Source organism: Sorex fumeus, unplaced genomic scaffold (assembly GCF_029834395.1).
Source record: "Sorex fumeus unplaced genomic scaffold, SorFum_2.1 ptg000026l, whole genome shotgun sequence".
In the NCBI taxonomy this organism is placed as follows: domain Eukaryota; kingdom Metazoa; phylum Chordata; class Mammalia; order Eulipotyphla; family Soricidae; genus Sorex; species Sorex fumeus.
The window spans coordinates 2,106,924-2,357,399 of NW_026606083.1; the positions used below are offsets into that span (position 1 = coordinate 2,106,924).

The 250,476-nt window shown below is 39.4% G+C and overlaps 1 protein-coding gene and 2 pseudogenes across 1 annotated transcript; 2 read left to right on the forward strand and 1 right to left on the reverse strand.

The window, feature by feature from the left end:
* The first annotated feature begins 97,812 nt into the window (after positions 1-97,812).
* TYR (tyrosinase) lies at positions 97,813-242,778 on the forward strand. Its single transcript, XM_056114686.1, has 5 exons — positions 97,813-98,631; positions 117,216-117,432; positions 145,568-145,715; positions 229,171-229,352; positions 242,552-242,778. Exons 1-5 carry the CDS (start codon positions 97,813-97,815, stop codon positions 242,776-242,778), a joined length of 1,593 nt encoding a protein of 530 aa, XP_055970661.1.
* LOC130024093 (cytosolic iron-sulfur assembly component 2A-like) lies at positions 161,244-161,743 on the reverse strand (annotated as a pseudogene).
* Positions 188,753-188,831, forward strand: LOC130024100 (uncharacterized; annotated as a pseudogene).
* Positions 242,779-250,476: the final 7,698 nt, after the last annotated feature.

Consider the following 250,476-nt stretch of genomic DNA (forward strand, 5'->3'; position numbering starts at 1 on the left):
TGATGGTATCCTTATCATCGCTGTACCCATGACCCTGGTCCAAACGAGGCACAAGATCAGACCAATCCTCCTTGCTATCAACGGCCGGGACACAGCCTCTGGCCAGCTGCAGAAGAGTTTTTCATCATCTTTCAGAGCAGGAACTATCAAAATTCTAGAGTAAGAAACTACAAAATGTGTATTGCTCCAGAAACAAGTATCTGAGGAAGAATGGAAACACAACAGGGACTTGCTGAGCTTTTGTTAATTTTCAACAATGTTTTAAAAATAAATTCAAAGGCATTAGTTTTACTCTCATAAAAGAACTGCAGAAATTTATATAGGCATGATTTTTAATTTTTTTATTTTATAAGGTAGTTCACCGTATTTGATTACATTCAATATACAAACGCCAATCCCACCACCATTACACCTTCCCAGCACCAAATTTGGAATGTTTCCATCCCAAGCCCCAATTTCTCTCCCAAAACACAACTGAAATAATGTATTTCATACTGTCTGTTGTGAAGAATATGAAGAACTGCTGAACATGCTTACAAAAAAGTGTTCATATCGGAAACAGTGTGAAGGTTGTTCTATTTTGGCAGGAACCATTAAGACATTCTATAGGATATCACTAACATGTTGTTAAAGTTTGGGCGATATGAGCTTTGGTATATGTACATACGCATATATATATAATAGAATATAATATAAATATAAATATATATTTACCTCTATGATCTGTTGCCTACTGTCTGAACCCCATCAAATATGGTGTAGTAATTATGGAAAATGGGTAGGGAATGTCTTATGGTGTGTCGCGTGGCCATGAAAGCAGCAGAGCAGTCCAGGAATACTTTCACTCATACGTGAGGCTCGACCCGAGAATGTGGGGAGCAGCCTGGGGTGTGGCAGGGATTGAGTACTGGAGGTTGCTGCCGAGGCTGGGTCCCTTGTGGCGGGGAGGGCTCTCACCCTCCCCTCTCTGGGGTACCCCAAGTGAAAACAGCCTGGTGCGGAGTCCGGTGGCATGGCTATAGGTGGCTCATTATTTTTCTTTTTAATTTTATTGAATCACCGTGAATTAGTTACAAGCTTTCGTGTTTGGGTTGAAATCACACAATGATCAAACACCCATCCCTCCACCAGTGCACATTCCTCATCACCAGTTTCCCCCGGTATAACCCCCCTCTCCCACCCTCCTCCTGCCTCCATGGCAGACAATATTCCCCATACTCTCTCTCTACTTTGGGGCATTATGGTTTACAGTACAGACACTGAGAGGTCCTTTATCTACTCATGTTTGGTCCTTTGTCTACTTTCAGCACACATCTCCCATGCCGACCAGTTCCTCAAGGGAGCTCATTTTAAGGGAGAAGCAGCTGTGTGATCTGGAGGGTGGTCGATGATGAGATTATTTCGTATAGGCATGATTTTAACTTTTATAAGTCCTTATAGGTATTTTAATCAGCCTTTTTGCTACATTTGAGGACAGAAAAAGGGAAAATTAAGTAAAAGAGACTTGCTCTACATGGTGCTTGGCATTCAAGTCCACGATGTTTCCATTGTGACTGACTTCTTTTTTTTTTAATTTATTTTTTATTAGTGAAACATCATGAGGTACAGTTGTATATTTACAAATTTTTGTGCTTGGATTTCGGTCATACCATGATCAAATACCCATCCCTCCACCAGTGCCCATTTTCCACCACCATGGATAATATCCCTCCCCCCAATTCCCCCCATCCCTCCCTGCCACTGTGGCAGGGCATTCCCTTTTGTTTTCTCTCTCCTTTTGGGTGTTGTGATCAGCAAAAGAGGCATTGAGTGGCAAACATGTTCAGTCCAGTCTACTTTCAACCTGCATCTCCCCTCCTGGGAGGATCCTCCAAACACCCTCCATTTGGTGCTCCCTTCTGTATCTGAACTGTCCTTTCCCCTAGAGTACCCGGCTGGCCCCTAAGCTATGGAGTAATCCTCCTGGTGTTGATCTCAGCTATTCTTGGGTATTAATCTCATATTTTGTTATTTTATATGCCCCAGATGAATGCAATTTTTCTATGTCTATCCCTCTCTTTCTGACTCATTTCGCTTAGCATGATACTTTCCATATTGTACCACTTGTATGTAAATTTCATGACTTCATCTTTTCTAAGAGCTACATAGTACTCCATGGTGTAGATGTACCAAAGTTTCTTTAACCAGTCATCTGTTCTTGGGCACTCAGGTTTCTTCCAGTTTCTGGCTACTGTAAAGAGTGCTGCAATGAACAAACAAGTACAGATGTCACTTCGACTACACATTTTTGCCTCTCTGGGATATATTCCCAGGAGTGGTATCACTGGGTCAAATGGGAGCTCAATTTCTAATTTTTTGAGGAACGTCCATACTGTTTTCCAATAGTGCTGAAACAGTCGGCATTCCCACCAATAGTGAAGGAGTGTCCCTTTCTCGCCACATCCGCGCCAGCAACGGTTGCTTTTGTTCTTTTGAATGTGGGCCAGTCTCTGAGGTGTGAGATGGTATCTCATTGTGGTTCTGATCTGCATCTCCCTGATGATTAATGATGTAGAGCATTTTCTCATGTGCTTTTTTGCCATTCGGATTTATTCTTTGAGAAAGTCTCTGTTCATTTCCTTGCCTCATTTTTGGATGGGGTTGGATGTTTTCTTCTTGTGGAGTTCAACCAGTATTTTGTATATCCTTGATATGAACCCCTTGTCAGATGTGTATTCGGCGAATATCCTTTCCCATTCTGTAGACTGTCTTTGTATTTTGGTCACTGTTTCTTTGGAGGTGCAGAAGCTTCTTAGTTTAAGATAGTCCCATTTATCTATCTCTGTTTTCACTTGCTCGGCCAGTGGCATGGCATCTTTGAAAATACCATTAGCCTCAATGTCATGGAGGATTTTGCCAACTTTTTCTTCAATGTACCTTATGGTTTCTGGTCTGATGTTGAGGTCTTTAATCCATTTTGATCTTACCTTTGTACATGGTGTTAGGCAGAGTTCTGAGCCCATTTTTTTGCATGTAGCCATACAGTGATGCCAACACAATTTGTTAAAGAGGCTTTCCTTACTCCACTTCACATTTCTTGCACCTTTGTCAAAGATTAGATGATCATATGATTGAGGTGAGATGTCAGTGTATTCAACTCGGTTCCATTGGTCTGCAGTTCTGCCTTTGTTCTAGTACCATGCTGTTTTGATTATTACCGCTTTATAGTAAAGTTTGAAGTTAGGGAGGTTAATTCCTCCCATTTTCTTTTTCCCAAGAATTGCTTTAGCTATTCGTGGGGGCTTATTGTTCCATATAAATTTCAGGAGTGTTTGCTCCATTTCTTTGAAGAATGTCATGGGTATCCTTATAGGGTTTGCATTGAATTTATACAATGCTTTCTGTAGTATTGCCATTTTGAACAATGTTAAGTCTCCCGACCCATGAGCAGGGGATATCTTTCCATTTCCTCATGTCCTCTTTTATTTCCTGAAGTAGCGTTTCGTAGTTTTCTTTGTACAGGTCCTTTACTTCCTTAGTTAAGCTGATTCCTAGGTACTTGATTTTCTGGGGCACAATTGTGAACAGGATTGATTTTTTCATGTAGCTTTCCTCTCTCTCACTGTTTGCGTATAGGAAAGCCATGGACTTTTGGGTATTGATTTTATAGCCTGCAACTTTACTATACAAGTCTGTTGTTTCTAGGAGTTTTTTGGTGGAGGCTATTGGGTTCTCTAAGTATAGTATCATATCATCTGCGAATAGTGAGAGCTTGATTTCTTCCTTTCCTACCTGAATGCCCTTAATATCTTTTTCTTGCCTAATTGCTATTGCAAGTACTTCCAGTACTATATTGAACAGCAGTGGAGAGAGTGGGCATCCTTGTCTTGTCCCTGATCTTAGAGGGAAGGCTCTCAGTTTTTCCCCATTGAGGATGATGCTTGCTGTAGGCTTGTGGTAGATGGCTTAACTATGTTGAGGAAAGTCCCCTCTATCCCCATTTTGGCTAGGGTTTTCATCATAAAGGGGTGCTGGATCTTGTCAAATGCTTTCTCTGCATCTATTGATATTATCATATGCTTTTTATCTTTTCTTTTGTTGATATGATGGATTATGTTGATTGATGAGCCGGGGGAGTGGGGGGGCGACTAAAACCTCATGGGAAGGGGGCGTTTCGGTCCGCCCTTCACGCCCTACGGAGGCCACCAGTTGCCCCCCACTAGCGGCTCTCCAGCACGGCCACGACTCCAGAGCACAGAAACCAATTTCTTAACTATCTGACTTTCAGTATAAATACTTCCAGGGTCAATAAGTAAAATAGCAGAAATCCAAAACCAACATTTAATTCTTGAACCCAGCTGTAGAAAGCAAATCACGTCACAATGCTTTTTCAGCATGTCTGATTTGGGGGGGGGGGGTAAACTCTAAATTATAGTGGTGAATCTTTTATTGAAACAATGAATCTAATCAAAGCAGATAGAGTGTTAACTAGAATTCATCTGCCCCACAGGGACTGGGAGGGGTGGGGGGTGGGGTTTTATTGGGGTTCTTCATGGTAAAAAAAAAAGTATTGGTAAAGGGAAATGTGTTTGATATTTGCATGACTGAGACCTAAACCTGAAAGCTTTGTAACCTTTCCCAAGGTGATTCAATAAATAAAAAAAATTAAAAAAAAAAAGATTTCTGAATGTTAAACCATCCTTGCATCCCTGGGATGAATCCTACTTGGTCATGGTGTATGATCTTTTTGATGAGTAGTTGGATTCTATTTGCTAGTAGTTTGTTGAGGATCTTTGCATCTGTGTTCATCAGGGATATCGGCCTGTAATTCTCTTTCTTTGTGGTATCTCTGTCTGCTTTTGGTATCAGTGTGATATTTGCTTCGTAGAAACTGTTCGGAAGTGTTTTTGATATTTCAATTTCGTGGAAAAGCTTAAAGAGCATCGGGAGTAAGTCCTCTTTAAAGATTTGGAAGAATTCACTAGTGAATCCATCCGGGCCAGGACTTTTGTGCTTGGGGAGACTTTTTATTACCATTTCAATTTCCTTGATGGTGATAGGTCTGTTCAGGTATTCCAGGTCTTCTTGGTTCAGCCTTGGGAGTCTGTAGGAGTCTAGGAATTTAACCATTTCCTCGAGATTTTGATGTTCCGTGGCGTGGCTGACTTCTTAATAAAATTAAATGGAATTTAATTTCCCAATTCACAAACTAGACCAATGTTCATTGTAAAATTTATTCACAAGTACCCTCTTTGATATTTGGCTGGATCAATAGTGCAGCGGGTAGGGCATTTGCCTTGCATGTGGTCGACCCGGGTTCGATTCCTCCGTCCGTCTCGGAGAACCCGGTAAGCAACAGAGTATCTGGCCCGCCCAGCAAAATCTGGCAAGCTATCTATTACGTATTTATATGCTAAAAACAGTAACAAGTATCACAATGGAGACGTTACTGGTGCCTGCTCAAGCAAATAGATGAACAATGGGAGTATAGTGGTACAGTGCTACCCTCTTTGGTAGATAAAAATACCTAGCTCTGTCTTTGGTACTAAGTCTGAAATGGGTACTAAGTCTGAAATCACATTTTTTACAATAAAATTTTAAAATATTTATAATTAAAGAACTGTGATTTACAAATTTATTTAAAGTTAAGCTTTGAGCATATAATATTTCAACATCTATACCACCACCAGTGTCAACTTCCCACCACCAGATTCCCCACATTCCCTCCCCATCCTAATATGACTTTTTAGTTTAAACTCTGTCTAGCTTAAAAAATTTTTTGGTCTTAAAAATGGTATAATATTTTCTCAAAGACCAGCTTTTGGTTTCATTGACCTTTTGGATTGTTCTTTGGGTTTCCATATTGTTAATTTCTGCTCTAAGTTTTACTATTTCTTTTCTTTGGGTGCGTTTGGGTTCCTTTTCTTGGTCTTATTTAAGAAGTAAGATAAAGCCCCAGTTTTGCAACTGTTACATTCAACTAGCCAAACCGATAAGTTGTCTATGTAGGCCTTTTCTTTCTTCTTGAGGAATGCTTGTAAAGCTATAAATTTTCATCTTAACATGGGTTTAGCTGTTTCCCATAGGTGCTAGTAGCTCATGTCTTCATTCTCATTTGTTTCCATGTATCTTTTGATTTCTTCCTTGACTTCCTTCCTGACCCACTCATTGTTCAACATTGACTTGTTTAATTTCCAGGAGTTTGATTTGGTTCTCTGCGTCTGTTCATGATTCATTTCTATCTTCAGCACATCGTGGTCGATCTCAAAAGAGAGTTGATACAATTTCTATCTTCCTGATTCTATTGAGGTATGTTTTGTGACCCAGCACATAGTCTATTTTAGAAAAAGTTCTGTGTGCACTAGAAAAGAATGTGTATTCTGTCTTTTGGGGGGTGGAAAGCCCTGTATAGGTCTGTATTCCCTCTCTCTTCTATTTCTTCCTTTAAAGCCAGTTTTTCCTTGCAGAGTTTTGTTCATTTTAATCCATCAAGAAGTGATAAGGCGACTTTGAAGTCTCCAACTACTACTATATTGCTCGCAATGTCCTCCTTCAAATCTGTTAGCAGTTGTTTTAAGTATTTAGTTGGTCCCTCATTAGGTGCATGTACATTTAAGAGTGTGATTTCTTCCTGTTGTACATATCCCTTGAGAAATAGAAAATGGCCTTAGCTGTTCCTTCTAATCTTTTTTGACCTGAAATCTATGTTGTTTGGATACTAGTATGAGAGGGGCAGAGGCTAGTTGGGCTGGCTCTGGCAGTGGAAGTGAAGAGAGGTAACCTCAGGCCAGCGTCCCGAGGCTGGTGTTGAGGGGCGTGGGTCTGGGTGGGGAAGGGGGCGCGCAGAAGCAGGCACAGACTTGTTGAGAGGGGCAGCGGCTAGTAAGTAGGGCTGGTGCTCACAGCGGAACATTTCCCTATTCATTATTTTCGGTCTAACAGGCAGCAGTTTCATGGAATGTTCATATAAATTTTGGTAGAAGGCAAGTATTTAGTTATAAATAATTTAGAAGTAAATTGGTAATCTATTTGGTACTTGCCATATATTTTAGGTATGCTGGGATCTGGCATTGATTTTGGATGGATTAAGTTGTACAGTTTCTCACATTCCATTTCTGGACAAATCAGTTCTGTAACAATCAATGATCTCTGGAAATATGAGTAAAATAAAGCCCCAGTTTTGCAACTGTTACATTCAACTAGCCAAACCGATAATATCTATAGTAGAAAACATAACATCTTCCACCACGGGAATATAATTTGAGTACCAATAGCAAATCAAGAACCCTGCCTGTTTTGTGATACATTAAGCATATGTGTTTTTAAAGTGCAGATGCATTTAGAAACAGTCAGTACCAAGTTGCATACAACATCTCTATATTCTAAACCTTCAAATTATTAAGTTTCTATTTTATAATCCATATTCTCTGGGCATCTTTAGAGATGGTCATTTTTTCCCTAACAAAAATAAAGTATTTAATAATAACATATTCTGTACATAGAATATTGGCATTGGTATAGTATGACAGATGATAACATTAGATTCATGATTAATGAGCAAAAGCAAAAAATCTATGGCTTTCCCTTCTGTTTTTCTTTTTAGGGATGGGTGACTGACTAAGGGATTAGTGAGATCCAAGGCCACTACTGAAGATTCCTGTCTAAGCAGCTGGGTGAGTCCATGCTGGAGTCTGGTGGGAGACGCGGTGCTCAGAAATTGGCACCAGAGGTCACTCTGAGTCCTCACACGTACAAGACGTGATCTCCTGACTCCTAAGCTAGCTCCTCAGTGCCGGAATTAATTTCTCTTGTAAAGTTTGTAAAAGGCATTAGGAGAGTGAGAATATTTTAATACACTGATTATGCTGAGTCAGAAGGAGAGGAACATAGAATGACTGCACTCATTTGTGGAATATAAAAAAAAGAAACATTGTATGAGACTAATACCCATGGTCAGGAGCAACATGGCCAGGAGGACTGGTCAAAGATTGGAAGCCAGCCTCCAGTTCTGGGAGAGAAGTCAGTTGGTATAGAGAAAGGACCACTGTGACAATGATGGTTGGTAATGATCATTTCAGAATAAGAACTGTGTGCTGAAAGAAGGTAAAGGTCAAACATGGTAACCTCTGAATACCTGTATTGCAACCATAATGTCCAAGAGTGAGAGAGAGAGAAGGCAAAAGAAAAAGGGAAGGAGAAAGAAAAAGAGAAGAAGGAGTAGAAAAGTGCCTGCCATAGAGGCAGGCTGAAGGAGGGTGGGAGTGGGCGGGATACTGGGGACTATGGTGGAAGGTAGAAAATGTACACTGGTGGAAGAATGGCTGATGGAATATTGTATGACTAAAACATGGTCATGAACAGCTTTGTAACTGTGTATTTCATGGTGGTTAAAAATAAATAAATAAAAATAAAATGATTTGGGGGGCTATATTAACTTGACAAAAAGATAATAATATAAATAAAATAAGAACCAATATTATAAAATCCTGCCGCCAGGTCTCATCAATACACTGGCTTAACTCTTCACACACTACCTGTCTGAACGCAAGGTTCTGTCCCAGTGGAATACCAGCAGGACTGTACTACTGTACAAGAAGGGAAACATCCACGACATTGGCAACTATCGCCCAATCTTCCTGTTGTCTGTCATCTGCAAGCTGTTTACTCGAATCATCCTGAATAGGATTGGCAGGACACTAGATGAAGGACAACCATGCAAGCAAGCCAGGTTCTGCAAAGGATTCAGCAGGATTGACCATATCCACATAATAACCAAGCATATTGAGGTCTCTTTGGAGTTCAAGATGCTACTCTGTCTAAAATTCATTGATTTAAAGAAGGCCTTTGATTCTGTTGAGACTGAAGTGGTCATTGAAGCCTTAGTCAAACAGGACATTCAAACTCAATACATCAGGATACTCCATGAGCTGTATTACAGATTCACTACAAGGATCTCACTATTCTACAAAGAAGTGATCATCCATGTCAAGAGAGGGGTTTGGCAGGGTGAAACCAGTTTACCGAAACTCTTCAGTGCCACCCTTGAGAACATCATGCAACGACTGAAATGGGAAGGAATGGGAGTGAAGATAGATGGTCAGTAAGTATACCACCTCCACTTTGCTCATGATATCATTCTAATAACACTCCTAACATTAGCCAAGTGGCACAAATGCTGGCTGACTTCGACTGTGAGTGTGGAAAGGTTGGACTACAGCTGAATCTCGTGAAGATAATGTTCATTAGAAACAATCTCGTTCCTGACATTCCATTTGCTCTCAATGGAACGAACATCTCTGAATACAACAGTTATGCGTACCTAGGTCAAGAAGTCAACATGACTATTGACCTGGCACCTGAAATGTGCAGGAGGAAGAAAGCAGATTGGAATGCCTTCAAGAGCATCAAAAAAATAGCTAAGACGAGAAAGAACCTCCGTTTCTGGGCACATCTCTTCAATTCCACCTTTCTTCCTGCATTAACATACACCTCAGAGACCTGGGCCCTATGAAAAAATGAATGAGAATGTTATTCGGGTCTCCCAAAGAGGAATAAAAAGAGCTATGCTTGGAGTATCACGCTTCACTCAAGTGAGAGAAAGAATCTAGAGTTCTGACCTCCGTCAATGTTCAAGAATCAGGGACACTCTTGTTTGCCAAGGCGTCGAAAATCAGGTCTGGATACATAATGAGATTTGGAGATGACTGCTGGACCTGATCCGTTATTGACTGGATTCCATGGGACACCAAAAGATTTCATGGCTGCTCACCTACAAGATGGTCAGACTTCTCCGTCAAGACCCTGAAATATTGGTTTGAGGCTCTTCATGTTCCTAGAATGAACAGACGCCATTGGGCTACACTAGCAAGCAACAAGGACGAATGGAGACGTTACTGGCACCCGCTCGAGCAAATCGATGAGTAACAGGATGTCAAGTGATCAAGTGATTATAAAAACGTGTACATTAGGGAACTATAAGAAATTCTATGTAAATGAAGAATGAATTAAAACATGATATTTATGAAAGAAAAGATGTCATGTTAGGTGAGTAATAAAGTTCTAATAAATCTTGCTAAGTGATTGTACTTACAGTGCTCTGCAGGAAACAGCACTGGCAAATCATGCTACATCAGGGCCACTGTGATTCAGAAACTGTCAGCAGTTCCACAGTCTCCTAGTTTATATTTTACTGAGAAGTATGGCTCAGCCTGTTGCAGCAACCACCATTATTTGTGCTATAGTATCTTACTTATTTGGGGATTCAAAAGTTATCAACTTAAATCAACATATTTTCCATATAGCTTCTGAGGATCAGAAACTATGGAAACATATTAGGTTGATGATTTGTTTTGTGTTTTTTAATTATTGATAAAGATTTTACAAGAAAGTAGATGTTTATAATAAGGGAAGTCAGTTACGAGAATAAGAACACAAGGAGATGAGATTAAGATAGAACACATGAAAAGACACTTATCGTTATCTATTTTCTAGATCTAGGTGAGTAATATTCCATGAGACATCAAAAGATTGCATGGCCGCCCACCTACGAGATGGTCAGACTTCTTCGTCAAGACCCTGAATGATCGGTTTGAGGCTCTTCATGTTCCTATAACGAATATGTCAAACATACTATATGGACGTAAGATCCCCAAAGGCTCATTTCATTACAGCATCTGACTTGAGAATCATTTTTTATATAAAAAAAGTTCAGACAATGATAAAGATCCTTGGGAAATGTTTTATATCTTAAAATTCTTAAAATTCTAAAAGTATAGGTCCCTTTAATTTGTGGTCTTACAAACTAGTGAAATTTATTTTCTGTCTCTAACATACCCAAAATGAAAGGAAAACAACTTCTACATGCATTTTCATTCCTTTCCTAAAAGTATATAAATTAATATCATATAAGAGTTATGGATCCTAGAAATTCTGATATATACGATTTTTATTCAAAATTCTGATGCTTAAGAATTTAGAGTTGATTGAATGGTTTAAGTATGTTGGCCCCCTGTTTAGGCCTGTCTTCTTAGCATCTCTTTTCCTCATCTCTGTTATACTGCTTCTCCTGTCCCTTGATGGCTGGTCCTGATCCTGATGCTCTGGTGTGTCGCCTTGCCATACTCCTGCTTCCAGTGTCCAGTGGGTTGGTCTTGTCCCTATGCCTGCATCGTTTCCCATGTTTACTTTCCTGGCTTGAAATCTGCAGCTGAAATCCTCTCCCCTTCCTATGACCTGCCACACAGTTACCAGTTGCTGGACCTTTCTAGGGCTACTTTTCCTTGTAATATGGGCTTACCCTTCTCTGGGTGGTGTCACCATTTCTGTATCTGAAAGGAGCTAATTCTTAGTTTCTTATAGGGATGTGGCTTCCATCCCCTTGTGCTGCTCCAGAATTAGTCAATTTCTATAGTCTCAGTGTAGCACTGTAGCACTGTCCTCCCATTTTTCATTAATTTGCTTGAGCGTGCACCAGTAATGTCTCCATTATGAGACTTGTTACTGTTTTGGGCATATCGAATACACCTCGGGTAGCTTGCAAGGCTCTGCCGTGTGAGTGGGATACTCTCAATAGCTTACTGGCCTCTCTGAGAGGGGCAGAGGAATCGAACCCGGTTTGGTCCCATGCAAGACAAATGCTCTACACGCTGTGCTATGGCTCCAGCTTCCTAAAAAACATTACCAGTCCCCCTACTCATTGCCATCTATGCATCTCAGCAGCACCCCCTAGAGATTTCACCCTCGTATCTTTAAGGGGCTAAAGGATAAAAGTCTACATTCTGTATCTGTGTCCTGCTGGAAAAGAGTATGTATCTGCATATGTAAAAGAGAGAAATCTCAGTATACTCAGTACTTATGGGACCCAAGCAATGTTTTACTGGGTTTTGGAGAGCATTTGTCTTCTGGTCTTGTGCTTTTGTTGAATCTTTTCCTTGACCCTGAAAGGTAGTGTGTGCTATAGATGAGTGGTCTTGTCAATATACTTTTTACTGAAAGAAGTGTGTGTGTGGGGGGGGGGGGCAAAGACAGAGCTTATACTTAAGGTATTCTCATTTTTTTGCCTAAAGGCAGTTCGTGGAGAACATAATTAGCATTTTAATTCTTTAATGCAAGACGATATACCAAATATGAATCAAGTTTAATCTTGAACTAGTAGTGTAGTGTAATTCACTACAGCCAAGTATTTTACACTTGATAGTATCATTGTGAGAACATTTATCAAGGTAGAGACAGTGTCACTGAGTAAACTATAGTGAGAGCTGAAAAAATTTATGCAGAGAGTTTCCTCTGAAACATCAGTTGAGTATAAATACCTGTATATGTGTGAGAAACCTCCTCGGGGTGGGAGAGGGCTGCTATCCAGAGGAGGAAGAACCTGAGAGTTCCTCCAGGCCAGGAGACACCACCTTTCCACTTGACAGATGGAAATAAAATTCATGAGACTTGGGAGAGCACTCAAGAGAATATTGTCTGAGTACAACAGAAAACTTGGCCTTGCTTAAGACCAATTAAATAAAATTTTAAAGCAAGCATCAAGGGATAAAACTAATTATAGGAAAATAACTATTATAGAATCATGTCAGAAATATGTAAAAAAATCAATATCAAGCACATATCAAGATATAATATACCTTATATGATACTTAATAAAAATAAGATGGAGTATTAAAGTATTGCATGTTTATGAATGAAATAAAACATTCAATGTTTCTGCACTGAATAATAGATCTTCAAAATGCATGAGAAAGAAACATACACAAGAAAAGGAGCAACTGGTTCATGAATATTTGTGGACATATTTTAGTATGTTGTAGTGTAAATAAATAAAAAGTAAGTAAAGATATAGAAGATTTTCACTTCATTATAAACTATAAAATGTATATGTCATTCACAAGTATTTTTTCAAAAAACATTAGCACAGATTCTTTTAGGATTCATGGGGTGTTTATTTTATGGCATCTTCTCTAACAAAGTTCTCTATTTTATTTCATATTTTTGAAACAAAAATATTTTATTTTTTATAAATATTTTTTTGGGAACATACCCGGCTGTACCCAATCTTACTCCTGGCCCTGACTTCAGGGATCACTGCTGATGGGCTTGGGGAACCATATGGAATGCCAGAGATCAGCCTGAGGCTGAATGCATGCAAGGCAAGCACCTTACTGACTGCTCTATCTTGCTGGTCCTTGGAATTCTTTATATTACCCCCATTTTCATTAATCTATTGAGATTTAGAATACTGTCAGAGATAGTTTTCTGCATTTATCATTCCCAAAGCACACTCAAAGCGGAGTGCCAGCTTCCCTCCCAGTGGTCCATGACTCACCTGCACTCCCCAGAAGGTCATCTGACCTGGAGGTTCGTACACTCTCCAGTATTGTAATCTTTGCCTCTTGCTGTTCCCTCACTATGTTTCATCCAAGACATATTTTCTGTCCCTCCCTTTCTGAGTTACTTCACTTCACGTTGGACCCTCTTGTCCTATCCATAAGGCTGAAAATTTTATGCCTCCATGTTTTCTTCCACATGGCAGAGTCTGGCAAGCTCCCGTGGCGTATTCAATATGCCAAAACCCAGTAACAATGATGGGTTTCATTCCCCTGACCCTGAAAGAGCCTCCAATGTGGCACTTGCTAAAATCTCAGGGCTAGGACGAATGGAGATGTTACTGGTGCCTGCTCAAGGAAATCGATGAACAATGGGATGACAGTGATACAGTGATACATGTTTTCATATGACTTAGCAATACTTCTGTAGTGTATGTATTCCATAATTGATGAATTTTTGTTTGTTTTCTTTCCCTTGAGTGTTATATTCAGCATTGTTCACGGCTTGCCTGACTCTGCACTCAGGGATCACTCGAAAGGTTGCAGAACGGCAGGTGGTGCTGGGAAAGAACGGACTCAGGGTGTTCAGGGCAAGTGGCTCACGCGCACTGGCATGTCCCTCCATGGCTCCACAATGTCATTGTCCACTCATTTACTGCTGAGCACTTGTACTATTTCCAGATTTTAGCATTTGACCTAGTGTTGTAATGTTCATAGACACAATTTTTTAATTTTATTTTTTAATGAGTCACTGTGAGGTAAAGTTACAGATTTGCAAACTTTGGTACTTACATTTCAGTCATACAATGTTCAAGTTCCCATCTTTCAACCAGTGCCCTTTCACCACCAATGATCCCAGTATCCCTCCCACCACCCCCATCCCATCCCTCCACTCCAACCTGCCTTTGTGGCAGGGGATTTCCTTTTGCTCTCTCTTCTTTTGGGAGTTGTGGTTTGCAATATAGGTATTGAGAGGCCATCATTCGAGCTATTGTCTACTCTCAGCATGCATCTTCCATCTGGAGTGGGCCCTCCAAGCACCCTTTACTTGATGGTCCCTTCTTTATCTGAGTTGCCTTTTCCCCAAGCATGTGAGATGTGAGGCCTGCTTCCAAGCCGTGTAGTAATCCTCCTGGTACACATCTCTACTATTCTTGGGTGTAAGTCTCACTTTTCTGTTACTTTATATTCCAAAAGTGAGTGCAATCTTTCTAAGTCTGTCCCTCTCTTTCTGACTCATTTCACTTAACATGATACTTTCCATGTTGATCCACTTATATGCAAATTTCAAGGCTCATCCTTTCTAACAGCTGCATAGGACTCCATTGTGCAGATATACCAAAGTGTCTTTAACCAGTCATCTGTTTTCGGAAAAGCAGTTTTTTCCCAGATTCTGGCTATTGTAAACAGTACTGCAATGAACATACAAGTGCAGAGGTCATTTCTACTATACTTTTTTACATCTCCTAGATATATTCCCAGAAGTAGTATTGCTGGGTAAAATGGGAGCTCAATTTCTAATGAGATGAAATCTCATTGTTTTGATCTGCATCTCCCTAATGATTAGTAATAAAGAGCATTTTTATGTGTCTTTTGGCTATTCATCTTTCTTCTTTGAGAAAGTTTCCTTTAATTTCATGGCCCTGTTTTCTGATGGCATTGGATGTTTTCTTCTCAAAGAGTTCAACCAGTGCCTTGTATATCCTTGATATTGGCCCCTTATCAAATGGGTATTGGGTGAATATCTTTTAGATTCTGTATATTGTCTTTGCATTCTGGGCATGGTATCTTTTGAGGTGCAGACGCTTCTTAGTATAAGATAGCCTAATTTGTTTATCTCTCTTTCCATTTGCTTGGTCTGTGGCATGTCATCTTTGAAGATCCCTTTTAGTTTCAATGTCATGGAGGGTTTTTCCGACCTTGTCTTCAATGTACCTTATGGATTTTGGTCTGATGTTGAGGTCTTTTATCCATTTTGATCTGACTTTTGTGCATGGTGTTAGGTAGAGGTCTGAGGCCATTTTTTTTTGCATGTAGCTGTTCAGTTTTGCCAGCACCATTTATTAAAGAGGCTTTCCTTTCTCCACTTCACATTTCTTGCCCCCTTATCAAAGATTAGATGGTCATATATTTGAGGGTGTATGTAAGGATACTCCACCCTGTTCCATTGGTTTGCAGCTCTGTCTTTTTCCAGTACCATGCTGTTTTAGTTATTACCACTTTGTAGTAGAGTTTGAGGTTGGAGAAGGTGATGCCACCCATCTTCTTTTTCTCAAAAATTGCTTTAGCTATTCATGGGGGATTGTTGTTACACATGAATTTCAGGAGTGTTTGATCCATTTCTTTGAATAATGTCATGGGTATCCTTATAGAGATCGTATTGAATGTGTATAATGCTTTGTGCATTATACTGCCATTTTGACAATGTTTATTCTCCCAATCCGTGAGTAGGGGATATATTTCCATTTCCTCATGTTCTCTTTTATTTCGTGAAGTAGCATTTTGTAGTTTTCTTTGTAGCAGTCCTTTACCTCCTTAGTTAAGCTGATTCTGAGGTACTTGATTTTCTGAGGCACAATTGTGAACAGGATTGCTTTTTTTTTGCTAGTAATAAGATAATTAAATGTATTTATTTATTTATTGGTAAAACACCAGGAGGTACAGTTATAGACTTACAAATTTTTGTGCTTGGGTTTCAGTTATACAATGATCAAGTACTCATCCCTCCAGCAGTGCCCATCCTCCACCACCACGGGTCCCAGCATCGCTCCCACCCCCCATCCCCCCCGTCCCACTCTGCCTCTGTTGTCAGGGCATTCCCTTTTGTTCTCTCTCTCTCTCCTTTTGGGTCCTGTGGCTTGCTTTCATGTCGCTTTCCTTTCTCATCATTTGCATATAGGAAAGCCATGGACTTTTGAGTATTGACTTTATAACCTGTTACTTTACTATACAAGTCTATAGTTTCTAGGACTTTCTTGGTAAAGGCTTCAGGGTTCTCTAAATATAATATCATATCATCTGTGTATAGTGAGAGCTTGATTTCATCATTTTCTACATGGATTCCCTTAATATCTTTTTCTTGTCTAACCACTATTATAAGTACTTCCAGTACTATACAGAACAGAGGTGGTGAGAGTGGGAATTCTTGTCTAATCCTTGCTCTTAGAGCAAAGGCTCTTAGTTTTCCCCATTGAGAATGACACCTGCCATATGCTTGTGGTAGACGGCTCTGACTATATTGAGGAAAGTTCCTTCAAAACCCATTTTGGTGAGAGTTTTTCTCATAAACAGGTGCTGGATCTTGTCAAATGTTTTCTCTGCATCTATTGATATAATCATATGGTTTTTATCATTTCTTTTCTTAATATGGTGGATTATGTTGATTGATTTTCGAATGTTAAACCATCTTTGCATCCCCTAGATGAATCCAACTTGGTCATGGTGTATGGTCTTTTTGATGTGTTTTTGGATTATATTTGCTAATATTTTGTTAAGGATGTTTGCAACTATGTTCATCAGGGGTATTGACCTGCAGTTTTCTTTGTTAGTGGTGTCTTTATTTGCTTTTGGTATTAAGGAGATACACGCCTCATAGAAACTGTTTGGGAGAGTTTCTGTTTCTCCAATTTCCTGGAAATCTTGAGAAGAACTGGAAATAGGTCCTTTTTAAATGTTTGGAAGAATTTGCTAGTGAATCCATATGGATATGGGTTTTTGTTTCTGAGAAGACTTTTTATTACAGCCTCAATTTCCTTGATAGTGATAGTTCTATTTAAATATTCCAAGTCGTCTTGGTTCAGTCTTGGGAGATTATAGGAGTCCAGGAATTTATCCATTTCTTCTAAGTTCTCTCGTTTTGTGACATACAGACTTTTGAAGTAATTCTAATGATATTTTTAATATCTTTGGTTTCTGGTGTGATGTCCCCCTTTTCATTTCTGATTCGGTTTGTTTTTGCTCTCTCTCTTTCATTGTGAGTCTTCCTAGTGGTTTATCAATCTTGTTTTTCTCAAAGAACCAGATCTTGGTTTAATTGATCTTTTAGATCAATTGATCTTTTGAGTTTCCATGTCATTAATTCCTGCTCTAACTTTGTTATATTTTTCCTTCTGGTTTGGGTTCCTTTTTTTGGTCCTTTTCTAAGATCTTGAGCTGTGAAGTCAAGGCATCTATGTGAGTCCTTTCTTCCTTCCTGAGAAATGCTTGCAGTGCTATACATTTTCCCCTTAATACGGCATTAGCTGTGTCCCATATGTTCTGATAACTTGTGACTTCATTCTCATTTGTTTCCAGGTATCTTTTGATTTCTTCCCTGATTTCCTTCCTGATCAATTCGTTTTTCAACATTGAGTCATTTAGTTTCCAGGTGTTTGATTTGGTTCTCCGCATCTGTGTGTGATTAATTTCTATCTTCAGTGTATCATGGTCTGAAGATGGTTGATACCATTTCTATCTTCCTGATTCTCTTGAGGTATATTTTTGTTGACCAGCACGTGGTCTATTTTGGAAAATATTCCGTGTGCACTGGAAAAAAATGTATATACATTTTTGGGGGGATTAAAGCCCTGTATAGATATGTTACCCTTCTCTCTTCTATTTTTTTCCTTCAGAGCCAGTGTTTTCTTGCTGAGTTTTATTCTTGTTGTTCTATCTAGAGGCGATAAGGCAGTGTTGAACTTTGCAATTACTATTGTGCTGCTAGCAATGTCCTCCTTAAAATCTGTTAGCAGTTGTTTTAAGGGTTTAGCTGGGCCCTCCTTTGGTGCATATATACTTAGGAGTGCGATTTCTTCCTGCTGTATGTATCTCTTGATTAATAAAAAAATGGTCTTCGCTGTCCCTCCTAATCTTTTTCAACCTGAAGTCTATGTTGTTGGATATGAGTATGGCCTCCCCGGCTCTTTTGAGGGAGTTCTTAGCTTGCAGGATTGTTTTCAATCGTTTGACTTTGAGTCTGTGCTTGGTCTGACTGTTCAGATGTGTTTCTTGTAGGCAGCAGAATGTTGGGTTCAGTTTCTGAATCCAATTTGCCACTCTGTGTCTCTTAATTGACAGAAATTATTGTCACAGGATTTTGTTCCATCTTTCTGTAGGGTTTTGTTGCACTTGTAGGGGTTTTTCTTATTTTGCAGTTGCCCCTTTGTCTTTCTTTTAAGTTTGTTTTTGAGTCTATGAAGTTTCTGAACTTTTGTTTATCCATGGAATACTGTATCATTCCTTCAAGTTTGAGTGAGAGTTTAGCTGGATAAAGTATTCATTGAGTTTTTTCACTATATCCCAGCATTGTCTTCAGGCTGGAGGGTTTCCTCTGATAGTCTGCTGTGAATCTAAGAGGTGCTCCTTTGTATGTGATTTCCTTCTTTGACCTTTCTGCTTGCATTATTTTGCAGTACTGTTTCTCTATTTGTGGCATCCATCATTCTGACTATGATGTGTCTTGGTGTCTTTTTGTTAAGGTCTCTTTTAGCTGGCACCCTTCAGACTCCTCATATCTGAATGCCTTTGTTCTCCAAATCTGGGAACTTCTCAGCAATGATGTCTTTAACTGTGGCTTTTTCATTGGGGTTGTTTCCCTGTCCTTTTTGTACTCCAATAATTCTAATGTTGTTCCTCTTGCGATCATCCCCTAGGATTCTGATTTGCCCTAGAGCTATTTTGAGGTCTTTTGCCATTTCCCCCCCCCCCCCCCCCCCCCCCCGTAAGCTTTCTGTAACTCCTCTTCAAGCTCACTGATTCTTTCTTTGGCTGTAGTCATCCTACCGTTGAGGACACCCATTGACTTTTATTTCATCTACCGAAACCTTTATTTGTGACACTTCTGTTTGTAGCTTTCTAATTTCTGCTCTCATTTCTTCCTGTATTTTATTGCTTGTCCGTCCATTGTTTCTTTCATGTCCTCTTTTAGTTTACTGGATGCCTGTTCCATAACAAAGAAACTTGAGTTCATTTAAAATCTTCAACATTTAATGTTTAAATTATTTATCGAAGAGATTTTATTTGTGGGTACCCCCTGTTGGGGTCTCTGGAATCTTTTCTTCATCGTCTTCTCGTGGTGGGGATTTTCGCTGTTTTTTTCATATTTTTGTGGAACTGTGGATTCTGGCTGAGCTCAGTATATGGTAGTCACCTTTTTCCCCTTCTAGAATACCTCCTTCCTTTCAGGTGATCCTCCGTGATTTATGTGAGGCCTCTAATGAAGCTTAGGATGATGTGATCTTTTATATTGGGCTTCTTGTGTTTACTGATAGTTTTAGTGGAATTGGAATAGGCTAGGGGACTATTATCCTGTTGGGGGGCTATTATCCTGTTGTGACTGCGATGGCCAGGATGCTCTCCACAGAATTAGATGATGGAAATTGAGATGTAAATCCAGAGTGTTGGGGTGGGAGAGGTAATATCTGTGGCTGCATTAGTGGTCCTTGGCCCCACAGGAGGCCATGCCCCTGTCATGGAGGCCACGCCCCCTGCGGGTCCTGAGTTGCTCATGGGTTCGTGTGGGGAGGGCAGACTGGGGGCTCACACATCTAGGGAGGAGAGCAGAGGGAGTAGGAGGCCTGGGCATGGGGGTGAGCGGCACTGGAAACCGTCCCTGGAAGTTGGGTCGTGCAGGTCCTGGTGGTGGAGCTGGGTTGCTGGGCAGATTGGGGGCTCACACTGAGGCAAAATGTTTTAAAAGATGTCTTGGAATAGATGTAGTTGCAGAGAAGCCGAATTGCTGGTTTTATAGAAGCTTGATTCTGTGTTTCTGTTTCTGGGATTTTTTGTTTATTTTTTTTGTTTTGCTCTTGGGGAAGTTTTCCAAAAGTTTGACCCAATTAATATTCCCATCAACAGTGGATGAGAATCTCTTTTCCTCCACACACACACCAGCACTGACTATTTTTTGTTCTTTTACGTGTGTGTCAATCTCACTGATGTGAATGATGTGTTCTGGTTGTTTGAATTCGCAGGATGTACACCTTTTAAACAATATATGAAGACTTAATAACATAAAAGGTATTCTGGTTCATAAAACACATATAAGAATATATTTTATGCCTATGATGAATTTTGTTTGCTCTAGCTTTATTGTGATATGATTTGCCTTTGTTATTAAATTTTTAGGGATAAACCATAACGGTTTGATACAATTACATATTATGAAAGGATTACAATAATATAAGCGATTACCTACTTCACACCCTTGATATCTTTTGTGTGTTTTGTGTGTGGGATGAGAAGAAAAAATATATTCTCAGAACACTTCAAGATATATAATATTAAAATTCTGTGTATTTTAGTTTATTTCTTTGTCTAAGAAAATACAATTCTAATTAAGACATGAAGCATTTTCATTCTACAAAAATATTTGGGGCAATTTTACCACATGAGCATACATTAATCTTTTTTTGCTTTTGTTAGTAATTCCAGCTCTAGAACAATATATGACTTAAATTATATAGTTGCAATATTTTGAGTCACTTCCTCAACATAATGCTTTTTTAAAAGTGTGTTAGTTCATCCCATTATATTAAAGTGTGTTAGTTCATCCCATTATATTAACCCAGACATTTATTTACTTGTCTTCTTACTTGTCCAAAAAAAAGTCAGACAGCATTTTCCAAAATAATATCTGTCAAAGTTTCTGGCCATAGACACTTCAGCACATTCATTTGTAGGTATTCACAGAGGGAAGTATTTCCATTCTCATCTACCTACTTTACAGAATAGTCAGATTAATCTTTTCCTTATAGTTATTCTGCTTGGGAGAGATGAAAGACTTTTTAACAAAATTCTTAGAACCACCGTCCCAACCAGGGCTCTGGCAGCCGAAGACCTCCAGAACCAGCCACCACCATGCTGAGACCACTCTCCACATGCATGAAGGCACCGGCAGAGGAACAAAGGCATGCGGGTCCTGGGGCTGAGATCTCCAAGCCTGCTCGGATCGGGGCTGAGCATCCTCTACCCAGATCCTCTGAATTCCAGTAGGCAGGGGTCACACCCACCAACTGGCCCCCTGGCACCGTGTAATCCCATCAATAGCCAAGACTCAGAGACTATAAAACCCAGCTCCTGGAAGCATGCGGCCACATTCACGGCTGCTCGACATCTTATTATCTCAGTTCTACTTTTGACAAACTGGCAGGCTACAAAATGTAACCTGCCCACACAGCAGAGTCTGGCAAACTCCCCGTGGCGTACCCAATATGCCAAATACCAGTAACAATGATGGGTCTCATTCTCCTAACTCTGAAAGAGCCTTGAATATGGCACTTTTAAAAAAAAAATCTCAGGGCTAGGACGAAGGAGACATTACTGGGGCCTGCTTGAGGCAATCGATGAACAACAGGGTGGTCGTGATCGTGATCTAAGAACTACCACAAAATTAGAAAATAAGAAAATACTGACACCTTTTAGATAATTGTAGTCAGACAAATAATGTCCATCATTATACTGTTCTATCAGAAAATATTAGTGTTTAGAAGAAACCATTATGACAATAGTGTTGGAAACAATCACTCTGGACAAAAACTGAAGGAACTAACTGCTGAAAAGAGGTAAAGTGATATTTATGATAACATTTCAGTAATAGCATTGCAACCACAGTGCCTAAAAGGAAAACAGAGAAGAGAGAGAAACAGAGAAAGAGGAAAACTATCTGCCATAGAGGCAGGTTGTGGTGGGTATTGTAACATTGTATGACTGAAACCCAACCATGAACAGCTTTACAACTGTATATATTATAGTGCTACAATTTGAAAAAATGAAACTTTCTTTGTTGATCTGATGGGATTTCTTCCTTATACTATATTTTGGCCTTTGCATTTTCTTTTTAATTAAAGAATGCTGCTTAGTTTGATGTAGTGCCATTTGTTTATGTTTGCCTCCACTTGCATGGTCAGTGCTGTTTCATCCTTAAAGATGCTTTTAGCTTCAATGTCATGGAGAGTTCTGCCTACATTTTCCTCGATGTACCTTATGGATTCATGTCTGATATTGAAGACTTTAATCCACTTTGATCTGACTTTTGTGCCGGCATTAGACAGAGGTCAGAGTTCATTTTTTTGCAGGTAGCTATCTAGTTTTCCCAGCACCACTTGTTGAAGAGGCTTGTCTTGTTCCACTTCACATTTCTTGCTCCTTTGTCAAAAATTAAGTGGTCATATATTTGGGAGTCTTGTGACAGAATATTCAACTCTGTTCCATTGGTCTGCAGGTCTGTTTCTAGCCCAGTACCACGCTGTTTTAATTACTACTGCTTTGTAGTAGAAATTAAAGTTAGGGAGGGTGATGCCATCCATCCTTTTCCCCAAGGATTGCTTTAGCTATTCATGGGGGTTTATTGTTCTATATGAATTTCAGGAGTGCTTTGTCTATTTCTTTGAAAAATATTATGGGTATCCTGATAGGGACCATATTAAATCTGTATAGTGCTTTGGGCAGTCTTGCCATTCTGATAATGCTAATCCTCCCTATACATGAGCAGGAGATGTGTCTCCATTTCCTAGTGTCCTCTTTTATTTCTTGAAGCAGTGTTTTATAATTTTCCTTGTATAGGTCCTTCACCTCTTTGGTTGAGATGGTTCTGCATTTCAAAAAAAAGTGACAAAAATTCAGAAAGAGTCCACAGAATGGGAAAGAATATTTACCCAATACCCATGTGATAAGAGATTAATATCCAGGATATACAAGACACTAATAGAATTGTACAAGCAAAAAACCTCCACCCCATCAAAAATGGGGAGAAGAAGTGAACAGAAGTTTCCTCAGAAAAGAAATACAAGTGGTCTAAAGGCACATGAAAAAACTCTCCACATCACTAGCCATCAGGGAGACGCAAATGAAAACAACAATAGATATCATCTCACACCACAGAGACTGGCACACATTCAAAAGAACAAAAGCAACCAGTGCTGGCGTGAATGTGGGGGAAAAGGGACACTCTTCCATTGTTGGTGGGGATGCCCACTAGTACAGCCTTTCTGGAAAACAATACGAACAGTCCTTCAGAAACTAGAAATTGAGCTTACATATGACCCCACAATACCCCTTCTGGGAATATATCCTGAGGATGCAAAAAGCACAGTAGACACGACATCTGTAACTATATGTTCATTGCAGCACTGTTCACAATAGCCAAAATCTGGAAACAACCCAATTGCTCTAGAACAGATGACTGGTTAAAGAACCTTTGGAACATCTACACAATGGAATACCATACAGCTGTTAGGAGAGATGAAGTCATGAAATTTGCTTATAAATGGATAGACATGGAGAGTATCATGGTAAATGAAATTACTCAGAAAGAGAGGGACAGACATAGAAAGACTGCAACTCATTTGTAGAGTGTAGAATATATATGTATATATATGTATATTTTTATATTCTGCAAGTGATTTGTGGTCATTCCATATCTGTCCTCTCCCTCTGACACATTTCACTCAGCAATGGAGTTTTACAAAGCAATTGAGAGTTTTAGACAGATAATGCTCTAGTACTAATCCCACCACCGTGGCCTCAGCTTTCCACCATTGTTTCCAAGTTCCCTCCTACCCTCCAAATTTGCCAAATTTTCATTTTGTATTGAATCAAATAATTCTTCTCAGTAATATTTTTCACAAAAGTGTACATCTTCTTGGTGGGCCCACTGTTTTTAGCAGACTGGAAAGAAGGACTCAACATTATTTTGAAAGGGAGCCATACTATGCATGACTTGTCTGTTATTAAACCTTTTGTATATAAAACTATAGATTTATATCTGTGAGTCATGTGTTCAGATATACTAAGACATCTGTTTATGGTACATTATCATAACATTTGTTCCTTTCCATTTCTGCAAAATATTCTATTAATGGGAATCATTAAAAATCATACATAGTAAATGTTAGTATCTTGGCAGCAGCCCACATGGACTGTCAAGTCCAGGGACGTGGACAATGGAGTGATCTGTGGTGACCTTTATATTGGGGCATATGGTGAGATGAAATAAATCTACTGGGTGTCATAAGAAGAAGGGGTGCTAGATAGGCACCATTGAAGGATCCTGGAAGTATATTCATAGTTCTCTTATTTTTCCTTCTTCCTCAACTAATTGTATTACTGAACTTCTTGTTACTTTTGCAGAATATGCTTGAATTTTATTTTTATTATGCTTTTCTTTTAAGTTCTTGAAATAAACCTGCAATACTGTGGATATACTGGTTACTGTTGGATGAATTCCTTCTAAAAATTAGGGCTAGGTTATGAATTTTTTTTCTGGAACAAAAATTTCATCTTTGTCAATTGTTTCTCAGTGAATATAATCAATTACCATTGCATATACCTTAGATACCTTTTTAAAAGAAATATTTGTGTCTGTCATCTTATAATCTAGAAGTGTTTCTATGGTCAATTTCAGTGTCAACTTAAAAATATATTTTAGCTGCATTCAAAATAATATTTTATTAGTAGTATTATTTTGGTTTGGGGGTCACAATCAGTTTCTCAGGGTTCTTTATTCAGAAATAAAGAATAAAGTGATAAAGGGATAAAGAAAATTCCTGATGGGCTGTGGGGCCATATGGTGTGCTGGGATTGAGAACAGTTCTGTAGGTTACTTTCTGTATTATCTCTCTTTCTCTAGTAAAGTTGCTTCAGTTGTGTCTGGAATTTTACTCATAGAAAGTTTACCTTTACACTTAAATTAAAGTGGACTTCATTTAAAGAATAAATAAAATTAAATTCAAAAGTGATGTTGAAATGTAATATTAATGTTACTTTTGTAACTTATACATGTCCTACTTTATTTGTGATATTGTATTCATCTGATCTTTATTTTGGTACTAGTAGAATATTCTTTCAATTTATACTAATTATACATTATTTTATGCTTTGTGTATATATACATATGAATAAATTTGCTCTATACTCACTAAAAATGTTTTCAGCGTGTTGTTTATATTTTAATTCTTTGGGCCACACCCAGGTGTGACTTACTCCTCACTCTGTGCAAAGAACTCACTCTTGCTAGTATTGTGTACCAGAGATCAAACTAAGTGAACTATACTGAATGCAAGCAACTTAAGTTTTGTACTCTATCTTTGGCCCTTGAGTTTATTTTTCATCCCAAATTACCGCTATAAACTTATTTCTAATATTTAAAAGTTTTCGAGTCATTTTTCTTCCTTTACCATGTAAGTCCAACAACTACCTTCTTGCGATATTGAAACAGAGCAATACTCTGACTTTATCATTTCATGGAAACAGAAACAATATGAATCTCAGTGTGGTTTTCTTGTTAGTGTTTGAGTGTCTTTATTTGGTATCTTCATATAAATATTAGTAGTCGAGTTTCTGTGTAGCAAGGGTTTTCAAAACACCAAATTCAAGGCTAGCATGCTATGCTCAGATAAAATTTGGAGTGATGAACATGAGTTTTTTCAGGGTGAGAATTATTGATCAAAAGGAATGGAAAATATGGGTACATCAGCTAAAGTGTTTTTTTCTCACTTTTGAATAAATGATTAAATTACTTTGTTTCTTTAGTATGTAGCAAGCAAAATTGGCATGGTCAAGTTGTTAACAGAAAAATACTGACTGTGGTATTTCCTATACAGGTTTGTTTCAGTAGTGTCAGAAAAACATAAAGTCTATTTGCATTAAAACATCAGGGGCTGTAGTAATAGCACAGCGGGTAGGGCGTTTGCCTTGCATGTACTGCAGATTCCCAGCATCCGATATGGTTCCCTGAGCATTGCCAGGGGTAATTCCTGAGTGCAGAACCAGGAGTAATCCCTGTGCATCGCCGGGTGTGACCCAAAAAGCAAAATAATAAATAAATAAAACTTCGAATATTTTCTGTATGTTATTCAGTATCTTAAAAGCATGCACCAAATTATTTTAAAAATTGATTTCAAGAATAAAACTTTTGTTTTTTATTTTTATTTATTTATTTATTTTGCTCGTATGGAATTTTTTTTCGTTTTTTATTAGTGAAACACCATGAGGTACAGTTATAAGCTTACAAATTTTGTGCTTGGGTTTCAGTTATACAATGATCAAGTGCCCATCCCTCCACCAGTGCCCGTCATACATCTCCACGGGTCCCAGCATCCCCCCCACCCCCCATCCCCCCCGTCCCATCCTGCTTCTGTGGCAGGGTATTCCCCCTTGTTCTCTCTCTCTTCTTTTGGGTACTGTGTTTTGCAAGAGAGGCATTGAGTGGCAATCATGTTTGGTCTATAGACTACTTTTAGCATGCTTCTCCCACCCTGGGAGGGTCCTCACAACCCCCTTCATTTGGTGCTCTCTTCTCTATCTGAGCTTCCTTTTCACCTAGAACGTGTGGCTGGCCTTCCATTCATGGAGCAAAATTCCTGATACTAATCTCAGCCATTCCTGGGAGTTAGTCTCCCTTCTTGTTGCTTTATGTTCCCCAGATGAATGCAATCTTTCTGTGTCTATCCTGCTCTTTCTGACTCATTTCGCTTAACATGATACTTTCCATGTAGTACCACTTGTATGTAAATTTCATGACTTCATCTTTTCTAACAGCCACATAGTACTCCATTGTGTAAATGTACCAAAGTTTCTTTAACTAGTCATCTGTTCTTGGGCACTCAGGTTTTTTCCAGATTCTGGCTATTGTAAAGAGTGCTGCAATGAACAAACAATTGCAGATGTCACTTCGACTATACCTTTTTGCCTCTCTGGGATATATTCCCAGGAGTGCTATAGCTGGGTCAAATGGCAGATCAAATACTAATTTTTTGAGAGTCGTCCATACTGTTTTCCAAAAGGGTTGGACCAGCCAGCATTCCCACCAGCAGTGAAGGAGGGTCCCTTTCTCGCCACATCTGCGCCAGCATTGGTTGCTTTTGTTCTTGTGGATGTGGGCCAGTCTCTGTGGTGTGAAATGATATCTCATTGTGGTTTTAATCTGCATCTCTCTGATGATTAGTGATGTAGAGCATTTTCTCATGTGCCTTTTTGCCATTCGAATTTCTTCTTTGCAAAAGTTTCTGTTCATTTCCTCACCCCATTTTTTGATGGGGTTGGGTGATTTCTTCTTGTGGAGTTTAACCAGTACCTTGTATATCCTTGATATCAACCCCTTGTCGGATGTGTACTTGGTGAATATCCTTTCCCATTCTGTAGGCTGTCTTTGTATTTTGGTCACTGTTTCTTTTGAGGTGCAGAAGCTTCTTAGTTTAAGGTAGTCCCATTTGTCTATCTTTGTTTTTACTTGCTCGGCCAGTGGCATGACATCTTTGAAGATACCATTAGCTTCAATATCATGGAGAGTTTTGCCGACTTTGTCTTCAATAAACGTTATGGATTCGGGTCTGATGTGGAGGTCATAAATCCATTCTGATCTTACTTTTGTGCATGGTGTTAGGCAGAGATCTGAGCCCACTTTTTTGCATGTAGCCGTCCAATTTTGCCAGCACAGTTTATTAAAGAGCCTTTCCCTGCTCCATTTCACTTTTCTTGCCCCCTTATTATGATTAGATGATTATATGTTTGGGAGGAAATGTCAGTATATTCAATTCTGTTCCATTGGTCTGCAGCTCTGCTTTTGTTCCAGTACCATGCTGTTTTAATTATTACTGTCTTATAGTAGCGTTTGAAGTTAGGGAGGTTGATTCCTCCCATTTTCTTTTTCCCAAGAATTGCTTTAGCTATTCGTGGGGGCTTATTGTTCCATATAAATTTCAGGAGTGTTTGCTCCATTTCTTTGAAGAATGTCATGGGTATCGTTATAAGGATTGCATTGAATTTGTACAGTGCTTTGGGAAGTATTGCCATTTTGACAATGTTGATTCTCCCCATCCATGAACAGGGGATATTTTTCCATTTCCTCGTGTCCTCTTTTATTTCCTGAAGTAGCGTTTTGTAGTTTTCTTTGTACAGGTCCTTTACTTCCTTAGTTAAGCTGATTCCTAGATACTTGATTTTCTGGGGCACAATTGTGAATGGGATTGTTTTCTTGATGTCACATTCTTCTCTTTCACTATTTGCGTATAGGAATGCCATGGATTTTTGGGTATTGATTTTATAGCCTGCCACTTTACTATACAAGCCTATTGTTTCTAGGAGTTTCTTTGTAGAGGTTTTAGGGTTCTCTAAGTATAGTATCATCTCATCTGTGAATAGTGAGAGCTTAATTTCTTCTTTCCCTATCTGGATGCCCTTAATATCTTTTTCTTGCCTAATCGCTATTGCAAGTACTTCCAGTACTATATTGAACAGTAGTGGAGAGAGTGGGCATCCTTGTCTCGTCCCTGACCTTAGGGGGAAGGCTCTCAGTTTTTCCCCATTGAGGATGATGTTTGCTGTAGGTTTGTGGTAGATGACTTTAACTATATTGAGGAAAGTCCCCTCTATCCCCATTTTGGCAAGGGTTTTCATCATGAATGGGTGCTGGATCTTGTCAAATGCTTTCTCTGCATCTATTGATATGATCATATGATTTTTACCTTTTCTTTTGTTGATATGATGGATTATGTTGATTGATTTCTGAATGTTGAACCATCCTTGCGTCCCTGGGATGAATTCCACTTGGTCATGATGTATGATCTTTTTGATGAGTTGTTGTATTCTATTGGCTAGTATTTTGCTGAGAATCTTCACATCCATGTTCATCAGGGATATTGGCCTGTAGTTTTCTTTTCTTGCGGTGTCTTTGTTTCCTTTTGGTATTAGAGAGATATGGGATTCATAGAAGCTGTTTGGGAGAGTTTCTGTTTTTTTCAATTTCCTGGAAAAGCTTGAGAAGAACTGGCAATAGGTCCTCTTTAAATGTTTGGAAAAATTCGCTAGTAAATCCGCCTGGGCCTGGGCTTTTGTTTTTGGGAAGACTTTTGATTACAGTTTCAATTTCGTTGATGTAAATAGGTCTATCCAGGTACTCTATATCTTGTTGATTCAGCTTTGGGAGATGGTAGGAATCCAGGAATTTATCCATTTCTTCCAGGTTCTCGTGTTTCGTGGCATAGAGACTTTCAAAGTAGTCTCTGATGATCTCTTGAATTTCTTTAGTTTCTGTTGTGATATCCCCATTCTTATTTCTGATTTGATTTATTAGGGTTCTCTCTCTCTGTTTCTTTGTGAGTGTTGCTAGTGGTTTATCTATCTTATTTATTTTCTCGAAGAACCAGCTCTTGGTTTCATTGATCTTTCGGATTGTTTCTTTGTTTTCCATGTCATTGATTTCTGCTCTAAGTTTTATGATCTCTTTCCTTTGATCCTTTTCTAAGGTCTTGAGCTGTGAGGTCAAATTGTTTATGTGCATCGTTTCTATCGACTTAAGATATGCTTGCAGATCTATAAATTTTCCCCTTAATACAGCTTTCACTGCATCCCATAAGTTCTGGTAGTTTGTGTCTTCATTCTCATTTGTTTCCAGGTATCTTTTGATTTCATCCTTGACTTCGTTCCTGACCCACTTGTTGTTCAGCATCGAGTTGTTTAATTTCCAGGTGTTTGATTTCGTTCTCCGTGTCTTTGTGTGATTCACTTCTATCCTCAGTGCATCATGGTCTGAAAGATGGCTGATACTATTTCTATCTTCTTGATTCTGTTGAGGTATGTTTTGTGTCCTAGCACATGGTCTATTTTGGAAAATGTTCCGTGCGTGCTGGAGAATGTGTATTCTTTCTTTTTGGGGTGTAAAGCCCTGTATAAGTCCATAAGCACTTTCTCTTCTATTACTTCTTTCAAAGCCAATAATTCCTTGCTGGGTTTTGATCTTGTTGATCTATCCGGAGGTGATAAGTCGATGTTGAAGTCTCCAAGTACTATTGTGTTGGTAGTGATGTCCTCCTTAAAATCTGTTAGCAGTTGTTTTAAATATTTAGCTGTTCCCTCATTAGGTGCATATACATTTAAGAGTGTGATTTCTTTCTGTTGTACGTATCCCTTGATGAAGTGAAAATAGCCTTCACTGTCCCGTCTCATCTTTTTCAAGGTGAAATTAATGTTGTCGGATACTAGTATGGCCACCCCAGCTTTTTTGAGGGAGTTGTGTGCTTGCAGGATTGTTTTCCATCCTTTGACTTTGAGTCTGTGTTTGCTCTGGCTGTTGAGGTGAGTTTCTTGTAGGCAGCAGAATGTTGGGTTCTGTCTCTGTATCCATTTTGCCACTCTGTCTCTTAACTGGTGAATTTAGACCGTTGACATTGAGAGAGAGAATGGTTATGGGGTTTTGTGTCATCTTTCTGTGCGGGTGTGTTGTGGTTGTAGGGTTTGTCTTGTTTTATAGTAGCCCCTTTAGTCCTTGCTTTAGGTTTGGTTTTGAGTCTATGAAGTTCCTGAGCTGCTGTTTATCTATAAAATAGTGTACTGTTCCTTCGATTTTGAGGGAGAGTTTAGCCGGATAGAGTATTCTTGGTGAAGCATTCATTTCCGTGAGTTTTTTGACTATATCTCGCCACTGCCTTCGTGCTTGTAGGGTTTCCTCTGATAGGTCTGCTGTGAATCTAAGGGGTGCTCCTTTGTATGTGATTTCCTTCTTTGCCCTTGCTGCTTGCAGTATTGTGTCTCTATCGGCAGCATCAATCGTTCTAACTATGATATGCCTTGGAGTGTTTTTGTTGGGGTCTCTTTTAGCTGGCACCCTTCGGGCTTCTTGAACCTGAATGGCTGCATTGTGCAGCTCTGGGAAGTTTTAAGCAATGATTTGTTTGATGGTGTTTTTTTCATTGGGATTGTTTACCTGAGGTTCAGGTAGTCCCATGATTCTAATATTGTTCCTCTTGGAATCATCTGCTAGGACTCTGATTCTCTGTAGAGCCATTTTGAGGTCCCTTGCCACTGTTTGTTGTTGCGTGTTGGCTTGGTGCAGCTGATCTTCCAGCTCACTGATTCTCTCTTCAGCTGTGGTCTTTCTATTTTTAAGAGAAGAATCTGAGTTTCTCATTTCATCTACGGAATCTTTTAATCGTGACATTTCTGCTCTCATTTCTTCTCTTAATTTGTCAATTTTTTCTGTGGTGTTACTAGCTGTCTGTCTGACTGTTTCATTGAGTTGATTGAACATCTTCATGACTTCGTATCTGAATTCTATGTCAGAGAGGTCTCTTAGGTGAGCTGTATTGACGGGCTGTTCTAGATTGTTTTTGTTGTTCTCCTCTTGTGTTGGGGATTTTCTTTGTTTCTTCATATTGCTGAATAGATTGGGGACTAGATTCCTTGGGGACTAGGTTCCTTAGTATAGGAAAACAACCTGCCGGCCGGAAATTAAGCCATGCCCACTTTTGAGGCCACACCCACTTTTGAGGAGGCCACGCCTTTACGGAACCCTGGGTTTGGGATGAGATGGGCGCCGCAGTCAGGAGTAAAGAGGGCAGGGCAGATGCTCAAAACTGCTTCTCTTCAGGCATCTCGGGAGACACCTGGGGTCCTGCAGGGAAAGATGGAGGTCCCAGGGTCGTGAGCCAGCAGCTGGGCTGACCTGGATTTAGGATGAGATGGGCGCCGTGGTCAGGAGTGAAGAGGGCAGGGCAGATGCTCAAAACTGCTTCTCTTCAGGCATCTCCTGCTTCTCTTCAGGCATCTCCTGGAATTTTTTGAAAATTCTGTAGAATTTTTTTTTCAGTAAAAAATAGTCAATGATAAGTAACAAGTATATTAAACATCTGTTCTATGTTTTTCATAATAAAAGGAACAGATTTCAGATTTTTGAGTTGTTTAGTGAGAATACATAATGAGGAATAATTGATTATGAAAACCTGTTAGTTCAGAATTTGACATGTCACTTCATAATTAAAGTGGAGGTTAAGCTTGGATAATTTTTATAGGGCTTGCCCAATGAAATCAGATAAATTGTTGATTTTCCATGAAGATAATGTCATACAATCGCTGTGCATTTACCACATTAAAGGTAAAGGTAAAGGTAAAGGTAAAGGTCCTCCCGTTGATCGTCGATTTGCTCGAGGGGCCCAGTAACGTCTCCATTGGAGACTTTGTTGTTACTGTGTTTGGCATATCGAATACTCTCGGTAGCTTGCCGGGCTCTCCGAGAGGGGCGGAGGAATCGAACTCGGGTTGGCCATGTTGGCCGCTTGTAAGGCGAACGCCCTATCGCTGTGCTATCGCTTTTAATTTAATATTTATACTTGTATTACCAGTGTTCTAAAAACCTTTCAGGATAAAGCTTTTAAAACTAAGAATATTGAAGTTGTTAAGTGACTTTGAGAAAATAAAACAAACTCAAATCTTTTTTATAATTTTAGTATATTTTTATATTTTCTATATTTTTGATAACAAAACTCATTCACTTACCATTATCTTTATTATATCTTAAAATTGATATATTTAGCCTTTTTTCCCTCTTAGTTCACACCAATTATAGTTGTCTTATGGGTATCTGTACTTACAAATAAAACAAAATGGTCAAATTTTACTGAAATGTTTTTTACTTTATGACCTGGCATTTATGAAATTTGGAAATCATCATTAAATCCTAACATGTCAAAACTGAACAAAGTGAAAATCAACAACTGATCTTCTTACCATAAAGTGAAGTCATGTGTGTGGGCTGGAGTGATAGCACAGCGGGTAGGGCGTCCGCCTTACAAGCGGCCAACATGGCCGACCCGAGTTCGATTCCTCCGCCCCTCTCGGAGAGCCTGGCAAGCTACCGAGAGTATTCGATATGCCAGACACAGTAACAACAAAGTCTCCAATGGAGACGTTACTGGGCCTGCTCGAGCAAATCGACGATCAATGGGGGAGGGGGGGGGCTTTATGTGTGTGTGTGGGGGGGGGGGCTGGAAATCAGTGGACTCAAACTGGAGAAATACAGAATCATAACTTACAAGAGCAATAACTATATGAGCAGAAATTGATGATCATGTGATTGCAGAACTTCTATTTTAAGTCTATAGAGAATCTAAAAGGACAACTGTAGCTGCAAGCTACCACGTTTACAGCAAAACCAGAATGCCTCCAAGAGACCCATTGCAGCAGCATGTTTCCCAGGGACCCATATTCCTATGCGACCCCCAAGTGGGCTAGGGCATTAAATCTCCCCAGGGACACAGCCACCGAGTGAAGCAGCAGCATGCTCCAATCTCTTAGGACAATGCCTGGATGCAGACTACAGACCCCGCTTGCAGAAACTCTCCTAGGAGCAGAAGCCTGTCAGACAATAGCTGTTAGTAGGCTGCACGTCACAGCCTCAGCAATACCTGTCTGCACAGTGCATGGTCCTACTCCGCTTGAAAGGACTCCAGGCCTTTGTTGGTTGGCACAATGGCAGTAGGCAAACGCTGTCGGTCCTGTCTTCCCGAGTAGCTCTTCTTACTCCTTCTGTCTCCTAACGCGCTTTAAAAGTAGTATGAGTGAATTCTTTTCCAGGCCTTTTGGGATTTTCACACTGGGAAATTAAAGTTTCACCAATATGCAAAAATCTGTGCTAAATAAAGTAGATAGTGTACAAGAAATAATGAAAGCAAACAGGCATAAATTCAAAGAAAATAAAAAGGAAATACTGATCCAAAAGGTAAGGAATTCATTAAACTGAAGATTAAAAGAAAAATAAGAAATATCTGAAGCAATCATGGCTGAGAAGTTTTTTCTTTTAATATTAACCTTCTGGGAAGGCTCTGTGAACACTCGACAGAATAAGTTCTGAGCAGAAAAATCCTAGTAACGTAGAATTTTTTATCATGCAAAATGATTCTTTCAAAGTTACTGAAGTCCTGAGCATGCCCTTGGTAGGCTGGGTTGTGCAACTGCCCAGAGAGGGCTCGTGCATGCTCAGACCGTCCTGTGGCACCTGGGTACTAATATGGGTCTGTGGGAGAAGCCGGCCCTAAGCTGCCTTGCTCTGCTCACCTGGATTTCAACACACAGCCTGGTATCCTGATGTGAGAAGAGGAAACCGAGAAAGCGACAGGAGTCTGAGGTCATTATTCTTCTGTCTTTACAATATACGCCAAGCTAATCATTTTTAGAAATTAATTGAGGTAGTTACTAATATTTTCAGTATTTTAAATAGTGATTTCCTGTGTAGGTGAGTGAAATCCATGTTTATAAATATCCTGCCTGTCTCCCTCCCCCGAGAACCCCAACCTCCCCCAACCCACTCAGCTCACCAAGCTCCACTTTTCCAAACTCGGTTTTGTGCATCAGTTGCCTAGTTGTGTTGTCTTTGGACCGAAGTTACTGCATCGTGATGGGATCCTTATGTATCTATCCCTTCACGTCTGACTAGCTTTACTCAGCATGAATTCATTTTTTTTCACGTGATGCTGGTTGTCCCAACAAAGTATACTGAAGTTTTTTTCATATTAAACATCTGATTGATCTTTTAAAATAATTTTTTACATAAACTGTAAAAAAGTCACTTTTTACAGTCTTTTTTTTACATTTTTTACAGGAAATTCTTTGAGTCTTATAGTACCTTTTAAAAATAATCATTTTTAAAATCCACAAGCAGGAAGTCATAATGGGTTAAATACATTATTATCAGACATCAATAAATAGTGTACAAGAAATAATGAAAACAATCATTATTTGTTATGACTTATATCAAGAAAAATATAGGAAGAACTCTCCTCAAAATTGAACCTAATGGCATGTTCAATGGCTGTGTCACTGGCAAGCATCCAGAAGCAAAACTAAATGGGACTTCATCAAATTAATAAGTTTCAGCACCTCAGAGGGCAAAGGAATACAGGAAATATAAGAAGCCAAAATAGGTGCTAAGAAATGGTGCTAAAATTGAAATCTAAAATATACAAAGAATTGTGGCTCAGTAATTAGAGGCAACAAATCTGAGGGAGGATTAAATTCCCAGTAACTACTAAATGCATGTTCACAGGTACATGTACATGGCTGTAAATGTGTCTCCTTAATCTCCTACACCCGCACAGTAATGGACAGAGGCAGACTGTCAAGGGCCCAGATGCACTGCCCCTATGAACCACGCTGCCTGCCAGGGAACTGGGCATGCTTGTTCTTTGAGTTCTACTGTGACTCACACATGATTTTCAGGAGGATACTAAAACTCTGTTGTTACTGTGATTGGCATATTGAATACGTCACGGGTAGCTTGAATCACAGTAACAAGTCTCAGGATGGAGACGTCACTGGGCCCGCTCGAGCAAATCGATGAACAACGGGAGGACCGTGACTGTGACCGTGACTAAAACCCTGCAGGTAACTGAGTACCCTTTTTACCATATGGAATTCTTATCCTCAACCTAATTAGATTATTATTTTATTTCAAAATGACATAAGTTCAAGTATCTGTAAAGGTCACTGGAAAAGAAGTAAGAGCAACCTTGAAAAGTTAAAAACAGTAAGAGGAAATCTTTTGATTCTTTTTCCTTTTTTTTAATTCTTTCATGAGTTTGCAACCACTCACAGAAATTATGTGTTTTTCTGATTTAAGAAAAGAACCCAATTCTGGAGAGATTGAGCAACTGGTAAAGCATTTGCCTTATATGTGGCTGCATTCAGTTCAATCCCCAGAACCACAAACGGTCTCCAGGTATCACCAAAGGTGACACCTGAGCACAGAGCCAGGAACAAGCCTGAGCACCACTGGGTGGAGTCCAAATATTGGGGGAAAGAGCAGACTTTGAAATTCAATAGTAGTTTTCTGTCCTCTGATAATTCCCAATATATGTGTGAGAAACATAACATATGGTTAAAAGTCAGGACATGAGGGTTCTACCACTAGGTTGTGAATTTCATACTAAGCAGTACTTTTTCTGTTTAGAATAATCGACTTCCAGTTCAACAGAATCAGCACCTTGGATCTCACAGTCACTATGCAAACACAGATGTATACATACCTAGACACAAAAATAAATAGAATATTGTTTAACAGAAACGTCTCCCAAGATAAATACAGATGGCAAATAATTCTACGACAATATGACTACACATAATAGTATTAAACATGGACATTTAAATAATTTTAAAATACCACTATCTAGCTATTGAAATAGCAAATATGCTGACACCAAATTCTGGTGAGTATATAGAGCATAAAGAAATCAGTCACTGCTGCCGATTTTGTAAATTTACTTTGAGGACAATTTAGTAATTACTTAGACAACTAAATACAGCAGAAATTCACTTCTCTGGAATTTATATGAGAAGAGTTAATGACTTATATATTCAAAACTGTGCAGCATTACAGAAGTTTTATTCATAATTAAGAAGCTTGATTACTACTACCTTCCTAAATAGTGTGATATTATTCAGCACCATAAGAACAAATAAAAGATAAAATCCATATTACTAAGCCAACAAAACAATGTGAGGGCCTTTTCAGGGCCTCAGGTCTGAGAAGACCCTCACTAAGATGGTTCCTAACATAGAGCTGCAAGGGACGGGAAACGGGAACGCAGAGAGCCACAGGAACTGCCCTTTGTCTTCCTCCCATCAAATCCAGGTATTGGCCAGCCCAGGGGCCCTTTCTGGGGTCGCGGCCACTATGCGGCAGTAAGTTATTCTACCCCTCAATACCCCATGAGAACCATAAGTTAGCCTCTTAGGTGAAACCTTCACTAGGGCATCTTAATCAACATAAACACATTAAACCAGTAACTCATTACCCACATCTCAATTAATATTAGAGCAAAAACACAATAATAACAGTGAGCGTGAAGTTCTAAACCACACAGGTCACAATGGTAAAGCAACGCAGAAACCCACCAATTTTCTTAGAGAAGAGACTAGCCCAGATAACTCCAACAGTAATGAAGTGCTAGACAACTTCTCTGACAAGGATTTTAGAAGGGAGGTACTGTGGATGCATAGGGAGTTAAAAGATGCAATGGAATGTACCACCAATAAAATACAAGAGCATTTTAAAGTAGAAATTGGTAAAATGCAAACAAAACTACAAAAGGAAATGACAGATAGAAAAACCTGGTAAGTGAATTGAAACTCTATGGAAGGCCTCAGCAACAGAGTAACAACTGCTGAGGATAGAATCAGTGAGCTTGAATATCAAGTGCAGAGATTCTCCAGAAAAGAGCAGAAAATGGAAAAGAGACTCACAATCAGAGAACATATGTCAAGAGAATATAGGGATGAAGCCAAGAGAATTAACATAAGAATTATCAGAGTTCCAGAAGGACAAGAAGAAAACCCTGATGAAGAAGAAACTGTCAAAGACATCATTGCTACTACATTCTCAGAACTGAAGAAGACATGCAAACATATTCAGGTGGCCTGAAGGTTACCAGTGAGAAGAAATCCAAATAAAAATACTCCAGGACATATCCTGATCAAAACAACAAAAACCTCAGACAGAGACAAAATTCTGAAAGCAGCAAGATCAAAGAAAGAAATTTACTATAAAAGAGCATCCGTAATATTTACAGCCAACTTGTCTGATAAAATCTTCAAGGCTTAAAAACAGTGGTGGGATATAGTGAAAAAACTCAACGAAATAAATGCCTCACCAAAAATACTTTACCCAGTTAGACTCTCATTCATATCAGAAGGAACAACACACAGTTTCACAGACAAACAACAGCTCAGGAACTTCATATTCTCAAAAACATGGTTCCAAGAACAACTAAATGGGCTACTTTAAGATAAGACAAGCCCCTCAAATGTAGCAAACTTTGGCAGAAGGATGGGACAAAACCCCATAACAATAATCTCTCAACATCAGTGGACTAAATGCACCAATTAAAAGACACAGAGTGACAGGATGGATCAGAATGTTAACCCAACATTCTGATGCCTGAAAGAAACACATCTGAACAGTCAGAGCAAACACAGACTCAGTCAAAGGCACAATTCCACAGGCAAACAACTCCCATAAAAAAAGCTGGGGTGGTCATTCTGGTATCAGACCACATTGATTTCAGACTGAAGAAGGTCACAAGAGACAGTGAAGGTCATTTGTTATTGATCAAGGGAACATACAGCAGGAAGAACTGATAGTCCTAAAGGTATATGCACCCATTGAGCGACAAGCAAAGTACTTAAAGTAACTGCTCATAGACTTGAAGGAAGACATTGATAGCAACACAATACTAGTGGGAGATTTCAACACCGCTTTATCACCTCTTGGTAGAGCAACCAGACTCAAGCTTAGTAAGGAGATACTTTATTTGAAGAAGAAATTGAAGAAAGGGGTTAGTAGATATATACAGGACACTCCATCCACAAATAGCTGAATACACATTCTTCTCAAGTGTGCATGGGACATTCTCCAAGATAAACCACATGCTGAGCCACAAAATTCATAAAATTAAGAAGATAGAGATTGTATCAACGATCTTCTCAAACCACAATGCCCTGAAAATAGAAGTAAATCACACATAGGAACAGAAAATCAAATAAAACACCTAGAAATTAAACAGCTCAATATTGAACAACAAGTAGCTTAGAAAGGAAATCAAAGAGGAAATCAAAAGATTCCTGGGAATGAATAAATATGAGAACATGAGTTACTAAAACTTATGGGACACCACAAAAGCTTTGTAAAGAGGAAAATTTATAGCTCTACAAGTATTCCTCAGGAAAGAGGAGAAAGCCAACATACTAACCTAACCACACAGCTCAACACCTTGGAGAAGGACCAACAAAGGAGGCCAACCTGGGCAGGAGGAAAGAAATAATAAAACTCAGAATAGAAATTAATGAGATGATCTCTTTACTTGATCATTTGACGTCCTATTACTCATCTATTTGCTCAAGTGGATGCCAGTAACATCTCCATTTGTCCCTGTAGCATGTTAGTGTAGCCCATGGCATCTGCTCACTCCAGGAAAACGAATAGCTGCAAATGGTTTGTTCAGGGCCTTGACAAAGAAGTCTGACTATCTGGTAGGTGGGTGGCCACACAATCTTTTGACGTCACATGGAATCTAGTTGGTAATGGTTCTAATCCATTACGTGTCCAGTCCATCTGATTTTGACACCTTGGCAAATGAGACAGTATTCCTGATTCTCAGTCATCGACAGAGGTCGGAACTCTGGATTATTTGTCTCACTTGAGTGAAGTGTGATACTTGAAGCATAGCTCTTTTGATTCCTCTTTGGGAGACCCGAATGGTGTTCTCATCCTGTTTTCATAGGTCCCAGGTCTCTGAGGCATATATAATGTAGGAAGGACGGTGGAATCAAAGAAATGTGCCCGGAGCCAGAGTTTCTTCATCCTCTTAGCTATTTCTTTGACACTCTTGAAGGTGTTCCAAGCCACTCTCTCCCTTTTGCACAATTCAGGTGCCAGGTCATTCCTCATGTTGACTTCTCGACCTAGGTACACATAACTGTTGCATTTGGAGACGTTCATTCCACTAAGAGCAAATGAAATGTTCGGAATGAGTCTGTTTCTCATGAACATTGTCTTTGTGAGATTCAGTTGCAGTCCAACATTTCCACACTCACGGTTGAAGTCGGTCAGCATTTGTGCCACTTGGCCAATGTTTGGTGTTATTACAACAATGTCATCAGCGAAACAGAGGTGGTGTAGTTGCAGACCATCTATCTTCACTCCCATACCTTCCCATTAAAATTGTCTCATGACGTGTTTGAGGGTAGCGTAGAAGAGTTTTGGTGAAATGGTATCACCCTGCTGAACCTCTCTCTTGACATCGATCGTTTCCTTGTAGAATGGTAAGATCCTGTTAGTGAATCCATAATACAGCTCGCGAAGGATCCTGATGTACTAGTTTGAATGCCCTATTTGGCTAGGGCTTCAATGACCACTTCAGTCTCAACATAATCAAAGGCCTTCTTTAAGTCAATGAACTTTAGATAGAGGAGCATCTTGAACTTCGCGAAACCTCAATGAGCTTGGTCACCATGTAAATATGGTCAATCATGCTGAATCTTTTTCAGAACCCCGCTTGCTCACATGGCTGTCCTTCATCTAGTGTTCTGCCTACTTTGTTCAGGATGACTCAAGTGAACAACTTGTAAATGATGGACAACAAGCAGATGAAGCAATAGTAACTGATGTCGTGGATGTCTCCCTTCTTATACAACAGAATGGTCCTATTGGTTTTCCATTGGGACGGAACCTTGCATTTAGACAGGTAGTGTATGAAGAGCCAAGATAGTGTAATGATGAGTACTGGTGGCAGATTCTTCAGGTGTTCAGATCTGACCTTGTGTAGACTGGGTGCTGTACGTTTCATTAATTACAAATGGCGTGTTGGATTTCGGAAAGGGAGAATGTTGGGAATAACATATGCATCCTATGAAATTTGGTAAGTGGGCAGGTGGATGTGGCTATCAAAGAGATCCAAGTAGAAATCCTGCATAATCTTCTCCATTGCCCTTCTGGAAGATGTGATAGATCCATCAGATCTTTGGAGGGCAGTCGTCTTGGTCTTATAGTTGCAAAGGACAGGCAGATGTTGCAAATACTTTTCCCAGTTCTTTTTGAGTGTTGAAAATGGCGTGATGTGATTGATTGATTGATGCCTTTTTATCTCAGTCAGACCAATGATGTCATACTTGATCTTTTGCAGTTGCACCATCAGGTCCTCGAAGAATGCTTCCGAATTGTTCCTTGGAACATGCGACAATAGATGGATTGTTGGTGTCAGTGTCCTCGTCAAAACGAACTTGGCCATGAGCATTGATTCATTCAAATGCCTAATAACCGAATCGGACCCTTACACTTGAATAACGGGGCTCATTGCCAGCAGTTTCTATCTTTGTCGTCTACACACCAACATCCAACTACGATGAAGAAGAAATTGAGAAGTTCTACATAGATCTGGAGAAGTTCTATAAAGAAGACTACACCTTCTACAAGATCAGTGTCAGTGATTACCAAGATAGGACCAAGAATATCGCCTGAAGAACTCCACATCGAGACCCATGGCCTAGAATGTCCCAGGGTGAACAGGGTGAGAGATTGTCTGAGTTCATCAGTTCAATCAAGACCATCCATGGTACCTTACAGTTCTAGAAGGCTGAATCTAAACGTTGGACATGGGAGTCTCCCGGTGGACAGCTCCATAATGAAATTGACCACATCATATTCAATCGACAGTTTTTCCTGACCGATGTCACTGTTGTCCCAAAATTCCAAACAGGACCAGACCACCATCTCCTTCATGAGAATTTCTAGGGAGAACGGGTTGCCAAGTTTAAGAAGAGAACTCCCAGAATGACCACCAATGGGAGCTCTTTGGCACTATTGCAGCAATATGGGAAGATTCCTTCATTTACAACATCGATGAGGAATTCAATCAACTGCTTCTTGGCACTAATAGAATGGTATAATCCAAGCTACAATAAAATTATATATAAATAAAATGTTATCTAAATCTATAATAAATAAAAATAATTAAATAAAACAATGTGAATTGGGTATTTATAAAACAATTGCCCTGTAGTCAAATTAAGAATATATCTTCATGTGCAGTAGAACAACACTCACATTGAAGTTTTACAGAGTCCAGAACATTTTAAATGATCCCAAACAAAGTTGGCACTCTGAAATTTGGCCCCCTAGTCTTTCTGTAGATATACCTAGCACTGTGAGAAAAACAATCTATGGCCCCACTCTATTACACTAGATAATTATCACCAATGCTGAATTCAACCAGATTATCTACAAAGGATACAATGTCATATTGGGCAAAATTAATTTATACATCATATTTTTATTTCTATGCTACTGCCAATTTCTTTCATTCATATACGCAATATGTTAGTTATTTATATGTATAAATATTTATTTGTATAGATCCCTATATTAAAAAACGTATTTGTTTTGTACTTATTTTTGAATTTCTCTTTAATGAGGTATCATGGTTTACAAAAGTGTACACCTTTTAGGTGTATCACACTGTACCCATCACCAAAGTGCCACAGCCTTCTTCCCACAGCTCACAGGACCCTCCGCATTTCGTCCACTTCTCATCCTCTCTGACCATTCAGTCTGCAGTCATTGTGTAGGTTTAGTTTACAGTGGACATTGTTGCTTTATTTTGTTTTCTTCTGTAACACGTCTAAGTGATAACATATAGAAATGATAATATTTGTCTTTTCCTTGGCTTATTTCACATAATAAGTTGTAACTTGTGCTATTATTAACATAAAGTGCATAAATCATAAATAATATTTTAGGTTCTTTGTGTAGAATTGCTGGAGCGATAGCACAGCGGTAGGGTGTTTGCCTTACAAGCAGCCAACATGGCCGACCTGAGTTCGATTCCTCTGCCCCTCTCGGAGAGCCCGGCAAGCTACCGAGAGTACTTCACTTGTACGGCAGAGCCTGGCAAGGTACCCATGACGTATTCGATATGCCAAACACAGTAACAACAAGTCTCATGACGGAGACGTTACTGGGCCCGCTTGAGCAAATCGATGAACAACAGGAGGACTGTGACCGTGAAGAATCAGATAATTAAAACTGTTGAATAATATGGTAGATGTATTTTAAATTTTTGAGAAATCTCTGATTCTTTGTATTGCATATCTTTTAAAAAGTTTATTCTTATTAACTCACCATAAGATCAGTTACAAAGCTTTCATGATCAGGTTTCAGTCAGCCAATGTTCCATTCCTCCACCAGTGTACACAACTCCAATATCCCTAATCTCCCTCCTGCCAAGTTCCCAAGACCTGAAAAAAATTAAAAATCCCAAGAAGAGATGTGTAAAGTATAAAATGGTGGTACACATACACAATTTAATGTTATGCAGCTTTAAGAAAGGATCAAATAATGCAACTTGCTGCTACATGGATGAAACCAGATAGTAACATACTGACTGAAGTTAGAAGGAGAGTGTCAAATTCAGAATAATTTTTCACCTGTGGAAAATAAAGAAACATAGTAAGGGAATAAGAAACGGTGATTGGGGGGGTATGGTGCCACCGGCAGGTCAAGTTGTACCGTCAGGCTTTCAGATACCCCCAAATTGCTGCTGTGCCTTTGGCCAGATCCCAAAAACTTGGGGCAAAGTTTACTACGAAAGTAAACGGCCAAAAGTTAGGTATGTGGGAGATACACCCATAAACCACTTCCGGTTCAGCTATATAAGTGGAGGTATGGCCTCTCTGGTTCCTGATCGAACTGCTTAAAAGCCATGATCCCAGAGACTCAGAAACGAATCTCGAAACCCAAAGGCTTTTGGCGGAAATGCATCTGGATTGCATACAAGGTGTCCGCTGCCTCAGAGCTTCTTGGAAAGCCAGATATGAGCCAGTGGTGACAGGGCAACTGCAGTCTCATGGGAAGGGGGGTGGTACCGTCTCATCCTTCATGCCCTACCTAGATCAAGAGTTGCCCCCACAAGCGGCTCTCCAGCACAGCCATGGCTCCAGAGGCAAAAGCACTTAATCCAGAGCCCGGTAGCTTGCGGCAGAAAAGTGAATGGACCATGCGTTAAACTATGGCGCCATGCCTCCCTGGGAGGGAAAGGTTGTTGCTCCCTTCTGCCTTTTTCCCCCTGGGAAGCCGCCGCCTCAGAGCTTATTGGAAAACCAGATATGAGCCAGCGGTGACGGGGCAACTGCAGTCTCATGGGAAGGGGGGTGGTACCGGCTCATCCTTCACGCCCTACCGAGGTCATGAGTTGCCCCCCATGAGAGACTCTCCTCCAGCATGGCCATAACACCAGACACACAGAAAAAAATCTTGTAATTATCTTGCTCTTTCCAGAAATCCAAAATTGAGAGGCCGCTATTGCGGCCCCATGAGATTATATGATTCTCATAACCAGCTATAGAAAACAAAGTATTTCACAATGCCTTTTCAGCAATTCTGATTGTTGGGGCGGGGGGGGGGGGGAATTCTAAACAATAGTGGTGCATCTTTTGTCTAAAAAGTGAATCAATGCAGAGAATAGTTAAGTGGAAATCATCTGCCTCACAGGCATTGGGAGGGGTGGGAGGGGGGTATATTGGGGTTCTTGGTGGTGAAAAATGAGTACTAATGAAGAGAGAGGTGTTTGATCATTGTATGACTGAAACTAAAACCTGAAAGCTTAGTAACCTTTCCCACAGTGATTCAATAAATAAATATAAGAATAAAAAATAATAAATAAAGTTATGAAAAAAAGAAATGGTGTTTGTAACTGTTACCCTGAGTTGCCTACAGCAATGAGTTTGCCAAAGGGCAGCAATTTGGAAGGCAACTTTGAGATATTGGTGGCAGGACAATGACTGCCTAGTAGTATGCATAATGTTGGAAATAATATAAGTCTGAAGTTCTAATTAACAGCATTATAAAACATAGTTACTAAATAAAAATTGAAAAACAGAAACAAAATTTTTGGTCATATTGTGAAGGTTGACTTATAAAAGTTATATTTGTTTAAATATAAAATATTATGTAATGCATTTGATACACTAATTATATAATTATATGATACTTAAGCATAACTGTGCCATGCATATTCATACTTATACATTTCTTTTAGCATTTTAGTTAATGAGTTCATTAAAAGACCAAAACATAGACCAAAAGAGTGCACCAAAAGGGTAGTGCATTACTAAATTGTAAATAGTATCCAATATCCTAATTTTACTCTGTCAGTCTATATTTTATATAATACAAAATAATATCTGTATTTGTTTGATTTTTTTCTAACATCCAAAATACCACTCATCACAGAAATCTGAGATTACTTGAAGGATATAGAAGGGAAAGGAGGGAAAATCAGAGACCATACTGCAATGGCTAATGGCTTACAATTTCACATATTTGGGGTCACGACTTTATACCTGATACGAGTGTATTACTCACCAAAAAAGTTTTAGCTCCATTTACATTATCAAATTGGTCCCTATGTCAATCTATTTCATCTTACCATATCCTTATGCTCTGGAAAGCACCATATTTTTATCAAGGTCTGGTTTGTTGTATTGTTAGCTTTGTCTGTATTCAACCCAAGAATGAAAAGATAGGGTAGTACTCTTTTGCTTTTAGACTTATTTTGTTTAGTACCTGAAGTCCACAAATGCTGTTGTAGGAGGCAATGTTTAATCTTTTTAAACATTAATGGAGTTGTATTCAAGCAAATGTAGAGACTATGAATGTTTACCCAGTTACCCATCATTGGACATTAAGTTGCCTTAATGTTGTGGCTACAAGGGAATAATGCTACTATAAATAAACATGTCCTTTTTCAAGTTAGTGTTTTCATACTCTTTGAGTGATATTGCTGGATCAAATACCATTTCTACTTTTATTTTTTAGGTTTTATCTCATGCCAACTGGATTGCACCTTTGACTTCTGTCCAGTCCAGTGGAGGTCAGTGGCAAAGAATGAGACAAGCAATGACAAGGAGTCAAACCCATAGACTATCCAACCTTTAGGCTGGCCTGGACAACGATCAGAGGTCTCTCAGGCAACTTATGTATTCAAGACAATATTACTCCCCTACCCCCACTGAGACCCGAACAGGTGAGCCATTGTTGACAGAGACATTGAGAAAGTTAATGAACATGTCAAGACACAGTTGGTACATAAAGATTAGAGGCTGTGGTATTTCAGAGTTGATAAGCAGGACTATTATATACTTAAATACACTTAATATACTCAATATCATATACTTAAAGTCTAGAGTATAGTAAGAGTGTCCCGTTTTTGTTGCTGTTGATTGTTGCTCTGGGCTTACTCCTGGCTCTGCACTCAGAATTAGTCCTGAAGGTGCTGTAGGACCATATGGGATGCTTAGGATTGAATTACAGTCCATCCCTGCAAGGCAAGCACCCTACTTGTTGTGCTATTACCCCCACTCCAGTTTCCTATTCGATTTTTGCCCATGATGTCCCCTAGATCTAGGAGATTATAAAAAGTTTTAATCTATGCTTGCTAGAAACAAGTTTGCAGCCTGCATATATTAGTCATCTATTCTATTCTTTTATGCTTTTCTATTCTTTCCTAAGTGCACCTTTGAAACACTTTTATTATGACCTAAACTATTTTACTAAGGGTGCTATCTTACCCTTGGGTTTTTTGTTAGGGGGACAATACCCCCCACACATACAGTTTTCAGTGAATAAACATAACTATTTTTCTTTGAATTTTCTCCAATTCATATCCCAACAAATTTCTCCATGAGCTTGACAATACTTTTCTCCAGTATAACATATATCTAAAGTTATTTGGTTGTTCACGTTGAATTTTATTATTTGTGTTGCCGGTACCAGATAGATGCCTCATAGGCAGACCTCCACTACCTCCAGTACCTTCACTACCCAGCCGCCATCATGCTCCAGGCCACTTTCTGGATGCTCAGGCCGAGACTCAAGCATGAGTGAAGCCCACAGAACCAGGTAACCGGGACTACAGGCTCAATGGGAACCGGAAACAGAGATCCTCTGCCTACTCCCACCAGAGATCACAATCAGAAGCCCCACCCTGCCGGTACCAAATAAATATCTTATCGGTAGACCTCTACTACCTCCACTGCCTCCGCTACCCAGGCACACCATGCTCCAGGCTCCATTCTGAACATATCATAAGACACTTAATACCCATTTTCCAAGATTACCAGACCATATTTGATGGGGTTCAAATATGGTTTGAACCATGGGAACACTTGCAAGGGCAATTAGAGGCCACCCAAAAAGCCTCTATCCCTCTTGGTGAGCCTGGCAAGCTACCAAGAGTATCCCGCCAGCACGGCAGAGCCTGGCAAGCTATCCATGGCATATTTGATATGCCAAAAACAGTAAATACAATGGGTCTCATTCCCCTGACCCTGAAAGAGCCACCAAAACAGCAGCATTAAGAAGGATGAGGAAGGAGAGTCTGATAAAATCTCAGGGCCGAACTATGCTGCAAAAACAAAAAAGGATTAAAATGACTATCTGCATTTTCAATGCACGTACGCTGGCAACGAATGCATCCATAAGGACCTGATGATGCAAGCACGGAAGACCAAGTAAGACATCATTGGTCTGATCAAGATGAGAAGGCATCAACCACATCACGCCATTTTCGATACTGGAGAACTGTTCCTCAGAACCTGCGACAAAAGAGGTGTTGGTGGTGTTGGTGTCCTTATCAACATGAACTTGGCCATGAGCATTGATTCATTTGAATGCCTAAAACCTGAATCGAACAATTACATTTGCATAGATGTATCCCACTGCCGGCAGTTTTTATCTTCATTGTCTATGCACCAACATCCAATTATGATGAAGGAAAATTGAGAAGTTCTACATGGAGATGGATAAGTTCTATAAAGATGACTACACCTTCTCCAAGATCATTGTAAGTGATTTTAATGCCAACATAGGACCAAGAAGATCAGCCGAGGAACTCCACATCAGAACCCATGGCCTAGAATGGAACGAAAGGGTGAGAGACTATCTGAGTTCATCAGGTCAACCAAGACCATCCATGGTAACTCACAGTTCCAGAAGGCTGAATTGGACATGGGAGTCTCCTGGTGGACGGTTCCGCAATGAAATTGACCACATCATATTCAATCAATAGTTTTGCCTGACAGATGTCACTGTTTTCCCAGAATTCCAAACGGGATCGGATCACTGTCTCCTTTGTGCAAAGTTCTACCTCACAGAGTGGGAAGAAAGGGCTGCAAAGATGAAGAAGGGAATTTCCAGAATGGCCACAAACTGGGGGACCTTTAACACTATTGCTGCAACATGGGAAGATGCCATCATTGACAACATTGATGAAAAATACGATTGACTGGTTCAGCACCTCCATGATTGTGCGACGAATGCTGAGAGGGATAGTCACAAAAAGACTCCTGTATCCAAAAACTCTTGAGCTCATTCACCAATGTGGCTGGGCACGAGCCTGAGGAAACCACAAAGGACTGCCCGGGCTCACAAAGCAGTTTAGAGAAGCAATAAAGGAAAACCTTAAAGAGACAAGACCAGCAATGCTGGCCGATGCGGCAGAAGCTGGGAAAAGCATTCGCAATGCCCGCCTGTCCTTCACCAACAATAAGACCAATATGACCGCTCTCTGACATCCTGATGGATAAATCACATCTTCCAGAAGGACAATAGAGAAGATTACCCATGACTACTACTTGGATCTCTTCGATAGCCACTTCCACCTGCCCACATACCAAATTCCACAGGATGGATATGCCGTTCCCAACATTCTCCCTTCCGAAATCCGGCATGCCATTTCATTGGTAAAGAAGCGAACAGCACCTGGCCCAGACAAGGTCAGACCTGAACACCTGAAGAACCTCCCGCAGTACTCATCAATACACTGGTTCAGCCCTTCACACACTACCTGTCTGAATGCAAGTTTCCATCCCAACGGAAAATCATCAGGACTGTTCTAATGTACAAGAAGGGAGACATCTGACGACAACCGCAACTATTGCCTGATCTGCCTGTTGTCTATTGTCTACAAGTTGTTTACTCGAGTCATCCTGAATAGGATTGGCAGAACACTAGATGAAAGACAACCATATGAACAAGTCGGGTTCCCAGAAGGATTCAGCAGGATCAACCATAAATGCACATGGTGACCAAGCTCATTGAGGTTTCTCAGGAGTTCAATATGCTGCTCTGTCCAAAGTTCACTGATTTAAAGAAGGTCTTTGATTCTGTTGAGACTGAAGTGGTCATTGAAGCCCTAGCCAAACAGGGCATTCAAACTCAGTGCATCAGAATCCTTCGCGAGCTGTATTGTGGATTCACTAACAGGATCTTCCCATTCTACAAGGAAGTGATCATTGACATCAAGAGAGGGGTTCGGCAGGGTGATACCATTTCACCAAAACTCTTCTGCGCTACCCTCAAACACGCCATGCAACAATTTTAATGGGAAGGAATGGGAGTGAAGATAGATGATCTGCAACTACACCATCTCTGTTTTGCTGATGAAATCATTGTAATAACACAAAACATTAGCCAAGTGGCACAAATGCTAACCAACTTCGACCGTGAGTGTGGAAATGTTGGACTGCAGCTGAATCTCACAAAGACAATGTTCATGAGAAACAGACTTGTTCCTAACATTCCATTTGCTCTCAATGGAATGAACATCTCTGAATGCAACAGTTATGTGTACCTAGGTCGAGAAGTCAACATGACGGATGACCTGACACTTGAATTGCGCAGGAGGAAGAGAGTGGCTTGGAATGCCTTCAAGAGGATTGAAGAAATAGCTAAGAGGACAAAGAACCTCCAGCTCCAGGCACATTTCTTTAATTCTACCTTTCTTCCTGCATTAACATACACCTCAGAGACCTGGGACCTACAAAAACAGGATGAGAACTAGGAGACAATTCTTACCTTCCAAAGAGGAATTGAAAGAGCTATGCTTGGAGTATCATGCTTCAGTCAAGTGAGAGAAATAATCCAGAGTTCTGACCTCTGTCAATGATTGAGAATCAGGGATGCTGTCTCATTTGCCAAGGCGTCGAACATCAGAGGGCTGGACACGTATTGCGATTTGGAGACGACTGCTGGACTAGAGACATTACCGACTAGGTTCCACAGAAAGTCAATAGATCACATGGTCGCCCACTTAAGAGATCGTCAGACTTCTTCGTCAAGACCCTAAACAATTGGTTTGAGGCTCTTTATGGTCCTGGAGCGAGCAGAAGCCATTGGGCAACACAAGCACACGACAGGGACAAATAGAGATGTTACTGGTGCCTGCTCTAGCAAATTGATGAGTAATGGGATGTCAAGTGATCAATTGATCAAGTATTGACTTAGAAGTAATCTAATAAACAGTTCTCATTTTTGAACTCATATATGAGCGATAGCACAGCGGGTAGGGCGTTCGCCTTACAAGCGGCCAACATGGCCGACCCGAGTTCGATTCCTCCACCCCTCTCGGAGAGCCCGGCAAGCTACCGAGAGTATTCGATATGCCAGACACAGTAACAACCAAGTCTCCAATGGAGACGTTACTGGGCCCGCTCGAGCAAATCGACGATCAACGGGAGGGCCTTTATTTATTCTCCTTATGGTCAAAGTATTTAGTTTATTAGATTGCCTCTCTGAATTTGGAAATAGCTCTTTGTAAGGTTTCTTAATGAATACTTTTTGTTTCTTTCTGGACACCCTTTGGGGTCTCAAGGCTTACTCATAGCTCTTCACTTGGTAATCACTCCACTAGGCTTGGGGAACTATCTAGGGTATCAGGGATCAAATCTGGGTTGGCAAGATGCAAAGTAAATTCTCTACCTGTTGAACTACCTGTTGAACTCAGCGATTTGTGAATCTTGAAGATGACCCTGATGAAATAGCTATATGATAACGTGATCTCAGTTGCCCAAGAGTAAATGACATGAGCATTCAATCTTAGATCCCATTTGTTTGCTCTTGGTACCATTACAACTTATAATTTTTTGATTCCTTCAGTTTAATCAGGATCTTGTGTTTTCTGTTCATCAAAACTCTCTTTAGGCAGCGCTATGGTGTTAGAGACTCAAATCAATATATTTATCAAACAATTGTAATATATTTCCAATCTTTACCTTAGAAAAGCAGACAAAGTAAAAGGGATAGGTTAAAAACAAAAATGTCTTCTCTTGTAATTATGGATTATATAAATACCCAGGGCAAAATAAAAGAGATGAAATTCAGTTGGGTGGTGAGTCAGCAACCTCACTAAATCAAAATTGGCAATGCAAATGATCAGAGAAAAGTCAAAGACAGAAATAAAATTCGTGAAAGGAATTATAATTCCTGAGAAAAGACATCAGGCAAGCAGAGATGGGATAATTTATGTAACTATCGAGGATGAAAGTATTTTACACGTAGATGCAGCCTGACTTCAGATTTGTTATCCAAATTCCAGATACTAGAATTTTAAGCATAAGCTGGCTAAACAGAGGTCAAAGATTGACTTCATCAAGAGGTACACTACTTTTATCGGAAACCTGGGATATAGAGTAGGTATTTTAAACTGTTATTATAATGTTAGCTTGTATTATAACTCACTCAGACTAGACCTTGGATCAAACTGATAGCAAGCAGGAATCTGTAGCACAAGATTTATCCACTTCACCAAGTAAGTGATTATCTGGCAACTTCAAATTGCTGACAACAGGAAGAATTCAAGCACAGCACGATTCTAAGAGGGAATTAGTTTAGTCATGAGCTGAAGGATCTATCATTGTCCAATAATTTAGTTATTGCAGGCAATTAATCCATATTTGAGAAGACAGAGTATGAAGAGCCACTCAGCCTGGGAGCAAGTACATCATGAGACTACATCCATATTACTCAAGCAATGAGTTTTTTGTTTGTCTTTGTTTTGTTGTTACTAATTTTCTTTCTTTGCACAAGCACGTCCAGAAGTGCTCAGGGCTTTACTCCTAGGTCTGCATTCAGAATCACTCCTGACAGCATTCCTGAGGTCTGAAGGATATCAGGAATTGAGTTTGAATTCACTGTATTCAAGGCAAGCCCCCTGCACCTGTACTATCTCTCAGCCTCAATAAGCAAGTTTTAGTGTAGAAAACTAACTTGTAGACACAACAGACTTACTCAATGCCAAAATTTTATCACTCTTGCTACTTATTTTTATTGATACTGAAAAGAATAAAATAAAAAAATGTGGTAGTTAAACTTGTCGTATTCCCTTTATGGCATTTCTACACCTGGGTTAACAAGAGACTACCAGAAAAATAGAGATCTCCTTTGAATTTTCAAGCTTTTTTACTTTATAATAATAAAAAAATGGAATGTCTGTGATTACCAGAATCATTAAGAAGCTGATCACGAGGAAAGACTAGAAACACATAATGACCCTTGCACACATCTTCGCCATCTTGCTGCCTTATTTCTCTTACTGCTCACCCTATATATTTGATAACAATGCATAGTTAGGAGTTATACCCTAGTAGATTTAATTTGTGCAAAAAGTTATATTAATTATATTGTATTTCAAGTTAATTTTATTTTTAATGCTAGAGGTCACAAAAATTGTATTAAAATGCATGTATTTTTAATCACAGACTGCTTGAGATTTAACTTATTTTTCCAACTTAATTGTGTTTGTCAGATAGTACAGGTTGTCTCACCAAAAGATGCAGGGCCTTGAACAAGACTATTCAAGATCATATATTTTTGGTATATTAAAAAACACATGCTTAGAAATATTGATTATATTGTAATAAAAATGTAGTCCAAGAAATTAAAGAACCCACTTTTTGGTGGTCTAAATAGGTTTTTAAAAAACAGTTATAATCTTTTATCTTAATATGCTTAGTCTCAAACTGAAGTCTTATCTTATATATTTCTGGGTTCTCTGGACAACTCTATTTCTTTCAGCATCTGAACACCTCTGTTTCTTACAGCGTTTTAAGAAACTGAGTCCCATTTTCATAAAGAAACTGAAAAGTTGGTAAGACGCAGTAGAATATCATGAAATAAGCTCAACAACCACACAAGCCTTCTATTTTTATAAAATTGCAATAATAAATTCTGTCACTGTCCCCCCGTTGTTCATCGATTTTCTTGAGAGGGCCCAGTAATGACTCCATTGTGAGATGTTGTTGTTAGTGTTTGGCATATCGAATACGTCACAGGTAGCTTGCCAGGCTTGCTGGGCTCTCCGAGAGGGGCGGGCAGAGGAATCGAACTCGGGTCGGCCATGTTGGCTGCTTTCAAGCAAATGCCCTACCCTCTGTGCTATCGTTCCAGCCCTATAATAAATAGAATACTTTTTAATTATGCTATGCTAAATCTGCTCCTGTATCTAAAACAGTTTCCACCCTGTCTAACGTTCATTGATTTAAAGAAGGCATTTGATTCTGTTGAGGCAGATGCAGTCATTGAAGCCCTAGCCAAACAGGGCATTCCAACTCAATACATCAGGATCCCCCGTGAGCTATATTACAGATTCACTACAAGTATCTCATCATTCTACAAAGAAGTGATCATCCATGTCAAGAAAGGGGTTCAGCAGGGTGATACCATTTCACCGAAACTCTTCAGTGCCACCCTCGAGAATGCCATGCGAAGACTGGAATGGGAAGGAATGGGAGTGAAGATAGAAGGTTGGCAACTACACCATCTCCGCTTTGCTGATGACATTGTTCTAATAACACCAAATATTAGCCATGTGGCACAAATGCTGGCCAACTTCAACTGTGAGTGTGGAAATGTTGGACTACAGCTGAATCTCACTAAAACAAAGTTTATGAAAAACAGTCTCGTTCCTGACGTTCCATTTGCTCTCAATGGAACAAACATCTCTGAAAGCAACAGTTATGCGTACCTAGGTCAAAAGTCAACATGAACGGGATTGTTTTCTTCATTTCACTTTCTTCTCTTTCACTATTTGTATATAGGAAAGCCATGAGAATATATCCCAGAGAGGCAAAATAGTATAGTCGAAGTGACATCTGCACTTGTTTGTTCATTGCAGCACTCTTTACAATAGCCAGTATCTGGAAAAAACCTGAGTTCCCGAGAACAGATGACTGGTTAAAGAAACTTTGGTACATTTTACACTATATAGCTGTTAGAAAAGATGAAGTCATAAAATTTACATACAAGTGGTACTACATGGAAAGTATCATGTTAAGCGAAATGACTCAGAAAGAAAGGGATAGACATAGAAAGATTGCATTCATTTGGGGAACATAAAGTACAAAATAGGAGACTAACATGCAAGAATGGCCGAGATTAGTACCAGGAATTTTACTCCATGGCTTGGAGGCCAGCCACACATGCTAGCGGAAAAGGGAGCTCAGATAGAGAAGGGAGCACCAAATAAAGGGTGTTGGGAGGATCCTCCCAGGATGGGAGAAGCATGCTGATAGTAGACTATAGACCAAACATGATTGCCACCCATTGCCTATTTTGCAAACCACAACACCCATTAAGAGAGAGAGAACAAAAAGGAAAACCCTGCCGCAGAGGCAGGGTGGGATGGGGGGGATGGGGGAGATACTGGGATCCATGGTGGTGGGAAATGGGCAATGGTAGAGGGATGGGTATTTGATCATTGTATAATTGAAACCCAAGCACAAAAATTTGTAAGTCTACAACTGTACCTCATGGTGTCTCACTAATAAAAATTTACAAAAAGTCAACATGACCAATAACCTGGCACATGAATTGTGCAGGAGAAAGAGAGCAGCTTGGAATGCCTTCAAGAGTGTCGAAGAAATAGCTAATATGACGAAGAACCTCTGGCTCTGGCCACATCTCCTTGATTCCACTGTTCTTCCTCCATTAACGTACGCCTCAGAGACCTGGGCCCTTGGAAAACAGGATAAGAACACTATTTGGGTCTCCCAAATAAGGAATCAAAAGAGCTATGCTTGGAGTATCACGCTTCACTAAAATGAGAGAAAGAATCCGGAGTTCCGACCTCCATCGACATTCAAGAATCAGGGACGCTGTCTCGTTTGTCAAAGCATAGAAAATCAGATGAGCTAAACACCTAATGAGATTTGGAGACTGCTGCTGGACTAGAGCCGTTACTGACTGGATTCCATGGGACATCAAATGATCGTGTGGCCGTCCACCTATGAGATGGTCAGACTTCTTCGTCAAGACCCTGAACGATCGGTTTGGGGCTCTTCATGTTCCTAGAACGAGCAGACTCCATTGGGATACACTAGCTTGCTACAGGGACAAATGGAGACATTACTGGCGCCTGCTTGAGCAAATCGATGAGTAACGGGATGTCAAGTGATCAAGTGATCAAGTGAACTAAAACAGTCCTGTCCATATTTGGTAACATGAGAATTAGAAAAAAATATGTGAGTAGGATACCAGATACTACTACTACATTTTCCTAGAGACCGGGAAGAGATCACAGCCCATAAGATCGCCTTCCTTTCTATCCACCCACGTTTTAGTGCAGCACTGGGCACAGTCCCTGAACCCTACCAGTAGTGCCAATTTTAGGCTGCTCTCAAACCAAAAACTAAAATTTAAAAAATAACAAAATATGGTCTCTAAACCTAAAAATTTGTGATAGTAATATAGTTAAGTACAAATAAGCCTCAGAGTCTTTTTCATAGTGCATCTGTCTTCTAATATTAATTTTAGAAGCTTATCTTAGCTTTATCAAGAAAGTTTGACTAAATTGACCACTCTTGTGTTAAATGTCCTCCTCTTTATTTACTGGCCAAAATTAAAAATTAAAATACTCTCCATTTACAGTATTACCCCCTCTCAGCATACTTGATTGTGATATTATTGTTGGTTAATAAAGTCACACGGGGTAGTGCGAGTTTTAGTAATTAGGTATCAGAGATGTAATATTTCCTCAAATTTGTATGGCAAGAACTAGTATACAATTATTATAACAACTTTAAATCATATTTTAAGTATCTCTCACAAAATCCCATAATCCTGTTAAGAAAAATATTGTTTCATCAGTAACACTGTAGCACTGTCCTCCTGTTGTTCATCGATTTGCTCCAGAGGGCACCAGTAACATCTCCATTGTGAGACTTTTTGTTACTGTTTTTGGCATATCGAATACCCACAGGGAGCTTGCCAGGCTCTGCTGTGCAGGCAGGATACTCTCAGTAGTTTGCCGGGCTCTCCAAGAGGGACAGAAGAATCAAACTTAGGTCGGTCGGATGCATGCAAGGCAAATGCCCTACCCGCTGTGCTATCACTCCAGCCCTGTTAAATGCAAGACTTGTATGTTTCATCAGTATTTACAAAAATTAACAAACAGAGAAGTGGAAGGTTATTACTTGTTTAATGCCTAACCCTCTTTGAACTCACATGCACTTCATTATGACATCTGCAAAAGTCAGTTTATTGCAATATACAACTCCTTCATCTGACCAAGTTTTACTGAATAGAACATGAAGGATTTAAACCAATGCTAGGGATGCAGTTCATTAGTAATGTTTTTTGCCTCGCATGCATGAGACTCTGGATTAAATAACCATGGAAGGAAGAAAAGGAAGAAAAAGAATGAGTGGAAAGAAGAGGAAGAGGAAGGGGAGGAGGAGGACAAAGTGGAGAAGGAAAATAGGAGGAAGAAAATTATGAGGAAGAAGGGAAAGGAAGAGATGGGAGGGGGAGAAGTAAAAGAAGGGGAGGGAAAAGGAGGAGGGAGATACATGTGGGGAAGAGAGAGAAGGAGCAAGAATTGAAAGTTTGTAAGTACACAATGATGTCTTATAGGGTTTACACAAAAATAATCACCACATTTTTTTCTACCAATGGAAAGAACCATGTTTCTGTCACAAATATGCCATCCCTTCCTTTTGTAAGGGATGATGTTTTTTGTTTTTTTCCTTTGTTAGGTTTTGGTTTTGGGGTCCCTTCTGGCTGTGGCCTGCGCCACTCCTGACTCTGCACTCAGATCACTCATCAAGACTCAGGAGCACAGGTGTGCAGGATCCAGTCCAGGGTGGCCAGTGCAAGGCCAACACCATCCCTGCCTCACCTGCTTTCCCGCCCTGATGCCTTTGAATTGTTTTGAATTTAGTGCTGTGATTAACAAACAGTACTCATTTTTTATTAATTTTTTATTAATTTTTATTAATATTGAATTTTTATTAATTTAACTAATTTTTATTAATATTGAATTTTCAGGCAGAATATTTCACGACAACATCACTCCCCATGAAAGTGTCCTCTACCAAGGCCCTCATTGTAAACTCAGACCCTGAGTTCTGGTGTCATTGGTTATTTGTTGTTACCTTATTGTGTTACTGTGTCCCTGCATAGGAAAGAGATTATTTTTTTTAATAATTTATTTATTTATTGAATCACTGTGGGAAAAGTTACAAAGCTTTGAGGTTTAGGTCTCAGTCATGCAAATATCAAACACATTTCCCTTTACCAATACTTATTTTTCACCACGAAGAACCCCAATAAACCCCCACCCCCACCCCTCCCAATGACTGTGAGGCAGATGAATTCTAGTTAACACTCTATCTACTTTGACTAGATTCATTGTTTCGATAAAAGATGCACCATTATTATTTAGAATTTAACCCACCCCCCCAAATCAGAAAGCATTGTGAAATGATTTGCTTTCTACGGCTGGGTTCAAGAATTAAATGATGTCTGGATTTTGGATTTCTGCTATTTTACTTAATAACCCTGGAAGTATTTCTACTGAGAGTCAAATAATTAAGAGATTGGTTTCTGTGCTCTGGAGTCATGGTCGTGCCGGACAGCCACTCGTGGGGGGCAACTGGTGATCTCGGTAGGGCGTGAAGGATGAGCCCGGAGCACTCCCCCTCCCATGAGGTTTTAGTCGCCCCATCAACACCGGCTCATACCTGGTTCTCCAGAAGACGCCCATGCGGCTGCCATCTTTCTTTCCAGAGGGGAGAAGGCGGAAGGGAGCAACACCCTTTCCCCTCCGGGCAGACATGGTGGCGTGGATTAATGCATAGTCCGTTCACTTTTCTGCTCCAAGCTGCTGGGTTCTGCATTAAGTCCTTGTGCTTCTGGGGTCGTGGCCGTGACAGAGAGCCACTCGTAGGGGGCAACTGGTGGAAAGAGATTATTCTTTGTTTGTCTCCTTCTCAGTGTCTTCATTCAGCCTGATCCTCTCCTGGCCCATCCTTGTAATTACATTTTTTTTTTATCTTTCTTACAGCTCAGTTTTTAAGGGATGGTGGGGGGTTTGCTATTGGCAGTGTGGGTGGTGAGCTTTTTGAATGCTTTATCGATTTAGGTGTTATTCCTTTATCTGGAGTTTTATGTGTGCGTACCTGTTCCTGGTCAGTTGGGTTCTTTAAGAAAATCTTGGCCAAGTTTCTTGGCCGTGAAGAAAATTTACTATATAATTTATTCCCATTTACTTTTTTGCTTGTTTTTATTGCCTTTGCTAGTGGAAGCAGGTAATAGAAGAACCTTTGATATTCAGACCTTGGAGTATTTGACCTATGTTTTCTGTCTTCAATATAATTTATAACTTCTAGCCTAAACTATACGTTCTTTAATTATTTTTTTGTGTTTAGCATGAGATTTAGATTCAGTTTCTTTTACATTATTTTACAGTTTTATCAACACAAATGATTAAAAGGGATTTTTTACTTAATTTTTGCAGTTGTCATAAGTCAACTCTACATTTCACTGGGGATTTATTATTGAGGCCTCAATTCTAGTCCAACAATGTTCCATCTTATCCTAAGTATGGTACCATATATGCTATTTTGATTACTACAACTTTATAGCATGGTTTAAAGTCAAGGAATGTGAAACCTCACATTTTTTTATTCAGAATATTTTTAACAATTCTTGCATTTTGCACTTCTATGTAAATTTCAGTAATGTTTATTTTAATTTCTTGAAGAGTGTCATCACTCTTTTGTTGGTAATTACACTGAATCTGTATAGTAGCATTTTGGGTATATCAGACATTTTGACTATCTTGATTTTTCCAATACATGACTATCCATTTTCCATGTTCTTTCATATTTCTTTCATGGGTTTTCATGGCATATATATTTTACATTTTTTGTTAAATTGATTTCTAAGTATTTGATGCTCAAATTATTTTAGTTTAGTTTAGATTTTTGAGCCACTCCTATTGGTGCTTAGGGTTTACTCCTGCCTCTGTGCTAAGGGATCATTCTTTGAAGGTCCTCAAGGAATTCTTAGGGGCACTGGGGAGAGAATGGAATTCAACCACATACAAGACAAGTGCCTTACCAGCTGAACCATCTCTTCAACCCCATGGGGTACTATTTTATTAAATGGAGCATACATTCTTTTACTCACTCCTCTAGTTTTTGTTTGCATATAAAGGTGTAAAATTTTTTTCTGTGTTAATTTTTGTAGTTTTGTACTTTGCTGTATTTGTTTACTGTTTCTGAAAGATTTTAATGGGGTTTTTGGATACTACATATATCATAAGGTCCTCTGCAAATGATAAAAGTTTGATATATTCTTTTCCAGTGTGGATCACTTTGGCTTATTTTTTCTGTCTAATTTCTATGGTAGGAATTCCAGGTATATTTTAATTCCCTTGATTGAGATTAGTCTTTCAGGATTTCTTCTTCCTCTGAATTCAGTCTTAGAAGTTTGTATTTCTAAAATGGTGTCCATTTTACTAGGTTCTCCAGCTTGGTAACTACAATTGGTTATAATTACCTCTTAAGATCCTTTATACATCTGAGGTATTTGTTTGATTTCTCCGCTTTCAAACTTCATCTAAATTATTTGGGGTTTCTCTTCCTTTTTCCTTGTGAATTTAGCTAATTGTTTCTCAAACGTATTTATTTTTTCAATGAACTATCTCATGGCTTCATACACCCTTTATATTTTTTTTTATTTCTAGGTCATTCATTTTTGCTCTAATTTTTGTTTTCTCTTCTTTTTCTGACTTTTTCTGACACAAAAGGATGTATTACTTTCATGGCATTATGGATACTTATAGTGCACTGTATGGTTTCTGCAACACAGTAACCTAACAGGCTTAGTTAGCAAAGAAGCTTGCCCACTTGACCCAATGAAAATAATGAACTATATAATCTCTCTAACAAGGAATTTAGAATGGAGCTGATAAGGATGCACAAGGAGCTCAAAAAAGCAATGGAATACACCTCCAATACAGGAGGACATGAGAGCAGAACTGAGGAAAATGCAAGCGAAAATACAAGCAGAAATTACAGACCTGAAAAACCTGGTAGGCGAAATGAAAACTCACTGGAAGGCCTCACTAGCGGAGTAACAGCTGCTGAGGACAGGATCAATGAGCTCCAAGAGGAGGTGCAGAGAATCTCCAGACAGCAGCAGAAAATGGAAATAAACCCTCACAATAAACCTGGTTAACCAACCCCCGATTAACACTGACACAGAGATCTAGACAAGGGTCATATAATGCAGTAGGTAAGGCACACAGTCAACTCAGGTTGCATTTGTGGAACCCATAAGTTCCCCTTAAGAGTATTGGGAGTGATCCCCAAGCACAGCCCAGAATAAACCTGGAGAGTCTACAGGGAGTGGTCAAAACCACAACAAAAATAAGAAAAATAAATATTCTCAACAAAATATTAGTGAACTGGATCCAAGCATATAACAAAAGAGTGGTAGAACTCGATCAAATGGGATTCATTCCAAGGATATTAGTTCAATATATGACAATGGGTAAATATAATTCATCATACCCATGAAAGGAAATAGTACTGTCACTGTCCTCCTGTTTTTCATTGATTTGCTAGAGAGGGCCCCGTAACATCTCCATTGTGAGACTTGTTGTTACTGTCTTTGGCATATGGAATACGTCACGGGAAGTTTGCCAGGCTTTGCTGTGCGGGCGAGATACTCTCTGTAGCTTGCTGGCCTCTCCAAGAGGGGTGGAGGAATCGAACTCAGGTCGGCCGCGTGGGCCGTGTGCAAGGCAAACACCCTACCTGCTGTGCTATTGCTCCAGCGCATGAAAGGAAATATAATAACAATATAGCAATAGATTCAGAAAAAGTTTTGGATAAGATTCAGTATCTATTTATGATTAAAACAAGACAACACAAATTAGAAGTACAGACTTTATATCCCAAGATTATTATTACAACAATACCCCACTAGACATCATAATCAATGGTGAAAAACTGAAAGCCTTACCTCTGAGATTGTGCAAAAGGCCAGGTTGTCCAATTTGTCCTCTCCTATTAAATGCACTTTTGGAAGTATTTCCCTAGCATTAGGCAAGTAAAATAAATCAAAGTGGCCCAAAATGGATCAGAAAAGCTTAAAAGTCACTCTGCAGATGACATGATTTTATACATGGAAGAGATTTTTAAAATTCACTAAAAAATACTTTAAGAACAAAACACTAATACAGCAAGATAGCAGATTACAAAATCAATGCATAAAATGTGTTGCATTTATACATGCAAGTGACAAACTAGAATAGAAAGGCATAAAAAGATAACCTCATTTAAAATAGAGTTAAAATGGAACCAGCAAGATAGTACAGCAGGTTGAACATTTGCCTTGTACTCAGATGATCTGTGGTCCTTCCCCAGCAGGCATCCCATATGATTCCCTACGCACCACCAGAAGTAATTCCTGAGTGCAGAGCCAGGAGTAATCCCTGAGCATCTGCCAGGTGTGACCCACAAAGCCACGCACAAAAAAATAGAGTTAAAATATCAAATACCTAGGAATAAATTTAACAAAGAATGTAAAAATATACATTAAAAACAAAAAGTTACTGATGAAAGGAATAGAATAAGGTACAGGAATTAAAATATTATTACATGTTCATGGACTGGAATAATTTTTGTGGAAAAGACAGACTCAAAGCATCATACAGTCTCATTAAAAGTACCATCAAAATTCCAGTATCTTTTGCCCATAACTTAGTACAAGCTCTAGTGATATTTGAATGGAATCATAAACCTTCCCATATAAAATTCCACTTTCTATGGAATCAAAACCAATTCTTAATAAATGAAGGGAAATGCTGGGCTGGAGATATAGTACAGAGGATAGGATGTTTGCCTTGCATGCAGCTAACCTAGAGTTGATCTCAGATGTCTAAATGGCACCTGTAGCCCTGTAAAGATTAGTGATTCCTGAGAGAAGAGCCAGGAGTAAGCTCTGAACACCACTGAAGAAGAGCCCAAACTAAAACAAAACAAAAATATGAAAGATACTGCATTCCCTGATTTTAAATCATACTATAAAGCTATAGTAAGTCAATTGGTGTGGTTCTGAACTAAGACTCTGAGAACACTGGAATAGAATTGAAACCCAGTAATAAATCCTCCAATTTAAGGATAGTTAGACTGGACTGATAGCACCGATAGCACAGTAGTAGCGCATTTGCCTTGCACACAGCCAGCCTGGCCAAGCCAGGTTCGATTCCTCCGTCCCTCTCGGAGAGCCTGGCAAGCTACTGAGAGTATTCAATATGCCAAACACAGTAACAAGAACTCTCACAATGGAGACGTTACTGGGTCCACTCTAGCAAATCTATAACAAAAGAGTTAGCTCACATATTCCACCACAAAGAACTAAAAGTTGTCGTCAAAATTTTTATAGCACATAACATATACTTATTAAATATTTTAAGGGTCAGGAAAAGTTAAATTACATTAAAAGACCAACATCTTTTTTTTCTAAGAGACCAAGAAGCTTCTCAATGATATTTTTTCCTATATTTCAACAAAATCTTTATAAAGTGTTTAACGATTCTATAAAAACAAAAATGTAAGAATAAAACAGATACAATAAAGAAGTGAAGATGCAGCTGGGCTCATGTGAGTAGATTTACTCATTGTCTCCTTTGGCCTGGGACTCAATTTAGTTGTGACTGCAGTCTTTACCATTTCTCCATTGCATCCTATATTCCAGATGTAAGGTTGTCTCATCTTTTAATCAAATCCTGTGAATTTTAATCATTTTAAGAATCTACTTTATAACTTATGTTCTGATTAATCTTACAGGTTGTGAAATTTACTATGTTTGTGATACTGATGCTCTATCTACCGATGCTAATAAAGTGCCTTTAGATTAACTATGTTCAGTCAAATCTAATATTGACTTTTAGTTTAAATTAGCTCATAATTACTAGAGTTAATTCTAGTTGATCATAGTGTGTTGTTTTTATTACTTTCAAAATCTTTTTCTACATTTTTAAACTTTTTGCATTATCTCCATAAGTGGTTGCCTCTGATCTGCACTGTAGTACTGCACTGTCCTCCCATTGTTCGTAAACTTGCTCAAGCAGGCCCAGTAATGTCTCATTATGATACTTATTGTTACTGTGTTTGGCATATCGAATACGGCAAGGGTAGCTTGCCAGGCTACTCTGGATTAACTACATAACGTAAAACCCATGCCCCGCACATTGACCAGAGGGAGCTTCCCTCTGTGAGGGGACATAGGTGCTTCGACTTTGTTTTTAAATAAAGTGAAATAAGCTAATAATTATTTTGTTATAAAGCTATTTAACACGTTTTTATTTGTGAGGTACTAATAGAGGGGACATATGTTCATGAATATTTTGATAAATATTAGTTTAAAATATCTGAAAGTACTGGCTTCTTCACTTCACTTGATCACTTGACATCCTATTACTCATCAATTTGCTCAAGCGGGTGCCAGTAACATCTCCATTCGTCCCTGTCGAGTGCTAATGTAGTCCAATGGCATCTGCTAGTTCCAGAAACACAAAGAGCCTCAAACCGTTATTTCAGGGACTTGATAAAGAAGTTTTACCGTCTCATAGGTGGGCGGCCATGTGATATTTTGACTTCCCGTGGAATCCAGTCAGTAATAGCTCTAGTTCAGCAGTCACCTACAAATCACATTATTTGTCCAGCCCATTTGATTTTCAATGCCTTCGCAAATGAGACAGCATCCCTGATTCTCCATCGTTGACAGAGGACAGAACTCTGGATTCTTTCTCTCAGTTGAGTGAAGCGTGACACTCCAAGCATAGCTCTTTTGATTCCTCTTTTGGAGACCTGAATAGCGTTCTTATCCTGTTTTCACAGGGCCCTGGTCTCTGAGGCATATGTTAGTGCAGGAAGAATGGTGGAGTTGAAAAGAGGTGCCCAGGGGCTGGAGCAATAGCACAGCAGGTAGGGCATTTGCTTTGCATGCAGCCAACCCGTGTTTGATTCCCAGCATTGCATATGGTCCCCTGAGCACCTCCAAGGGTAATTCCTGAGCGCAGAGCAAGGAGGAACCCCTGTGCATTGCCAAGTGTGACCCAAAAAGCAAAAAAAAAAAAGAGGTGCCCAGAGGCAGAGGTTCTTCATCCTCTTAGTTATTTCTTCGACTCTTTTGAAGGTGTTCCATGATGCTCTCTTCCTCCTGTGCAATTCAGGTTCCAGGTCATTCGTCATGTTGAGTTCTTGAAGTAGGTACACAAAATTGTTGCACTGGGAGATGTTCATTCCATTGAGAGTGAACAGAACGTCAGGAATGAGTCCATTTCTCATGAGCATTGTCTTCATGAGATTCGGCTGTAGGCAGACCATTCCACACTCATGGACAAAGTCAACCCGCATTTGTGCCTCTTGGCTAATGTTTGGTGTTATTAGAACGATGTCTTTGAGAAGCTTCTTGATCTCTCAGGAAAAAGAGAGAAAGCCAAAAAAAATGGCGCATCAGATTTTGGAAGGGAGAATGCTGAGAATGACATATACATCCTGCAGAATTTGGTATGTGGGCAAGTGGAAGTGGTTATCAAAGAGATTCGAGTAGAAGTCATGGATAATCTTCTCCATTGCCCTTGTCGAAGATGTGTTAGATCCATCAGGACATCAGAGGGTAGTCATGATAGTCTTGTAGTTGGAAAAGGACAGGCGGGTGTTGTGAATGCTTTTCCCAGCTTCTGCCGCATGGGCCAACACTGCTGCTCTTCTCTCTTTGAGATAGTCGTTTATCGCTTCTCTGCACTACTTTGTGAGCTCAAATGTTCCTTTGTGGTTTCCTGAGGCTTGCGCCTAACCACGTTGGTGAATGAGCTCAAGAATTTTCGAAGACAGACATCTTTTTGTGGCTTTCTCTCTCTCGGCCTTCCTCACACAATCATGGAGGTGCTGAACCAGTTGATCGTATTCTTCGTCAATGTTGTCAATGAAGGCATCTTCTCATGTTGCTGCAATAGTGCCAAAGAGCACCCAGTTGGTGGTCAATATGGGAGTTCTCATCTTAAACTGTTCAGCCCTTTCTCCCTGCTCCGTGAAGTAGAATTTTTCAGGAAGGAGATGGTGGTCTGATCTCGTTTGGAATTCTGGGACAATAGTGACATCTGTCAGGAAAAATGTTAATTGAATATGAGGTGGTCAATTTTGTTGTGGAACTGTCCACTGGGAGACTCCCATCCCATGTCCAATGTTTAGATTCGGACTCCTGTAATTGTGAATTACCATGGATGGTCTTGGTCGACCTGATGAACTCAGTCTCTCATCCTGTTTGTTCCATTCTAAGCCATGAGTCCCAATGTGGAGTTTTTCGGCTGATCTTCTCGGTCCTGTCTTAGCATTAAAATCACCAACAATGATCTTATAGAATGTGTGTTCTTTATAGAACTTCTCCAGCTCCATGTAGAACTTCTCAATTTCTTCTTCATCGTAATTGAATGTTGGTGCACAGACAATGAAGATAGAAACTGTCAGCAGTGAGCCACATCTATTTAAGTGTAATAGTCCAATTTAGGTTTTAGGCATTCGAATGAGTCAATTCTCATGGCCAAGTTTGTGTTGATAAGGACACGAACACCACCATCACCTCTTTTGTTGCATGTTCCCAGAAACAGTTATTCTGCAGTGTCGCAAATGGAATGATGTGATCGATGCCTTCTCATCTCGGCAAGATCAATGATAACATATTTGATCTTCGGCCCTTGCACCATCAGGCCCTCGATGGATTCTTCCAATGCCAGCATATGTGCATTGAAAGTACAGACAGTCATTTTAGTCCTTTTTAATTCTGGCAGCCTAGTTCAGCCCTGAGATTTTATCAGCCTCTCCTTCCTCATCCTTCTTAACACTGCTGTATTGGTGGCTCTTTCAGGGTCAGGGGAATGAGGCCCATTGTATTTACTGTTTCAGCATATCGAATATCCCACAGATAGCTTGCCAGGCTCTGCTATGCGGATGGTATACTCTCAGTGGCTTACCAGGCTCTCCAAGAGTGATAGAGGCTTTTAGGATGGCCTCTAATCACCCTTGCAGGTGTTCCCATGGTTCAAACAATATTTGAACCCCATCAATTATGTTGCACTAATAATAAAAAATGGGTATTAAGTGTCTTATGATATGTTGTGCGGCCGGTTTATGGCTGGGCAAGTAGCTGTGTGGTTCAGAAAGAGGCCTGGTTTCTTCAAGTGCACAAATAATTAATTCTCAATAAAATGACTTCAGTAGCTTAATAATTCATTCACATTCCTCTAAATGTATAAATGCCATAGAATACCTTAGTAAAATTTTATAATTTTTATAAATTTGTATAAACTTATAAATTTTATAAGTTTTATAATCTTGTTTAATGCAACACTCATTTATAGTTATAATTCCTTTCTAATTTACCAGAGGTATTCATGCACTCATTCTTGCAAGAGATTTTCCAGTTCAGTAGTCTGGTAGTTGTGCTAGTCACTGTAACACCATTTCCAGGCTGTACTGTACAGACAGACATCAGGCAGCAAGAAGATGCACTTTTTTCTGTACTGTCAAGTTGTAATGCCAAGTCACATGATTATATGGGCTTCCCATGATGTAGGGACAGATTTCCTCCTCTCTAAAGACTGAATAATAAGGCAGAGTTGTCCTTCCGCCTCATTTTCTGGCCCTCTGCTCTCTATCCTTTGCCCTTTTTCAATAAAGTCTTTTGCTTTCTGAGTACATGACTTGCTTCAGAAAATTCCTCAAGAGTGTTAAAGCCCACCTTTGCAAAAGGAACATTGGGAAAGGTCTTCCTCTAACATCTATTTTTTTTAAAGTCACTATTGCTTGTAGATTATTTTCTGACTTTTAATAGTGAATATTTTAAAAGTTGTGTTGTCTTTGAACAACAAAACGATGCTTAGGACTTTTTGATACTTTCTGAAACTCTGTCTACATTGGTGGCCTCAGATCCTTAGCATTCAAAATAATTATTAAAACCAAAAATATTGCCACTTCTTTTCACATGGGCTGGAATTACAGCAGAGTGGTAAGGCGTTTGCCTTGCACGTGGCCGACCTGGCCTACCAGGGTTCAATTCCTCTGCCCCTCTCAGAGAGCCCAGCTAGCTAGATACCGAGAGTATCTCACGCCACACGGCAAGGCCTGGCAAGCTCCCCGTGATGTATTCAACATGCCAAATACAGTAACAACAAGTCTCATGATGGAGACATAACTGAGCCTGCTAGAGCAAATCAATGAACAATGGGAGGACAGTGCTACAGTGACAGTGCAGTGCTATTTTCACATACTTTATTTTCTCATTCTTAAATACTATTCTTTGCATTGTGTTAAATATTTTTCATTTTCTTATATTTTTCTGCCCTGCACCCCCATTTTTATTTTTCTTCTTCTTTTTTTTTTCCACATATGGTGTCCAGGGCTTACTTCTGGCTCTGTGTACAAAGATTACTCCTAAATGATATTCAGGGGGCCATATACGGTGATGGAAATGTTTTATTTTTTAATTTCATTTAATATTCTAACAATAGTTATTTCAATTTTTTTATCAGGCCTGCAGCTCAACTATACTGCATTTAAACCGTTCCTCAAATTTTTGTTTGAAGGCTATCATTTGTGGTAACTTCCTCTTTTCCTCATTTTATTTATAACATTATTTACATACCAACTGCTTCATGTATATTTGAGCTGCTTCCCTTGGCTGGAGGAAGCAGATGAGATGGACCCTGTTTGCTGTGGTGTCTGTTCTATATATTGACTCATACCGACTTAGGTGGCTGAAGGTCTAGTACCAACACAGGGCAAGAGCCAAGGCAATTGACTCGGCTTTGACCAAGGCTGCTGACTTAGGGATAATTGGTGGAGTTCCATAAATTTGAGCCTCTTAGAGAGGCTTCTAGGAGAGCAGAGTATGCAACCTCTATTCCTTCTTTTAGCTTTGTTAGTTTTTTTCTGGTTTTCAGTTATCTAGCTATTCTAGTCTAATCCTGATCCATAAAAACTACTGACCAAATCTTTCATGAGAATGAAGACTGGAACAGAGTGATCTGGTAGCTTTGGGTCATGGATGAATACATTAAGGATTATTCTCAAAGTATATATGTAACATCAGTAAAGAAAATTGCTTTCCTTAAAAGCTGCATTAAATGTGAGTGTCCTGGAGCAGCTGTCTTTAGCTTGACACTTGTCCTATGCAATGGCCCACCAACTGAAAACTATGACCAAGGGTGTGGTTTAAGCCCTTCCAACTGCTCCATGTATGAGTGGCTGAAGACCTCTCAGACAAACTACTTAAAAAGTAACATCAGGTGAGCGTCGCCTTGGCGGGGGACCCATATGTGACTAGACTAGGTTCACTGTACAGCACCAGATTACTTGCAAAGAGTCTTCGTTCGGAAGAGGCCACACATTTTGCTCCTTGAAATTTCAACAGGTGTCTCAATATCCCCCTCAGACTTGTTTTTCAGTTTCCTTCAGGTGAAAACCTCCTCGAGGGCAAGGAGCTGCAGGGAGTCTTTTTCTGCGTGCAGGTTCCTTGGTGTTTGCTGACTGGCATCTGAAGGTCCGTCTGCACCCCCAGACCTCAGCCATGGAATCCTGTTCCCTATTGTTCCTGCACACTCTGGAGAAAAACCTCATGGCTGTGTCTGTCTCTTTACCTCCAATTATCTCTGTGACGGATAAATTTCTCCTTTAGAGCCAATATCCTCCCTTGGCCACATAGTTTAAAACAGGGAGAAAAATTTGGCCTCTTTACTAGTTTTCATCTTGATGCCCAATTTAGTGTTTTTATTAATTTTATATTTAGTACATTTATAATTCCCACATATTTACACAGTTGAATTTGCCCATCATTCTTTCTATATTTTATGCCCTTTATAATTGATGTTTTGTCCCTTCATTCTTTAATCAAGTGTTGCAAGTGGAGCCAGAGTGAGATTGAGCTGGACAGGCACTTGCCTTACATGTGGCCAACTTGGGTTCAATCCCTGGTCCCATAAACACTGCTAGGAATGATCCTGAGGCAGAGAGCCAAGAATGAGCAGGAATTTCAGCCAGGAGTCACTTATTTTAAATCTTATTTTTAAGATTTTGCTTCGTACAATGATTAATTCTGTATAAAAGACTATTATTGTTCAATTCATAAAATGGTGATATTTGGCAAATATAATAGGGTTAGTATATGTAAAAGTATAATGAATAAGCTATCACAGAAGTCTATGGACAGAAGTCTGGCTAATCTCTCTATAAACTGTTATTGATTGCCTGTATTTTATTTATTTGATACTATAGCTTTTATGTTATAATTTTAATGTAGCACTATTAGCCAGATCTTAAAAGTGTTAAATTGAGGACCACATATGAGAAATGGTCTTAGTAATGAGGTATATTTTGTCTTGGTTTGTCAGTGACCTTTCATTATGTCATTTTCCCTTATTTTCATTTACAATAAACTTACTTTTCTCTATATACTCAAATATCAATATAACATTTCTTATGTATATGTAGCATATATTTTTTGACTCTCATAAATCTACCTATATCAACTTTTGTACTTCTAGAAATCATAGTTTCTCATTACTTCTGACTTATTTGTTTTAACATCAATCACTTAAATTTTATTTTATTTTTTTGATATTAAGAACTCATTTTATACCAATATAAAATATAGAATTGATAAGTTTAAAATTTCAAAGACAATGCTTGGAAAGAAAAGTACATTCTATTGCTTTGACTCGTATGTCAAATCCACATCTGTACAATTCTAGACAATCACTTAAATTTTTAAAAATACTTTGCCATCTTTGTAGTTTGCTATTCTTCTGCTAAAATGACAAAAATGATCGTCTGTACTTTCAATGCATGTACGCTAGCATCAGATGCATCCATCGAGGACCTGATGGTACAAGTGCGAATGATCAAGTACGGCATCATTGGTCTGACCGAGACAAGAAGGCACGAATCTCACCATGCCGTTTTCGACACTGGAGAAGAATTGTTCCACGGAACATGCGATAAAAGAGGTGTCGGAGGCGTCGGTGTCCTTGTGAACACAAAATTGGCCAAAAGCATTGATTCATTCGAATGCCTAACAACCTGAATTGGACGTTTACATTTGAATAGATGTGGATCACTGCCTGCAGTTTCTATCTTCGTTGTCTCCACACCAACATCTCATTATGATGAAAGAGAAATCGAGAAGTTCTACATGGAGCTAGAGAAGTTCTATAAAGAAGACCACACCTTCTACAAGATCATTGTGGGTGATTTTAATGCCAAGATAAGACCGAGAAGATCAGCTGAAGAACTTCACATCGGGACCCATGGCCTAGAATGGAACGAACAGGGTGAGAGACTGTCTGAGTTCATCATGTCGACCAAGACCATTCATGGTAACTCACAGTTCCAGAAGGCAGAATCTAAACGATGGACATGGGGGTCTCCCGGTGGATGATTCCACAACGAAATAGACCACATCATATTCAATCGACGGTTTTGCCTGACCGATGTCGCTGTTGTCCCAAAATTTCGAACGGGATCGGACCACCGTCTCCTTCGTGCAAAATTCTACTTCACAGAGTGGGGAGAAAGGGCTGCAAAGTTCAAAAAGAGAACTCCCAGAATGACCACCAACTGGGAACTCTTTGGTACAATTGCGGCAACATGGGAAGATGCCATTGTTGACAACATTGATGAGGAATACGATTGACTGGTTCAGCACCTCCATGAATGTGCGAGGAATGCCAAGAGAGAGATAGCCACAAAAAGTTGCCTATCTTCGAAAACTCTTGAGCTAATTTGCCAGCGTGGTTTGGCGCATGCCTCAGGCAACCGCAAGCTAACGTCCGAGCTCGCAAAGCAGTGCAGAGATGCGATCAAGGAAGACCTCAAAGAGAGAAGAGCAGAAGTGCTGGTAGATGCGGCAGAAGCCGGGAAAAGTATTCGTTACGCCCGCCTGTCCTTCGCCAACTACAAGACCAAGATGACTGCCCTCCGACGTCCTGATGGATCCATCACATCCTCCAGAACGGCAATGGAGAAGATTATCCATGACTTCTACTCAAATCTCTTCAATAGCCATGTCCACTTGCCGACATACCAAATTCCACAGGATGGATATGTCGTTCCCAACGTTCTCCCTTCCGAAATCCAACACGCCATTTCGTCAGTAAAGAAACAAACAGCACCCGGCCCAGACAAGGTCAGACCTGAACACCTGAAGAACCTGCCGTCAGTACTCATCAATACACTGGCTCGGCTCTTCACTCACTACCTGTCTGAATGCAAGGTTCCATCCCAATGGAAAACCAGCAGGACCGTACTACTGTTCAAGAAGGGAGACATCCATAACATTGGCAACTACCGCCTGCTCTGCCTATTGTCTGTCATCTACAAGTTGTTCACTCGAGTCATCCTAAATAGGATTGGCAGAACACTAGATGAAGGACAACCATGTGAGCAAGCCAGGTTCCGCAAAGGATTCAGCACCATCAACCATATCCACACAATAACCAAACTCATTGAGGTTTCTCGGGAGTTCAAGATGCCTCTCTGTTTAACGTTCATTGATTTAAAGAAGGCCTTTGATTCTGTTGAGACGGAAGCAGTCATTGAAGCCCTAGCCAATCAGGGCATTCAAGCCCAATACATCAGGATCCTCCGTGAGCTGTATTGCAGATTCACAACCAGGATCTCACCATTCTACAAAGAAGTGATCGTTGATGTCAAGAGAGGGGTGCGGCAGGGTGATACCATTTCACCGAAACTCTTCAGTGCCACCCTCGAGAACATCATGCGACGACTGGAATGGGAAGAAATGGGAGTGAAGATAGATGGCCGGCAACTACACCACCTCCGCTTTGCTGATGACGTTGTTTTAATAACACCAAACATCAGCCAAGCGGCACAAATGCTGGCCAACTTTGAACGTGAGTGTGGAAAGGTAGGACTCCAGCTGAATCTTACGAAGACAATGTTTATTAGAAACAGCCTCGTTCCTGATGCCCCATTCACTCTCAACGGAACGACCATCTCCAAATGCAAGAGCTATGTGTACCTAGATCGAGAGGTCAACATGAGAAATGACCTGGCACCCGAGCTGCGCAGGAGGAAGAGAGCAGCTTGGAACACCTTCAAGAACGTCGAAGAAATAGCTAAGAGGACGAAGAACCTCCGGCTCCGGGCACATCTCTTTGATTCCACTGTTCTTCCTGCATTAACATATGCCTCAGAGACCTGGGCCCTACGCAAACAAGATGAGAACGCTATTCAGGTCTCCCAAAGAAGAATAGAAAGAGCTATGCTTGGAATATCACGTTTCACTCAAATGAGAGAAAGAATCCGGAGCTCTGACATCCGTCGACGATCAAGAATCAGGGACGCTGTCTCATTTGCCAAGGTGTCGAAAATCAGATGGGCTGGTCACGTAATGAGATTTAAAGACGACTGCTGGACTAGAGCTGTTACTGACTGGATTCCACGGGATGTCAAAAGACCGCGTGGCCGCCCACCTACCAGATGGTCAGACTTTTTCGTCAAGATCTTGAACGATCGGTTTGAGGCCCTTTATGTTCCTGGAGCGAACAGATGCCATTGGGTACACTAGCACGCGACAGGGACAAATGGACACGTTACTGGCGCCCGCTCGAGCAAATCGAGGACTAGCAGGAAGTTAAGTGATTAAGTGAAGTGATTCTTCTGCTACACATTTCCCCCCTCTGTCTATTATGCTATGTTGCCTCCAAAACTCAATTTAGTCACCATCTATTCACAGAAAATTTTGTTGTCAATTTTGTCTGTAGGCTGGTCCCTTTATACATAGTATTTTTGGTGTTGGTGTGACTCTCTGTTTCCTCTGTGCTCCCATATTACCTAACTACAAATCCCCGAAAGTAGACCTGCTGAAGGAGACAGAGAGTATGTCCAAATCCTGTAAGCATCACCTATTAGTTACAAGCTCTTGTGTAAGTTGTTCAAATTTTTGGAATCTCATTTTATCTGCCAGATTAAAAAAAACTTTTAATAAAGATTTGTTGATAAGTTGTATTAATGATATAAAAGAAATAATGAACATTTGTAATAAATATCTTTTCTTTGTCTGCCTAGACACAACCTGTTTATTGTCTTTTCTACCTTCCTCCTATACCACGAGGGTCATGTAATTGCAGCAACAGACTTCTTGCTTCTCCACGTTTCATTTTTCTTTAATGTTCTCTGGTGCACAGAACAGACAGAGAAGACCAGATGTCAATAAGGAAACTGAAGTTAGGAATTAGGGCATTTTATTCTCAATTCTCTCTTTGACATGTAGACAGGGTTTGCCTTCTTCAAGGAAGTAGCTGGCTCATGACAGCTGCCTTGGCTAATACAGTGACCTTCTCTGTTCTCCAATAATGATTTCCTCCCCTGCTCTGTATGACCAGGGCACTGTATTATCTCTTGTTCACTCCCTTAAATCCGTTCCCCAAATTGTAAATGGCTCCTTTATATCAGACTCTTCTCTGAAAGTCAGTTTAAATGTGTCAGCTGCTTCCTGCCTGACTGATACCATATTTAATATTATTAACAATATGCACTTAACAAACTGACCTGTAATTTTCCTTTGATTTCTGAATCCCTTGTCACACTAAACTATTTCAGTGTAGGAACCATAGCTCATTTGTTAATGTTTTCCTTTGTTGTCATATACATTTGCACACTCTAAGTCTGAAGAAAATGTTTGCAGACTAAATATGTGAAGGAAAAGAGGTATAAAGATTATTTTTCTCTTTAAAAGTAAGTACTTCCTGGGTTGGAAAGATTACAGCAGGAAAGAAAGACACTTGCCTTGAACATGGCCAACTGGGGTTCTATCCCGAGTTCTTTATACTTCACAAGGAATTATTCCTAACTGTAGGGCCTTAAGTAAGCCCTGAACACAGCTGAGGGTAGTCCAAAGACAAACAAATAAAATTAAGTAAAAATAAGTATATTTTATTATTTTTTGAATTCAGTGCTTTCCACACTGTTACTAAGGAAAATACTTTCCGTAAGAAAGGTAAATTTTCCAGAAGTAAGAGTAAAAGATTTAATGGATTGTTTTTTGATTAAACTTATCTTAGAGAGAGCTAACATGACATCAAGTTAAGTGCCATAAAATAAGCTTAAAATTATAAATAGGACTGACTGGAGTCTAATAAAGTCACAAAAGTTAGAATTCTGTCAATATGGTCCTAAAGCCATTATTTAGTATTTTTGGAAAATTGAAAAGTAAGGTATGCAATTATTGAGAAAAATATTTTCTATCATTATATTGCACAAAACATTAGTTTTGTAGACCTACTTTTAAGATAAGCGGGTAGGGCATTTGCCTTGCATGTGGTCTACTCGGGTTTGATTCCTCTGTTCCCTCGGAGAGTCCGGCAATCTATCAAGAGTACTCCGCCTGCATAGCAAAGCCTGGCAAGCTCCCCCATGGCATATTTGATATGCCAAAAACAGTAACGACAAATCTCATAATGGAGAGGTTACTGGTGCCCACTCAAGCAAATCAATGAACAATGGGAGGACAGTGCTACAATGCTACAGTTAACATTTTATTTTCACTGTAAAAGATTATGTTAATATGGTGGACTACTGCTTGGAATTGTAATCTTGATCACTGGGTTTACTAGGTAATCACTTGTAATCACTTGTCAACCTGTTGTTCATAGGTTTGTTAGAGCGGTGCCAGTAGCCTCTACATTCATCCCTGTTGCATGCTAGTATAGTCCAATGGCATCTGCTCACTCCAGGAACACGAAGAGCATCAAACCATTCCTTCAGGGTCTTAATGAAGAAGTCCAACCATCTCATAGGTGGGCAACCAGGTGTTCTTTTGACGTCCCATGGAATTCAGTCAGTAATGGCTCTAGTCCAGCTGTAGTGTTTAAATCACATTACATGTTGGTCCATCTGATTTTCGACACCTTGGCAAACGAGGCAGCGTCCCTGATCTTCAATTGTGGATGGAGGTCAGAACTCCGGATTCCTTCTCTCACTTGAGTGAAGCGTGATATTCCAAGCAAAGCTCATTCAATTCCTCTTTGGTGAACTGAATAGCGTTCTCATCCTGTTTTCATAGGGCCCAGGTCTCTGAGCCAGATATTAGTGCAGGAAGAATGGTGGAATCGAAAAGATGTGCCCGGAGCCAGAGATTCTTCGTCCTCTTCACAACTTCTTTGACGCTCTTGAAGATGTTCTACGCCACTCTTTTCCTCCTGCTCAGCTTAGTTGCCAGGTTGTTTGTCATGTTGAGTTCTCAGCCAAGGTACACATTACTGCTGCATTCAGAGATGTTCATTCCATTGAGAGCAAATGGAATGTCGGTGACTAGTCCATTTCTCATGAACATTGTATTCATAAGATTCAGCTGCAGTCCAACCTTTCCAAACTCACGGTCAAAGTCAGCCAGCATTTGTGCCGATTGGTTAATGTTTGGTGTTATTAGAACGATGTCATCAGTGAAGCAGGTGTGGTGTAGTTGCTGACTGTCTATCTTCACTCCCATTTTTTCCCATTCCAGTTGTTGCATGAAGTTCTCAAGGATGGCACTGAAGAGTTTTGGTGAAATTGTATCTCCCTGCCGAACCCTTCTCTTAACATCGATGATGACTTTCTTGTAGAATGGTGAGATCCTGGTTGTGAATCCGTAATACAGCTCATAGAGGATCCTGATGTACTAAGTTTGAATGCCCTGTTTGACTAGGGCTTCGATGACCGCTTCAGTCTCAACAGAATCAAAGGCCTTCTTTAAATTGATGAATGTTAAACATAGCGGCATCTTGAACTCTCACCAAACCTCAATGAGCTTGGTCAATGTGTGGATATGGCTGATCGTTCTCAATCCTTTTCAGAACCTGGCTTGCTCACATGGTTGTCCTTCGTCTAGTGTTCTGCCTATTCTATTTAGGATGACTCAAGTGAACAACTCGTAGACCATAGACAACAGGCAGATCGGGTGATAGTTGTCAATGTCATGTATGTCTCCCTTCTTGTACAGTAGAACAGTCCTGCTGGTTTTCCATGGGACAGAACCTTGCCTTCAGACAGGAAGTGTGTGAAGTGCCAAGTCAGTTTATTGACGAGTAGTCGTGGCAGATTCTTCAGGTGTTGGGGTCTGACCTTGTCTGGACTGGGTGCTGTACGCTTCTTTACCGACAAAATGGCATGTTGGAGTTCAGAAGGGAGAACATTGGGAACAATATGTCCATCCTGCACAATTTGGTATGTGTGCAGGTGGTCGTGGCTATAGAAGAGATCTGAGTAGAAGTCATGGATAATCTTCTCCATTGCCCTTCTGGAAGATGTGATAGATGCATCAGGGCATCAGAGGGCAGTCATCTTGGTTTTGTAGTTGGCGAATGACAGGCAGATGTTGCGAATACTTTTTCCGACTTCTGCCACGTCGGCCAACACTGCTGCTCTTCTCTTTGAGGTCTTCCTATATCGCTTCTCTGCACAGCTTTGCGAGCTCAAATGTTAGCTTGTGATTGCCCGAGACTCAAGCCAAAACATGTTAGCAGATGAGCTCTACAGTTTCCAAAGACAGGCATCTGTTTGTGGCTTTCCCACATTCGGTGTTCCTCACTAGTCATGGAGGTGCTGAACCAGTCGATCATATTCCTCGTTGATGTTGTCAACAATGGAATCTTCAATATTGCTGCAATTGTGCCAAAGGGTTTAGTAGGTAGCCAAGATAAACAAAATAAGCTCAAGAAAAGACCCTTTGTTACACATGATCAATGAGAAATCTCTAATTGCATGAAAGTTCAGATTTGGGATGAAATACTTTAAACTTTAAGCTAAGAGATAACTTTTGTGTATACATTCCATTATGTATTTATTCATTTATTTATTTTTTGCTTTTTTGGGTCACACCCAGCCATGCTCAGGAGTTACTCTGGGTTTTTAACTCAGGAATTACTCCTGGAGGTGCATACAAGACAAATGCCCTACCTGCGGTGCTATTTTTCCAGCCCCACGTTCCATTATTTATGCTATGAAAATAGCATTTTCCAACCTTGGAAATATTCCAAGTTACCATTTTTAGTTCTGTTTTATAACTGTCCACTGTAAGCTACCGAGATCACAGCAAAACCTGGCAAGCTACCCATGACATATTCAATATGCCAAACACAGTAATAACAAAGTCTCATGATGAAGATGTTACTGGGCACGCTTGAGAAAATCGATGAACAATGGGAGGACAGTGACAGTGACAGTTTTGTAACTGATGTAGGCAGGTGGATAGAATGGCCCCCAGGAAAAGAGGATTACTTAGGAGGTAATAAAACCAACACAGCCTAAGGCTGTAAGAAACCACTCTTCTCAGACACAGGAACTGAGACCTGCTATGTACTCATCTGGGGCCAGCTGACCAGAGAAGGTTGGGACCCCCACTCCACCCACTCTGAGAGAAAAACCAGCAGGAATAAAAGGATTGCAAAGAAGACTATCAACCACTCCGAACTCCACCCCCTTGGCAACCACTCTACCAACAACTCTTATGTAGGTAGAAGCCCTACCTGGGGCAACTTTGGGAAAACCCTGAAAAACCCAACTTGAACAGAGAGCATCCAAATGCTGCTGAGCTCGTGTGCGGTTTGTGCCCACATTGCCGAGAACGTGTCACCTGCGCCTCCTGTCTGGATATGTGTGCTAGGACTCTCCACCTTGGAGAAGCTCCTGTTCTCTTTTTCTCTTTCTTCCTTCTTCCCTTCTTCAAAAAGCCTCAAAACAAAATCTGTTTATACTTCACTGCTTGTCTGCTCCTGAAATTCTTTTCTGTGAGAAGGACAAGTACCTGGATGCCCTGAAAGGCCTAGAACTGACTTTCCCTTCCTGCAGAGAACAATTCCTCGCTCCAGCCAGAGTGTGCAGCTCCCGGAACAATCGGTTGGTGGGTTTGAGCTCCTGTTCAGGGAAGAACAAGTGGACAGCAGGTGTGGCTTGACAGCTACGTAGTGGGGCTGATGGTGATATGGGCAGCAGGTAGAGATCTTCCCCTCTCCCTCCCAGGCAATGACAATGAATTTCCTGGGAAATAATCAATAGCCCTGAAGTTGTGAAAAACCAGCTTTGCAGAAAACAGAAACTAAAGACTTACCTGACCTGTAACAGACCCAGAGAAGGCTGGATACCCCTCCAACAGAAGCTCCAGCAGAAACAAAAGGCCAGGAAAGGAATTTCAAAGAAGACTACCACCATTCCCTGCCCTACTCTCCTTGGCAACCTCCCTGGCAATGGACTTTTACCTAGGTAGAAACCCCACGTGAGGGGAAGGTTGGAGAAACAATAGAAAAGCCACCTGAACAAAGGAAGAGCATGCATATGTTGCCCGAGCCCATGTGCTGCTTGATTCCACATGGCCAAGCACATGTGTCACTCGCATCTCCCCTCTTGAGATGTGTAATGTGTACTTTCATGCTCCTATATCTAATGCTGAGGTATGTATAAGGGCTTCTCTGCCTTGGAGGATGCCTGCACTCTCTCTTGAATGTATTATATTCCCCCCTCCTATCCTTCATAAACCTTCAAAATAAAATCTGTTTTACTTCACTGCATGTGTACTCTTGAAATTCTTTTCTCTGAGGCAAGACAAGAATCCAGTAACCCTGGGTCCCAGTTGGCAGAGGCAGATGTGGAGAAAGTGACCATCTGTCTCCTCTCCACTTCAAATGAGCCGCCATGGGGTCCCACAGACTTCCTGACTATGAGACAGATTAGCTTAAACTAGTTTTTGTGCCGCCATGCATGTTCTGTGTGAGGACGTAAAGCACTTAATCTCTCTGATTTTTGATCTGTGGACCACCACCTTTCACTTTACAAGGATGATTCTTTCAATCCATAGCTGAACATTTGTTTATTTGACTTTATCACAGACACACATTGCAAAGTCTTTATTTTTCCTAAGGATGTTTATGTTTCATTATAATAAGCTTAACGTATTTATCATATTCCTAAAAATAAAATAGTCATGTGAAGCACCGTTTTGAGTTTAGTTTTGATGTCTTGATGTTATGCAAGCACACTGTTAGATGGCATTGCTGATACTGTGATTCTCAGATGCAAAACTCCAGGAAACAATATTTTAAGAGTCCTCCATGTTTAAAATTGCACATACTATATATAGCCTGAATATTTCTATGATTTGGATGAGTAAGCATAATATTTTATATATGTAAATATACACTGCTGTAGAAAACACAAATTTATATGATAGCACAGCGGGTAGGGCGTTCGCCTTACAAGCGGCCAACATGGCCGACCCGAGTTCGATTTCTCCTCCCCTCTCGGAGAGCCCGGCAAGCTACCGAGAGTATTCAATATGCCAGACACAGTAACAACAAAGTCTCCAATGGAGACGTTACTGGGCCCGCTCGAGCAAATCGACTATCAACGGGAGGGCCTTTACCTTTACCTAATAATAATTGATCCAACGATTTACTGTTTTAATCTGCAATAGGTGCTGAAAAATATCATTTCTTCTAGAGAATCCAAATAATTTATTTACATTAAAACAGACTATTTTCATTTGTTAAATTGCATTGTAATTCTACATTAGCTAGTTCATCCACTGGTTATGCTTTCATGTCATTCGGACAATGCTATCTTTAAGCTACTAGTCTACAATTGTGGCTTACTGTTACTGTTTCCTTTATAATGTGTCCTAAATTATATATTCTGTTCTTGTCACACTGTGTTTTTTCTTTGCTAATATTACTTAGATAATTCTAATGGTTTATATATAAGTTGTTTTTTTTTTATTTATTTATTGAATCACTGTGGGAAAGATTACAAAGCTTTCAGGTTTAGGTCTCAGTCATGCAAATATCAAACACATTTCCCTTTACCAATACTTATTTTTTACCATGAAGAACCCCAATAAAACCCCACCCCCCACCCCTCCCAGTCCCTGTGAGGCAGATGAATTCTAGTTAACACTCTATCTGCTTTGATTAGATTCATTGTTTCAATAAAAGATTCACCACTATTATTTAGAGTTTACCCCCCCCCCAAATCAGACATGCTGAAAAAGCATTGTGAAGTAATTTGCTTTTTACAGCTGGGTTCAAGAATTAAATGTTGGTTTTGGATTTCTGCTATTTTACCTATTGACCCTGGAAGTATTTCTACTGAAACTCAGATAGTTAAGAAATTGGTTTCTGTGTTCTGGAGTCGTGGCCGTGCTGGAGAGCCGCTCGTGGGGGGCAACTGGTGGCCTCGGTAGGGTGTGAAGGGCGGACCGAAACACACCTCTTCCCATGAGGTTTTAGTCACCCCTACACCCCCGGCTCATACCTGCTGTCCACAAGACTCCCATGCGGCCGCCATCTTTCTTTCCAGAGAGGAGAGGGCGAACGGGGCAACACCCTTTCCCCTCTGGACAGATATGATGGCCTGGATTAACGCATAGTCCTTTCACTTTTCTGCTCCAAACTGCCGGGTTCTGCATTAAGTCCTTGTGCTTCTGGGGCCGTGGCCGTGCTGCAGAGCCGCTCGTGGGGGGCAACTGGTGACCTCGGTAGGGCGTGAAGGACGAACCGGAACGCCCCCCTTCCCATGAGGTTTTAGTCGCCCCCACACCCCCGGCTCATACCTGCTGTCCACAAGGCTCCCATGTGGCCGCCATCTTTCTTTCCAGAGGGAGGAGAGCGAATGGGGCAACACCCTTTCCCCTCCAGGCAGACATGATGGCCTGGATTAACGCATAGTCCTTTCACTTTTCTGCTCCAAGCTGCTGGGTTCTGCATTAAGTCTTTGTGCTTCTGGGGCTGTGGCCGTGCTGCAGAGCCGCTCGTGGGGGGCAACTGGTGACCTCGGTAGGGTGTGAAGGATGAACCGGAACGCCCCCCTTCCCATGAGGTTTCAGTCGCCCCCACACCCCCGGCTCATACCTGCTGTCCACAAGGCTCCCATGAGGCCGCCGCCATCCTTTTTTCCAGAGAAGAGAGGGCAAATGGGCCAACACCCTTTCCCCTCTGGGCAGACATGATGGCCTGGATTAACGCATAGTCCGTTCACTTTTCTGCTCCAAGCTGCTGGGTTCTGCATTAAATCCTTGTGTTTCTGGGGCTGTGGCTGTGCTCCAAACTTAACTCTGATTTTAAGGGAGAAAGGTTTGGTGGTTTACTTCCCATTGATCACTTTGTATATAGAGAGATGTTGCGCGGCCACATAAGCGGCCGCGCGGTTTTGAGAAAAGTCCTAGATCCCGCATACTCGAGCTGTGCTTGTAGAGGCTTCTGGTCACCAGGGTTCCATCTGGGGGAGGCGGGATGCGGTACCTACCCCATCTGGGACTTCCTGGTGATCTCGGCTCTTTTTAGAACCTGTTTTTTTTTTTCTCCGGGATCTGTGGTTCCCGCCCTCCATGTGGTCCTTCTCTTCGGCTGTATGTTGTCAAGTTGTTTATTTTTAAAGTGATAGCAGACATAGTTCTACCTGTAGTAGATTTATAGTCAATCAGAAAATAGACAATATGAAGTTTAAAGCCATCTTCTTTTAGGATACTTTATAAACTGGCAGAAGTAAAGAAAATATATTTTATTATCATTATGTTGATCTTTATTTGCTTAACACATAACAGTCTATGAGAATCAGTTAAGATGAGAGTTTTAGTGCATGATAAAATAGTCTATGAGACAGGTTTTAAACTGAACAGGATGCCTGGACAGAGCTAGGTGAATGGGTCTGAAGGAGAGGCACCACTGCAAGGAATAAGAAAACGAGAGATTTAAGAGAGAAAAGTAAAAAAATGCTCCTAAATAATAATAATAATAATAATAATAATAATAAATAAAATAAAGTGTTTGCAAGAATATATAAAATGATAAACTTTGAGGGATAACTCATTGTTCTAGCTTCTGGAGTTGAAAGATACTTTTATAAATTCATTTATGCTGATATCTGTCCTTGTATATTTGTAAGTCAAAATATAATGCATTTTATGTGAAAATTAAATGATATAAAAATACAAAGAAAGAGAGAGAGAAGCATGGGGTGTGGGGGCTAATGGCCTAGTGGACTCAGAGCCCCAGTTCTCCACCACATGCATAATATTTACAATCTTACAGCAAGGATAAGAGAAGAACAAAGCAGACATTTAAGGACATTTACCTATCTATGCTAATTTAACCAAAGCAAGCTTTTACATATCAAAACAGACTAGTGGTTGAAGATGTAAAACTTTTTTTTTCCAATTTCTTTTTACTTTTTTATTGAATTATTGTGAGACATACCCTTACAAAGCCGTTCATGATAGATTTCAGTCATACAGTGTTCCAACACCCCTCCCTCCACTAGTGTGCATTTCCTAGCACTAGTGTCCCCAGGTTCCCTCCCATGACAATAATAGCTGGGAATGATCACACTGGACAAGATCTGAGTGCTATGATAACCTTTCAGTATCAATATTGCAAACCTCAATGCCCTAAAGGGGGTCTGTGTGGGAGAGAGAGAGAGAGAGAGAGAGAGAGAGAGAGAGAGAGAGAGAGAGAGAGCACAAGAATCTCTTAAGTGGGTTTATCTGAAAAGAATCTTCACTAGGAGTGGTAGCAGAGATAGGAAAGATAAGAATGGTTATAGGATCTCACCAAGGGGACCTTCCCCCAGGGTGCTGGCTATCTAGGAGACAGAGGTATAATAAACCACTGACCTTCTCTTCAGGCTTATCTAATTAATCTTTTAAACTAAGCATATCTTTTTCCCTAAGTGTATGGATATCCAAGAATAGGGAATGAGTGAAACTCACCTATTCTCATCTCTATACAAGACTTCCATAAATGATACAAACCTCCTAATTTCCATTATTAATCTAATCAAGACATAATTAATGTTACAGTTAGTGTACAATGTTCTTGTGTGAAATTATGTTTGCTCTCAAAAATTTCATGACCTACATAAGACAAACTAATAGGTAAGTATGGTACATTGTGATTGATACAATGACAAAGGTAAACTGAGGATATATAAAAAGGATAGAAAAAAAATCTTATCCCCGCCATCTTGGAAAAGGCCTCTGAACTAAATAAATCTTTCTTGAGACTAAACTGAATTGCGAGATATGAGTAGATTATAAGTGAATAATGGAGAGAAAACATTGTCCCGCAAAGAAAGAACATATGCTAAGCAGAATCACAAGTAAGTTTGACCTCTCCATGTTACAGGAAAAGTTCAGTATCTTGGGAATACGTTTTAATTGGAGGAAAAGGGCAAGTGAGGCTGTCGGTGAAGAAGAGGAGCAATTTATAATAATGGCATCTGGTTTTGTCTAATGAAACAGTTATGTCCTAGTTCCTTACACTGAAAAGGCCTAGGAGTAATCATACCCTCTGCAATAAATACCTTTAGCACATAAGTTATGATTTCTAACAAAAACTCAACATTTATTGAATAATTAATATGTCAGGCCTTGCATTGGATGTTTAACATGTACTATATTATTAAAAGCTTATGAGACTTATGTGATTGGGATAAAAGCATATGGAAAATGAAATCACTGAGCAAATTATAAGTCTATGCTAAAACAGTCCAGTAGTACATCCAAAATAATACACTGTTTCAGTTTCAGTGGAGCTCAAGAACAATCCTGGGTATTCAGGGGACCATTTGGGTGATTTCCAGTGATGTTCAGTAGGTGTTTTGTTGCTGGGGATCAATTTCTGAGCTTCATGCTTTCAAGAGATTTGCTCAAAGACTGTGTTTCATGTCCCCAAAAGTATATGCTCTAGGTTAAATTATTATATATTTTCTACCTTTTTGCATCCCCAGGGGTCAAAGAATTATTAATTATTAACTATAAAATTCAGTTTACCTCTAGAAAAACAAATCGAGAATAGTTAGAATTGTTAGAACTGTGCACAACTTTGTATCATCCAGGTGTTTACAGATACATTTATACAGATACAGATACATTTACACAAACACAAGCATTAAAGTGCTTAGCATAATATCATAGCTGTTTTTGCCCAACATCTCATAATGTTTTTTATAGTATATAAAATTGAGCTGATACATCAACTTCTTTCATGAGTGTGTCTTTTTATTTTTTTTAATCACCATGAATTACAACGCTAAAAAATCATATATGAGTTAGTTCCAGGTTTACAATGTTTCAACAACACCATTCCATTCACCAGTGTCCATTTTCACCCCACCCAACAGTCTACCTCCAGGGAGGCATTCCTTCCACAATTTTCACAGTGCTCTCTTCTCTGGACCATCCCTCCATGCTACTGTCCTCTCCAGGAGCAAACTTCCTCCTGAAGACTAATTCTCATCTTCTTCATTTTATGTATAAAATCTTTAGGGTGGGCTGGGGGGAGGCCCCGACGGCTCTTCCCCTAGCTGTCCGCATTTCGGGGAGGGCCCGGGCTGCTTGCCTAGGCGGCCCAGGCCATGGGGCAGACGGTGGACCAACCGGCCAAGCCAGTTGATTGATAAATTGCCGTTTATTCCATTCTCCCCATGCTCCTGCCCCAGCCTCTCTGAGTCTCACATTCTGGTCTTTACACTCCCCTCATTCCCGTCTCCTCATGTCTCTCCCGCTCATCTCTCATGCTCTATCTCTCAGCCTGGGCGCTCTCTCTCTCTCTCTCTCTCTCTCTCTCTCTCCACGTGCCTGCTCCTGTATTCTTTGTCTACATTCTTTGCTCTCTGTCCCCCTTGCTAGTCTCTCTGCACTCCATGATGCTGTCCTGCTCTTTCTCTCACTCTCCAACTCTCTTTTCTCTCCAACTCTCCAGCACTCTGGGCTGACACTCTGCACCCAGTCAGGTAGCAAAATCAACATAAGAAAGCCCTTCCTGAGGGCCCACCAAGTTCAAAGGGAACACCACCTAAAAGGTATTCCAAAGCCTTTCCTGACTGCCCAAGGGCAAAATACTTCCTAAGGTGTTTTTCTTCTTTCCTCAGTTTAATAACTCTATCAATATCTTGATACTAGTTATTTTTGTATGGACACAGTAAAAGATGACAATGAGGGAAGCTCTCCTGGGAACATCTTGCCACAGACACAGACTACAGTGCTCAGGCCAGATTAATCATTCCTAACCCTAGCAGGGTCCAAACATAGTTATTACTTTTTGGGTCATTACAGCATTTGTTCTTTGACCAAGCTCTTAACTTATAGTTAAGCATTATGGTGCTTTGGCCAGGCCCATCTCGATGCCAGGGTAACACATAGCTTACTGCTTGCCCTGGTTCCATCCTGTCCCTCTTCGGGACCCTGCTTTTATGGTGCTAGGAAGTAAAGGCAGCTGAGGCTTAGGTGAGAGAACAGATGCCCAGGAGGGAATTATCACTGAGAGTGACACTACAAAAGCATAGCATATACTGTCTTCTTGTGTCCATACAAAAAAGGACATTGCTCTGTATAAACTATGCAGAGGACTTAGGGAGAAGAGAAAAATAATATTTACAAGTCAACAGAGCACAAAGAAAAAGTTACAAATAAACACAGAGGAATGGGAGCACTATTATGGGAGCAACCCAATAAATCTAAACTACCTGAGGCTATTCAAGAAGGACAGAACAGTGTTATCCTACAGTTATTCCCCAACTGTTTCCTTCTATCCGACATATAAGAAGTATCATTTTGCCTCTGTCCTTTTCCTTCTGAACCAATGTCATTTAGCATGATACTCTCTAGATTCCTCCACAGAGTAGCAAATTGCGTGACTACTTTCTTACAGTCAAGTAGTATCTGGTTGTGTATACATACCATAACTTTTATCTCCAAAAGAAGCAAATAGAATAAATAAACCTAGTAGTCTTCATTAAAGTCAAAAATAGAGATAATGATATTTAGAATTCATTTTTTTAAATTGACCAAGGATGAGAACGAAGCATTGGCTCAACTTCTTGCAGTATGTATCGCAGACGTTAGCAAAGAGTTGAAAAGGAAAACTTATTTTGTACTGTTTTATTTGTTTCATAATTTTTATTATAGTTTGGGCTACATTAAGACCAAGGTATATTGCACTGATGAACAAATTACATACCCCACTATAAGCAGACTTTCCTGGCCCTCCACCACTCTCCTTCTGTCACATCCAGGATGATGCGCACCTTCTTCCACCCATCACAAAGGATTTGGTAATCAATTATGTCTTCAGGCTTTGTCTTTGTTGGACATTGTCTTTTCCCTTGTTTTGCCTTATCTGCAGATGAGTGAGATCATCTGTTCTTTGCTCTTTTTCTGACTTTGTTCAGCCCCCATAACTGATATGAGGACCTGTCCTCTCCAATCCTAGTTCCATTATGCTCCATATCATGTTTCCTAGAGATGAGAGTAATCCATTTTATATAAATACCACAACTTCTTTATGAATTCTTCTCTTATTGAACATTTACGTTGTGTCCAGGTGTCCAGAGCATGGTTATTATACTAAGTTCTGTAATGAACAGAGGTAAGCATGTGTCTTTCACATTAAGGTTTTTGTGTTTTGAGGGAAGATACCAAGATGTCATATGGAAGATATGATACCAGTGAGTCATATGGAAGTTCTTTTCCTCTTTTGATGATAAATCTCAAGATGTTTCCCCAGAGCATAGATTGAATGAGGATTCTTGTTTTACCATATTTCTACCAACACTGGTTGTTTCCAGTCTTTTTGACATATGACATAGTGGTCTGAGATATCTTTTTGTTTTGTATCTTCCCTATATGTTGTTGTTACTGTGTCTGGCATATCGAATCCTCTCAGTAGCTTGCCGGGCTCTCCAAGAGGGGCGGAGGAATCGAACTCGGGTTGGCCATGTTGGCCGCTTGTAAGGCAAACGCCCTACCCGCTGTGCTATCTTTTTAACACCTTATTTTTTTCTGCACCTGTGTATCCTCTTAGAGAAGTGCCTCTTTATCCCAAACTATCTTTGGATGAGGTTATTCATTTTGCTGTTGTTGAGGTTTAGGAGCATTTTTGATACTTTGGGTGTTAGCCTTTAATCTGATGTATTATGTGCAAATTTTTCCCAATCAATGGAATTTCTTTATTTAGCATGAGTTTATTTGCCTTGTAAAACCTTTTCAGTTCGAGATAATGCCATTTGTTCATTTTTGTTAATTTGTCTTTGCCTCTAAAGTCAAATTACTTTCCCTCAATATATGTATTTTATGGGTGTAGTCTTATTTCAATTTTTTAAAATCTGTTTGAGTTCAGTTTGGGGTGTTTTTGTGTGTGTGTGCGCGTGTGTGTATGTATGTATGTATAGGGGGGTGCACACTCAGCAATACTTAACGATTATGCTTAGAGGTTATTCCTGGTTCTGCACTCAGGAACTACTCCTGGTGGTGCTCAGGAAAACATATGGAATGCCAGGGATTGAACTCAGGTCGACTGTGCTCAAGGCAACCGCCCTACCCACTGTTTATTATTGCTGAAGATCCTTTTCTTTCTTAATGATGCCCTAATTGCTATGAATTTCCCCTTACTGTAAGTTTTGTCATGTTTCAAGATTTTAATAGCTATATCTTCATTCTCATTAATCTAAAGAAATTATTTCTCTCTAGTTTTTCCATAGTCACCCTTTAGTCTAGCTGTCATTTTGGAATTCTGTATTCAGCATCCGAGTTCGAAAAGTCTTTCCCATTTTTATTCTCTTTTTTAAAAAATTTTAAAAAAACTGTGTGTGTGCTTGATTTCGACTTTCATGATATTGTGTTCTGAGGGGGTACTTTGTATGATTGTTATATTTGTGAATTCATGTATGTTTGAATTATGCTCTAGTATGTGATCTCTCCTGGGAAAAGTTCCATGTGCACTAGAGAAGAAGTACATTCAGATTTTTAGAAATGGAGAGTCCAGTATATGTCCGGTGATCCCAGTTATTTTATATTCTTTTTTAGATCTCTTATCTCTTTACTAATATTACATCTGGTTGATCTTTAATCACTTAATCACGTGACTTCCCGTTAGTCGTCGATTTGCTCCAGCGGGTGCCAGTAACGTCTCCATTTGTCCCTGTCGCGTGCTAGTGTAGCCCAATGGCATCTGTTCACTCTGGAAACATGAAGAGCCTCAAATCTGTTTAGTTTGGTAATTTTGGGGCCTCTGGAATCTCTGCAGAAGTTTGAAGAAAGTGGGGAAGATTTGGTTAGTATTTTGCCTTACAGTTCTTCCCTTTTCCATTTTCCTCTACTGGTATTCCTATAATTTGAGATTATCCCTCTTGCTGTTCTTTATCTTACATTATATTCTATTCTTATACGTCTCTTTTTGGCCACTTCATTATTGTTGAAGGCTAATAGTTTTTCTTTGATGTTGCTGATACAGTTCTTGGGCAGAATTATCCTTCTGTAGCTTGCTATTTTATTCATTAATTCCCTCAATTACATCGTATAGACTATTTAATGTCCTGATTCAATTCTTTGTTGACATTATTGAATTTATCTTCCATTGACTGCTTAATTTTCATTACCATTGCATGGAAGTGTTGATTTGAGTTCTTCCTTGATGAGGACTGAGATTTTTGTTGAACACCACGATTTCCCAGGATTTCTGTCCCTGTGTGTCAGTTCAGATGAATTCACTCGCTCCTCCATTGTCAATAGAGTTGGGAGGGTGCTCACAATGAAGCTTTAGAATCCCAGTCAGCTGAGTGCTGTTCTGCTTGTTTTTTTTTAAACTAAGAGTCTACTACTTCTGATCTGATATTCTTACAATCTTTGTGTCCCTGAAATACTATTTAAGTTGTTGAGGCAAGTGAAGATTCTGCTGCTTTTGCTTGCTTCATGGGATTATTTTGGAGATATCTTTCAGCTTTGGCAGATCTGTGGTCTTGGTCACGTAGCCCACTGTAAGCAATGCCAACCTCCCAAGTCTGCAGATGGGGAAGAGGATCCCTGGGGAGAGGAGGTAAGGATAAGATGGACCAGGAAAAGTTATTCTTTACAAGTGAATCAGAATAAATGTGAATACAACACATTAAAATTTTTTTCTTGTAATAAAATAACTGATATAGAAACAAATTTCCAGTAATGAAAAAGTTATGAATTATAACTTTTCTGAAAAATTATAAGACAAAATGGTTTCATTTTGTCTCAAATCCATAAATTAATTTTAAAATCAATAATGAGAAAACCAAAAAAGTGTTCTTCTCATTTCTTTAAATTAGTATAGAGCAGCACTTGTGAAATGCTTAATAAAAATAATAGCTACTTACTCTCAAATGAGTCAATTCTATGACTCTAACTTCCTAATTATAAAATATTCATGAGATTACTGAAATTTTGTAAGATCATATAAAACACAGGATTAAAAAATGTTAAATGATGACCCAAGGATAAAAAATCCAACCTAAAAATGTGGGAAACTATTTAGAACAATATCCTGTTCCTTTGTTAAATAACTTATTTAAAGAGAAGATATGAGAGTGCAGAGGTGAAGTGAGCCTGGGCACCATCACGTGTGGCCCAAAGGCAAAGGCAAAAGGAAAAGAAATAGAGAATCACAGTTTGTTTTTGCTTTTGTTTTGGAACCACTCCTGGGGATGCTCAAGGTTTCTTCAGGCTCTGCAGTCAGAAAATACTCCTGGTAGTGCTCAGGGAAACGTATGGGTGCTGAAATCAAACTGGGGCTGGATACAAGGTGAGCACTCTGCCTGCTGAACTATCTCTCCAGCCCAACACAAATATGTTTTGATGAAGACATATATAAGTAAAAGCAATATATAGGTTTTGTTTGGATTTTGGAATAATCCTAAATATAAATTGCCCAGAGATTTAATATCAGATGGTGTTAAGTAGTTTATACTTGCCCTTGTTTGAGAAGTTAGTTCTACTTCTACTGCTATTATTATTAATTTTTAAGTCTTCAGTTGTAAAATATGAGAGCTATTACAGAAAGATAGATTAACTGAGATTTGTTTTAGATAACTTTTTATATTCTCTGAGTCTGAGCCGCTGATGGGATCACACGGCGCCAGGGGGCCAGGTGGTGGGTGTGACCCCCGCATACTGGAATTTGGAGGATCTGGGTGGAAGATGCTCGACTCCAATCCGAGTAGGCTTGGAGGTCTCGGCCCCGGAACCTGCGTGGCTTTGTCCCTCTGCCAGTACCTTCATGTGTGCGGAGAGTGGTCTCAGCATGGTGGTGGCTGGTCCTGGAGGTCTTGGGCTGCCGGAGCCCTGGTCGGGGCGGGGAGGAAAGCTCAACCCGCTCCGCTCCAAGGGGCCCTGGGAAGGAACACCCAGGCGCTGACGAGAACAGTGCAGTCTTCTGCCCCCGGGCCTGGGTGTTCCTTCCCGGGGCCCCTTGGAGGGGAGCGGGTTGAGCTTTCCTCCCCGCCCCGACCAGGGCTCCGGCAGCCCAAGACCTCCAGGACCAGCCACCACCATGCTGAGACCACTCTCCGCACACATGAAGGTACTGGCAGAGGGACAAAGCCACGCAGGTTCCGGGGCCGAGACCTCCAAGCCTACTCGGATTGGAGTCGAGCATCTTCCACCCAGATCCTCCAAATTCCAGTAGGCGGGGGTCACACCCACCACCTGGCCCCCTGGCGCCGTGTAATCCCATCAGCGGCCCAGACTCACAGACTATAAAATCCAGATCCCGGACGACAACAGTGCAGTCTTCTGCCCCCGCGCCTGGGTGTTCCTTCCTGGGGCCCCTTGGAGGGGAGCAGGTTGAGCTTTCCTCCCCGCCCCGACCAGGGCTCCGGCAGCCGAAGACCTCCAGGACCAGCCACCACCATGCTGAGACCACTCTCCGCACACATGAAGGTACTGGCAGAGGGACAAAGCCACGCAGGTTCCGGGGCCGAGACCTCCAAGCCTACTCGGATTGGAGTCGAGCATCTTCCACCCAGATCCTCCAAATTCCAGTAGGCGGGGGTCACACCCACCAACTGGCCCCCTGGCGCCGTGTAATCCCATCAGCGGCCAAGACTCAGAGACTATAAAATCCAGATCCCGGACGAGAACAGTGCAGTCTTCTGCCCCTGCGCCTGGGTGTTCCTTCCCGGGGCCCCTTGGAGCGGAGCGGGTTGAGCTTTCCTCCCCGCCCCGACCAGGGCTCCGGCAGCCCAAGACCTCCAGGACCAGCCACCACCATGCTGAGACCACTCTCCGCACACATGAAGGTACTGGCAGAGGGACAAATCCACGCGGGTTCCGGGGCCGAGACCTCCAAGCCTACTCGGATTGGAGTCGAGCATCTTCCACCCAGATGCTCCAAATTCCAGTAGGCGGGGGTCACACCCACCACCTGGCCCCCTGGCACCGTGTAATCCCATCAGCGGCCAAGACTCAGAGACTATAAAATCTACATCCCGGAACCGTGCGGCCGCATTTGCGGCTGCGCGACATCTTATCAGAACTTTTTTTTTTTATGACATCTTATTGTCTCATTCCTACTCTGGATAAACTTGCAGGCTATCGAATGTAGCCTGCCCACAGGGCAGAGTCTGGCAAACTCCCCGTGGTGTTCCAAATATGCCAAATACCAGTAACAAGGATGGGTCTCTTTCTCCTAATGAGCCTTGAATATAATCTCAGGGCTAGGATGAAAGAGACGTTAATGGGGCCTGCTCGAGGCAATCGACGAATAACAGGATGATGAAATGAAATGGAAAAACTTTTTATAACTTTTTTTTTATTAGTGAAACACCATGAGGTACAGTTATAAGCTTACAAATTTTGTGCTTGGGTTTCATTTATACAATGATCAAGTGCCCATCCCTCCACCAGTGCCCGTCATCCATCAAGATGGGTCCCGGCATCCCCCCCCAACCCCATCCCCCCCCGTCCCATCCTGCCTCTGTGGCAGGGTATTCCCCCTTGTTCTCTCTCTCTTCTTTTGGGTACTGTGTTTTGCAAGAGAGGCATTGAGTGGCAATCATGTTTGGTCTATAGACTACTTTTAACATGGTTCTCCCACCCTGGGAGGGTCCTCACAACACCCTTAATTTGGTGCTCTCTTCTCTATCTGAGCTTCCTTTTCACCTAGAACGTGTGGCTGGCCTTCCATTCATGGAGCAAAATTCCTGGTACTAATCTCAGCCATTCCTGGGTGTTAGTCTCCCTATTTGTTGCTTTATGTTCCCCAGATGAATGCAATCTTCTGTGTCTATCCCACTCTTTCTGACTCATTTCGCTTAACATGATACTTTCCATGTAGTACCACTTGTATGTAAATTTCATAACTTCATCTTTTCTAACAGCTACATAGCACTCCATTGTGTAAATGTACCAAAGTTTCTTTAACCAGTCATCTGTTCTTGGGCACTCAGGTTTTTTCCAGATTCTGGCTATTGTAAAGAGTGCTGAAATGAACAAACAATTGCAGATGTCACTTCGACTATACCTTTTTGCCTCTCTGGGATATATTCCCAGGAGTGCTATAGCTGGGTCAAATGGCAGATCAAATTCTAATTTTTTGAGAGTCGTCCATACTGTTTTCCAAAAGGGTTGGACCAGCCGGCATTCCCACCAGCAGTGAAGGAGGGTCCCTTTCTCGCCACATCCACGCCAGCATTGGTTGCTTTTGTTCTTGTGGATGTGGGCCAGTCTCTGTGGTGTGAAATGATATCTCATTGTGGTTTTGATCTGCATCTCTCTGTTGATTAGTGATGTAGAGCATTTTCTCATGTGCCTTTTTGCCATTCGAATTTCTTCTTTGCGAAAGTTTCTGTTCATTTCCTCGCCCCATTTTTGATGGGGTTGGGTGATTTCTTCTTGTGGAGTTTAACCAGTACCTTGTATATCCTTGATATCAACCCCTTGTCGGATGTGTACTTGGTGAATATCCTTTCCCATTCTGTAGGCTGTCTTTGTATTTTGGTCACTGTTTCTCTTGAGGTACAGAAGCTTCTTAGTTTAAGATGGTCCCATTTATCTACCTCTGTTTTCACTTGCTCGGCCAGTGGCGTGACATCTTTGAAGATACCATTAGCTTCAATATCATGGAGGGTTTTGCCAACTTTGTCTTCAATAAACATTATGGATTCTGGTCTGATGTTGAGGTCATAAATCCATTTTGATCTTACTTTTGTGCATGGTGTTAGGCAGAGATCTGAGCCCACTTTTTTGCATCTAGCCGTCCAATTTTGCCAGCACAGTTTATTGAAGAGGCTTTCCCTGCTCCATTTCACTTTTCTTGCCCCCTTATCAAATATTAGATGATTATATGTTTGGGAGGAAATGTCAGTATATTCAACTCTGTTCCGTTGGTCTGCAGCTCTGCTTTTGTTCCAGTACCATGCTGTTTTAATTATTATTGCCTTATAGTAGAGTTTGAAGTTAGGGAGGTTGATTCCTCCCATTTTCTTTTTCCCAAGAATTGCTTTAGCTATTCGTGGGGGCTTATTGTTCCATATAAATTTCAGGAGTGTTTGCTCCATTTCTTTGAAGAATGTCATGGGTATCCTTATAGGGATTGCATTGAATTTGTACAGTGCTTTGGGAAGTATTGCCATTTTGACAATGTTGATTCTCCCCATCCATGAACAGGGGATATTTTTCCATTTCCTTGTGTCCTCTTTTATTTCCTGAAGTAGCGTTTTGTAGTTTTCTTTGTACAGGTCCTTTACTTCCTTAGTTAAGCTGATTCCCAGATACTTGATTTTCTGGGGCACAATTGTGAATGGGATTGTTTTCTTGATGTCACTTTCTTCTCTTTCACTATTTGCGTATAGGAATACCATGGATTTTTGGATATTGATTTTATAGCCTGCCACTTTACTATACAAGCCTATTGTTTCTAGGAGTTTCTTGGTAGAGGTTTTAGGGTTCTCTACTAACTCTTTACATTGAGTACAGAGTAAAGTAAAGTAAAACAAGGCCTACAAAAAATAATGGTTGAAATAAGGTCCCCATTTTGCCTGTTTCGTGCTCTCACTTTGCCTCTGTTGCCAAAGTCACTTTTCTGCACATTGTTTACTCAAAGCCTGTTTGCATTGGTTCTCTCATGGCAGGAGCCCGTGCCTGGAAGACCCTGATTAAACCAGCCAAGAATTAAGAGAGGGTCCCAATTCTTCTTCCCAAAAAGTATAATAGCTGTAGGAAAAAAGAACCCTGTGAACCATAAAGAAAACAACCTCCTTTCTAGGTAACTGCATGGAATCCATGAGAGAACATCACTCAGCCTCCAAAATGATAGCTTCAACTGTGAAATTCAGTAAGGATCAGTTGTAGAAGGCTGTGCAGAAAATGACTGACCATAAAAAAAACAGAACTTGAGCAGCTGTGTTCTGTATTAAAATCAATTCTTTATTTTCCACCACCACAGATCCCAGTATCCCTCCAAAGCCCAAATGGTAATACTTCCTAAAGCATTGTACAAATTCAATGCAATCCCTGTAAAAAGAACCATGACATTCTTCAAAGAAATTGAGCAAACACTCCTGAAATTCATATGGAACAATGAGCCCCCAAGAATAGCTAAAACAATTCTTGGGAAAAAGAAAATGGGAGGAATCAACCTCCCTAACTTCAAACTCTAAAGCAGTTATAATCAAAACAGCATGGTACTGGAACAAAGGCAGAACTGCAGACCAATGGAACAGGGTTGAATACACTGACATCTCCCCTCAATCATATGATCATCTAATCTTTGATAAAGGAGCAATAAATGTAAAGTGGAGTAAGGAAAGCCTCTGTAACAAATTGTGCTGGGAAAATTGGATGGCTACATGCAAAAATGGGCTCAGATCTCTGCCTAACACCATGTACAAAAGTAAGATCAAAATGGATTAAAGACCTCAACATCAGACCGGAATCCATAAGGTACATTGAAGACAAAGTTGGCAAAACCCTCCATGATATTGAAGCTAATGGTATCTTCAAAGATGTCATGCCACTGGCCAAGCAAGTGAAAACAGAGGTAGATAAATGGGACCATCTTAAACTAAGAAGCTTCTGCACCTCCAAAGAAACAATTACCAAAATACAAAGACAGTCCACAGAATGGGAAAAGATATTCATCGAATACACATCTGACAAGGGGTTGATATCAAGGAAATATAAGTTACTGGTTGAACTCCACAAGAAGAAAACATCCAACCCCATCCAAAAATGGGGCAATGAAATGAACAGAAACTTTCTCAAAGAAGAAATATGAATGGCCAAAAGGCACATGAGAAAATGCTCTACATCATTAATCATCAGGGAGATGCAGATTAAGACAACAATGAGATATCATCTCACTCATCTCACACCACAGAGACTGGACCACATCCAAAAGAACAAAAGCAACAGGTGCTGGCGCGGATGTGTCGAGAAAGGGACCCTCCTTCCTGGTGGTGGGAATGCCGACTGGTAAAATCAATACTTTAGAGCTCTTAAAAAAATGGCTGTTGAAGCTTGATGTTGAGCACATACTAATTATTCATATTTTTCCAGTTTAATTGTATTATAATTTATTTCCATAGTAAAATTTGTTTTAATGATAATCTATTTTAATTACATTAATTATATTATTTATCAATAAATTATAGTTACTATTAAAACCAAAATAAGTAAAATTAAACCCCAAAGCTGAAGAAATAAATAGACAGAATGAAGAAAAAGACTTTATTTTAACTAGATCACAGCCAATGATATATGAAAATACAAGAAAATAAAGATAGTGTGTTTGTGACTAGTCTCTCATTAAATTTTCAAATTATCACGTCTATAATTTAACCTTTGTTTAATTTCCTTTAAGTAATTGTAAAATTTTCCTTTACTGTTTAATTCAAACTAGAAATGTAGGATTCAATTCTATGTCTTTTTTCTCTAAAACCATTCATATAAAATTGTCCCATATTTAAGAATAATAATGAGACCTGTCAAATTAAGGAAATCAACTTTTGAAAGATGACTAAGGGAACAAAATGCATTTTAGCCATTCCTATATTTATAATTCTCTGATATTATGAATAAAAAATTGACCTTGATGGCAGGAGGAAGGCTAAAGGTAGGGTGAGGGACTTTCCCAATTTGTGCTGGGAAGCTAATAGGAAGGCAAGTGTAAAGCAGACTTTTTAATTAAATTGAATGTGAGAAAATAAATTCCGTCTATAAGCACACAGAACAGACTTCCACAGGCAACAGACTTCCACAGGCAACGTGTGACTTCAAGTAATGCACAATCAGACTCCCCGGAGACAAAAAGCCCTGTGTTAATCTCTGAATCTAAAAGGAAAGAAAAAGATTAAATGCCCTTGTGAGACTCATGTGATAACTCCCTGATCTCAGCCAGAGGCAGCGTTTCTACGGGAATTTTTCTTTTTGCTCTCTGCCACATTCACCTAATAATCTGCTCTGAGTATGAAAAGAATGTTATGCAGGATATCTCAGTAATGAAATACACTCCAGCAGAAAGAGAAGAGATAGACTGACAAGCCAATATCATCGTTAATAGTGATAGGCTTCCTCAGGATCTCACAGTTACTCAGACACATATTATCTTCATTTCAACTATCTCTCACTTATTCTTTATGTATACATTGAGAATTGAGTACTGGACAGAATAATAAAGGAGGCGGTGGAGTGATAGTTCTGCAAGTAAGTCACCCTGTATGGTTCCCTAAGCCCATCAGGAGAGATCCCTGAGGCATGAGAAAGCGCTGAGCAAGGCAGATGTGGTCCAAAAACTGAAAAGAAGAAAATAAAAGAAAAAGAAAAAAAGATATATTTCAGGAGCCATATTTATTTTACTACTCATCCTCTAACCATTCAATTCCCCTTAGCTCAAAGCATCAGTTTAATCTTCTCTGGGTTTAATACCCATAGTTTGGCTATGTGATGGTATACTCCAATGTAGACATTCAAATTTAGTTCTACATCCAGAGTTTACTCTTCTTAAAGCCAGGTGTATAATCTCATATGCCCTTTCGATGTAGATCATCCTTTAAGCATTATCTTTGAAGGACAGAGAAAAAACTCAACAGACTTAAAGAACATACCTTGCACACAGACTCAATCATTTTGAATTTTCCCAGGTTCAGTCATTTGCATTTCATGGTCCTTGAAGCACACAGCTAAGAGTATCCCCGAAACACCACCACACGTAAAGAAAAAAAATTGTTTAATACTATTATCCAAAGCAACTCAATATTTCCTGAGATATTTCACAGAGTTGTCTCCTTTGTTTAAAGCATGAGGTTCTGATGATCTCTGCTACTCAGATAAAAAAATTGTAAAAGTGGTAAAAAATTATACTTTACCTAAATGTGTCAGTTAATCTAGATCTCCAATCGTAAAAATATAATTCCTTAATTTATGTGATCAACAAATGCTGGTTGAGTAAATATTTATTTATGACAATGTATTTGTCATTAACTATTTAACTTGAGAACTCCTATGCAAGACCATATTATAAACAAAAATTCACATAATCCTTGGTTTCTAATACTTATGAGTTAAAAAGTTAAAAATAATTTAAAAAGTAACTGAAAAAATTCCTCCTTTGGAGTATTAAATAGGCTGACAATCCAATGATCAAAGCAATCTCTTTGAATTCCTCTTCTCAGGAAGGAGTGATTAGAGAGCTGAGCTAAATAAGCTTCAACAAACTGACCTAAAAAAGCTACTTTTCTACTGATAATTTAAATAAGATAAATTTAAAATAGATAAATTGTCATATAATAAGATATAATCTCTAGGCTTTGGGAAATGATCTCTAAGCTTAACAAATTTGTTCCAAAGTTCATTTCTGCAAATTCTGAAGCCTATTTATGTCTCTGAGAAGCAGCTACTTTGTTCCAGAGATGTTTAACACTACCTAATCTTAATAAGAGAATCCCAGTTCCTGACTTCTCATTTTCAGATTCATATAACTGATTTTTAGTCAGTTGAATTTACTCAGATCAGGTTTTATTATGATTGCTGTTATTATTATATCAACAAGAATTAAGCCATTTATGATGGATGCTCTTTGCATCCTATCCTACAGATGGGATACAGGCCAAGTGAAAAGAAAACTTAGTCATGTGCTGTTCAGAGAATGAAAGCTTAAGGCTGAGTGTTTGATGTTGAAAATGGGAGTGGTGTTATATAGGTCTTAGCCAAAACATGTGACAGTCACTGTAGGGATAACGGGAAACTGAAGCGTATGGTTCAATTAACCAGCGGCCGCAGACTGCTGAGGACTGAGCGAGAATGCTCCCTGCTGCTGTTTATCTGCTGATATGGAATGTGCAGACTTCTGCAGGCCACTTTCCCCGAGCCTGTGCCTCTTCCAAGAACTTGATGGAGAAGGAATGCTGTCCAGCATGGACAGGGGACGGGAGCCCCTGTGGCCAGCTCTCCGGCAGGGGTTCTTGTCAGGATATTCTTCTCTCTACTGCCCCACTCGGCTCTCAGTTCCCCTTTAAAGGGGTGGATGACCGGGAGTCTTGGCCCTCTGTCTTTTATAATAGGACCTGCCAGTGTTTTGGTAACTTCATGGGATTTAACTGTGGAAATTGCAAGTTTGGCTTTGGGGGACCAAACTGCACAGAGAGACGACTCTTGGTGAGAAGAAACATTTTTGATCTGAGTGTTCCAGAAAAGGATAAATTTCTTGCATACCTTACTTTAGCAAAGCACACGATCAGTCCCGACTATGTCATCCCTACAGGCACCTACGGCCAAATGAATAACGGCTCAACACCCATGTTCAGAGACATCAACATTTACGACCTCTTTGTCTGGATGCATTATTATGTGTCCAGGGACACGTTTCTTGGAGGGTCGGAAGTCTGGAAAGACATTGATTTTGCTCACGAAGCCCCGGGTTTTCTGCCTTGGCATAGACTTTTCCTGCTGTTGTGGGAACAAGACATCCAGAATCTGACAGGGGATGAAAACTTCACTATTCCTTACTGGGATTGGCGGGATGCAGAAAACTGCGGCGTTTGTACAGATGAGTACCTGGGCGGAAGCAACCCAGAAGACCCTAACCTGCTGAGCCCAGCGTCCTTCTTCTCATCTTGGCAGGTAAGAGGTGTCAGGTAGAGGAGACCAAAGCATAGAGGAGAGTTGGGGTAGTTTCCTCAGATGGCTGTTCACAACCGCCCCTTATTTCTCTTACCAAACGCAGAAAGAGATACACTATTAAGTACCTTCACCGTTATTTCTGTCTGCTAGAAAGGACAATTAATTGACAGATAAATATTTGTGCAGTATTATCTGTTTGGTTCTTAAGTCATAATAAAGTAAACTTGGTTCATTACTACATTTACTTGGAAATAATAAGAATGCAATACGTATTTGTTGAATAAATGGAATATTTAATATTGATATAAATTCCCTAAATCAATACTTCTGAATATTTTATAATAAATTTTTTACAGCAGACAAATTAATATTACAAGCTCCTGACCTTATGTCAACCACATTTAACAGAATTTGAAGAAAAACATATGGAGAGGCATCATTTCCAAAAAATCTGATTATTATTACCATCAAGAAAGTTGGGGGCAAACTGTACAGATTTACTCTTCATTTTAAAAGTAGATGAGAACTTAAGACCCACCTAGATACATAGTAAAATAACCAATGTTTTTGAAAACATAACCTATCACAAGTGTTTCTGTGGATTTGGTGCTCTGATATTCATTATTTTTCTATCTTAATTACTAAAGCAAGTAAATATAAATATATTAGGTAACATCACACAAAATCACAGAATCACTGAGTAGCAGAGATAAAACTTGTTCTCGGCTAATCTGACTACAAACACTCCACAATATTTCTAAGGATATGAGGCTATGATCTGCTAGCCTAAGGCTGGGTCATTTTATCTCATATTTCTCACTTACAGAAGTCAGCTTGGTTTTTTTTCCTACAAATTTCCAGGATTACAAAGTATTATATAAGGTAAAAGATACTTGTTTTGAAATTTATTTATATTTCTCTTAAACTATACATTCTGGTTCTGAAGGTATGTGAGGGTTGTTGACTGTAGCTGGCAGTGCAGAAGCCACTCTAGGCTGTCCTATGCCTACTCCAGGAAGCACTCAGGGATCAAGGAGCACCAAAGACCATACTTAGCCTTTCCAGATGCGAAGTATGAATTCATCGCTTCCATTAAATTATCTCTCCTGTTACTAATGACACTTCTTAGTTATTTACCATTTTGAGACTATCATAAAAAGAATGCACATCTGCCTCTTTACCAAGAATTTACTACATATGCTTTATCAGCATTTTCCTAATATTTAAACAAAATAGAATCATGTCACTGTCACTGTCCTCCTGTTGTTCATCGATTTGCTCGAGTGGGCCCAGTAACATCACCATTGTGAGACTTGTTACTGTGTTTGGCATATCGAACACGTCACGGGTAGCTTGCCAGGCTTTGCCATGCGGGCAAGATACTCTCGGTAGTTTGCCAGGCTCTCTGAGAAGGGTGGAGGAATCGAACCCGGGTCGGCCACATGCAAGGCAAATGCTCTACCACTGTGCTATCACTCCAGCCTCAAACAAAATAGAATAATGCCTAAAAATTTGTTCCTTGGATTATTTTGACATATAAATGACTTTCTCCCACCTTTCTCTCGTACTTAGTTCACATCTTCCAAATGGAGCCCTTAAGTCTCCTTGAAATATGGTCACTGTAAAATTTCTGGTGTCACAAATGTCAAAAAATTACTAAGAGTAATGAATGTATTTGTGTGGAAGAGACGGGCAATGTGTACGTAGAAGCTATTTCAACAAGGATTTAGATCTACCTTATCCTATACAGTAAAAACTGTTCACCTGGCACTCACATTCTGTCTTAATGTTTAAAATACTGGATATAAGCTGTTTGATCATTTGTAAAGCTTTCTTACAGCAGAAAAAAATAGAAATTATTTAAAATTACATAAAAATTGTATATAAAAATTAAAATTATAGAAATAAAAAGTATTTAAAAGTCAGACTGATGGCGTCTGAGTCGTTACAGTGGTTACAGCGGTAATGTGCTTACCTGGCGCATGGCTGACCTAGGTCCAGTCCCTGGAACCTTATAGGGTTCATGAGCATGACAGAGATGGTTTCTGAGTGTGGAACCAGGAATAAGCCCCTAGCAGCACTGGGGGTGGCCCCACCACCAATAAACATGTAATAATACACACATTGAATTTTATGTACAATTATTGTTGTTTAACTATATAAGAAGACATTACCCAATGTTACCCCAAATTTCTTTTTTTCCAGTCACTTATTGATTGTTGAGTAGAAAATTTTCTTTACTTGCTTGTGACCAATTTTATTTTAAGATCAATAAAAGTATTGGAATCTGTTAGTCATCAAAATACTAAAGCTATAACACTAAGTTAATATAATTGTATGGATTAAGTTGCGATTTAGTAGCTGATATTAAAATTTAGCAGGAAATAGAGAAGACGAAGAACATTTTTTGTTTTAAAAAAAGACCAACAGTTCTAAAGGTGAAATAAATCAGCACACACAAGTATGTCGTAGTCTATTTTGTTTGGCACAGACCAAACAACAAATCAGTGTGATAATACAGTGGTGGAGATGCTTGCCTTGCACATGGCTACCTGAGTTCAAATCCCTGGATCCCATGTGTTCCCCTGAGCCCCGCCAAGAGTGAGCCTTGAGTACAGAGCTAAGAGGAACCTGTGAGCATCGCCAGGTGTGGCCCAAAAACAAAATACTAAAAGAGAGACCAAGTAACTTCTAGATTCCAGAAATTTTTCACTATTTTCCAAATTACATAAACTGAGAGACTCTTATGTAAAGCCTCACTTTTTTCTTGATTTTGTAATTTTTTTCCACTTGATAAAAACCTACAAATTAAAATTTTATAGCAGTTATCAGTTCTGTGTTGATAAATTTTCACCACACATAGTGCAGTATCTATATTTTCTGAAAGATGAATGAAGGCCCAAAATGTAAAATGATTTTACCATGATCATATAACTGAGAACTAAAACCCAGTACCTGATTCCAATGCTAATTTTCGATCAACATTTTGTTCTCTATTTAAAAGGAGTGATGTGATTTAAAAGTTTTATAAGTACTCAAATAAGTACTAATTTGTGTAAAATTTGTCTAAGTAGTTACTTAGACTTAGTTAAAATTAGTTGCACAGTTGCACAGATATCCTGATATAGCCCTTTAAATTGATGTTATCTTTTTTAAATATTCCTTGAACTTTCACTAATCCACATTTATTACTCAGGTAGAAGTGAATTTTATTCCTTAAAAGAAATATTGATAATCACTATATGTTGCCCATAATCATTTTCAAACCTATTCTGGTTCACCAAATTGTCAATTACTGCAAGATAGACACCATCTCTATTTTATTCTTATATCTAAAGGATCCAGAAATAGACTTAGCTTTATAAGTGTATATTAGATGGGATGAAATTCAAAAACCATAAAAATGCCTATTCTAATGCTAATATACACAAAAAGGAAATTATTGATGGCTGTATTTTCAATATGTTTCTTAGATCATATTTCTTTACAGTACTAACTTCCCAAGGTCAAGAAAACAACAATATCAAAAATAATAAGTGATTTTTCAGTCAAGAATAAAATACCTAAAGTGTTTCATTCTAAGCTTCTGAGTATATATTCATCAAAAAATAGAATGCACAATTGAGAATACAAAGCACATAATATCATATATGAATATAAGTGATATTAACCTTCTGGGTACAATTTAAGTTAAATAAAATAGCATATGAAATAAGATTCCTTGTGTTATTTTGTTAGCTTATACTTAAAATTGTCTCTTTTACCAATTTGTTCATTTGTTTGTTTAAAGCAAAATTCATTTAAACTAGAATTAAATCATTGATTTGAAGGGCCCAATTTTTGGAGGAATTCTCAATGCTTTTCAAATACAAATAATTTTGTTCAATATAATCAATATAATCAGATTCAATATAATCAATATTTTGAATACACAGATAAGCTAGTTATAAAATGAAATGGTAGATCAGGAATAGTTATGATGAATCAAAATAAAGTAAAGTAAAGGCCCTCCCGTTGTTCATCGATTTGCTCGAGCGGGCCCAGTAACGTCTCCATTGTGAGACTTGCTGTTACTGTGTTTGGCATATCGAATACGTCACGGGTAGCTTGCCAGCCTCTGCCATGCGGGCGAGATACTCTTGGTAGCTTGCCGGGCTCTCCGAGAGGGGCGGAGGAATCAAACTCGGGTCGGCCATGTTGGCCGCTTGTAAGGCAAACGCCCTACCGCTGTGCTATGGAATAAGGAGAAGAAATTTTTACCTAGATAACAGTAGCGAATAAAATGTGACTAAGGAGATTATTCATCAGGTGAAAACCACATCTCATGGAAGCAAACAATGGGCAGAAAAATCCAGACAACAGAGTGGTGGGGTTCTGGTAACCATAGCAACGGCTCCGTTTCTCAAAAAGCTTCTCATTCTTCCTTATGAAATATTTGGTGGAATGTCATTCCATTTATTTTTTTCAGACAAGCTTCTAATGTCATAATACATTTTTTGATCCTGAAATCATTTTACATTTGAAAACTTATTGCTATTTCCTTAAATTTAAGACAATGCTCTCTATGTTCACTTTCTCACTTTGTACATCTGCTCTTGTCTACCTTCATTTGACTCGAAACACTTAAGGTTTTAAAAGAACAGTTCACTCCTCAAAGAACTATAAAATTCATCACATGAAATTAACAAACAATGTAAAGTCTTGAGTTTTTCTAACAAAAAATTGAGTATTAATCATATGTACTTGTTTTTTGTATTAATGGAAATATCAATTGTAACAATAAGCACAAAAATACAATGGGAATTTTATAAGCTTTGAAACACATAAACAGATTATAAGCTTTGAAACATATAAATGGTAGATTTGTATAACATTTATCTTTAAGATTCTGGGAAAATTATAAATTGTTCTGAGAATTTTGGATAAGTAAATAATAAAGCATTATTATCAAAAATTTTAGCAAGTCAATTTATATAAAATTATTAGTGCAAGTATCTTAAATAGTGTTTAAGTTTCTGTGTGGAATTATATCTCAGTATTACCATAATTATGAATGTTCAAAGAGCACTCAAAACAATTTAGAGATCAACAGTCCATTCCTTAATAATTACAATAGCAGTCACCATTAAGCCCTTGAGTGGGTGCAATTTGTGAATTGCTTTATATATTTTAGATTATTTATCCTTATAAAGATTGTTGTAGTCCTCACTGAGATACCTCAGAGACATTATGTAATATCAGAGGCATTTAATACTGGGGTATTCTCTAATTCCTCCACACTGATGCAGTTTATAAACAGGTAAAGCTTCTTTCTGATTGCATTCTCTTATTATCATAGCACTGACAGCTTCTGCTAGCAATCCTTCCTTTCAGTCTAAAATAAAATCATACTTTGGGAGTAAATTTTTCAGACTATTTGTGTAATCAGGGTAAATTTTCTCCTGACTAATCTATTTAAACACTTAATCTCTTTGACATTGGCATCTCAGTTAGAATAGATTTATTCAAATCTCTCTAATGTAACCCAGTTAGAGACTTAGTAAGTATCAAGGGCTGAGAGCCAGCGTGGGTCAAAAGGCCGTTGTCTTGCCTTGCACACTGGCCAACTTGGGTTCAGTCCCAAGCACCTGATTTGGTTCTGGAGCCCTGCCAGGTGTGATGCCTGAACAATGTCAGAAGTGAGCCATGAACAGTGCCAGGTGTGCCAAAGAGAGAAAGAGAGACCTAGTAAGTATCCTCAAACGTTTAATTGTAAAAATAGGGGCCAGATGAGGGTGCTGGCTTCAGTTCTGACAACTCATGTTATCCTGACAGACAGGGACTAACTTCAGCATTTAACCTGCTAATTAAACTCTCTCACCTTGGTGGTTTTGTGTTTGGGCAAAGTCTCTTACTTTCTGAAACGGTGGGCCCTGAGAAGCCGGTAATGATTTTCAGGCACCCAGTTAGGGTCTTGATTTGGATTTTTGTTGCAGGTATTGCTATGTATTGTTGTCTTACCTTAAAGTAGATGAAGTAGAACAGGGACATCAGCAAGAAGTCGTAGTTTAGAAGAGGGGTAGAAAATGGGAATTTGATGATAAAAGTCTGTACATCGAGGACAATTTTGTGATAAGTAGAAATTATCAAGTGTGTCAAAATGAGCACCAGTAGGGCTGGGCAATGGTACAGAGAGTGAAACCTTGCACTTGACTGACTCTGCTTTGGTTTTTCTTTTGTTTCATTTGTTTGGTTTTTGGGCAACACCTGGTAGTGCTCAGGGCTTACTCTGGCTCTGTGCTCAGAGATGACTCTTTTGGTTGGGGAGGACTCTCTGGCTAAGGGAATTGGCCACGTGCAAGGCAGATTCCCTGCCTGCTTTCCTCCATCTCCCACCTCTGGCACCTGGTTTGATACCCACAAGCTCTTCAGATCCCCTAAACACACAGAGAAGATATCCCAGAGGATTCTTGGATGTTGACCAAACAACCCCCTCAAAAAAGCAAAACCCCAAAAATAAAAACTAATGAGGACCAATAAGGAACACTGGATTTTGCAATTTGCAATGAAGTTTTATAATAAAACCTTTTATAAAGAATAGAAGAAACTAAAGAGTGCTGCCTATTAATATAAATGAGTATTAAGAATCAGAAGATAGTTGTTAGGATTTGTGTCTTCAAGCATTCAAATTCTTATTGAAATATTGACTTCCAGAATTTTATTATCTATGTAGCATGAGATTACTTAAATTCTAAAAACTTAGAGTCTCATTTATTAAATATGAATAACAAAAGCACTTATTTTAGTTATTTTATCATTTATACAATTTATTCAAACTATACTTTTTGAACGCTTGCTGTTTTCAGGCATAGTTTTATGTAATGTGAGAATAATAGTGGACAAGAAAAATACATCTGATATTTTTGTTGTGCTTATAGTTTTCTAGGTACTGTTAGGAAATTTAATGATGTATGTAATTTTGCTTTATCAGTTTTGTAAAACACTCCAAGTACTAAGTACTTTGCATAGATTTCCTTCTATTAGGTAGAAGCTAGGGTATATGTGGATGGAATAAAAAGTAATAGACAATAAATTATGTAGCATGATATAAAGTGTTAAGCACACTGATAATATAGAATGCAGTGGTACACAGTTAATGTTTAACTTTTATGTGGGAGAAACAATTTGATTCATAGTATATTCCAATTTCTGCCAATAACTATTCCAATAAATACTCCAATATTGGATCCCAAACTACCACTGCGCTATCAATTAAGTCTGAACTGTCAATTTTCATCTACTTGGTGCTCACCAGTTCTAATATGAATGTATATAAATGGGCATAATATTAAATATATAGTTAAATATTATATCAGGATGATATAATAGATGATTAGGCTACACCTCTTTTATATATAATAAAGGTTATGACAAATACGCCAGAGGTAGTGGTTAAGGTATATACTGTGCATGTGGATTACTATAGTTCAAGCCTCAAGCACCACCTAATCATCCAAAATTCATGTGGGACTTGCCTAGAGGTAATCCTGAGCTCAGTCTGAGTGGCCTTGGTAATCCCTGCACTACAGGTTCTGAGCTACACCAGCAATCCAGCTTTTATAATTTTTTAAATATTTTCATTGAATCACAGTGATATACACATTTATGAAGTTGATAATTATTGGATTTCAGTCATATAATGTTCCAACACCTGTCCCTTCACCCCTGTACATTTCCTATCACCAAATGGTACCAGGTTCCCTCCTGCTCCACACTCCCCTGTCTGCATCTATGGCAGGTACTTCCTTCCTACCCTTGAAACCATCTTTCTCTATCTCTCTAACTTTCTGTCTCTGTCTCTCTGTCTATCTCTGCCTCTCTCTCTTAAGGTTTGGGCCTTATGGTTTGCAATACAGACAATAAAAGGAATGAAAGGTTGTCAGGTATATCCCTTTACATACTTTCAACACTTAATTCCTTTCAAAAATGATAATTTCCAACTATTATTCGTCACATGGCCCCTCCTCTATCTTAACTGACCCTTGTGCCCCAAATATTCTTTTTTTTATATTTATTTATTTTTTAATAGTGAGGCACCATGAGGTACAGTTGCAGACTTACACATTTTTGTGCTTGGGTTTCGATTATACAATGATCAAGCACCCATCCCTCCACCAGTGCGCATTTCCCACCACCTCGGATCCCAGCATCCCCTCCCCCCGTCAGCCCCCATCCCACCCTGCCTCTGTGGCAGGGCATTTCTCTCTCTCTCTCCTTTTGAGTGCCGTGGTCTGCAAAAGAGGCATTGAGTGGCAATCATGCTTGGTCGACAGTCTACCCTCAGCATGCTCTCCCATCGTGGGCGGATCCTCCCAACACCCTTTATTTGGTGTTCCCTTCTCTTTCTGAGCTCCCCCTTCCCCTAACATGTGTGGTTGTCCTCCGGTTCATTGAGTAAAATTCCTGGTACTAATCTCTGCCATTCTTGGGTGTTAGTTTCCTATTTTGTTACTTTATGTTCCCCAGATGAATGCAATCTTTCTATGTCTATCCCTTTCTTTCTGAGTCATTTCGCTTAACATGATACTTTCCATGTAGTACCACTTGTATGTAAACTTCATGACTTCGTCTTTTCTAACAGCTACATAGTACTCCATTGTGTAAATGTGCCAGAGTTTCTTCAACCAATCATCTGTTCTCGGGCACTCAGGTTTTTTTCCAGATTCTGGCTATTGTAAAGAGTGCTGCAATAAACAGACAGTTGCAGATGTCACTTCGGCTATATTTTTTTGCCTCTCTGGGATATATTCCCAGGAGTGGTATTGCTGGGTCAAATGGGAGCTCAATTTCTAGTTTTTTGAGAATCATCCATACTGTTTTCCAGAAGGGCTGAACCAGTCGACATTCCCACCAACAGTGAAGGAGTGTCCCTTTCTCACCACATCCGCGCCAGCACCGGTTGCTTTTGTTCTTGTGGATATGGGCCAGTCTCTGTGGTATGAGGTGATATCTCATTGTGGTTTTGATCTGCATCTCCCTGATGATTAATGATGTGGAACATTTTCTCATGTGTCTTTTAGCCATTCGGATTTTTTCTTTGTCAAAGTTTCTATTCATTCCATCTCCCCATTTTTTGATGGGGTTGAATGTTTTCTTTTTGTGGAGTTGAACCAGGATTTTGTATATCCTTGAAAGATGTGTAGTTGTACAGATGTGTAGTTGGCGAATATCCTTTCCCACTCAGTTGACTGTCTTTGTATTTTGGTCACAGTTTCTTTTGAGGTGCAGAAGCTTCTTAGTTTAAGATAGTCCCATTTAACTATCTCTGTTTTCACTTGCTTGGCCAGCGGTGTGACATCTTTGAAGACACTATTAGCTTCTATGTCATGAAGGGTTTTGCCAGCATTTTCCTCAATGTATCTTATGGATTCCGGTCTGATGTTGAGGTCTTTAATCCACTTAGATCTTACTTTTGTACATGGAGTTAGGCAGAGATCTGAGCCCATTTTTTTGCATATAGCCGTCCAGTTTTGACAGCATAATTTGTTAAAGAGGCTTTCCCTGCTCTACTTCACTTTTCTTGCCCCCTTATAGAAGATTAGATGTTCGTATGCTTGGGGGGGGGAAGGGGGACATCAGTATATTCAACCCTGTTCCATTGGTCTACAGCTCTGCCTTTGTTCCAGTACCATGCTGTTTTAATTATTACTGCCTTGTAGTAGAGTTTGTAGTTAGGGAGGTTGATTCCTCCCATTTTCTTTTTCCCAAGAATTGCTTTAGCTATTCGTGGGGCTTATTGTTCCATATGAATTTCATGAGTGTTTGCTCCAATTCTTTGAAGAATGTCATGGGTATCCTAATAGTGATTGCATTGAATTTATACAGTGCTTTGGGAAGTATTGCCATATTGACAATGTTAATTCTCCCGATCCATGAGCAGGGGATATTTTTCCATTTCCTCATATCCTCTTTTATTTCCTGAAGTAGAGTTTTGTAGTTTTCTTTGTACAGGTCCTTTACTTCCTTAGTTAAGCTGATTCCTAGGTACTTGATTTTCTGGGGCACAATTGTGAATGGGATTGTTTTCTTCATGTCTTTTTCTTCTCTTTCACTATTTGCATATAGGAAAGCCATGGACTTTTGGGCATTGATTTTATAACCTGCCACTTTACTATACAAGCCTATTGTTTCTAGAAGTTTCTTGATAGAGGTTTTAGGGTTTTCTAAGTATAGTATCATATATCATCTGTGAATAGTGAGAGCTTGATTTCTTCCTTTCCTACCTGGATGCCCCTAATATCTTTTTCTTGCCTAATCGCTATTTCAAGTACTTCCAATACTATATTGAACAGCAGTGGATAGAGTGGGCATCCTTGTCTCGTCCCTGATCTTAGACGGAAGGCTCTCAATTTTTTGCCATTGAGGACGATGCTTGCTGTAGGCTTGTGGTAGATGGCTTTAACTATATTGAGAAAAGTTCCCTCTATCTCCATTTTGGCTAGGATTTTCATCATAAATGGGTGCTGGATCTTGTCAAATGCTTTCTCTGCATCTATTGATATGATCATATGATTTTTATCTTTTCTTTTGTTGATATGGTGGATTATATTGATTGATTTCCTAGTGTTAAACCAGACTTGCATCCCCGGGATGAATCCTACTTGGTCATGGTGTATGATCTTTTTGATGAGTAGTTGAATTCTATTTGCTAGTATTTTGTTGAGAATCTTCGCATCCGTGTTCATCAGGGATATCGGCCTGTAGTTTTCTTTTCTTGTGGTATCTTTGTTTCCTTTTGGTATTAGAGAGATATGGGCTTCATAGAAACTGTTGCCCCAAATATTCTTGTGGCAAGCTTCCAACCACAACCATTGACCAGTCCTTCTGGACCCTGATATTCAAGCAATGCATCTTTTAACCCACACATTTAACTGGTTGACCAGTTGCAATAATCAGGAGAGGTTCTGAGACTCCTGAGCATGGTTTGGGAGTCCACTCTCTCTCAAAAAAGATATGAAAGCTATCCATTTATATGTCTGGGGAGAAAGTGATCCATGCCCCTCCTCCTAAAAGTGCAGGACTTGGTTAAAGAGGAATGCTCAGTGAGACCTAGACAAATGAGGGGGTCACAGAAGAGTGAGAAAGGGAAAAATGAGTAGGAAATAAGGTTTTCTTCACTCAGAAAGCCTGCTGTAAATAATAAACTCATGAGATTTTACTTACAATTTCAAACAGAGTTTAAGAAAAACAAAAATCAATGGCATAACAACCTGAGCCTGGCACCAACTATTAATACTCTAACTAAGCTTAAGAAACTATGAGAAAAAGAAATTTCTGTGTCTTGGAGATGGTGATTGAGTGGTGTTGGCCATTCAATAAAACTATTAGGTAGAAGAATGGGGATGACCAAATTTGTTCAGAAGAGAGTATATGAAAAATGATTAGTGTAAACTTTTGTCCTTTATAATCCTAATATGAGAACCCCATTGATAAAACCCAAAGAAACTTCAATGGAGCTATCTCTCCTTGGCTTGTCAGAAATTTAACTTTTACCGCCCAGAATTTGCTTGCATAATTTGTAAGTAAAGGACAACTACTTACCTCTAGTTGGTCAAAGTTCCAATTCACAGATGGATTTGTATTTCTTTTTACTATTCTAGGTTTTTTAAGTCAGTTCTAAGTCTACTTTTGTTAAGTGCTCTCCTCTAATACCCCACATGGTTTTGTGTTTCATGCTTAACTCCTGTCTTTCTAACAATTTCCAGGATTACTCTTGTTCCTTTGCATTCAAATCAGTAAGATACATTTAATACAAATTTATCCTTGCTACCAGATTTATATTCAAGTTTTCCTCTTTCACTCTGACTCATAGCTGTACATTCTTTATCATACACAATCGATAGAACATGCAAGATATTGCATTAAGATGTCTTACTTATTTTTAATTTTTTTTTAAATTTTAGGCACTGTGGTTTACCACACTGCTAATGGTAGGGTTCCATGAATAACATGTTCTAGAACCACACCTTCCCCCAGTGTCCACTTTCCTCCACCATTGTCCCAGTACCCTCGTCCATCCTATTCCCAGACACAGTCCCCATGAGAGATTCTCTCCTGAAGACAAGTTCTCAGTTTCTGAAGATTTGGGGTGCTGGGTATTTCCCAACTCTTTTTCTTTCTATGCCATATATAAGATTTTCCTGTGTATGTCCCTCTCCTTCTGACTGAATTCACTCAGCATGCTACTCTCCAGATCCATTCACATAGAGAAAATTGCATAATTTCATTTTATAGTTGAATAGCATTCTGCTATATACCATAGACTTTGTTATTCTTTGATCTGTTTGACTTTGGGTTGTTTCCAGATTTGTACTACTCTGAATAGTGTTTTAATAACATCAGAGTGCAAGTGTCTTTTTGAATAGTTTTGGAGTTCTTGGGATGATAGAAATGGAATTACTGGGTTAAATAGAAGCTCAATTTCTGTTGTGTTGAGTAGTATCCATATTGGTTATCAAAACGACTGGAGCAGTCAACGCTCAACAAGCAGTGAATGAGCATCCCCATTTCCCCACATCCATTCCAACAGTTACTGCTGTCATTTTTTGTGGTGTTTCCTAGACTCACCTCTGTGAAATGATATCTCAATATGAGTTATTACTTTTTTGCATTATTCACTTTTTGGTCATGTGTAATTTTTCATATACCATTATCCATCTGTATGTCTTTTCGAGGAAGCTTCTGTTCATCTTCCTCCCACTCCACTCCTGCCCCTATCCATTTTTATGAGGCTGGTTGTTTGTTTCTTGAAAGGTTCTACTGGTGCTTTAAATGTCTTGCATGTTATTCTTTTGTCAGATGAGGAAACATTTTCGCCAGTTCTGCGGTATGTGTTCTTATTCTGGTCACTGCTTCTTTTGAAATGCAGAAGCTTTTTAGTTTTATGTAGTCTCATGCGGTTTACATTTGTTTCCATTTTCTTGCCAATGATATTAAATCATTAAAGATAGCTATAGGTTAAATGTTATGAAGTATTCTACCTATGCATTTTCAATATAATTTATATAGAATTAAATAATATATAAATTATGTAATTTATAATTAATTTATACAATATAATTTAATTTAGTTATTACGTTCATCTTTTTAATCTATTTTTATTTTACTTCAGTGTTTGGTTTTAGAAGGAGGTTTAAGTTAAAGTCATGCATCTGACTGACCCATTTCCTCAACACCATTTCTCGAAGAGGTCTCTATTCACTTCATAATTTTTTGCTCCCTTGTTTAAGATTAATGGTCAATATACCTGATAAATGTATGCCTCTGGACTCTTCATTCTATTCCACTGGTATGAAAGTCTGTCCTTATTTCAGTATAACACTTTTTGATTACTACATTTTTTTGGATATTTTAAAATTGGAGAGAGAAAATCCTCTAGTCTTTGGGCTGGAGCCATAGCACAGCAGGTAGGGCATTTGCCTTGCACACGGCTGACCCGGGGTTCAATTCCCATATGGTCCCCCAGCACTGCCAGGAGTAATTCCTGAGTGCAGAGCCAGGAGTAACCCCTGTGCATAGCCGGGTGTGACCCAAAAATTAAAAAAAGGAAATCCTCTGATCTTCTCTTTCCTTCAAATTGCCTTGGCTATTCAGAGTATTTTATTTCTCCATCAAACTTTTGCCATAATTTTATCCATGTCCTTTACATATGTCATGGATATTTTAATAGGGGCTGCATTTAATCTGTATAATGTTTTGAGTAAGATTGTCATTTAGATGATCATTCAATTTTATAAGTAGGGGATGTGTTTCCGTTTCAGCCTGTCCTCTATTATTTCTGTTAGTGGTGATTTTTGTATATGTACTTGATTTCTTTGTGAGTCTGATTCCTATATATTTAATTTTCCAAAAGTATACTTTTGAATACATTTAAATTTTTTTTCTCTCTTTCATTTTACTGTTTGCATATATAAAAGCCATGGATTTCTTGTGATGATTTTGTAGCCTGTCACTTACTATACAACTCTTCTGGGATGTTTAGTATGAGTATTTAGTTTTTTGTCTTAGTGTCATGTCATGTGGAAATATTTAGAATTTGTCTTCTTATATGGATGTACTTAGTATCTCTGTCTTGAGAAATTGTTATGGCAAAGACTTCAGATCCCGTAGTGAATCATGATGGTGAGAGTGGGCAACACTGCCTTGCACCTGATCTTGGAACATTTTCAGTTTTTCTCACTAAGTGCATTGCATTCTGTGGGTTTATGGGAAATGGCTTTCACTATGTTCTGGAAAGTTAAACTTTCATTTTATTCAGAGGTTTTATTATGAATAGTTGTTGGATCTTGTCAAATTCTTTTGGGACATCTATTATATGATCATTTTATTTTAATTTTTCATTGAATTGATATGTATATTATACTGATTGATTTACATATATTAAACCATCCTTGCATTCCCCAGATGAACCCACCATTTCATGGTGTATTATGATCTTTTTGTTTGCAATTATCTTGTTGATGACTTTTGATTCTATATTCTCAGTGATACAGGTCTGTTGTTTTGTCATTTTTTCTGAATTTATATTCTGCTTTCTGTATTAATGTTTTCCTTGTAAAAAATTGTTTAATAGATTACTGTTCCTTCAGATTTTGAGAGAGCCTGTAAAGAATTGGGGTTAGGTTTTCTTAGAACAATTCAGACCATCTAGATGTGAGCTTTTGTTTGGGGGAGACTTTTGATTATCATTTATATGTTCTTGATAGTAATTAGTCTATTCAGTTGGTCTGTTTCCTCTTAATTCAATCTTGGAAGGCTTTCAGAGTCCAAAAATCTATCCTTTTCTTCTACGTTCTCCAGTTTCACAGCATAAAGATTTTTGAAGTAGTGCTTGCTAATCAATCTAATTTCTATGATATCTGTTATAATGTCTCCCCTTTGGTATAATCTCCAGGCAGCAAAGGAAGGCCCTGGTGGCTCTTCCCTTTGCCGCCCAGGTTCAGGGGGCCTCGGGCTGCTCCCCCAGCTGGGGAAGCCTGTGCCATGGGGCAGACAGAGGAGGAAAAGAGGGCCAAACCGGCTGATTGATCAGTTGCCATTTATTCCATTCTCCCCATGCACCTGTTCCAGTCTCTCTGAGCCCCACATTCTAGTCTCACACTGGCCCTCATTCTTATCTCCTTGTCTTCCTGCTCATCTCTCCACACTCCATCTCGCAGCCTGGGCTCTCTCTCTCCACATGCCTGCTCCTGTATTCTTCTACATTCTTCTACCTTTGTCTCCCTTGCTAATCTCTCTGCGCTCCTTCTTGCTTCCCTGCTTTCCTCTCTCTCTCTCATCTCTCTCCAATTCCCTCATCTCTCTTCTCCCAGCTATACCCAGTCCAGTAGTAAAATCAACATAATAAAGCCCTTCCTTTGCTCATGGGCAAAATACCAGTTAAGGTGTTTTTTCTCCTTTCCTCAGTTCAATAACTCAATTAACATCTTAATTCTATTTTTTAATGTTAGTTATTTTTGTATGGGCACAGTAAGAAATACACTGAGGCTTGTAGGGCGGCTCTCCTGGGAAAATCTTGCCACAGACTCAGACTACAGTGTTCAGGCCAGATTAATCTTTCCTAACAACTAGCAGGGTCCAAATCTAGTTATTACTTTTTGGATCATGATAGCGTTTGTCCATGACCAAGCTCCTTACTTATAGTTAGGCATTATGGCACTTTGACCAGACCCATTTCGATGCCAGGGTAGCATATAGCTCACTGCTTGCCCTGGCTCCATCCAGTCCCTCATCAGGACTCGTCAGATAGTATTAACTGTCTTCTTATGTCCATACAAAAAGGACATTGCTCTGAATTAACTATGCAAAGGACTTAAGGAGAAGAGAAAAGCAGTATTTACAAGTCAACCGAGCACAAAGAAAGAAGTTGCAAATAAATACAAAGGAATGGGAGCACTGTGATGGGAGTGACCCAATAAACCTAAGCTCCCTGCAGCAAGGCAGAAAGGACAAACCAATGTTATCCTACACCTTTTCACTTTCTAATTTAAAATACTAAGGTATGATCTTTCTTTGGGAATCTTGCCAATGGTCTGTCTGCGTTTATTTTTTCAAAGTATAATCTCTTATTTTTGTTATCTTTTGAATAACATTTTTGTTTCATTTTATTTACTCCTGCACTGTCTTATTATTTCCTAATTTCTGCTTGCTTTATGATTTTTTCTTCGTCTTTATTTAGGTGCTTAAGCTTGCAAATAGGTTGGCCTTCTCTTGCTTCCTAATGAACTCTTGTATTACTAAAAACTTTCCTCTCAATACTTCTACTGTGTACCAAATGTTCTGGTAGTTCATATCTTCATTCTTTTATATATTTCCAGGAATATTTTGATTGCATATATGATTTCATCTTTGACTCACTAGTTGTTCAGCAGTGAGTTGCTTTATTTTAAAGTGTTTGAATTTTTTACCTCATAGCACAGCAGGTAGGGCATTTGCCTTGAAAGTGGCCAAACCGGCCGACCTGGGTTCGATTCCTCCACCCCTCTTGGAAAGCCTGTTAAGCTAATGAGAGTATCTCACCCGCAAGGCAAAGCCTGACAAGCTACCCGTGACATATTCGACATGCCAAAAACAGTAATAGGTCTCACAATTTGTTGTGAAATGTTACTGGTGCCTGCTTGAGCAAATCGATGAATAACGGGAGGACAGTGCTTCAGTGCTGCTTGTGATAAATTTCAGAAAAGTTAACACTTTCCATCTTGATTTTTGTAAGATATGCATTGTATTCCAGCCTTTTCAGGGAAGAGATGGAAGTTGCACACCTCTCTTATTCCTGACTCTGCGGTCAAGGATCACTGGTGGGGCTCAGGGAACAATGTGGGTGCCAGGGCTCAAAGCTGGGTTAGCCAAGTCAAGGCATTTGCCTTACTCCTGTACTATCTCTCTGTTTCCCACCCAGCATGTGTTGTATTCTGGAGTATGCCACATGTGCACTGTTGAAAATTTATATTCAACATTTGGGGAATCTAGTCCTAGATATGTCTGATAAGCCCATGTTTTCCATTTCAACCTTCAAAGTCAGTGTTTCCTTGTTGAATTTTAGACTAGATGATGTATTCACAGGTGATAAAACTATGTTGAACTCTCCAAAAACTACTTTATTGATGTTCATGACTTCTTCTAGGTCTGCTAGTTGTTAAATAATTGTCTGTCATGAAACACATATGTATTTAGGAGCTAAGATTAATTTAATATAACATTATGTGGTTGGGAGCTGCCACTTCAGCTTATGGATTTACTAAAAGAGTCCTACAAGTGTTTCATGTAATACTTGAAGGAGGAAAACTCAAAATATTATCCTTCCTTTCCAGCATTGGACAGAGATCGCTTAATTGACATTGTTTTTCTATGGTCCTCTGTTGCTCTAAGGGCTTGGGGACAAATGTCAGGAGTGTGTCTATATTGCAATTTGATTGACTCTAATATGGTATCACTGTAAGGCTGATTAAATTAAAAATCATGCTAGGATAAAATGGGTACTCAATAGAAACATATCTTTCTGGTTGTGCTTGGGAGACATCATGTTGTGCCAAACTGAACAGGGCCAGCAGCAGGCAATGCCCCTGTGGTAACATTCCTCACTGATAATCTCCAGGCACAGACTTAAGTGGCTCTGGGGGCCTCCGAGCACTGCTGGGGCCCCTAGAGCCGTCCCAGTTCCTGAGTCCTATGCAGCACTCACTGCGGGAGCACCGGGAGCACTGGGAGCACCGAGAGCACCGGGGAGCCGCCAGGGGGTCTGCACTGCCTACTCCCCAAATAAATACAGAAGAGATGTGCAAGGGAAAGATATTCCAGAGGAGAAACGTTTCTGTTTATGGAATAGTGTCTGACATTAAATAAATACCTATCAAATAGCAAATGTTGAAACAGCAGTGTAGGCCAGAGATATAATGCAAGGTTGAATACACTTGCATTGCATTCACCCACATGGGTTTGTTCTCCAGCATTTCAGATGGTCCACCAGGAGCTGCCAGCTCCTGAGCACAGAGCCAGAAACAAGTCTGGAGTGCTGCCAGTTGTAGACCCAAAAGAAATTAAAAGAGAAACTATCAAGCAAAAGTATTATTCTGCACATCCAAAAATAGATAATGGGATACTTTCTGATATAAAGCTCAATGGTGAACCTTTCATTGTTTTTGATATGACAAATAAGTAAAATTTATTTATATTAAGAAAGTTATACATATTCCAGTGTTTATTATTGACAATATTCACGTGTTAGGAACAATCTTTCTAGAAAGACAGCCATTTCTCTTTCTGTCACCACTAGGCTCAGAACTTGATATAGTGTTTAAAATATGATGCACATTTGATAAAAAAGTTGAGTTAATTTCTCATCAAATGAATACTTGATAATTAAATGATGTATAAAATATGAAATGTAAGAGTAGAATGGTACTTTAGGTTTTATCCTTGATTTTTATTGTATAACTTTCAAAAATAGAAAATATTAACCCTGTAAACTTAAACATAATAATCAGGAAATTCAAGCAACTTCAAATTAGTAGTGGAACAAATATTAAACAGGAAGGTGTTCTGTGCAGATCATCTGTAGTCGCCTGGAAGAGTACAACAGCCAGCAGGTTTTATGTGATGGGACCCCTGAAGGACCCTTACTGCGCAACCCCGGAAACCACGACAGAGTCCGGACCCCAAGACTGCCTTCCTCTGAAGATGTGGAACTTTGCCTGAGTATGACCCAGTATGAGTCTGGCTCCATGGATAAAGCTGCCAACTTCAGCTTTAGAAATACACTGGAAGGTAATTTTCTTTTTGCTCTTTTTCCTCTATTTTTTCTTTTTTTTTTTTCTTTCTAGATTCATGTTTACAATCTCCTATCCAAAGCCTAGGATATAGAAGTGTCTAAATATTCATAATTTTCTGAGTTGATAAGAATGTGTAACCTAGGTCTGACAACCTCTGGCCCCACCCCACAGCCTCCCCCACCCCCAGCAAAGGTAAGATCAGAGAGTGTTGAGTAGGGGCCTCTGCCTGACCTTCCACTTCTACCTCTGCTGGCAATTCAGAGACACTTCTCTTTCTCTCCTGGATCAGCGGTGACCTAGTGAAGACGACCCAGAGTATGTTAGTAATGAAGCCACTCTCTGCAGCATTAATGAGGGTTGTGGGGAAGCAGTCATTCAACTTCTTCCCTTGCATAGCCAGGCCTTCGGACGGTCTGGAACAGGAAGCTCCTCCTATAGCTAGGCTCTGTCTTCACGGATGGGGTAACTTGGCTTCCTCTTCCTTTGGGAAGCAAGCAATAGAAATCCAGTTAGAACAAGTAATCCAGTCTCATAAAATCCAAAGCATGAGGGATTCAAGCAAAAATCAATAATAGCTTATACTTGAGGTGGGGGAAAGGCAGTCAGTAGATAGTAACATTCAATGCAGATGGCAGAGATGTTCGAATTACCCGACTTCCACAGGCGCTTCCCAGTCTAGGGAATACAGCTCCAGGCCAGACAGGAGGATGTGCTGCTCGGGCTTTGCAGGGTCCAAAGCGCCTGACTCTTTGTGATGCCCTATGGGCCTCCGGGCTCCTACCCAGCGTCGCTCTCCAGGACCCGGACCCAGGCATTCGAGGCTTGAGTCTAACCAGTGAACAAAACTCACGAACCCAGAGCTGACAAAAACTTCAAAGCACATCTTATGAACCAGTTTGAAAGAAGTTTACAGTTGAAACAAGTGAAACAAGCATTTGTTTCAGTCACTGAAGCAAATGGAAACAAAGGTTCTACAAGCATTGAAATATTTTTAAAGTTTTATAAAGTATACTCATAAAAGGAAAAAGGTACAAACTTTAGAGTACCAAAACTGTTAGTCTCAACCATAGGATACAGAGGAGAAACAGGGTTCAGTGAAGAGGAACATAAACAATAGAAATGATCAACTCTGAAAAAGAGAGAAAATAGACAGGAAAAACAATGGGCAAAGGCGCAGAGATTTGTGAAACTGTGAGAGATGCTGTTATGCTCCCAGAATCTTGAGGGACAAGAAGATTCTGAGAGAATAATTAACTAAATGGGAACTAGAAATGTCTCCAATCTATCAATAGATATAAACAAGAATAATTAGGGACCTATGTGAAGCTGAAATTAGTGAAGCCCAATAAAATCAACACAAAATATCATTGCTGAATTTCAGTAAACTGGCCATGAAAAAATTGTGTTTAGTAACTAAGCAACATTTTACCTATTTTCTTATTTTAATTTATATAATTAAAATTGTAATTTAATTTATATAATTATAATTAAAACTGGAGCGATAGCACAGCAGGTAAGGTGTTTGCCTTGCACGCCGCCGACCCTGGTGGCCTAGGTTTGATTCTTCCACCCACTCTCAGAGAGCCCAGCAAGCTACCGAGAGTATCTCACCTGCACGGCAAACCTGGCAAGCTACCCGTGGTGTATTTGATATGCTAAACACAGTAACAACAAGTCTCAGGACGGAGACGTTACTGGGCCCGCTGGAGCAAATCAGTGAACAATGGGAGGACAGTTCTACCTTCCAATGTATATAAACAGAATTCAATGTTTTGTATGAATGTCATATTTTACTGAGTAATGAATTTAAATTCATAGTTTTTTAAAAAACTAATAAATAGAGCAACAAAACTTTTAAAGAGGAAATTATATCTAGTCAGCTCAATGGTTAAGAATTTTTGTTCCCACTTCTTAAAATCTTGCAGTTCAGTCAAACTTATGACTAAGTAATATAAGCGTTGAGTCAGATATTAAGTCTAAAAAATTCATTGAAATAATCTGATTTTTAAAAAGAGATATCTTTGTAGAATAGGATAGTCAAGACACTTGATCATTAGACCAAAAAAAGAGCTTCTAGGAAGAAGTATATAGATATACCTAGGCATTTCAAAACATTTCTGCTCAGAAACAATGGCAAATAATGCATTTCTGTCCCTTACCACTTCCATTTAAACAAATAAACAAAAATACATAATTATGAAATATCGAAAGTTCTTCTGAGATGAGCTAAAAATATTTCCAAATAATTGAATTACAAAACCTACTCACTTCTATCGGGCTGGAGCGATAGCACAGAGGGTAGGGAGTTTGCCTTGCAAGCGGCCAACATGGCCGACCTGAGTTCGATTCCTCCGCCCCTCGGAGAGCCCAGGAAGCTAACGAGAGTATCTCACCTGCACGGCAGAGCCTGGCAAGCTCCCCGTGCCATATTTGATATGCCAGACACAGTAACAATTGTCACAATGGAGACATTACTGGGTCCACTCGAGTAAATCGATGGACAACGGAAGGACAGTGACAGTGACCCACTTTTATTACTTCATTTATTTTTAAAAATACTCTTCCATTTTTCTTCACTTTGTGTATTTCAGGAAAATTGCTTTGAAAGTATGAGATAAAATTAAAATGTTACATCTATACATAACGATGGTTAATTAAAATTTTCATATTTTTGGAACCAATAAACTGAATACCAAAGGCAATGATTATTTATTTTTGTTGGTTACACCGCACAGCAAAGCCTGGCAAGCTATCCTTGCCTATTCAATATGACAAACAGAGCAACAAGTCTCACAATGGAGATGTTACTGGGCCCGCTCAAGCAAATCGATGAACAATGGGAGGACTGTGCTACAGTGCTACAGTGTTGGTTACACATATTTAGGGTGTCAAAGTGATAAAATACTTATTTAGATCCACACTACAGTGTAAATTTTTAGTGAAGCATTAACCATGTTATCCATGGTAGAATGTATGAAATAAGATTATCTCTCCAATGCCATGAATTGGTTTAATTCCATTTCCTTTGAGGTAAAAAACAAAACAAAACAATACATCAAATTTTAAAACAAATCAGGGACCAGAAAATTTTGGTATAATGGATAAGGTGCTTGCTTTTCAAGCAATGAGCCAGGTCCAGTCCGAGGGACTGCATATATATTGTGGGCTGAACCCTACCAAAAGGGACCCCTGAAGCACAGACTCAGGAAGAAGCCCTGAGCACAGGTTTGGCATCGACTCCCCTGAGTAAAAATTTAAAATGAAAACAAAATAATTTCACACACTGAAAAATCTAGAGAAACTATCTAAAATTTGGTGTATTGTCTGTAAGAGGAAAATTATAAAATGCAATGTAAAATAAAATAAATTATATGCCAGAGGTTTATGTAACTTTACAAATACAACTTAAAAATTAATATCTAACATTTGTTGAGGTACTAAGAAATTTAGTCATTTTCATAAATAATTTATCTGCCTTTTATCAACACTGACCTAATTAATAAGTTCTATTTATTAACTCCACTTTGCATGTAATAATATATCAGAAAGACATAGTTTTATTGAAATATAGGACGCAGGTATGAGACCTTGGATTCAAAATTATTTCTGAATTATCATAATCTTATTAAACACTGTTCTTAAATGTGGTAAAGTATTCTATCATCCTTGAGAAAACATCATTTGAATTTAAAACACAAGAGTGTGGATGAACAGTAACTGACCCAGCACACCCCTTTCATTAATAAAATAGAGATAACATTTCTTTACTACTTCTAGGTATCAAATAAATATTTTCTTAACTGTGAGATACCTTTGTTATCTCACAGTTAACGAAAGTCTTTTTTAGAATTTATGTAAAAATTAAAATCATGTTATCTTTTATTAGTAGTTACCAAATTATATATCTTTTTTCATATACTCTCTCAGAATCTTGTAACAGTAACATTACAGAAAATCTTGAAAGTTTATGACCTTGAATTTTTAAGGTGAGTAGTTCAGTAAGTATAAAATGACATGTAAATAAAACTATAAAATAAAGCAATTGACAAAATGATCAATACTACAGACATATGTTGATTATGGTAGGTACCCTGGATGAAAAGCATTGCTTTCTTGTACAACAAAAGTACCTATGGTTCTAATTATACCAATAGTCTTTCTTTTTTCCTTTTTTTTTTTTTTGCTTTTTGGGTCACATCATGCAATGCACAGTGATTACTCCTGGCTCTACACTCAGGAGTTACCCCTGGTGGTGCTCAGGGGACCATATGGGATGCTGGGAATCGAACCTGGGTTGGCCGCATACAAGGAAAATGCCCTACCCGCTGTGCTATTGCTCTAGCCCCTATAACAATAGACTTCAGACAATTTCTTTGTGAAGATATTTGTGAATTAGTTTTTTCTCCTTTTGTTAAAGTTCACTTTAAAGTACTATATAAAAGAAAACTTAGATAATGTATCTTTTAAAACATAGATGACTATTTTGCATATTGAAACAATGAAGATCTAGAAAATCCAGAATTTGAGAGCAAAACTCGCCATCCTCCATCCAAACTGCCATCATTCGATAATAATTCTGATACTTCCATACTAATTATATCTCAAAAGGGAAATTATTGAATGCCCATTTCTTTTCTATTTTTTAATCTAATAACCATGCGATACTCAGTTGCAATGTTGTTCCTGATTGAGTTCCAGTCATACAATATTCCGACACCCATCCCTCCATCAGTCACATTTCCTGCCACTGATGTCCCTGTTTTGCTTCCCATCCACCCCAACCCCACCCCATCCCTGTGATCTGCCAAGGCTGATACTTTCCTTCTCTCTCTCTTATTTCCTTTCAGGCATTGTGGTGTGCAGTTACTGAAAGTATATCATGCATATCTCTTTATCTCCTTTCAGCACTCAGTTTTTGTCCAGTGTTCATTTCCAATGATCACTATTATAGCGGTTCCTTCTCTATTCTAATTTCTCTTCCCATCCCACTTTGTGGCAAGCTCCCTATCATGGACCAGTCTTCCTGGCTCTTGTTTCTAGTTTGGGTATCATTAACATGCTGTGTGTGTGTGTGTGTTTTAATGTCTCTCAAATGAGTGCAATCATTCTATATCTGATCCTCTAACTCTGACTCATTTCACTCAGCATGGTACACTCCATGAGCATCCATATATAAGCACAATTTATGGCTTCATTTTTCTCAACAGCTGTGTAGTATTCTGTTGTATAGATTTACCATAATTTATTTATCCACTCATCTGTTCTCAGGCAAATTGGGTTGCTTCCAGATTCTTGCTATGGTGAATAGCGCGGCAATGAATGTGGAAGTACAGATGGTTTTCCTGTGTTGTGTTTTTTTGGCCACTGGGGTATATTCCCAGGAGCTCAATTTCAAGTTTTTTCAGGATTGTCAAAACGTTTTCAGAAAGGCTGGACCAGCCAGCATTATCACCAACTGTGAGTGAGAGTCCCTTTCTCTCCTACCACACCAGCACTTGTTGTTCTTTGTCATTTGTACCAGTCTCTCTGGAATGAGATGACATCTCCTTGTTGTTTTGACTTGCATCTCCCTGATAATTAGTAGTGTAGAGCACGTTTTCCTATTCCTTTTGCTATTTGTGTTTCTTCTTTGAGGAAGATTCTGTTTATCACTTCTCCCTATTTTTTGATGGGGTTGTATGCTGTTTTCTTGTAGAGTTCTACCAGTGCCTTTAATATCTTGAATATTAGCCCTTATATCATATGAGTGTTGGGTAACTATTTTTCATTCTGTGGGTTGCTTTTTATCCAGGTCATCATTTACTTTGAAGTGCAGAAATTTCTTAGTTTAATGTAGTTTCATTTGTTTATCTTTACTTCTTCTTGCTTGGTCAGTGGTGTTTCAAGAATGTCCTTTTTTTATTTTGCTTTTTGGGTCACACCCAGCGATGCACAAGGGTTACTCCTGACTTTGCACTCAAGAATTACTCCTGGCGGTGCTTGGGGGACCATAAGGGATGCTGGGAATTGAACCTGGGTTGGCCTCGTGCAAGGCAAACGCCCTACCCACTGTGCTGTTGCTCCAGCCTCCAGAATGTCCATTTTTTAAGACATATTTTTCTCCTGTTCTATTTTATCTTTATGATAAAACAGATACAACAATACTTAACTCTAAAGGGAATCTGTAAAATATAATCTCTAGTTAAAATGTGATCAACTACACAGGATATCCATTACTAGGAAAAAGAGGAAAATTAGTATTAGTGGGTAAAAGTGAGAGTTCTCTCATAATACTTCTGATTTTTGTTGAAATATGTAAAATTAAAATAAAATGCTCCTGTAACACGGTTATGTCTACTGAATTTCATAATAGTATTAAATGGGGTGCCCCAAATATTTTATTCCAGACCATCTAAGTTATTAAATAAATGAAAATTTATTATAAAACTTTAAATTTGGTATATTAGATTAACATGCTCTAATGCTACAGACTAAATGTGTATCACCCTAAAGTAAACACTTAAACATGGGACTGGATAAATAGCACAGGGATCAAGGACATTGCCTTGCATAATCTAATGCTGGTTTAATCTGTGCACTGCATGTGTACCCATGAGCAATCTCAAAAGCCAACAGAAAAATCAAGTGCTCCTATAACAATGCTATGTCTGCTAAATTTCATAATAGTGTTATTATATGAGAAAAATCTTGTGTGGAGAAGGAAAGAAAATAGAAAGGAGGAAGGAAGGGAGGGAGGAAGGGAGGAAGGAAGGAAGGAAGGGAGGGAGGGAGGGAGGAAGGAAGGAAGGAAGGAAGGAAGGAAGGAAGGAAGGAAGGAAGGAAAGAAGGAAGGAAGGAAGGGAAGGAGGGAGGGAGGGAGGGAGGGAGGGAGGGAGGAAGGAAGGAGTCATTTTGACAATATTGATTCTTTCGATGTCTGAGTATGGAATCTTTTTTTCATTTCCTAAGATCATCAAGTTCTTTCTTTCTTGAATTTTTTAAAGTTTTCAAGGTATACATTTCTCACTTCTTTTGTTAAATTGATTCCTAGGAACTTACTGTTTTGGAAACTATTTTAAGTGGGACAGATTCTGTGAACTCTTTCCTCTTTGATTCATTATTTGTATATAGGAATGCAATCTATTTTTGTGTGTAGACTATTTAGCAAGCCATTTTGCAGTAACACGGTTATGTCTACTGGTTATGTCTACTGGTTATGTCTATTGGTTTATTGTTTCTAGGAGCTTTTGAGTGGACTCCTTAGGGTATTCAATGTCTATCATAATTACGTGTGAAATGTAGACAGTTTGACTTTCTCTTTTTCAATTTGTGTCTTTTTCATTTTGTTTCTTGCCTGATTGCTGTTGCCAAGATTTCTAAACAATATTCAATAAGAATGGGGACAGTGTACATTAATGTGGTCCGATCCCTATCAAATTGAGAAAAAATTCTTCAAGGACTTAGAACAGTAAATTATAAAGTTTTCTTGGATTCACCAAAGAACACACATAGCAAAATCATACTGAAACACAAGAAACTGGGAGGTATCTCACTACGTACTTGAATTATACTGTAAAGATCTGACACGATCCTCCAGTTGTTCATTGATTTGCTCGAGTGGGCCCAGTAATGTCTCCATTATGAGATTCGTTGTTACTGTGTTTGGCATATCGAATACATCACGGGTATCTTGCCAGGCTTTGCCATGCGGGTGAAATTCTCTCAGTAGCTAGCCGGGCCCTCCTATAGGGGCGGGGGAATCAAACTTGGATTGGCCATTTTGGCTGCGTGCAAGGTAAACACCCTACCTGCTGTGCTATCACTCCAGCCCACTGTAAAGATATGGTAATCAAAACAACATGATACTGTAATAAAGGAACAATCTCTGACCAATGAGTTAGAATAGAATATCCAAGAATAAACCCAAATATATATATATATATATATATATATATATATATATATATATAAAGCCTGGCAAGCTACCTGTGACGTATTCAATATGCCAAACACAGTGACAACAAGTCTCAAAATGGAGATGTTACTGGGCCCGCTCAAGCAAATTGATGGACAACGGGAAAAGAGACAGATATAAATATATATATATATATATGCTCAGCTAATTTTTGATAAATTACATGAAAGCATGAAATGAAATAAAGACAGCCTTTTCAACAAATGATGTTCGGAGAATTGGGTAACCACATGCAAGAAATTAATGCTGGGTCCATATTTCACACTTACACAAAAGTCAACTGAAAGTGGATCAAAGATCTTGATATCAGACCTTAATACATAAAACACACTGAGGAAAATCCAAGCAGAATGCTCCAAGACTTGGACCTCAAAGAAGTCTTCAAGATATGATGCCATTGACAAAAGCTAGAGAATTAAAACAAAACAAATGGTACTACATCAAACTTAAAAGTTTCTGCAGTTCAAAAGAAACATGGGCTAAAACAAATTGACAGCTAACTGAGTTGGAGAAAATATTTTGCATTAAACATATCGATAAATTGTTGGTTTCCAGGATCTACAAATTACTCACAAATATCAACAACAACAAAATCTAAACACCCAGTAGAAAAATGAGAAGAGGAAATAAACAGACACTTCTCTGAAAAAGATTCAACAGATGGCCAACAGACTCATGAAAAAAATGCTCATCATCACTTATTTGGAAAATCCAAATCAAGATGACAATGAGATACCATCTTATACAAGTCAGAATGGCACATATCAGAAACATCGGTAATGGTGTTTTTGGGGATGTGGTGAAAAAGGAATTCTGAATTCTCATACACTGTTAGAATGCTGTCTGTTCCAACACCAATAGAAAACAGTTTGGAGGGTACTCAGGAAACTCACAATTGCTCTGTCATATTAGTCTGTCAAAGTAGTTCCACTTTGGAGTATCTGTTCCCTGGAGAGAAAAACATTCGAAAGAATATATGTCCGCCTTTATTAATGGCAGCACTCTAAAAATAGCTCAGATTTGGAATCAACCTAGATATCTAACAATAGACAAGTCAATCATGAAAATGTCTATACACACAATGGAATAGTACACAGATGTAAGGAATGATGAAATCATGAAAGTCACAGCAACATAAATGAAACTGGAAGATAATCATGTTAAATGAAGTAAGTCATAATAAGAAGGATAAATATGATATCACTTATATGCTATTTAGAATGACTGCATTAGGGAGTGCATTGCCCAGATAAACCTTGACCCCCGGGTACAGGAATGAGAACGAAATAAAGAGTGGATGGGATGGGGAGAAGAGACAAATGAGAAGTAATGGTGGCCAGGTCAGGGGATCCTCAGGCACAAAGGTGGTGTTAAGAATGATAGAGTCAAATATCCAAACCACAGTGTCAAAAACACTGAAATGAAGAGACCCAAACTCTAACATCTGAATTTAGAAAGGTGTATAAGAGAACAGATTGGTGGACATGAAGGTAAAATGAAAGGTTGCTTTGGGACAACTTCCTGTTGTAAGGAAGTTGACACTGATAGCAATAGTTGACACTGCAATATTGTGTGTCTAAAACTGTGTATGAATAACTGAAAAAGGATATTTTAGTAAAAATATGTTTATTGGGGGAAAAGAGCTTACCATAAGATATATTAAAAGTAGGCCTTCGGAATTTAATTAGGCTGGGATGAGGTCAAGAAGAAGGATCCTTCACAAATGTATCTGAATATTCATTATGAGTCCCAGGAGGGATCGCTTTCATTCCCTATGACCTTCCTATGACTATGTAATCGGAAGTAAGCAAGCTCCAATCCTGAATAAGGCTCTCCCCAAGAAACTGACTATGCTGATCTATTAACCCCAGATGTCTAGACTTCAAAAATGAGAAATAAATTTCTATTGTTATTAATCACTCACTTTATGGAACTTTGTTTTAATAGCTTAAAATGTGTAAGACACAGGAGGTATAGCAAACTAGTAACTCAACCTAATAAAAATTAATGTATGTTTTGCTGACACAAGTTCAGTTAGAGGTTAATAGTTGGTTAGTTTATTTGTTTTACAGATGACCACTTATGTGGTTCTACTATATCTCAGTTCTCTAATGTATCTTATGTTTCTTCCTATATCTTACACATTACTCATAATTTATACAAACTTGATAAAGACTCATGATTTATAAAAAGTGATGATCACAGTAAATACCTTCATCTCAGTTTTCTCATTTAACATCAAAAGCCCCAACTCACCAAATTAAGAGAAAGAGTAGGAAAATTGCTTGGAAAACTGAACTCAGTGTTTTCTGCCTACCTCAGGTCAGTCATGGTAAACTCAGGTTCAGAGTCAAAGATTGGAAAGCAATCTTACAGGAAAACTATGTCCTAAAAAAGATTGTGGTGGCCATACTTCTGACATCAAATATAGACTTCAAAATTTAGAAAAGTGGTTATATGGGAAAGGAATTATAATCATTAATGATCAAGGGCTCTAGGCATCAAAATAACTTATACCTCTAAACATATATACACCTAATGATGTACCATCACTGCTTATAGAATTAAAGAAAGATACAACAACACAATAATAATAGGAGATTTTTACACTAATCAGTCACTATTTCATAGATAAACTGGGAAACATATTCAATAATGAAAGATGGACGTTAAAGAAATAAATGAAGATATGGCTCTAAATGATCCAGGAGTGGTGAGGTGGGTCTGTATTCTGCCATAATTCCCAAGTTTTTCAATGTTTTAAGAAGTTAGAATATGAATAATAAGGATGCTAAGACTCAGAGTTAGAAAATACAACATTTTACTGCAAAATAGAAGGGAAAAAACTCCCCATGGAGAGGAAGTTAGTGTAGGACAAAGTTAAGTAGGACTCAATTTGTGGATTTTTTTTATCGGAAACCTGGGTCTAGTGTTATTTACCAAACAGATTATCAGATAATTTACATTTGTTTCCCAGAGATGTATTAATTTCAGCCTTATTTGTGTGTTGCTAAGGTAAGATTAGTGTTTTGTATTCTCAACCACACTGGTTGGGCCTATCTGTTTATTTGAGATCTTTTATGTTATATATACTGAGCCCAAGGTCTGGGACAGAATTTATGATCTTAGGAAAATTTAAAATTCCTCAGTCTCAGAGAGAGTCCAGAAATGTTCAATATCATTGAAAATGTCCAATTGGGGCAGCCAACATGGAGCTGCTCACAGCAGCTGGCAAGAAAAAAATCAAGATTTCCTCTTTCACTAACAGACAGGTAAAAGACTCTTTATCCTACCCACCAAAATTAAGTTCAGCTTATTCTCCAGTGTACATGGTACATTAGCCAAGAAAATCACATGCCAGGACACAAAATATGTCTCTATAAAATCAAGTCATAACAGACTTCTCAGGTACTTTGAAAATGTAAAAAGTCAACTATAACTATTTGGAAAAGAAAATGAAAAGATTCCTAGATAAATGAGGATGAAGACCACCTAACTGTAACATAAGACAGAACAAAAGCATTTTATCTTTTTGAGTCACACCCAGCGATACACAGGGGTTACTCCTGGCTCATGCACTCAAGAATTACTCCTGGCAGTGCAAGGGGGACATATGGGATGCTGGGAATCGAACCTGTGTCAGCTGCGTGCAAGACAAACACCCTACCTGCTGTGCTATCACTCCAGCCCCACAAAAGCTGTTTTAAAAGAAAGTTATAGCCATGTAAGTGCACATAAAGAAATAAGAAAGTGCTCAAATAAATATCCTAACAGTATAGCTTAGGCTACTAAAAATATATCAACAAATTGAACCAAAAGTAATAAATGGGAGGAAAATAGAGAGTGAATCAATGAAATGAAAATAAAAATTCATAATATTCACAAAACCAAGAGTAGCTTTAAAACAAATATATATCTACAATATTGACAACTATTAAGAAAAAGAAAGAAGGAAAGAAGGAAAGAAAGGAATAAAGAAAGAAAAAGAGAGAAAAAGAAAAAGGAAGGAAAGAAGGAAGGAAGAAAGGAAGGAAGGAAGGAAGGAAGGAAGGAAGGAAGGAAGGAAGGAAGGAAGGAAGGAAGGAAAAGGGTAGCATTACAATGGATAACACAGAAATGAAAAGACCACCAAAAACTGTTTTAAAAAGTTTAATTAGACAACTGAAAGAAATGGATAAATTCTTGGATTTCTACAACCTTTCAAGATTGAATCAGGATAAAACAGAGCATATAAAAAATACTAAGGAAATAATACATGAATCAAAAATCTCTCCCCCCAAAAAAGCCCCAACCCAGAGAGATTTACTAGCTCAGATTTTCAAGAAAGCTTCACTTCCAGTCCTTCTCAATCTCTTCCAGAAAGTTTAAAAAAACGGAATTATGCACAAAGTTTTACAAAGCAGATATTATTCTGTCACTAAAAGCAGATAGACACTGCTCTTTCCATAAAAATAAAATTATAGACCAATTTAACTCATAAGCATAGATGCAATGATCCTCATTCAAATGTTAGCAAACAAATTCCAACAATATATTAAAAGTATCATAAACAATCATCAGGCAGAATTTATTCCATTATGTAGGTAATTTAATTTAATACACTGTATCAATTTAGTAAAAGTAAAAATGATATGATCATAATACATGCAGAGAGAGCATTTGACAAAATGCGACACTCATTTATGTTTTAAAAATCCCTAAATAAAATTTAATGGAAGGATTGTCTTCAGGATCGTTGAAGCCATGTACTATAAACCCACGTTTATTAATCAGAGCAGGCACAGAACAATGTAACCACTCTCATCACCATTGTATACGATGGGATTGCAAACCCAGGTGTTTGCAATTAGGCAAGTAATAAGAAGGGGATCCAAATTGTGGGGGGAAAATGCAAACTATAAATTTTTAAGCTGACATGAAAACCTAAAAACTGTATTTAAAAATCCTGAAAACAGCCTAGAAAGCCGGTTTTCAACCCATGATCTGCGTGGGACGGGCACAGAGGCCCAGCTCTGGCAACAAAGCTGAACTGTTCCAATTCCAAACAGGAGACGTTCCCAACTCCTCGCCCGTGCCAGGGACTCTTTCCGGAGCCGCGGCCGCTGATGCGGCCGCAAAATATTTTCCCACTACATATACCATAGGAACCATGAGCTACCTTCTTAGATGGAAACTTCTCTATTTTAGCTCAGCCACTAGAAACACAGTAGCCAATAACTCATAAGCCTATCTTAACTCACACTGCATATCAAGCAGAATAGTAACAGTGAACGTAAAGGACTAAACCACACCTCTCACAATGGGAAAGCAACGCAAAAGCCCACCAAACTTTCATATTGAAGAGTCTAGCCCAGATGACACCAACAGTACTGTAGTGTTAGAAAACCTCTCTGACAAGGAATTCAGAAGGGAGCTACTTAGCATGCTTAGGGAACTAAAAGAAACAATGGAAACCAATGCCAATAGAAGACAAGAGGATCTGAAGGCAGAAATGAGGAAAATGCAATCAGAAATGTCAGACCTGAAAAATCTCGTAGGCGAATTGAAAAGCTCAGTGGAAGGCCTCAGCAGCAGAGTAAGAGCCGCTGAGAACAGAATCAGTGAACTCGAAGATGAAGTTCGGAGACTCTCCAAAAAGAGCAGAAAATGGAAAAGAGACTCACAATTCGGGAACAGATGGCAAGAGAAGATCGTGATGAAGCCAAGAGGGGTAACATAAGAATTATTGGAGTCCCAGAGGGACAGGAAGAAAATCTCGATGAAGAAGAAACTGTCAAAGAAATCATTGCTACAACATTTCCAGAGCTGAAGAAAACTTGTGACCACATTCAGGAGGCCCGAAGGGTATCAGCTAGAAGAAATCCGAATAAAAATACCCCAAGACACATTCTGATCAAAATGACCAAAACCTTAGACAGAGACAAAATTCTGAAAGCAGCAAGATCGAAGAAAGAAATCTCTTACAAAGGAGCATCCTTAAAATTCACAGCTGATTTTTCTGATGAAAACCTCATGGCCCGAAAACAGTGGTGGGACATAGTAAAAAACTCAATGAAATAAATGCCTCCCCCAAAATATTTTTCCCAGCAAGACTCTCAATCATAATAGAAGGAACAACACACAGTTTCATAGAAAAACAACAGCTCAGGAACTTCATAGACTCAAAACCATGGTTACAAGAACAACTAAATGGGCTACTTTAAGGCAAGAAAGGCCCCTCAAATACACCAAATTTTAACAGAACAATGGGACAAGATCCCATAACAATAATCTCTCTCAATGTCAATGGGCTAAACGCACCAATTAAAAGACATAGAGTGGCAGGATGGATTAGAAAATTGAACCCAACATTCTGCTGCCTGCAAGAAACGCATCTCAATAGTCAAAGCAAACACAGACTCAGAGTCAAAGGCTGGAAAACAATCCTACAGGCAAACAGCTCCCATAAAAAAGCTGGGGTAGCCATCCTTATATCAGACCACATCAATTTCAGAGTGAGAAAGGTCATAAGAGACAGTGAAGGCCATTTCTTATTGATCAAAGGATCTGTACAACAGGAAGAACTTACAATAATAAATGTATATGCACCTAATGAGAGACCAGCAAAGTACTTAAAACAACTACTCATAGATTTGGAAAAAGACATCAATAGCAACACAATACTAGTGGGAGACTTCAACACTGCTTTGTCACCTCTTGATAGATCAACCAGACTCAAGCTTAGCAAGGACATACTTCATTTGAGGGAAACAATGGAAGAAAGGGACTTAGTAGATATATATAGGACACTTCATCCACAAAAAGCTGAATACACATTCTTCTCAAGCGTACATGGAACATTCTCCAAGATAGACCACATGCTGAGCCACAAAACATGCCTCCATAAAATTAAGAAGGTAGAGATTGTATCAACAATCTTCTCAGACGATAATGCGCTGAAATTAGAAGTAAATCACACACAAAAACAGAAAACTAAATCAAACACCTGGAAATTAAACAGTGCACTATTGAACAACGAGTGGATTAGACAGGAAATCAAAGAGGAAATCAAAAGATTCCTAGAAACGAATGAAAATGAGAACACGAGTTACCAAAACTTATGGGACACAGCAAAGGCTGTGTTAAGAGGAAAGTTTATAGCTCTACAAGCATTCCTCAGGAAGGAGGAGCGAGCACACATAAGTAACCTAACCTCACAGCTTAAGAGCTTGGAGAAGGACCAAAAAAGGAGCACAACCCGAACAGGAGAAAGGAATAATAAAACTCAGAGCAGAGATTAACGAGATGGAAACCCAAAAAACAATCTGAAAGATCAATGAAACCAAAAGCTGGTTCTTCGAGAAAATTAACAAGATCGATAAGCCTCTAGCAAAACTCACAAAGAAAGGGAGAGAGAATACCCTAATAAACCGAATCAGAAATGAAAAGGGGGTCATTACAACAGAAACCACAGAAATTCAGAGGATCCTCAGGGAGTACTTTGAGAAGCTTTATGCCACGGAACACCAAAACCTCGAGGAAATGGATAAATTCCTAGACTCCTACAGACTCCCAAGGCTTAACAAGAAGACCTGGAATACCAGAACACACCTATCACCATCAAGGAAATTGAAATGGTAATAAAAAGTCTCCCCAAGCACAAAAGTCCTGGCCTGGATGGATTCACTAGTGAATTCTTCCAAATCTTTAAAGAGGACTTACTCCCAATGCTCTTTAAGCTTTTCCACGAAATTGAAATATCAAAAACACTTCCGAACAGTTTCTACGAAGCAAATATCACACTGATACCAAAAGCAGACAGAGATACCACAAAGAAAGAGAATTACAGGCCGATATCCCTGATGAACACAGATGCAAAGATCCTCAACAAACTACTAGCAAATAGAATCCAACTACTCATCAAAAAGATCATACACCATGACCAAGTAGGATTCATCCCAGGGATGCAAGGATGGTTTAACATTCGGAAATCAATCAACATAATCCACCATATCAACAAAAGAAAAGATAAAAAGCATATGATCATATCAATAGATGCAGAGAAAGCATTTGATAAGATCCAGCACCCCTTTATGATGAAAACCCTAGCCAAAATGGGTATAGAGGGGACCTTCCTCAACATAATTAAAGCCATCTACCACATTCCTACAGCAAGCATCATCCTCAATGGGGAAAAACTGAGAGCCTTCCCTCTAAGATCAGGGACGAGACAGGGATGCCCACTCTCTCCACTGCTGTTCAATATAGTACTGGAAGTACTTGCAATAGCGATTAGGCAGGAAAAAGATATTAAGGGCAATCAGGTAGGAAAGGAAGAAATCAAGATCTCACTATTCGCAGATGATATGATACTCTACTTAGAGAACCCAATAACTTCCACCAAAAAACTCCTAGAAACAATAGACTCGTATAGTAAAGTTGCAGGTTATAAAATCAATACCCAAAAGTCCATGGCTTTCCTATACGCAAACAGTTAGAGAGAAGAAAGCAACATGAAAAAAGCAATCCCGTTCACAATTGTGCCCCAGAAAATCAAGTACCTAGGAATCAGCTTAACTAAGGAAGTAAAGGACCTGTACAAAGAAAACTACAAAACGCTACTTCAGGAAATAAAAGAGGACATGAGGAAATGGAAAGATATCCCCTGCTCATGGGTCCGGAGACTTAACATTGTCAAAATGGCAATACTACCGAAAGCATTGTATAAATTCAATGCAATCCCTATAAGGATACCCATGACATTCTTCAAAGAAATGGAGCAAACACTCCTGAAATTTATATGGAACAATAAGCCCCACGAATAGCTAAAGCAATTCTTGGGAAAAAGAAAATGGGAGGAATCAAACTCCCGAACTTCAAACATTACTACAAAGCAGTAATAATTAAAACAGCATGGTACTGGAACAAAGCAGAACTGCAGACCAATGGAACAGGGTTGAATACACTGACATCTCCCCTCAATCATATGCTCATCTAATCTTTGATAAAGGTGCAAGTAATGTGAAGTGGAGTAAGGAAAGCCTCTTTAATAAATTGTGTTGACGTCACTGGACGGCTACATGCAAAAAAATAGACTCAGAACTCTGCCTAACACCATGTACAAAAGTAAGATCAAAATGGATTAAAGACCTCAACATCAGACCAGAAACCATAAGGTACATTGAAGACAAAGTTGGCAAAACCCTCCATGACATTGAAGCTAATGGTATCTTCAAAGATGCCACGCCACTGGCCGAGCAAGTGAAAACAGAGATAGATAAATGGGACTATCTTAAACTAAGAAGCTTCTGCACCTCCAAAGAAACAGTGACCAAAATACAAAGACAGTCTACAGAATGGGAAAGGATATTCACCGAATACACATCTGACAAGGGGTTGATATCCAGGATATACAAAATACTGGTTAAACTCCACAAGAAGAAAACATCCGACCCCATCCAAAAATGGGGCAATGAAATGAACAGAAACTTTCTCAAAGAAGAAATCCAAATGGCAAAAAAGCACATGAGAAAATGCTCTACATCATTAATCATCAGGGAGATGCAGATCAAAACCACAATGAGATACCATCTCACACCTCAGAGACTGGCCCACATTCAAAAGAACAAAAGCAACCGATGCTGGCGTGGATGTGGCGAGAAAGGGACACTCCTTCACTGTTGGTGGGAATGTCCACTGGTTCAGCCCTTCTGGAAAACAGTATGGACGATTCTCAAAAAATTAGAAATTGAGCTCCCATTTGACCCAGCAATACCACTCCTGGGAATATATCCCAGAGAGGCAAAAATGTATAGTCGAAGTGACATCTGCACTTGTTTGTTCATTGCAGCACTCTTTACAATAGCCAGAAACTGGAAGAAACCTGAATGCCCAAGAACAGATGACTGGTTAAAGAAACTTTGGTACATCTACACCATGGAGTACTATGTAGCTGTTAGAAAAGATGAAGTCATGAAATTTACATACAAGTGGTACAATATGGAAAGTATCATGCTAAGCGAAATGAGTCAGAAAGAGAGGGATAGACATAGAAAGATTGCATTCATCTGGGGGATATAAAGTAACAAAGTATGAGATTAATACCCAAGAATAGCTGAGATCAGCACCAGGAGGATTACTCCATAACTTAGAGGCCAGCCGAGTATCCTAGAGGAAAGGGCAGTTCAGATAGGGAAGGGAGCACCAAATAAAGGATGTTTGGAGGATCCTCCCAGGAGGGGAGATGCATGTCGAAAGTAGACTATGGACTGAACATGTTTGCCACTCAATGCCTCTTTTGCAGACCACAACACCCAAAAGGAGAGAGAGAACACAGGGGATTGCCCTGCCACAGAGACAGGGGGGATGGGGGGATGGGGGTGGGAGGTATATTATCCATGGTGGTGGAAAATGAGCACTGGTGGACGGATGGGTATCTGATCATTGTTTAATTGAAACCAAAGCACAAAAAATTGTAAATCTACAACTGTAAAAAAAATAAAATAAAATAAAGGGAAAAAAATCCTGAAAACAATGAACTTGTACAGTAAAGTAGCAGGTTACAAAACTAGCACAAAAATCCACGGCATTTCATTATGAAAAAAATGAAATAGAAGAGGGAGAAATGAAAAAAAGTGATCCTAGTCACAATTAAACACCAAAAAATGCAGTGCCTGATATTTTAGTTTAACAAAATATGTGAAAGACTTATACAAAGAAGACTGTAAGTTTCTAGGCAAAGAAATAAAAGAAGACACAAGGGAACAAAAACACACCATGGGTGGAATAATTAATACCAAATGACCTTCCTACCCAAAGCACTATACAGATCCAGTTCAGTTGCTATAAATAAACTCAGAATAATTTTTGACTCATACACCAAAATCTTTTAAATTTTAAATGGATTAGTAACCCCTGGGCTGAGCGATAACACAGTGGGTAGGGTGTTTGCCTTGCATGCGGCCGAGCTGGGTTCAATTCCTCCACCCTTCTCAGAGAGCCTGGCAAACTACTGAGAGTACCCCGCCTGCACAGCAGAGCCTCACAAGCTCCCTCACAAGCATTTTTGCTACGCCAAAAACAGTAACAACAAGGTCTCACAATGGAGACATTACTGGTGCCCACTCGAGCAAATTGTTGAACAATGGGAGGACAGTCCTACAGTGCTAGTAACCCCTATCTAAGAGACTGAGCAATTTTAGGGGTAATAATATGTGATTCTTTGAAACTTTTATTTGTCCAACTTTACACCATATTATAAAGTGTGATACTGGAATAAAGACAGACTCTCAGATCAATGTAATTGAATTAAAAATAGAAGGACGAGCTCTGAGTATTTGGTCAGCTCATCTTCAACAAAGGAGTTTTGCATGTAAAGTAGGTCAAGCAAAGCCTCCTCAATGAATGGTATTGGGAAATTGATAAGTTCAATGTTTTATAAAAGATAAAAAGAACTCCGACCACTGTTTTACATCACGTACAAATGTTAATCCAAAATAGATTAAGAACTTTGATATCAGACCCAATATGTAAAATACATCTAGGAAAATATGGGGGGAGCCTGTAGTGAAATTGAATCGAGTGGCATCTTTAATGACTCAATGTTACTGGCAGAAAATAGAAGGAAAAGCTGAATGGTACTACATAAAATTAAGAAGCTTTTTCATTGCATAGGAATTAGTACGTAAAGATGTTCCATACACTGAGAAAATATTTTTTCCATGACATACCTGACAAAAGGGTATACAAATTAATACACAAATTATATAAAGAACTTGTAAAAGAAACAACAAATCAAAGAGTAGGTAAAATAAATCAATAAAAACTTCCTTGAAGAAGACATATTAATGGCCAATAAATACATGCAAATTTCTTCTTATCATTTTCCTTTAGGTAAATACTAACCAAGATAGCAATTAGATATCTCTTCACAGTAGTGAGATTAGCACACATAAAAAATAACCAAAAAAATACGTTGGTATGGATGGGGGAAAACACAACCCTCACCCATTGGTGGTGGCAATGCTGACTGATCAAATCTCTTTGGAAAATAATATAGGCATTTCTCAAAAAAAAAAGCCACATGATAATTGTGCTTCTTTGAGACCTGAACTCCACGCCTCAGCACGCTAGGCCCAAAAGCACTGTTTTAAAAAAGACATGTGTGCCCATATTGTTGCACTATTCACAACAGCTAAGCTATACACTACACAAATGCCCAATAACAGATGACTCAGAAAGAACTGGTATTAGATAAATACTACGTGGCTATTAGGAAAAATAAAATTTATGCAACTTGCCACCAAATGGACATAACTGGAGAGTAGCAAGCTATATGAAGTCAGTTAGAAAGAGAAAATTAAACACAGAAAAATCTCCCTCCTATGTGGTATGTATTGAACCATAATAAGAGAGCAACAAATAACCAAAAACAACGGGCCTTTAAAGCTGAGGTGCATTCGGAGCTCTCCTGAGTGAGTGAAGGTGAGTGGTGGGGCCATGAGGAGGGAAGCAAGCACTCTGGGAGTGTTGTGGCGTTGAAATGGTACATGTGTGAACTTATTAAAAGCACTGTATAAATAAGAAGTGCTGACAAACAGTATATGAATTTTCCGCATACTTTGTATATAGTTCATGCAATTACACATGTGTGCATATATGCAAATGTTTTCAGTCATACACAATTAGGTTATACAGAGAAGAAACTTATTTGGTATTTAAAATAGTGCACAATAGAAAGTGATCATGTATAAAATAATTCTGCTAATGTTGAGTTCGTGGAAATGATTAATCTTTGTGCAAACAAAAGTTCTGAAACAACTATCGCATGAATTGAATTTATCAAAAAGACTTTTTAACTAAAATATAAAACTGACTTCCATTGTTTGGTAGTTATCTTCCTTGGATAGAATGCTTTTATTTCTAATAGTTCATAAGTGATGGGGCCAGAGTGATAGGACAGTGGGTAGGGCATTTGCCTTACATGCAGCCAACCCAGGTTCAATCTCCAGTATCTCATAAGGTTCTCTGAGCCCACTGTGAGTGATTCCTGAGATCAGAGCAAGGAGTACATGCTGAGCACAGCTGGGTGTGGCCCCAAAACAAAACCAGCAGAAAACAAGGTTATAAATGAGGCTGATACTACCAGTTACTTTTGTGAACAATAGCAATTTGTGGATAATTTATGACATTAACTATCATCTAGAATTATATGGTAAGAAACAATAAACCAGCACTATAGCGATAGCACAGCGGTAGGGCATTCGCCTTACTAGCAGCCAACATGGCCGACCCAAGTTCGATTCCTCCGCCCTTCTCGGAGAGCCCGGCAAGCTACCGAGAGTATTCGATATGCCAGACACAGTAACAACAAAGTCTCCAATGGAGACGTTACTGGGCCCGCTCGAGCAAATCGACAATCAACGGGAGGGCCTTTACCTTTACCTTTTACCTTTATATTTAATTCATCTTACTGTCTCTCATAGTTGAAGAAATTACATATGTCAAATTTAAGTGCTTCCTAATAAAGTGAAATTCTAATTAATTACTTTTATGACTTTTGAATTAGCACTTTCAGAAAACTTAAAATTGCATTGAAAACCATTGTTTTAATTATATCTACAATTTGCTGAGATCAAGATATTCCTAATCTGCAATATTATATTTCTGATATAATTAAATTATAAGCTCCTTTTAAGTACTTATATCACTTGTCATTACATTACTCATCAATTTGCTCAAGCGAGCACCAATAACATTTCCATTCGTTCCTGTCACATGCTAGTGTAGCCCAATGGCATCTGCTCAATCCAGGAACACAAAGAGCCTCAAACCTCAAACCGTTTCTTCAGGGTTTTGATGAAGTCTGACCATCTTGTAGGTGGGCGGCCAGGTATTCGTTTGACATACCGTGGAGTCCAGTGGGTAATGGCTCTAAATCTCATTACTTGTCCAGCCCATCTGATTTTCGATGCCTTGGCAAACGAGACAGCGTCCCTCATTCTTGATCATCGATGGAGGTCAGAACTCCAGATTCTTTCTCTCACTTGAGTGAAGCGTGATACTCCAAGCATAGCTCTTTCAATTCCTCTTTGGGATACCTGAAGAGCGTTCTCGTCCTGTTTTCATAGGGCCCAAGTTTCTGAGGAGTATGTTAGTGCAGGGAGAATGGTGAAGTCGAAAAGATGTGCCTGAAGCCAAAGGTTTTTCATCCTCTTCTACCCTCTTTAAGTCTTTCCACACTGCTCTCTTCTTCCTGCGCAGCTCAGGTGCCAGGTCATTTGTCATGTTTGTTCTCGACTTAGGTACACATAACAGCTGCATTTGGAGATTTTTGTTTCATTGAGAGCAAATGGAACGTCAGGAGCTAGTACATTTTTCATTAACATTGTCTTCATGAGGTTCAGCTGCAGTTTGACCTTTCCACACTCACGATCAAAGCCGGCCATCATTAGTGTCACTTGACTGATGTTTGGTGTTATTAAAATGATGCCATCAGCGAAGCAGAGGTAGCATAGTTGCCAACTGTCTATCTTCATTCCCATTCCTTCCTATTCCAGTCATCTCATGACATTCTTGAGGGTGGCACTGAATAGTTCCAGTGAAATGGTATAGCCTTGCCCAACCCATCACTTTATCTTGATGATCACCACCTTGTAGAATGGTGAGATCCTGGTGGTGAATCCATAATACAGTTAGTTGAGGATCCTTATGTACTGAGTTTGAACATCCTGTTTGGCTAGGGCTTCAGTTTCTGCTTCATTCTCAACAGAATCAAAGGGCTACTTTAAAATGATGAACATTAGACAGAGTGGCATCTTGAACTCTCGCAAAACCTCAATGAGCTTGATCACTGTGTGGATATGGTTAATCGTGCTGAATCCTTTTCAGAACCCAGCTTGCTCACATGGTTGTCCTTCATCTAGTGTTCTGCCAATCCTATTCAGAATGACTCCAGTGAATAACTTGTAAACAAACGACAGACAGCAGGCAGATCAGGCTATAGTTGCCAACGTCGTGGATGTCTCCTTCTTGTAGAACAGGATGGTCCTGCTAGTTTTCCATTGGAATGGAAGCTTGCATTCAGACAGGTAGCATGTGAAGTGCCGAGCTAGTGTACTGATGAGTACTGGTGGCAGATTCTTCAGGTGTTCGGGTCTAACCTTGCCTGGACTAGGTGCTGTATACTTCTTTACTGACAAAATGGCATGTCGGATACAGAAGGGAGAAAACTGGGAATGTCATATCCACCCTGCGGAATGTGGCATGTGGGCAGGGGGACATAGCTATCGAAGAGATCTGAGTAGAAGTCGTGGGTAACCTTTTCCATTGCCCTTGTGGAAGATTTCTGGAAGATGTGATAGATCCATCAGGACATCAGAGGGCAGTCCTCTTGGTCTTGCAGTTGGTGAAGGACAGGCGAGCATTGCAAATACTTTTCCTGGCATCTGCTGCATTGGCCAACACTGTTGGTCTTCTCTCTTTGAGGTCTTCCTTTCTTGCTTCTCTGTGCAGCTTTGAGAGCTCCAACTTCAGCTTGTGATTGCCTGAGGCTTGTGCCAAACCACGTTGGCCAATGAGTTCGAGAGTTTCCAAAGACAGGAGTCTTTTTGTGGCTTTCTTTCTCTTGGAGTTCCTCGCACAATCATGGAGATGCTGAACCAATTGATTGCATTCCTCGTCAATGTTGTTAATGGACAGCAGCTTCCAATATTGCTGCAGTAGTGCCAAAGACCTCCCAGTTAGTGGTCGTTCTGGGAGTTCTCTTCTTAATCTTTGCAGCCCTTTCTCCCCACTCCATGAAGTAGAATTTCACATGAAGGAGATAGTGGTCTGATCCCGTTCGGAATTTGGGGGCATAAGTGACATCGGTCAGGCAAAACCATCGATTGAATATGAGGTGGTCAATTTCGTTGTGGAACTGTCTACTGGGAGACTCCCAAGTCCAACATTTAGATTCGGTCTTCTGGAACTGTGAGTTACCATAGATGGTCTTGGTCGACATGATGAATTCAGACAGTCTCTCACCATGTTCGTTCCATTCTAGGCCATGGGTCCTGATGTGGAGTTCTTCGGGCAACCTTCTTGGCCCTATCTTGGTGTTAAAATCACCCACAGTGACCTTTTAGAATGTATGACCTTCTTTATAGAATTTCTCCAGCTCCATGTAGAACTTCTCAATTTCTTATTTGTTGTAATTGGATGTTGGTGCTTAGTACTCACTCAATATAGCCTCCTAAGCTTATTGTGTAACCTTGTGAGTATAGATGCTTAGTAATACCTAAATTAAATCGCACATAAGGAGTAACTTGGGAAAAGTCATTACAGACAAGTATTCAACAGACATTTTTCTCCCTTCTTTAGATTCCTGAGGGCTAGAAAGATATCTCAAAGGATTAGGGAACAATTATTTTGTGGAAAATTTCTGGGTTTCATCTCTAACACTGTGTGAAACTTTGAGTGCTTCTGTGAACAGATCCAGAGCACTAATGCAGAAGTAACCCCTGAGCTATACTGATATTATCCAGAAACAAACAAAAATCTTTAGATGCAATAATGTATTTTATATCTTGTCTTACTTTTCCCTTCTAATTTTATCTCTGAAATACTCTAAAAATAAAAATTAAATAAATTTAAAATCATATCAAATAAATCACTATATTATTTTCCTAAATATTTAACTATGAAACTTTTTCACATTTCAAAATATGACAGAATAAAGCACATATTTGTAACTCAGATTTCTATAAAGAAAAACACTAAATTAAACTAAATGTTATATTTAGAAATATTTACATAGTGCCTGACACGTTAGTTTTCTAAGTTTTAAGCCACATGCCTTTGCAATATCAGAAAATAAGGAAAGAATATTTTAAATTAATGTAATAATATATTCATCAGTAAATAATTTAAAAGCATTAAATTTTAGTAAGAAAATTAGCCAAAGTCAACTATTTTCGATCGTAGTTACATATTAGTTTCACCTGGGGAATTTTTAAGACTCTAGAGTCTAAAGCCCCTCTCTGAATTTGACTCTGAAAGGGTCAAATGAGCATTGATATTAGACAAATACACAATTCTCCAGTATACCAATGTGAAGAAACAAAAGAAAAATAGATATGGATTGACAACTTGAAATCTCCTACTATTCGATATGCCAGACCATTATATAAAACTATGCTTATTAATTTCCCACAGGAATGTAACTCACAGACTTGAAGGCATAACACAGAATAATTTGGGCAACTTCCTGCTCTTCACAAAGAACTTAGAGCCATTTTGACATCTGTGACTGCTAACAAGGTCCCCACTGGCTTGTTAGACTTCTTATTCATTGAAATCCTAGACCAAGAACAAGGCAATGGTATACTATGTCCTTACTGCTACTGAATGAAAATAACAAGTCAAAAAATTAATTTCACTATAGGTAAGGTAAGGTAAAGGCTCTCCCGTTGTTCATCGATTTGCTCGAGCGGGCCCAGTAACGTGTCCATTGGAGATTTTTTGTTGTTACTGTGTTTGGCATATTACTGTGTTTGACATATCGAATACATCACGGGTGGAGTGCCAGGCTCTGCCATGTGGGCAAGATACTCTCAGTAGCTTGCCGGGCTCTCCGAGAGGGGTGGAGGAATCGAACTTGGGTCGGCCATGTTGGCTGCGTGCAAGGCAAATGCCGTACCGCTGTGCTATCACTCCAGCCCTTTCACTATACATAGTAAAAATGTATTTCTAGTGAGTATCATCAAGTCCCTAGAAACTCCAATTCAGTCACGCAGAAAATAATCTGAGCTATATTCGTTTACTTTATTTTCTCTACAGACTTTATTTCCCTCTACAGACACAAGTTTTATCTTCTCTACAACTGTCCTGCCACTCCCGTTGTTCATCGATTTACTCAAGCGGGCCCAGTAATGTCTCCATGTTGAGACTTGTTGTTACTGTGTTTGGCATATTTAAAGCTTTGCTGTGCGGGAGAGATACTCTCAGTAGCTTTCTAGGCTCTCCAAGAGGGGCAGAGGAATCGAACCTGGCTCGGCCAGGCTGGCTTCACACAAGGCAAACACCCTACCACTGTGCTATCGCTCCAGCCCAAATATGGGATAATGATTACACTCATAGTATGTACATCCCTGGGGCTCAAATAAAATAACCTGTGTACGTGCTACATCTTCCGTAGAGCAATCAGTGAATGGAGCATGGCCATGTTCGTGTCTATCTGGAAACTTCCTATATGTGCCTCAGCCCTTTGAGTTCCTATGTGGGTGTAACAGTTGCACTCTCAAATCATATCTGTACACAAAATACATGTACATATGTAAACATAAAAGTTCAAAAATATTTCAGAAGGAAGGAAAATGTATATTGTTAGGTTAAACTTCTAGAGGAAGCAATGCTGATATAGTCTCTGACACTGTACAGAAAAGTCAGAATGAGAGCGAGATCAGCACCTGAGCATACACAATGGACCTGAGCCACCAGGTGGGAGATAACAAAGCACCAAGTGCTGGAGAATGAGCACCGTATGTTCCCCTGCAAGAAAACTGTGGTTCCATCACCAGCACCACACATGTCCCTTGAGCACTTCCAAGAATAGTTCCTGAGCATAGAGCCAGGAGTGAGAAATGAGCCAGAAATAAGCCCAAGCACAACTGGGTGTGACCAAAAAAAAAATCTTTTGAAACAATCAAATAAAAAGATAAAGATTTGCATTCATTATTAATAAATAGTTAAAAATTATATCTAAGAGGTTAAAAACAAAATAATCTAAATTTCATGAAATGTAGCCAGGTCTCCTAATGCCTTTACTTTGTCAATCCTTTGTTTTGTTTTATAAAGATTAATATGACAATTATTTATTGTCTGATAAAGATTATGCATTCTGTTGTGAAACAGGACAGGCTTTATTAGAATTTATTTAGAAAGATCTGAGGGCAGATCAAGAGAGAAGTATGTATTCTAAAGATAACACAATCTGATATTTCAAAGTCCTGAAATTCTATGATGTGCAATTTGGCCACATTCTTAAAATTTGGTTTCTTCTTAAAATTTAACTTTCTTGTTGCACTTTCTTTATTTGATTCTTGACCATATTTTTCTTTTGTTTTGTATCATGTCTGAATACTCTCTGAAATGATATCTATTCCACCCTTTTGCAGGAAGTATATGAGAAAGAACACAAAACAAAAATGATTAAGATCTTTTTTCTTATTTCCAGTGGAGATAATAACTTCAAATTGTCAGGGTTGCTGCAGAGATTGAAATATATGAATTATTTTAATGTCATTTTGACATAAATAACATTGAAATAACGGCTTTTCTAATTATTTCATTATTATTACTTAGGGGCTGTAATGATAGCACAGTGGTAAGGAGTTTGCCTTGCACGCGGCCGGGCTGGCTGACCCTGGGTTTGATTCCTCTGCCCCTCTTGGAGAGTCTGGCAAGCTACCGAGAGCATCCCTCCCACACAGCAAAGCCTGGAAAGCTACCCGTGACGTATTTGATATGCCAAACACAGTAACAACAAGTTCCACAATGGAGACATTACTGGGCCCGCTTGAGCAAATTGATGAACAATGGGAGGACAGTGCTACAGGACAGTGCTACAGTGTTATTACTTATGCAGAAAATGGAGCAATTAAATGAAGTCCTAATTATCTTAGTAATAAATACTTTGAAATCTAACAAATTATTTTTTCCTACATTGGAAGAGATGAATTGTAATATGGAAAGACATAAATTATATGTTTCCTCCAAAACTAGGTATCAAAGTTAAATTGACCTCCAAAATTGAAAAACAAAGAGCATATGATGGACTAAAAATTATGTCTTAAGTGCTGGGACAGACTGAAATTAGAGAAACTATGCTATTTGTCATTAAGGGCTTAGTATTCTTCCTCTTCTGTGCCTACAAAGAAGTAACAAGCAGAAAAAACAGAAGGGGCACAGTACGTCTCAGCCTATCTTGTCTGGTTAACCTACCCATTGTACTCAAATAAAAGCCATTTACTATCACAAAATTCTGCCAATAAACACCAGCTGTCTATAATGTAAAATCTCCCAATTATAATAAGTTTTTTATTGATAGTATTACTTTGAATCATTCAACTTTAGTTGCAAACAAAATGAGTTAATCACTTAGATTTTTAGTCATTAAGGTGAATTAAATTTCTTTTTTGATTTTTGTTTCCAACAGGGTTCGCTAGTCCCGTGACTGGGATAGCAGATGCCTCCAAGAGCACCATGCACAATGCCTTGCACATATACATGAACGGAACCATGTCACAGGTGCCAGGGTCTGCCAACGACCCCATTTTTCTTCTTCATCATGCATTTGTTGACAGGTTGGTTGAGACTTCCTCACAGCTCTGACCCTATTGGTTTGAAATGTAATGGGTGTATATCAGATGTGACTTTAGGGACTACCTCAGGCTTTTTCTTGATCGACTATCCCAGGCAGGGTTCTCTCAGAAACTGATCCTAAACTAAAGGCACACACAAAAGTGCTTTGTTGAAGAGGAAAATCTGAAGAGGATGAGTAAAGGATAAGCATGGTTAGGGGGAAGTCAAGGAAGGGCGCACATTCAGCTCAGGGCAAGGCTGCAAGGCCTCTAGTGACTACAGTGGGCAGCTCTCGCCTTATAGCCAGGGAACTGAGGCTCCTCCATTCTGGATTTGTGCCTGGAGCCCAGGACTTTTTTCCGTTGCTTTACTTTAGAAGAGTATTAGCCCCCCTTCGGAGTGGGTGCGGTGTGGCTCTGTATTCAGGTGTCTGCTCCTGGAGGGCCTCTGGCACCACATGCAGGGTGAGCACCAGACCTGCTGCAGTTCCTGCCCAGCCTCTGGACGCCCGCCACTCTCTGGCCCTCTCCCTCTCCTATCTCAGTAACCTAAATAAAAATACCTCTTTCCTTCAGAGACAGAAAGCATCAAAAACAAAAATCATCTTTTAAAACAAATATTCCCCCTGCCATATTAAATAGCCGCTGGTTATGAATCGTCCTGAGGGAATGTACCCTCTAATCCTGATTCTCCACAGCATTGTCCAAAGGCAACTTCCTGAACGTTGCAGAATCCCAGTGAGAAGTAGAGCATGCAAGTAGAGATGTGGGCACGAGCAGCTCTTTGGTGGTGGCACTAATCCACTGCAGTTCTCATAAAATAATGACTTCACTTGGGCAATGTGACTGTTTTGTTTTTCCCACATCAGTTTCTTACAAATAAGTAACTGATTCTTAGAATAATACATGAACTCTGACTCAACCATCATGTGTAATATGATTTCATTATTGTTCTTGCTTAAGCATTTTCCATTAAATTTATAAAAACCTCCAGGGTATCAGCTTGAATCTAATCATACATGATATTAGCAGAAAATAAAACACATGGAGAAGTTCGGCTGTCTGCTCCTAGAATTGTTCAAGATGAGAAGAGAAAGTAAAATAACAAACATGATAGAAAAATTATGTGAGTCACTTTCTTTGTTCTACCTTCTGTAATTTTTAGTAATAGCAAATGATAAAAAGGCATACATTTATGCCTACCATTATATTAATACTGTCATTCTTGTTAGTAAATAAAATGGATCCTATTTTCCTGTATCAATGTTTAAGGAACAGAAACATAATTTTATGCAATTTTTACTTACATGTCCTCAACCACTCAGAATTCTAGAAATACAAACATATTATCAATTAAGAAAGTGACTTTTTGCCAATAATACTAGCATTTTTTATTTCCTTAATGTGGACACTGACAGTGTAGGAATTAAATAGTATCTCAAGCCAAGTGTTTTGAAACTAAGTTTTAACATAAAGTATAGGCATTAAGATTATGATTATCAAATAATATCCTAGTCACTAACTTCTATATATCAAGAACTTGGAAAAATGTGTTACCTTTGCTAAAGGAATAACACTATCAAAAACTCAGAGGTCCATTTTCTGACAAGTTCTGCTTTTATTTTCCTCCATGCATTTTGTAGATTATGGTTCTAATTTAAGTTTTTTCTTTCACTTTGAATTTACTTCTGTGTACTTTGTGAGATATGCTTCATTTTCAGTTTACTGTGGCCTTCCAGTTTTAATAGTTCCATTTGTTGAAGAGACCACTGTTTATCTGCTTCATTAATCCAACTTCTTTGTCAAGATTAACTATCCATAAATGGAGTAGCACTGTCCTCCCATTGTTCATCTATTTGCTCAAGCAGGCACCAGTAACGTCTCCATTGTGAGACTTGTTACTGTTTTTGGCATATCAAATATGCCATGGGGAGCTTGCCAGGCTCTGCCGTGTGGGCGGGATATTTTCTCGGTAGCTTGCTGGGATCTCCGGGAGAGACGAAGGAATTGAACCCAGGTCGGCCCTGTGCAAGGCAAACACCCTACACACTGTGCTATTGCTCCAGTCCAACCATAAATATAAGGGTTTATTTATTTTTTTATTTTACTTTATTGGTCTGAGAGTGTATCTTTATGCCAGTATCACATTGCTTTGTATACTGTAACTTTGTATTATAAGTTAGTGTTTGAAAATTTAATAACTCCCATCTTTTTTCTCAAAATTTCGTTGCATATTTATGAAGTTTTATGGCCTCATACAAACTATAGTCAAATTTGTTATACATACTTGAAGATTTTGATTTAAACTTTGATGAAAGGTGCATTGACAGTATAATGTTTTGGGTAATATGGATATTTTGACAATGCTATTTTTACCTATCTATGAATATTTGATATAAAATTAAATCATTTTATAAAATCATTTTATAATTATGATTTTCTTTTGCATTTCCTGGTGTCCTTTGTATTTCTTCCAATAGCAATATATAACTTTTAGTGTAAAAGTCTTCCCCATATTTTATTGATTCCTAGATATTCATATTGTGGGACACTATTTAAAATAAAACCTTTCTAGTATTTTTCTTTTGAAGATTGTTAGTGTACATAGAAATGAGACCCAACTTTTATTTATTGACTTAGCCTGTCACCATGGTGATGAATTGATTACCTCTTGGAGGTTTTTTTTTTCAGTGAAAAGTTTAAGATATTCAAAGTATATTATCATATCACCAAGAAATGGTGAGAGTTAGCTTCTTATTTTTCGATTTAAATTTATTTGATTTATGTTTTGACTTATTGCTGCGGCAGTAGCTTCCAAAATTATACTGAATATAATTATGAAAATGAACATCCTTTCTGTGACTGACATCACTGACATCATCAGAGGGAAGGGTTTTAGTTTTTTATATGATGTATGGCAAAAATGAAATTCCCTATGGGTATTTTGTAAATACCCTATTTTGAGGGTATTTATATATAGGCCTTCACTAGCACAGCGGGTAGGGCGTTCGCCTTACAAGCGGCCAACATGGCCGACCCGAGTTCGATTCCTCCACCCCTCTCGGAGAGCCCGGCAAGCTACCGAGAGTATTCGATATGCCAGACACAGTAACAACAAAGTCTCCAATGGAGACGTTACTGGGCCCGCTCGAGCAAATCGACGATCAACGGGAGGGCCTTTACCTTTACCTTTTTTTTACCCTATTTTGAGATATATTGCTTATGTTCCTACTTTGTTGAGCTTTTTTACATAAATGAATGTTGAATATTGTCAAAAGCATTTTCTGAATCAATTTTATGACCTCATGGTTTTTAATCTTCTTTTGTTGGTATGGTTTGTTACATTTATTGATATGTGTATATTAAACCAAACTTGCATTCCTAGAATGAACCTACCTGTCACATAATTCTTTTGATATGTTATTGGTGTAATTGGTTTGTTTTCCTAGAATAGTGTTGAGTATTTTTGCATCAATATTCAGTGGGATGTATGTTTGTGATCTATTTTAGTAATATCTATCTTTTAAAATTATTATTATTACTTTCATTTGAGTCACCATAAAATAAAGTTACAAAGATTTTGTGATTGGGTTTCAGTCATACAATACTCCAACACCCACCCTTCCACCAGTGCACATTTCCCATCACCAATATCCCCCATGTCCCTCCTGCCACCACCCACCCCAGCCTGATCTATGACAGGCACTTTCCTTCTTAGTTTCTCTCTCCTTTTGGGCATTATGGTTTGCAGTACAGGTACTGAGAGGCTGTCATGTTTGGTCCTTTACCACATTCAGCACACAGTTCCTGTCCAGAGTGAGCCCTTCCAACCATCATTGTCATCCCAACTGCCCTCTCCCCAGCCTTGAGGCAGACTTCCACCTGTGGACCAGTGCTCCTGGCCCTTATTTATACGATCCTTGGTTATTAGTTTCATACTACATTTTCTTTTTTATATCCTACAATTGAGTGCAGTCTTTCTGTATCTGTCCCTCTCCTTACGACTTATTTTACTCAGCATGATAACATGATAATACCCCTGAGATATAAAAAACACACAGCAGAAATGACATATGCATTTGTATGCTTATTGCAGCACTATTCACAGTAGCCAGAATCTGAAAACAATCCCAGTGCCTGAGAACGGATGACTGGTTAAAGAAACTCTGTTACATCTATAAAATGGAATACTATACAGCTCTTAGAAAAGTGGTCATAAAATTCATTTATATGTGGAAGGACCTGGAGAGAATCATGCTAAGTGGAATATCTCTGTCTTTTTAATTGGGGGCACTGTCCTTCAAATCAGAGTGATAGCTTATAGGGTAAAGGTTTATTGGTTGAAGTTTCTTTTTTTAAAACCCATTTTTTGAATATATATCTTCATTCCCTCCATGTTTGTGGAGTTTAATTTGAAAAATTTGATTTAAACATTTTGCAATTTCTCTTATATTGAAAACTATACTTCTTTTTTTTCACTACTGTATGTTTTGCTTTGGTTCTTGCCATTTTTATTATAGTGTATCTCTGTGCTACATTTGAGTTTATTTTGTTTGTCACTCATGGCACTCACTCATGAATCAGTGATCAGTCTTCCTTCTCAGACTGGAAGTTTTAAGGTATTGTCTCTTCCACTGGCCATTACTTTCCTTTGAATTTTTTCTCTTCTGGAATTATTATAATTCATAGGTAATTCCTCTTGTCTATCAATTATATTACTTTAATTTATTTTAAAAAAACTATTCCCTCTGTTGCATTTTCTTTGTAAGTGATGTTAAAGATCTTGTCTTCTGGTCACTTTTACTAATTTTGGCTGATTTTGTTCTCCTGTGAGTCTTGCTACTTTCTTCTTTAGTTCCTTCATTCTTGTTTTACTGAATTTAAAAAAAAGATTTCCACCAATTTTATTTAGTTGATTCTTTTTCCAATAATTTTCTCATTTCATTGAATTTTGAAAGGATGAAAGAACTATTGTTCTTAAGTCATGTTCCAGTAGCATCAAAATTTCTGATGTACCTGAGGATTAATCTGAACTTTGTTCCATATCCAATGAAGTAACTCAATTCCTTCATTTTTTCCATTATCTCTGCTGCTTTGCAGATGCTCGGATGAAGCTCAGAGATCCTGGTGGTCTGGTCCAGAACAAAAGTATCGTATATTTGCCTTGCATGTGGCAGATCTGAGATTAATCTGTAGCATTCTTTATCACGCCTAATCCCTCTGGGAGTGATCCCTGAGTGCAGAGCTCGGAATAAGTCTTGAGCACCACGGGCGTGACCAAACAAACAAACAAAAATGTTCTGGGGAGCTAAGCAGGATCCTGATGCTATTTTTTACAATTTCACCCTAGTGCTTTCGACCTGCTGGTTTTGACAGTCACTTCGTGACCCTTGAGGATTTCTTGGCAGGACTAGTGAGCAAGAGCTAGTACTTCTACACGGACCTGATGAGGACTGGGTATTGGTTAGGGATTATAGAAAGTACTTGGGGGGTCACAGAAAGACAAAAAGTGTGTTAAAGACATGAGAGATGAGAAGGGCCTGGGTTCCTCTCTGGGCACGCGCGGCTAGAAACAGCCCCTAGACAGCCGGTTTTCAACCCCTGATCCGCGTGGGACGGGCACAGAGGCCCAGCTATGGGCAACAAAGCTGAAAGGCTCCAATTCCAATAGGTACAGCCCGCCCCCAAGGGCCTGGGTTCCTCTCTGGGCACGCGCAGCTAGAAACAGCCCCTAGACAGCCGGTTTTCAACCCCTGATCCGCGTGGGACGGGCACAGAGGCCCAGCTCTGGGCAACAAAGCTGAACGGCTCCAATTCCAACAGGTACAGCCCGCCCCCAAGGGCCTGGGTTCCTCTCTGGGCACGCGCGGCTAGAAACAGCCCCTAGACAGCCGGTTATCAACCCCTGATCCGCGTGGGACGGGCACAGAGGCCCAGCTCTGGGCAACAAAGCTGAACGGCTCCAATTCCAACAGGTACAGCCCGCCCCCAAGGGCCTGGGTTCCTCTCTGGGCACGCGCGGCTAGAAACAGCCCCTAGACAGCCGGTTTTCAACCCCTGATCCGCGTGGGACGGGCACAGAGGCCCAGCTCTGGGCAACAAAGCTGAACGGCTCCAATTCCAACAGGTACAGCCTGCCCCCAAGGGCCTGGGTTCCTCTCTGGGCACGCGCGGCTAGAAACAGCCCCTAGACAGCCGGTTTTCAACCCCTGATCCGCGTGGGATGGGCACAGAGGCCCAGCTCTGGGCAACAAAGCTGAACGGCTCCAATTCCAACAGGTACAGCCCGCCCCCAAGGGCCTGGGTTCCTCTCTGGGCACGCGCAGCTAGAAACAGCCCCTAGACAGCCGGTTTTCAACCCCTGATCCGCGTGGGACGGGCACAGAGGCCCAGCTCTGGGCAACAAAGCTGAACGGCTCCAATTCCAACAGGTACAGCCCGCCCCCAAGGGCCTGGGTTCCTCTCTGGGCACGCGCAGCTAGAAACAGCCCCTAGACAGCCGGTTTTCAACCCCTGATCCGCTTGGGACGGGCACAGAGGCCCAGCTCTGGGCAACAAAGCTGAACGGCTCCAATTCCAACAGGTACAGCCCGCCCCCAAGGGCCTGGGTTCCTCTCTGGGCACGCGCGGCTAGAAACAGCCCCTAGACAGCCGGTTTTCAACCCCTGATCCGCGTGGGATGGGCACAGAGGCCCAGCTCTGGGCAACAAAGCTGAACGGCTCCAATTCCAACAGGTACAGCCCGCCCCCAAGGGCCTGGGATCCTCTCTGGGCACGCGCAGCTAGAAACAGCCCCTAGACAGCCGGTTTTCAACCCCTGATCCGCGTGGGACGGGCACAGAGGCCCAGCTCTGGGCAACAAAGCTGAACGGCTCCAATTCCAACAGGTACAGCCCGCCCCCAAGGGCCTGGGTTCCTCTCTGGGCACGCGCAGCTAGAAACAGCCCCTAGACAGCCGGTTTTCAACCCCTGATCCGCGTGGGATGGGCACAGAGGCCCAGCTCTGGGCAACAAAGCTGAACGGCTCCAATTCCAACAGGTACAGCCCGCCCCCAAGGGCCTGGGATCCTCTCTGGGCACGCGCAGCTAGAAACAGCCCCTAGACAGCCGGTTTTCAACCCCTGATCCGCTTGGGACGGGCACAGAGGCCCAGCTCTGGGCAACAAAGCTGAACGGCTCCAATTCCAACAGGTACAGCCCGCCCCCAAGGGCCTGGGATCCTCTCTGGGCACGCGCAGCTAGAAACAGCCCCTAGACAGCCGGTTTTCAACCCCTGATCCGCTTGGGACGGGCACAGAGGCCCAGCTCTGGGCAACAAAGCTGAACGGCTCCAATTCCAAACAGGAGACCTTCCCAACTCCTCGCCCAGTGCCAGGGACTCTTTCCGGAGCCGCGGCCGCTAACGCGGCCGCGAAATATTTTCCCACTACATAAGCCATAGGAACCATAAGCTAACTTCTTAGATGGAAACTTCTCTATTTTAGCTCAGCCACTAGAAACACAGTTTGCCAATAACTCATAAGCCTATCTTAACTCACACTGCATATCAAGCAGAATAGTAACACTGAACGTGAAGGACTAAACCACACCTCTCACAATGGGAAAGCAACGCAAAAGCCTACCAAACATTCATATTGAAGAGTCTAGCCCAGATGACACCAACAGTACTATAGTGTTAGACAACCTCTCTGACAAGGAATTCAGAAGGGAACTACTTAGCATGCTTAGGGAACTAAAAGAAACAATGGAAACCAATGCCAATAGAAGACAAGAGGATCTGAAGGCAGAAATGAGGAAAATGCAATCAGAAATGTCAGACCTGAAAAATCTCGTAGGCGAATTGAAAAGCTCAGTGGAAGGCCTCAGCAGCAGAGTAAGAGCGGCTGAGAACAGAATCAGTAAGCTCGAGGATGAAGTTCAGAGACTCTCCAGAAAAGAGCAGAAAATGGAAAAGAGACTCACAATTCGGGAACAGATGGCAAGAGAAGATCGTGATGAAGCCAAGAGGGGTAACATAAGAATTATTGGAGTCCCAGAGGGACAGGAAGAAAACCTCGATGAAGAAGAAACTGTCAAAGACATCATTGCTACAACATTTCCAGAGCTGAAGAAAACTTGTATCCACATTCAGGAGGCCCGAAGGGTACCAGCTAGAAGAAATCTGAATAAAAATACCCCAAGACACATTCTGATCAAAATGACCAAAACCTTAGACAGAGACAAAATTCTGAAAGCAGTAAGATCGAAGAAAGAAATCTCTTACAAAGGAGCATCCTTAAATTTCACAGCTGATTTTTCTGATGAAACTCTCATGCCCGAAAACAGTGGTGGGACATAGTAAAAAAACTCAATGAAATAAATGCCTCCCCCAAAATACTTTTCCCAGCAAGACTCTCATTCATAATAGAAGGAACAACACACAGTTTCACAGACAAACAACAGCTCAGAAACTTCATAGACTCAAAACCATGGTTACAAGAACAACTAAATGGGCTACTTTAAGGCAAGAAAGGCCCCTCAAATACACCAAATTTTAACAGAACAATGGGACAAGATCCCATAACAATAATCTCTCTCAATGTCAATGGGCTAAACGCACCAATTAAAAGACATAGAGTGGCAGGATGGATTAGAAAATTGAACCCAACATTCTGCTGCCTGCAAGAAACGCATCTCAATAGTCAAAGCAAACACAGACTCAGAGTCAAAGGCTGGAAAACAATCCTACAGGCAAACAGCTCCCATAAAAAAGCTGGGGTAGCCATCCTTATATCAGACCACATCGATTTCAGAGTGAGGAAGGTCATAAGAGACAGTGAAGGCCATTTCTTATTGATCAGAGGATCTGTACAACAGGAAGAACTTACAATAATAAATGTATATGCACCTAATGAGAGACCAGCAAAGTACTTAAAACAACTACTCATAGAATTGGAAAAAGACATCAATAGCAACACAATACTAGTGGGAGACTTCAACACTGCTTTGTCACCTCTTGATAGATCAACCAGACTCAAGCTTAGCAAGGACATACTTCATTTGAGGGAAACAATGGAAGAAAGGGACATAGTAGATATATACAGGACACTTCATCCACAAAAAGCTGAATACACATTCTTCTCAAGCGTACATGGAACATTCTCCAAGATAGACCACATGCTGAGCCACAAAACATGCCTCCATAAAATTAAGAAGGTAGAGATTGTATCAACAATCTTCTCAGACGATAATGCACTGAAATTAGAAGTAAATCACACACAAAAACAGAAAACTAAATCAAACACCTGGAAATTAAACAGTGCACTATTGAACAACGAGTGGATTAGACAGGAAATCAAAGAGGAAATCAAAAGATTCCTAGAAACGAATGAAAATGAGAACACGAGTTACCAAAACTTATGGGACACAGCAAAGGCTGTGTTAAGAGGAAAGTTTATAGCTCTACAAGCATTCCTCAGGAAGGAGGAGCAAGCACACATAAGTAACCTGACCTCACAGCTTAAGAGCTTGGAGAAGGACCAAAAAAAGGAGCACAACCCGAACAGGAGAAAGGAAATAATAAAATTCAGAGCAGAGATTAACAAGATGGAAACCCAAAAAACAATCCGAAAGATCAATGAAACCAAGAGCTGGTTCTTCGAGAAAATTAACAAGATCGATAAGCCTCTAGCAAAACTCACAAAGAAAGGGAGAGAGAAAACCCTAATAAACCGAATCAGAAATGAAAAGGGGGTCATTACAACAGAAACCACAGAAATGCAGAGGATCCTCAGGGAGTACTTTGAGAAGCTTTATGCCACGGAACATCAAAACCTCGAGGAAATGGATAAATTCCTAGACTCCTACAGACTCCCAAGGCTGAACCAAGAAGACCTGGAATAGCTGAACAGACCTATCACCATCAAGGAAATTGAAATGGTAATAAAAAGTCTCCCCAAGCACAAAAGTCCTGGCCCGGATGGATTCACTAGTGAATTCTTCCAAATCTTTAAAGAGGACTTACTCCCAATGCTCTTTAAGCTTTTCCACGAAATTGAAATATCAAAAACACTTCCGAACAGTTTCTACGAAGCAAATATCACACTGATACCAAAAGCAGACAGAGATACCACAAAGAAAGAGAATTACAGGCCGATATCCCTGATGAACACAGATGCAAAGATCCTCAACAAACTACTAGCAAATAGAATCCAACTACTCATCAAAAAGATCATACACCATGACCAAGTAGGATTCATCCCAGGGATGCAAGGATGGTTTAACATTCGGAAATCAATCAACATAATCCACCATATCAACAAAAGAAAAGATAAAAAGCATATGATCATATCAATAGATGCAGAGAAAGCATTTGATAAGATCCAGCACCCCTTTATGATGAAAACCCTAGCCAAAATGGGTATAGAGGGGACCTTCCTCAACATAATTAAAGCCATCTACCACAAGCCTACAGCAAGCATCATCCTCAATGGGGAAAAACTGAGAGCCTTCCCTCTAAGATCAGGGACGAGACAGGGATGCCCACTCTCTCCACTGCTGTTCAATATAGTACTGGAAGTACTTGCAATAGCGATTAGGCAGGAAAAAGATATTAAGGGCATCCAGGTAGGAAAGGAAGAAATCAAGCTCTCACTATTCGCAGATGATATGATACTCTACTTAGAGAACCCAATAACTTCCACCAAAAAACTCCTAGAAACAATAGACTCGTATAGTAAAGTTGCAGGTTATAAAATCAATACCCAAAAGTCCATGGCTTTCCTATACGCAAACAGTGAGAGAGAAGAAAGCAACATGAAAAAAAAACAATCCCATTCACAATTGTGCCCCAGAAAATCAAGTACCTAGGAATCAGCTTAACTAAGGAAGTAAAGGACCTGTACAAAGAAAACTACAAAACGCTACTTCAGGAAATAAAAGAGGACATGAGGAAATGGAAAGATATCCCCTGCTCATGGGTCGGGAGACTTAACATTGTCAAAATGGCAATACTACCGAAAGCATTGTATAAATTCAATGCAATCCCTATAAGGATACCCATGACATTCTTCAAAGAAATGGAGCAAACACTCTTGAAATTTATATGGAACAATAAGCCCCCACGAATAGCTAAAGCTATTCTTGGGAAAAAGAAAATGGGAGGAATCAACCTCCCGAACTTCAAACTGTACTACAAAGCAGTAATAATTAAAACAGCATGGTACTGGAACAAAGGCAGAACTGCAGACCAATGGAACAGGGTTGAATACACTGACATCTCTCCTCAATCATATGCTCATCTAATCTTTGATAAAGGTGCAAGTAATGTGAAGTGGAGTAAGGAAAGCCTCTTTAATAAATTGTGTTGGCATCACTGGACGGCTACATGCAAAAAAAATAGGCTCAGAACTCTGCCTAACACCATGTACAAAAGTAAGATCAAAATGGATTAAAGACCTCAACATCAGACCAGAAACCATAAGGTACATTGAAGATAAAGTTGGCAAAACCCTCCATGACATTGAAGCTAATGGTATCTTCAAAGATGCCACGCCACTGGCCGAGCAAGTGAAAACAGAGATAGATAAATGGGACTATCTTAAACTAAGAAGCTTCTGCACCTCCAAAGAAACAGTGACCAAAATACAAAGACAGTCTACAGAATGGGAAAGGATATTCACCGAATACACATCTGACAAGGGGTTGATATCCAGGATATACAAAATACTGGTTAAACTCCACAAGAAGAAAACATCCAACCCCATCCAAAAATGGGGCAATGAAATGAACAGAAACTTTCTCAAAGAAGAAATCCGAATGGCAAAAAAGCACATGAGAAAATGCTCTACATCATTAATCATCAGGGAGATGCAGATCAAAACCACAATGAGATACCATCTCACACCTCAGAGACTGGCCCACATTCAAAAGAACAAAAGCAACCGATGCTGGCGTGGATGTGGCGAGAAAGGGACACTCCTTCACTGTTGGTGGGAATGTCCACTGGTTCAGCCCTTCTGGAAAACAGTATGGACGATTCTCAAAAAATTAGAAATTGAGCTCCCATTTGACCCAGCAATACCACTCCTGGGAATATATCCCAGAGAGGCAAAAATGTATAGTCGAAGTGACATCTGCACTTGTTTGTTCATTGCAGCACTCTTTACAATAGCCAGAAACTGGAAGAAACCTGAATGCCCAAGAACAGATGACTGGTTAAAGAAACTTTGGTACATCTACACAATGGAGTACTATGTAGCTCTTAGAAATGATGAAGTCATGAAATTTACATACAAGTGGTACAATATGGAAAGTATCATGCTAAGCGAAATGAGGCAGAAAGAGAGGGATAGACATAGAAAGATTGCATTCATCTGGGGGATATAAAGTAACAAAGTATGAGATTAATACCCAAGAATAGCTGAGATCAGCACCAGGAGGATTACTCCATAACTTAGAGGCCAGCCGGGTATCCTACAGGAAAGGGCAGTTCAGATAGAGAAGGGAGCACCAAATAAAGGATGTTTGGAGAATCCTCCCAGGAGGGGAGATGCATGTCGAAAGTAGACTATGGACTGAACATGTTTGCCACTCAATGCCTCTTTTGCAGACCACAACACCCAAAAGGAGAGAGAGAACACAGGGGATTGCCCTGCCACAGAGACAGGGGGGATGGGGGGATGGGGGTGGGAGGGATATTATCCATGGTGGTGGAAAATGGGCACTGGTGGAGGGATGGGTATCTGATCATTGTTTAATTGAAACCAAAGCACAAAAAATTGTAAATCAACAACTTTAAAAAAAATAAAATAAAATAAAGGGAAAAAAAAAAGACATGAGAGATGAATAAAATGTACTGAGATAAAAGCAGGGAACAGAGCATTGGTGTGACTGGGAGCTGGTATATATTCATTAACAAGAAATATATAATTACTAATGAAGAAGTGATACTTTTTAACATACTATATTATTTGATTCAGAAAGATATTATTGAGGATATTTACATTAATGTTAACTCAAAATATTAATCTGTTGTTCGTGTTTAATTTTAATCATACCCGGCAATGCACTGGGGTTACTCCTGGCTCTGCCCTCAGGAATCACTCCTGGCAGTGTTTGGGAGAGCATATGGGATCTGGGGATCGAACCCAGGTTGGCCAAATGCAAGGCAAACACCTTCCCCACTGTACTATCACTTCTGCCTCATGTGTATTTTTCATTTTTCCTTTTTGGGGTGGTGGTCTTGGTCACACCTATCAATACTCATAGTTTACTTCTGGCTCTGCACAGAGAGATCACTCCTGGTGGGGCAATATAGGGTTCTAGGGATCGAACCCAAGTCAGCCTAATGCAAGGCAAGCAGTGCTATCATGCCAGCCCTTGTTATTTTGATTTTTGTGTGCATGCCTCTACTTTTCATATCAGGATAATATTGGTATGACAGAAACTATCTGGAATTGTTGGGGAACAGTTTTTCCTCAACGGTGCCTGAACACTGTGCACCAACTCTGGATCTGGGTCCTCCCAGATGTGGGATGAAGAATGACAGGCCTGAGGAGAAACACCCTGAGCAACTGATGGCTGTTCACTTTACTGCCATCAGTTTACATCACTTTACATACATTTTTAAAGGGGGTCTCGGCTTTAACGGATGGTCCAATCACAGAAAGTTTAGCATGATTTGCCTACCATCTCTCCAACTCTGCTGTGCTCTGGTCCAATCCCAATCAAGGCTAGATGCTGCAGTTAGGATGGCTTGCTAAGCATACGTAACAGTTTCTGTGTCTAGGGCTTATGTGAACAGGAGGTCGAGTGAGGCTCAAGACCGAACAACCGGTGGTGGCTGACACCCTGTTCTTGCCAAGTTTGCCCAGATACTCCCTCTTGAGAGGCTTTGCTTTCTGAGCCGCTTTTCAAGGTCTGGTCTTATCTGCACCAGTGTCTGTAACCATGCTCCACATGCAATAGTTTGTGGTCCTTCAATTCTTTGGTACAACTTGAAAAGTACAGGTAATTGGTTATCTTTGAAGGTGTATTTGTGATTCACTTGTAAACCTATCTTCATTTGGGTTGCTGTGTTTGACTAGACATTATTGTTTCAATATTATTCAATAGTATATAATTCAATCATATATGACATGCAGTTTTGTAATTCTCTCATAATCCTTAATGTTCTGTGTTATATGTTCAACCCCTCTTTTCCTTTTTATTCGGAGTGTTTTCTCTCCTCTTTCACTTCATTTGATTAGTGAAGGGTTTGTTAATTTTTTATTCTCTAAAAGAACTAGTTTTTTGTTTCACTGATACTTTTGTACTGCTTTCTTATTTTCTCTTCCATTCATTAAAAGTTTACTCTATTTTATTTCCCTTTACCTATGTAGGTTTAATTTATTTTCTTTCCTAGTTCCCCAAGATGTTTCTCTTTCTGTCCAGCACCTGAAGTAGGCATAGAAGAGCACTAGTTGTCCCTGTACTACATAGACAACATTTGAACAGGTTTGAGTGATGATCCTGAGATTGCAGTCACTGCTGCTCATGGAGGGTCTGTGCCAAGTTCATTCTGGTCTGTGGGACGGCCTGAACTTCAGGACCACTATGTCCCTCAGACACCCATGTGCCACTGCTCTTAGAAATAGCAGTGGAGTGGACTATGGTTTTAAGTCACCGATGTGGCAAGCCTTTACTGGCCCACCTGTGGTTTCATATTACTTGCTAAAAATTCTTGGAAGACTCCTTAGTTATTTGTCTATGGGATGTTTAGTTTCTGAGAAATCAAAGATGGCAGTGCAGGCAGTTGGAGGGAGTTCTGAAACAAGGCCTACTTACTAAAGAAGACCCTGTCATGCCTATAGAGTTTTTGTTTCTAGTTCTACTGTTGTAAGTGTCGCCTAACAGGGTTGGTGAGCAGGGGTGTTTGGTTAAACACTCCTGTTTCATAAACCTGTACCGTAGAGATCTCTTCCTGGTTGCACGTTGGTGCTCTCCATAGAGATTCTTTCCTGGTGAGTTTATATAAAGCTTCCCCATGTCATTTTCCATAGGGCTTCAACAGGATTTCACATTTAATCCAATTTTGGTGTAGATTTTGCCTCTCATAAGAATGGTACAATTTTTTTCCCATTAGGACATGTTGGCCCAAATCATCTAGAATACTCATAACTGGTAAGTTTCTGCTTCTTGCAAGGATATTTCTAGGATGAGAAATTTGCTTATTATTTTTTTTTTCATTTTAAGAATCAACTCTGCTTTATTTTACAGAGCAATAATTAAATTGAATACAATTAGGTATGGTAAATAGTTAACATGAAAAGTACTCTATCAGAAAAATAGTAACTCATCTTACACATAGTAACTACAAAATATTTTTTTCTCTGATAATTTAAGTGTTACAAATCCTGAGAATGTTATACATGAAACAAAGTAGGTAATACTTTGAATTAATTCTTGTTTGTAAATAATCTTAAAAATGCTCTGAGGTGCAAACCACCTATGTATTAAACATGTATCTTTTACATTTTACAAACAGCAGTTCTGTGGCTCCTAAAATATCCCTTAGTCGGGCTTGAGGACACAGTGTTCACGATTTCCCTTAAATTCGGGTTCTCCATCGCAGCTGCCACTCGTTCTTTGTCAATTATCTGTTTATTGATGTCTTCCTTTGTTTATTGGGTGCCTTCCGAAATGTAGATTTCCAACTTATGTTTAAATGGTAAACAACGCTAAGTTTTACTCTTCAGCACAGTCCAATAAGAGTCGCCAAAGAGCAATGAGGTACTGTTGAAGTGAACCTTATAATAACCAGATAATCTTCTTCATTGAGCTCCTGAACCTCCGCAGCTTTCCATCACCACTTCCAGTTCTTCTAAAGTATCAGGCTTCTGTGGGTCTCGGGTAGTACAGATCAAATCGTAAACCTCGAGCGCTTTTTCTTCCATGGTCTGGGGCTGCCGGGCCGGCTCCGCTCAGAGAGGCCGGAGAGCCGAGAGCCGCAGGACTCGGCTCAGCATCCAGGAGGCAGCCTGGACACCCGCTCCATCATCCCGCTCCACCATCCCTGGCTACTGTCCCCCCCGGAGTCACCGTCCCTCAGGGCGGCCGCACCACCCCGTCCACTTCCTGTTCAAGAAATTTGCTTTTTAATAGCTTATTATGTAACGTCAAAGAAATTTTTTAAATGTGTCTATGTGTTGGGAGATCATCCAGGACTTAGGGTTCATGCCTGCATGTGTGGAACCTGATTCATATTCAATGCATTGCGTATTCCAACCAACTGCACACTTCTTGGTTTAGCACTGGAAACCTCCCGTTCACCAGCAGCTTGGTGCTGCAAGGTCCAAATAGCTCCACGTCCAGAGGCATAGCTCCAAATCAGAGTTATCTCGAGGAGCGGAGCTGATTCCCTGAGCACGGCTCTTGAGCCTTCCCCAAAGAAATGAAAAAGAAAATTAAAGGAAAATAATCATTGACAATTAAAGAAATAGACCACAAGAAACTAGGAAGATTCAAATCAAGCTGAATTGAGTTAAAATTCAATTTTTTCTATAAAGTGGGGTAATTTCCTTTATATTTGTAAAGTTACCAATAGTCACGGTTCTCTTGTTGTTCATTGATTTGCTCGAGCGGGCCCAGTAATGTCTCCATCATGAGACTTGTTGTTACTGTGTTTGGCATATTGAATATCTCACAGGTAGCTTGCCAGGCTTTGCAGTGTGGATGAGATACTCTCGGTAACTTGCCGGGCTCTTTGAGAGGGGTGGAGGAATTGAACCTAGCTCGGCCGAGATGGCCACGTGCAAGGCCTTACCCGGCGCTGTGCTATTGTTAAACTGACTAAAAGTTACCAAGTGAGGAGAAAATATTGTTGTCATATATAAACATATATATTCACCCAATAGATTTGGATCCAACCTTCCACTTAACCATGTACTAGATTTGTATAAATTATTTATCAAGATAAGTATCCAAGCCTACTCGGATTTGGGCCGAGCATCCTCCACCTAGATCCTCCAAATTCCAGTAGGCGGGGGTCACACCCACCAACTGGCCCCCTGGCACCGTGTAATCCCATCAGAGGCCAAGACTCAGAGACTATAAAAACCAGTTCCCGGAAGAGAACAGTGCAGTCTCCTGCCTCCGCACCTGACTGTCCTCGTCGCCAGAGCCCCTTGGAGGGGAGCAGGTTGAGCTTTCCTCCCCGCCCCGACCAGGGCTCCGGCAGCCAAAGACCTTCAGGACCAGCCACCACCATGCTGAGACCACTCTCCGCACACATGAAGGTACTGGCAGAGGGACAAAGCCACACGGGTTCCAGGGCCAAGATCTCCAAGCCTACTCGGATCGGGGCAGAGCATCCTCCACCCAGATCCTCCGAATTCCAGTAGGCGGGGGTCACACCCACCAACTGGCCCCCTGGCGCCGTGTAATCCCATCAGTGGCCAAGACTCAGAGACTATAAAAACCAGCTCCAGGAACCGACATCTTATTATGACATCTAATTATCTCATTCCTACTTTGGACAAATTGGCAGGCTACCGAATGTAGCCTGCCCACAGGGCAGAGTCTGGCAAACTCCCCTTGGCGTACCCAATATGCCAAATACCAGTAACAATGATGGGTCTCATTCTCCTAAAGAGCCTTGAATATAATCTCAGGGCTAGGATGAAGGAGACGTTACTGGGGCCTGCTCAAGGCAACCGACGAATTTATCAAGATAGTTTTCTGTTTTTCTCCTATTAATCAAAATACTGAAGTAGATTGTCTCTCAGGTTAAGAGAAGTAACAAATGGTGTTTCCTAAATGTTGCTTTCTTCTGATTCCAAAGTTGGGTACTGCTTATGCTAACCCTCCAGGAGCCTGCTTACCTCACCCACCTTATTTTCAATTAGAATTGAAAATTTTTAATTTTTATGGTCCAGTTACACTAACCTATCTGTTCTCTGAACTAAGTTGGTCCCACTTCAGGGGTTCTATACTAGTTTGTTTTTTCTTTTAGATCATTACTTAGTTTAATTTCAAACCCCAAGAAAATCTCCTTTTTCAAATTCCTCTGGTAATGATTATCAACTCAGATCTTTGGAATTAGATATTTTTGGTTTTATTTTTTTAGAGTATAACATTAGATATCTTTTAATCTGACTGATACTTATTATTTATGTTTTAATGGAATTACATGTAATTTCCCAACAGCCTCATATATTTACTGAAAAATATAAAGAAAGACACTATAAAATGTCTAATAAAGAAATATTGTCAAATTATTAACAAAGATTCACAGTCACAATCACAGTCCTCCCATTGCTCATCGATTTGCTCGAGTGGGTCCAGTAATATCTCCATCATGAGACTTGATGTTACTGTGTTTGGCATATCCAATACGTCATGGGGAGCTTTCCAGGCTTTGCCGTGCAGGTTCAATACTCTCAGTAGCTTGCCAGGCTCTTCAAGAGGGGCGGAGGAATCGAACTTGGGTTGGCCATGTTGGCTGCGTGCAAGGCAAATGCTCTACCGCTGTGCTATCGCTCTAGCCCCATTAACAAAGATTGCTTTTTCATATTTCATATAAATGAATATCATTATATAACTATGGAAGGGACATTTCACTTTATAGAAATTATCTACATCAAACTGATCCTATGTAGAAAACACATAAAGTTATGTCAATATTATCAGTACCTTCAAGAATTTATATAAGTATATTTTCCTGTTAGTAAAAATGCTACTTAATATGAACTTATATAAAATTCTGTTCTAAGTTTGAATATCTCTACAAAATAACGCTAAGAATAAGATATTAGCATAATCAAATTAAGAATGTTTTAAATATATGTAGTAGATAAGAAAAATGTCCGTGTCAAATACTGTCTGGAAATTTTTAACATTATAAAGCTCTCATATGGAATCATTCTTATCACTGCACTTATTTTGATTTAACTGAATTATATATACTTAGAAGAAAACTATATTTCTAATGCTACATAAGAAAAATAACCGGTAAACACTGTTTTTTGTAATAAACTCACATTCAGAGTCCCTTTTCCTGAAATCTGAAGATATGGTGAGTCAACTTCCCTAAGATTTTTTTTTGGTAGAAGTATTGCTATTTATTCAGCCATTGATTAGGCTGATTGAATTGGGCATGAACTCCACCTTACATTTTTCCCCCTTTTTTATGTTATTTATTGAATCACCGTGAGACCAGTTACAAAGCATCAGGTTTAAGACTTGGTCACACAATGAAACACCCTTCACCAGTGCCCATTTTCTACCACCAAAAACCCCAATATGCCCCTCCCTCCTACACCCTCCCCATACCTGTGGGGAGATGATTTCCACATTACTCTCTCTCTACTTTGATTGATTATATCCAATATTTTGATGTCAGACCCACCATTATTATTTGGGATTTGGAATTCTGAAATTTTAACAATTAAATCTGGACAGATTTCTGCCAAAACCTGCTGGGTTCCAAGATTTGTTCCTAAGGAAGGCAGCCACTGAGATTCCAGGGGGAACAAGTCAAGGTACAAAAACTATTCCCACCTGGGGTGGCCCAGTGCTGGTAACCTACTGCAGGGACCAGACGCATTTCTGCCAAAAGCCTCTGGGTTCTGAGATTTGTTTCTGAGTCTCTGGGATCATGGCCGTAAAGCAGCTTGATCAGGAGGCAGAGAGGCCGTGGTGAGCAATGACTTGGGGTCTCGTTGGGGTGGAGAGGAAAGGGTCAGCTCCACCCCCATCCCATGAGGCCCCACGTGTCTCATCACTGCAGGCCCAAACCTGACTGTCCAATGGACTCTGGAAGATGGCGGCCACCGGGCCGCCAAGGGAGAACAGGCAGAGGGACAGCACCCTTTCCCCCCTGGGTGCTCCAGCACCGGTAGCCCATTGCAGGGACTGGACTCATTTCTGCCAAAAACTGCTGGGTTCCGAGATTTGTATCTGAGTCTCTGGGATCATGGCTGTTAAGCAGTTTGATCAGGAACCAAAGAGGCCTTGCCTCCAATTATATAGCTGAGATGGAGGTGGTTTGTGGGTGTGTCTCCCACATACCTAACTTTTTTTTTAATTAGTTCACCCATTTTGAAATTGAATTTTATTCTTGATTCTTGTTAAGTTACTAATAATATTATTGGTCTCCTCATTCAACTTTAAAGCACTCATTAGTTATATTAAATATTCTCCACAGAAACTATAGGCGAATAAATCAATAGGGTGTCAGAGGGCAAATACATTCTAAAAATTGTCTTTCTCCTCATGAGATATTACTTTCCATCACTAAAGAAAATACCACCCGGTGTAAAGTACATATTTTGGGGTACTTTGCCATTATCCATGGCTCAGCCAAGCAACCACCAATTGAGTTTTGTTTGATTTTATTGTAGTTATTGCTCTTGCTGCTGCTCCAGTGCTTGGGAGCAAGGCTTACACCCTTCAGAGCTCAGAGTTACACAATGTTAGGGATAAAAGTCGGAATCTCACTTATGCAAAGCAGGCTACCATGTAAGTTCATCCCTAAAATGGAAGCTGGTTTTTTTTTAATCATTTTTTTATTAGTGAAACACCACGAGGTACAGTTATAGACTTATAAATTTTTGTGCTTGGGTTTTAGTTATACAGTGATCAAGCACCCATCCCTCCACCAGCACCTATCCTCCACCACCACAGGTCCCAGCATCCCTCCCACCCCCCATCCCCCCATCCCACCCTGCCTCTGTGGCAGGGCATTCCCCCTTGTTCTTTCTCTCTTCTTTTGGGTACTGTGTTTTGCAAGAGAGGCATTGAGTGGAAATCATGTTTGGTCTATAGACTACTTTAGCATGCTTCTCCCACCCTGGGAGGGTCCTCACAACACCCTATATTTGGTGCTCTCTTTTCTATCTGAGCTTCCTTTTCACCTAGCACATGTGCCTGGCCTTCAAGTCATGGAGTAAAATTCCTGGTACTAATCTCAGCCATTCCTGGGTATTAGTTTCCCGTTTTGTTTCTTTATATTCCCAAGATGAATGCAATCTTTCTGTGTCTATCCCGCTCTTTCTGACTCATTTCGCTTAACATGATATTTTCCATGTAGTACCACTTGTATGTAAATTTCATAACTTCATCTTTTCTAACAGCTACATAGTACTTTATTGTGTAGATGTATCAAAGTTTCTTTAACCACTCATCTGTTCTTGGGCACTCAGGTTATTTCCAGATTCTGATTATTGTAAAGAGTGCTACAATGAACAAACAATTGCAGATGTCACTTCGACTATACCTTTTTGCCTCTCTGGGATATATTCCCAGTAGTGCTATAGCTGGGTAAAATGGGAAATCAAATTCTAATTTTTTGAGAATCGTCCATACTGTTTTCCAAAAGGGTTGGACCAGCCTGCATTCCCACCAGCAGTGAAGGAGGGTCCCTTTCTCGCCACATCTGCACCAGCACCAGTTGCTTTTGTTCTTGTGGATGTGGGCCAGTCTCTGTGGTGTGAGATGTTATCTCATTGTTGTTTTGATCTGCATCTCTCTGATGATTAGTGATGTAGAGCATTTTCTCATGTGCCTTTTGCCATTCGGATTTCTTCTTTGCTAAAGTTTCTGTTCATTTCCTTGCCCCATTTTTTGATGGGGTTGGGTGATTTCTTCTTGTGTAGTTTAACCAGTACTTTGTATATCCTTGATATCACCCCCTTCTCAGACGTCTATTTGGTGAATATTCTTTCCCATTCTGTAGGCTGTCTTTGTATTTTGGTCACTGTTTCTTTGGAGGTGCAGAAGCTTCTTAGTTTAAGATAGTCCCATTTGTCTAGCTCTGTTTTCACTTGCTCGGCCAGTGGAGTGACATCTTTGAAGATACCATTAACTTCAATATCATGGAGAGTTTTGCCAACTTTGTCTTCAATAAACATTATGGATTCCGGTCTGATGTTGAGGTCATAAATCCATTTCGATCTTACTTTTGTGCATGGTGTTAGACAGAGATCTGAGCCCACTTTTTTGCATGTAGCCGTCCAGTTTTGCCAGCACAATTTATTAAAGAGGCTTTCCCTGCTCCATTTCACTTTTCTTGCCCCCTTATCGAAGATAAGATGATTATATGTTTGGGAAGAGATGTCAGTATATTCAACTCTGTTCCATTGGTCTGCAGCTCTGCCTTTGTTCCGTACCATGCTGTTTTGATTATTACTGCTTTGTAGTAGAGCTTGAAGTTAGGTAGGTTTATTCCTCCCATTTTCTTTTTCCCAAGAATTGCTTTAGCTATTCGTGGGGGTTTGTTGTTACATATAAATTTCAGGAGTGTTTGCTCCATTTCTTTGAAGATTGTTATGGGTTTCCTTATAGGGATTGCATTGAATTTTTACAGTGCCTTGGGAAGTATTGCCATTTTGACAATGTTGATTCTCCCCATCCATGAACAGGGGATATTTTTCCATTTCCTCGTGTCATCTTTTATTTCCTGAAATAGCGTTTTGTAGTTTTCTTTGTACAGGTCCTTTACTTCCTTAGTTAAGCTGATTCCTAGCTACTTGATTTTCTGGGGCACAATTGTGAATGGGATTGTTTTCTTCATGTCACTTTCTTCTGTTTCACTATTTGCATATAGGAAAGCCATGGACTTTTGGGTATTGATTTTATAGCCTGCCACTTTACTATACAAACCTATTGTTTCTAGGAGTCTTGGCAGAGGTTTTAGGGTTCTCTAAGTATAGTATCATATCATCTGCGAATAGTGAGAGCTTGATTTCTTCCTTTCCTACCTGGATGCCCTTAATATCTTTTTCTTTCCTAATTGCTATTGCAAGTACTTCCAGTACTATATTGAACAGCAGAGGAGATATTGGGCATCCTTGTCTCGTCCCTGACCTTAGGGGGAAGGCTCTCAGGTTTTCCCCATTGAGGATGATGTTTGCTGTAGGTTTGTGGTAGATGGCTTTAACTATATTGAGGAAAGTCCCCACTATCCCCATTTTGGCAAGGTTTTTCATCATGAATGAGTGCTGGATCTTGTCAAATGCTTTCTCTGCATCTATTGATATGATCATATGATTTTTATCTTTTCTTTTGTTGATATTATGGATTATGTTGATTGATTTCCGAATGTTGAACCATCCTTGCATCCCTGGGATGAATCCCACTTGGTCATGATGTATGATCTTTTTGATGAGTTGTTGAATTCTATTGGCTAGTATTTTGTTGAGAATCTTCGCATCCGTGTTCAACAGGGATATCGGCCTGTAGTTTTCTTTTCTTGTGGTGTCTTTGTTTCCTTTTGGTATTAGAGAGATATGGGCTTCATAGAAACTGTTTGGGAGAGTTTCTGTTTTTTCAATTTCCTGGAAAAGCTTGAGAAGAACTGGCAATAGGTCCTCTTTAAATGTTTGGAAAAATTCGCTAGTAAATCCATCTGGACCTGGGCTTTTGTTTTTGCGAAGACTTTTGATTACAGTTTCAATTTCGTTGATGTAAATAGATCTATCCAGGTACTCTATATCTTCTTGATTCAGCTTTGGGAGATGATAGGAATCCAGGAATTTGTCCATTCCTTCTAGGTTCTCTTGTTTCGTGGCATACAGACTTTCAAAGTAGTCTCTGATTATCTCTTGAATTTCTTTAGTTTCTGTTGTGATATCCCCATTCTTATTTCTGATTCGATTTATTAAGACTCTCTCTCTCTCTGTTTCTTTGTGAGTGTTGCTAGTGGTTAATCTATCTTATTTATTTTCTCAAAGAACCAGCTCTTGGTTTCATTGATCTTTTGGATTGTTTCTTTGTTTTTCATGTCATTGATTTCTGCTTTAAGTTTTATGATCTCTTTCCTTCTGCCTGATTTAGGCTCTTTCTGTTGATCCTTTTTTAAGATCTTGAGCTATGAGGTCAAGTTGTTGATGTGCATCGTTTCTGCAGACCTAAGATATGCTTGCAGAGCTATAAATTTTCCCCTTAATACAGCTTTTGCTGCATCCCATAAGTTCTGGTAGTTTGTGTCTTCATTCTCATTTGTTTCCAGGTATCTTTTGATTTCGTTCCTGATTTTGTTCCTGACCCACTCGTTGTTTAGCCTCGAGTTGTTTAATTTCCAGGTGTTTGATTTGGTTCTCCGTGTCAGTGTGTGATTCACTTCTATCCTCAGTGCATCATGATCTGAAAAGATGGCTGATACTATTTCTATCTTCTTGATTCTGTTGAGGTATTTTTTGTGTCCTAGCACATGATCTATTTTGTAAAATGTTCCATGCGCACTGGAGAAGAATGTGTATTCTTTCTTTTTGGGGTGTAAAGCCCTGTATAGGTCTATAAGCCCTTTCTCTTCGATTTCTTCTTTCAAAGCCAATAATTCCTTGCTGGGTTTTGTTCTTGTTGATCTATTCAGAGTTGATAAGGCGATGTTGAAGTCTCCAAGTACTATTGTGTTGGTAGCGATGTCCTCCTTAAAATCTGTTAGCAGTTGTTTTAAGTATTTAGCTGTTCCCTCATTAGGTGCGTATACATTTAAGAGTGTTATTTCTTCCTGTTGTACGTATCCCTTGATGAAGAGAAAATAGGCTTCACTGTCCCTTCAAGTCTTTTTCAACGTGAAATTAATGTTGTCGGATACTAGTATGGTCACCCCAGCTTTTTTGAATGAGCTATTTGCTTGCAGGATTGTTTTCCATACTTTGACTTTGAGTCTTTTTTTGTTCTGGCTGTTGAGATGAGTTTCTTGTAGGCAGCAGAATGTTAGGTTCTGTCTCTGTATCCCTGTATCCATTTTGCCACTCTGTGTCTCTTAAATGGTGAATTTAGACTGTTGGCATTGAGAGAGAGTATGGTTATGGGGTTTTGTGTCATCTTTCTGTGCGGGTGTGTTGTGGTTGTAGGGTTTGTCTTGTCTTATAGTAGCCCCTTTAGCCCTTGCTTTAGGTTTGGTTTTGAGTCTATGAAGTTCCTGAGCTGCTGTTTATCTATAAAATAGTGTATCGTTCCTTCGATTTTGAGGGAGAGTTTAGCCGGATAGAGTATTCTTGGTGAAGCATTCATTTCAGTGAGTTTTTTGACTATATCTCACCACTGCCTTCGGGCTTGTAGGGTTTCCTCTGATAGGTCTGCTGTGAATCTAAGGGGTGCTCCTTTGTATGTGATTTCCTTCTTTGACCTTGCTGCTTGCAGTATTGTATCTCTTTCGGCAGCATCAATCATTCTAACTATGATATGTCTTGGAGTGTTTTTGTTGGGGTCTCTTTTAGCTGGCACCCTTCGGGCTCCTTGAACTTGAATGGCTGCACTGTGGAGCTCTGGGAATTTTTCAGCAATGATTTGTTTGACGGTGTTTTTTTCGTTGATATTGTTTCCCTGAGGTTCAGGTAGTCCCATGATTCTAATGTTGTTCCTCTTGGAATCATCTGCTAGGACTCTGATTCTCTGTAGTGCTGTTTTGAGGTCCCTTGCCACTGTTTGTTGTTGCGTGTTGGCTTGGTGCGGCTGATCTTCCAGCTCACTGATTCTCTCTTCAGCTGCGGTTATTCTATTTTTAAGAGAAGAAACTGAGTTTCTCATTTCATCTACGAAATCTTTTAATCGTGACATTTCTGCTCTCATTTCTTCACGTAATTTGTCGATTTTTTCTGTGGTGTTACTGGCTGTCTGTCTGACTGTTTCATTGAGTTGATTGAACATCTTCATGACTTCGTATCTGAATTCTATGTCAGAGAGGTCCCTTAGGTGAGCTGTATCGACAGAATGTTCTAGATTGTTTTCGTTGTCCTCCACTTGTGGTGGGGATTTTCTTTGTTTCTTCATATCGCTGAGTAGGTTGGGGACTAGGTTCCTTGGGAACTAGGTTCCTTAGAATGGGTAAACAACCTGCGGCCGAAAAATAGGCCACGCTCACTTCTGAAGCCACACCCATTTGTGAAGAGGCCACGCCTCTACGGAAACCTGGGTTTGAGTTGAGATGGGTGCTACATGAGGAGTGAAGAGGGGAGGGCAGACGCTCAGAACTGCTTTTCTCCAGGCGATTGCAGGGACACCTGAGTTCCTGAAGGGAGAGATGGAAGTCCCGGGGCCATGCACAGGCAGCTGAGCTGACCTGGGTTTGGGATGAGATGGGCGCCACATGAGGAGTGAAGAGGGGAGGGCAGACGCTCAGAGCTGCTTTTCTCCAGGCGTCTGCGGGGACACCTGAGGTCCTGAAGGGAGAGATGGAAGTCCCGGGGCCATGCACCTGCAGGTGAGCTGACCTGGGTTTGGGATGAGATGGGCGCCGCTTGAGGCGTGAAGAGGGGAGGGCAGACGCCGCGTGAGAAGTCCACATGCCTACCTTTTGGATGTTTACTTTCTTGGTAAACTTTGCCCAAGTTTTTGGGGTCTGGCCTAAGGCACAGTAGCAATTTGGGAGTATCTGAAAGTCTGAAGGCACCATCAGGCTGCTAATGCACTCACCTCACAGGTACAGATTGACCTGCTGGCGGCACGATATCCCCGACATTTTGTTGTTGTTGATGAATTGTGGTGCATATTTTTTCAGTATACTTATTCAATAATGGTGCAGATAAATCCCAACCTTATATTGATACAAATTCTTCATTTATGTCCCACCACAAGCTCTAAAATGTTACCTCCTAGTTTGGTGAAATTTAAACTCTAGCACTGAGATTAGGTATAAGCAAGCTTCCATGCTTACTACCCTGGTTTTCTTCTCTTTTTTGCTCCTCGAATCTGATTAACATTAACGTTTTTAGAGCTAATTATGCACCTAAATAATTGTTTCCTGCTTGTTTACCATGATTATCAGTATTTTCATATTTATCTCAAGGAAAATTTTGATTCTTTAATAACTTGCTAGCTAGACTTGACAGGAATACACCACCTTTATAATTAAACAAAAAGTATGTTATATTTTTGAAATGGTATTAATTTTTCATATTTTATAGATATTGATTTGGGTGCCATCCTCAGCAAACTAACACTCATCTGGCTACTCAGAATGTGTTAATTTTCATTCTCCAATACAGTTTTCCAATACTAATACCGGTAGGGTGGGTCTTTTGTGTGGAATCCCTGAGTCACGGTTGGTGGAAGCAGACAGGGCAGGGTAGAGTGGGGCTCCTGATTTTAATTACTTGATAACCTGAGGTTGGTGGGAGCAGGCAGAGGATCTCTGTTCCCGGGTGCTTTGAGCCTGGAGTTCAAGGTCTCCGAGTACCGCTTACCTGGTTCTGTAGGGCTTCACTTGTGCATGAGTCTTGGCCCAAGCGTCTGGAAAGTATTCTGGAGCATGGTGGCAGCTAGGTAGTGGAGGTCACACACTACATGTCTGAATGCAAGTTTCTGTCCCAATGGAAAACAAGCAGGACTGTACAAGAAGGGGGACATCCACAATATTGGCAACTACTGCCTGATCTGCCTATTGTCTGTCATCTACAAGCTGTTCACTCAAGTCATCCTGAATAGGATTGGCAGAATACTAGTTGAAGGACAACCATGAGAGCAAGCTGGGTACCTCAAAGGTTTCAGCAAGATCGACCACATCCACATGGTAACCAAACTCATTGAGGTTTCTCGGGAGTTCAAGATGCTGCTCTGTCTCATGTTCACTGATTTAAAGAAAGCCTTTGATGCTGTTGAGACGAAAGCAAACATTGAAGCCCTAGCCAAACATGGCGCTCAAACTCAATACATCAGAATCCTCCGTGAGCTGTACTACGGATTCACTATCAGGATCTCACCATTCTACAAGGAAGTGATCATTGACATCAAGAGAGGGGTTCAGCAGTGCGATACCATTTCACCGAAACTCTTCAGTGCCACCCTCAAGAATGTCATGCGATGACTTGAATGGGAAGGAATGGGAGTGAAGATAGATAGTCGGCAACTACACCACCTCCACTTTGCTGATGACATCATTCTAATAACACCAAACATTAGCCAATCAGCACAAATGCAGGCTGACTTCAACCGTGAGTGTGGAAAGGTCAGAATACAGATGAATCTCAAAAAGACAATATTTATGAGAAACAGTTTTGTTCCTGAGGTTCCATTCGCTCTCAATGGAATGAACATCTTCGAATGCAACAGTTATGTGTACCTCGGTCAAGAAGTCTACATGACAAATGACCTGGCATCTGAGTTCCGCAGGAGGAAGAGAGTGGCTTGGAACGTCTTCAAGAGTGTCAAAGAAATAGCTAAGAGGACGAAGAACTTCCGGCTCCAGGTACATCTATTTGATTCCACTGTTTTTCCTGCATTAACATATGCCTCAGAGACCTGGGCCCTACACAAACAGGATGAGAACGCTATTCAGGTCTCCCAAAGAGGAATCAAAAGAGCTATGCTTGTAGTAACGAGCTTCACTCAAATGAGAAAAAGAATCTGGAGTTCTGACCTCCATCGACGATCAAGAATCAGGGACGCTCTCTCGTTTGCCAAGGCATCAAATATCAGATGGGCTGGACTCGTAATGAGATTTGGAGATGACCGCTGGACTAAAGCCGCTACTGACTGGATTTCACAGGACGTCAAAAGATTGCGTGGCCACCCACCTACAAGATGGTCAGACTTCTTCGTCAAGACCCTGAACGATCAGTTTGAGGCTCTTCATATTCCTAGATGCCATTAGGCTACACTAGTACGTGACAGGGACAAATGGAGATGATACTGGTGCCCGCTCAGCAAATCAATGAGTAACAGGATGTCAAGTGATCAAGTGATCAAGTTGTTGTTCATTTATGCCAGCACCATTTGTTAAAGAGGCTTTCCTTGCTCCACTTCACATTTCTTCCTCCCTTAACAAAGATTAGATGTTCATACATTTGGGGTTATGTGTAAGGATATTCCACCCTGTTACATTGGTTTGCAGCTTTGCCTTTATCCCAGTAACATGCTGTTTTAATTATTACCGCTTTGTAGTAGAGTTTGAGGTTGGGGAGGGTAATGTCTCCAGACATCTTTTTCCCAAGAATTGCTTTAGCTATTCCTGTACATTTGTTGTTCCATATGAATTTCAGGAGTGCTTGATCCATTTCTTTGAAAAATTTCATGGGTATCCTGATAAGGATCGCATTGAATCTGTATAATGCTTTGGGGAGTATTGCCATTTTGACAATGTTAATTCTTCCTATCCATGAGCAGGGGACATGTTTCCATTTCCTCGTGTCCTCTTTTATTTCATGGAGTAGCATTTTGTAGTTTTTGTTATAGAGGTCCTTTACCTCTTTAGTTAGGCTGATTCTGAGGTACTTGATTTTCTGGGGCATGATTGTGAGTGGGATTGTTTTTTTATGTCTCTTTCCTCTGTCTCATTATTTGCGTATAGGAAGACGATGGATTTTGGGGTATTAATTTTATAGCCTGAGAGTTTACTGTACAAGTCTTTTGTTTCTAGGAGTTTCTTGGTAGAGGATTTAGGATTCTCTAGATATAGTAGTCAAATTATTTTTCTTCATTATTAAAAAATTTTCATATCACCTAAATTTCTTATTAAATAAATCAAAGTTATATGTTATGAATAATATGAAAAATCACATCACAATTTAGCTTTTCCTGTGGATACATCGTTCATCCTTATGTTATTCATTTTTTTCTTTGGAAGAATTATGGGACAGTTCTATCTGGAAAATTAACTCAATATTGATGTACCATTTCTTAAACAATTTTATTGTGTTTTACTTTCCACCATTTTTTCTCTGTCTTAAAAATTTTACATTGATTATGAATTCAAGAACACATTTATTACTATTTAAAAACTCATTCAAAAAGAGAAACCTGTTCTTTTTCAGCAATTTGCTGTCCTTCCTATTTTATTTTCCATTATGATTTAAAAATCTTGGTAGAATTTGAGATTTTAAAAATCTATTGTTTTCATTACAGTATATTTTTCTTATTTTTCTGCTTTTTGCCCGGAGTTCCTATGCTGAAGTCCATTCCTAACCCACAGCATGTTGATTTGTATTTGGAACTAGAGTCTGAAAAGAGGCAGTTGCACTAAAACCGGATGATGAAGGTGGACTTTTCCTCTAAAATTCTTTGTGACACTTTACAATAGGAAATCGAGACACAGACACAAATAACATGTCATCATAAAGAATCTTTATGTTAAAATGTCATAATAGTTTAGGTGAAAGTGTTGCGATCTTGCTTCAGTTTTCGGCACAAAATACAAAGTCTCTGCTCACCACTGCCACCTAGTTCCCAGGACCCTCTACCGCAGCCCCTATTTCACCCTGGTCTGACTTTTCTTCCCCCTATTTCATTATTTGCTCCTTGACACTTGCGAATGTGTTGTAAGCCTCAGCCACCACCCATGTGCTCCAGGCTCTCCATCTACATTCCTTACTTTCAGTTAACCCGATCCTGCCTCCCATGCCCCACTTTTAATCTGACAGTCTGACGTTTGAGACCTGGTGTCCAATGCCCAAGGTTCAGTAAACATTGATATAGTCCATACCCTGATTTGTTTCTCTATTTACCAAATACAAGTGAAAATACCCTGTGTTCTTCCTTCTGCATCTGTTTTATTTCACTCAGCATGATATCTTTCAATTTCACTGATGTTCCCGCATAACTTCATTTTTTCTTGTGTGTGTACATAAAGATATAGCATGATTTCTTTACAGTTATATGTCACTGTCACCGTCACTATCCTCCCGTTGTTCATCGGTTTTCTCAAGCGGTCCCAGTAACGTCTCCATTGTGAGACTTTGTTGCTACTGTGTTTGCATTCCTTTAAAATTAACGTTTTTGTGATTTTGAGGTAGAAATAACAAAAGTGGGGGTCAAGGGGCAGAATCATAAAACTCCAAAAATAGCCAAAATCATCCTATAAAAATAGAAAGTAATTTGGGAAGAATTTCATTGCTTAACTTTAAACTGTATTATAAATCTATACCAATCAAGACATCATTGTACAACAACAAAGATAGGCTGACAGACCAACAGATAAGACCTGAAATGACAGTGATAAATCCTCAGATATAGAGATGGTTAATACATGACAAGGACTTGGTGCATACGGTGGGGCAAGGGAGCTCTTCAACAAATGACACTAGGAAAACTTGATAACCACTTGTGAAAAACAGTTAAACTGTATCTATATTACATACTATACACAAGTTGGTTCAAACTTGCTCAAAGATCTGTAGATTAGACTTGAAACAATAAAACACATTGAGAAAAACCGACTGAACTATGTAGCTCATAGGTATCTTTATATGTAGTCTTTATATACAAAATGATTAATACTGGGGAATATTTAGCATCGATGTTTATATAAGAAGGCATCAGAGAATAAAACTATCAAGTCCTTGATTACACATATACATATAGCCTAGAGACTTATGAGAAAATGTATATCTGTTTAAGTCAGTGGTTTTCAACTACCATTCCATGGACAAGAGCCGGTCCACCTCAGTAAAAAGGCTGAAAATCACTGATTTAAGAACCCAATACTGGGTTACAAAGTGCCCGCAAGAAGTGAGAGGAAACTGAGCTGGGACACAGGAGGGCAACCAAGTCAGCATCCATGGGACATTGGGGCAGGTTTAAGACCCACGTGCATAATTCGCCTCTAACAGGTATCTTTCAAACCAGGAATAGGCAGCAGAGAGCAAGATCACTCCACTTCACTGCAAGGCAGCTCAATTCTTTACCACTCTGTGACTTATCCTACACATACAAGACATCTTAACTTAGGCTCTGAACCACACAAAAACACATAGGAAACAACCCTAAATGGCAGAGGTCACCATAGTAAAGCAAAGCAGAAACCTACCAGTTTTAGTGAGTGAAGAAGTTAGTCCAGGTGACCCAGTGAGTAATAATGAGCTATATACACTCTCTGACAATGAATTTAGAATGAACCAGTTATGGATGCATAAGGAGCTCAAAGAAAAGACAGAACATGCACCAAGAAAATACAGAATAAGAGAGCATAAATGAGGAAAATGCAAATAAAAACACAAGCAGAAATGACAGATCTGAAAAACCTGATAGGTGAAATGAAAATCTCAATGGAAGACCTCAGCAGCAGAGTAACAGCTGCTGGGGACAGAATCAGTGAGCTCCAAGATGAGGTGCAAAGAATATCCAGACTACATCAGAATATGGAAAAGACCCTCAAAATAAACCAACATCTGATGAAAAAATCAGGATGAAGTCAAAAGGAACAGCATAAGAATCATTGGAGTACCACAGGGGCAGGAAGAAAACCCTGGTGAAGAAGCAACCATCAAAGCTATCATTGCTGAGAAGTTCTCTGAGCTGAAAGTTCATGCACCCAAATCCAAGAGGTCAGAAGAAAAATAGCTGAAAGAAATTCAAATAAAAACAACCCAAGGCACATCCTAATCAGGATGACAAAAACCATAGATAGAGATAGAAGACTGAAAGCAGCAAGATCAAAGAAGGAAATTGCTTAGGAAGGAGCGGCTCTAAGACTCACAGCAGATTTATCAGATGAAACACTCAGCAGTGAAATATAGTGAAAAACCTCAATAAAATGAACACCTCACCAATAATGCATGACCTAGCCAGACTCTTATTTAGGTTAGAACAAACAACACACAGATAAATAATATCTCCAGAGCTTCATAGGCTCAAAAACATTCATCCAAGGAAAACTTAATGGGCTACCCAAAAATAAGAGAAGCACATAATTATACCAAACTCTTACATAAAGATGGATTACAAATCCCCATCACAGTAATCTCTCTCAGTCTCAATGGACTAAATGAGGCACAGAGTGGCAGGATGGATTAAAAAATTGAACCCAACATTCTGTTGCCTTCAAGAAACAGAGCTGAACAATCAAAGCAAGCACAGGATCAAAGTCAAAGGGTGGAAAACAATTCTCCAAGCAAACTATCCCCTCAAAAAAGCAGAGGTGGTCATTCCAGTATCACACCACATAGACTTCAGCTGAAGAAGGTTATAAGAGACAGTGAGGGTAATTTCTTATGATCAAGGGATTGGTACAACAGGAAGAACTCATACTCCTAAATGTATATGCACCTAATCAGGGTCCAGCAAAATACTTCTAACTACTGCCAATAGACTTGAATAAAGACATTGATAGCAACACAATAATGGTTGGAGACTTCAACACCACTCTGTCACCTCTTGACAGATCAACCAATATAAAGCTCAAAAAGGAAATAATTTATTTGAGGGAAGAAATGGAAGAGAGGGGGATAGCAGATATATATATATATATATATATATATATATATATATATATATATTCACACAGGACTTTTTACTTCCCAAAAGCTGAATACACATTCTTCTCCAGTGCACATGGGAGATTCTGGAAGATAAACCACATGCTGGGACTCAAAAAATACCTCCATAAAATTGAGAGGATAGAAATTTTATCAACTATCTTTTCAGACAATGATGCACTGAAAATAGAAGCGAATCACACACAGAAATGGAGAATCAAATCAAACACCTGGAAATTAAACAGTTCACTACTGAAGAAACAGTGGGTTAGAGAGGAAATCAAAAGATTTCTGGAAACAAATGAGAATGAGACGAGAGCCACCAGAACTTATGAGATACAGCAAAGGCAGAATTAAGGATAAAGTTTATAGCTCAGCAAACATTCACAGGAAGGAAGAAAGGGCCCATGTCAATAACTTACCCTCACAGCTTAAGATCTTGGGAAATGACCAACAAAAGCAGCCCAAAATGGCCAGAGGAAGGAAATAATAAAACTAAGAGCAGAAATCAATGAACTGGAATCCTAAAAAAAAAAACAGTCCAAAAATCAACAAAGTCAAGAGCTGTCTCTTTGAGAAAATAAACAAGATCCATAAACCACTAGCAAGACTCACAAAGAAACAGAGAGAAACCTAATTAGCCATATCAGAAATGCAAAGGGGGTACATCATAACAGAAACTGAAGAAATCCATAGAAGCATCAGATATTACATTGAACATTTTTATGACACAAAACAAGAGAACATTTTGAAATGAACAAATTCCTGATTCCTATACTCCCTAAAGATTGAACCAAGATTTGGAATACTTAAACAGACCTATCACCATCAAGAAAATTGAAATGGTAATGATAAGTCTTCTCCAAAGCAAAAGCCCAGGCCCAGATGGATTCACTGGTGATTTCTTTCAAACTTTTAAAGAGAAACAACTGTCAATTCTTTTTAAACTTTTCCAGGAAATTTAAGAAACAGAAACACTCCCAAACAGTTTTTATGAGGCAAATATCACCTTCATACCAAAAGCAGACAGAGACACCACAAAAAAAGACAAAAATTACAGAACACAGATGCAAAGATCCTCAACAAAATTTTAGCAAATAGAATCTAATGATTCATCAAAAAGATTATACACCATGACCAAGTAGAATTCATTCCAGGCATAAAAGGATGGTTTAACATTCACAAATTAATCAATATAATACATCACATCAATAAAAGAACAGATGAAAACCATATGATCACATCAATTGATGCAGAAAAAGCATTTGACGAGATCCATCACCCATTCATAATAAAAACTCTTAACAAAATAGGAGTTGAAGGAACTTTGCTCAATATAGTCAAAGTATCTACAACAAGCCTACAGCAAGTATTATCCTCAATAGGTAGAAACTAAAAACCTTCCCTTTAAGATCAGGCACAACTCAAGGTTGCCCACTTTCTTCACTTCTATTCAATAGAGTATTGGAGGTACTTGCCATAGGAATTATATAAGACATGAATATCAGAGGCATTCAGATAGGAAAGGAAGAATTCAAGAGCTATACTATTTGCAGTTGATATTATACTTAGAAAATCCTCAAGACTTCACAAAGATCTTCTAGAAACAATAGATTAGTATAGTAGAGTGGTGGGTTACAAAATCAGTACCATAAAGTCCAGGGCATTTGTATATACAAATAATGAAAGAGAAGAGAGATGTTAGAAAAATAGTACCATTAACAATGATTCCTCAAAAATTAAGTACATTGATTTAAAGAGGTGAGGACCTATATAAAGAAAACTACAAAATACTACATCAAGAAATAAAATGGAAGCACATCCTCTGCTCATGGATTGGGATGAATAACATTGCCAAAACGGCAATACTCCCCAAATCATTATACAGATTCAATGCGTTCCCTATCAGGATACCCATGACATTTTTCAAATAAATAGACAAAACGATAAACCCCCACAAATAGCTAAAGCAATCCTTGGGAAAAAGAAGATGCGTGGCATCACCTTCCCCAATTTACTACAAAGCAGTTGTACTTAAAAAGGCATGGTGCTGGAATAAAGAGAGATTCTCAGATCAATGGAACAGAGTCGAATATCCTGACACTGACCCTTAAATGTATGAACACCTAATCTTTGATAAGGGAGCAAGAAATATGAAGTGGAGCAAGGAACTTTCCTTCAACGAGTGGTACTGAGAAAACTGGAAAACTACACACACACACACACACACACACACACACACACACACTCAGGCCTCAAATGCAGGCACAAAAGTCAGATAAAAGTGGATTTAAGAACTCAATATCCAACTTTACTACAAAGCAGTAATAATCAAAACAGCATAGTACTGGAACAAAGGCAGAACTGCAGACCAATGGAACAGGGTTGAATACACCGACATCTCCCCGCAGTCATATGATCATCTAATCTTTGATAAAGGTGCAAGTAATGTGAAGTGCAGCAAGGAAAGCCTCTTTAACAAATTGTGCTGGCATTACTGGACGGCTACATGCAAAAAAAATGGGCTCAGAACTCTACCTAACACCTTGTACAAAAGTAAGATCAAAATGGATTAAAGACCTCAACATCAGACCAGAAACCATAAGGTACATTGAAGACAAAGTTGGTGAAACCCTTCATGACATTGAGGCTAATGGTATTTTCAAAGACGCCACACCACTGGCCGAGCAAGTGAAAGCAGAGATAGATAAATGGAACTATCTTAAACTAAGAAGCTTCTGCACCTCCAAAGAAACAGTGACCAAAATACAAAGACAGTCTACAGAATGGAAAGAATATTCGCCGAATACACATCTGACAAGGGGTTGATATCAAGGATATACAAAGTACTGGTTGAACTCCACAAGAAGGAAATGTCCAACCCCATCAAAAAATGGGGCAATGAAATGAACAGAAACTTTCTCAAAGAAGAAATCCGAATGGCAAAAAAGCACATGAGAAAATGCTCTACATCATTAATCATCAGGGAGATGCAGATCAAAACCACAATGAGATACCATCTCACACCTCAGAGGCTGGCCCACATTCAAAAGAACAAAAGCAACCGATGCTGACGTGGATGTGGCGAGAAAGGGACACTCCTCCACTGCTGGTGGGAATGCCGACTGGTTCAGCCCTTTTGGAAAACAATATGGACGTTTCTCAAAAAATTAGAAATTGAGCTCCCATTTGACCCAGCAATACCACTCCTGGGAATATATCCCAAAGAGGCAAAAATGTATAGTTGAAGTGACATCTGCACTTGTTTGTTCATTGCAGCACTCTTTACAATAGCCAAAAACTGGAAGAAACCTGAGTACCCAAGAACAGATGACTGGTTAAAGAAACTTTGGTACATCTGCACAATGGAGTACTATGTAGCTGTTAGAAAAGATGAAGTCATGAAATTTACATACAAGTGGTACAATATGGAAAGTATCATGCTAAGCAAAATGAGTAAGAAAGAGAGGGATAGACATAGAAAGATTACATTCATGTGGGGGATATAAAATAACAAAATATGAGATTAATACTCAAGAATAGCTGAGATCAACACCAGGAGGATTACTCCATAGCTTAGAGGCCAGCCAGGTATTCTAGGGGAAAGCGCAGTTCAGATAGAGAAGGGAGCACCAAATAAAGGGTGTTTGGAGGATACTCCCAGGAGAGAAGATGCAGGCTGAAAGTAGACTATGGACTGAACATGTTTGCCACTCAATGCCTCTTTTGCTGACCACGACACCCAAAAGGAGAGAGAGAACAGGGGGGAATGCCCTGCCACAGTGGCAGGGTGGGATGTGGGTGGAAAATTGGCACTGGTGGAGGGGTGGGTATTTGATCAGTGTATAAACGAAACCCAAGCACAAAAATTTGTAAATCTACAACTGTACCTCATGGTGTTTCACTAATTAAAAAAAAAATTTTTAAAAAAAAGAACTCAATATCCAGCCTGAATCCATAGATATGTGGAGGAAAGTGTGGGCATAACCCTCCATGCATTGAAACTAGAGGCATCTGCAAGGATGAAACACCACTGATTAACCAAGTGGAAACAAATATAAACAAATGGAACTACATTAATTAAAAAGATTCTGCACCTTGAAAGAAACAGTGACCAAGATACAAAGACATTCCACAGATGGTGAAAAATATCTACCCAATATCCACTTAATAACGGTTTAATATCCAAGATATATAAGGCACTAGTAGAACTTTCCAAGAAAAAATAAAACCATCAAATCCCACGGAAAAATGAGGAGGAGAAATGAACAAAAACTTTCTCAAAGAAGAAATAAAAATGGCCAAAGGACACATGAAAAAGTCTCTATGCTGCTACTCATCAGGGAGATGCAAATCAAATCAACAATGGGATATCATCTCACACCATAGAGACTGGCATACATCAAAAAGAAACAGAACAACTAGAGCTGGCATGGATGGGAGAGAAAGGGACTCTTCATTGTTGGTGGAAATGTTGATTGGTCCAGCCTTTTTGTAAAGCAAAATTGGCTTTTCTCAAAAAGCTAGAAATTGGCTTCCATATCACCAAGCAATAGCACTTTTGGGTATATAACCCGTGGGCTCAAAATCACACAGCAGAAATTCTATCTACACTTCTATATTCATTGAAGCACTATTCCCAATAGCCAGAATCTGGAAACAACCTGAGTGCACCAGAACAGACAACTGGTTAAAGAAACTTTGGTACACCTACACAATGGAATATTATGCATCTGTTAGGAAAAATGAAGTTATGCATTTTGCTTACAAATAGATATATGATGCCGAGTGAAATGAGTCAGAAGGAGAAGGATAGAGATGGAATGGTTGGACTCATTTGTGGAATATACATTTATATGTGTGTATATATACACATATATATGCACACACATATATATACATATATGTATATATATATAATGTGATACCAATACCCAAGGACAGTAGAAACAAGTTCCAGGAGGACTGGTCCATTATTGGAAGACTACCTCAAATGCTGGGGGATAAGGCAGTTGGGATAGAGAAGGGACCACCCATGATAAAGATATTTGGAAATGGTCACTCTGGATAAGAACTGTGTGCTGAAAACAGGTAAAGGAGCAAACATGATAACCTCTCAGTACCTGTACTGCAAACTATAATGCCCAAAAGGGGAGATAGAGAGAGATAGAGAGAGAGAGAGAGACAGAGACAGAGACAGAGACACCGAGAAAGAGAGACAGAGAGAGAGAAACAAAGAGAGAGAGAGAAACAAAGACAGAGAAGAAGGAAATTGCCTTCCATAGAGACAGGCTGGAGGGAGGGTGGTGGAAGGGAACTAGGGACATTGGTGGTGGGAAATGCACACTGGTGCAAGGATGGATGTTGGAACACTTCATGACTGAAACCCCATCATGATCTGTTTGTAACTCTGTATCTCATGACTCAAAAAAATTACTTAAAAGCACCAGTATTCATAATTCTCTCATGCAATCTTAGCACATATAAAATATGATTACCATTTAATATTTTTCACATGTGACTTTTCTAGTTTTCAAAGCACCATTTGTTGAAGAGATTTTCTTTGCTCCACTTTGTAAATTTAGCAGCTTTGTCGTAGATAAATCTAGGCATACATCTATGGCTTAATTCAGTGCTCTTAGTTCTGTTCCATTGGTCTGCAGGTCTATCTTTAGTACAGTACCATGCCGTTTTTAATTCTTAACACTCTAGTATAGTTCCAAGTTGGGGTATGAGCAATAGTACAGTTGGTCAGGTATTGTCTCACACGCAGCCAACCTGGGTTAGATCTCCAGCACTCTATGGTCCCTGAGCCCCATCAGGAGTGATCCCTGAGTGCAGAGACAGGATTAAGCCCTGAGCATTGCTGGGTGTGTTCTCAAAACCAAAATAAATAAAATGATCGCTTTTTTAGTCAGTTTCCTAAAGTAGAAAAATAATCTTCTAGAAAAGAAGCAATTATACCATTATAGTTTCACTTATCCATATTGCCACAGCTGTATATGTTGATGTTGTTATTTTGGGACTTAGCTCTTAACTCTACTGCCTCTGTTAGATTTATTTGTAGGATTGCCTATTGTTTTCACTATATATTGAAATCCTAGAAGCCTTCCCATTAGAAGTCTGTTGTATAGTGTAACAAAGACATAAGAACCCAACCTGGGATACTGGAGGCATTAAATATTTATTAAGAAAAAGATGGTATAAAATGATTAATTCTAAGGCAGAAAGCATCTTCTAGTTTATCAGTAACATTTAAAAATAAAATATTAGTCTATGGAAATTAAGTTTATTAATTGATGAGGGAGTAATTTTTTATAATTAATAAATTACAATGTTTTCTTTCTATAATGTAGGATACCTTCCAACCATTTTTAGTGTTAATGTCTTAGCGCTAGAAAAAATAAGTTGCTTAAATTAAAATAAGTTGATTAAACTAAAACAGAAAAATGGCAGAGTATAAAAAAGAGTTATTATTATTGCTGATCTTTTAAGTTCATTATGTAAACACATATTATAAATAATAAAATGAGATCCCAGAAAATTTATCTCAAGGACATGGTTTTCTGCAAAGTAGAGAGGGAAATGTTTCAATATCCTGAAGTATAGGGTTTGATGTCCCAACACCAAACAGACGATTTACAGTGGCATGAAATATTTAAGCAGGAAAGGAGTAGAGGAGTGAACAGTAAGCTCATAATCTAGAATCAAAGCTCCTTCTTCCTGAAATAGCACCAAATATCAGCTCAGAGAGATTAATAGCGCTATAAAACAGATAAATAAAAGTCATAACTAAGAGAGTAGTAGGCTATACATCATATGATTAAGATAACATAATTTAGTATCTTTCATGCGTCATTTAGAATCCAACGTCTGCTGTATCTCACTGCATGATCTTGAGCAAGCTGCTGGCTCACTCTCCGTAGCCTCCTTTTTGCAGCCATCAAAAGTTGCTAAAATTAATAGCTATTTAAAGTGGTAGTTTTTATAATTAACATATTTTTATAAATTCTTACTAAATTTCTTAGCACACAATTATAGAATACAGTATTTCCCATTACAGTATTTACATCTATCGAAGACAATACACATTTAGAAAATGGTATAATAAATAACTATATAATAAATAACTATATAATAAATAACTATAAAACAAAATATGTTTTATGAAGACATTTAGAACAACTTTTATTTAGATAGTAGGCTAGTCATTGCATTCTGAGTGAGATAAAAATCAACACTATTGTTGCGAAGAAGTCAGTGATATATAGAGAAAATAATAGGAAATGGGAAGAAGACTTCCAAGATCTATAGCAACAAAGAGTTTGGGTTGTCTTGAGAAGACAAACAAAGCTAAAGAAATCAAACAAGGAAATTTATGCACAGTGAAATGGAAGTGATCAATAAAGCCCAAAGTGAAGTGTATCACTGCATCACTGTCATCTTGTTGTTCACTGATTTCCTTGAACAGGCACCAGTAATGTCTCTGTTCATTCTAGCCCTGAGATTTTAGCAAGTGCCACATTGGAGGCTCTTTCAGGGTCAGGGGAATGAGACCCAAGATTGTTACTGGGTTTTGACATATCAAATACGCCACAGGGAGCTTGCCAGACTCTGACATGTGGGCAGGATACTCTCAGTAGCCTGCAGGGTTCTCTGAGAGCAAGAACTAGACAATAAGCTTGAAATAGATGAGCTTCTGGGAGCTTAGTTTTATAGTCTCGGGATCTTGGCCATAGATGGTACTAAATAGCGCTGGAGGAAGTTGGTGGGTGTGACTGCCTAGCTACTGGACGATGGGGGATCGAATACGTCACGGGGAGCTTGCCAGGCTCTGCCGTGCGGGCGAGATACTCTCGGTAGCTTGCCGGGCTCTCCGAGAGGGGCGGAGGAATCAAACTCGGGTCGGCCATGTTGGCTGCGTGCAAGGCAATCGCCCTACCCGCTGTGCTATCACTCCAGCCTTGGGGAATATAAAGTAACAAAATAGGAGACAAACACCCAAGAGTGGCCAAGATTACTACCAAGAAAAGTAGCCTATGGTCAGTGAGTGCATGGTCAGTGAAGAAGAAGAACAATAAAAACATTGACTTACAAAAATCTATGTGGGTGAAGTATTTTAAGAATCAGTCTGTGACAGAAATGTCTACACAATTGGAAGAGAAAGGTAGATATTAGGCCTGGTAGCATGGAGCTCACTATCATTCTGACAAACACCAGTTTCAGCAGACAGAAGCATCAGGAACCAAGATGACATGATTTTGGAGCTACTCCCTGAACAATTTGACAAGAGTGAGAGCTAGGAGAATGTGAGATCAAAGAAAAAAGCATGACTTTAATTTTTAAGTATGGGGGGGCATTAAAGAATGCATGCTATTGAGAATTTGAAAGAAGCTCAGTAGTTAGAAGAGAAAAATCCAAGACTGATTCTTGATAACTGAAATTCAAGTCCCTTTTCTGTGTCTAGATCTGGGTGATCTGTCTGGATGCACACAAAAGAGAATTGATGCATGTATAAACCTATAAATTTGGTGCTGGAGAAATTATAAAATTATTTTCTGATTATTTTTATTTCTGATTATTTTTATCATTGATTTTTTATCATTTTATCAATGATTATATCATTGAAATATGAGTAGAAGTCATAGACTATGAATGAACTAAGGACTGACTGGGACTAGGAGTTTAAGAAAATTTGGAGAAAAAGGGGCAAACTGTAGTATAGTGAAGGAGACACAATGCGGGGAAGGGTAAAAGAAAGAAACAAAAGCAGAAAGAAGTAACAGAAAAAGGTATAAAAACACTGCAGTAGAGAATATTTTGCCACACTTAGAAAAGTCTGAGCTTCAAGAGTGTGGGTATATCAGCCTGCATCATCGGTGTTGTCTCAGGGTCCTGTTCTGCTCCCAGAAGCAGAGGATTAAAGGAAGAATTAAAACTTCTCGTTGAAACTTTTCAACTCTCCAAATGCCAACATTTCCCTCCAAATTCATTTTTGTTTCAGACTCTGAAACTACAGATCTCTCACCTGGTGACCCCATACCTCTCCAAATATGCATTTGCCACTTTAAAGTCTACTTATTTTTCTTGGACTAGCATTATGGTCCTTGAATAGTTACTATGCAAGTGACAAAAAAATTGCTATCTGCGCTGGTAGCTTCTAGTCCTCTATTAAAGAATGTGAATTTGCTCTGAATCAAGTGGACCCTAACTACCATGCCGAAACTTCTAGGTCAGAAATAAACAACCAACTCAGCATTTATCGACTTCAAACAGATAATCTGTTAATCTAGACAGGACTCCCTGCCCCCCCATACACACACACAGGCAGGTGCACACACACAAACACACACACACACACACACACACACACACACACACATACACACACACCACCTCTTGTCTGAAGACTATAAGTCCACTGAAGAGATAGACCTGGAAGCCAATGCACAAATTTTACCACAATAGGTCTAACTGCAGACCATCATCTTAAGGTGCTTAAACTGTCTTACTCATTTGCTGAACATACCTATAGCTAATCCTCAATCCTGCACCAGATGGTGTGCATTATTCTCTCTTATTTTCTATGTTTGTGTGAATATATATATTCATATCCACATATATATGCACATATAGCACTGTCTGTAGCACTGTTTCCCATTGTTCATTGATTTGCTCAAGTGGGCACCAGTAATGTCTCCATCGTGAGACTTGTTGTTACTGTTTTTGACATGTCGAATATGCCACGGGGAGCTTGCCAGGCTCTACCGTGATGGGCAGGATACTCTCGGTAGCTTGCCAGGCTGTCTGAGAGGAATTGAGGAATTGAACCTAGATTGGCCACGTGCAAGGCAAAAGCCCTACCCACTGTGCTATTGCTCCAGCCCACAGACTATACTTTCAGGGATCATTTCTATAGTATGCTACTAGAGAAGTTTCTTTGATCGTGTAGAGTACTCGATATGCACATATACATACAACATATATATGCCTATCCACATATACATACAAACACATATATACAAAAACTCCTTTGCTTTTTTCTCTTTCTAAATACTTTAAGAAACAGCATTCAGGGGCCGGAGCAACAGTACAACATGAAGGGCATTTGCCTTGCACAAGGCCAACCTGGGCTCAATCCCCGGCATCTCATTTGGTCCCCCAAGCACCTCCAGGAATAATACCTGAGTTCAGAGGCAGAAGTAACTCCTGAGCATCACTGGGTGTGACCCAAAAAGCAAAAGAAAGAAAGAAAGAAAGAAAGAAAGAAAGAAAGAAAGAAAGAAAGAAAGAAAGAAAGAAAGAATTTGCAAAACAAAAAAAAGAGAGAGAGAGAAAGAAACATCATATAGAATACACACTTGCAGCAGAGCATGGTTTCAAATCCCAGCAGGTTACTTAATTGGTCTGCAAATTGGGCATGTAGTGAGATATAAGTATTAATCAAGTAAATTCATAGGAAGTATTTAACATTGGTGCACAGTGAGCATTAAACCTTTAACAGATTCTATTATTTTAGTAGTGTTTTGACTACTGCCTATTTCCTGAAATGTACACATATGTGCCTTTTTTTTGCCTTTTTTTAACTGCACGCATATGTGCCTTTTTTGTCTTGTTTTTTATGCATTGAATGCTTTTACTACCAAGTTCACAAGTCAAGTGGTAGTGATTTTTTTCAGAAATCCACCAGACATAATTTTATTCCAAACGATAAAGTCTAGCAATGATTTCTTGAGTACCATTTTGTGACAGGCATGCTTCAAATTGCTGAAAATGGAGCATCCAGAGTCAGGCTGATGTGCTCCTGGCAGATGAGGGCAGAGAGTCAGGCTGGTGTGCTCCTGGCCTGCATTTTTTCCTACATTTGTGCTTTTTACCTTCATTTTCACATAAAATCGTTTGTTAAACCACAACTAATGCAGCAGTTACATTTTATTCTGTTACTTAGAAATTCACAAATCTGGACTTGGAGGCATAACACACAAGTGAGTTGTACTGGTGACTTATTGCAACTCTATGACCTAATGCACACAGCACACCTAGATGGCACTAAATGCTTGTTGAATGGTGGGTGAATTAATGCATGCATTCAGAGGAGTGCTTGTTTTTGTCTGAGTCTTTCCTGAGTTATTAGCTAGTAAAGAAAGGGATGAATGTCTAAGTGACGTTTCTATTATTCTGACATTCATCCACAGTGCAGTAGCCAGGACTCGTTTTCTTTTCTGCCCTGAGAAAGCTATGAAATCAAAGCTTCTGGTTTCAATGCAAAATTATCAGCTTTGCTTGCTGACTGTTTGGTTGGTGGAAAGTTCCAAATCACTGTCTTTAGTATGTCATGTTCTTAAGATAAAACAGTAAATGACACTCTAATTTCTAGTCTTTTAGATGTGTCCCCTCAATCCTCTCTCCTTGAAAACATTTCATTTTTGCAGACCTGAAAACAGTGATGATGCTTGTCAGACCTTAATCTGAATAGAAGAGTAAAAATTTTAACTAAGAATTGGACTTTATATCTTAGCTACCTATTAATCAATTGAAAGCATGATTAACTTGTCAGAGAGAGGTCCACTAAAGCCCTATAATTGTACTAATGTATCCTGCTGTGATTTGTTCAGGAATCATTATCCAGAGTATTGAAAAGTCAAGGAAAGCCCCTGAAGCATAAGATCAGTCTGTTACTTTTACAGATAAGAATACTGAGGAACAAAAGTTAAAGACAATGAATCCAGGGAGGTGGGGTGAAGGGAGGGGGATGGGGAATGGGAGGATTGAATACAGAAGATAATATAAACACAATTGCCAACTAGTCAGAAACACACATTAAGATGTTAACAGATGGGGGCTGGAGAGATAGCACAGCAGGTAGGGCGTTTGCCTTGCATGCGGCCAACCCGGGTTCAATTTCCAGCATCCCACCGCCAGGAGTAACTCCTGAGTGCAGAGCCAGGAGTAATCCCTGTGCATTGCCAGGTGCGACCCAAAAAGCAAAAAAACAAAAAACGTTAACAGATAGTTAATAGCTAGGAAATATTTGTAATGCTTGTAAAATTTTGATCCAATTTTGTAAACATATGAAGAACTTACAAAATTCAATAGTTAAATAAATTTAATATTAAAATAAAATAAGAAATTAAGAAAAATATAGTTATTATCGTAAGTAGGAAATAGAGAAACAACGTGATTTTTAAAAAGTTTTTACTTTTCCGAGTTCTGATTCCCAATGCATATCAGAGAAAAGAGTTGAGGTACATTTTCATTATCTGTAAATTGAAATATAGCCAGAAAATAATTCTTGGAAGCAAATTTTAAAATAGCTACCAATATTATATATGAAAAAGATCTCACTTTTCTATTCTGATGTTTCAAGATTAAGAATTTAATCTTTAGCTATATTCAAAAATGTCCAAAACTGTGTGTTTTAAGCATTCTTACGTAAAAAAAGAGTGACAAAGCTTCCCGCCCAACCGAGGCCTAGGGTTGCCTCCCACAAGCAGCTCTCTAGCATGGCCATGGCCCCAGAGGCACACAGACCTAATTTGGAGCCCAGCAGCTTTCGGCGGAAATGTGAATGGACTATGCACTGAACTATGGCACTGTGCCTCCCGCCCCAGGAGTGAAAGGGTGTCTGTCTCTTCCTCCTCCCCTGCCCCTCCCAGCAGCACGGTAGCCGTCGCCTCAGAGGTTATTGGACAGCCAGATATGAGCCGGTGGTGATGGGGCAACTGCGACCTCATGGGATGGGGCAGAACTGGCACGTCCTTCCTGCCCCACAGAGACTGAGAGTTGCCCCCCACAAGTGGCTCTCTGGTATGGCCATGGTCCCAGAGGCACACAAATCAGTCTCTTAACGATGTGGCTTTTGACAGAAATCCCTCCAGACTTAATTGACAAAATATCAGAAGTCCAAAATTGTGCAGCTACTATGGTCTTCATAACTAGCAATAGAAAACAAATTATTTCACAATGCCTTTTCAGCAGGTCCGATTGTTGGGGGAAAATTCAAAATAATAATGGTGCATCTTTTGTCGAAATAATGAATGTAATCAAAATAGGGAGAGGGTTAAGTGTAAATCATCTGCCTCACAGGCATCAGGAGAGATGGAATGGGGGGTATATTGGGGTTCTTGGTGGTGGAAAATTTGCACTGGTGAAGGGATGAATGTTTGATCATTGTATGACTGAGACTTAAACCTGAAAGCTTAGTAACCTTTCTCACGGTGATTCAATAAATAAATTAATTTTTTAAAAAAGTGACAAAGACAGTGAAAACCAAAATTTCTGTTGAAGTAATTAAGAAATTATTGTGTCTTTACAGTGAAATTATTTTTATTAAAAGACACTTATTAATAGATTTCTTAGAGTGCCAAATGATAAACACAACATGCATTAATCATTGTCACTGTCCTCCCATTGTTCATCAATTTGCTTAAGCGAACTCAGTAATATTGTGAGACTTGTTGTTACTGTGTTTGGCATATCGAATACGTCACGGGTAGCTTGCCAAGCTTTGCTGTTCGGGCGAGATACTCTCAGTAGCTTGCCGGGCTCTCCAAAAGGGGCAGAGGAATGGAACTTTGGTCGGCCAGGTTGGCCACGTGCAAGGTAAACACCCTACCCACTGTGCTATCGCTCCAGCCCAAAGAAACTAATATACAAAAAGTAATTTTTTAATCTGTTTTATCCCACAGTATTTTTAAAAAACATGAAATATATTATCGAATATGAATAATTTTCTACACTTGGAGGGACTTTTTTCTTCATTTATTTTGCTGTTTTTTTTATCCTTTTTGGCAGTGTTTAGGGGCCAATATGCAATGCAGGGGAAGTATCTAGAGATGTCTACTTTTAAGACTGGTGTCTCAATCACTGTACTATCTCTCTGGACTCCCTTCATCTATTCTTATTCTTATTACCTGTACCTACATTATGAAGGATTGCTTTTTCTTACAAAATAGCAGAATTCTTCACATAATAATAGTTATAACTTGACTTTATTATTTTCCGAACTTGTTTATTTCAAGAAATAAATAAGAAAACCAAATGTTCAGTATTCGTCACATATAAAATATATTCTCTACAGCTGTATAACTTAAATTTTACTAGAAAATATTGTATTGGAATTTTAAATGTGTAATCAAAAATCTTTTTAGAAACTTATAAGCGAAACTTTTAAAATCTTGTCAAAGTCTTCTATGACAACTTGACTACTGATTTATCGAAGTTAAACTTATTCTAAAATATTTTTAAACAATATTTTAGTATTTCTTTTATGATTTTTCTGTAGGGATCCTGAAAATCACTGCAGTATTTTTTTCACCTTACAAACAAAAGATGCTTAAATTAAATAGGTTTATTTCATTCGTTATGATTGATGAGATTAATGGAAATAAAACCAATTAAGAAGAAATCTTCAGCCCTTGTTAGATTTTTATACATAAATATACAGATAGATATAACGTGAATGGCACTAAAAGTCTGTTTTCAAAAATTGCATAGTTTATGAAAACTAGATTATTATTAAAGTATTACATAGTACTATTTTATCTTATATCGGACATTCAATTATATATTATGATATATAATTAAAACTATAATAGGTAAGTAATATTTAAACCTACATTATATACACTGTGGGGTTGATAAAGTAAAATAAAATTTTGGAGAGATGAAAGAGTGCCTAGCACATAGTAAAAAAAAGTATACATTTCAAAATCATTATATCAGATTCATTCTCTTTTTAGCTTTTATTATTTGAAAATAATACAGTTAGAAATATTTCATCTCTTTATTTGCCTAACATTTGTGCCTTCTTTTTTCTAATAAATATTTATTACTAAATTTGTATAAAATGTTCAGCATCACATTACATATCTATATCTATTTTACTACCCTTGTTCTTGAATATTGACAGTGTTTATGTCTGATATTAGAGTCAATTTCTTTTCTCTATTCTGGGTGGAGGAGGGGTACACCCTGCGGGACTCATGGTTCTGCTCTCAGAAATCTGCTCTGGAAGGCTTGAGGAATCATTTGGGGTGCTGGGATATTGCCTGCCTTGGTTGTATGCAAGGCAAGAGAATTCCCTTCTGTACTATCACTTCAGCCCCACTTTTTAAAATTTATTTCATTTAAATTTTTAATTGAGATTATGTGGTTTAAAATACTGTTACTAATGGTTTCTTGTGTACATTTTTATGGAAAATAAATTTGCCATCAGAATTTATTAATGCATAAGACCGTTGAGATTTATTTACTGGTTTTTGTATTTTTAACACCTATTTTCCTCCTCTTTTTAAAATATTTCCATTTTGTGTCTGTTTTCCACGAGATAGGGGTTTCATTCTCAATGCTCGAATATCCATGCTGTCTTACAGGTCTGTTACTATAATTTTCAGTTCTTATATCACCATTTTGGATGCAACTTTTCAAGAATGTCTCCCTTCATGGTGAATGTGTCATGATTCACTATGTTTATTAACTTGTTATTTTTCATGTTAAAATACACTTTCTTGTATCGGTGATTCTGGCTCTTTATCCTGTTTCCTGAGTAGAAACAAGTCTACTGATCTAGAATTATGCTGAAGTCTTAAAACGTCTTCATTTCATTGAATGGTCATCATGTTGTAAATGAAATAATGCATAAAACTGCTATAGGGAAACAAAGAACTATCTCATGTGTGTAAAGTAAAATAAAGGAGCTTGAAGCCCATGGGGCAATCAGTTTTTTGGCTACCCTCTTCCTGATAAAGGACTATCAAAGACCAGTTCTGGCTGGAGTCATAGTATATTGAGCAAGTTTGGTGCTTCCTTATCATGCAGTCAAACCAGGTTCAATCCCAGGAACTGAATTTGCTCCCTCAAACCTATCAGGAGTGATCCCAGAGTTCAGAGCCAGGAGTAAGCCCTGAGCACCACTAGCTATGGCACCAACACAAAAATAAATAAATAAAAGGGAAAGACGAGTTCAAGCCCCTAATGCATATTCTGTCTCCTTAGCTTGATCACTCACAACTAGGTATATACTACCTCTTTAATAAGTTTTTCTATGTTTATTTATCTTGTCCTCAAGTTATTTCCATAAGACAAAAATCCATGTTTACCTTAGAATCATGAATTCCAATGCTAAGCAAAGCAAGTAGATACAGGTGTGGTCCGAAATTGACTTTGCGGGATGGCCAGGTAATTAAATATTCTATATCTATATTGTAAAAATCTAGTTGTCAAAGAATTGGTAAACTGGCCATTCTGCCAAAGCATTACACAGATTCAATAAAATCACTACCAAAATTCTAATGGCATTTTTAAGTGCACAGCACAAATACTTTCAAAAGTTCTCCAAATACCAATCCTGAGGTAAAATAATATGGGAGGCAATACAATGTGTTTTCCTATTGTAAACTATGCTATAAAGTATGATTATCAAAACAGTATGGTATTTGACTAGTTCTCAGACCAAAATATAACTGAGGAGTCCAGAAATTAACCATCACATATATTTTGTCAGCTAGCACAGCGGGTAGGGCGTTCGCCTTACAAGCGGCCAACACGGCCGACCCGAGTTCGATTCCTCCGCCCCTCTCGGAGAGCCCAGCAAGCGACCGAGAGTATTCGATATGCCAGACACAGTAACAACAAAGTCTCCAATGGAGACGTTACTGGGCCCGCTCGAGCAAATCGACGATCAACGGGAGGGCCTTTATTATTATTATTATTATTATTATTATTATTTTATGATAGTGGAGTCTAGACTATAAAATGAAGAAAAGAGGGTCTCTTCAACCAATAGTACTGGAAACCTTGTTAGCAATAAGCAAAAGAAAGTTACTGAGTACTGAGCCACAATCTGAAAATTACACACAAAATTAACTCAAAATAAAAACTAATGATATTTACTTATATGTATCACTGTCACTGTCACTGTCCTCCTGTTGTTCATCGATTTGCTCAAGTGGGCCCAGTAGCATTGTGAGACTGTTACTGTGTTTGGCATATCAAATACGCCACAGGTAGCATGCCAGGCTTTGCAGTGCGGGCGAGATATTCTCGGTAGCTTGCCGGGCTCTCCAAGAGGGGCAGAGGAATCAAACTTGGGTCGGCCATGTCAGCAGCGTGCAAGACAAATGCCCTACCCAATGTGCTATCGCTCCAACCCATATGGATTTAACCCAAATCTATAAAATTCACAGAAAATATCAACAGAGCACTTTATGTTATTAACTTCAGAGATATCTTCAGTGATTCACATAATAGGCATTGGAAACAAAAGTAAAAGTAAAAAGAACTTTTAATGTGTTAAAAAAAATACTGAAACTTAAAAAAGCTTTCGCACCATAAAAATGAAATTTTACTAATTCAAAATGTTTTCTCTACCATATTTCTAACAATAGACTAATATCCAAAATACATAAAATGCACAAAACTCAGCAGTAACTACCCTTTCAAAAAGTGGTGAGAATGTTTGAGCACTTTTCCAAAGATAGCCTATATCTGCTCAACAAGCAAATGTAAAACTGTTCATCACTCATTACCTAGTAAATACTGATCAAAATAACAAAGGGATATTGCCCAAGTTAGTAAGAATAGTCTATACAAAACTTGGTCTAATTAATAGAATGGTCTAAAACAAAAACTTCACAAAATTCAAGAGCTTCAGGAGAAAGAGAAAAATTGTCTGTTCATTCATAGTGGGAATGTAGACTGATTACACTTCCATTGTAGACAGTATGTAATTTTGTTTTGTTTTGTTTGTTTGAGGGGTCAACCTGGCAGTGTTCATGGCTTACTCCTTGCAGTGCTTGGGTCAGGATTAAACCCTTGGGTAGGTCTACTGGATGCAAGGCAAGCACTCTGTGTGATAACGATCTCTCTCTCTGCTCTATCTATCTAATTTCTAAAGGAGATTTAAAATGCTGGATCTCTCTATATATTTGCTCGAGCGGGCCCAGTAACGTCTCCATTGGAGACTTTGTTGTTACTGTGTCTGGCATATCGAATACGTCATGGGGAGCTTGCCAGGCTCTGCCGTGCGGGCGAGATACTCTCGGTAGGTTGCCGGGCTCTCCGAGAGGGGCGGAGGAATCGAACTCGGGTCGGCCATGTTGGCTGCATGCAAGGCAAACGCCCTACCGCTGTCCTATCGCTCTATATATGATCCAGCAATTCCACTCCTGGGTATCTGTTAGAGGCTGAATTACACAAAGCAGTAATTCAAAAATACATATGCATGCCTATGTTTTGTGATGCTATTAGCAATAACTAAGGTCTGGAAATAACCCACACTCCTATTAACAGATAAATGTCGATAAAACTTATGGTATATTTTAAAGATCTTTAAAACTGCTTTACTTATGGTCCCTTTTCTGCCCAAGATCTGCACCCTAGATGAATGCTGTCAGAAACATCTCTGATTCACTGCATTTGATTTTGAATTCTTTTTCATTATTTTCCCATGAAAAAACATTTCACTATTGCCAGATTTTTGTGACCCCATATTCAGTTATGCAACTGCATTAGGGGACATGACCCTCAGTTTAAGAAACTAGACTGGCTTTTTCCACTTCAGTTCAGACTTTGTTCTAAAACTTGAGCACATCTCTGTCTCTCTGTCTCTCTCTCCTTAATTCTCACATAAAACTAATTTGTCAATAGTATGACCCTGAACTGTATATGGGTAATGAAATTTTACACATCTTAAAGAAAAGAAAATATGAACTCTTGTCTTTTGCTACAGTTTTGTATGGAATTCGAACATGTCATGTCAAATGAAATAAATCAGAAGAAGAAAAACAAATACTGACTGATCTCATTCATATGTTTATATAAAGAAACAAAATAGGGAAGCCTGAAGCCAGCCCAGGGGGAGGGCACTTGCCACGTAATGCGACCCACCTGATTTCGGTCCTTGGCATCCCATATGCTCCCTGAGCACTGCCAGGAATACGTCCTGGGTGCAGGACCAGATTAACCCCTGAGCATCGCCAGTTGGAGCCCCAAACCTAAATAAATAAATGTTAATTTACTTCCTCATGGTGGGGATTGTTTAAAAAAAAAAAAAGAAACAAAATAGGGAAACAAACAATGTTCTGTAAAAACGAACTAAAGAGATTGAGCGAAGAATTTGTGTTAATAAGAGAAGATTGTTTAAAAGGATTAAAGTAGTATAATGGACTATTATGAAGGATATTGACACTTTGGTGAAAGTCATAGGATGGTTATATTCATAAACTGTACAAGCACTTGTAAATCAATCTTGCCTCAATAGTGCATATGTTTATACACAAAAACTTGCCAGTTATGAAAGTAACTGTTTAAATATATATGTATCTATAAATTATTTTTACCAAGCCATTTATTTGGATTTACTTAATTTCATTCTTGTATAATGCTCAGCTTCTTGATCATATAGTCCTTCAAAAGTATTTGTATTAAGGTATTACCGATCTCATAAAATTAATGTTCCTCTACTACTTTTTGGAAAATGGTTTTGTTGCTTTACGTGTTGTATTTGGTCAACCTCACCTGTGAAGGCATCTAAGAGCAGATTTTCTTACTGAAAAGGTTAAAAATAAAAACTTAGTTTATTACTAATCTGTTTAAAAGTAATTTATTTCTTCTGAATGAGTTTTATCAGTTTGTGGTAAATCAACTTTCAAGTTGTTGCAAAATTATTCATAATAAAAAATAGTTCATGATAGGCTTTGTGTTATTTATTTGTTTCTGAGTCACACCTGGTGATACTCGGAGCTGACTCCTTTCTCAAAGCTCAGGAATCACTCTGGTGGGTGTGGGGACCATATGTGCTGCGGGCAATCAACCCCGGTCAGCCTTATGTGAGTGAAAGTCCTACTCACTGTCCTATCTCTCCGGCTCCTGTCCTTGCTACTCTCTAAAACTCAAGTTTTTCTTTAATTGAGTTTTTCTTTGTTCCTTTTCTGCTTACATTTAGGTGTTTTCTTTTCCCATTTTTAAGGGTTGTGTTTATTTTCTTTCCATCCCATATTTTAAAATTTTTTTCTTAATTACTTCCTAAAAATTATATAACAGATCATTGGTTTTATACCTTTTTCTCTAGTGAGAGTATTTAATATTTTGTTTATTTCTAAGCTATCCTCATATGCCAAAAATTGCATTATATTGTGTTGTGATGTACTCAGAATATTGGCACATTCTCTTATTTTTTCTTTTGTTCAGTTATACATAGATATTTGTAGTTTTATTTTTAAATATTTATGGGTGGTCTAGGTGCTTTTCTGTCATTGTTTTATGGTTAGATTATGCAGTACTCAAATAACATAATTTGTAGTATTTGAATACTTTTAAATTTGTTGAATTTTGTTTTGTAATCCATATCATGATCTATTATTATGATCCACATAATGAATATTCTACATTTAGATAAAATAAGGTCTAAGTACATGCTTTTTGTTATGAAGTCCTACATTTGGTCCCAAGTACTGTACCATCCAGACATTACCAGATGTAACCTCCAAGAACAGACCCAGGAGTGTCCTGTGTGTATGGCCCAATTCCCTTCCACCACATAAGAACTATTCTAATGTTCTAGATTGGAGTTATCTATAAATATTTCTTTCAAACTGGTTCAAAGGTTATTTTTAATATTTTATAAAATTATGAATTTTGGGCCATTCTTCAATAAACAAGAACTGGTGTGAATATTCCAGCAATTGTAAATATGTATATTTTAAAAAATTTTATCAGTTTTTGTATATATATACATATATATAAATTTAGAGAATAGATTAGAAGGATAGGTGGATGGTAGATATAGATAATTACCTAATGGACATGTGTATATTATTTTGTGCATTATTATTTCTGGTGTAAAAATCTGCTTTGATTTTCAGTTCTCTTTTTTGTGATTCTGGTGTTTTATAAAAAAAAGTATCTTAAAGACAATGTACAGTTGGATCTTCTTTATCCATTCTGAAATGTTTTGCCTTTTAGTTATTGATGATACTTAATATAACTATTAATGTTTTTGGATTGGATTCACAGCTGTATTATTTATTTTTTGTTTCTCAACTCCACATTGGTGTGTTATTGTCTATTTGCTTAATTCTAATGTTGCTGCTTCACTTTGTTTTCTTTTTCTCCTACTCCTCTTTTTCTTCGACTTCATTCAGTCTTTCTTTTCTTCCTCCTCCAAACTGCTCCTTTCCATGACCCTTTTCACCGTCACTTTCATTCTCTTTCTCTCCCTTCCTGTCTTTCTCAACATGTTCTCCTCATGCCTCTTACCCCTAATTCTCTGAAATTTATGGATCAGTAACTGATTTTCTTTCACTTATTACTAAGAGTTATTCATTACTATTTCTTTATGTCTTCTTAGAATTCTCCATCCCCCTTCACATTAAGTAGAGTGTTAGAATGTACAATATAATTGTTATTATTGTTATTATTTAGTTACAATTTGCCACATATTTAAAACTTCATATGATGATAAACATTTTGTAAGGCCTTACATGCGTTATACTATAGCTATAGCTATAGCATGTGTTTGATAAGTGCTTTCAATTAATTTCTCATCTTTGATATTGTGTTTTCACCCCTAGTTTTGTACTTGACTCATACTCTCTTTTTCATCACTGTATCACCGTCATCCCATTGTTCATCGATTTGCTCAAGCAGGCACCAGTAATGTCTCCATTCATCTTAGCCCTGAGATTTTAGCAGCCTCTCTCTACTTGTCCTTCCCAACGGTGCCACATTGGAGGCTCTTTCAGGCTCAGGGCAATGAGATCCATCATTGTTATTGGATTTTGTCATATTGACTACGTCAGGAGAAGCTTGCCAGGCTCTGCTGTGCAGGATACTCTTGGTGGCCTGGCAGGTTCTCCGAGAGCAAAAACTAGACAATAAGAGGTCTTGTGACCTCAGGCTTCTGGGAGCTTGGTTTTATAGTCTCTGGATCTTGACTGTTGATGGGATTACATGGTGCGGGGGTGGGGAGGCAGTTTGTGGGAGTGACTGTGACTGTCAAGCTACTAGAAGATGGGGGATCTGGGTGGAGGAGGCCTAGTCCCGATCTGAGCAGCCTTGGAGATCTCAGTCCCAGGTCCCACACACCCAGGTTTCTCTGCCAGTTCCTTCATGCGTGAGACTCATCTGAGCATGTGGAGAGTGGTCTTAAGCATGGCTGTGGCTGGTTCTGGAGGTCTTCAGCTGCTGGGGCTCTGCTCAGGAGAGAGAGGGAAACTCAACCCGCCCCCCCCTAAAAGGGGCCCTGGTGAGGAAAGCCAGGCATGGGGGCAGGAGACTCTCTTTTTCATAACTAAGTTAAAGATACCAAATGTGAACATTTCTAAATACATTAGTTTATATCTTAGTTGTGGTTATTTTAAAGTACCTGTATTAAAGTTTAAACACATGGGACTTCTTTGCCTTTGCTTTGTTGACTGTTATCATCTCTTATAGGGTTAGTTTGATCTTATTCTCTGTGGTGTAAGTATTGAATGACTGATAGACTCTGAAATAAATAGAACAGTTGAGGCATAAATGTTATGTCCTTACAGTTATTTAAAAGTAAATAACATGTATGATGAGAAACAAACAGATCAGATCCTCACTTCATGAAACATTACATCTAGTTGATCAGTTTTTACTTTTTTGTTTATATGATTTCCTTCTGTTCATTACAGACTCCAAATAACTCGATTGAATTATCATTATCTTTGCCATTATCATTATCTGAGACACAGTGCAGTAGAGGGGTTTTCTCAGCATCCTGTTTCATATCAGTTTTCAGTAATTGAGGCCTAACAGCATCATAGAAAGAACCCCTCTCCATTTTTCTCGACTTTTCTTCAAGAATATTGATGTTGTTGGCTAATCTCTGCTAGGTTCTGATGGAGAACAGGAATATGTTCTGATCCACTCCAGCTTAGAATTATGCCATTCTTATGTAATGTGCTTCATGCATGAGCATAAAGACATCCAGAATTTTTATCCTTTCCTCAGTTGTAGAAAGCATTTCAACTTAATTCAGTTCTAAAACTAGAGTGCACATGGACATTTTAGCTGCCTAGTACTTCAATTTCTTAAACCTATTCTACTTTACCCCTTAAACCTATTCTAATTTACACCCCTGGCGCCGTGTAATCCCATCAGCGGCCAAGACTCAGAGACTATAAAAACCAGCTCCCAGAAGAGAAGAGTGCAGTCTCCTGACCCCGCGCCTGGCTGTCCTCGCTGGGGCCCCTTGGAGGGGAGCGGGTTGAGCTTTCCTCCCCACCCTGACCAGGGCTCCGGCAGCCAAAGACCTCCAGGACCAGCCACCACCATGCTGAGACCACTCTCCGCACACATGAAGGTACTGGCAGAGGGACAAAGTCACGCGGGTTCCGGGGCCAAGATCTCCAAGCCTACTCGGATTTGGGCCGAGCATCCTCCACCCAGATCCTCCAAATTCCAGTAGGCGGGGGTCACACCCACCAACTGGCCCCCTGGCCCCTTGTAATCCCATCAGCGGCCAAGACTCAGAGACTATAAAAACCAGCTCCCAGAACCGCACGGCTGTGGCCGCGCAACATCTTATTATGACATCTCATTCCTACTTTGGACAAACTGGCAGGCTACCGAATGTAGCCTGCCCCCACGGCAGAGTCTGGCAAACTCCCTGTGGCGTACCCAATATGCCAAATACCAGTAACAATGATGGGTGTCATTCTCCTAAAAAGCCTTGAATATAATCTCAGGGCTAGGATGAAGGAGACATTACTGGGGCCTGCTCGAGGCAATCGACGAATAACAGGATGATTTGTAATTTGTGATTCTAATTTACATAAGTGCCTTAGAGTATAGCTTATACAATTGCCTTTAAACCTGCTAGCAACTGGAGTAAGTTCAAATTCTTGTGACTTTAGCTATGAAATGGGGGGGTGGAAGAGTGGGGGGTAGTCCACACTCAACACTATTCAGGAATTATTGTGTTTATATGCTAATACAGAATTGATACCAGATGAACTGTAAATAAGAATGGTATAAACCCAAGAGTCAAAGGACATCAATAAATACCACAACTCAATTTAAGGACTCATGCTGTGATGGTCTCATTTCCCACTCAGAATACTTCTGTGGTACACTATTATTTTAAGAGATTTACTTGGAAAAGATGTGCTTACCTTATCCATAGGACTTGTAGCACCTGCAAGGAAGGAATCAGAAATACTATTGAATAATGATGCTTTACTTGAATTCTTACTTTGGCATCATGCAAACCATGTGGTTTAGAAAAATTATACTCAGAGGCTGTTGTGAGGGCGCACTATGAATAAAAAAGCCAATAATAGATTTCTCCCCATGTGGCTTGTTATCACTGAAAATTTTGCAAGAGTAAATCAGGTATTTTTCTTTTCAAACAGGTATGTAATTCTGTTGTAGAAACACATGTAAGTGTGCTTAGAAAAACTCAAGTGTGTGAACATATTTGTCTGTATATCGTATGCAATCAAAATGCATGTGAAGTTTTTTTATGATACTGTCCTATATCTTATGTCTTTAATCATAATTTTTTACAATTATTGGTGAGGCTTCCTATTTAAAAATTATAATAATAAATTCATCCTTGACCAATATTCAATACAAATTTCATTTTAATTTTTACATATAATATTAGCAAACATGATAAAGATGAGTCTTTGTGCATGTTTGAGGGAGGGGTTTTCTGTATCAAGAATCAAATGAGAACAAAATAATGTACAATAATTGAAAGATAATTTTACACCAAATGTAGATTAACTAAATTATGAAATTAAAAAATGAAGAAAGGAAGTAAAAATACAAAGGATAAGAATTAGAAGAAGTAGTACCATATTATGGCTAGGAAAATGTAAGGATATGGTTAAAACTATTAGAATCTAGTAGCTCTCAGAGGTTGACAGAAATTAACATAGACTTTTGCCAATGAGGCATCATTTGGTTAGTATTGCTATTAGTTTATATTAGCAAGAAGGGCCTCATGATCATGAATTCAAGCTTTAGAGAAGGAGGTTCTAGCCAATTGATCCTGATATCTCAGGAGAGTGGAAATTACACAATGAGACTTGGGAAAGTTGAATAGGGGTGAAATATCTATCAATTCGTGTTGACACTACTTTGAGGAAATGATGATTTAATGCTGAGAATACTGATTTTTAAAAACATGCAGCAGGATTCCACCTGCTGTGAGGAAAATATGTCTCAGTTCTAGTATGGCAGAGTAGACTACACTGGGATATCACGGAGACTGAAGAACATAAGAATATTAGCAGAGTCTATTTTTGGCTATTTAGAATCAAAGCATACACATACATGTATACATACACACTCCTCACCTGTACATATATGATTAGATAACATAAAATAGTAGTAACAAACACTGCATTTTTTACAAGTGAATATTTGCTCTTTCTTTCTCTACCCAGAAATAAAGTCCCTAAATCTACTATATTCATTTCTGATTTACAAGCATAGTGTTATTCTCTGGGGAACTTTATTTGAGTTCCAAATTCTATCATAATCTATACTGAATAATTTGTGCCATAGACACCAAATTATAAAAGTAAATCTACTGACAGTTCTTACATTAAATAAGAAGTAACAATGGTAAAGGTAAAAGGTAAAGGCCCTCCCGTTGATCGTCGATTTGCTCGAGCATGCCCAGTAACGTCTCCATTGGAGACTTTGTTGTTACTGTGTCTGGCATATCAAATACTCTCGGTAGCTTGCCGGGCTCTCCGAGAGAGGCGGAGGAATCGAACTCGGGTCGGCCATGTTGGCCGCTTGTAAGGCAAACGCCCTACCCGCTGTGCTATCGCTCCAGTCTCCTGCTATCGCTCCAGCCTCCAAGAAATAACAATGAAATATGGAAAACTGAAGTAGTTAATATATAAACATATGTGCATATACTTAGATATTTCCACTAATATAAAAAATTTATGCAGAATAGATAGTCAAGAAACATACATAACTGGCACATACCTCATTGGTATAAGAGATTATAATGCTAAGGGGTTATAATTATGTACTGCTGTAACATATTCCTTTTTCACTGAAACAGTCTCTCAAATAGCTAAAGGTAAAGGTAAAGGCCCTCCCGTTTTTCTTTGATTTGCTCGAGCGGGCCCAGTAACGTCTCCATTGGAGACTTTGTTGTTACTGTGTTTGGCATATCGAATACGTCACTCGGAGCTTGCCAGGCTAGCTAAGGCTTTTTAATTTAATGATGATCCAATCTTTTATTCCTTAGACGATATGTGTTAGGGCTGGAGCGATAGCACAGCAGGTAGGGCATTTGCCTTGCAAGCAGCCAACGTGCCTGACTCGAGTTCGTTTCCTCTGCCCCTCTCAGAGAGCCTGGCAAGCTACCAAGAGTATCTCGCCCTCACGACAAAGTCTGGGAAGCTACCTGTGACGTATTCGACATGCCATACACAGTAACAATTGTCACAACAGAGATGTTACTGGGCCCACTCGAGCAAATCAATGAATAATGGGAGGACAGTGACAGTGATATGCTTTAGAATTTATATCTTCAATTTTTCAAAATTGCACCAAAAATGATAATATCATGAAAAAATCAAGTAAGTGAAGAGTTAATGCTAGAAATATTAGGCAGAAATATATATATATATATATATAATGTAAAACTTTTTTTCCATTTTTTATAATTTTATTTATTGAATCACCATGAGAGCAGTTACAAAGCTTTTGGGTCTAAGTCTCAGTCATACAATGAAACAGCTGTACTTTCACCAGTGCCCATTCTCCACCACCAAAAATCCCAGTATACCCCATCCCACACCCTTCCCCTGCCTGTGGGGCAGATGATTTCCATATTACTCTCTCTCTACTTTGATCACATTCACTATTTTGACACCAGACCCACCATTATTTGAGATTTTACCCCAACACTCAGATCTGCTGAAAAGGCAACAATGGACAATTTGTGTTCTATTGCTGGTTATGAAAAACATATGATGTCGTGTGGCTGCAGTAGGGCCATGTGGTTTGGAAATTCCGAAATTTTAACACTTAAATCTGGAGGGATTTCTGCCAAAAGCCACTGGGTTTAGAGATCTGCTCCTGAGTCTCTGGGATCATGGCCATTGAGCAGCTTGATGAGGATCCAGAGAGGCCGTTCGTGGGCGATGACTTGGGGTCTCGTTGGGGTGGGGAGGACAGGCCCGGCTCCCCCCACCCCCCATCCCGTGAGGCCCAACAAGTTTCGTCACTGCGGGCCCAAGCCTGACTGTCCAATGGCCTCTGGAGGATGACAGCCACCAAGTCGCCAAGAGGGAGCAGGCGGAGGGACAGCACCCATTCCCCCCTGGGGTGGCCCAGTGATAGTAACCTACTGCGGGGTCCAGACACATTTCTGCCAAAAGCCACTGGGTTTTGAGATTTGTTTCTGAGACTCTGGGATCAAGGCCATTGAGCAGCTTGATGAGGAGCCAGAGAGGCCGTTCGTGGGCGATGACTTGGGGTCTCGTTGGGGTGGGGAGGACAGGCCCGGCTACACCCCCCCCCCCATCTCGTGAGGCCCAACAAGTTTCGTCACTGCGGGCCCAAGCCTGACTGTCCAATGGCCTCTGGAGGATGACAGCCACCAAGTCGCCAAGAAGGAGCAGGCGGAGGGACAACACCCTTTCCTCCCTGGGGTGGCCTGGCGACAGTAACGTACTGTGGAGTCCGGATGCATTTCTGCCAAAAGCCACTGGGTTTTGAGATTTGTTTCTGAGTCTCTGGGATCATGGCCGTTAAGCAGCTTGATCAGGAGCCAGAGAGACCATTCGTGGGCGATGACTTGGGGTCTCGTTGGGGTGGGGAGGACAAGCCCGGCTCCACCCCCATCCCATGAGGCCCTGTGTGTCTCGTCACTGGGGGCACAAATGTGACTATCCAGTGGCCTCAGACGAATGGCGGCCACTGGGCCGCCAGAGGGAACAGGCCAAGGCACGAAACCTATTCCCACCTGGGTTGGCCCAGCACCGGTAGCCTACTGCAGAGACCAGACGCATTTCTACCTAAAGCCACTGGGTTCTGAGATTCGTTTCTGAGTCTCTGGGATCATGTCCATTAAGCAGTTCAATCAGAAACCAAAGAGGCCTTGCCTCCAATTATATAGCTGAGCCGGAGGTGGTTTGTGGGTGTGTTTCCCACATACCTAACTTTTGGCCGTTTACTTTCTTGGTAAACTTTGCCCCAAGTTTTTGGGGTCTAGCCAAAGGCACAGCAGCAATTTTGGGGTATCTGGAAGTCTGAAGGTGCCATGAGGCTGCTGATGCACTCGCCTCACAGGTAGAGATTGACCTGCTGGCGGCACCATACCCCCTATAATGTAAAAATTTTTAAGGAAAAATAAAATTTTAAATGTTTATGGAAGTCCAGTAATATGTCTCTGGTATTTTATGAGCAAATGTAGGATAGAATAAAGCATGATATAGGGTAAATAAAAGGTTTTTATAGTTCTTATAGTCTGTATACATTATGTTAAGGACTGTGTTTTTCAATTAATTGAGGATTCTATAGCAAATATATATTCATATTGCATATAATGCATAAATATAAAGAATATAGCACTGCCTTCCCATTGTTCATCAATTTGCTCAAGCGAGCACCGATAACGTCTCCATTGTGAGACTTGTTGTTACTGTTTTTGGCATATCGAATGTGCCACGGGTAGCTTGCCAGGTTCTGCTGTGCGGGCAGGATACTCTCGGTAGCTTGCCGGGCTCTCTGAGAGTGACAGAGGAATCAAACCCAGGTTGGCCATGTGCAAGGCAAATGCCCTACCCGCTATGCTATTGCTCCAGCCCCATAAAGAATATATATCATATATATTCTTTATGATACACTTTCATAACAATCCTTACCTGTAAATATATATATGTATCATATCTGAAGTTATTTTATTGTTCATAAATACATACAGATTTTGGATGTGAACATTTATAAAAGAGATCAGTGCAAGTTGGGTTCTCCATAAATTTTAGTTAAAATTTGCCATCTTTCTCACCTTGAAAATCAGAGGAAATTTTGAGATAACTAGAACAACTAAAATTTTTATGTAAATTTTCAGAAAAGAATAGGAAGCACAAGTGAAGGTACAGGTATGACAGAATTTGTATGTGAACTATTTATTTCAGCTTACTAGATCCTAAATTAAACACATAATTATGGTGTTATAATGATCACAATAACATTTCTATGAGCAACTTAAGAATAAAGGAGAAATTCAAGGCAAGAGGTAGACCTTGTAATCCTGAATAAAATTTTTTTAAAAAATCAATAAAATGCAAAACCTATTCGAGGAACACAGTAGCACCTAGAGTCTCAGAATAAAGTATTTGACATATCTAGAGTACAATTCAAATTGCACAACAAAAGAAGAATCTATAAACCATACTGTAGTTTCAAAAGAAATAAAATTAGTCCAAATTGATTTGAGTCAAAAGATTACGGGTAGCTTCAATTAAGAAATGGAAAACATATTACTGATAAGCAAATAATATATGTATCCATGAAATAATAAGCTCGATTTTTAAAGAACCAATTATAAGTATAAGAAGAAAAAGATAGTCTCTGGCGCAAGGACTTAATGCAGAACCTGGCAGCTTGTGGCAGAAAAGTGAATGGACTATGTGTTAATCTATGGTACCATGCCTCTCCGGGAGAGAAAGGGTGTTGCTCCATTCCACCTTCCTCCCCGCCGCCCCCCCCACTTCCCCGGGAGCAAGGTGGCCGCCACCTCAGAGCTTATTGGAAAGCCAGGTTTGAGCTGGCGGTGATGGGGCAACTGCAACCTCACGGGAAGGGGCCATCACCAGCACGCCCTACCAAGGTCACGAGTTGCCCCCCATGAGCAGCTCTCCGGCATGGCCATGGCTCCAGAGCCACAAAAACCAACCTTGTAATTATCTGGCTTTTGGCAGAAATCCCTCCAGACTTAATAAGTAAAATGTTAGAAATCCAAAATCCAAAATTGGCCACGCGACATCATATGGTTCTTATAACCAGCTGTAGAAAACAAATTATTTCACAATGCCCTTTCAGCAGTTCTGATTGTTGGGTGGAAACTCTAAACATTAATGGTGCATCTTTTGTCGAAGCAATGAATGTAAGCAAAATAGATAGAGAGTTAAGTAGAGATCGTCTGCCTCACAGGCATTGGGAGGGGTGGGAGGGAGGTATATTGGGATTTTTGGTGGTGGAAGATGGGTACTGGTGAAGGGAGAGAAGGCTTTGTAACTTTTCCCACAATGATTCAATAAGTAAATACAAAAAATAAAATAAAATGAAAACTTTGTAAGCGTACCTCACGGTGATTCAATAAAAAATAAAATAAAATAAAAACACAAAAAAATTTAAAGAAAGAAGAAAAAGATACACTATCTGAAAATTTTATTCTTTTAAGAACCGAGATAGCAACAAAACAGTCTTGCTCCCTGTAGTCTTGAAAGTGTTCTGTATTACTAATCTCCTGCCACACATTATGTTTCTAAGTATATTACTACTTCTATATGGCTTTTCCCTTTTATTAATTTTGGTAGGGGATGTGAGGGTGATGTTGAGCTATACTTGGGGGTCCGCGGGGCTTATTTTTATCTCAGGGCTCAGGAATAACTCTTGGTAGTGCTGGGGATAAAGGACCATAGGCAATGCCAGGGCTCAACCTGAAGGGAGCAGAGGGCGAGCAAGTGCCTCAAGCCTGTACAATCCTCCACCTTCTTTTCCACGTACAGAAGTCACTGAAGTGTTTCTTGCAGGGGGTAGGGGTTTGGGAAGAAGCAGTTTAGTGGAGATGAATTCTTTTAACTGTTACTGGTCTTAAAAGCCATGTATTTCTTTCAAAGTCACTTTTATGTGGGTAGAATATGCTGGTAGTGGTTTTTATTTAATTTTCTTATTTACTGCATTGTATGGGCTGGAGTGATAGCACAGCGGGCAGGGCATTTGCCTTGCATGCAGCCAACATGGTTGACCCAAGTTTAATTCCTCTGTCCCTCTTGGAGAGCCTGGCAAGCTACCGAGAGTATCTCGCCCACATGGCAAAGCCTGGCAAGCTACCCAATATGCCAAACACAATAACAAGTTTCACAATGTTACTGGGCCTGCTCAAGCAAAATTGATGAACAACGGGAGGACAATGACAGTGACTGCATTGTATACAATTTTTCATGTATTGGGAAGCACATTTTAAAATAATTTTATTGTTCCACTTCACATTTCTTGCTCCTTTGTTAAAGATTAAGTGGTTATTTATTTGGGGGTCTGTGACAGAATATTCAATTCTGTTCCATTGGTCTGCAGGTCTGTGATTGTAACCCAAATATGAAAGCTTATAACTATATCATGGTGATTCAATTAAATTTAAAAAAAGTTATTGCAGTTTGTGTTGCACAACGTATTAGTGCCAAGGTACACACTACTTATATATGAAGATACTGCACCTCACTCACCACTACCAAAGTGCCATATTCCTGCCCAATTGTCCCTGTGTCACCTCTGTCCAGTCATTACGCCCCGCAGCACCTCTTTCTTTGCTCCTAGGGTTAGAATCAGTATTGTAATCCAAGGTCAAGGGGTTAGTATTTGGCATCGTCTTTTTCCTTGTTTCAACCACTAGACTCCCCAAATGACTGAGATCATCCAGCTTTTCTCCATTTCCTCTAGTTTCAGTCAGCAGACCCTCCAGTTCCTTCCACGGTTCAGCAAACTGAATGATTCCATCTGTTCTTTGAACTGAATAGTATCCCCTTTCATACAAATACCACAACTCCTTTATGTGTTCATCTGTTGCATTTAGGTTGTTTCCCTAACCCACCTACTGTATAACACTACTATGAACATAGGCATGCGTACACCTTTTCAAATTAAATATTTTGTGTTTGGGTGTAGATGCCAAAGAGTAGATTCAGTGGGTCAGATGGGAGTTCTATTATTACTTTTATGATAAATCTCCAAACTTTTGTAAATAGAGCTGAAATAGATGACAGTTCCAAGAGTGAATGAATGTGCCCTGTTCACTGTGTCCCTGCCAACACCGGTTACTTCATGTCTTTCTAAAATATGTCATTCTCACTGTGGGACTTCAATTTATTATTTTGACTTGGTTTCTCTGATATCCACATATGATAAACACTTTTTATACAAATAGTCTGACTGTCTTCTCTTGGAGGAAACATCTATTCATCACTTCTTCCAATTTTTTCATTATTAGTTTTGTTGTTGTTGACATTTGTAAGAGTTTTGTATATCTTGAATATTAGAATTTCTGACTTACTGTGTAAATATATTTTCTCCCATTCAATAGTGTATCTTTTCATTATAACCTGATTTTCTTTTTCCACTTTGCTTTTTGTTTTTGTTGTCTTTCCTTCTGGAGTTAAATAACTGAAGATACCTCTGAAGTCCACATCCTAAAGAGATTTGCTTGCATTCCTCAATGTATTTTCTGGTTATCTCAAGGTTTTCTTTCTACTTTGTGTTAGCCTCTGTGGATTACATGAGATATGGATACAATTTGAGGGGAAGAGCTATCTCTGCTTCCCAGCATCATTTGTTGAAAAGAGTTTCTTTGTTCTACTCCTGGAACATGCTCCTCTATTATAGATCAACTGTACATAAATCTGAGGATTTATTTCTCTGGTATCTCACTCCTATTCCTTTGGTCTGAGAGCTTGTCTTAATTAAAGTACCACATCACATAAATTGATTACTGTATCTTAATCGAATAATTTAAAATAAGAAATTTAATACTTCCCATTTTCTTTTTTCAGAACTTATTTGTTTCTTTATGAAGTGTTATGATTTTATATAAATTTTAGTGGAAATTATTCATGTCCTAAAAAATGTCATTGTTATTGGTACTTTAATAATACAGGGGGGGTGGTTTTGCACTGAATCTGTATAATGTTTTAGAAAGAAATTTCATTTAAGCAATGTTAGTTCTTCTAATCCATAAATAAGGACATTTTTCTATTTTCTGGTGTACTCTCTATACCCTCCAATAGTGACATATTTTTATAATGTTCTATATATGGGTCTTTCACACCTTTATTTGAGACCTAACATTTTGAGAGACTATTTAAAATTGGGCTGTCTTTTTCATTATTTTCTTTTCTGGTTCCTTATTTACATAGTGAAAGAGTCTTTTATGTTGATTTTGTAAATTGCATATTAATGTATCAATACATTATTTCTAAAAGTATTTTATAGAGTCTAGGATTATCTATGTATTTTCTTTTTCATGTCATCTTAAAATATTGATTGTTTCACTTTTGTTTTTCAATTTGGATATCTTTGATATTTTTTCTCCCTTTATTGATCTGTAAAGGAATCCCAGAATTAGTATTAAATAAAAGTGTCTGAACTCAAAGGAAAGTTTCTGGTTTTTGTTGTTGTTGTTGTTGTTGGCTGGTTTGTTTGTTTTTGCAACTGAGTATGATGTTTACTGTAAATGAATGCCACTCCTTTTTGACCTTGATTTTTGAGCTGAGAAATTTTGTGGTAGTCTCCTGAGGATTCTTTACATTTGAGTCTTTGCTGCACTCTTGACGTTTTTACTTTAGCTATTGGTTTTGGGGTAGTAGCCAGGGCTGGTTTCTGACTCTGTGCTCAGAGATCACTACTGGATGTTCTTGGAAACATACCCTGTAGCAAGGTTTAAAGCTGGGTTGATTTTGTAGAAGGACAAGCACCTGGCCCATGTACTCTCCCCTGCCGTCCTCCTGATGCTTTTTAACCTCTGATTTCTGCAATTTTAATCAAAATTATGCATTGTTTTAAATATATATGCTTCAGTTTATATTTTTTGTAACATTTTGAACTTCCTATATCTGGATATTTTTTCTGCTTTGGGAAATTCTTGGGTAATTATTCAAATTATTTCTGTAGCTTATATAAAATATTATCTATGTTTGTTATATAAATTGTGTAGGTTCACTTGATCACTTCATCAGTTCACTCATCGATTTGCTTGAGCAGGTGCTAGTAATGTCTCCATTTATCCCTGTTGCATGCTAGAGTAGCCCAATGGCATCTGCTCACTCCAGGAACATGAAGAGCCTCAAACCAGTCATTCAGGGTCTTGACGAAGAAGTCTGACCATCTTATAGGTGGGTGGCCACGGGATATTTTGACATCCCTTGGTATTCAGTCGGTAATGACTCTAGTCCAGCAATGGTCTCCAAATCGCATTACGTGTCCAGCCCATCTGATTTTCGACAACTTGGAAAACGAGACAGCATCCCTGATTCTCGAACATCAATGGAGATAGAACTCCGAATTATTTGTCTCACTTGAGTGAAGCGTGATACTCCAAGCATAGCTTTTTCGATTCCTCTTTGGGAGACCCAAATAGCATTCTTATCCTGTTCTCGTAGGGCTCTGGTCTCTAAGGAGTATGTTAATGCAGGGGGTACTGTGGAGTTGAAGAGATGTGCCCAGAGCAGGAGGTTCTTTGTCCTCTTAGCTATTTCTTCAAACCTCTTGAAGGCATTCCAAGCCACTCTCTTCCTCCTGTGCAACTGAGATGCCGGGTCGTTCATCACGTTGAGTTCTCGACCTGGGTACACATAACTGCAGCATTCAGAGATGTTTGTTTCATTGAGAGTGAATGGAACATCAGGAACTAGTCCGTTTCTCAAAAACATTGTCTTTGTGAGATTCAGCTGGAGTCTGACCTTTCCACACTCGTGGACTAAGTTGACTAGCATTTGTTCTGCTTGGCTAATGTTTGGTGTTATTCGAACAATGTCATCAGTGAAGAGGTGGTGGTGTAGTTGTTGACCATCTTCACTCCCACTGCTTCCCATTCCAGTCGTCACATGATGTTCTCGAGGGTGGCACTGAAGAGTTTCAGTGAAATGTTATCACCCTGCTGAACCCCTCTCTTAACATTGATGATGACTTCCTTGTAGAATGGTGAAATCCTGGTGGTGAATCCGTAATACAGTTCATGGAGGATCCTGAAATATTGAGGTTGAATGCTCTATTTCGCTAAGGCTTTGATGACCATTTCGGTCTCAACAATCAAAAGCCTTCTTTAAATTAATGTACATTAGATAGAGCAGCATCTTGAACTCCCAAGAAACCTCAATGAGCTTGGTTACCATGTGGATATGGTTGACCTTGCTAAATCCTTTTCAGAACCCAGCTTTCATCTAGTGTTCTGCCAATCTCATTCAGGATAACTCAAGTGAATAGCTTGTAGATGATGGACAACAGGCAGCTCAGGCAATAGTTGTCAATGCCATGGATGTCTCCCTTCTTGTACAGTAGAACTGTCCTGCTGGTTTTCTATTGGGATGGAATCTTGCATTCAGACAGGTAGTGTTTGAAGAGCCAAGCCAGTGCATTAATGAGTACTGATGGCAGATTCTTCAGGTTTTTAGGTCTGACCTTGTGTGGGCCGGGTTCTGTTCGCTTCTTTAACAACATAATGGCCTATCGAATTTTGGAAGGGAGAACGTTGGGAACGACATATTCATCCTGTGTAATTTGATAGGTAGGCAGGTAGACATGGCTATCAAAGAGATCCAAGTTGACTACATGGGTAATCTCCATTGTCCTTCTGGAAGATGTGATAGATCCATCGGAATATCAGAGGGCAGTCATCTTGGTCTTGTAGTTGGCGAAGAACAGGGAGGTGTTGCGAATGCTTTTCCAGGCTTCTGCTGCATTGGCCAACACTGCTGCTCTTCTCTCTTTGAGGTCTTCCTTTATCACTTCTCTACACTGCTTTGCAATCTCAGACATTTGCTTGTGGTTGCCTGAGGCTCACACCCAGCTACAATGGCGAATGAGCTCAAGAGTTTTTGAAGACAGGAGTCTTTTTGTGGCTTTGTCTCTCTTGGCCTTCCTTGCACAATCATGGAGGTGCTGAACCAGTCGATTGTATTCCTTGTCCACGTCATCAATAATGGCATCTTTCCATGTTGCGGCAATAATGCCAAAGAGCTTCCAATTGGTGGTCATTCTGGGAGTAAGAGAACTCCCAGAAGTTTAAGAAGAGACTTAAACTTTGCAGCCTTTTTTCTCCCCAATCTGTGAAGTAGAATTTTGCACGAAGGAGATGGTGGCTGGATCCCATTTGGAATTTTGGGACAACAGTGACATTGATCAGGCAAAACAGTGGATTGAATATGACGTGGTCAATTTCGTTGTGAAACTGTCCACCAGGAGACTCCCATGTACAACATTTAGATATGGCTTTCTGGAATTGTGAGTTACCATGGATGGTATTGTGTGACGTGATGAACTCAGGCAGTCTCTCGATCTTCTCCATCCTATCTTGGCATTAAAATCACCAACAATGATTTTGTAAGAAGGTGTGGTCTTCTTTATAGAACTCCTCCAGCTCTGTGTAGAATTTCTCAATTTCTTTGAAGTTGACGTTGCTGCATAGACCACGAGGATAGAAACTGCCAGCAGTGAGCCACAACCATTCAAGCATAAGCGTCTGATTTGGGATTTTAGGCATTCAAATGAATCAATGCTCATGGCCAAGTTTGTGTTGACGAGGACACAGACACCACCAATGCCTCTTTTGTCGCATGTTCTGAGGAAAAGTTCTTCTCCAGTGTCAAAAGTGACGTGGTGTAGTTGATTCCTTCTCGTCTCAGTCACAATATGTCATACTTGATCTTTCACGCTTGCACCATCAGGTCCTTGATGAATGTTTCTGATCCCAGCATATGTGCGTCGAAAGTAGAGACAGTCATTTCAGTCCTTCTTTGTTTTGGCAGCCTACTTAGGTCCTGAGATTTTATCAGCCTCTCCTTGCTCATCCTCCTTAACACTGTCTTATTGGGGGCTCTTCCAGGGTCAGGGCAATGAGGCCCATTGTAGTTACTGTTTTTGACATATCAAATACGCCACGGGTAGCTTGCCAGGCTCTGCCATACAGGTGGGATATTCTCGGTAACTTGCCGAGCTTTCAAAGAGGAATGGAGGCTTTTAAGGCAGCTTCTAATTATCCTTATAGGTGTTGCCATGGTTCACACCATATTTAAACCCCAACAAATATGAAGTGGTAATCTTGGAAGATGGGTATTAAGTGTCTTAGGATCTGTTGGAAGTGTCTTGGAACGTGGCATCGGTTGGGTAGTGGAGGTAGTGGAGGTCAGCCGATGAGGTATTTATCTGGCACCGGCAGGGTGGGGCTTCTCAGTGTGATCCCTGGGTCACTGGGGATGCCCATCACTTTTCCTTAAATATTGAGATATTCTGGTTGAGAGTTCAATATAATTAAAACCAAGATAATTTGGTCTGGAGACAGAGTAAAGTGCATAATGTGTTTTTCCTGGTCACACCTAATCTGGATTCAATTCCAGAAACCCCTTATGGCCCCCTCAGTCCCAACAGGACTGATCCCTGAGTACAGAGCCAGGAGTAAGCCCTTAGTGCTTCCACCCACATGTGGCCAAAAGCAAACAAGAGGCCAGAAAAATGGACTGCACTCAACTTTTTATGACTGTCCATTCTTTCCTTCCAAACTGGCAGTGTGCCAATTTCCCAGGAGGTAACACCCAACTCTCAACTCTCAGAGTAACCTGGGGAGTGAACTCTGATCCTTGGTTACTCCTAGGAACCCCACCCTAAGGAAACATCGGCAAAGTGACAGTTCCTCAGCTGAATTCACGATAAAAACAAATTACTGAATTTTGCAATAAAAATTAATTTCCTCCCATTAAGTCTATACTGATATTACAGGTGGAATTAAAAGAAGATACTATGAACAATTCCATAGCAACAAATGGCAGACCTACGTGAAATGGGAAAAAAAATCCTAGAAAAGTACCAATGAACAAAACTGACTCAAGAATACAGTAGGTAGGGAGCTTGCCTTACACATAGCCGACCTGGGTTTGAACCTTGATGCTTTAAATCGCCCCCTTGGCCTACCAAGAGTAATTCCTAAGCACAGAGCCAGGAATAAGTACTCAGAACTTCTGGGTATGATCCAAAAAAAGAATAAAAACAAAATGTGAACAGACAAATAGACTTATAACAAATAAAGACATTGACTTAAAAATAGTAATTAAAAACAGACTTATTACAGGTTCTTCACTTGGGAATCACTCCTGACATGACTCAGGGGACCACTATAGTGCCAGGGGAAAAACCTGAATCTGTTGCATGTAAGGCAAGCACCCTACCTGCTGTCCTATTTCTCCAGCTCCCTTCTGCAAGGCATTTAGAGTGTGATTTTAGTTTTTCACACTCTTTCAAGAAATCAAATATAGAAACTTTTCCTTATTAATCTTAGTTAAAATAATCTGATAGCAAAGCCAGACTACCCTTGTCAAACATCCCTCCCCCCAAAAAGTTAAAAGAAATTATATAATTATATTTATGATAAAAAGTTGTACAAGATATAAAAAACCCTAAGGGTTTTAAGAGAAACTATTTTTAACCACAGAGGGTTGAGGATATAGTATAGGGGTAAGTTTGCTTACAAACCTTGGTTCATTCCCTAGCACCACATATGATCACCCTGAGCACCAGCAGAAGAGTTCTTTGAGCATAGAGCCAGGAGTAATCCCTGAACTCTGCCAGGTGGGGCTCAATCCTCCCACACAAATCTACAAAAAATAGAACTAGTAAAAAAGTACCACAAAATTATGAAGCACAGAATCAAAATATGAAAAATAGCTGCATTCCTCCTCTCGATTTTTATTAAGGTAACTTAATTCATAATATTTTTAGTTACAGTGTTTTATGCCTACAACCTATTTCTAAGTAATCGTAATAAACAATCTGAAAAAATTAAGAAAAGATTCTACTTGAAGTTTCACCACATATAACATAACATTAAGAAACAAATTTCACCAAATGTATAATACTTGAACTTTGGAGCTATGTCAACAGACTGGAGAGATGTTTTTCGTTCTGAAGACATAAGTTCAATCTATATCACCTCTTAGTTCCTTGAGCACTATAAGAAAAGATTCTCCACCCTCCAAGCCAGTATTTACCCCTTTACAATACCAGGTATTATCCTCGAATAAAAACAAGCAAAAACTTATGTCATACAAAATACAAGACATAAAGCTTCAAAACAATGTTAAAATAAATTCAATATATAAATAAATGGAAATACAACCTTTTCCATGAATTAGAAATTTTAGTATTGTTAAAATGTTGGCATTCCTTAAATTAATCTATTATTCACTAATTAGTGACTACTATTAATGTATAAAGTAAAATAAATGATAGGTATTAGTCATGGTCACAGTCCTCTCATCGTTCATCGATTTGCTCCAGCGGACCCAGTAGCGTCTTCATCATGAGACTTGTTACTGTGTTTGGCATATAGAATTCCACTATAACACTGCACTGTAGCACTGTCCTCCCATTGTTCATCGATTTGCTCAAGCAGGCACCAGTAACGTCTCCATTGTGAGACTTATTGTTACTGTTTTTGGCATATCGAATACACCATGGGTAGCTTGCCAGGCTCTGCTGTGTGGGTGGGATACTCTTGGTTGCTTGCCAGCTTCTCCAAGAGAGCCAGAGGAATCAAACCCTTGTCAGCCACATGCAAGGCAAATGCCCTACCCTATCGCTCCAACCCAGAATTCCATTATAAGAAAAAAAAAATGCTGCCATCTGAGACAACAAAATGGGAATGTAAGGAGATTATGGTAACTAAAATAATTCACATAGATAAAGATAAATGTCGGATGCGATTATTTTATCTATATATGACATATATATTTGTGATCCAGTTGTTTTTGCATGACTATTTTTATAAGGCTTTTCAGTAATTCTTGCAGGATTGGTTTAGTTATTGCAAACACTTCCAGATCTTATTTATTGTAAAGGGTTCTTATATCCCTCCCTCAAGTCTAAGTGATAGACTTGTATGGTCGTAGACTCTAGGCTGGAAATATTTTTCCAATCAGTACTTTGAATATGTCATTTCACTCTTGCCTGGCTTGTAGGATGTCATGTGGAAGATCTGTTACAATCCTTACGCTCCTTTCCTCATATTTGAAAGCTTTCTTCTTTCTTGCCGCTTTAAGTAGTTGTTTTTGTCTTATGATTTTTCCATTTTGATTACTATGTGCATTGCCATTCTTCTGTTTGAGTCTGTTTTGTTTGGAACTCTTCAGGCCTCTTGAATCTGTGAAAGAGTCTCTCTCAAGATATCAGGGAAGTTCTGTTATTATTCCTTGAACCGGAAGTTTTTCACCTTCCCCTTTTTCTTCTCCTTCAGGTATTCCTGTGATTCAAAGATTGCCTGTCTCGATATTATTTACCAGGAGTCTTACATTCCCTTCCATTGGTTTACTTTTCTTTTTTACTTCACCATTGGTGATGGATAGTATTTTGTGTTAAAGATAACTGATATGGTCCTCTGCATGTTGAATTCTATTGCTGTGACTTGTTAATGTATATTTTAACTCCTGGAGTTAAATCCAGGCTTTGATGCCCTGTATCAGTTCATCTTTAAGTTGGTTGATTTTTCTTCCAGTGATTGCTAAAGCAACCTATGACCATTGTATGGAACACTGATTTGAGTTCCTCATCATGATAAGGCTTGACAGCTTATTTGTCAGGTTTTCTGTCCCTATCTGAATAGCAGGTAAAATCTTTGATTTCACCATTGTTTATAAGGATTTGTAGATGTTACAATTAGAGGATGAAATGCCATATATCTGAGGCCTTACCTAATTTTTTATTTTTCAGCAAGCAGCACTCTTTATAATCTATTAGTCTAACACACTGTTCAGTGTCTCATATATTTGTTTGTATAGAAGAGTTGAAATAGACATATTTGAGTAAATATATAAGATCCAAGAACCCTTGGATTTAGCAGGATTGAAGAGAGGGTGTTGCAACAGGAAAGGGTGGCAGATGGCACAGGAGTCAAGGGGAAGATTGGGAGGTGGTCCCTTGAAGCATCTGAATAAGAAAAGAGGCCAGACAGCATTAGTTTTCAGGATCCGTCAGGATGTGCTCTGGGTTTAAGAGGAATTTAGGGGGCTCCCTCAGTCCCAAGAACCCAGACAGGGGTAGCAGATGACATAGAAGTTGCTGGTCAGACTAAGAACTCCTGAGAGATTTTTATGAACAAATGCTGATTTCTCGGGTTAAATAAAATGACTAGTAATGCCAAACTCTCCTTCTTTATATTGATCTAACAAACCTGCTATCAAGTTGAATATAGCCTTGAAATTTTGACTTTCTGTTTTAATAAACAATTACTAATATCTTGCATATCAATGGGCATATATTTTACCTGGAATAGAATATCATGTCTCCTGTCCCAATTTCATCACTGGATACATACATAAATTGTTCCAGAAATTGAAAATTGAGCACAGACTTTTTACTGCTCTCAAGTAGGGATTAAATTTATGACAACTTTTCTCTATAAAATGAGATATATCTGTCTCAATCATATATCTGTCTTCTTGATTTTAGGGGGTTTAAATAAGCAAAATATATTTATTTTGGTGTTCTGGTTGGAGTGATAGCACAGCGGTAGGCCGTTTGCCTTGAGCACAGCCAGCCCGGTCGAGCAGGGTTCAATTCCTCTGCCCTCTCCGAGAGCCCGGCAATCTACCAAGAGTATGTCACCCACATGGCAAAGCCTGGCAAGCTACCCATGATATATTCAATATGCCAAACACAGTAACATGCCAAACACAGTTACAAGAAGTCTCAAAATGAAGACGTTACTGGGCCTGCTCAAGCAAAATCGATGAACAACGGGAGGACAGTGTTCATTCATTCATTTTTTCCTGAGGTAGATTATAAGATCTAGAGTAGAACAAATGTTATGAAGTGTTGAACATTTATTATGTGGTCTGCAGTGGGAAGAGCTTAGAAAGTAGGCTTCCTAAAACACACTGTCACTGTCACTGTCCTCCCGTTGTTCATCGATTTGCTCAAGCAGGCCCAGTAACGTCACCATTGGAGACTTTGTTGTTACTGTGTTTGGCATATCGAATACATCACAGGTAGCTTGCCAGGCTCTGCTGTGAGGGCGAGATACTCTCGGTAGCTTGCCGGGCTCTCCGAGAGGGGTGGAGGAATCGAACTCGGGTCGGCCATGTTGGCTGCATGCAAGGCAAACGCCCTACCGCTGTGCTATCGCTCCAGCCACACACACACACACACACACACACACACACCACACACACACACACACATATATATATATATATTATATATATACATATATTCTCAGGTGGCACACAATTATTTTCCTATAGTTGCATTTTGTTGTAAATAATAAATGTCTGCAACAATTTGTGTATGTTTCCCTCACTAAAATGAAAAATGAGGTGATTTGTGAGATGGATTACTAAAGAACAGAATGCTTAATTAGTACATTAGCACTTGTTTTCTTTATCTTTTCAGCTCTACTGACAAACCCAATCTCCTTACAAAAGTTAGTCAGGGTGTAACAAAGGCATTCAAGACCTGTTAAGTAGGATGAAGAAAAATAGAAGAGAAATTGGGGAGCGGAGGAAGGTGATAATCCAAGGAAGAAAGCCAAATAAGTTACACATAAATGGATTTGCTTCTTAGTTTCTTTCAAGGTTATTCATTGTTTTCTCTTTCCCTTCTCTTCTTCATCCTTTTTTTTGTGTGTGTGTATAACACTGTGAGGTACAGTTGTGGACTTACACATTTTCAAACTTGGGTTTCATTTATACAATGATCAAGTACCCATCCCTCCACCAGTGCCCATTCTCCACAGTCAATGATCCCAGTAGCCCTCAACCCCCCCCACCCCATATGCCCCACCCCACCCCGCCTTTGTGGCAGGGCATTCTCTTTTGCTCTCTCTTTCCCTTAGGGTGTTGTGGGTTGCAATAAAGATATTGAGTGGCCATCATGTTCGGTATCTCTCTACTTTCAGCACGCATCTCACATCCCAAGTGAATCCTCCAAACATCCTTTACTTGATGTTTCCTTCTCTATCTGATCTGCTTTTTCCTCCAGCATGTGCTGCCAGCTTCCAAGTCATGAAGCAGATCTCCTGGGAATTATCTCAACTTATCTCTTGGGTGTTCATCCGTTACTTTATATTCCCCAGATGAGTGCAGTCTTTCTATGTCTGTCCCTATCTTTCTGGCTTATTTCACTTAGCATGATATTTTTCGTGTAGAACCACTTGTAAGTAAATTTCATGACTTCATCTTTTCTAAAAGCTGCATAGTATTACATTGTGTAGATATACCAAATCTTCTTTAACCACTCATCTGTTCTCAGGAACTCTGGTGTTTTTCCAAATTTTGGCTATTGTGAAAAGTGCAGCAATGAACATAGAAGTGCACTTGTCATTTCAACTGTACTTTTTTGCCTCTCCAGGATATATTCCAGGAGTGGTATTGCTGAGTCAAATAGGAGCTCAATTTCTAATTTTTTGAGAATCATTCATACTGTTTTCCAAAAGGGATGAACCAGTTGTCATTCCCACCAGCAATGAAAGAGAGTCCATTTCTCCCCAATGCGCATCAACACCGGTTGCTTTTGTTCTCTTGGATGTGGGCCAGTCTCTGTTATGTGCGATGATATCTCATTGTTGTTTTGATCTGGTTTTCCTTGATAATTAGTGATATAGAGTGTTTCCTCATGCGCCTTATAGCCATTCGCATTTCTTCTTTGAGAAAGTTTCTGTTCATATCTTCACCCCATTTTATAAAAAATTTTTGTTAGTGAGACATCCTGAGGTACAGTTGTAGACTTACAAATTTTTGTGCTTGGGTTTCAGTTATACAGTGATCAAATACCCATCCCTCCACCAGTGCCCATTTCCCACCACCACGGATGCCAGTATCCCTCGCACCCCCCACCCCCCCATCCCACCCTGTCTCTGTGGCAGGGCATTCCATTTTGTTCTCTCTCTCCTTTTGGGTGTTGTGGTTTGCAAAAGAGGCAATGTCTTCACCCCATTTTTTGATGGAGTTGGATGTTTTCTTCTTGTGGAGTTCAACGAGTGCTTTGCACATCCTTGAAATCAACCCATTATCGGATGGGTATTGGGTGAATATCCTGTCCCATTCTGTAGATTGTCTTCGTATTTTGGTCACTGTGCAGAAGCTCCTGAATTTAAGATAGTCCCATTTGTCTCTGTTTTCACTTGCTTGGCCAATGGCGTGTCATCTTAGAAGACACTGTTCACTTCAATGTCGTGAAGAGTTTTGCCAACCTTGTCTTCAATGTACCTTATGGATTCCGGTCTGATGTTAAGGTCTTTAATCCATTTTATCGTACTTTTGTACATTGTGTTAGGTAGACATCTAAGCCCATATTTTTTTGCATGTAGCTGTCCAGTTTTGCCAGCACAATTTGTTAAAGAAGCTTCCCTTGCTCCACTTCACATTTCTTGCTTCTTTATCAAAGATTAGATGATAATATGTTGGTGGGGGAGGGGTGTCAGTATAGTCAACCCTGTTCCATTGGTCTGCAGCTCTGCCTTTGTTCCAGTACCATGCTGTTTTAATTATTACTGCCTTGTAGTAGAGTTTGAGGTTAGAGAGGTTGATTCCTCCCATTTTCTTTTTCCCAAGAATTGCTTTAGCTATTCCTGGGGGTTTATTGTTCTATATGCATTTCATGAGTGTTTGCTCCATTTCTTTGAAGAATGTCATGGGTATGCTTATAGGAATTGCATTGAATTTTTACAATGCTTTGGGAAGTATTGCCATTTGGACAATGTTAATTCTCCCGATCCATGAGCAGGGGATATCTCCCTTTCCTCATGCCCTCTTTTAGTTCCTGAAGTAGCGTTTTGTAGTTCTCTTTGTACAGATCTTTTACATCCTTAGTTAAGCTGATACCTAGATACTTTATTTTCTGAAGCACAATTGTCAACGGGATTATTTCTTTTATGTCATTTTCTTCTCTCTCATCATTTGTGTATAAGAAAGCCATGGACTTTTGGGTATTGATTTTATAGCCGGCAACTTTACTATACAAGTCTATTGTTACTAGGAGTCTCTTGGTAGACGTTTTAGGGTTCTCTAAGTATAGTATCATATCATCTGCGAATAGTGAGAGCTTGATTTCTTCCTTTCCTACCTGAATGCCCTTAATATCTTTTTCTTGCCTAACCGCTATTGCAAGTACGTCCAGTACTATATTGAACAGCAGTTGATTGAGTGGGCATTTTTGTCTCATCACTGATCTTAGAGGGAAGGCTCTTAGTTTTTCACCATTGAGGATGATGCTTGCTATAGACTTGTGGTAGATGGGTTTAACTATAGTGAGGAAAGTCCCTTCTGTACCTATTTTGGCGAGGGTTTTCATCATAAATGGGTGCTGGATCTTGTCAAATGCTTTCTCTGTATCTATTGATATGATATATGGTTTTCATCTTTTTTGTTTATATGCTGGATTATGTTGATTTATTTCCAAATGTTTAAACCATCCTTTCATCCCAGCTATAAATCCCATTTGGTCGTGGTGTATGATCTTTTTAATGAGTTGTTGAATTCTATTTGCTAGTATTTTGTTGAGAATCTTCGCATCTGTGTTCATCAGGGATATTGACCTGTAGTTTTCTTTTCTTGTGGTATCCTTGATTCCTTTTGGTATTAGAGAGATATCACCCTCATAGAAACTCTTTGGGATAGTTTTTGTTTCTTCAGTTTCCTGGCCATGTTGAATGTATGCAAGGCAAACGCCCTACCGCTGTGCGAGCGATAGCACAGCGGTAGGGCGTTTGCCTTGCATGCAGCCAACATGGCCGACCCGAGTTCGATTCCTCCACCCCTCTCGGAGAGCCCGGCAAGCTACCGAGAGTATCTCACCCGCCCGGCAGAGCCTGGCAAGCTCCCCGTGACGTATTTGATATGCCAAACACAGTAACAACAAAGTCTCCAATGGAGACGTTACTGGGCCTGCTCGAGCAAATCGATGATCAACGGGAGGGCCTTTACTTTACTTTACTTACAATTTCGTGGCAAAGCTTGAGAAGAACTGGCAGTAGGTCCTCTTTCAATATTTCAAAAAATTCACTAATGAATCCATCTGGAACTTGGCTTTTGTTTTAGGGAAGACTTTTGACTACAGTTTCAATTTCCTTGATATTAATGGGTCTATTCAGGTACTCTAGATCTTCTTAATTCAGCCTGGATTATAGGAATACAGGAATTTATCCTTTTCTTCTAGGTTCTCTAGTTTTGTGCCATATAGACTTTCAAAGTAGTCTCTGATGATCTTCTGAATTTCTTTGGTTTCTGTTGTGATGTCCCCCTTTTCAATTCTGATTTGGTTTATTAGAGTTTTCAATCTCTCTTTATATGTGAGTTTTGCTAGTGGTTTATCAATTTTGTTTATTTTCTTTAAGAACCAGCTCTTGGTTTCATTGATCTTTCAGATAGTTTTTTGGGTTTCCATGTCATTGATTTCTGTCTAAGTGTTATGGTCTCTTTCCTTCTGCCTGGTTTGGTCTCCTTTTGTTGTTCCTTTTCTAAGATCTTGAGCTGTGAAGTCAAGTTGTTTATGTGGGCCTTTTCTTCCTGAGAAATTCTTGCAGAGCTATAAATTTCCCCTTAATACGGCTTTAGCTGCATCCCACATGTTCTGGTAGCTTGTGTCTTCATTCTCATTTGTTTCCAGGTATCTTTTGATTTGTTCCTTGATTTCTTTCATGACCCACTCGTTCAATATTGAGTTGTTTAATTTCCAGGTTTTTATTTGGTTTTCTGCATCTTTACATGATAACTTCTATCTTCAGTGCTTCGTGGTCTGAAAAGATAGTTGATAGAATGTCTATCTTCCTGATTCTGTTAAGGTATTCTTTGTGGCCCAGCACATGGTTTATTCTAGAAAATGTTGTATGTGCACTGGAAAAGAATGTGCATTTTTTAAGGGGAGGGTATATAAATTCCTGTATAGATCTATTAGCCCTCTCTCTTTTATTTCTTGTTTCAGAGTCATTATTTTCTTGCTGAGTTTTAATCTTCTTGATATATCCAGAGGTCATAAGTCAGTGTTGAAGTCTCCAAGTACTATTGTGTTGCTCGCAATGTCCTTCTTAAGGTCTGTTAGCAGTTGTTGTGCTTGGCTAGTCCCTCACTGAGTGCATATGCGTTTAGGAGTGTGATTTCTTCCTGCTGTATATAAATAAATAATAATAAAGGCCCTCCCGTTGATCGTTGATTTGCTCAAGCAGGCCCAGCAACATCTCCATTGGAGACTTTGTTGTTACTGTGTTTGGCATATCGAATACTCTCGGTAGCTTGCTGGGCTCTCCGAGAGGGGCAGAGGAATCGAACTCGGGTCGGCCATGTTGGCTGCGTGCAAGGCAAACGCCCTTACTGCTGTGCTATCCCTCCAGCCCTGCTGTATATATCCCTTATTAATAAAAAATGGCCTTCACTATCCCTTCTAATCTTTTTCAACCTGAAAACTATGTTGTCCTATACTAGTAGGGCTACCCCAGCTTTCTTGAGGGGATTGTTTTCCATCCTTTGCCTTTGAGTCTGTGTTTGTTCTGACTGTTCAGATGTGTGTCTTGTAGGTAATAAAATGTTGGGTTCAGTTTCTAAATCCATTCTGCCACTCTGTGTCTATTAATTGGTGAATTTAGACCATTGACGTTGAGAAAGATTATTGTCATGGGGTTTGCATCATCTTTCTGTAAGAGTTTGTTGTGCTTCTAGGGGGTTCTCTTGTCTTACAGTAGCCCCTTTAGCCCTTCTTTTAGGTTTGGTTTTGAGTCTATGAAACTCCTGAGCTGTTGTTTATCCACAAAATAATATACGTTCCTTCGAGTTTGAGTGTGAGCCTAGCTGGATAAAGTATTCTTGTTGAAGCGTTCATTTCATTGAGCTTTTTTCCTATATCCCACCATTGTCTCTGGGCTTGGAGGATTTCCTCTGATAGGTCTGCTGTGGATCTAAGGGGTGCTCCTTTGTATGTGATTTCCTTCTTTGACCTTGCTGCTTAAAATATTGTGTCTCTATCAGTGGCATCCCTCATTCTAACTATGATATGTCTTTGAGTGTTTTTGTTAGTGCCTCTTTTAGCTGGCGCTCTTCGGGCTCCTTGAATCTGGATGCCTGCACCTCTGGGAACTTTTCAGCAATGATTTCTTTCACTGTGGCATTTTCATTGGGATTGCTTCCCTGACCTTCTGATACTCAATGATTCTAATGTTGTTCCTCTTGAAATCATCCCCTACAACTCTGATTCGCTCCAGAGCTATTTTGAGGTCTCTTCTCATTGTTTGTTGTTGCCTGTAGGCTTCCTGCAGTTCATCTTCCAGCTCACTATTTCTGTCTTCGGCTGTAGCCATTCTACTGTTGACGGTACACACTGAGTTTTTTATTTCATCTCCCGAATTCTTTGTGACACTTCTGTGCTTATCTTTTCAATTTCTGCTCTCATTTCTTCCTGTAATTTCTTGTTTCTTCGATGCATTGTTTCTTCCATGTCCTTTTTTAATTTACTGGATATCTGCCCCACCGTTTCTTTGAGTTCATTGAACATCTTCAATAGTTCATCTCTAAATTCTTTATCTAAGAGCTCACATTTGTCTGTGATGCCTGTTGAAGCTTCTGGACTCTTTTCATCGTCCTCTCCTTGTGGTGGGGATTTGCACTTTCTTCGTGTTATTGTGGTTTTATGTAGACTGAAATGTGACACCAGATTTCTGGGTGTGGGTAAAACAACTGGGAACACGTGAACAGCTGCTGACCCCAAAATAGACCACGCCCAGTTCTGCAGAGCCCATGCCCACCTCCGCACAGGGGACTCCCACTTCTGCATGGGCCACCCCCTACTGGTACCTGGGAGAGGGAGAAAACTGGCTGGGGCATTGGAGACGAACAGGACGGGGTGCTGGGGCTTTGTATTTTCTTCTTATGATTCCACTGTGTCTCCTTTTGTCGTGTACATTATGATAATGTATAGTTTCTGATCTTGGTTTGCATATTTTTCTGTTCTGTAAGCATAAACTTATGATTCCACAGTGTAAGACAAATACTGATTAAGTAGTACAGGTGAGTACTGAACAAGCAGTTTATATTTCAAGATTAGTGTCAGCAGAGTTCTTCCCATGTTGCCTTAGAGAGAGAAAATAGGAACATCAGAACCTAGTAGAAGCACCTGTCTTCTCACAACATGGGCAGAAATATTTCCATTACTCCGTGGGAGCACACACAAGAGCAGTCTCGGGAGTGCTCACAGAGTGCACTCGGGTTTTCAGGCATGAGTCTGTGATTAATCCAAGTATTGTGTATTTATTTTTGGTGACATCAATTAGGATGCAGATTAGGTTCTTTCTATTCAACCACCTTCTTTATCCATAGTTATTGTGTGCAACAGAAACTAATGCTGGCGACTTAAACAAGAAATTGTTTTCTGAGAAGAGGTCGAATAATTCAGTAACACAGTGAGTTTAAAAACAGATAAAAAATGGGAAGAGGGAAGCCACTATAGCACATAATTTTTTTTAAATACTATAGAATGCAGGAGTTCCCCAGGACAAAGGAGATTTTGCTCAGCCTTTCCTCCAGCCACTAAATGCTGAGTATTGCTCCCACACTAACATTGCGTGGACATAGAATGTCCTTTCTTGTCCTGCTTCTTTATCCCATTGTCTCCTCTCTCCAAGTCTAGTGTGGTGCATGAGTACATCAACTGCAGGGGAAATTGGTGGACAAGAAAAAACGTTTGTACCCTCTGCCTTGGGAAATGAGTTCTTTCTTCCCGGAATCGTTAAGCAACAATATCACCAAAAGTAACAAGGGAATTGAAATTCTTATTAAAGTCCCTCACGATGACCAAAAATGACCAAATTCCTGTCCTGAGTCCAATTTTGTTTGTGGCATTTTCCTTGGGTTAATTATTTTGTTTGGGAGAAGAAACACTGGCGGGGTGGGGCAGGGTGGGGAGGACACACCGGGTGGTGCTCAAGGCTTGCTCTTGGCTCCATGCTCCGGGCCTCTCTGGGTGGGGCTCAGGAGACATGCACATGCCAAAGTTCAATCCCAGGTCAGCATGTCCAAAGCAAGTGCCTTGACTCCTGTCCTGCTTCTCTGGACTGTCAGTCACCTAAATAAAAATTCACTCTTGTTCTGAAATATTTTAGAAGTTCTAAGGTTATCATGTACATTTTATTCATTTTCTAGTATGTTAATTATCCAAGCTATCCTTAAATAACATTTCTTTCAAATAAAATATCTTCAGAAATAGATTCAACTGGTGTTTTACACAAATTTTTCAAAACATAAAATCAAATTTTGTATATATCTATTTCTTGAACTTTCATACTGTTTGTTACTTCTCTTTAATCATACATTACTGAGTCTGGATGGTCCTTTCCTCTGCAGTATTTTTGAACAGTGGCTCCGGAGGCACCGCCCTCTTCAGGAAGTCTACCCGGAGGCCAATGCACCTATTGGACATAACCGAGAATCCTACATGGTACCTTTTATACCACTGTTCAGAAATGGAGATTTCTTTATTTCATCCAGAGATCTGGGCTATGACTATAGCTATCTACAAGACTCAGGTAAAATCCATTTTTCCCCATACGAATTACTGAATCTAATGAACCATTTTGAAAATGCACAAAATATTGTTCTTAAAATGTTTTCTCTGTGGGGGCTGGAGCGATAGTACAGCGGGTAGGGCATTTGCCTTGCATGTGGCCGGCCAGGGTTCGATCCCCAGCATCTCATATGGTCCCCCGCAGCACCGCCAGGAGTAACTCCTGAGTGCAGAGCCAGGAGTAACCCCTAAGCATTGCTGTGTGTGACCGAAAAAAGCAAAAAAAAAAAAATGCTTTCTCTGAGCACTTCAAATTGAAAAAATATGTTACAACATGTAACATATTGCTAATTTATAAGTAGATGAACCATGCTTCAAACGTACTTCATTTTATATCCATTCTTATTAATATGGTCGTTCTGTACTTGGCCACTAGGAGAAAAGCACAATTTAAATAACAAGAGAAAAATTTTTGAGACCACTGAGTGACCTTGGGATATTTTACTTTAATTCCCTAAATATTATTTTCATAACTCATTCTGAGATCAGACTTCCTCAAAATGTTACTGTGAAAATTAAAAACCAATATTCTAATGATACTGGTATAGCACAGAAAAAGATAAAGACATTTTAGCATTATGCTTTAAACTTCTTCTAAGGTGAACAGTAAAAAAAATTATTTTAAGCTTAAACTTAATAAAAATGATGGTAATATTGTCATAATGATAATTGCCATGGCTATAACTATGATAGTAGTAGTTACATCCAGTCTACATAATACTACTGAGCATGTCAGCATTATCTTGATACATTAAGAACAGATAGTTATGTTTCCTAATACTCCTAATACCTAGGAACTTGCCACATGCATATTTTACAACCATGTTAATAATCATATATTTATGTATTACATATAGAGAGAGGTGAAATACAATTTCAATTTGAAGATGGATGATTGGGGAAATAAATATTCTCAATTAAGTGTAAATCTTATTTATTATTTAGTGAAGAGTGATACCACATAGCCAACATAGGATAGGGCTTACCAGCATAAAGTGAGGCTTAAGTAAAAGTGATTCTTTTGGGGAGCTGTTGAGATTGAACAACAGGTAGAGCACTTGACTTGCACAGGGCCCACTGGATTGGATCCCCAGTAACGTATATGATCCCCTAAGCCTTCCATTAATGATCCTTGAGTGCAGAGCCAAGAGTAAGTCCTGAATACTGCTGGACATAGCTCAATAAATAAGTAAATAACAACAAAAGTTATTTTTTTCAAAATTTAATTCTTGATGTTTTAAACATGTAATATGAAACATCTGTAAAAGCCAAGTGGCAACTTGAGCCTCTCTCCAGCCCTGTAACCAGGCTAGATCCACTGCCCTCAGAGGGTCCTGGGGCGCCCCTGCTGGACTGTGGAGGGAAGCCTAACAGCAAGGAGCTGCAGAGCCTTGAAGCTAATTTTCCAAGAAGCAATTTAACAACTTTCTGAAGACAGAACAAAATTCACAAACATGTTACAGAGGGATGGAAAAACTACTCAGGACAATGAGTTCACTCCATATCGATGTGATGTATGCAGCAAAAAGATATACAGAGTGGAAGAATGAGCAGGAAGTTAAAAAATTATACAAAAGTTGTGAGAGAGACAGAGAGAGACAGAGACACAGAGAAAGAGAGAGAGAGAGAGTGAGTGAGAGAGGGAGAAAGATGGCAGTTTCTTAATGATGGTAGTTTCTTAATGATCAAGGAATATCACAGTATGAACAATTAATAGTTCTAAACATTTATGCACCTAATGAGAGACCTTAAGCTTATGTTTCAAACAACTGCTAACAGACCTGTGATTACTGATAGAAACTCAATAGTATTTGGAGACTTGAACACAACTTTATCACTTTTGTGTTTATCAACTGGACTAAAAATCAACAAGAAAACTCAGCCTTTGAAGGAAGAAGTAGAAGACATGGGCCTAAGTAGACATGTATAGAGCTTTTTCAAATTCCCTAAAGTCTAATAGATATTCTTCTGTAGAGCACACAGGACATTCTCCAAGACAAACTGCATGCTGGGTTACATAACATACCTCCACATAAAATCATACAGACTTTTTATCAACTATACCTCTCAACTATACCTATCATATCAACTATACCTATCAGACCATGATGAGTTTAAAATATGTTAATCACAAGCAGAAATGAGGGGGGGAAATCCTCAAACATTTAGAAATTAAACAACTCACTAGTAAGAAAAATAGTGTGTCAGAGAATATCAGGAAACATACAAAGTTTTCTAGAAACAAGTTTGAACAAAAATGCTAGCCACCAGAACACAAGGGACACAGCAAACATGATGTTACAAAGAAAGTTCTAGCAGTGAAAGCGTTCATTGTAAAGCTAAAAAAAAATCACATAAGCAATCTAACTGCACAATTTAAGCATCTAGGGGGAAAAATATAAAGCCAGCAGAAAGAAGAAAAAGTTAGGGCAGGAAATAATAAAATAGAACCCAAAAATGCAATCCAATATAAAGGAAATCAAAATTGCATCTTTGAAAAACTAAGCACTGTCCTCCTACTGTTCATCGATTTGCTCGAGCGGACACCAGTAACATCTCAAAACAAATTGTGAGACTTGTTACTGTTTTAGGCATATTGAATATGCCATGGGGAGCTTGCCAGGCTTTGCCGTATGGGTGGGATACTAGCAAACTTAATATCAATACATTATAAAGGTCTAGCCCACGTGCTCCTGTCATCAAAGACAGGCTCTGGACATAGAGCCCAGGACCTCGTGGGCTTCTCCCTGGCAGACTCAAGGCTCTAGATCAGGGAATCGCCCCGACTGATGTCATCTCTAATTCCCTAAACCCCAAATCACATAGGTGCTATTGTATATGGGACAGATTAAAGCTAACCTCTTCATACTGAAGCCAGAGGATGAATCAACCATACTTCACTGACCTTATGTAGTTATATAGCTCAGTCAAGCAAACATAGTGAATAGTTCAAAAGTCCTTTGTCAGAATCTAATAGCACTACATAGTATAGGAAAAACTCCTAAGAGCAGAGGTTTTATCAGTAAATAGTATTCTGGTCTAAACATATTAACACATCATTTCTTAAGTAACTGGAAATCTTAAACTCCAACAATAATGAAAATAAAACTCAAAGAACAATGGGGAAAGTGAAAAATCACCCAACTGCTGTATCAGACAGAGATAGAAACCCAAAACGATTAGGTTTGTTGATGAGGATCTGAACGCAACACTCACTACATTAGCAACAGAAACCAAGCAAGCACTGGCACATGAAATTAAGATGAGAAATTAGACAACTCAATGAATAACTGATTCAGAGGATGACAGATTCCATACAAAATGAACAGAAAGAACTAGAGAACACAAGAAAAAGCCATAGCGAGAACAGGTATAGAACCAAATAGATGAACTTAAAGACAAAATACAAGACAGCATTGATGGGTGCTGTACAAACATTTGGTTAGGCAGTCTGAGGCACTGAGACAAGGAACGGGAAAGAAATGATTCACAGAAGACCACAAGAATCGCTCAGGTCTTTTGATAAAGAGCAGTCTTTTCAGCCTCCTTTTATTTGCTGGCTTATTATAATCACATCCAATGAAATTAAATGGCATGAGAGGAATCACCAATGAATTTCAACAGCATGGTACAAGAACATGATCAATTAAAGGAAGAAAGACATAATCAGTTATAAAAAAAACATAGTCAATTATATAGGTCATGACCTCTTCATACCTGAAAACATAGTCAATTACATCACACCCTCCTCACACCTGGGGTCTCTGAAAACAGGAGAAGATATTTATAACTGAAGTTAGCTAGGTCTGAAACATGTGAGAAGGGAAAGCTGCTGCTTTGTGCTGCAGGAATTTGCTGGCCACAGAGAGTCAGTTTTGCCTTTTCCATATCAATCAGACTTTCAAGCTCAGGTTCGCCCACTTAGTGCAATGTGGGGTCCTGGTTCTGCTTCCTGCTTGCAGTCCAGAGTCCAAGGACTAATCTTTATGATATGGTTGGACACCAACAGATGGGGAACTGACAAAAAGAAGAGAATCACTAGATGGAAAGAGGATGTAAGGAATCTAATGGGTAACAGTATCACTGTACCACTGTATCACTGTCATCCTGTTGATCATGGAATTACTCGGGCAGGCGCCAGTAATGTCTCTTTACTACCAGCCCTGAGACTTTAGCAGCCTCTTCTTAATTGTCGTTTCCCAATGACTGAAGGCTTTTTTAGGGTTAGGGGAATGAGACCTATGGACTTCATGCCAGGCTGTGGGGCGGGTGAGAGCCCTCCCCAACCCCAAGAGACCCAGCCCCGACAGCTAACCTCCACTGCCCAACCACCTCCATACTCCAGACCACTTTCTGGACACATCATAAGACACTTCTACCCATTTATTCCTCTCAGAGAGCCAAGCAAGCTACTGAGAGTATCCCACCCGCACAGGTACAGCCTCGAAAGCTCCCCATGACATATTCGATATGCCAAATGCAGTAACAACAATAGGTCTCATGGGTAACAGTAAGAAGACCAATCTCCAAATATTAGGAATACCAGGCGAAGAGGAAGACGGGAACAGGATAGAACAAGAGGGGAGAAAGAACATAACTGAGAGTTTCCCCACTCTCTGGGGGGAGGCTGATATTTAAGAGGCCTAAAGAGGAACAAGCAAAATAAATCCAGAGAGAACAATGGCAAGATATATAGTGATCAAAATGGCAAAATGCAAAGACAGAGATAGACTCCTTAAAGCTTCAAGAGGAAATAGAAACTTTCAATATAAAGGAAACAACATTAGAATCACAACAGATCTCTTATATGAAACAGGAAAAAAAGTGGAATGACAGATACAAATTAATCAATGAAAAGAAAACATTCCATCTACAGTCAAATACCCTGCAAAAGCTCTATTTAGATGAGATGGAAGTACAAAAGCATTCGCAGACAACCAAGAGCTGACAGCATTTACTATAACTAGGCTGGCCCTGAATGAAATACTGAAAGACCATTTATATAAACCAAATGGCCAACTGTAGAAGCAACAGCCCTACACAGTAATAGAAGTACAGCCTTTTACAATGGGCTGAATGTCAATAGATTGAACTATACCATCTATAGAAAGAGAACAGTAAAGAATCGAACAGCACCTGGCCCAGACAAGGTCAGACCCGAACACCTGAAGAACCTACTGCCAGTACTCATCAATACACTGGCTTGGCTCTTCACACGCTACCTGTCTGAATGCAAGGTTCTGTCCCAATGAAAACCAACAGGACTGTACTACTGTACAAGAAGGGAGACATCTATGACATTGGCAATTATCGATCTGCCTGTTGTCTGTCGTCTACAAGCTATTCACTCGAGTCATCCTTAATAGGATTGGCAGAACACTAGATGAAAGACAACCATGCGAGCAAGCTGGGTTCCACAAAGGATTCAGCACAGTTGACCATATCCACACAAAAACCAACATCACTGAGGTTTCTCAGGAGTTCAAGATGCCACTCTGTCTAACGTTCATTGATTTAAAGAAGGCCTTTGATTCTGTAGAGACAGAAGTGGTCATCGAAGCCCTAGCCAAACAGGGCGTTCAAACTCAATACATCAGGATCCTCTGTGAGCTTACAGATTCACTACCAGGATCTCAACATTCTACAAGGAAGTGATCATCCATGTCAAGAGAGGGGTTCGGCAGGGTGATACCATTTCACCGAAACTCTTCAGTGCCACCCTCGAGAACATCATGTGGCAACTGAAATAGGAAGCAATGGGAGTGAAGATAGACAGTCGGCAACTACACCACCTCTGGTTCGCTGATGACATCGTTCTAATAACGCCAAACATTAGCTAAATGGCACAAATCCTGGCCGACTTCGACTGTGACTGTAGAAAGGTCAAACTATAGCTGAATCTCACGAGACAATGATAATGAGAAACGGTATCATTCCTGATGCTCCATTCGCTCTCAATGGAACAAACATCTCTGAATGTAACAGTTATGTGTACCTAGGTCGAGAAGTGAACATGATGAATGACCTGGCACCTGAGTTGTGCAGGAGGAAGAGAGTAGCTTGGAACACCCTCGAGAGCATTGAAGAAACAACTAAGAGGACGAAGAATCTCTGGCTTCAGGCACATCTCTTCGATTCCACTGTTCTTCCTGCATTAACATATGCTTCAGAGACCTGGGCCCTATGAAAACAGGATAAGAATGTTATTCAGGTCTCCCAAAGAGAAATCAAAAGAGCTGTGCTTTCAGTAACCAGCTTCACTCAAATGACAGAAAGAATCTGGAGTTCTGACCTCCATCGATCGTCAAGAATCAGGGATGCTGTCTTGTTTCCCAAGGCATCAAAAATCAGATGGGCTGGACACGTAATGAGATTTGGAGATGACCGCTGGACTAGAGCCATTACCAACAGAATTCCACAGGACCTCAAAAGATTGCGTGGCTGCCCACCTACAAGATGGTCAGACTTCTTCGTCAAGACCCTGAACGATCAGTTTGAGGCTTTTTGTGTTCCTAGAACAAGCAAACACCATTGGGTTATACTAGAACGCGATAGGGATAAATGGAGAAGTTACTGGCACCCGCTCGAGCAAATTGATGAGTAACAGGATGTGAAGTGATCAAGTGATCAAGTGATCCCATCTAAAGGCACCAATTGGAAGAATGAATCAGGAAGCAAAATCCATCCATTTTCTCCTTCCAAGAAACATTATAAAATCATAGGATAGACATAGACTTGGGATGAAATGATGAAAACAATCAGTAAACAGATAAAAGCTGGCACAGACATATTTGCATCACATCAAACAGCTTTCATTGCTGCCTTGCTACCCATCAATCACTTCTTCTGGTTATTGTTACTTTTAAGCTAGGAACTCTGCTTTATTTGTTTTATCTAGTATGTAGACTACCCTCTGGCTTCTACTGTATTTCAGATAACATTGATGAATTAATGAAAAAAAGTAATGAACATAAGAGTGAAAATACAAAACACATACTATTGAAGAGGTTATGATCATACCTAAATTAAAAGTACATTAAAATAATTTTAACACACAGATAATTATACCATGTCACAAGGGAGCAAATAGTTTCAGAATCTGAAAGAGAAACTTAGCTGACCCAATGATCAAAAAAGATTTGATAAAAAAAAATGTAATAATTTTGGCCACACATGGCAGTGACCAAGAGCTTCCCCAAGATCCACGCTTGGGGTTAGTCCTCGTAGCACCGAGAGCAGATGTATGCTATGTCAGAAATAAAATCTGGACCTCTTCTGTGTAAAGCATGAGTCATTATATAGAAAAAATTTCTGTTGTTGGATCTGGAGAGTATAAATACAGATAAATTTATTTTGGAATGATAGGAATCAATAACATTTATAATTTTTCCTATATGTTATGAGTTGTAATGAGCAATAGGTATACTTTTCATTTTCAATATTAGAAGAAAACTTTTAGATCCCTATTTTATTAAGTCAAGAAAATAGTAATTAAATGCCCATATGTTTGCTGTATGGGTAATAGGACACATGAATTTACTTTGGAAATATAGAGCATGTGCACACACAAAATAAAAGATTAGTTAATCTGAATAAAAATTAACATAAAAGAAAAATTAGAAACTGACTGAATGAAAATGATAAAAACATTTTCTGATTTAATATTGGAAATAGAAATAGTTTTTAAAAATTCTTCTGATCCAAAAATATTCCTACTTTAATGTTTCTTAACATTAATCATTTTATGGTGAACAGTGAGACTCATTTTAAATTTTATTCCTTACTGCTTCACAATCTTTCCAAAATATTTTATATATAAGCTTTGGTATGCAAATATTTGCTAATAGGTTTTAGGTTGATTTTAGTTTTGATTATTTGAATAATAAGTGGGTAGGGCATTTGCCTTGCATGCGGCCGACCCAGGTTCAATTTCTCTGTCCCACTCAGAGAGCCCGGCAAGCTACTGAGAGTATCTCGCCCTCACGGCAAAGCCTGGCAAGCTACTTGTGACGTGTTTGATATGCCAAAAACAGTAACAATAAGTCTCACAATGGAAATGTTACTGGTGCCCGCTTAAGCAAATTGATGAACAATGAGAGGACAGTGTTACAGTGCAATACTACTATGAAAATAATGGTGCAAATTTTTTTTAGAATTATTATTTTAGTAAACTATTTTATTCTAAGTTTGTAAATAAATAAATAAAGTTTGTAAATCAACTTTTATTATATATGAAGTTATCATGTAATTCTTAATAATCCTAAATTACTACATAAAATATAATTATTTTATTTGGATATCTGAAGTGAAAATGGTAGAAACTCAACTGGCAGTAAATTTCAGACATCAGATCTGTTCCTTTCTTGTAGTTGCATAAGACCTAGGGTTTGCTTTGAACATATGAATCATGATGAATCACTAACAAAGTATCTTCCTTCCAGATAATCAAAGAGTAGAAAAGAAAATAAAATACATATTTTTCTAAGAGAACTGGCTCCAAAGTACATGCATTACTTTAATCTCAGGACTTGAGTCATGAGAAACAAACATCATTATTTGCTGAAAGATGTACTCTCTCTTCCCATTGTACTACAAAATATATGAGCATACACATAAGATACAGTATTTTCAATGCAGTGAAGAATTATAAATTAAAAACTGTGAGGGAAAATCATGCAAAAACTGTATTAATAGTAATATTTTTACTTAAAATGTAATTCTTAATAATCCTAAATTACTATATACAATATAATTTTTAATTATAAAAAATTTTAAAAATCAAAATAAAAACAATACTTAAAGATATAAAAGAGGACATGAGCAAATGGAAATTTCTCTGTTCATGGATTGAGATTAATATAATCAAAATGGTAATATTCCCCAAGCATTGTATAGCTTCAATGCAGTCCCTAGAGGGATAACTATGCCGTTTAAAAAATATATAGATAGATAAAACCCTCCTAGAATTTGTGTAGAGCAATATCCCCAGTCCCCTGAATATCTAAAGCAATCCTTGGAAAAAGAAGATGGGAGGCCTGACTTTCCCCAATTTCAAACTGTAGTACAGAGTGGTAGTAATTAAAACAGCATGGTATTGGAATAAAGACAGACTCTTAGATCAGTGGAATAGACTGAAATAACCTAAAGCAGACGCTCAGATATATGATCAGTTAATCTTTGATAAAGGAGCAAAAAATATGAAGTGGAGCAAGGAAAGCAAGAGGCTTTCCTTGGCCATGGTGTTGGGAAAATTGATTAGCTACTTGAAAAAAAATAACTCAAAACTCATTCTTTCTTTCACAAACATAAAATAAAATAAAATAAAAATGACGCCAATTAAAGATCTTGATACCAGACCTGAATCCATTAGGCACATAGAGGAAACATAGAGGAACTCTCCATAACATTGAAGCTAAAGGCACCTTCAAGAATAAAATACCATTGAACAAGTAATTGGAAGCAAAGATCATCAAATGGAACTACATCAAATAAAGAAGATTCTGAACTTAGAAGGAAACAATGGCCAGCATACAGAGAAAGTCCTCAGAATGGGAAAAAAAATGCCCAACACTCATCTGATAACAGGTTAATGTCTAAGAAGTATAAGGTACTCATAGAACTTCACAAGAAAAATCATCCAACCCAATCATAAATTGGGCAGAGGAGATGAATAGAAACTTTCTCAAAAAAGAAACACAAATGGCCAATAGACACATGCCAAAGCACTCTATGTCACTAGTAATCAGGGAGATACAAATCAAAACAACAATGAGAGATCTCATACCACAGAGATCAGCACACATCAAAGAGAACAAACAGTTCTGGCGTAAATACGGAGGGAAGGAGACTCTCATTCACTGTTGTGGAAATGCCAACTGATCCAGGCTTTCTAGAAAATAATATGGAAATTCCTCAAAAGCCTAGACATTGAGCTTTCATATGACCCAGCAATACTACTCCTGTAGATATACCCTGACGGCCTAAAAACACACAGCAGAAAAGCCATCTGCACTCCTATGTTCATTGCAGCACTAGTCACAGTAGCCAGAATCTGGAAACAACTGAAGTGCCCTAGAACAGATGAGTGGGTAAAAAACTATGGTTCATCTACACAAAGGAATATTGTGCAGCTTCTCAGAGAACAAGAAGCCCATGAAATTGCTCATATATGTATGGACATGGAGAGTGTCATGTGAGAGGGACAGGGACAGACATAGAATGATTGCTCCCATTTGCGGAGTTAAAAACAAAACAGTACGATAGTATGTGAATAGTCCTCAAGGAAAAGGAGCAACAAGGGCCAGGAGGATGGTCCCTGGGAGGAAGTTTGTCACAAAAGGGGATAGGAAATGCAGTTGGAACAGAGAAGAGGCCACTATTACAATGATTGTTGGAAAGATCTCTCTGGACAAGAACTGAGTGCTGAAAGGAGGTAAAATGATGTACATGATAGTCTTTCAGTATTACAAACCACAGTGCCTAAAAGAAAAATGAGAGAGGATGAGAGACAGACAGACAGAGATAGAGAGAGACAGAGAGACAGAGTGTACAAATAAAGCATAGAGGCAGGCTGTGGGGGTGAGGAGGGTGGGGAAGGGCTAACGGGAGGGAAATGGGGGGAAATGTGCACTGGTGAGGGGACAGGTATTGGAACAATGTATGAATGGAACTAAATCATGAGCAGCTTTGTAACTGTGTATCACATGGTGAGTCAATTAAAAATTTGATAAATAGATAAAATCATAGAAATATGATATGGCAAGAGAAATACTCAAGAAAATCAAGGATTACCTAACTGGTAATCCTGTAATTATCTAACTGGTTTGATCCCTAATACCAGATAGCTTTTGAAAAACATCAGGTGTAGTTCTGGATATCCCCCAAGGGTTCCCGGGAAGCTGGTGCTTCTAAGCACCACAGGTCTACAGATGACCACAGCCTCTGAGCCTCGCACTCAGTTGCTCAGACTGAACAATCACCTGAATAGCCCCATCCTGGAGTGCCACTTGGGAGATCCCTCGCTGCATAGAAGAAAATTATAGATCTGGATTTGGCTCCAAATTATATCATTTTACTAAACAGATGAGAAAGAAAGAATTGAATTAAAGAGCTTGCAACTTTATCTATGAGAAAATTCTCATATATAATCTGTTATTGTAATAATTTTTTGATTGTTTAAAGACAGAGAGTAAATAGCAGAAAGTGTGGCAGTAGTTGACAAGAAATAGGAGTAAGGAGAGATAGATGGGTTTGAAGTAGGGGAATTTTTTTTATCTCTTTCTATACATATCTTTGATATATTCCAATCTACATAGAAAACATCTATGATCTTTTATATTCTGTGTTTTACAGAGCAACTATGTGCAGATATTAATAAACTTCTTTATTTACTCAAATATTTTAGAATTTACTAGATACCATAATTCTATTTATAAACTTTTAAAAAGTTTCTCCGTAGCTGCCATTTGCCTAAAATACGAATTCATGAGAAACATATTACTTTTGAATATTTTACGTTAACAGATGCATGGTAAATTTTTATCTATTTTCAACAGTGCTATTTCTTTAACAGTATTATTTGATCTCATATTTACAATATATGCAAGCATAATTTATTGTTTCAGGTAATGTTTAGTAATGGCTTTTGTAATTTATATAAAACAAATGATCGTAGGGGCGGAAAGGCCCTCTGGGAAGGCAGAGCCTGGATGGTCTATCTGTTCAATGGTATTTGCAGATGTGCTTCAGAACAATGAGAATAACCAGAATGTTAGAGGTTAAATTAGTTCCTTGCTTGGAGCTATTTAAAAATACACTAACTCAAATATGTTCCTTTAAATTTAAAAATGTCTTAACGGGGGGGGGGGGGGGGCGGGCGGGCGGGCGTGGGGGTAAAAGAAATAGTCTAGAGGTAAGGTGCTAGCTTTCCATAGGGTTGAGCTGGGCATGATTCTTGGTACTGGGGGTAGCACCCTGAGAAGCACCAGAAGTGATTCCAGAGCATGGAGTCATGATCACTGCCCGGTCACTGCCAGGTATGGCACAAACATCCCCTTCCCTTGTAAAAGATGGAAAGCTTTGACCTCTGAGTATAGATGTTATTCTCGTGTCCTGATGGTTCTGAGAAAACTTCTTTAAGAACAGGGCAGGAGGGAACGTAAGGACATTGGCCAAGGAAAGTGGACACAGTAGTCAGGAATCAGTGTTGGAAATTGTACACCTTAATAACTCAATCATGAATAGCTTTGTAACTTTGTTAATCACAATGATTCAATAATAAAAATGAAATAAAATTAGTGATCATATGTCAGCATTCTATACAATCTTTTAATTGTAGTCAAATATGGTATTGTTTTGAGTATTGGTATAGCAATATTCTGAAAATCATCAGGATTATTTTAAGTTCGAGAGAATAGTCAGTGAAAATTATTATTGTATATTCAGACTATATATGAGACACTATAACTTACAAGTCAGAGGCTATTTTCTCAGTGGGGGCACATATGGCTCCCTTTGTGTCCGCAGGACATTCCAAGAGGCCACAGGTGAGAATCGCATAAATTGGAGGCTACAGCACAGATTAAGTGTGCAGCCGCTGGTGGGGAGGGGCAGCATCCCAGGAGCAAACCAAGCTCCAAGGAGGACCACAGCATCACCAGATGTGACCCCAAAAGACAAGAAAATAAACCCCCAAACGGTGACAGGATAAAAGAAAATTTGAGAAACACTGGCATAGTAACTTTAAAACATTCCAAAAATGAATATGATCGACTACTTTCTTTATGAAAATACTTAGGTTTAGTTGTTTTTCTATTTTTAAGTTTTTCTTTTTTCTTTTTGGGTCACACCCAGAAATTCTCAGGGGTCACTCCTGGCTCTGCACTCAGGAATTACTCCTGACAGTGCTTGGGGGACCATAAGGGATGCTGGGAATCAAACCCAGGTCCCGGTGTGCAAGGGAAAGGCCCCTCCCCCAACTCCCCCATCCCCGTGCTAGCGCTCCAGTTTGGGTTTAGTTTTATTCACTATAATTTTCCCAAGGTCTTGCAGCTACTATGCAGCAGCTAAAAAATCTCGGTGTCCAAAGTGCCACGTTAAGCTGCCGACGCTGCCCACGCTGCTGCTGGTGAGCGTGAAACAGGGCGTTCCTTTCTCTTTCAGACCCGGACACGTTCCAGGACCACCTCCAGCCGTACCTGGAGCAAGCTCGTCGCATCTGGCCCTGGCTCCTCGGGGCGGCGGGGGTGGGCGCAGTGCTGGCCGCGGCGGTGGGGTGGCTCTCCTGCCTCTGCTGTCGGCCCAAGAGGAGGGGGCTCCCTGCGGAGAAGCGGCCGCTCCTCGCGGAGAAGGGGGACGACCACCTCGTGTTCTACCAGAGCCACTTGTAAGTCCTTAATGAAGCGCTTGAGAACGAGGCCCAAAGCCTGTCCGCAAGTGATGTCCAAGTCCCGCGACGGGAACCGAGAGCGCTCTCTGGTCTCGGCTCTGAAGACCACCTTCGGCTCAACGCGCAGTTCACACCGAGACCGGCTCACCATCAGCTCAGGGTGCGCCTCCCACCAGTTCGCGCACGACCCTCCTTGGCTCTCTGCTGTTCTTGCTTCTTCACTGCTGTGTTCCGCAGGCACGCGTCTCCCGCGATACCCTCCCACTCAGTGATGAGCAGCTGCTACTTGTATTAATTAAAATCGCTTAGAGAATGTGAGAAGAATTATGGTTTCCCCTGATTTTAATGGGTTGTTTCTCTTCCTTTGTGTCTCCTCTTCTATATTAATAAAAATGTAACAAGTTTATAGACTCCTGGCTGAACTTGACACGTTTTAATTTTTCTCAGAAAAGTAATGTATCTATTCCTGCCCAAGTATATGTTACAGATTTCAAATAAGGACATGTTTCAACTCTTATTTACCCTAAACTCCATGCTTAAATTAATTTAGGGTCAAGCCCCATATCTAATTTATTCTGAGTAACTCTTTTTTTAAAATAAGATTTTTTATTAGTGAATCACCGTAAGGTACAGTTACAAACTTAACGAACTTTCATATTTCAGTCATACAATAAAAATTTATGATCTCTCCACCAGTGTCTATTCTCCTCCAATAATGTTCCCAATATCCTTCCAACCGCCCCCCCAACACACACACACACACACACACACACACACACACACACAACCCACCCCACTTCTGTGGCAGGGCATTCCCTTTTGTTCTCTCTCCTTTTGGGTGTTGTAGTTTGCAATAGAGGTATTCAGTGGCCATCGTGTTTGGTCTATAGTCTACTTTCAGCATGCATCTTTCAACCCGAATGGGTCCTCCCAACTTGGTGTTCCCTTCTCTATCTGAGCTGCCTTTTCCCCCAGCATGTGAGGCCAGTTTCCAAGCTGTGGAGCAGGCCTAGTGGTCCTGATTTCTACTACGCCAGGGAGCTAATCTCCCATTCTGTTACTTTATATTCCACAGATGAGTGCAATCTTTCTCTGCCTGTCCCTCTCTTTCTGACTCATTTCACTTAAGAGGATATTTTCCATGTAGATCCACTTGTACGCAATTTCATGACTTCATCTTTTCTAACAGTTGCATAGTATTTCATTGTGTAGATGTACCAAAGTTTCTTTAACCAGTCATATGTTCTTGGGCATTCCTTTTTTTCCACCCCAGATTATGACTATTGTAAACAGTGTAGCAATAAACATAGAAGTGCAGTTGTCATTTCGACTATACATTTTTGCCTCTCTGGGATATATTCCCAGGAGTGGTATTGCTGGGTCAAATGAGAGCTCAATTTCTAATTTTTTGAGAAGCGTCCATACTGTTTTCCAAAAGGGCTGAACCAGTTGTCATTCCCACGAGCAATGAAGGAGAATCCTTTTCTCCCCACATGCATGCCAAGACCAGTTCCGTTTGTTCTTTTGGATGCAAGCCAGTCTCTGTTAAGTGAGATGATATCTCATTTTCATCTCCCTGATGATTAGTGATGTAGAGTATTTTCTCATGTGCCTTTTAGCCATTCCTATTTCTTCTTTGAGAAAGTTTCTGTTCATTTCATCACCCCATTTTTTGATGGGGTTGGATATTTTCTTCTTGTGGAGTTCAACAAGTGTTTTTTATATCCTTGATATCAACCCCTTATTGGATGAGTATTGGGTGAATATCCTTTCCCATTCTGTCCTATACACAAATAATGAGAGAGAATAAAGTGACATGAAAAAAGCAATCCTGTTTATAATCATGCCTCAGAAAATCAAGTACCTCAGAGTCAGCTTAACTAAGGAGGTAAAAAAACCTGGACAAAGAAAACTAAAAAATGCTACTTTATGAAATAAAAGAGGACACAAGGAAATGGAAAGATATCCATTCCTCATGGATTGGGAGAATTAATATTGTCAAAATGGCAATACTCCCCAAAGCATTGTACAAATTCAATGCAATTCCTATAAGCATACTCATGACATTCTTCAAAGAAATGGAGCAAACACTTCTGAAATGCATATGGAACAATAAACCCCCAGGAATAGCTAAAGCAATTCTTGGGAAAAAGAAAATGGGAGGAATCAACCTCCCCAACCTCAAACTCTACTACAAAGCAGTAATAATTAAAACAGCATGGTACTGGAACAAAGGCAGAGCCACAGACCAATGGAACAGGGTTGACTATACTGACCCCCCCCCCCAATATATGATTATCTAATCTTTGATAAGGGAGCAAGAAATGTGAAGTGGAGCAAGGAAAGTCTCTTTAACAAATTGTGCTGGCAAAACTGGACAGCTACATGAAAAAAAAAATGGGTTCAGATCTCTACCTAGCACCATGTACAAAGTAAGATAAAAGTGGATTAAAGGCCTCAACATCAGGCCAGAATCCATAAGGTATGTTGAAGACAAGGTTGGCAAAACCCTCCACGACATTGAAGGGAACGGTATCTTCAAAGATCACATACCATTGGCCAAGCAAGTGAAAACAGAGATAAACAAATGGGACTATCTTAAACTAAGAAGCTTTTGCACCTCAACAGAAACAGTGACCAAAATACATGTTTCAACTCTTTCCTACTATAGTCCTGAATAGTCATTTGGAGGTAATTATAAACAGGACCCCTCTCTATTAAAATACAACTAACTGCCTGTCTCAAGATATGTCCATAAAATATGTTCATAATATATTATGATAATAAGCCTTTTTACCCTTAAGAAAAGTGTTATTTTACTAAAGTACCTTTAAAATGGAACAAAACATTTGAAGGTTGAGAATAATTCATTGAATATCATTTTCTCTACACTTATAAAATAACATTTTTTTAGCTATTAAGGTCTTAGGAGGCCAAAATAATCCTACTATTTGAAATTTTGGGTCCAGTTGAATTTCTTTTTTCTCCAATTTTAATTTATCAAATTGCTGTGATTTACAGAGTTATTCACACCTGGGTTTCAGACATACAGTGTCCCATTGTTGATCCCACCACCCTTCCCTTCAACTTCCCTTGACAATGTTCCCAGTATCCCCCTTTAACCTACACCCTGACCCTGACCTGCCCACAAGACAGGCGCATTTTAAAGTTTTGTTATTAAAGTTTGGCCTCATAATTTTAGTGTTGTTTACTCTGTGGTTTGGCTCCTTGGCTCTATCATTTCCATAACAACCACCACATAATTTACCCCTTGCCTGCTGCTGCTCCTCCCTCTTCTCCCCACCCTCTCTGGTCCCACACTCACTGCTCATTGTCTTTCCTTCTCCTTATATTTTGAGACCAAAAATGATCTAGGTATCCCCCCTTTAATCATTGCATTTTCTCAACAATTACTTTAAATACCCCATATAAGTAATATCATAATGTGTTTGTTTATTCTCTGACTTACTTCATTTAGCATAATTACTTCCAATTCTGGGCTGGAGCGATAGCACAGCAGATAGGACGATTGCCTTGCAAGCGGCCAACATGGCTGACCCGAGTTTGATTCCTCCACCACTCTTGGAGAGCCTGGCAAACTACTGAGAGTATCTCGCCTGCATGGCAAAACCTTGCAAGCTATCCATGACGTATTTGATATGCCAAACACAGAAACAACAAGTCTCACAATGGAGACATTACTGGGCCCGCTTGAGCAAATCAATGAACAACGGGAGGACAGTGACAGTGACTTTCAATTCTATCAATGTGAAGAAAATTGCATTATTTCAACAATCCTTAGAGCCTCCTAGAATTCAATTGTGCTTATATACCACTCTTCATGACCCACTCCTCTGTTGTTGGATATAGAGCTTGATTCCAAATTAACGATTCCACTAAGTGCTGCAATGAAAAATGGTAAGCGGCATCATTGTGAAGAAATGTTTTTTCTGTCCTGAGGGTAGATATCCAAAAGTGGAAGCTTTAGGTCATATCACAGCTCAATTTTAAGTTTACTGAGAACCCTTGACAATGTTTCCATTAGTTGAACTAGATAATATTCCCACCAGCAGTGGATGACAGTTCCTTTTTCACCACATCTCCGCCAACACAGATTTTTCTCATTCTTTTATATATGTATCATTCCCCCTGGTATGAGATGGTATCTCATTGTATTGATTTGGATGTCCTCTACTCATAATTTATAATAAGCATATTTTCATGTGCCTGTTGACCAATTTTTGGTCTTCTTTGGAGAAGTCCATGTTCATTTCCTTTCCCATTTTTTGATTGGGTGTTTGGATTTTTGTGTTGATCTTTTTAAAAAAAATTTTGAGTACTTTTTCTTTCATCATAAGGATAGTGAAAGTACATGTCTATCTTCTTTCTAAGTCAGCTTCATTGATTTTTTGTATTGCTTTTTTGGTTTCTATTTGTTGATTTCTTCTAGTTTTTATTATTTCCTTCCTTCTGCTTGACTTGAATTCCTTTCTTTTTTATTCTTCAGTGTGTATTTAAGTTGTTAATTTCATTATTTTGTTCTTTCAAAATATAGGCCTATGTTGCTTTAAGTTTTTCTATTGGTAAGGCTTTTTCTATGTCCCAGATTTTAATAAGGTGTTTCTTTATTTTCATGAATCTCATGGAATTTGTAATTCCTTCCTTGGTTTTCCTTTCTATCTAGCTGTTATTTAGTAGCATGATGTTCAGTCAGTATCCAAGTGTCAGAGTTTTCCATATTTTTTATGATTAATTTTAATTTCTGTGGCATTGCAGTCTGATAGGATGCTTGGTATGATTTTATTTATTTTTTTTTTATTTTTTTTTATTTTTTTTTATTTTTTTTTTATTAGTGAAAAACCATGAGGTACAGTTATAGGCTTACAAATTTTGTGCTTGGGTTTCAGTTATACAATGATCAAGTCCCCATACCTCCACCAGTGCCCGTCATCCATCCCCATGGGTCCCAGCATCCCCCCCCCCATCCCCCCCCCCGTCCCATCCTGCCTCTGTGGCAGGGTATTCCCCCTTGTTCTCTCTCTCTTCTTTTGGGTACTGTGTTTTGCAAGAGAGGCTTTGAGTGGCAATCATGTTTGGTCTATCGACTACTTTTAGCATGCTTCTCCCACCCTGGGAGGGCCCTCACAACACCCTTCATTTGGTACTCTCTTCTCTATCTGAGCTTCCTTTTCTCCTAGAGCCTGTGGCTGGCCTTCCATTCATGGAGCAAAATTCCTGGTACTAATCTCAGCCATTCCTGTGTGTCACTCTCACTTTTTGTTGCTTTATGTTCCCCAGATGAATGCAATCTTTCTGTGTCTATCCCGCTCTTTCTGACTCATTTCGCTTAACATGATACTTTCCATGTAGTACCACTTGTATGTAAATTTCATAACTTCATCTTTTCTAACAGCTACATAGTACTCCATTGTGTAAATGTACCAAAGTTTCTTTAACCAGTCATCTGTTCTTGGGCACTCAGGTTTTTTCCAGATTCTGGCTATTGTAAAGAGTGCTGCAATGAACAAACAATTGCAGATGTCACTTTGACTATACCTTTTTGCCTCTCTGGGATATATTCCCAGGAGTGCTATAGCTGGGTCAAATGGCAGATCAAATTCTAATTTTTTGAGAGTCGTCCATACTGTTTTCCAAAAGGGTTGGACCAGCCGGCATTCCCACCAGCAGTGAAGGAGGGTCCCTTTCTCGCCACATCCGCGCCAGCATTGGTTGCTTTTGTTCTTGTGGATGTGGGCCAGTCTCTGTGGTGTGAAATGATATCTCATTGTGGTTTTGATCTGCATCTCTCTGATGATTAGTGATGTAGAGCATTTTCTCATGTGCCTTTTTGCCATTCGAATTTCTTCTTTGCGAAAGTTTCTGTTCATTTCCTCACCCCATTTTTTGATGGGGTTGGGTGATTTCTTCTTGTGGAGTTTAACCAGTACCTTGTATATCCTTGATATCAACCCCTTGTCGGATGTATACTTGGTGAATATCCTTTCCCATTCTGTAGGCTGTCTTTGTATTTTGGTCACTGTTTCTTTGGAGGTGCAGAAGCTTCTTAGTTTAAGATAGTCCCATTTGTCTATCTCTGTTTTCACTTGCTCAGCCAGTGGCGTGACATCTTTGAAGATACCATTAGCTTCAATATCATGGAGAGTTTTGCCGACTTTGTCTTCAATAAACATTATGGATTCTGGTCTGATGTTGAGGTCATAAATCCATTTTGATCTTACTTTTGTGCATGGTGTTAGGCAGAGATCTGAGCCCACTTTTTTGCATGTAGCCGTCCAATTTTGCCAGCACAGTTTGTTGAAGAGGCTTTCCCTGCTCCATTTCACTTTTCTTGCCCCCTTATCAAAAATTAGATGATTATATGTTTGGGAGGAAATGTCAGTATATTCAACTCTGTTCCATTGGTCTGCAGCAATGAGTGGGTCAGGAACGAAGTCAAGGATGAAATCAAAAGATACCTGGAAACAAATGAGAATGAAGACACAAACTACCAGAACTTATGGGATGCAGCGAAAGCTGTATTAAGGGGAAAATTTATAGCTCTGCAAGCCTATCTTAAGTCGATAGAAACGATGCACATAAACAATTTGACCTCACAGCTCAAGACCTTAGAAAAGGATCAACAGAAAGAGCCTAAATCAGGCAGAAGGAAAGAGATCATAAAACTTAGAGCAGAAATCAACGACATGGAAAACAAAGAAACAATCCGAAAGATCAATGAAACCAAGAGCTGGTTCTTCGAGAAAATAAATAAGATAGATAAACCACTAGCAACACTCACAAAGAAACAGAGAGAGAGAACCCTAATAAATCGAATCAGAAATAAGAATGGGGATATCACAACAGAAACTAAAGAAATTCAAGAGATCATCAGAGACTACTTTGAAAGTCTCTATGCCACGAAACACGAGAACCTAGAAGAAATGGATAAATTCCTGGATCTCTACCATCTCCCAAAGCTGAATCAAGAAGATATAGAGTACCTGAATAGACCCATTCACATCAAGGAAATTGAAACTGTAATCAAAAGTCTTCCCAAAAACAAAAGCCCAGGCCCAGATGGATTTACTAGCGAATTTTTCCAAACATTTAAAGAGGACCTATTGCCAATTCTTCTCAAGCTTTTCCAGGAAATTGAAAAAACAGAAACTCTCCCAAACAGCTTCTATGAAGTCCATATCTCTCTAATACCAAAAGGAAACAAAGACACCACAAGAAAAGAAAACTACAGGCCAATATCCCTGATGAACACGGATGCGAAGATTCTCAACAAAATACTAGCCAATAGAATACAACAACTCATCAAAAAGATCATACATCATGACCAAGTAGGATTCATCCCAGGGATGCAAGGATGGTTCAACATTCGGAAATCAATCAACATAATCCATCATATCAACAAAAGAAAAGATAAAAATCATATGATCATATCAATAGACGCAGAGAAAGCTTTTGACAAGATCCAGCACCCATTCATGATGAAAACCCTTGCTTGGTATGATTTTAATGTTTGTGAATTTATAGTTTTGTCTTATTTCCTAATATCCTAATATATGAACTGTTCTGGAGAATATTCTGTTCTGTGTGCACTAGAGAAGAATGTGTAATTGACCTCTTCATTCAAGAATCTTATACCTTTATTGACATACTGTCTAATTCATAGTTCAAGTGGAAAGAGTAG

Bases quoted from the DNA above. Each gene is read 5' to 3' on its own strand.
- TYR (XM_056114686.1), top strand. From the start codon at position 97,813: ATGCTCCCTGCTGCTGTTTATCTGCTGATATGGAATGTGCAGACTTCT. The intron at 117,433-145,567 runs GTAATTTTCTTT...TGTTTCCAACAG, and splicing joins CTTTAGAAATACACTGGAAG to GGTTCGCTAGTCCCGTGACT. The intron at 229,353-242,551 runs GTAAAATCCATT...TTTCTCTTTCAG, and splicing joins TAGCTATCTACAAGACTCAG to ACCCGGACACGTTCCAGGAC.